The sequence below is a fragment of the Stenella coeruleoalba genome (assembly GCF_951394435.1).
Source record: "Stenella coeruleoalba genome assembly, chromosome: 7".
NCBI classification, from domain to species: Eukaryota; Metazoa; Chordata; class Mammalia; order Artiodactyla; family Delphinidae; genus Stenella; species Stenella coeruleoalba.
Window position 1 is genome coordinate 121511259 of NC_137153.1, and position 270911 is coordinate 121782169.

At 62.8% G+C, this 270911-nt stretch overlaps 10 protein-coding genes across 41 annotated transcripts; 2 read left to right on the forward strand and 8 right to left on the reverse strand.

Moving 5' to 3' along the window:
• Window positions 1-6659: 6659 nt before the first annotated feature.
• On the reverse strand, window positions 6660-24522 carry CCDC187 (coiled-coil domain containing 187). The gene is made up of 8 exons (XM_079926428.1): window positions 24022-24522; window positions 23415-23507; window positions 20951-21046; window positions 15664-16754; window positions 15349-15443; window positions 11511-12073; window positions 11096-11183; window positions 6660-6924 (listed from the first exon to the last, which is right to left on the reverse strand). The coding sequence occupies exons 1-8, from the start codon at window positions 24485-24487 to the stop codon at window positions 6738-6740; spliced, it is 2679 nt and encodes an 892-aa protein (XP_079782554.1). The 5' UTR covers window positions 24488-24522; the 3' UTR covers window positions 6660-6737.
• A 14163-nt stretch (window positions 24523-38685) lies between these two features.
• Window positions 38686-69925, forward strand: GPSM1 (G protein signaling modulator 1). Of its 3 annotated transcripts, XM_079926037.1 has the most exons (14): window positions 38686-39174; window positions 47672-47893; window positions 48523-48658; window positions 49387-49529; window positions 49822-49945; window positions 50186-50301; window positions 50657-50812; window positions 51742-51850; window positions 52996-53119; window positions 59303-59373; window positions 60197-60376; window positions 66158-66314; window positions 66670-66878; window positions 67842-69925. In XM_079926037.1, exons 1-14 carry the CDS (start codon window positions 39110-39112, stop codon window positions 68046-68048), a joined length of 2019 nt encoding a protein of 672 aa, XP_079782163.1. In that variant the 5' UTR covers window positions 38686-39109; the 3' UTR covers window positions 68049-69925. The 3 variants fall into 3 exon arrangements, with proteins under 3 accessions (XP_079782163.1, XP_079782165.1, XP_079782164.1); XM_079926038.1 differs by lacking the exons at window positions 38686-39174; window positions 47672-47893; window positions 48523-48658; ... (4 more) ...; window positions 51742-51850; window positions 52996-53119 and adding an exon at window positions 54373-54871; XM_079926039.1 differs by lacking the exons at window positions 38686-39174; window positions 47672-47893; window positions 48523-48658; ... (5 more) ...; window positions 59303-59373; window positions 60197-60376 and having other exon boundaries at window positions 53061-53119.
• A 454-nt stretch (window positions 69926-70379) lies between these two features.
• Window positions 70380-73834, reverse strand: DNLZ (DNL-type zinc finger). The gene is made up of 3 exons (XM_079926440.1): window positions 73388-73834; window positions 72941-73080; window positions 70380-72102 (listed from the first exon to the last, which is right to left on the reverse strand). The coding sequence occupies exons 1-3, from the start codon at window positions 73586-73588 to the stop codon at window positions 71934-71936; spliced, it is 510 nt and encodes a 169-aa protein (XP_079782566.1). The 5' UTR covers window positions 73589-73834; the 3' UTR covers window positions 70380-71933.
• Window positions 73835-73880: 46 nt separating this feature from the next.
• Window positions 73881-82813, reverse strand: CARD9 (caspase recruitment domain family member 9). Of its 9 annotated transcripts, none has more exons than XM_079926439.1 (13): window positions 82333-82813; window positions 80728-80931; window positions 80418-80555; window positions 79459-79763; window positions 79202-79381; window positions 78960-79103; window positions 78632-78757; window positions 76951-77142; window positions 76471-76512; window positions 76138-76186; window positions 74750-74826; window positions 74171-74253; window positions 73881-74079 (listed from the first exon to the last, which is right to left on the reverse strand). In XM_079926439.1, the coding sequence occupies exons 2-13, from the start codon at window positions 80909-80911 to the stop codon at window positions 73980-73982; spliced, it is 1620 nt and encodes a 539-aa protein (XP_079782565.1). In that variant the 5' UTR covers window positions 80912-80931; window positions 82333-82813; the 3' UTR covers window positions 73881-73979. The 9 variants fall into 9 exon arrangements, with proteins under 9 accessions (XP_079782565.1, XP_079782564.1, XP_079782562.1 ...); XM_079926438.1 differs by having other exon boundaries at window positions 74171-74256; XM_079926436.1 differs by having other exon boundaries at window positions 73881-74256.
• Window positions 82814-83923: 1110 nt separating this feature from the next.
• Window positions 83924-110093, reverse strand: SNAPC4 (small nuclear RNA activating complex polypeptide 4). 4 transcript variants are annotated; one of them, XM_079925595.1, is made up of 23 exons: window positions 110053-110087; window positions 108831-108973; window positions 107860-107906; window positions 106387-106554; window positions 106135-106260; window positions 105556-105634; window positions 105046-105127; window positions 103985-104089; window positions 103825-103897; window positions 103461-103625; window positions 100386-100533; window positions 100142-100248; window positions 99934-100028; window positions 97802-97896; window positions 93389-93468; window positions 92623-93078; window positions 91178-91421; window positions 90664-90734; window positions 90032-90136; window positions 89292-89319; window positions 86753-88368; window positions 85489-85607; window positions 83924-84597 (listed from the first exon to the last, which is right to left on the reverse strand). In XM_079925595.1, the coding sequence occupies exons 2-23, from the start codon at window positions 108958-108960 to the stop codon at window positions 83937-83939; spliced, it is 4800 nt and encodes a 1599-aa protein (XP_079781721.1). In that variant the 5' UTR covers window positions 108961-108973; window positions 110053-110087; the 3' UTR covers window positions 83924-83936. The 4 variants fall into 4 exon arrangements, with proteins under 4 accessions (XP_079781721.1, XP_079781722.1, XP_079781723.1 ...); XM_079925598.1 differs by having other exon boundaries at window positions 84473-84597; window positions 85477-85607; XM_079925596.1 differs by lacking the exon at window positions 107860-107906 and having other exon boundaries at window positions 110053-110093.
• Window positions 110094-111382: 1289 nt separating this feature from the next.
• Window positions 111383-118284, reverse strand: ENTR1 (endosome associated trafficking regulator 1). 8 transcript variants are annotated; one of them, XM_079926456.1, is made up of 10 exons: window positions 118156-118281; window positions 117906-118055; window positions 117100-117168; window positions 116227-116339; window positions 115528-115929; window positions 114933-115006; window positions 114219-114330; window positions 113813-113875; window positions 113241-113380; window positions 111383-112511 (listed from the first exon to the last, which is right to left on the reverse strand). In XM_079926456.1, exons 1-10 carry the CDS (start codon window positions 118223-118225, stop codon window positions 112412-112414), a joined length of 1293 nt encoding a protein of 430 aa, XP_079782582.1. In that variant the 5' UTR covers window positions 118226-118281; the 3' UTR covers window positions 111383-112411. The 8 variants fall into 8 exon arrangements, with proteins under 8 accessions (XP_079782582.1, XP_079782578.1, XP_079782580.1 ...); XM_079926452.1 differs by lacking the exon at window positions 117100-117168; XM_079926454.1 differs by lacking the exon at window positions 117906-118055 and having other exon boundaries at window positions 118156-118278.
• A 158-nt stretch (window positions 118285-118442) lies between these two features.
• Window positions 118443-128797, forward strand: PMPCA (peptidase, mitochondrial processing subunit alpha). 2 transcript variants are annotated; one of them, XM_079926447.1, is made up of 13 exons: window positions 118443-118549; window positions 119713-119915; window positions 120347-120426; window positions 120652-120734; window positions 122390-122484; window positions 123228-123328; window positions 124162-124425; window positions 124730-124822; window positions 124917-125035; window positions 125141-125231; window positions 125321-125383; window positions 126898-127042; window positions 128067-128796. In XM_079926447.1, the coding sequence occupies exons 1-13, from the start codon at window positions 118479-118481 to the stop codon at window positions 128234-128236; spliced, it is 1578 nt and encodes a 525-aa protein (XP_079782573.1). In that variant the 5' UTR covers window positions 118443-118478; the 3' UTR covers window positions 128237-128796. The 2 variants fall into 2 exon arrangements, with proteins under 2 accessions (XP_079782573.1, XP_079782574.1); XM_079926448.1 differs by lacking the exon at window positions 118443-118549 and having other exon boundaries at window positions 119780-119915; window positions 122392-122484; window positions 128067-128797.
• A 590-nt stretch (window positions 128798-129387) lies between these two features.
• INPP5E (inositol polyphosphate-5-phosphatase E) lies at window positions 129388-141306 on the reverse strand. 6 transcript variants are annotated; one of them, XM_079926446.1, is made up of 11 exons: window positions 141203-141306; window positions 139375-140451; window positions 135469-135592; window positions 134031-134128; window positions 133287-133411; window positions 133061-133180; window positions 132777-132884; window positions 132278-132439; window positions 132057-132172; window positions 131779-131915; window positions 129388-131343 (listed from the first exon to the last, which is right to left on the reverse strand). In XM_079926446.1, exons 2-11 carry the CDS (start codon window positions 140133-140135, stop codon window positions 131211-131213), a joined length of 1884 nt encoding a protein of 627 aa, XP_079782572.1. In that variant the 5' UTR covers window positions 140136-140451; window positions 141203-141306; the 3' UTR covers window positions 129388-131210. The 6 variants fall into 6 exon arrangements, with proteins under 6 accessions (XP_079782572.1, XP_079782567.1, XP_079782569.1 ...); XM_079926441.1 differs by having other exon boundaries at window positions 131779-132172; XM_079926443.1 differs by having other exon boundaries at window positions 131779-132172; window positions 141266-141290.
• Window positions 141307-141807: 501 nt separating this feature from the next.
• SEC16A (SEC16 homolog A, endoplasmic reticulum export factor) lies at window positions 141808-175278 on the reverse strand. Of its 5 annotated transcripts, none has more exons than XM_079928065.1 (31): window positions 174534-175278; window positions 167050-170736; window positions 165180-165319; window positions 163050-163147; window positions 161020-161146; window positions 160376-160538; window positions 160091-160265; window positions 158965-159107; window positions 158269-158330; window positions 158024-158162; window positions 157397-157633; window positions 156151-156248; window positions 155546-155627; window positions 155242-155359; window positions 154982-155093; window positions 154736-154841; window positions 153915-154055; window positions 152940-153053; window positions 152568-152760; window positions 151841-152086; window positions 151271-151353; window positions 149938-150096; window positions 148366-148446; window positions 148120-148176; window positions 147878-147989; window positions 147332-147472; window positions 146972-147057; window positions 146121-146195; window positions 145327-145386; window positions 144310-144387; window positions 141808-143367 (listed from the first exon to the last, which is right to left on the reverse strand). In XM_079928065.1, exons 2-31 carry the CDS (start codon window positions 170665-170667, stop codon window positions 143302-143304), a joined length of 7110 nt encoding a protein of 2369 aa, XP_079784191.1. In that variant the 5' UTR covers window positions 170668-170736; window positions 174534-175278; the 3' UTR covers window positions 141808-143301. The 5 variants fall into 5 exon arrangements, with proteins under 5 accessions (XP_079784191.1, XP_079784192.1, XP_079784190.1 ...); XM_079928066.1 differs by lacking the exon at window positions 174534-175278 and adding an exon at window positions 174202-174461 and having other exon boundaries at window positions 160091-160259; XM_079928064.1 differs by lacking the exon at window positions 174534-175278 and adding an exon at window positions 174202-174461.
• Window positions 175279-186385: 11107 nt separating this feature from the next.
• NOTCH1 (notch receptor 1) lies at window positions 186386-233439 on the reverse strand. 2 transcript variants are annotated; one of them, XM_079926320.1, is made up of 34 exons: window positions 233180-233439; window positions 231350-231431; window positions 212815-213077; window positions 211941-212279; window positions 209834-209956; window positions 209089-209322; window positions 208561-208716; window positions 208234-208419; window positions 207790-207903; window positions 206938-207051; window positions 206404-206637; window positions 206219-206329; window positions 205476-205668; window positions 203939-204084; window positions 203559-203672; window positions 201701-201820; window positions 201257-201409; window positions 200362-200590; window positions 199456-199657; window positions 198317-198470; window positions 198003-198187; window positions 197414-197546; window positions 197004-197261; window positions 196816-196928; window positions 195532-196103; window positions 194919-195314; window positions 194230-194378; window positions 193316-193532; window positions 193071-193158; window positions 192823-192988; window positions 191953-192248; window positions 190849-190996; window positions 190671-190768; window positions 186386-189499 (listed from the first exon to the last, which is right to left on the reverse strand). In XM_079926320.1, exons 1-34 carry the CDS (start codon window positions 233238-233240, stop codon window positions 188057-188059), a joined length of 7590 nt encoding a protein of 2529 aa, XP_079782446.1. In that variant the 5' UTR covers window positions 233241-233439; the 3' UTR covers window positions 186386-188056. The 2 variants fall into 2 exon arrangements, with proteins under 2 accessions (XP_079782446.1, XP_079782445.1); XM_079926319.1 differs by having other exon boundaries at window positions 196816-197261.
• Between the last annotated feature and the right edge of the window lie 37472 nt (window positions 233440-270911).

Genomic DNA, 270911 nt, shown 5'->3' on the forward strand with positions numbered 1-270911 from the left:
CCCCACTCTACGCTGGGAGGGGGCCACACCTGGGTCTGGCTGTCACGGTGCTCCCAGAGCTCTGCAGCTCCAGGTCCACACGCACCTGGGGCTGCTCCAGCCCCAAGGCCATTCCTGGCCTGGCCTGGGTCGAGCGTTTCTCCATCAGCCGCTGGGAGGGCAGGAAGATGGTGTGTGTTGTGGAGCGGGGACCAGGCAGCCTCACAAGCAGTGGGCCAGGCAGGGTCCCAGGGAAGCGCGCAAGGCTGGGCAAGTCTCCAACCTCAGAGGCCTCGTTTGTCCATCCACCATGGGGGTCCGACAGACCCTCCCTGCCCCCCAGAGAGGGCTGGACATGGCAGGGGTGGGGGTTGGGTGGCAGCTGCCCAGCAGAGGGAGCACGGCCAGGCCTGGAGCACCACCTGGGGGATGGGGCACAGGGGGGTGCAGTGCGGCTTCATGGGCACCTGGGAAGGAAACCACAGCTCTGCATTCCACTGCTGTGGCCACAATTACTCAGCAGGTGGGAGGCTGCAAACAGGCAGAAGGGGAAGGAAGAAAGGGAAACGGGGCCAGGTGTGCACACACACACGCGTGCACAGGCATGCGCATGCTGCCTGGGGTTTGGTTGCTCTCCTGGGAAGGCCCCCCTAAATGCACTGTGAGTACATCCCATGAACAGTCCCTGGACCAGTGACCCAGAGAAGAAAGAGTTCCTTCCCAGAAGGGTCGTCACATGCAGCTAGACCACACACATCCTGTCCTCGCCGGGGCTGGGTACCATCTTCCCCTTCACGGGGCGCTGCTGGGCCGGGGGGCTGGGCAGAGGCGGGCTCGGAGATGCGGCCCCTTCCCTTCTGGGCAGACCCCCCGGGGCCCTCACACCTCAGCTCCTGAGCTCAGTGGACAGCCCGAAGCTCAGGTGCCCACAAGCCCGGGACACGGGCAGGTGGGAGGCCCAGGCTGCCGTCTGTCACCCCAGCCAGGGGCCCCCAGGACACTGGTGGAAATAAGTCCTGTTTCTGCTGTAAAATGGGCATCCTCTTCAGCCCATCCTCCAGCCTCTGCCCTCCTCGGCACACCCTCCCCACCTGACCCGTGCTTTCCGCCAGCCTTCCACAGGCTTGGCCGGGCAGCAGGGGCAGTGCTGCCCCTCGGCAGGGGGTGGGGCCAGCCTGTGGCAGCCCCGGAAGGGTCGGCCGGCTGACTTCCAGCCCACGTCTCAAGAGCAGCTCCCCCAGGGCCTCTGCGTCTCCCAGACCTCCAGCTCCACCTGCTGCCGCAGAAGGGCCGGGCCAGCGTCTGTTCCTGCTTCCGCTTGCCCAGCTGCGGGGAGGGCCCAGCCTCCGGGCTCCCCGGGCCGCCCCCGCTGCCCCCCGCGGCTCCCTGGCAAGTCTTCAGCTCAGAGGGCAGGCGGTACCACCTCCAAGAACAGGAGCCTTTTCGGAGGGTCCCCCGGAAGGACCCCTCCATCCAGCCCAGCACCTCGCTCCCCTGCCTGCAGCCTCCCACCTCGGCTGGGCCGGTCCCAGGGCTTTCTCCCTCTCCAGGCTCTCCTCCCTCCCTCTAATTTCTACAGTTCCCTGCCTGGGGCCTCTGCCACTCAGCCAACCCCCAAGCAGAAGGGGCCTAAAGGTGACACACCTTCAGGGACTCCAGAAAGCTCAGGGACTTCTGCCGGATGTTGGACAGCAGACCTGCAGAAACCACGAAAAGGGTCGGCTGAGCCCTCGCTCAGCCTCAGCACTGGGCCTGCAGGGAAACACGCTGGGGAGGGTCCCTTTCCTGAACCTCCAGGGAGGGTGGGCAGGCCTGCAGCCTGCGGGGGAGGGAGACAGAGGCTGCTGTGTCGCCCCACCCGCCCAGGTGGGGAGGGGCTCGCACTGCCTGACCCTGGGCCACACTCCTCTGGGAGCAGGGACCCCAGTCTGCAGACATGTGACCAGGGCCAAGAACACAGGCTTTGCTGCCAGACAGGCCTCAGCTCACCACGCATCCGCTGGGTGACCCGGAGCAAAGCACCAGCCCGCCAGAGCCTCCACGGGGACGTCCCTGTAGTGAGGTGACCTAACACCTGCTCCGCACGGGTAGCCGTCACGGTTGCCCTAATTACAATCACAGCCCAGTGGGGACACGGTGACACAGGCGGAGGGTCACAGCCCAAGGCCTCCCTGGGGCCTCTGGGACTGTCCAGAGTGTGGGCACAGAAACCTCAGGCTCCCCAGGGGCAGCTGAGGGCTTCTGTTCCCCTTTGGTGGCTCTGAGGACCCATCCTGGCCCTGCGGAGGCTGCCTAGGTCAAGGCGGGGGTGGGGTTGACTCCACAGTCACAGGGTGGGGCTGCCGGCGGGCTCCCTCCTCGCCCCGCCCTCCACCTTCTCTGCCGACCCCAGTGACAGCGTCAGAGGAGGGCACGCGGGACGGCCACTCCCTCCTGGTGGCTCCTGGACATGCTCTTGGGTCGTCACTGGCCAGCGTGCCGAGAGGGTAACTTCCTCCCGACTGTGCCCTCCTTCCCAGAACAGAGCGGCTCAGCTTTCCACGCTAGAGCGGCCGAAGAGCTGTGAACGACGGCTAAACCTGCTCCTGGGCGTTTCCACGGCGCTCAGGAGGCGCTCAGGAGAGCTGAAGCGCGGAGCCCAGGGGAGGGGCGAGGGCTCCGGCCGCCTGCCCAGGGGAGGGGCGAGGGCTCCGGCCGCCTGGCGTGCTGAGCCCGGGGTGATGCCTGGCGTGCTCTTTCCTGCTCCCGGCTGACTGGCCACATCGGGAAATGAAGACACTTTGCAGAATTCCTTTAAGGTGTCTGTTCCGAGCTGCAGTTCCCTCGAGAAGGGGAAACTCCTCCCTTGCTTTTGTCTGTGGCCCTCGAGAGAGGGTGAAGCCGGAGAAGGTGCCCGGTCCCGCCCCGAGTTCCCGCTGACCCTGCTCCAGGGGCCCAGGAGCTTCAGAGACCCGAGGCCCCCAGAGCTTCAGCCCACAGAGGGGAGTTTGTGTTCCTCTGTGGCCAGGCTGGCACCCCCGACAGGTCACCAGGGAGACATGGACTGCGTGTCCCTGAGCTCTGAGCTGTGACCCAGGAGAAAGCAAGCCGTCCCTGAGGCAGGCGTGGCCCTGGCTGGCCGAGCAGCTGGCAGTCACCCTGCAGAGCAGAGGATGGCAGCGGCCTTGCTCCCCAGCTCTTGACGGCAATCGGGGAGGAGCCCCAAGAACCCAGCACGACCTGCCCCCCAAGAGCGTCTGGTGGCCGTGAGGGTTAACACACACTCAACACGTGGCAATGAGGATGAGGACAGGTGTGTTCTCGGTGACAGGGCTGTGGTCGGGGACCCACGGCCTCAAACCAGGACGAAGCTGACGGGGCCCCGCTTGGGCGTGAGGCCACCGCGTCTGAGCGCCAGAGCCTCCCTGTCCGACCACAGCCGGCAGCTGCCTGTGCCGCTTACATTTAAACTCAAAGGAAACAAAAATGTAAAATTCCACTCTTCAGTGGCACTGGCCACGTCCCAGTGGCTTCACAGCCACATGTAGCTGGTGGGCACCGTATCGGAGAGCCCAGCATTGAGACCATTTCTCTCATCGGAGAAAGTTCTATGGGACACACTGCCGCCAGTGGTGAAAGCTGGAGGCTGGCCGACTCATCTGGGCTCGAATCCCTGCTCTGCCGTTTACTGGAGGGAGGTGATGGGTGCTCCTCCGAGCACTCGGGTCCTCCTCCGTGAACGCGGGCACGAGGATGGGACCTGCCCCGAGGTAGGGCGAGACGTCGTGTGTGACACACAGTGCCGGGCCCAGGGGCCCTCGGGGCCCTCAGGAGATCATTCATGCTTTCAGCAAATATTCCCCAAGTATTCCCGGTCTGGCAGGCACTGTTCCAAGAGCCAGAGCTGCCAAGAAAGCCAGACTGTCAAGTTCCTGTGGGCCACAGAGACAGAGGCACAAACACGAGTCTCACTCCCACCAGGCACGCCGAGCGGCAGCACCTGACCCAGCCCAAGTGCTATCTGGGAGGCTTCCTGGAGGAGGCGTCTGGCGGGAGCGCTGTGCAGGCACCCTGGTCTGTGCTCACTGCTTGGCGTCGGGCTCCTGAGATCCTGCTCTCAGCCACTCCAGGCAGGAGCAGCTGAGATTTCAGAAGATTCTTTGGGGCTGCCTGTAGCCTCAGGATAAAGAGACCCTGTCAGAGAATTTCAGTCCACAAATGCACTGAGAGGGGCTCTGCCCAGCCCTGTCCAGAGGACAGCGTGAGGGCAGCTGGGGCTCCGCCCCCTCACGCAGGAGGGCCTGAGAGCTGAGAGCTGTTAGTCCAGCCACCTCCCCGCCTCCCTGAAGGCAGAACTGGGAGAGCAGCTGTTTTTTCTGGAAGATCGGGCCCTGGGCCTTCTGGGGGTCATGGGGGGATGGGGCCTGGCCGACAGCTCCGCCCACCTGGAGGACGTCCTCGTGGGAGGCGGCGGGGTTGGGGGGAAGCAGCGCTCTGCCCCGTCTCTTTTCCCTGGAGGGCACAGCAGGGGTGGGTGGGCTCCCTGCTGGCCAGCCAGGCACCCTCCCACCAGGCTGCTCCTTCCTCAGGAGGGCTATGGCCCAGCCCCTTGCCCGGCCAAGAGGCACCCCTGGGGAAAGGGCAGCTCCGCACAAAGGGGCTGCTGACCTCAGTTGTTGTTTGCCGTTGCCTTGGTACCCAGGCTACCACTCGAGGGCGTGAATCGTGGGAAAGCTCACACCTTTCCCACCCCTGATGTGTGGTCCACCATCCAGGGATTTTGTCCTTTCAACCAGCAACTGATGGTTTTCCCCTTAGGGATGTTGAGAGGATGCCCTTCTCTGCCCTCACCATGGGATCCAGGCGGGGCTGCCCGTCCCCCGAGGCGCTGTACCACCTCCCTGCCGCCGCCCTGGGCATCGCCTGCCCACCCTGCATGGGTGGACACAAGTTTACAGGGTGCACGTGGGCTGTGCGTCCCGGGAGGACGCAGTGAGCTGGCGCTGGGGACCAGCAGGAGTGAAAGCTAAGGGCGCTGCAGTGCTCGGCCCTCCTGCTTTCTGTCTTAGCTCCCTGAGTCCCTGCGTTACACCATTTTACAGACAGGACGCAGCTGATGGTGCAGAGGGGCCAGGGTTGCCCGAGCTCTCCCAGCTTTCTGGAACAGACGGCGGTGCCCAGGTTCCCGGTTCCAGCTCAGCCAGGAGGACGGAGAGGGGTGGATAGAGAACTGGCATCTGAGCCCACGCCCTGGTCCCAGCCCGTCCCTGGGCGCCCCAGGCAGCTCACTGCCCCTCACTGGGCCGCACTTCCTGGACGAGGAGGGGCTGGAAATGTCTACCCTCTTCGGGGTAGATTCTCCCCTTGGGCACTTATCGGCCAGGATCTGACGTGCTACGTGTTGTAACGTGTGTCTTCTGACCACCTGCCCCACCCTCCCCAAAAGGCAGGCACCTTGAGGGCATGGCCTGGTGCCCAGTCAGTGCCAGGCTCAGCAGGTGTTCAGCGAGCTTGTTCTGAGCACAGGGAAGATGAACCAAGAAACCAGGGGGCTCCCCAGCAGCCCCTCCCCATGCTGGGAAAGTCTCCCAGAGCGAGGGGCAGGGGGATGTGGTGGCACAGAGCCCCCTGCCCCAGAGGGCCCGGGGCCCCTTCTACACACACACACACACACACACACACACACGCGCGTACACACATGCACGTGCACGTGTCCAACAGCACACATCTGCCCCACCCCGGTGGGCTTGAGGAAGCCTGGTCTGCAGGAGGGTTCTGGCAGCCCCTTGAGGGCTTTGGCCCCAGCCCCCCCCTGCCTGGCCTGAGGGCCCTCTGTCTTCCAGGGAGGGGCAGGCGTCTGTCAGGGAGGCCGCTGCCGGGCAGCCCCTGGGGAAGCTGCTCGTCCACGAGGGGTCTGCCACATCCCGTGCTGCAACCCCAGGTCTGCGGGACGCCAGAGCCCAGGGCTGAAATTCCTCCCTCCCTTCCCCTCACCCAGACACCAGGGGGAAACCCGGGGCTTCTAACTGCCCCCGGGCCTTTCGCAGGCCACTGACCCCACACGCCTCACTGCCCGCCCTGTGAGATGGGCGACTCCAGCCGGCCCTGTGAGGAGGTGCAGGTTTTATCTGGGGCCGCTCCTGAGCGGAGCAGGGGTTGGGGGTTTGTTCCGAAGGCACCTGCAGTGCCCGATTCTCCTACAGGCAGACGTGAGCATGTTTTTATTCCCGCTCTTAAAACTCTTGAAAAAAACCAACTGGAAAATGAGGCTTAAACGGCAAGTCACATCCCAGGCCTTTCAGAGCAGGTGCTCGGTCCCCAGCACCGTGCCAGCGACCTCCAGCTGCCCCTCCCTGAGCCCCCACTGGACACAGCGTCCCACAGTCCAGCCCACGCCCCGCTCCGCACACGCTGGGGCTTAGGCCCGGCCTGCTGCCACGAAGAAGGCCTGAACCCAGGAGGGCTCCAGGCGGGAGCAGCCCCTGCCCCGGCCCTGGCTATGCACCAGCCCTGGGGCCCTGGGCAAGCCTCCTCTGCTATAACGGGGGAAAAACCCTTCGGCTCAAAGGAGAAGGCAGAAGGCTGGGCCCCGGGAGCAGAGCCGTTGATGAGACAAGCCGTTGACTCTCGGGGGAGCAAACTCACAACAGAAGCATGGATGGCGAGAGAACACAGCAAGAGGCTGGGCCCTGAGAGCCTCCAGAAAACTTTAATACTGACGCGTGGACGCTCTCCACGTAGAAAAGCATCTTTCTACACCCGCAGAACCTGGCCGAGCATCAGGCCGTGGAGCGGGTCCCCAGCGGATCTCCCTGGCCACCCGACCAGCCGGCCCAGGGCCTGTCCACGGGCTCGCCCTTACCGCAGCTCCGGAGGGTCAAGGGCGTGACCAAGCCCGCCCCTCTGGCCGACCGCATCTCTTCCAGCCGCAGGGAGCCGCAGCGGGGGTCTGGCGCCCCGAGTGAGCTGGGGACACACAAACACCTGTGTGAGCAGCGAACATCCTCGACGCAGGAGACAGCTGAGGGCTGGGCGGGGAGGGGTGGTAATCTGGGCTCTCCTGCAGACCCAGTGGCCAGGGAGACCCAAGGGCCAAAGGACCAGAGGGCCAGGAGGGCAGTGGCGAGCAGGCGGGGCCTGGTCTGTGAGCGGCGACTCAGGGCTCTGCACTCGGACCCAGGGGGACCAGCGCCCAGCAGGAGCGCTCGGCGTCCACGGTCGCCATCGGCGCTGGGGCCAGCACCAGAGCGCCCTTCGCCCGGAAGCCCTCACCTGCCCTGGGTCTGCTCTGGCAGTGACGGGCATGGGGCATGTCCTCTGCCTCTGTCCCCTCGGCCATCTGCTAAGGAGGACTGTCCACCAGGCCCAGAGTGGAGCAGGGCCCACATCTTAGCTCTAAGCCTCAGGACCATCTTCTCGTGCCGGCACTGCTGCCCTGTCCACAGAGGGGCCTGAGCTGGCCGGATGACCAAGGAGGCCGGGGTCAAACTGGTCCAGTTAGACTCAGAGACCTGCCCTCCATCAGGGCGAGCTCAGCCTCACCCGGGGCTGCCCAGCACATCCGCCACAGGAGAAGGAGGAAGGCGTGGCCTTGGGCCCCCGAGAGGGCAGCAGTCCAGGTGGGGTGGGAGAGCCGCCGGGCACAGGTGGGCTGCAGCTGCCCGGATTAGGGGCTTGGGGCACAGATGACTGTGCAGCCCAGGTGTGTGTGACGGGCTCGGACGAGCTGTGCCGACAGCCCGCCTCACTTCACGCCTCATCGGCACACGTGGCTGTCCCTCCTGCACCGAGTGACCCAGGATGCCCTTGGGTGACTGAAGACACCGGCCACACCTGCAGACCATGGAGGTGGGCCCTCCTCCAGCCCCACAGGTGTTCGCTGAGCACCTGCTGTTCTTCCCAGGTGACCCACCACCCCGCCCCTACCCTACAGCTCGCAGGCCTGCCGGCGAGATGGCGTGAAAAGACTGTTCCAGGAAGAGGGAGCGGCCCTGCGGCCCAGACGAGAGATGCTGAGGAGGTGAGGGATGGGCGCAGGGGCTGATCCTAGAATGACCCCAGGGATGCTGGGGCAGGAGCGCTGACCGCGGGCTCCGATGGTCAGGGGTGGGTTCGTAGAGGCAGGGGCAGCAGGGGCTGCTCCAGGAATGCGTAGTCATGGAGACAGGGGGACTCTTAGCTCCCTCCTTCCCAACCCAGAACTTAGGATGCTACAACCCCCACCTGGGATCAACAAAGGGCAGGAAGGAGCTGCGTCCTCCAAGGCTACTTAAAGGGAATGTCATCGGTCCACAAGCCATTCTCCCTCAATTGTCTAGAGCAGGGACGGCGAACATTTCCCACAGAGGAACAGACGCAGGCCACACGGTCTCTGTCTCCGTGGAAACCACTCAGCTCTGCCTTTGTAGCAGGAAAGCAGCCACACTCATTATGTAAATGATGAGCACGGCTGTGTGCCAATAAAACTTTATTTACAAAGACCGGCGGCGGGTCTAGAGGGCTGTGGCTTGCTGACCACTGGTCTAGATTCTCTAGGGCAGTGATTCTCAAACTTCAGTGAGCATCAGAATCGCCTGATCACTGGGCCCACCCCCAGCATAGCAGATTCAGGCGGGCTGGGATGGGCCGGGCACTCTGCATTTCTAACGAGTCCCCAGGGAACAGTTTGAGAACCACTGGCCAGGGAACGGGTGTAGCAGAAAAACTGGGGGCTCTGGAGTCCATGCCCTGGGTCTGAAACTTGGCTTGTCCTCCCCCAGGCTACGTGATCCTGGGCAAGGTCAATTCTCCTCTGCCAGCCTCAGCTTCCCCATCTGTAAAATGGGGATGAGCACACATCCCTCAGGGTTGCTGCAAGCACTGCATGAGGTGCAGGGAGGCCTGCGGGGTGACGGCAGGCACACAGCTGGGGCACACACTCCTCTGTCCTTCTTTCCAGAGACGCTGGGGTGGACTGGGCCTCAGGGGCCCAAGCCCCATGGGGGGTGGGAAACCCTGGTGTCCTCACCGCATGATGCTGGTTAACAAGCTTGGCCCCCACCCGGCCACTGAGCACTGTGGCCCCAGCAGGGAAAGGACTCGGTGGAGGAGACCCACCCCGACTCAGGAACTGGCCTGAGAGGTGGCAGGACGGGCCAGGCCCTGGAGAGGAGAGCTGTGACCTGCATCCTTGGACTCACTCGGGCAGCGAGGGAGGTGACCAGAGGCACGGCAGCAAAGCAGCCCCGTGAAGCAGTGAGTGGAGACTGCTAGTTTAGAAGACTGGGCCGGGCCAGGTGCCTTCCGGAGGCCTGAGAGGCCCAGCCAGCCCCTGGGCCCTGATCCCTGGCTCCAAGGGTGCTGGGACGCCCAGGGCACGGCTCTGAACGACTTCCGCCCCCTCCTGTCTCTCCCGGCCTGGTCAGGCTGAGGTGGGGAGGGAGACACAGTGCCCCGGTGGGAAGGTCCCAAACACCCCTCGGCTTTGACACCTTCTGGGCCTGAGCCCCAGGGACCTTGCTGGCTGTCCAGCAGCGGGACACACAGCTGCAGGCTGTCCACCTTGGAGCCTAGGGCACCGAAAGCAACCTCTGGAGAATTCTCCCACCCGTCTCCCCTTCTCAAGCTCTAGACGGGGAGCAGGATGGGGGGGTAGGTGCAGAGGACGTGAAGTCCAGCCCGATGCTGACCCCTACTGGTGTCAACAATTCAGTTTCAGTAACTGCGCTGAGGCTGGGCAGGGGAGGGGCTGGGGGACGGGAGGGAGGGTGAGGCAGGGCTGGGGGAATCAGGGTGGATTCAGGGCCACCTCCCATCTCCAAGGGGGGGCTCTGAGGCTGGGGGGGCCGTGAATATGCTCAAGGCCACCAGCTTTAAGCACAGACCTGGGATCTGCACTGACCCCCGGAGGCCCTAGGGCAGCCGCACATACGAGGGCAGCAAGCCCGGGACAGACCGGGTGAAGGGGGCGGTGAGAAGCCCCCGGCATCGGGCTCTGGCCGATACTGGCAACGAGCCAAGGCCAGCCCCCCGGAGACCATCCACTGGCCTGTCCCCCTCTGGACCCCCCTCCCCCACCCCGGTTCTGAGCTGTCGAGCCTGGAGTCCCGGAGGACGCACAAGGTGAGCGGGCAAGCAGGGAGGGCCTGCGTGGGGGCCAGGCAGGGACGGCTGCCCCCCGGCGCTTCAGCCCCAGGACGGAGAGGGGAGGGGGCCAGGGGTGTCTGACAACCTCCTGGTGCAGGTGCCAAGGAAGGAGGTGGGCGGGGCTGGGGACCCGCGCCTGCAGGAACCCCTGGGCAGACAGGCAGGCGATGTGGCAGAAGGAACAGTTCTTGGGGGCGGGAGAGGGGTGTGTCCTTGCAGAAGGAGACAAGCCTGTCCCCGAATCCTGGGAAGACTGGGGGCCACAGCTGCTCAGGGAAGGCCAGGTGACAAGAAGGCAGCTCCCCTGCGCAGCCCAACCTTTGGAGCCTTTGTGGACAAAACCTGCCCCGGGCTGGAGGACGCCCCCTCCTGGAGGGGCTGGGGGTACAGAGCAGGGTCACTGGCTGCTGGGGGGAAATGAGCCGGAGGACAGAGAGAACAGGGAGTGACAGTAGCTGGACCTCAGGGGGAGGCCGGCCGAGACTCTGGGAGCCTGGGCTGAGGCCTGGAACAGCAGAAGGTCCCCAGGAGAGTGGCTGGCCCTGGGTGGTAGCTACTGAGGCCACATAGCAGGCCCAGGTGGGGCTGGCCGCAAGTGCCCCTGCCCCGGGCCGGTCATCTGTCTGCAATTGGGCCCGTGCAAAGGGACCTGTGTGAAGTGACCCCAGAGGAGGCCAGTGCTGGAGACGGAAGCCACGAGAAGGTGCAAGGGGCTGTGGACGGGTGGTCCTGAGAACTCGACATGGGCCACCGACCGGATGGAGGGCTGCCTGTCTCCGTGTCCCCCAGACACAACCAGCCTGCCAGCCACACAGGACGCCTGGCCGAGTGTTTCCGCATGGCCCACTGTGCACAGCCCCGCCAGAGGCGTCCGAGGCCAGCACCTCTCCCCGGGCGGGTCAGAAGCCATGTCACTGGACCTGTACGGGCTCTGCCACGGGCCGGCGGCACCCACCCTGGGGGCACCCACCCTGGGGGCACAAGGCTGCTCAGGAGTGGCGCCCAGGCTTACCTCCCTGCGAAGGGGCTGAGGGTCTGCAAGGAAGCCAGGGTTCTCGCCTGCCTCTTGTCCCGCTCCGAGCGCCCATCCTCCATGAAACCTTTGGAGAGACGGGTGCCGGTAAGCTGGTCGGTGGGGAGTGAGGACGGGGCCCCCACCCCCCTGGCAGGAGGGACCCTGGTCCTGCTTTCTTGCCCCTCTGCAGGAGGCAGAGAGGTGGTGGGCACGTCAGGCTCAGGACCAGGCCCCACCCCTCCCCCAGCCAGAGGCAAGATGGTGACAACAGCTGCAGAGGGACAATTGCTGTGGTCTTGTCAATGTACCCCCGCCCCTTTCAGGAGAAGAAACCCAGAGGCAGGGAGAAAGTGGTGTCCCCCTGGCCACCGACGGGGCAAGTGGTCATCTGCGGCCCCGGGGCCGGCCCTACCTTGGGGCTTGCTGGCCTGGTGGCCCCTCGGGCTGACGCTCTGCAGCCGTTCCCAGCCAGGGCTCCAGGGCAGCGTCTCAGTGTCCGGGAAGCAGGTGGTAGAGAGAAGCGGCCTGGCCCGCATGCCCGCCCAGTCCCAGGGTGCCCCTCCGCCCACGCTGGGCACCAGGGCTCTGGGGCAGGCTGGCGTGCTGGAGCTCGAGGGCGGCGGGCCTGGGACGGGCCCCCCCGCTGCGTCCGTCGCCTCGGACCTGCTCAGCCTGTCGGTCAGGACGTCGATTCGCTGCTTCAGGACGTTGGCCATGGTCTCCAGGGCCTGCAGCCGAGCCTGCTTGTACCGGAAGTGCAGGGGGCCTGGCGCGCCCAGGCGTTCGGACTCCTCGGGGTCCAGGCAGATGCACAGCCCCGGGCTTGAGCAGTGGCTGGTCAGGTCCTGGAGTTGCAGGGGGCCCAGGGAAGAACTGGCCGACGTCAGCAGGGGGGCGCCCTCCCAGCCATCTCGGGGGCCTCCCACCTCCAGAGTTTCGGCCGGGTTCAAGGCTCTGTTCAAACACAGGCAGAAGCTGCAGGGAGAGAAGGGAAGACGGTCAGCCCTAGGGCACCCTCTCCAGGCGCGTGGGAAACACGCATGTGCAGGGATGCGCATAGCTGCAGCTTCTGTGCCAGGCCCAGAGTCTATTCACTGCGTCAACTTATGCCCAGGGGGCGATTATGGGGCATCCATAGGGCAGACCACACGTGGCTGTTAGAAAGGAGGAGGATGGCTGGCAATGATTTCTTGGATACGGCACCAAGAGCACTGGCAACAAGAAAAAGAAACAAATAGACAAACCGGGCTACTTCAAAATTAAGAACTTACATGCATCAAAAGACCCAATCAACAGAATGAAAAGACAACCTACAGAATGAGAGAAAACATTTACAAACCCAGATCTGATCAGAGATTACTCCCCTGAGTATATCTCCTACAACTCAACGACAACAAAAACCCAAATAACCTAATGAAAAAACAGGCAAAGACTTGAATAGACGTTTCTCCAAAGAAGACATACAAATGGCCAAGAAGCATGTGAAAAGATGCTAAACATCACTAATAATTAGGGAAATGCAAATGAAAGCCACAGTGAGGGACTTCCCTGGTGGTCCAGTGGGTAAGACTCCGTGCTCCCAATGCAGGGGGCCCGAGTCTGATCCCTGGTTGGGGAACTAGATCCCGCATGCCGCAACTAAAGATCCCGCATGCCACAACTAAGACCCAGTGCAGCCAAATAAATAAATTTTTAAAAAGCCACGATGAGATACCACCTTACACCCTTTAGGATGGGCACTACTAAAGAAAAAGAAAAGAACAAGTATTGACAGGTACGTGGAGAAGTTGGAACCCTCGTGCGCAGTTGGTGGAATATAAAATGGAAAACCGTATGGAGGTTCCTCAAAAAGTAAACACAGAATCCTCATATGACCCAGCAATTCTAATGCTGGGTACATATCGCACAGAATTGGAAGCAGGGGCTTGAAGAGATGTTTGCATACCTATGTTCACAGCAACACCATTCACAACCAAAAGGCAGAAGCAACCCAAGTGTCCATGAACAGACGAATGAATAAACAAGGCGGGATCCATCCATACAATGGAATAGCATTCAGCCTTAAGAAGGAAAGAAATTCTCAAATAGGCTACAACATGGATGAACCTTGAGAATGTCATGCTGAGTGAAACAGGCCAGTCACAAAAGGGTCCCAGAAGGAATCAGATTCATAGAGACAGAAAGTAGGACGGTGGGGCCCCGGGCTGGGCGGTGGGGGATGGGGAGCGAGTGTTTCACAGGGACAGAGTTTCAGTTTGTGAAACTGAAGATGAGAGAGTCCTGGGGACGACAGTAGTGATGTCTGCGCAGCAGCGTGAATGTGCGTAACGGCCCTGAACCGTGCCCTTAAAACTGCGTAAGATTCTATGATCTTAACAAAATGTTACAATTTTGTCATGTGTATTTTACCACAATTTTTTTAAGTGGAAAAAAAAAAAAGGACAGAGTGAAGCACGATGAAGGACCTGCAGCCTCCTCCACCACAGAGATAGCCCCCCCTCCAGCATCGTGCCCAGCAGAAGGAGCCCGGCAGGCAGGAGCCCCTGCCAGCATTGCCCACGGCGGGGGGCTGCCCTCGGGTGTGAGCGGTTTCTCAGCCCCAGTGCAGGTTACACACGTGCTCAGCGTGCGAGCATTCACTGAACTGCACACCTAGGACCTGCGCCCTTGTCTGGATATGATCAGATGTCAACTTTAAAAAGTTAAAAAACAACGCACACCCCTGGGCAGCCCTGTGGACCTGGAATCTTGGGGAGGAGTGCGCACTTTAAAGACAAATGAAACAAAAAGGATCCAGAGAGGGCAGTTTCCAGGAGCCAGGGGCCAGGGGAGGGTGTCCATCCCACCGAGGTGGACGGGTGGGGGGTCGAGGGGCTGCAAAGAGGGGTGGGCGCTGAGCTCCAAAGGGTTCAGCCCAAAGCCCCCTCCCAGAACTCTGGCTGCCAAAGACCCATGCAGGAGCCAGGCTCAGAGCGAGCCCAGGGCAGGAAGCTCCCGGTGGGCGGCATCTTGTGGGGACCCCTGTCTTTAGCCTCTGGGCCAGCTCCTCCCCCTAGCCATGGGCGGATGATACCCTAGGAGCCTGGCTGTGAGTTCCCCCTCCTTTATTGGGCAGGTGGCCAGGAAGTGGCTGGCACTGGCCTGGAGCCCACGGGGCACTCCCCGGAGCCCTTCGCCGCGAGGGCAAGAGCTGGGAAGGCCAGCCTCTAGGGAGCCTGGACACTCAACTCCCCCAGCAAAGTGGGGGAAGGTCTCCCACCCTGCACTTCAAGATGCTGCTCGGGGAGTGGCCTCCTGGACAGTTGCCCCAGAAAAATGAAAACACACGGCAGTGAAAACAGAGCAAAAACGAATGCAAGGGAAAAGAAAACAAACCCAGAAAATAAGTGTTGGTGAAGACAGGGAGAAACTGGATTTCCCGTGCTCTGCTGTGGGAATGCAAAACAGCGCGGCCGCTGCCAGAAACAGCCTGGCAGTTCCTCCACCAGTTAAATACGGAGCCCACACAACCCGGCAACGCCACTCCTGGGCGCGTGCACCAGAGAGCCGAGAACAGGCGCTCAGACATTCCACTCACAGCAGCCAAAAGGGGGAACAGCACACAAGCCCATCAGCTGCCCCTGGTAGGCAACACGTGGGAGATCGTGCAGTGGAGTATGACTCGGCCATGACAAGGAAGGAAGTCCTGCACAGGCCGCAACGTGGACGAACCTGGAGATCGTACAGTGGAATATTACTCAGCCATGACAAGGAAGGAAGTCCTGCACAGGCCGCAACGTGGACGAACCTGGAGATCGTACAGTGGAATATTACTTGGCCATGACAAGGAAGGAAGTCCTGCACAGGCCACAACGTGGACGAACCTAGAAAACTCGCTCAGGGAAAGAAGCCTGGCACAATGGCCCCATGCTATATGATTCCACTGACACGAGACATCAGAACAGGTGAATGCATACACACAGATGGACGGCAGACCGGGGAGTGACTGCTAATGGGGACGGGTTTCCTTTCAGGGTGATGAAATGTTTTTGGGGAATAGATGGAAGTGGTGGTTACACAATATTGTGAACGTGCCAAATGCCACTGAATGGTTTTCTTTATAAACGTTAACCTAACGTGACGGGAAGCTCACCTCAGCGAAAACTAACGCAGCCCTGATCACAGGCTCCGTGCAGCTCTGGACGGAGGGAGCGACCCCCCGCCCGGGAGAGCCCCCCCGGGAAATGCAGTCCCAGCCCCTGCACACCCACCTGCCCGGGGCGTCCTGGTCCCCCAGCACCATGCCGGAAGTCACCCTGCTCCACTGCGGCACAGGTGCTCCTGGGCCCCCGGTGGCTTCCAGGCCCTAAAGCAGAGGAGAAGGACGTCATCAGAGCCCAGGCTGGACCAGAAGACCCCAGGCCCTGTCTCAGCCTCAGAGCTGGCCCCGGCCTCCACAAGGGTCTCAGGCTGGGTCCCTCAGGGGTCCCCTCTTTGGGGACAGAGACAGAGGCAGTGGGGTCCCTGCAGAGCCCTGCCACAGCCAGGGGAGCCCGGGGGACCTCGGTGGCTGAGCTGGTGCATACCCCGGACTGTGCAGAATGCGGGACGAAGGTCACGATGCCGGGCGTCGTCTGGGAGACCACGGGGACGGCCTCCCTCTGCTTCCTGTAGACGCCCTGCAGCCTCTGGTTTCTGAGCTCCAGCGCCTGCGTGGCGGAGGCCTTTTCCTTCAGGGCCTGCTGCCACCAGGGCTCCATCTTCTGCTGGAGGAACTCCCGCAGGGACTCGGAGCTGTGGAGGGGCCCCCGGGGCTTCGGGCGGGGCGGCGGGGGTCGCACCTCATTCTCCTTCCCAGGCATGTTCCAAAGGGCACCCTGGCTGGGCCTTGGCCAGGTGAGCTTCGCCCCCGCGGGGGTTAGCAGTGGACCCCTGCCCTGGCACCGGGGGTCGGGCCCCTGCGTGAAGGCGGGGCTCCAGGGCCTTCGGGCGGGGCCCTCCCGGTCTTCACAAGAGGTCCAGGCCCTCTGCAGACCCCAAGCCTGCCCAGACGAGGTGCTCCGGGGCTGCTGCAGGAAGGGGCCCCATCTTTCAGGGGTGCTCCCGGGCCTCCAGAGGGAGCGGTCCCATCCTTGGGCCGCCCAGGTCTTTGGTGGACAGGAGGTCCGCCTGGCCAAGGCGCTCCAGGGCCGCTGAGGGAAGGAGTTCAGCCTCTCCGTGGGGCTCCCGGGTCCCCGGAAGGAGGGATCTCGTCCTTGGGCCGCCCAGGTCCTCTGCGGATAGGACTCCCACCCGGCCGAGGCGCTCCAGCTCGGCGCCATGGGCAGGCTCCCAGCCCTCTTGGACGCAGGCACCCCCTCCGTCACGGCCCGAGGGCTCTTCCAGGAGCCCCGCAAGTCTGGGGGCTTCCAGGGGCTCTGCCACCTCCTCCCCGCCAGGTCCCGCGGCTCCAGCCCTCGCCTTGGGTGGTGGCCCTGGGCCAGCTCCAGGCTGGCCTGGATTTGCTGGTGGAGGTCTCGAAGGACGGCCATAGCAGCCTGGATGTTCACGGGCTGATGGCAGGAAGCCAGGTGGGGAGCATTGGTTGACACCTGCGGGGCGCTGCGGGCAGAGGTTGATCTAGGCAGCCGGGGGCAGACAGGGGAACTCTCACCAGCTCCCAACTTCTTGCCGTGTCCTGCAAAGACAGGTAGTCGCAGGGGTGGCCAGAGCTGCAGGGCTTCAGGAGGAGCAGAGCCGGACCCTCCCCTCTCCCTGAGGCCCCGTTGGTTCTGCACCCATCATCCACTCACAGAGCCCTCTGGGGGCAGGTGCCACGTCGGGTGACTCGAGGCTGAGCCTGGGCACCTGGCGCAGAGCCACCCCCTCTGAATGTGGTGAAAACTAAGGGGGGGGGGCGCAGGGGGAGGTGACACGTCTCCCGGGAGCTGCTGTGGTTCCCGTCCTGCAGTCCCTGAGTCAGGAAAGCCTGGTGGCCGCGCCCTGCCTTCTGGGAGCCGAAAGGGTGCCTCTCGGGGACAGAAATCCTCTTCCTGGGCTTTTGAACGGAGCGACTCCCCAAAGTCCCCGTCTGGTGGGGGGTTTGGAGGGCGTCTGACGGGTCGCTGGGAGAGAGGTGCCGGGCCCGCACCCCAATGCCACTGCTTCCTGGGCGTCTCTCCCTCAGGCCCACACTCCAGATGCCACCCCGAGCGGAGCAGAGCCGAGGTGGAAGCCTAGGGAGGGAAGGAGGGGACCCAAGCAGCACCCTCACCAGAGCTTGTCCTTTTCTCCAAGCGTAAACACCAACCAACTCAGAATCTTAAAGAGAAAACGCACACACAGCCAGGCGCCCAGGGCCCTCCGATGCTGGCCCAGACAGGGAGGCTGGCGACTCCACGCAGACCCAGGAGACCAATTCACACGCTCCCGGAGGGGATGGGGCGAAAACCCTCGTGTCCAGGCCCCTCTGGGGATAGGGCCACACCCCCAGCCATTAGCCAGCATCCTGGCAGGGCTGAGTCCCAGGATGACCTTGAAACGTGACCTGATTTCTCTGACCCTTGGGGGTAATAAAACGTGCTCCCTTCAGATTTGTCTGTAAAACATCCAACACAGGCCCAGGAACACCACACACGCTCAGTAAAGGCTGGCCAGCAGTAACGCTAGTCACCAGCACAAGCCGGGCTCACACAGGGCGAGGGGGAAGGCAATGTTATGGCCGATCATTTGCTCTGAGCCAGAAGAAATTAATTTGTTTTTAAACTGGTGAGACTCAGCGGGGATAGGGGAGGGGACTCAAGGAAGACAGTCAGGTTAGCAGGACAAGGGGTGCCGGAGAGCGTGGAAACAGTCACCCCATCCCACACACAAACCAGCTTTCTTTAATAAATGCCGTCACATAAGAAACATCATTCATCATGCTTCACTTCATAATCCCACGTTACGCTCACCAAATGCCAATAGCAGCCCCACCATCGTAACAAACCCATCCACAAGGGCCCCGGCAGAGGCAGCGCCGGCCTCGAGCTCACAAACACACATGTGTAAGCTCACACGCTTACACAGCCTGCATCTCCGGGGTAGGGGGAGCTAGCCCAGGGAAGGGTGTGTCCCGCAGAGCTGTTCCAGGGGCGTGGCTTATGGGGGCGTGGTCATGGCCTGGGGGGTACTTCCTGAGGCGTGGCCTCGGGGCGTGGCTCTGTACCACCCTTCCCCTTGCAGGAGCTCTGTCTTCAGGTCTATGGCTGAAGTCCCTCCTGGTCTGGGCTGGGGAACGTGCTGTGTCTAGGGGGCAGGGTGTGATAGGTGGGTGGTCTCTGCTGTAAGGCACCCTCGTTTGCCCCTCCCTGAGAGCACGCCCTCCGCCCCAGGCCCCTGGTGACACCGGAAGGTAAGAGTGAGGTCTCAGGAGTCCCAGACCTGGGTTTAAATCCCAGCTCCTCCTGCGTAGCCACTGGCCTCGGGCAAGTGACAACTCCCCCGTGCCTCAGTTTCGCCATCTGTAAGCGTCTCCCCACAAGGCCACCACGATGCAAAAGCGAAGCAGTCACGCTCACTACAGGAGTTGCCCAGAAAGGTCAGGATCTGCTGATCAGGACTGAGTCTGCACTGCCCACCTGCCACATGCGACCTATGAGTGGGACCTGGAGGGTTGGGCTCCCCAGAGAGGGTCCTGCGTCCTGCATAAAAATGGCCTCACTCCTCGGTGCTTTGTGACCGCCTGGAGGGGTGGGATAGGGAGGGTGGGAGGGAGGGAGATGCAGGAGGGAAGAGATGTGGGAACATGTGTATGTGTATAACTGATTCACTTTGTTATAAAGCAGAAACTAACACACCATTGTAAAGCAACTATACCCCAATAAAGATGTTAAAGAAAAAAAAATGGCCTCACTCCCTTGGTCGGGGCCCTAGGCAGGGACCACACCAGGTAGGGAGGGGGCCACCTGCTGGCCAGGCCCCTCTCGGCACCCCCGTCCCCAGGCCCCTCCATCACTGGCTTCCCCATTAGCCCGCCAGAGGGGTCCAGGTCAATAAATGGGTCCTGATGGGCACATTTTTTTCTTCCACGGAGCAGTTTAACGGCAATTAATTTTTTTACGAGAGGATTTCTAATCTGTGGAAATGGATGAAGTGCCCAAGTGCCCTGTCAAAGTTCCAGGGCCGACCTAATCTACGATAAAAAATGCAAAGTGAGGTGCTACGATCTGAAATTAAATATCGGGCTTCGTTTTCCTGCGGCCCGGATGGATGAATATTTTATAACTATTGTGATTTAATTTTTTGTTAACTACAGCAAATTTCTAATTCATCCAATTCCCAAGTCCTGTGGCTCTGACCTCTGAACCCAAACTCATCTCTCCTTAGCCCAGCTGTGACTTCGTAACTGACAGAAGCTAATGGCCACGTCCATCAGGGTGACACGGCGGTTACGGTGACGAATGCGGCCCACGCCCTTTTGACCCAGGGTCAGGCAGAAGGCAGGTCATCTTTCAAGGGAGCCGTTAAAACAAACCAAAATGCCGAGGAATGGTGGAGGGTGGGGTGGGGGGAACGCGATGCAGAAAACTGTTATATTTTGTGCTTTTGCAGTGGCCTTCTGGAACCTTCTCCATGTCTCCCAGCATCCCTCACTCTGGTTCCGGTGGAGGTTTTCCCGACACATCCCCACCTCACTCAGGGCCCACCTCCAGCCAGAGAAGGAGGACAGGTGCTCCTCCTGCTGGAACCGTCGGCCTGCCCAAGGGCAGAGGAGGCGGTGTCTGGTGGCGTGGGCACACCACACATGGCCCACTCCCATCCAGGACTGTGAGCTCATACCCTGGGGAAGCTGAGGCATAGAGATGCACAGAAACAGCTCGACCCCCGGTGCTGCTGACTCCGAGACCAGGGGCCCCACAGAGCCGACCTCAGCCTCCCAGGGCTTTCTCCAACCAGGGGGCTCTGGCTGGCGTCTCCGAAGCCCACGGTACAGTGGTCCCAGAGCCCAGGCCCCGAGGGTGGGCCTGGAGAAGGTGCCCTGGCGTGGGCCCAGGTACGCACAGCTGGGCTCGCTCGGGTAGGGAGCACAGGCCTGGGGCTGTCAGGGCCCAACCCCGGCTCGCCTGTGTGGTCCTGGGCAGGGCTGTTGACCCTGTCTGGGCCTCAGTTTCCTCATCTACACAGTGGGAGCGAGCCCACCTGCCCTGGAGGAGAGCCGTGAGGGTCACGTGAGCTACTGTCGCTTGAGCCCAAGACACACTCGGACAGAGCCCGGCACTGAGCGAGGCCACTCCTCCCTGGCCCCGAACATGCTGAAGGCAGGCCCGGAGGAAGGCCGCCCCCTCTGTTCCCCACACACCCACATCCAGCGCATTCACCCCACGAGCTCCACGAACCTACCAGGCTGGGCAGTGGGTCTTTGCTGGACGCCAACGCCCCACCCAGCCCTCAGGGAAAGACAGCTGAATTAGGAATTCCTCTGTGAGTGTGGCCCAGCACCACCAAGACCCCTGAACAGACCTCTCCTGGGTCATAGACGGCCGACACGTCTCCAAGGGAAGCGGACGTCACCCAGCCTTTCCCACCACGGGGCACCCCAGGGGAAACAGGCACCCCGGCCTCACTGCCTGGAGTCTAAGTCTCAAACCAGGCGACAGGCCACAGCCATGCTTCCCGCCACCGACGGCAGCAAAACGGCCAGAGCTCAGCCAGTGACACCGAGTCACGAGAAAGCATGCACAGCTGTCCGCCACCAGCTCACATGCCCCCCACTGCACGCCCGCCTTTCCGAGGCGGAGCCAGCGCTGCACCAGCCGTCCTGGCTCCAGAAACAAGCCATGTGCCCACCTCCTGAGCCTGGATGGTAACCTCCCGTCCCCACGCCCTGCCTGGCCCCGAATGGGCCAACCCTACCTGTGTCTTTGGCAGCTCTCCTAGGGGCAGGCAGCTTGGGGGTCTTCTCTCTTTTGCAAGACCTACTTTTCATCCTTTTGGTTTTCTCCCGTGGAACTTCAGAGAGAGGAGACAGACGGAAGGAAAGGAGAGAAGGTTGAGTCGCAATGCAACACACGGGATCAGCCAGCTCGCGAGGCCCCTGACTGTCCCCTCACGGCCCTTTGCATGGGAACCCACCCCCCCCGGGCAGTCCCCCGCGGGCTGGGCTCACCTCACCCACCCTCGCAGCCTCGACTGGACACATGTCCCGAGAGCCCCCGAGCACAGCCATAGCCTCCCATCTCCATCCCCTGCACCCAGCTTGGGGCCGGCCCACGGCACTCATGTTTGTTGAATGAATAAATGACTGAACAGGCCCACAGACAAAGCCGTGGCAGGGCAGCCGGCCAGACAGGACATCGGCTCCTCAGGGAGAGGAGGAGTGAGCGCTAGACCCAGAGGGGCCTTCGCACAGTGGGATCCGCCCGGTTGGACAGGCGGGGACAGGAGATCCAAGTCCCACAGAAGGCAGAGAGGCCGACTGGAGTGGAGCAGCTGCCCGAGGGCCAGTGTGGGCACCCGGCCCTGCTCTGTTTGGCCTCATTCGTCTTTGTCCCCCCCTGGGTGGACGCTGCATCTCGGAAGCCAACCAGCCAGTGACCGTGTGAGAGCTGGGCCTGGCCCGTCGCGTCCCCAGGGGCCTGGGGAGCACGGGGAAAGTCTCTCCCGAGGGACTCTCCAGGCCTCCGCGGTGCAGCTGGGTCCCGGCCTCAGCCCGTCCCTCCGTCCTCAGCACCCAACCCCACTGGCAGGAGGGGCCTCAAGACGAGGCCCACACGAAAGGACAAACCCTATAGGATTTTGCTCATGTGAAGTCCCTAGAGGAGTCAAACCCGCAGAAACAAAGAAACTTTGTACTTAAACACGGTTAAAACGGTGAACTTTATGTTATGTGTATTTTACCACAATAATAAAAGAAAGAGCCAGGCCCTGCCCCACACCCTGCTTCCAGAGGGTTCCAGGGGCGAGCTGGTGACTGATGACACTGGGCACTGAGGCCCCTGAGTGACCAATGGCCAGGTCCTGAGTTTGGCTGATGGGCCCCTGCATGTGGGGACGGGGAGAATGACCTGCGGGACGAGCTGAGGTCATCGGGGCCCTCTGTCCCCGAGGGGAGAGACAGGGGCGTTCCGCGTGAGTCACAGCTGGAATGGGGATGGGCGGGCGCCCCGCTCCTGGGGGAGCTGCCGGTGCCCAGTTAGGCCAGAGCTGGGCTCAGGGCGAGGGTCCTGCCCCTTGGCTGCACTCGGGCCGGCCCCTCGCACCCCACCTAGGGCTGTGCTTGGCTTGCACATCTGGCTGGGACAGACCGCAAACGAGTCTGTAGCTGCCACCCAGAGGGTCCCGACTCGAGTGTCGACCAGCCTTTGTTCCACCCTGGTCACCACGGCGCCACTGGAATAGGCAACGGTCCCCCTCATTCTCCCCCAACAGCCCCATGGAAAACCCTGGCTGGAGACCCTGAAAGTCTCAGGCCTCCAGGACAGCCTGACCCCTGCTCCGGAGCCCTCTCCCCCGCTTCCCGGGGTCTCCAGAATCCTGCTGGACGGTAGAGACCGCTCCTCCCCCCAGGGCCCACCCTGCACACACAGCGAGCCCGCCAACGCCCAAACCCTCCACGGCCCCCCGCCTAAAAACCCTCCAAGCGCCCCGCTGCCGGGGACGCCGAGGCTCCTTAGCGCTCCCCCGGGAGCAGCTCCGGCCCGCCTCTCCATCCTCATCCCTCCTCTCCATCCTCATCCCTCCTCTCCATCCTCATCCCTCCTCTCCATCCTCATCCCTCCTGTCTGTCGAGTGAACGAGTCGGCCAAAGACTAGAGGTTCCCTGGGCCTCGGGACCCTTCCTACCCCATCTGGACGTCTGCCAACCCACTGCCGACCCTTCAGCATCTCCCAGGCAGGGCAAGGCCGTCTGCGGGACAGGCAGGCAGCGCCTCTTGCCTGCAAGATGCAACAACGAGCCCAGGAGCTGATGGGGCCTGGAGGACCTCAGGCCTGGCATGTGACCATGCAGGGAAGACCTCACCTATTCTGTGCAGGAGAGCTCAGCGAGGAGATGCCCCTGCCCAGCCCCCCTGCCCTTTGACCCCAGCCTGCCCTTCAGGGCCTGCTTGGATTCCTTCCCTGATGGTTAGAAATCGGACTCCAGAGAATGGTGGGCTGGCTTCAAATCCCTGCTTGGCCCCTTCATGGCTGGGGTCCCCTCTGACCCTCAGTGTCCTCCTCTGTGAGTGGGAAGCTAATAGAGACAATCGCACAGAGTGAGAGAGAAGCTGTCTGGAGAGTGCTGGCTCCAGAACCGTGCCACCCACACCTGGGCCTGAGTGTCCAGTGGGGGCAGTGGTGGGGGGATGCCAGGATGGCTGGCCGCAGAGCCACTCACCTGAGGCCTGCCGCTGGGAGACCCTGGAGGCCTCACGCCCCTGGCCAGGTGTTGCCTTGTCTTCGACTCCACTTTCAGCCCCACTCAGGATGCCTGAGCCCGAAGGAGGCAAGAAGGAGAATCGTGAGGACAGAGAGGCCGTGAAGAGATGTCCAGGGAAAGGTCCCCGTTGGGCAGCCGCTCAAAAACCTTTAAAGATGGCCTTGATGCCCACGCCTGAGGGCACAGTCCCCCCGGGGACCAGTCCCTTCCACGCCTCCCGCATGCCCTCCGGCCCCCCTGTACCCGCCCTCCCACCCACCATCCCTCTGGCTTCCACCCCCCCATCTCCATCTCCATCTCCATCTCCTGGATGAGCCGATGCTTCCTTCTGCCTAAACCCAGCTCAGATGCGCCCCCATCCCCGGGAGGACTCTACCTCCTCTTGGCTTCCCAGGCTCCGAGACCCTCTCAGGGCCACGGGGCATGCTGTACCGGCCTCCCCAGTTGGCCACCAGCCTAGGCGGGGCCACCCACGTACCCAGCCCCGCCCGGCCTGCAGCAGCCCAACCTCAGCCCTCTCCCCCCGCCCCCTGCCTGTCCCTCGCCAGGGGAAGCTGCCGCTGACCTGGGTAGGCCAGGGCCGGAGCGGGGTGTGTCGGCTTTCGGGCCTTCCTCCGGGGGGCTGGCGTGCGGGCTTTGTAGAGATCTGAGGCGCTAGCGGGTGCCGAGGTGCCCAGAGAGGTGCAGCTCGCCTGCCACCGTGCCTGGGCCCGGATCTTCTCCCTCAGCTGCTCCAGCCGGGGAGTGCTCTCCCTGGGCTGCTGCAGGGGCCCCAGCACCCGGAGGGTCCTCTCCTTCCAGGTCCCATGGGGAGGCGTGCATGACTCATGGCCCCCCGAGGAGCCGGAGAGGCGGCCCGACGACACCGAGCTGTCCCCATCCTTGGCCTCCTCGTCTGTCAACCACACCAGGAGGCTGTGGGCCTTCTGCCGGGGGCCGGGCTCCTCAGGGAAGTCAGACCAGGCCACGTGGGGAGATCCGCGCTGGGCGCCTGCCTGCTGGGAGGGCTCAGGCCAGCTCACAGCAGCCATGACTTCACCCTCAGCTGCAGGCAGAGGGAGCCTGTCTTCCCCTGGGAGAGAGAGGCAGACGCAGCCTGTCAGGTGCGGAGACGTGGTGGTGCTGGGCAAAACACGTCACGTGCACGCCCACTGTCTCCAGCGCCCTCCTACTCCCCGTTTTCCTGCCTCAGACTGAGAAAGGTGGGAGGTGCCGATAAAAAGCACCCCCCCGTTGGTGGCAGTGCTGCAGTGTTCTCTCTCGGGTCCCGACCACACCCCCTGAGGTGGGCACTACGCCAGCCTCATGTACAGGCTCTGGGGAAGGCACGCGGCAGAGGCCTTCCGGCCCAAGTCCTCACTCCTCACACCAACTTGGCTGCGCTCCAGGAAGAAGGCAGCTCCCCAGCAGTGCCTCGGCCCGTGTGCTCCACATGCACCCAAGTCGGCACAAACACTACCTGGACTTGGCACTGGCCTTCCCAACGGCTGGTCTCCCTGGGGCCCCAAGGGAGAGAGGGCACCGCCTCTCTCGATCTTTGGGGCGGGGCTGGATCATTTCCCCCGGGCAGGTGGGCGGCATCCCCATGACCAAGGATGACACGGCAGCACGGCGGAATCAAGGGTGGAGCCGGTGAACCCCCATCGCCACCTGCCCTGGGGTCAGAGGGTGCTTTCCCAGGGCAGCCCCGTGGTCTGCAGCCCGGCACCCATCCTCACTCAAGGCAAGCTGGCTCCTGCCCAGCTCCGGATGCCGGTCTGTGCTGGTCCCCTGGCCCATGACGGAAACCCTAAGGACGGTTATGGAAACTGGGGGGGGCACAGTGGGCTGCAGGGCCCTGGGCTGGCAAAAGCCTGGGGCCTTCCCAACGTGCTGCCTCTCAGCAAGGGGTGAGAATTCCGCACGGCCCTGTGACAGCATAATAACCCCGTGTCACTCAGTGACAGACAGCCAAGGCCTTCAGCTCCTGCTGGGGCTCCAGGCAGCACCCCACCCCAGTCCTCCCAGGGCGCCGGGGGTCAGGCTCGGCCTGGGCTGGAGTAGGGACGACGTGAGGGGCTGGGGGCTGGGATGGGCTCAGCCCCAGGCTGGTGACCGGCTCAAGGTTCAGTTCCGGGTGGGGTCAGCCTGGGAGTCGGGTGCAGGAGAGAGGAGCCAGCCCGGGCCACGTCCCCAGCAGGTGGACGAGGGGCTGAGCGCTCTGGCCCCGACGCTTCGGCTCGTGGGGACTGGCCGGGGGAAGCGGGCGCCGGCTTCCCGCTCTCCCTGGCACGAGCTCAGGGCACCCCTTCGACCACAGAAATAGAGGCTGGAGAGGCCTGAGCGCCAGGAGAGCATCCCAACCTGTCCAACTCCAGCGGGCTTCCTACCACCTGCTCGACCGCCCTGGCAGGGCAGTGCGGTGAGGGGGACGCGGCCTCTGCCATCTGCCGGCCCTGGGCTCAGCGTGGTGCCCGAGGAGGAGCGCTGGAGGAGACCAGACGCCTCGCCCCACCCTGCCTCTGGGTGTTGGGAGACTGGTGAGTTCACTACCACAGGAGGGCCCTGCGGAGTGGCTGACATGGTTAGGGACACTCCTGCATTTTAGGAATTGCCCTAAAGGCACTCCTTCCAGAGCAGGCCCCAGAGAAAGGCGCGTCTGCAGCAAAGGACCCCCTAATTACAGGCGGGCATGGAGAATGGAGAGCCGTCCTTGAGGCTCCTTCTAGAGGACCCGTCCTGGGGAACCGGGGACACCTGGAGACGCTGCCGTCTGGGCAGCGCGCAGGGCAGGGCTCTGGTCACTGAGACACAGCCCCACGTGTAGCGGCCAGCAAGAGGGGGAGTCGCCCCGGACGGACCCTGCCAGGAACGTGAGGTGCCCCCTCCACCCCCGCGGAGCCTCCTCTGTAGTTGGGGCCGGGGTGAGGCAGGCACTGAGCCAGCAGGACCCCAGATCCAGCCTCCGGCTCCAGGGCCCTCAACCACAACCGGTGGCCCAGACAGACAACGTACCTCTGCGGCCAGGTCCCCCTGCCGGCAGCACCGCGACCAACCATCCGGCTCTGCTCCGTCCTCCTGGCCTGGAGCCCCGGCCTGCCTGGGCTCGCCCGCTCCACTGGGCACCTTGCTCGGCGAGGCTGAAAGGGAGCAGGTCCCATCTGTATGTTTCTTTAGGACGTTTGCAAGCCGCTGGTGTCCCAGGGCGCTGACCTGGGGCCACACAGGAAAGCGGCCCCCGCCGGGAGAGCTCCAGGCAGCGGCGTGGGCTCCTTCGCTGGGCCGCATGCACGCACACCACGCACGCCCGCACGCACCACGCATGCACGCACCACGCACGCACGCACCACGCACCACGCACGCACGCACCACGCACGCACCACGCACCACGCACGCACGCGGGCCTGCGGAAGGCTTCCGCTCCCCTCGGGGGTGGGGCGATATCATCAGCGATGACCAGGGCGTCCCCCACACGGCCCCCAGAGCCTGGATAGTGGAGGGGCCGCTCAAAGACAGCTCCGCCTCCTGCGTTCACAAAGCGCCCCCGACCCCTGGGCAGAATCCCTGTGCCCCGTGGCGAGAGTGAAAGCCCACGCCCACCGCGCTGCTGCGCTGCGGCCGCAGGGTCGTGCTCGCAGGCAGAGGCCTGGCCCCTTTACTGAAGGCCTTCCTCCCCGCCACACCCTCAGGCTCCCCCAGCAGTTGGGGTTCTGGGGGGGGGTGTCCTCCCAGGGTCCGCTGGACTCTCCAGCCCTCGTTCCGAGCGAGCAGAAGCAGCAGCTTAGACGCAGGAAGTTTCTCCTGACGGGAGGAACTGGTGGCCCTCTGTTCCCTTTAGCAGGGACTAAGCTGCCCCCGGGGGTCAAGGAGACCTCCTCCTCCAGGAAGAAGCCGCGTCATAGACATGACGCGCCGTCAGTTTAAACCCTCTACTGGCGATGAAAGCAAAATCATGAAAACGAGTGCGTGGTGACCTTGAAGACAAACCCGACGGCCTCCCTGCCCAGGGCCCCAGCTCCTGCCGCCCTGCCCGGCTGCGGCGGCCACTGGGCTTGGCTCTGCGCTGCAGCTGGGTGGCTGCGAGCGGCAGTGCGCAGCCCCCATGCAGGCTCGCCCACCTGGCAGCGCTGCAGCTGAGCCCAGAGCTGCAGGCCCCTGAGGCCGAGGCCCCTCCGGCGGGTGTGGCACGCGCAGCTACCTGTCCTGACCACCCCCCCCCCCCCCCGCTTGTGCCGGCCTGATGCCACTCTGGGAAAGTCCCCTCACCCCCCGTGAGTGGGGCCCCGTCCCTCTTTCCCCCACGGGGTGGGGACCGCTGGGGGGTGGGGGTGGCCTGTGTGCAGATAGATGCCTTTGGCTTCGGGAGCCCCCAGCACGGTCGGGGTGGGGCGTGGCGTGGGGATCCCATCTCAGCTGTCCCGCCCACGGTCCTGTGGGAGGAGTCCAGCTCCCCTCCTCGGGTTCAGCCCCAGTCTAGTATCCTGGGCCCGGCAGGGTCAGAAGCGGGGGTTCGGGGGTCTTCAGGGCCTAGAGAGACAGCACCCAGGGAGGTCTCCAGCGGAGCAGACCTCGCCCAGAAGACACAAGTCAGCCGGGGCCCAAGGGGCACAGGGGCTGAGAGGCCAGAGGAAGCCGTCCCAAGGCTGACCCAGGCTCCAGGCACATCGAGGAAGTGATGTGAAGATGGCAAGGGCACCTGGGCACTTGCGCCCTGCTGCTCAGAGGCACACGCTTCCCCTTTGATACCTGTCTTGCGCACACACACACACACACTACACACGCAAATTACACAGACATAGATACACCACACACACAGAAACACACAAACAACATAACACGCGCGCGCGCGCGCAGTATGTCCCCCAGGTAACCTGGCCCTGTCACCTTGCTCACTGTCACACAACGCAGAGCAGAGACCTGCCCTTGGCCCTGGCCCCCCAAATTAGGAGCACCTGGCAGCCCTGGGAAAGGAGCCTGGGGACATGACACACCCAGCATGGCTTTGCCCCCAGGAGGTCCCAAGTCCTCAGAGGGAGCCCTCAGACAGGAAGACCCCTCCCAAGGGGGGCAGGGCGGAGGAAGGGTGACTGGTCTGCGCTCCCAAGCCCACAGCAGGAAGTGCCTGGGGAGGCCAGGCAGGCCTGGGGAGGCCCCAGAGGACTCACCTGCTGGAAGGCTCCAGGCCTCCCCGTCCGTGGGAGGGTGCGGGGCAGCAGCCATGGCTCAAAGGCCAGCGGCAAGCAGAGCGCAGGGACCCGGGCGCCCAGGCCTCCAGGTCCGGGGAGGTCAGGCGGGGAGAGGCCCGCCCCGACGTTGCCAAAGAAACCCCGGGCGTCCCTCTGACGGTGCGGGCTCCTCCTCCAGGCTGCTGGGAGCCTGCAGGACCCGTGCCAGGCGCCAGGGGCCTCACCTGCACCGTCGCCCCACCCGGGCGGAGGTACACACATGGGGCACCCTCCCTACCGCACGAGGAGCTGCCCAGAGCCCCGCTCTCGCCCTCCTCCCCAGAACCCACACCCCGCACCGGGGCTCTGGGGGGCTGGAAGCAGGGGGCCTGGAGGTGGACGAGTGCCATCCCTTCTGACCCAGGACGTGAGGCGTGGTTCACTGGGACAGCTCACGCCTCCAGAGCAGCCCTCCAGGCGTGGATACCGGGCGGGCGGTATGTGTGTGTGTGTGTTGGGGGGTGACGTGTGTGCAGGCACAGAGCGCCGCGCAGTCTAGTTACACGGAACTCACAAACCAGAAAGCCCCTCGCGTCCTCGGGGTCGGCGTGGCGGCCTCGGCCGAGCGATGGAAGGTGGCGCTTTCCCGTGGCCCTTACACTGGCTTTCCAACCTAGGGTGCTGGTGAGTGTGGGGAAGGGCGTGCTGTCCCCCCCGCCCCCTGTCCCCCCATGCAGCTCCAACCACAGGCCTGCGGGGGAGGGGGGCAGGGTGGGTGCTCAGGGGCCCTGGGGGCTGCCCGGTAAACATCCAATCTTCCCAGCTGCCCACTTAGCTGGCCATGGGGCCACACCGGCAGGTGGCGCCCCGTTCCCGTCGTGGAGGGGGAGCCAGCCCCCTGCGGGGGTGCCAGGGGACTGTTCCCAGGCCTTTACTGTTCCTGCCACCACCCCACCCCCACAGTTATGCCCCTCTCCCGAAAAACTCTAGAAAAAGTCTTTTGCGAAGAAACTCCTCTTGGTGTTCAGGAAGTTTGGATTTAGGGAAGGAGACTCAGAGCAGGCTGGCCTCTTAAATCCTCAGGGGTATGTCTGCCCCCTGGAGGTGGTATGGGGGGCAGCAGGCCCTCAGGCCCTGGGGAATTGCTGGATGCTGTCCTGGGAGAAAGGACTGGACTATCCTTGGACTGGAGCTGGACTCTCCAAGAAACACCACACTGATAGTGGCTGGGACCCTGGGCCAGAGGGTCCGTAGGGCGCCGACCCCTGCCGTCGGTAGGTGTGGTGCTGGAGCTCTGCACCCCTGCCTGGGCCTGCCTCGGCTGCCACGAGCCAGGAGGTATCTGGCACCCGAAGATGGATGGGCTCAGGTGTGTGCACGGCTTGGCTTTGTCCATCGATGTTGGAGAGATGGGGAGAATCCCCCTGGCCTGAGGGCTGGACACGGTGGCTGGAGCCTAAGAAGAGCCGAGTTCCTCCCTTAGTTTCTGGAACATCCTCCCCACCCCACGTCGACCAACAAAGACCCCAACACTTCCAGGGGGCGGCAGCAGCGCATCCGCTGTCCAGACTCAGCCCCCAGGAGCTTGGCACCCCCCTGGGGGGTCCCGCTGTCTGGTCGCTGCCCTGAGCGGCCACACCAGCCTGTGCAGAACACCTCCCGCTGAATTCTGAGATGCAGACTTCAGATCCAAAAAGCACCACGACTGAAAACACGTTCATTTTTTTCTTTGTTAAAAGGAAATGCGTCAATGCAAACATCGAGACAACTCTCCTGGCCGCCGGGCCACCTCTTCAGTCCACGGGTTCCAGGTCTGAAAACTGGCGCGGCCAAAACCCACGCCAGGGACCGTGGCATTTCTATCGGGGCAGCCACCCTCCGCCTCTTAGTCATCTGTCCTTAATTTACTCTGACAAATGTAAGAGGCCTTCCCCAGAGGCACCTGGGGTAGCTGCACTGGGAAAGGGAATGGCAGACATGGTACAGACATCAGGACACAGGGCCAGGGTTGACACGGATGCCCAGAGAACCCCGTCAGAGAGGCAGTTAACAGAGTTCTGTCCACGGTCCAGCTTAGAGTGGGTCCGCTGGGTCACAGACCCCTTGCTGGTACTCTCCGCAGTCTGCGGATGTAGCATTCACAAACCCCACGTCGGATCCGTGGTCTGTGGGGTAAGAGCCATTGTTGTGATCATGGTGGGAAGGTTAAGGATATGAAACGTCTCCCCTCCATGGCCCAGAGAGTAAAGCAAAAACAGCATCACCTCCAGGGGAGGGGGCGGGGGAGACGGGTGCCCTCCTGGAGGAGCCGAAGGATGCGGGGGGCTGGTCCCCAGCGTACCTCCATTTCATTCTCCAGCCCAGTCCCTGCTGAAAGCGAGTAGGTCGTGGAGCCCGACCACAGCCTCCAGGGCATGGTGACGTGGCCCCAGGGATACGAGGCCCTGCGGTGTGGTGCAGCCTCCATCCCCTTCAGAGACAGGCCGCCTTCTCTACGTGGGATGCACACGGCACCTGCTGCAGGTCTGTCTGGGGCTGTGTCTGACTCCCTGCCCTGAGCCACAGGCATCACAGGGACCCAGCTCATCAGGGGCGCGATGCTGCTGTGCCGGCCGGACAAGACGCGGGGTGACACACGCTCTCCAGAGGGCGGCCTCCAGCGGCAGCAGATGGAACAGCCAGGACTCGGAAGGACTGCAAGGCCTGCCGCACCGTGAACATTCTAGAGGTCCAGGGGAGGGGGGCGTCCCCGGGCGTGCCCTCCAAGCGAAGGCCAGGTGGTTGCATCTTGCACCTCCCGCCGGCAACAGGGAAGCGCTGCGCCTCACAAGCCTCTCGGGTTCTGGAGGCAGCGCAGCCCACGCCTAGGGATGTGCTCCGGCCATTTCCCCGGTGACGCAGAAGGCCGCCAGCGTGGAGGGCGACCCGGAGCGGGAGAGGGCCCCCAGCAGGCAGGCTGGCGTTGCCCGCATCTGTGATGGGCAAGGCTTGTGGGGTTGGGGGCAAGCCCAGAGGGAGGGAGAGTCATGGCCCAGGCCCCGGGCTCTGCGTGGAGGCCACACCATCGGAGGGAAAGTTTCACCCTGTTGTGACCTGAATGTTTGTGTCCTTCCCAGATCCATATGTTGAGCCCTAAGGCCCCGTGTGGCTGTATTTGGAGTAAGGAAGTAATTACCGTTAAAGGTCATGGGGAAGGGGGGCTGATCCGATAGGATTGGTGTCCTGATAAGAGGAAACACAAGAGAGCTTACGCTCTGTCTCCTGGCCCCCATGTGCACGCACAGAGGAAAGGCTACGTGAGGACACAGCGAGAAGGTGGCCGTCTGCAAGCCCCAAATTCCTCACCAGGAACCAAATCTGCTGGTGCCTTGATCTTGGATGTCCAGTCTCCAGGCCTGTGAGAAATAAATGTCTGTCGTTTAAGCTGTCCAGTCGGTGGTGTTTTATTACCCGCCTTGAGCTGACTAAGACACATGCCTACTGGGCCCTGAGACAGACACCCGGCCAGGCTCCAGACATGACATGGCAGGGACTGCCCACCACAAGCTGGGCCCAATCGGGCCACTGGGTCACAAAGGGGCTTTTTGATGGTTCACAGTGGCTCCTTGCCCTAATTCTGAGCTTTGACCAGCCTTGCAGGGACCCTGGGGCCTGGGGCCCTGTATCTGGGGAGGGAGGCCCCGGCGCCGCCCCCCCTTCCTTCCTGCTGCTTTCCCTCTCAGCTGCCCGGGGCCAGACACAGCTCTGTTGGGAAACGCCCATGCTCCCACCCTGGGAGATTCACGGTCTGAAGGAGGGAAGGCAGTGCCAGCTACAGGGAGGGGCAGGTGGTCAGGTGCTCTCCCGACTGGGGGCTCCCTAGGGCCTCACGCGCTTTGCTCCATTAAGGCTGCCGTCCCTGTACACCTCAGCCATCGGCCCTGGATAAATTAGGACCACAGACACAGAGGCCCCACACCCCGGGCAACCTGAAAACCATGCACGGCCTCAGGGTTCAGCGTCCCCAGGGTCCTTCCCTCTCCCCAAGGGACTGACCAGATGACTCGGAAATTAGGGAAAGGACCCACTGTCCTTGTCCCAGGGCAACTGTGAAGGATCAACCCATGAGAATGGCCCCTACCACCCCGCCCTTTGTAAGCCTGGGCTGAGGCCACACAGGCCCGGGAGAGGAGGCTGCTGGCAGAGCCGGAGGGCCAGGAGAGGGCGCTGAGGAGGACGCCGGGTTTCCATGGCAACCGTCAGCTGCCTAGGCTGGGAACCACGGGGCAGAGAGGCTCAGGGAAGAGACCCCCGTGGGTGTGTGGGCCAGGCTGGCAGGAGTGGGGTCCCACTCTCCTGCTCTCCTTTCACTTCATCGCTGCTAGACGGACAGATGGACATTGCTCAGGGACCCCACTGAGGCAGGCAGCTGCTCTGCACGCCTGCTTTGTGCCTCACGCCTCCCGGGAGGCAAGTCCGGACGTGGGCCGGCGGGGAAGGGCAAGGGGTGCGTATCACCTCTGGAGGACCCCTGTGGTAGGGCTTCCAGGGCCCAGGGCGCGCTGAACAGCTGGCCACCTCCCCACTGTGCCCAGAGTCCGTACCCCCAGGCCTTCCCAAGACTGCTTCCCGGTCCAGGGCACCCCTGAGCTCGGCACCCTGCCTTCTGCCTTCCCTGCCCTCCCCTCCCCCCCGGGAAGTGGCCGCACGCCCCCTGAGTGCCCTCCGTCCCCTTGACACGGCTCTGCACTCCTGCAGCTCCAGCCCAGACTTGGGGGCGGGCTGCCTGGGGGTGACGGTGTCTGAGGGCAGGGCAGGGTTGGGGGCTGGGGCCTCGTCTCCTCCACACCTGGCGGGGGGCAGGGTCTTCAGGCAGGTGTGGGGGGCTCCCGCAGGGGTGAGTGGGTGTCCCGGGGACCAGGTGTCCTCCAGGCTCTGTGACCACACCCCCGGTGTGGCAGGTGGCACACAGGTGCTGAGCACCCAGTGCTCAGGGGCCGAGGCTAGGGGCAATGAGAACGAGGGGAGGGGTGCTGGAGGGAGGAGGCCCCTGCTGCAGGGCCCAGGGCTCAGGGACCTTCCTCAAGTTCCAGCTGTTTTTCCAGGTTCCCAGCCAGCAGGCCTGCTCCTGTCCCTCAGCCTGGTGGCCCCAGAGGCACCTGTGCTCCCTCTGGCCTTGTTGTCAAATGGAGCACCTGTCCCAGAGGGGCAGGCAAACTCCCGGCCCATCGGTCCCACACATGAGTCTCATGTCTGCTGTGCTCCAGGGCTACGCCAAGGGCTTCGCAGGCAGGACCTCATTCACCGGGCTCCCATTTGAGAGGGAACAGGGAGGCCCAGAGAAGGGCTGGGGCCCCAGCTCGTGAGTAGCCCTGCCGTGTCCCAAGCCCCACACTTGCCCTACGCTCTAGATGAACGGGGGCGTCTAAACGCAGAGAGGACTTGCCATCAGTCAGCGAGCATCTGTGTGTCAGCCCCACGCCAGGAGCTCAGCGATCCCAGCTGCGCCTTGCCCACCTGGAGCACACCGGTGCTCTGTCCAGCCTCCTGCCCACCAGGAAGGACCTGGTACACAGCAGGGACACGTCTATAAGGTGACTGTCACGCAGCCTCCACCCCCAGTTGTGTCTGTGATGTCCAGGTAATGCTCACAATGCAATGTTAGTGGGCAGGGACTTCCCTGGCGGTCCAGTGGTGAAGACTCTGCGCTTCCACTGCAGGGGGCACGGCTTGATCCCCGGTCAGGGGAACTAAGGTCCTGCATGCTGTGCAGCTGTGGCCAAAAAAAAATTTTTTTAATGTTAATTGGGAGCAGAAGGCTACAAAACCACCTGTGCTACGTGAGCCAAGTTACGTAGCAGCCCTTGTCAGTGCACACTGAGAACTGGGTGTAGCGGGGTGAATGGCGGTCCCCAAAGAGACATCCACCTACAGTGGTCAGTGCGACCTCATTTGGGAAAAAGGGTGATTGCAAATGAAATGAAATTAAGGCTCTTGAGATGAGATCATCCCCAGTTAGGGTGGGTCCTAAATCCGAAGCAAGTCTTTTCAGGAGGAGAGAAAACACAGACCGAGAGGAGAGACACAGGGAGAAGAGGGGAGAGCTCACGAAGACAGAGGCAGAGATGGGAGTGATTTGGCCACAAGCCACGGGACACCTGGAGCCCCAGAAGTTGGAAGAGGCAGGAAGGACTCCTGCTGGACCCTCCAGACAGAGCGGGAACCCACCAGCACCTAGATTCTTCTGGCTTCCAGAGCTGAGAGAGAACAAATTTCTGTCATTTGAAGCCAGCCAGGTGTGGTCATTTGTTACAGCAGCCCTAGGAGACTACGACAGAGGCCCACGCCCCATCAGGTAGTTTAACCAGCAACTTACTGTGCCTCCTGTCACAGTCCCCACGGGTCCAGCCTCCCAGCGAGCCCGGGAGGTAAGTGTCAGAGAGACAGAACTTGCCTGGGTTGAGATGTGAACCCAGGCATCTGGCTCTTAACCACAGCATGGCCTGGCTTCTCTCCCCAGAGGGTCTGGGTCCACGATCCAGCATCACACTCCTGGAATGGGGAGCTGCCAGTGGGCAGAGAACCCCCAAAAGGCAGAAACCCACCGCATTTTCTCTTTGCCTGGGGGGCCTCCTAGTATTTACTTGGATCAGCAGATTGGCCTTCCTACTTGTTTGGTTTAGGCTGTTGTTAAAAGGTTCCCTCCCGGGCTTCCCTGGTGGTGCAGTGGTTGGGAGTCCGCCTGCCGATGCAGGGGACGTGGGTTCGTGCCCTGGTCCGGGAGGATCCCACATGCCGCGGAGCGGCTGGGCCCGTGAGCCATGGCCGCTGAGCCTGCGCGTCCGGAGCCTGTGCTCCGCAACGGGAGAGGCCACAACAGTGAGAGGCCCGCGTACCACAAAAAAAAAAAAAAAAAGGTTCCCTCTCCCATCCCACACCCAAGGCTTGGGGGGCTTGGAGCCACCCAGGAGCCTGGAGCCCAGATACTCTCTCCTCTTTCTGTCTCTCTCCTTCTCTCTCTGTCTCTGTCTGTTTCTCCCTCTCTCTGTGTCTGTCTCTCCCTCTCTCTGTCTCTGTCTCTCTCTCTCTCTCCAGCACTCACAGGCCTTGGGGCACAGACAGGCAGGGGCAGGGGTTTCCATCACACAGGCCAAGGACGAGCCCCGCCATGGACAAGTGAGCGCGGGTCTGCTTCATGGGCACCTGCTTCCTCCCCACAGGCCCTGGGGGCATAAACTGGGTGACAGGCAGCTGCCAGCCAGAGGCCCAGGAACGCCGCATGGCCAGGTGTCATTCGATGACACGGTGGCGTACAGCCTCACGCACACCTCCAGCCATTTCCTGGATGTGTTTCATCTCCCAGCGAGGTGCTCAGGACCCCGTGGGTGGACAGACCGTTTCCTTCCGGGCTTCCTGCAACACCCGCTGTCCACCCTGCAGCCCCCACTCTCCAGGGACTTTGAGGCTCCAAGGGGCTGTGGGTGATGTCTTAGGGGCCTTGGGGCAATGGGGGGCACATGCCCTAAAACTGTGCAGAAGAAGGAGCTCTTTCTCAGGGTAATGAGATTTTTTTTTTTTTTTCCGGTACGCAGGCCTCTCACTGTTGTGGCCTCTCCCGTTGCAGAGCACAGGCTCCGGACGCGCAGGCTCAGCGGCCATGGCTCACGGGCCCAGCCGCTCCGCGGCATGTGGGATCTTCCCGGACCGGGGCACGAACCCGTGTCCCCTGCATCGGCAGGCGGGCCCTCAACCACTGCGCCACCAGGGAAGCCCGGGGGAAATGGGATTTTTAGAAATGGTGGTGGAAATGAGTGTTCTTTTTACTTAAGCACATGTGTGTGTGCACGCACCTGTGTGTTTGGGTCTCTCCTCTCTCTGTCTACCTCTTTCCTCAGGTCCAGGTCAGGCGCCTCGGCCAGTGGTACCTGGTGGTGATCCCAGCCCCACTGGGCCCTGCAGGAGCAGGGGAGGGGGCCCCAGGAGGTGTGGGTAGGAGGAGGCGGGGTCTGGGAGGCCGTTGTCTGGGAGCTGTCACGGCCACCAGGACATCCCCATCTCCCGCCGGCCCCGGCAGATGCCTGGGTGGGTCTCAGAGGTCGAACATCCTGTCGAAGCCCGGGTGCTGGTTCTTTGTCCCCGGGACGGCTCCGGGTAGCCCGGTCACCTTCCCCCAGTCTGGTCCTCATCTGGGGTCCGTGTCAGCCTTGAGTGACCACCTCTCTGCAGGCACCCAGGCCTCTCCACTCCCAAGGGCTCAGCCACAACCCTGCAACTGTCCACTGTCATCTCTCACTGGCCTCTCCAGGGGACAGAACCAGGAAGGCGCAAGTTAGGAAATCAGGGCTTGACCTCAGCTCCCCTGAGGCCCAGCCCTGCCACCAGGGGCATCACGGCCCTGGCTGCTCGTCAATGGGAAGGGTGTGGGCAGGACGCCAGGGAGGGTGAGTGATGGCGGGCGGGCATGCGGCAGGTGCCCCCAGCTGGAGGTGGCACTGTTGACGGCCGCCAGGAGCAGGACCCCTGCAGGACGGAGCTGCTGAACCCTATTTACAGACGGCAGAACCCAGGCTCGGACAGGGAGAGCCACTTGTACCAGGCACGCAGCGGGGTGGGGGTGGGGATGGCCTAACTCAGAGCCGGAGCCCTTGGCCAGCTCACTGCCCAGCACCCCCAAGAGGATTCTAGCTCCCCCGGGAAGCTCTGATAGAAAGTTGAGACCTGAGCTACCCAGTATCCCTGCTCGCAGGAAGGAAGAAAGAAGATGCCTTCCCTGCAGGACCACTCTGGGGCCAGGAATCGCTCCCTCACTCCACCATTCACGTCACATCACTATGAGGGTGGCCTTCCTGGCATGAGGCACCCGGCCGCAGACCCAGGGGACCCGCAGGGGGCTCACAACAGCGGCCTCCTGGCAACACTGAGCTTAGGCCTGGAACAGGCGGGGCCCACAGCAGCCCCTGCCCTGACACTGTTGCCAGCTCAGGGGTTCCCCAAGGACGCAGGCCTGGGGCTGCCGTAAATGAGGGTGGTGCTCCTACCCACTGCACCACCCACCCTGCAGGGGCCAGCCGGCGGCCGCGGCCGCGGCCAAGAGCAAGGCCTTGCCCAGCCCCTGTGGTCATCGGGGGAGGGTGAGTGGGCCAAGCCGCCGCCGCTGTGCTCTGGGCACAGATGGTTCCATCCCCGCTGCCTCTTCCGCAGGAAAAACAAACCAGCTCGGGGCCAACTGTCCTTTTCTACCTCGTGTTTATTTTCACGGCCTTTGCCTTTGCCTGAAGCCGGCGTCCTGGGGTCTGCGCTCCGCCGAGGGTCTGGCTGGCGTGGCCATGGCATTTTCCTGACCTTGGGGCAGCTCTCCGGATAGGCGCCAGCGTGCTCCCGGGGAAAGTAGCCCATTTCCTGCCCCCAGACTTGTCCCTGTCCCATTAGGTCGCAGCAACTTCTCCAGGATTTGGAGTCTTCTGGCTGCATGGTGGGGGGGGAGGGGGGCTGAGGCTGAGAAGGGGAGCAGGACAGAACCAGTGAGACCCTAGGGCAGTCAGGGGTGGAGCTGAGGCCACATCACCGGTCAGGGCCACCAGGGCTCCCGGGAATTCGCAGGGGAGGAGGTGGCCTGGCACTGGGATACTCGACTCGGGTGGGTGGGCCCGGCCCGGCTGCTCTACCTGCATCCTTCCAAGTTTTCAGCCATCTCCATTTCACAGACAGCTGAGAAGGCCAAGGTTGGTAGGGGGGACCCTGCAACTCAAGGTCTCAGAAGGGAGAAACGGGGAGGGGGAGGGGGGCGTGCTCTCAGGATCCGTGGCTTCTGGGGCCAGGCCACACACATGCCTAGCTAAATGCTTTTCCATCCTCCCACACGGACGAATTCACATGGGGGACAGACTCGCTATAGCAGCTAGAGGGGCATCCCCGGGGCCTGCACCCCACTGCCAGTTTGGAGAGGGGCTGAGGCACGCTGGGGCTGGACTGGAGGAGAGGCAGAGAACCACCAAGGGGCGAGAGGTCACTTGCCGAACAAAGGCGGGAGGCCAGGCCTCCAACGGGGGGAAGAAACGGGGGTGACGAGGCCAGCAGCGCTGCGCCTCCACGCAAACGGCCTCGCAAGCCCCAGCAGCCCCCAGAAGCGATGCCGCGCCAGGCCCCTCTCCTGCACTCACCCTGGGGGGCTGGGGTCACACCCTCCTGAGCCCTCTGCCAGCCGAACGCTCAAAGGCTCCGCCCCTTCCCCCGCCGCGGGCCGCCCCCCCCCCCCGACCCCGGCTTTCTCCCCTCCCCCCACCGCGCGGACGGGGGGAGGGACCGGCGGCTCGGCCCGCGCCCCCTCCCCCTCGGGCGGCGGTGACATCACGGCCACGGCGGGAGGGGCGGCGCCGCGCACATCACTTCCTCGGCGCCTCCCGCCCGCGCGGACGGACGGACGGCTGGCGGGCGGTGGACAGCGGAGAGCTGACCGCGGACCGGCGCGGGGCGGCGCGAGCGGCGCGAGCGTGGGGTGCGCGGCCCCCGGCTCTCGGCGCCCTCGGCCCCATGGCGGGTCCGGCCCCGCCCGCCGCTGACGAGCTGCTCGGCCCTGCCCGGCGCCTCTACTCCAGGTGGGTAGGGCAGGGCAGGCGGTGGGGCCGCGCGGGGCCGCGCGGGGACCGGGCAGCTGGGGCCGCTGGAGGCGGGATTGGCCGGCCTGGAACAAAGGCGGCGGCGAGCGCGCAACGTGGCGGGGACGCCCCTCCCAGCGGGGCCGGCGGCGGTTGGGGGCGCGGGGTGGGGAGGAGGGGCGGGGGGAGGGGGTCGGAGGCTGGGGGCGCTGGGCCTCCCACGGCCCACGCCCTCGAGAACCAGGGCACTAGCGGGTGGGCAGCGTGGGCCGCTGGGATGGACTGCCGCCCGCCGGATCGCCCCCTCGCAAACGGTGTCCAGGGTTTGGGAGACTGGCAGCTTCTACAGCTCTGCTCTCCTGGCAGCTGGGCCCTGTGGCACGGCAGGCGTGTGGTGGGCGCTCCAGGAGCTTCCCTCCCAAGTCTGGCACCACCTCCCCACTGCCATGGCCCGAGTACTGGGTGGGCAGGGGGACATGGTATGCTGAAGAGAGCAGGATGTGTCACGGGTGGGGCCGTGCCCCCACCAGCCCACCAGGTGCCTGTGGTCCGGTAGATTGTGGCTGGCGTGGGGCTGCAGAGCCAGCCAGCTAGGTGGGTGGGTGGGCACCTGCCTGAAGAGGCACCTGCCGCGGGCAGCTTCGTGAGTGATGCCAGCGGTCTGAGCTCTGCGCCCCACGCCCATCAGGGATGACAGGGTGGCCCTGGCCAGGGCCGCGTGCCTGGCTGGTGACTCCAGGCTTGTCGAGGGTGTGCCACAAGGTGATGCCCTGGGCCTGGCCCAGACGGGCACAGGCACTGGCGTGCAGGTGTCCAGCAGAGCGGGGCAGGCGTGAGTGCTGGGCCGGGGTTGCTTACTGACTGCAGCTCCCGGAGGCGAGGACAGGCTGTCCCACAGTGGGGACAGGCCGTCCCACAGCGGGGACAGGCCGTCCCACAGCGGGGACAGGCCGCCGACTTGGAGGGACATCGTCCTGGCTACCCCCAGCCACCCTTAAGACCTGGGGGCTGCTGAGCCTTCACGGGGCCTAGCCTGGCCTGCGAGGATTCTCCAGCCTGGCCAGCAGCCCAGCAGCCGCAAACCTCTGCTGGGTGCCCCCCCCCCATGTGCAGAATGAGGCTCTGGGGCCCCTCCCACCTTGGTCTGGTCTGTGCTGCTGGCCAGAGACACAGCCCCCATTGTGTGGTCTCGGGATGGAGCGCTGAGCCCCCGGCCTGGCTCCTGGGCCCCACGCAGGGGGAGGGGCGTGTGAGTGGGTCTGTGGGCAGCCGACGCTGGAGGCCTGTCCTAGAGGACCCTCTCCACGGCCCCCCTTGGGGTGGAGCGCTGTGCGGGGCTGCACTTGCCCCAGCGTCGTTTCTCCGATGGAGAGGGGGTATTTCGGAAGAATGACACGTGTTGATCTGGCGGCCACCGGCTGTGTGTGTGTGTGTGTGTGTGTGTGTGTGTGTGTGTGTAGGGGAGCTATGGTGGAGGAGGTCCAGGCCGCTTTAGCCCTGGGAGACCCTGCGCAGCCAAGCCTGGGGTCCACATCGTGCTGGTCTCCCCACAGGCTTGACCTGGCAGCCTGGGGTGTGGGCTGGCACCAGGGCCCAGCGGGGACACACCAGACAGGACCCTGGCCTGGGGGAGCCATCCCTGGGCAGGGGCAGAGCTCAGAGCGAACGCTGGGAGGGGCCCGGAGCCCGGCCTGGATTCCTTGCGAGCTGAGCCCCGAGTGGAGGCCGAAGGGGCAAAGCCCGGCAGAGGTTTGGGGGGCCCGGCCACAGCCTGCCTTCAGGGCTGTGAAGACGCCCGTGAGCGTTTGGAGCCGCGCGTGTAGCCGCGGCTGGGTGTGCGCGGGCCCGTGCCCGGTCGGAGCCGGCGTTCAGAGGCTGCCGAGACGCCCTCAAGAGGTCATCTGTCCCCTCGGAGCCTGTGTGTCCCGGGAAGACCCCCCGTGGCGTGGGAGTGGAGGGGTGCAGGCAGCCCGGCACGTGGATGCCCCGCGGACAGGATCCCCTTGGTCTGAGCACCCCAGGGGTGGCTGTTCTGGGAGAACCCCTGTTGTGTGGGGGGCCAGGCCAGGTCCCCTCTGCCATGGCCCCGCCTGGTGACTCCCCTTCCGCACACCCACACCGCTGCCTGGTGAGGTGAGTTCAGCTCTTACAAAGCGGGTTCTGGGCGGAACCGGGCATAGAAAGCCCACGGAGAAGGGCCTGAGCGCGAGGGTGCTCGTGACCCGCCACGTCCCCAGATGGGGCCCTGGGGAGGGCACCGGGTCGGGGAGGCAGGAGTGGGCGGGGTCTCGTGGGGTGGGAGACGGTTAACACTCAGAGCCCCGGTCCGCTGCGCCTGGGAGTGCTTCCCCAGGGCAGGGGTTTGGGAGGGGGTGCCGAGGGGCCCGGGGAGGATGGACAGGTGGCCGAGAAGCCCCCGAAAGTGGGGAAGCCACAGGCCGCCCTCTCCTGGCCCTCTGGCTCCCTTAAGGCCAGCAGCTGAGCGCTCCTGCTGGGGCTGCGAGGGCAGAGCTGGGCGGCGAGCACACCACTGCGGGGCGGCTCTTAGAGGCGTGACCCATCGGCAGGCGCCCGAACGGGGGTCCCACGCCCCGTGGCAGTCGGCCCTACCCCAGGGCTCCCGAGAAGCGTGCCCCTCGGCACTTTGTAAAGCTGGGTGATGGTCGTGCTTCTCCTCTCCAGTGATTCCTGCTTCTTCCAGGCTGCCCGTCCCATGATGCTCAGACTGAAGGGGAGTCAGTGTGGCTTCACTCTGGGGACGGCAGGACAGGGGGTGAGCAGGGGCCCTGGAGCGTCTGCCCAGAGGCCCAGTGTGGGTGACAGCTCAGGACAGGGACGCTGACATTTAGCAGAGAGTGGGGCTGATGGGGACGCAGCCCCTGGCCAGTGAGCCTTGGTGGTGGGAGCCGGGGGCCAGGCTTGGAGACCAGCCTCGGTGGTCTGGTGGGCACCAGAGGACGGCGTGCCATCCGGGGAGACAGGCAGGTGGGGCATGAGTGCTGATGGACCGCCCGTGGGGGCAGAGAGCAGGGCAGTAGGGGCCAGGCGGGGCCGGGCCGATGGCTACTCCCGGGATGCTGTCTCAGGTGCCGCAGACAGGTGGGAGGGGTATGGGGCTGACGTGGTGACCAGAGCAGTAAGGCCGGCCACTGAGCGGTCAGTAATCACTTCATTAACTAGTAAGCCAGGGGGCAGGTGGCGGGAGCTTGGCAGACACTGCCCTGCCTCCTGGCCGCCACGGTCTGGCTCCTGGGAAGGCTGGCCCTGGTCAGCCGCTTTCAAGGAGAGATGTGCTGGGCCGTCGTGGTGTTGGGTAGCAGAGCTCACGGGTGGACGAGGCCTGGCTGGGGCCGGCAGGCTGACCCCTGAGGCCCCTGAGGTGGTGGGCCGGGTCTCTCCCTAGGACGTGGAGGACTGTAGATTAACAATTAAGCATCGGACTTCCCTGGTGGCGCAGTGGTTGAGAATCCGCCTGCCAATGCAGGGGACACGGGTTCGAGCCCTGGTCCGGGAAGATCCCAGTGCCGCGGAGCAACTAAGCCCGTGCGCCACAACTACTGAGCCTGCGCTCTAGAGCCCGCGAGCCACAACTACTGAATCCCGTGCGCCTAGAGCCCGTGCTCCGCAACAGGAGAAGCCACCACAATGAGAAGCCCGCTCACCGCAGGTAGAGTAGCTTCTGCAACTAGAGAAAACCCGTGTGCAGCAACAAAGACCCAACGCAGCTAAAAAAGAAAAATTAATCAAATTAAAAAAAATTAAGCATCTATTTAGCCCAGGTGGCAAATCCCAGGTGGAAGGCTACCCCCTCTCCCAGAGTTTGAGTGGTGAGGCTGGTGAAGGGGGAGCTAAGACCACAGCCTCTGGCCCCTGAGAGCCCTGGCCAGTCCGGCCCAGAGCGCCAGGGAGCCCCATCTCGTGCCCTGACAACAGGGCTCTTGTCAGGCCCTTGGGTGGACAGGCCTGTTGGAGGCCCCTGCAGTCCTACAGCATGGGGGCATGGGCAGTGGGCGGGAAGGCCGGCTCCGCAGACCGATGCTGCAGTGGGTGACCTAGGGGTGCTGCAACCCCAGTGCATCCCCAGTGGGCAGGAGCACCCACAGATACCCCCAGGCCTGCAGAGGCAGTGTGGAGAGACAGGCCCAGAACCTTCTTCACTGAACAAGGAAGTGAGCCTGGCCAGTGCAGGCAGGTTCACGGAGGAGAGGAGAGGACGGCCTGCGGTGCAGGTGTTGGGGGGCCGCCCCGGGGGGTGGAGGAGGGGCGTGGGGTCGATGTGACAGTGCAGAGTTTTGAGGGTTCAGCTTGTTGGCAGGAGCTGCGCAAGGGGGAGATGGTCCAGGTCCTGCCCTGCCCCCCTCAGCTGAGCTTCCCCCGAGGTGGACAGAGGCCTCCGGGCAGGGAGGAGAACGCCCTGGCCTGGACACCCTGGGGACCAGGGCCTGGTGTGGGCGGGTGGGCAGCCTGGGACCTCATTCTCCCACCTCTGCATCCACCCGCCCGGCCCCTTCCAGGTCTCGGCCCTCCCAGACCCCTCAGAGTGGCAACGCCTGCTGGGCCTCCTGGTCCGATGCTGACCCCCGGGTCCTGTATCCTGGGCGGCCTTTGCCCTGGACCACCACAGCCTCCTACTCATCCCTGGGTTCCCGCCTCTGCTCAGACCCCAGCATGGTGTTGGGGAGCTGGGCCCACCCTGGGTCTGTAGTTCCCTCTGACCCCAGAGCTGCGTTTCCCTTCCTGTCCCAGGTTCCCAGCTGCTTGGTCTAGCTGAGCCCCCTCCCACCCAAGGCCCATCGCTGAGACGGGCAAGTGGCCTGGCAGGAGGGGCCACCTACGAGTGGGGCAGAGAGAGCCTCTGTGAGCGCCGTGGGAACCTAGGGGCTCCTGGGATGCAGCAGCACCGTGGGCTGGACTGCTGGGAGGGGAGGGGCCTTGGGCTTCTCCCCACTGCTCCGCCCTGACCGAGCCCCGTGGCCCCCTCCCCCTAGCTGGACGTTGGCACCAACCCCCGCTACTCCAGAGGCTTCTCCCTTTGCCCAGAGATGGTCACTCGCGCCTCATCAGCCGTGGTGGCTGGAGGAGCTGGGAGCCGGGCTGAGGAGGTGGCCAGGGGGCTGGTGGTTTCAGGAAAGGAACTGGGTGGGGGGGTGTCTATTCCTCCCAAGACGGCTGGCCCCAGGCCCCTCTAGGCCCGCACCTGGGTTAACCTGGGGCCTGGGGCTCCTCGTCGGTCAGGTGCTGGTAACCCCAGCAGTGCCCCAGAGGGCCGGGGGACTAACAGGGTGACTGGACTCTGTGCCCACCTGTTGACCCTGCTGCATGCCGGGCGCTGGGCACCACGTGCTGCCGTGGGCCAGGCTGGGTGTTGGGGGACAGGCCGCCAGGAGGACGGGGCGGAGCCAAGTGCAGACCTGCCGAGCCCCAGCTCCCCAGGTGGGGGCCACACCGCCGTGTCCCTCCTCCTCTCCTTCTCTCACAGACGTTGACCCGGAGCCAGCTAGGTGCCTGGTGCTCCTTTGTGCTGCGTGACGGGGTTCTGGCCCCGCACCGGCCACAGGGCCGGAGTGGGGTGAGAGTCTGGGTGAGCGGGACGGGGGTGCGGCCGCTGCACCCCTGCTGTGCGCCTGCCCCCAAGGGGAGCGCGTGGGCAGGCTCCCCTGGGCGCCCGCCGGCCCGCCCTGCTGACGGCGCTGATCCCCGGCTCTGAGCCGCCCTTGATCCCCTGATCCACCGCAGGCCCTGGGAGGCCCCGGACCAGCTGCCGGGGGCCGGGGGTCTCCTGGAGCCGAGGCCACCAGAGCCTCAGCCCACCGCTCTGGGGTGGGGGATGCGGGGGACCGTGAGGCCGGCGCACCCCCAGGACCAGCAGCCGAGGTGGGGCGAGGGCTGGCTGGCCAGGAGGGAGGCCCGGAGCCCCGCCATGCCGGCTGCTGCCACGGAGGGCCCGCCTGCGGCCCTGAGCCTGGCTGAGAAGGCCGTGTGCAAAGTGGTGTACGGCGCCCCCCGCCCCCGCCCGCTGCTGCTGCCCGTGGGCCTGGAGCTGTGGCTGTACGTGCAGAAGATGCGCCACCTGCAGAGGAGGAGGTGCGGCGGCGGACGGGTGCTGAGCTGGAGGTCGCCGTGCGGTTGGAGGTTCTTGGGGCAAGGAAGGGGGTGGGGCTTTTGACCTGGGACACCCTGCCTGGTGCCTCCCCAGGTGGCCTCCCCACGTGCAGGCCTGGTGAGCTTTCCCAGTCTGCAGTTCCGGGAGGCTGCGTCAGACACCCCAACATTGCGCCCCTGCCCCCTTGACTTCTAGGCCCAGGGCCCTTCCCAAGCCAGAAACCTCCTCTGCTCTGAGCCACTGATGCCACATCTCTGGGCAGGGAGGTGGGCGGGGGGGAGGCCACGCCTGTGATCAGATCTGCCCGAGCCAGTGGGGCTCCGAAAACACCTGCGTTTCAGACCGAGTCCCCGGGAGGAGAGGGCAGCTGGCCGTGTAGTGAGCAGCTGGGCAGGGACAAGCAGGCCTTAATTGAGGAGCCCCGTGCGTGGCCCTGGTGGAGTGGGGCTGCCCGTGGGCTCCTGCCGCGTGGCATCCGGAGGGCCCTTCCCAGAGCTCTTGGCGAGCCGGCTGCTGAGGAGTGGGCGGGGGTGAAAGGGCCTGGCGTCCTGGTCTCGAGGCCATGCCCCTGACCCCGGCTCTCGGAGAGGCCACAGGGCTCTGCTTGAATCTGGGGGTGGGGGAGATGGCGGGGTCCTCTGGTGCGGGCCCTGCATCCTCCGGGGGGGAGCAGCCCTCTTCCCCAGGAGGAGTGGCCCCGATGCTGGGGAGCCGTGACTGGACAAGGGGCGTGGTGAAGGTGCCGACAGAAGGCGCTGAGCCTGTGGGGTGCGGGGCGCTGGGCTCAGCTTCTCCAGGGGCTCACCAGCCTCACCCCAGCCGGCTCTTGAGGTGTAGCTCTCAGTGTAAATAGAAGTGCCCTGCTGTCTTGAGAACGCAGGAGCAGAGTGAATGGGGCGTTGTGGTTTCTATCAAAGGGGCAGTTTGAATAAAACGGTTGAGGGACTTCCCTGGTGGCGCAGTGGTTAGGAATCCACCTACCGATGCAGGGGACACAGGTTCGAGCCCTGGTCCGGGAAGATCCCACATGCCGCGGAGCAACTAAGCCCGTGCACCACAACTACTGAACCTGCTCTCTAGAGCCCGCGAGCCGCAACTACTGAAGCCCGTGAGCCACAACTACTGAAACCCACAAGCCACAACTACTGAGCCTGCACGCCTAGAGCCCATGCTCCACAGCAAGAGAAGCTACTGCAATGAGAAGCCTGCATGCCGCAACTTGAGAAAGACTGCACGCAGCAACGAAGACCCAATGCAGCCCAAAATAAATAAATACATACATTTATTTTTAAAAAAAGAAAAGAAACGGTTGAGAAGCACTACTCTAAACAACTTTATTTTTTAAGGAAACACGTTGGTTCCCCCCTTCAGTAACTCCTGATCGTTGCACACTTCTAACAACGAAGCAGGTCGAGTGCGTTGGGGTGCAGCTGGCTGTCTGGTGTGCACGTTTTATTATAAATTACTCTCTGTAGGTTTTCCATGAACTCTGATGACATCCAAAAGCAATGGGAGTAAGAGGAGGATAACGGGGCGGCCTGTGGCAGCCCGGAGCCGGCTCCCGCCTTTCCAGGGGGTGCTCTGCTCCTGCTGTGTGGTCTCAGTGGGGTGCGGGGTGGCAGGGGCCGCTTGCCTCGGTGGGGGCCCTCTCCCTGGCTTTTTCTGCACCTGCGCCCCCAGCCCCCCTCGGGCCCCAGCGCAGGACATCGACTCAGATGCAGCCACGCCCCACCAGAAAATGGGAGGTGAGGACAGGTGACGGCCGAGTCCCCAGCCCCTCCCTCCCCCCCGAGAGCTTGGAGGGTGGGGGCCCTGCTCCAGGATGCAGGACCCAGGAGGGGCTGGGATCGGATCCTGCCTGTGTGGCCCTGACCATCTGGCTGACCCTGTGAGCCTCCGTCATCCTCACAGGGGATCAGGGCCTGCCCCAGGCCACCGTAGCCACTGTGGCAGGTAGCGCCTGGCCCGGGGGCGGCCCCTCGCCCCAGCAGCTGGGACTGGGGTTGCGGGAGGTAGTGTCTGCAGGCCGCCTCTGGGCGAGGGTCCGGCTGCAGTTGCAGATTCATGCTTTCGTGGCCGCCGGCTGCCCTGGGGGTGGGGAAGGGGAGCCGTGAGGCTGCGGCACAGGTGAGCCGCACCGTGTGCCAACCTGGGCGTTCATCCAAAGAGAGGTTGACGCCCACGCCCCCGGGCACCGCACTGGCCACAGCCGTCCGAGGTGCCCCGCTGTCCGAATGGTGACGTGCAGGGGTGTGAGGGGCAGGCTGAGAGCCCTGACCCTCCTCTCCGCCCAGGATGGAGCGTGGGGGGCAGGCTGAGAGCCCTGACCCTCCTCTCCGCCCAGGATGGAGCGTGGGGTCAGGCTGAGAGCCCTGACCCCTCCTCTCCGCCCAGGATGGAAGCCTCGTGCCTGGAGCTGGCCCTGGAGGGTGAGCGGCTGTGCAAGGCTGGTGACTTCAAGGCAGGCGTGGCCTTCTTTGAGGCCGCTGTGCAGGTGGGCACCGAGGACCTGAAGACGCTGAGCGCTATCTACAGCCAGCTGGGCAACGCCTACTTCTACCTGAAGGAGTACGCCCGGGCGCTGGAGTACCACAAACACGACCTGTTGCTAGCTCGGTGAGCCGTCCTGCCCCGGGCCCCCACCCCCCCGCTCTCACCACGAACCGACCAGCCTCCTCCTGCTGGCCCCACCCACTCAGCCCCCCCTGACCGGCCCCCGCCCCCCATTTCCCAGTGTCTCCGTTCTTCTCGGGCCTCCAGAACTTCCCCGCTGCTGCCCCTCCCTGGAACACCCTCCCCTTGCGTGTTCCCTGCCCCCTCTTTTGCTCCTTAAGGCCTGCAGGAGCCCCCCACACCCCATGAGCCCCCAGATATCCCAGGTGGGGGCGGAGCTTCCGACCACCGTGCCCACAGGCCCTTCCCCTCCAGCTGGTGGGCCCTGGTTTCAGCCAGTGTGTGGTGGCGGCAGACACCCAGCAAATACACACTGCACGGTTAATTCCCTCTGCCAGGCCCCCAACTCTCCTGCCTCCAAGCCGGTCTTCGCAAGTCCTTCCCCCAGACTGGCCTAGCAGAGAAGTGGTCCTGAGCTGGGCCCACCCGCCGTGGGACCCCTGCCCAGCATCATCCCAGTGTCTGGGGGCTCCCGGTCCCCCCAGACTCTTGCTGCCGTCACCAGGGCTCCCTGCTGGGTTCAGGGTCCCGCCAGTGCTTGGTCCAGCCCCTCCCTCTTTCCTGCCCTCCAGGACCATCGGTGACCGCATGGGGGAGGCCAAGGCCAGTGGGAACCTGGGCAACACACTCAAGGTGCTGGGCCGCTTTGATGAGGCCGTTGTCTGCTGCCAGCGGCACCTGGACATCGCCCAGGAGCAGGGGGACAAGGTGGGCGGCGGCCCCTGACCTGTGGCCCTGTCTGGGTCTGGGATCGGAGCCGCAGGTGACACCACTCACAGCCCCGTGTGCTCTTCCCGTGGGACGACGGTCCCCTTCAGAAACGAGGGCACTTTGGCTCACACCGACGCTGTGGGGCTGAGGCCCGGGCTCCCATCTTCCACGTCAGCTCCCCTCTCCCCGACCTCCCCCCTGAAGCCACCAACACCCCCAGTCACTCCTGGGGCCAGAGGGAGACGGGGGTGGGGGCCGGCTCCGGAAGGAACCTGGCTGGAGAGGCAGCACCGTTCGAGCAACGGTGGGTCCAGCTCTGCTGGACCCTTGACAGCCCTGCTCTGTGTCCTCCCGCCGTGGCCCTGTGGGGTAAGCATCCCTGCCCCTGTATGGGCGAGGAAACTGCGGCTGAGGTGACTGACTCGCCCCAGGCCGCCTCGGAGGTGGCTGAGCAGAGGCAGAGCCCTGACCCTTGGGGGTCAGAGAGGGGTGACCGGGAGGGGTGGGGACAGGTCCCTCCCTCCCCGTGACCCCTACCTTAGTGTCTAGACCTGGTGCTGCCACCCCCCAGGCCCTTGCCTTTGGGGCCTGAGGAACAGCGGGGACCGTGGGCCAGGCGATGGGACACCAGCTCTGCGCGCAGGGCCTGAGCGGGCGGCTCCTCGGGGGCTGTGGCTTCGGAGACGCCCGCCCCGCCCCCCCACCGACCTCAGTGTCGCCCACAGGTTGGGGAGGCGAGGGCACTTTACAACATTGGCAACGTGTACCACGCCAAGGGCAAGCAGCTGTCCTGGAATGCAGCACAGGACCCCGGGCACCTGCCGCCTGCCGTCCGCGAGACGCTGCGCCGGGCCTCTGAGTTCTACGAGTGAGCAGGCGGGGTCGTCCCCGCGCTCTGCACACGCGGGGACCTGGGTGGGCTCCCTCCTCACCCCCACCCGCCCTGTCCTCGGCCTGGCCGGCATAGGCTGCGCCTGAAAGCCAGAGTCGGGGGCGGGGCGGAGGCTGACCCGAGCCTTGGAGCTCAGACCGAGCAGAGCCACCCTCCTCTGGGGGCACGACCCTGGGAGGGACTGTGTGGAGGCCACCCACTCAGCACCTTCTAGCCTGGGTGGGTGGGTCGCTGGGAGGGACACAGCTCAGAGAGACTCGGCCCCCAGGAGGAACCTGTCCCTGGTGAAGGAGCTGGGCGACCGGGCAGCCCAGGGCAGGGCCTATGGCAACCTGGGCAACACCCACTACCTGCTGGGGAGCTTCACAGAGGCCACAACCTTCCACAAGGAGGTGAGTGGGTGGCAGCGGCGGGGAGGCCCTGACGCAGGGTCAGAGCGAGACGGCCGGGGCACCCCAGCAGCCCCCTCGCTTCGTCGGGGCTTGGTGCCGGGGCTCCCAGGGCTGCCCCTCTGGGCACACGGACGTCGGGCTGGCCGTGCTGGGCAGTGGGGCGGGGGGGGCAGCACCTGCCATCTGCATCGGATCCCGGGCTGCTCCGGGACCACCTGGGCCTTGTGTCCGTGTCCTCAGCGCCTGGCCATTGCTAAGGAGTTTGGAGACAAGGCAGCAGAGAGGAGGGCCTATAGCAACCTGGGGAACGCCCACATCTTCCTGGGGCGCTTCGACGTGGCCGCCGAGTACTACAAGTAGGCAGCACCCCTCCCATCCCCACCGCCCAGCCAGGGAGAGGGTGGGCCCTAGGAGGGTGAGGGAGCCTGGACCCCAGGCCAAGGAGGCGCCCACCTCAAGCTCTGCCCTCCCAGCCTCCCCAGGGGCCGTGCGGGGGGTTCTGTGCCACCCTGGAAGGGCGACCGATGGAGCCCAGAGAGACCCCCCCAGTGGGGTCCTGGGGCTGGAGGCCTCGGGGCCAAAGGGCTGCTTCCCCACCGCCCCCCACGTAGCCCTTGGAAAGGGGCGTTGGGGGAGCATGAGCTGTGCCCTAGCCCCCGTGGAGGGGAATACTGGAATCTTCCTTCCTGGGGTGACCCCCCGCCCCCACAGGAAGACTCTGCAGCTGTCCCGGCAGCTCAAGGACCAGGCAGTGGAGGCGCAGGCCTGCTACAGCCTGGGCAACACGTACACGCTGCTGCAAGACTACGAGCGCGCCGCCGAGTACCACCTGCGGCACCTGCTCATCGCCCAGGAGCTGGCCGACAGGTGCGTGCGGCGGGGACGCGTGGCTGCCCAGGCCCACACCGGGGGGCCCCCCGATCGCCCCTTCAGGCCCCTGGGCTGAGTAACAAGCTGATTACAGTGGCCTGGACTCGCCGGCCTAGGTCTGAGGCGCTGCTCTGCCGCCGACCGCCAAGGGACCCTGCTCAAGGCGGCCCCGCCTGGGCTCAGCCTCCCCCATCAGCTGGCCACACCGCCCACTGAGGGGGACCCGGTGAGACCAGTGGACGCTGGGCCAGCTGCTCGCACTGACCCTTGGCGCAAGCTGGTTGGGGGGCTGTGCCCCGGTGCCCGCCCCGTTGCCTCCTTGAACGCCCCCGTGCCCCCCTCTCTCCACGTCCGTGTAAACGGCAGTCGCTACAGAGAGACAGACTGCCTGGCCGAAGACGCCTAAACACACAGCCATGCGCGTAGGTCTGGGGGCGGCAGTGGCAGCAAGAGGGTCCAGCGCCACAGGCCGGGGCCCCTCGCGGGTGGTGGGGAGGAGGCGTCTTCTAGAAGGCTGCTCTGCCGGTGGCTTAAAGCGGCCTGCAGTTCTTTGGGGTGATGATGTTTTGGAACGAGGTAGAGGCGATGGTCGTAGGTGGTGGACGAGCGCAGAGCCACCGAGTCGCGCGCTGTGCAGCGGTTGAGTTTGTGTTGCATTATTTACGGCTCCGCTTAAAAATTTATGACCAAGGGAATGAGGTCACTGCTGCTCAGGGAGCCACAGGGGTGAGAGCCTCCCCGGCCACTAGGGGGCAGTCAAGGCCACGCCGGGGACCCTGGACCACCCACGGAGCACCCCCCCCACACCCATCCCCAGTTCGTGATGGGCCTGACCACCCGGAGGCTGGGGGCTTGGGACGGCTGGACTAGTGGGCAGGCTGGCAGGCCTGGGGTGCAGACGTGGACTCAGTTTCCCTCCCCGGCAGAGTGGGTGAGGGCCGGGCGTGCTGGAGCCTGGGGAACGCCTACGTATCCATGGGGAGCCCAGCACAGGCCCTGACCTTCGCCAAGAAGCACCTGGAGATCTCCCAGGAGGTGAGCCGGGCCTGCCCTCCCCTCAGCCCCCAACCCTGGCCTTCGCCAGCGTTGGAGCCCCGCATCCCCGGAGTTGCCCAGCCCCCTCCAGGTGGGCTGGTGCCTCCGTGTGCTCTAGGCCCTTCCCTGGCTGTCGCCACCTGCTGCGAAGGGGCCCAGCCACCCCGTGACTCCTGAGACCTGGTGGCTGCTTGTCTGCTGTAGCCAGGGGGTCGGGAGGGGGGAGTGGGGGCCCGTTTTCCGCCCATAGAGGGTTAGCGTCACCTTTGGGCAGCCACCACCGGCTGCTTCTGTCTCCGACGGAAGTGTGCCAGGCTGGGCCATGGGATGCCTCTGCCCGACACCCAGGGTGGAAATACCTGCCAGGGGCAGCCCAGGGGCACAAAGGCACGGCCGCCCCTGGGGGATCTTCCCCTGGGACCCCTCAACCAGACACCTTCCTGGGGAAGTGGGCCTGTCCACCCAGGACCCTCCTGCTGGGGTCAGGGCAGCCCGCGATGGGGCACTCCAGGGTCGGCGCGGGTGAGCCCCGGCTCCCCGGCTCCCGGCCGGTCCCCTCCTCAGCCCTCACCCACCTCTGGGAAGCAGCCCCAGCGGCAGAGCCAGGTCACCTCCCACCCCAGCGCTCCCCAGACCCGCCACAGACAGCCCCAAGTCCACAGGCGGGCAAGGCCCTTAGGTGTCCTGGTGGAGGGGAGGAGAGCTCGCATCAGGGGAGGTCCTGGCTTGGAAAAAGCCCCTCCGCCTGGGCCGCCAGCGGGACCGGCCCCTGCGTCCCTCTGAGCACAGGCAGGGGCCCTGGAACTCCACGTGGGGGTCCCCCCACCCGCCTTACCTGTGGCTTTGCTCCTGGATAAGCACGTGGCCTCCCTGCAGGGAGGGTCCCCGCCGGGAGCCTGGCGGGCACGGGGCTGAGAAAGGTGCAGGCTGACTGCCCACGGGAGGGCCCCACGTGGCACGGCCGGACTGGGGTGTGAGGGGGGCTGTCAGGGGCACGTGAGGCTACCCCCGCCCCCGGGACCCCCGCCAGACTCCACCTCTGGGGCGCAGTGGGCCTAGTGCCCTTGGAGACCCGGGGCCGTGACTGCCCCGTGGGAGTGCACGGGGGCCTCGCAGCCCACTAACCTGGCCCTGCCCGGCTGCAGATCGGGGACCGCAGTGGGGAGCTCACGGCCCGCATGAACGTGGCACAGCTGCAGCTGGCGCTGGGCCGGCTGTCCAGCCCGGCAGCCGCGGAGAAGCCAGACCTGGCCGGCTACGAGGCCCAAGGTGAGCTCCTGGGCTGGGCGGGGGGTGCCGCTCTCCCGTGGGCTCAGACCTCAGCCTGAGATGCAGGGGCCTGAGAGGGCAGGGGGTGGCAGGAGGGCTGCCAGGGTAGAGGGGGTGCTGGCTCACGCTGGGGCCCAATGGGCTCCGCCCTCGAACGGGAGAATATTTAACAGAGCTGCGAGCCAAGGGAAGGGATCCCTCAGAACGTGTTGAGCCCCTGTCCCTGGGGCGTGTCAGCATCTGAGCCCCGTCGCCAGCTCACTCCAGAGCTCACAGTGGCATGGGCAAGTGACAGGGTGCTGGGGGCAAGTCGGGACGCTGAGATTGGAAGGTGCGGGACACAGCGCGGGCAAAGGGGCATTCAGGCCTGTCCTTCAGGTCTCTGGGGCAGTGGGGCCCTGGGGTTGCCCTGAACCCCCCAGGTTTCTCAGGCACGAGGAGGAGGGGGCCCCTCCCTGCCCCTCCCTAGCCACCCCACTCCTCTGGGGTTGAAGACCCCCCTCCAGGCTGGGGGCTGGGCCTGGGGGAGGGCTTCTTGTAGGGATGGAGTGGGAGGGGGCTGCTGGCAGGAGGGAGAAGCCAGGTCAGCCAGAGGCCGAGGGAGCCGTGAGCCAGGGACGCATCAACTGAGGCCCGCAGCTCAGCCACGGCTGCTGTGACGACCTCGTTCACGGGCTGCTGGTCGCCCTGTGTGGGTCAGTGATGCTACCCAGACAAGGACAGGAAGTTCGCGGCCAAGCAAGTAGATCAATAAACGTGGGCGCTGGGGCAGGGGCCGCCCTGAGCTGGCCTCCCGCGCTGCTGGTGGGTACGGGGCAGGCTCTGGGCAGGGGTTAGCTGCTCCTCCCTCCCAGCCCACACAGTCCGCAACTCGCGGTTCTCGAGTTCTCGGAGAGTCCAGCCCCAGGCCCCTCGTGGCTGTGTTCCCGGGTCGCCCACCTTTCCCAACCTCCAAAGCCCCCAGGCCCGCCCAGGACGAGGCTGGGAAGCCATCTGACTGTGGTGTCAGGCCTCCGGGGTTCTGTGCTGTAACGCTCATGGATTTGTGCCAACGGCCTGTCCTGGAAGAGGGTTCAGAGCCACACCCTCGCTCCGAGGCTGAGACGGAAGGGAGGAAATGGGCTGCCGGGACCCTCAGCCACCCTTGTTTTGGGGGTGCTGTAGCCAGTGGGGATGGGATGGAGTGTGGCCCCCTTCGCTCCCCACCCCGTCCCGGCACGTGCAGGCCAGTGTCTGCCCTTCCGGCCAGGGTTTTCCGAGGGTGGGCAGCTCCGCCCAGAGCCCCTGGCACGCCTGGCCCTGCCAGGCCACCCTCTGGGAGCCCCAGCGGCAGGTGGGGGCAGGGCTGAGCCCGGCGTCTGGAAAGGCTCCCGCGGAGGCGCGGCCCAGCCCCGGGTTCTCCTGGTGTTTTCATTCTCCTTTGAGCTGAGGAAAGGGGGGCACATGGTGGGTGCGGGAACAAGGCGGCTTCTGTCCTCCCCACGCCGCCTCTTCTGCTCTGCCCCGGGCCCAGACCTTTCCCAGCCGGGGCCCCAGGAAGCCTCCTCCCACCAGGCTGCCGGCGCCGGGCAGCCAGCAGCCGCTGGGAAAAGGCCATCCTCCTGGGAGGACAGTGGCCGGGACGGCCTCCCGAGGCCCGTGGAGGCAGGTCTGGGGGCCCCGGCCCTGGGATGCAGCTGCTGGAGGTGGGCCAGTGCCCTGACTCTCGGCGGCCCTGGAGAAGAGCTCTGCTTGGAGGAGACCCCCGGTCGGGTGAGCCCAGACGGGCAGGGCCTGTGGTGCAGGCCACGGCAGGGCTTTCTGCAGGGACAGCATCATTCCTTCATCCGTTCGTTCACTCGTTCTTTCAGGGGCGTACTGAGCGCGGGTGGTGGGCTGGCCCAGTTTCCAGAAAGCCGGGTGCCTGTCTTCTGGAAACTGTCCCTGGGGTGCGGGGGTGGGGGTGTTGCATATCCAGAGCCTGGCAGTGGGGGGCGGTGGGGGGGCGAAGGGGGCCAAGTGAGCCCCCGAGGGCCCTTAACCAGCCCTGGTGGAGGAGCATCTCCAGGGGAGGAGGGAGGCCCTGGGCTGGGTCGGGGGCGGGAGGGAGCCGGTGGGCGTGACCGTTGTGGTGGGCGTGACCGTTGTGGTGGGCGTGGCCTTGTACCACAGGCGCGGCCTGTTGTGGGCGTGGCCTTGCATCACAGGCGTGGCCTGTGGTGGGCGTGGCCTTGCATCACAGGCGTGGCCTGTGGTGGGCGTGGCCTTGCATCACAGGTGTGGTCTGTGGTGGGCCGTGGGCCTGGGTGGCCGGCACTTCGTGCACCTGGAGGACCCAGAGCCTGGCTGGGTTCAGCCCACGTGTTACCCTCACGGCCCTCGCTGCCCCCACCCCAGCTAAGAGGTCCCAGGGTGAGTCTGGGTGGGCGGGGCACCTCCCTGCCACTGCTGCCTGGGTCAGGGTCGGTCCTCCCAGGGTACTTGCTGTGCCCACCCTGCCCACCCCAGGAGGGCACCGGGCGGGGGCCCATGCTGGATGGGGGTCCCGCTGCGCCCCCTCGACATGGCAGCGCGGTCAGCGCATAAGATGGGGGAGTCGGCGCTGAGCCCCACGGGGCTGCCTGCTTGTCCCCTCTGGTGGACGCCTCTGCCTGCCTACAGGGTGTGGACTGCCCTGCCCCCCCCACTTGTGTTGCTTCTCAGTCCCTTCATCCCCTGTGCCCTGCTCAGGGCGTCCTGGGCCCAGAGCAGCAGGAGTCCCGGAACACCGCGTCCAGCCGCCTTGGGAGGTTGGGATGTTCGTGGTGGGATGTCTGAGCGGCTGCTTAGGCTGCGGGCTCTGGCCCTGGCTCCGCACGTCCTGGTTGGCAGAGCAAGTGGCGACCTAGCTGTGCCTCCATGTGCCCATCTGGGAAGCAGGCCTGCTGGTCATCTTGGGAAGAGCACCTGGTGGGGACGGGCACAGCTCATGTCCCCAGGAGGGCTGAAGATGCAGACACAGCACGGCCCATCTGTGCATTCAGCAAGTGGCCTGCAGCCCACCCACGTGCCAGGCACCTGTGATGGACAGGTCAGGGCCACGGGGCCACAGGGGCCCTCATCTGTCCTTAGGTCTGACTCTTTCCCAGCCACTCTCAGCTGGACCCTGTGCAGGCATGCCTATGGCCCCGACTCCCCCTGTCCTGACCTGGCTCTACCCCTCTGGGCTCGCTGGCCTTGGCCAGGTGGTCACCCTCTCTTGAGCCCCTGTGTCCAAAGTCCTGGGAGGGTGGCTAGGACCTCTTATGCTGGCGACGGCCCGGAGGGGACAGTGAATGAAACTGCCCATGGGGCCTTACACGGTAGGCACTCGGTAAACGCTAGCTACTCATTCCACCATCCTTAAAGCACCTACTGTACGCTAAGCCCTGTCCGAGCTCTAGGGCCACAGCAGTGATAAATGATAAACGTGCGGAAAGAGAATCACATGTTGCAGGTGCTTTGGGGGCTGGTTAGGAAAGTTGGGTGGGGCAGGGTGTAGCCACAAGTACAGCAGCGGGTGGCAGCTCGAGCCCCGTAACAGAGCTCCGCAGACTGGGCGGCGTAAACCATGGACATTTACTTCTCACAGTTCTGGGGGCTGGATGTTAAAGAGCAGGGTGCCAGCGTGGCGGGGTTCTGTGAGGGCCTCTTGATCTACAGGTGGGGTGGGTGGGGTGTGGGGGGAAGAGAGCGAAGGAGCTCTCTGGTCTCCTCATGTGGGCACTGATCCCATTGTGAGGGCCCCACCCTCATGACCTCAGCCGACCCTAATCACATCCCCAGGCCCCACCTGCTGTACCATCACATTGGGGTTTGGGGCTTCAACATGAAATCTGGGAGGATGCAGAATATTCAATCTATAAGCGACATTTGAGTGAAGACTTGAGGGAGTGGAGGGAGGGAGCCCTGAGCCTGAGAAGGAACCGCAGTCCTAGTGGAGGGAACAGCCGTGCAAGGGCCCTGAGGCAGGAGGGATCCCGCCAGGGAGGAGCCGTGGGCCCTTGTGTAAGCCCCGCCCTCACAGCAGAGGGGCCCTTGCAGGTCCAGCAGCAGAGGAAGATCTAACCCAGACCCTTGGGGCATCTCTCTGGCCCCTGCATGGAGAAGGGACCACGGGGCAAGGCTGGGCAGGGAGGCAGTGGGGCTCAGGGGCTCGGAGTCTGGGTCGGCTCTGAAGGTGGAGCCGCCAGGAGTAGGGAGGCGACATGAGGTAGGAGGCCGGGGGCACCAGGCCGGGCAGCTGGAAACCAGCGGGTTGGGACAGAGTGTGTCGAGACACCTGGTGGGGACAGAGGATGACGAGGGTGCCGCACAGGCCAGGCGTGGTGCGCAGTCCTGGGGAAGTTTCCAGGCCTGACTCTCGGGCGGACGGGGCAGGAAGCCAGCCAGTGGTGCCTGAATGCCCCCAGTCAGGGCGGGCTCAGCTCAGGGGCCGCTGGAAGCGCTGGGTTCGGAACACGCTCTCCAGACAGAGGATGCATTTAGCCAGGCCCGGAGGGCCTTCCGCCCGCTGTTCTCATGGGCCGGGAGGGACCCGCCCTGCAGCCGGGCGCGGGCTGCGTCTCAGAGGGACCTTTCATGGTGGAGGGCCAGGCGGGGCGGGGCCCCTCGCTGGGGCGGCAGGAGACGGAGCAGGGCTGTTGCAGGCCGGGGGTAGGGTGGGGTAAGGGCCGCCAGGCATGGGGTCCCCAGTCCTTTTGTTCGGGGCCAGTTCCTTCGTTTCTTTCTCAGAGCTGCCTTCCTCGTGCCGCTGGGGGTGGGCGGGGGGACCCGACCTCCTCTGCTCCTCTCCTTCACCTGTGGGTGGGCCGTGTGCCCCGAGGCTGCACCCCTCTGGCTCGGGGCCTGGCAGAAGCCTGCCAGCCAGGGGCTGTTTTCTTCGGGGTTGGGGGGGCAGCGGCAGGCCCGCACGACCACCACGGCCAAGCGGTGGGGACAGGGGGCCGTCAGCTGGCCTAGTCCTGGGGGAACGCTTCCAGGAACTGCCCGGCTGGCACCTGGTCGGGCCACTGTGGCCACTCCTTCCCCAGCTCCCGGGACAGCAACCGCCGACGCCCCTCCGAGGATCACCGCGTCCCCACCTCGGACTGGCACGTTTCTTGGCCTTAGGAGGGCAGGGGGACGGCGTGTGGCTTGCTCAGGGCCTGGGGCCAGGACAGGAGAAGAGCACGGCCGCCCTCGCCAGCCGCTGCAGGCCACCTGCCCAGTTAGTTCTTGTGAAGCTCTGCTTGTTTGGTTTGGGCCGGTCTGAACGCCCGAGCGCCAGACCCTTCTGGGGACCGTGTCCCAGGCAGTGGGTGTGGGCCCAGAACCCAGGCCAGGCTTGGGGTTGGGGGCCGGGTGGAGGGCTCCCCTCCCACCCCTCGAGGCCGCTCGCTGTGGCGCGTGCGCCTGACCGCAGCAAGGGGCTGGACAGGGCGGGCTCCGGGCCTGGCTCCCCACGCTGCACCGCAGGCATGCACAGAGCAGCTTAGCTTCGCGAGCGGAGCCGTGGGCGGTGGGCACTGGCGGTGGGGATGGAGAGCGAACCGTTGCATCCACGGCTGCAGCTTGCTGGGCGCCCGAGACGCACCAGGGGCCATGAGATGCTTTCCAGTCCCCCCGCTCTGCGGGCAGTGTGTCCGCCGGCACCATCTGATGGGGGCGTCGGTGGGGGGTGTGGAGGGGGCTGAGCTCCGCAGGGTGGGTGACCGGTCCAAGGCCAGTGGTGCCGAGACGCGACCCCCAGGGCGTCCGCTGGTGCCGGAGGCCTCGGTCACTTTGCCCACTGTGCTTCCTGGCCTCGCCAGGCCCTGCCCCCAGAGGAGAGTTCACCCAGCCCGGCCCCCCCGAGGACCTGGGCTGCCCCGGTGGGGGCGGGGTGAGGGTGTGCGGGCACAGGGTGTGGGGAGCAGCTGAACCAAGGCTGAGGCCCGGGGCTGTGTAGACGCAGGAAGTGTATCTGAGGAGAGGGAACGGTGGAGGCGAAGGCGAGCGGGGAAGAGCCAGGCCCAGAGCTCAGGAGCTGAGCTAACGGGGGCCCCTGCGCGGTCAGCCCCACCTGGACGCCCGCGTGCTTGTCCAGTCGGGGGTGCGGCGCTCGTGCAGACGCCACGTTGGCCGCCACGTGGGCTGGGAGGTGGGAAGCTCGCGATCCTCAAGGCCCGGGGCCGGCGCCTGCTGACTGGGCCTGCTGCCTTGCAGGGGCCAGGCCCAAGAGGACACAGAGGCTGAGCGCGGAAACCTGGGACCTGCTGAGGCTCCCCCTGGAGCGGGTGAGTGGGGCTCAGGGCGGGCGGCCGGGGGCACGTGGGGCAGGGGGCAGCCAAGCGACAGCTGCCTGCGGTTAGAAGCAGAGCGTGGGCAGTGGGATACGAGGCTGGCGCGGTGTTCGCCGAGCTGCCAGCACCCGCCAGGGCTCCTGTCTGCGTCATGTCCCTGCCAGGGGCGACAAGATGTGCCCCGTGCAGCCCAGGACCCTGGATGGGCCATGTGCCCAGAGAGGGCCCCAGGAGACCCCGCAGCACTGGGGGCTGCTCCCTTGCCTCTCACCGTGGTCCCGCCACCCAGGCTTCCGGTTCCTTACATGTTGCAGACCCCCAGCGTCCTGGCTGGCCCCCATTTCCGCCTGCCCCCTCCTCACTTGGGCTCTTCTCCAGGGGGAAGCAGCGGGGGCTTGACAGACCCCAAACAGATTTGGGGGCCCCGGGGCCGCTCTGTACCTGCCAGGGTGGGTGCTGTGTGGCCCAGGAGCAGTGGCCTGGCCTCTCGGAGCCTCCAGTCCCTCCAGTGCACACTGGGTTCAGTTGTGGACAGCCACGGGGACCCACCGTGGGGACAAGGCTCAGCGCCGCCCACGGTCACCCATCGCTTAGTGTGGGCAGGTGGACATTTGGGGTGGTCCCCGCCCCGCCTCTCCCTGCCCCCAGGCTGCCCCCAGGCTGCCGGCAGCTCCCTCTTCCTCGGGCCCCGGAGCACCTCCGTGTGGGTCAGTGAAACGGGGCTGACTGCATCTGCTCAGCCCCTCTTGGGGTCCTGGGCTGGGGGGCGTTGGCGGCCCGGCCCCCTCCCACGCCCGGTCTTCCCCCCCCTCCCCAGGAGCAGAATGGAGACAGCCACCACGCGGGGGACTGGCGGGGGCCGGGCAGGGACTTGCTCCCCGCCCCCGTGAGGAGCAGGAAGTACCAGGAAGGGCCGGACGCTGCTGAGAGGAGGCCGCGGGAGGGTGGCCACTCCCCACTGGACAGCGCGGACGTCCGGGTGCAGGTGCCTCGCACGGTAGGCGACTTCTCCCCAGGGGCCCACAGGGAGCCGCGAGGGGCTCCACTGCCCATCCTGCACAGCATCCTACACGGCCCACCTGGAAGCCGGGCCAGGCCTCTCCGGGGAGCCGAGGTCATGGCCCTGGGCCGTCCCCTGGGACCTGGTGGGCACAGGGCCTGCTGAAAGCCCGGGGCACCCCGGGCAGGGACAGGGTTTACTCATCAGCTGGACGGGAGGCCTCGTGCTGGTGGTGGTGGGACAACAGGCAGCCCAGGAAGGGTCTGCAGGACAGCTTGGGGGGTGCAGCTCAGGTCCTCAGGCCCAGCCGGCAGCCTCGTCCTGGGGACACAGTGTACAGACGTAGATAGACAGACGGGGTCTGGTGGACAGATGAGTGCGGATGGACGGCTGAGGGGTGGGTGGACTATAGTGATCGAGTAGACGGACGGGTGGGGGATGGGGGGACGCACCTGGTCTCTTGCTGCCTGGCAGGTGTCGCACGGTGCCCAGGAGCCTGGCTGGCTTCTCCAGGCTCTCAGGAGCAGGTCAGGTACGGGGGGGCACAGGTCCAGAGGTCAGCCTGGAGCCCCCCATGCACAGAACCCCTGCGTCCAAGCCTCCGAGAATTAGTCTGAAAAGAGTTTCCTCCAGGGGTTTAATCAGCACCTTCCCCGCCTTTGAGGGGCGTGGGTGCTGTGCGGGGTATTCTTAGCCCCAAACGGCTGCTTTGCACCCGTCTTCCCGTGAGCCTGGGGCAGCCTCCGCTGACCCCATTTGACCCCAGCGCCACTGGATGGGCCAGAGGATGGCCAGAGTCTGTGTCCGGGGAGTGGGGTGAGCGGGGGAGGGCACAGGGGCCTGGGGAGGGGGACGGGATCCCTGCTCGGGGCAGGAGGCCCCGTCAGGCCCCTCCCCGACCCTGAGCCCAGGCAGTGCAAGGGCCCAGGCAGTGCAAGGGTGTTGCCACCAGCACAGCGGGGGCTGCAGGATCTGAGGAGGGTGGCTGGGTGTGGTCTGAGGGGCCGGGCATGGGGAGCAGGGCTGGGCCGGCCCCAAAGGTCAGGGGGAGTCTTGGAGTCGGCCCAGCCAGAGAGGGTCTGGGCAGGGAAGGACCCCCGTCAGGGCACTGGGGAGCCACAGTGGGCTCTGGAGTAGGAAAGGCCTGCCCAAGGCCGAGCAGAGGCCTGGCCTGTGCTCATGGCCCCCACCGCCCGGCTTCACCCAAGACCATACTTACCAGGTGACGGCGGCGTCCATACCCACACCCCATTGTTCATGCCGTGAAAGGGGGGCTGAGCGAGGGGGGCAGCGCCTGCACCCCAGATGCCTAGCCCCGCCCCCCGCCCCGCCCCGCAGCGGGGAGTGCAGAAAGACTTGTCTTTCTGATTCTCTCGCATCCCTAAGTCACACCAGCCTCCCCGCACGAGGGCTGTCTTGGAAGGCTTCCCAAAGAGGTGACGGAGGCAAAGCCGTACACCCCACCTCCCATCTGGGGGCCTCAGAGCCTTGGGCCCCAGAGGCGGGGCCCGGGGAGGTGAGCCAGGCCCCCCCGACACACTGCGGCTGCCACGGGTGGAGACCGGCGCTGCGAGAGCCCCTGCCCGTCCCGTCTGGGAGCTCTGGCCCAGCCGCGTCCCTGTAGCTGCAGTTCCGGGACCTCCTCTGCCAAGTAGACGGCAGTCGAGGCTCAGGCTCGCCACGTGCGCCTCGTTTACAGCAGCCCTAAGGGGAAACCAAGGCTCAGGGTGGAAAGAAATGGCTTGAGGGCGTCCAGCTAGGAACGCTAGGGCTGGGCTTCCTAGGCCAGGGTCAGCTCCTGGCACCCACAGGTCGGCCCCCAAAGAGAACACGTCAAGGTGTCGGGCCATGGTGGTGTCTTTGGAGAAAGTTCCTACGACAGGGTTCTGAGCCTGGCCCCAGCTGGAGGCCTGGACCCCGCTGGTGGGCTGAACCCCCGTGCCCACCCAGGCACCCGACAGGAGGCGTCCTCAGAGGGCCAGTCCCAGGCTGCTGGTGGTGGCCGTCTGTCCCCAGGGCTGTAATGGAAGGGGCCGGCAGCTCTGAACCCACTACAGAAGGGGCAGGACAGAGTGGGCCCTAAGAGGGGCCTCTGGTGTCCTCGTCCTGTCCTCACCTCTCTTGCCGGGACTACCCAGGTGCCTCAGGTGGTCGGCCCCTGCTGGCTCCAGGGCCGGGCTGACGCTGACTCCACGACCTCCCGGAGCAGGAAAGGGACACCCAGGCGGCAGCAGGAGGCCAGGGAGGGCACTGCAGCCGAGGGGCTTTGGTCTGGGGCCAGGCAGAAGCCAAGGGGGCTACTGTGTGGTGCTGCGGCTCTGCAGGGGTAAGGGTGTCAGGCCACGCGACCATCGAGGCCCAGAATGGGAAAGGACACCGACCCGTCCGGTTCCTCTCCGGGCTGGGCAGGAGGCCGGGGCTGCTCTCAGAGAGGACGTGCTCCCCAGACAGGTTTCACCCCTCGCCCTGCTGCTGTGACTGCCCACAGGCTCTGTGCTCAGGGAAATCCATCTCCGAGTGTTTACGGAGTGTGTGTGTGTACATGTGCGCGTGCGCGTGTGTGCGTGCGCGGCGCGGGTGGGCGGGGACGGGGCGGGGCCCTCGCCCTGGGTCCTATTTAAGCATCAAGCTAACAGAGCCAGTGGGTCTCTGCGGTGAGGCAGCGCCGGGCGCTGCAGTCAGGGCAGTGGCACAGGGGCCTCGGCGTCCTGCCTGGGCTCCACGTGGCCCAGCACCCAAAGGCACTTGGCTGCTGGCGGACAGGGCTGCGGATCCGCGTGGGTGGGGGGGTCCCTAACACGGCTGGAGGCTCACGGCCTGTCGGAGCTGCACTTAGGCGGCAGAGCGCTCCTCCTGGGGGGCCAGGGCGGGTGGGTGGTCAGCTGGCGGGCAAGCGGTTCAGTGGGGGTGAGTCCTGTGTGTGGACCCGCACTCACCTGCCTTCGGACGTCCCCGTCCTGGGCAGCTCGGGAACCAGGGCAGCTGCAGCCCTGGGGAACTGGCCAGGCCGGCTGGAGGGGAGAGTTTGCACGACCAGGGCTGGCTCCTTCTTCCCAGGGAGAAGATGGGCTGAAACCTCTGCGGTGGGGCTGGAGTGAGCCTCGAGGAGTTCTGACCTCCGGGCGGAGGGAGCCCGAGTCCGGCAGAGGAGGGGGGCGGGAGCATGGGGTGGCCTCCAGGTCCCCTGAACGTGTCCTCCTGGGATTCAGGCCGGTGTCCTGAGCGAGGGGCGTGGGCCTCCCCCTGTGCCTGTGGTCCCAGGCCAGCAGTGCCCTGCATGAGGGGGCGCCCACCCTTCACAGGTGGCCCCGGGCTCGGGGAGGGTGAGAGCTGCCAGGCCCCGGGCCAGTCCCAGGTCTCAGGCTGGGATGGCCGTGGCGCAGTGCCTCGGGAGCCTGTCTGGACGACCGGCGGGGCCCTCGGCCCAGCCCTGGCCACGGTGGTGGTAGCGCCGTGAGAGGCCTACAGCAAACCCCCCTCTCCTTCAGGTGCCTCTCTTGAGCCCAAGTTGCAGCCCAGGGGAGGCTGGAGGAGTGTTGGGGACACGTGCGTCCAGTGAAGTGGGACCCCCGGGTCACACCTTTCCTGGGAGGGGCCTGGCTCCATTCACCTGGCCCATGGTTCACCTGGGAGATCCCAGCTGGGGCAAGATGCTGTGCTCACCCCACGCCTGGCGGAGCCGGGGGCCCCCAGCCTGTGAGCAGAGCCCACGAGCGCCTGGGGGGGCACCTCTCCGTAGACCCCACCTTGACGCTGGTCCCCAGCCACTCTGCCGGGCCTGCAGGTCCCCAGGAGGCCCGGACTAGGTGCAGCCCCCTGGCCAAGGCCCCTATGGGCCCCTGAGCACCGGCTCTCCCTTCCCTCCAGGTTTCCTGGGCACCACAGGAGAGCAGAGCCCTCAGGGGTGGATTTTGAACCCCCCGGCTCCGGCCTTGGCTCTGGGCCCGCCCTGGCCAGGTAGGGGGTGGGGAGGTGCGACCCAAGAGCCTGAGCCCGGTGGGGTCTCCTCCGAGCTGCCACCTGCCGGCACAGGTCGGTGGGACCACCCGCTCGGCTGCCCCTCCCTGCCCACGTCGGCCAACAGGTCCTCCCGGCCTTCGGACGCCTCACTGCCCCAGGGCCTGAGTGCAGCTCGGAGCGGCCCTCACTGTGCTCTGGGAGCCCAGGCGGGGCCAGCTTCCAGGGCCCCAGTCTCCTCTGTGAAACGGGCTGGTGTTGGGTCGTCGGGAGCTCTGGGGTCACGCATTTCAGGCAGGGCTCTGAGCGACGAGGCGGCCGCCAGCCAGCCAGCCAGGAGATGCACGGGCCAGGGCTGGGCAGGGGGGGCCAGCTTCTGGCGGGGGAGGGAGTGGGGTGCCGATTAGCGCCCAGAGTGTCCTCTGGAAGCCACTCCATCCAGCTGTCAGCCCGCAGGGCCCTGGACCAGGCTTGGTGAGGCTGGCGCTGGGGGTGGGCCTGCTCTGGTCCTGCCCTCTGGGCAGCCCCTGAGAGACCACGCTCTCCATGGGGTGTGAACTGAGGCCACCCTGCCTGTTGGGACTCAGCCTGACCCAGGGACCTGGTCTCACCCTATCGCACCCACTGCCTCAGAACTGCGGCCCCTCCCCCCATTCTGACCCAGCAGTGGGACTTGCCCGGGTCAGCTGGCTTAGCCCAAGGTCAGCTCTCCCCTTTGCCCAGGCTGCCCACTTAATGTAACTTTTTCTTTTTAAATTTATTTTATTTTATTTTTTTGGCTACGTTGGGTCTTCGTTGCTGCGCGCGGGCTTTCTCCGGTTGCGGCGAGTGGGGGTTACTCTTCGCTGTGGTGCGCGGGCTTCTCATTGCAGTGGCTACTCTTGTTGCAGAGCACGGGCTCTAGGCGCGCGGGCTTCAGTACTTGTGGCTCGTGGGCTCAGTAGTTGTGGCTCAGCAGCTGTGGCTCGTGGGCTCTAGAGCACAGGCTCAGTAGTTGTGTGCACGGGCTTAGTTGCTCTGCGGCATGTGGGATCTTCCCGGACCAGGGCTCAAACCCGCGTCCCCTGCACTGGCAGGCGGATTCTCAACCACTGCGCCACCAGGGAAGCCCCCAGGCTGCACACTTATGCTCACTGAGGGCATCTTCCAGAGCCCCTGTGGTCCAACCACCAACCCAGGGCCCCCAGCCTGGCGTCCTGGCTCTCCCCAGCCACCCAGAGCAGATCCTGGCCCACCACACTCCCGCCTCAGCCAGCACGCGGAGGGAGGGGCTGGGGGATGAGAGCACTGTCTCTAGCGTGGCCCGCGCACATCTGCTGTCCTCTGGGGACCTTATAAAACTGTCCAAACCCCACAAGGGGTGGGACTGGGAACACAGAAGCCCTCGCCTTCCCCAGTTCGGGCTCCTTGCCTTTGGTGGTATGACCTGACATGGCTGGCACAACTGGGTCCAGCATCACCGCTGCCAGGGCCCTGGCACCGGCCACTTCCAGTGTGCATCACGGGCTGCCAAGGGGCTAGGCCCTCACTCACTCGTTTACTTGTTTAGCAGACACTGGTGAGCGCTGTGCTGGGTGCTGGGGCTCCGCAGGTGCACAGGCGTGGGTGGCACTCACTGCAGGCGGCTGACACAAGGGCCCAGTAGGGGCCCCCGGGGGGCACCAGGGAGGAGAGAAGGGGCAGGGGTGGTGCTGGGAGCGGGAGGGGCCCAAGCCGAGCAGCACTCAGCTGTGTCCGGGGGTCTGTGAGGGGCTGGCGACCACGGCAGGGCCACCTGTGGCTGGCCTAGAGCCAGCACTGACTGCCCGTCCCGCCCCCCAGAGCATCCCCCGGGCCCCCTCCTCCGACGAGGAGTGCTTCTTTGACCTGCTGAGCAAGTTCCAGAGCAGCCGCATGGACGACCAGCGCTGTCCCCTGGAGGAGGGCCAGCCCGCAGCCGCTGAAGCCACGGCCGCCCCCACCCTGGAGGAGAGAATGGGTGAGCCTGCGGGGGCCGGCGCCGGTCCCCTCCCTCCGCTGCAGGGTTCCGAGGGCGGGGCGTGCCCCCTGTCACCGTGAGCCCCACCTTGCCCAAAGCTGCATCCCGGAAAGCGTGTAATCATCCCACCCTCCGGAACACACCGTGTCGGGGTGCAGTGGTCTCGGAGCGGGTGTGGGAAGCCGGGCTCTCTGCTCTGTCACCCCCTGGAGGCCCTCAAGGCGGGCGTCGGGCCCACGGCAGGAGCGGCGGAGAGCAGCTGGGGTTTGGGGTCGGCAGAGAGGCTGCTGGGGGCTCCGGGGGCACAGTGGGCTAGGTCCCTGCCTCCCCGGGCCTGACCCCCTGTGCCCCACAGGCCAGCCCTCGCTGACGGCCTCCCCCCAGACCGAGGAGTTCTTCGACCTCATCGCCAGCTCCCAGAGCCGCCGCCTGGACGACCAGCGGGCCAGCGTGGGCAGCCTGCCCGGGCTGCGTATCACCCATAACAATCTGGGCCACCTGCGTGGTGACGGGGACCCCCAGGAGCCGGGGGACGAGTTCTTCAACATGCTTATCAAGTGCCAGGTGGGCTCCGCCACCCTCCTCCCGCCTGCCCCCCAGGCCCTTCGGCCCCGGTCAGCTCAGGGCCTCTCCCCGGGAGGCTCCACGCAGGGCCTGGGCCCTCCGTCTCAGGGTGCGTCACGCGGGACTGGACCCCAGGCTGGCTCAGCCAGTGTCTCTGAGTGCCCGTGGGCGCTCAGGCCCAGGGGCCTCCTCCTGGGCCCCCTGAGTAGGTCACCCCAGGACATCCTCAGGCCGGCGCCTCCCTACAGTGCAGGAGCCTGGAGCCGGGCGCGCCACCGGGTATTCGTCCACATTCGGATGGAGAAAACCGAGAGCCAGGCGGCACCCCCGAGTGCAGAGGGCAGGAGGGGTCTGGTCGACACCATGGGCTGCAGCCACCCACCAGTCTGGGCGGGGCAGAACCGCAGGTGGAGTTTCAGGGTCAGGAAACACTCAGTGAAATGGCTGGGGAGGGGGCAGCCTCATAGCCCCCCCCCCCATGCAGGAAGCTGGAAGGTTTCCAGATGTGACATTCCTTCCCACGGAGGAGAGGAAAGTGCAGCTCTGGGCGAGTCCAAGGAGCCTCAAAAGCAGCCCCTACGAGAACCCCCGCCCACACGCACGCGCCCCACAGGCTATGCCGGCTCCCGGCCCCCTGACCCGAGGGGGCCCTGGGGGGCTCGGCACCACCAGCTCCGGGAGCTGCAGCCCGTCCTGTCCCTGGGGCTCGTGAACACACCACGGTCTGGCGGCCTTAAGAGCAGGCCTGGGAGGCTCCCACAGCAGCTCGCCCGCTGGGTAGGCCGTTCTCGGGGTCAGGGCTCCCAGCCGTGCCCTGGAGCTGATTCCCAGGGAGGCCCTCCTGAGTTGGCACTGCTGCCGAGTTGTCCCTGGGGCCTCTGAGCGCCGGGCCCAGGCGCTGGGCTGGGCCCTCCAAGGCCTGGGGAAGCGAGGCCGCCGACCCGCGTGTCCATGTCTGCCCAGTCCTCCAGGATCGACGACCAGCGCTGCCCGCCACCGGACGTGCTGCCCCGGGGCCCCACCATGCCCGACGAGGACTTCTTCAGCCTCATCCAGAGGGTCCAGGCCAAGCGGATGGACGAGCAGCGGGTGGACCTCGCTGGGAGCCCGGAGCAGGAGGTGGGCGGAGCCCCCGAGCCCCGGCAGCAGTGCCAGCCCGGCGCCAGCTAAGGCCTCGCACCCGCAGCCGGGCCCGCCCCACCCCCGCTCCTGGACCGGGGCGGCGGCCCGGGGGGGCTCACAAATGTCCAGGATGCCCACAGCACCCCCCGTGAAGCCAGATCCTCCCGAGGCCACAGCTGAGGGCAGGCTCTGAGCCACCCAGCCCATCTCACTGAGCCGGACGCTGGGCACGCGGCCCCCGTGGCGTCCCCTCCCCAGGGCAGCAGGCTCGGGCCGGGGCCCACTCCTGTCCTGCGCCGGCCCCTCTCGGTACGGTACGCAGCTTCCTGCAGGCCTGCCCCGCCCCGCCCCGCCCCTGCCCCAGGCCGGGCCTTCAGCATGTCGGCCCCAAAGCCCGGTGCTGTCCAGACCTCCACGCTCCCGCCCTGCCCCCCGCCCGGCCAAATGTGAAAACCCCGCTGACCCCCAACCCCCAAAGGTGTCTCTGAAGCCTCTTCTCTGGGGCCACCAGCGGCACGGGCGTTTCTGTCCTCCTGAAGCCGGCCTCACCCCTGGGGAGGGCCCCCTCCCAGCCCCTCCCAGCCCCTCTCCCCTCCCTCCTACCCGGCCTGGAGGAGGAGGCCAGTCCCAGGAAGCCTGTAGCCTGCCAGGCAGTGGAGGCAGTGGCTCCTACGTGGGGTCCCCAGCCCCACCAGGCACGTGCTCCTGAGCCGGCAGGGCGGGGAGGGAAGGGGGTGAGCTCCACATTCCTCAGCTCCAGGCCCAGGAGCCCAGGAACTGAGCCGGCCCGGTTCTGGGAACACCAGCTGGTAGGGGTCTGCACCCTGACCATGCCAGGGTGGGCGGCAGGTGCGAGGGCTCCAGCTCTGTGGCCGTGGTGAGCACCCAGCCCTCAACCCCACCGTGGGGCGAGATGACATCACGCCTTCTCCCGTGGGGTGAGTCGGCCCTCGGGATTGGGCAGGAGACAGGCCTCTGGGGAGACCGTGGCCGGCGCCCTGGCCCAGACCCCCCCCCCTCAGCCCGCCTCCTGTAGGGCCCATCTCCAGCTCTCCTGGAGCGTCCCTGGGTCGAGCCGCAGCCCCACGGCCCCCAGGCTGCCCTCCTCTTGCGTGGCGCCTCACCCAGCCCCAGGTCCCACCCTCTGAGCTTGGGGAGGCCGCCGGGCCCCCGCCCCTCGGTACAGTACAGCCCGGGGCGCTCTGGGCGGAGGGGCCCCCCGAGGGCGAGGGTAGGGCGGCAGGTGCGGGGTCAGAGGTCAGAGCACAGGCTCCTGCTTGGCCGCCCCACACACCCGATGTACGTGCGTATTTATTGCTCACACGTGTGTTTGCCATGTTGTCAAGGGGTCCTTTCCAACCCAAGAGGTACATTTGTTCTTCTGTTTTTGCTGAAAAAAATAAAGTCTGCCAAGTGAAAGCTGTCGTGTCAGGATGAGGCCTGGCACAGGTGCTGGTGCTTTCAGAGGCCCAGTGACTTCTCCACCTGGGTGAGCAAGCCTGCACCGTGCCAGGGCCTGGGGCCGGGAGCAGTGCCCTCCTGCAGCCCCAGGCTGGCCCTGCTCCCGCCCACCCCGCACACGGGCTTGGGGGGGCGGGGCTAGGGCTCAGAGGGGTGAAGCGGCAATCCCAGGGACACACAGCCGGTGAGGGTGCTGGCGTGGGAGCCCAAGTGTCCTCCAAAGCCCACACCTCAGCCCTGAGCCCCACGTTCCCCTCCCAGAGGAGCTCTGGTGCCGAGACGAGGCTGCTGGAAGGCGTGGAGTGCAGTGTGGGGCAGCCCCCAGCGGGGCACAGGGAACCCCAGGCCTCCCTACCGAGCCTGCCATCCTGCAGCCTCTCTTGGGTGAGGTAAAGAAAAGGGAGGGTGGTTGAGAACAAGGCCCATACGGGGAAGGGTAGAGCCCCCAACCCCCACCCCGGAGAGTTCTCAGTGCTCCGGGAAATATCGCGGGGCACCGTGCCTCTCAGCGGCTCACAGCCAGGCCAGGATGCTAAAGGCTCTGAGAAGTCCTGCAGGAAGAAGTTTGTTTGATGTCCTGGAACCCGGCGTTGCCCATCAAGCTGTCCTCAGAAGACTACACTTGGGGACGTGCTGTCACAGGATCACAGGAGGTTGGCCCAGATACCCTAATCTGACCATTTGGAGAGGGTCCTGGCCAGGAACGAGGGATGGAAGATAGTTGGGGGGGGGTGGAAAGAGCCAGGGGCACCTTGAGAAGGGACTGGAGATGGACGGCGGCTGGGCGGGGGCCACACGGGAGGCACCAGGGTTGGTCAGGAGGCAGGGGAGGATGGGCCGGAGCCTTTCCTGTGGTTTCTGTGGGAAGAAACAGTGAGGCAGGGCCAGCAGGCCTGCTCGGCCGGTGAGGTCTTCAGTGGCTCTGGGTGGAGGGGCTGCCCGAGTCGTCTGGAACCTGCCCTGGGTGCACTCGCCCTGCCGTGTCCAGGAACTGACCAGCTCTCCAGGGTCAGAGGGCCCAGATGTCAAAACGTCAGAAAGCAGACAATAAAAAGATGTGGCGAGCAGCCATGTCAGACCGCCCATGGAAGGAGGGCTTGGCCTGTGTGGCCCTCCTGGGTCCCCGCTCTGCGTTCTCAGAGTCCAGCCAGCTCCCTGGGCCGCCCCACACCCGGTTCCAACCCTGTGGCGGCAGCGAGGCCCCGCTGCTCTCGCGTTTCAAGGCCAGCGGGTCCCTCGGGGCCTCCGTGGAGGAGCACGCCCGGGGCGGCTCGTCCGCCATGACTGACTCCGCAAATGTCACAGGAGGCTCTGGGCAGGATAATAGGGGGTTGTTCACCACGGGAAGCACGGGGGGTATTCGAGTCGGAGCACGAGCTGCCGGCGCCTGGAGAACAGTGCCGAGGCCCGTGCTGACGGGGGCGGCCGTCAGGAGCTCGGATCCTGCGGGGATCCTGCAAGATTGTGGCCGGTGATCGATGTTGAAGGTCACACAGCCCAGAACACTTCTGGAAACGAACATGCTTTCATAAACACAGGAACATCCTGAGAAGGCGGGCAAACGAGGTTGGGAGACAAACTGCACAGCCCCGGGGAGGGGGACACTCCGTGGGGCAGGCGGCCCACCGCCAGGCCCACAGCAGCCCAGCTCCCACTCCGCTGGCCACCATGGCCGCCTGGCCCGCCTGCAGCCACGGTGAGCAGCCCAGCCTGCTGAGTTGGCTTGGCCAGTGGCCAAGGGTCAGGGCTGAGGTTGGCACCGGCTCACCAGTGCCATCCAGGGGGCGTCGAGGAGACGGCAGGCGGCACAGAAGGATCTACGGGGCCTCCTTGTGTCTGGCCAGAGGGACAGGACCCCTGGTGGGGCTTGGGGGTGCTGACCCCACTCCCAGGAAGAACAGTGGCTAATGGGCCATCGAGATCGGGGCCCTGGGACTTCCCTGACCGTCAGTGGTCAAGACTCCCCGCTTCCAGAGCAGGGGTCACGGTTTTGATCCCTGGTTGGGGAACTAAGATCCCACATGCCATGTGGCATAGCAAAAAAAAAAAACAAAAAAACATTGGGGTCCTGACACTTGGGGGCGTGGCGGGGCTGAGCCACCCCGTGCCCGTCCTGAGTCCCATCTTTCCACTTATACTCCTGACGAGGTGGCACCGTGAGCATCTTCATCTGCAGACAGGAAGACGAAGGCTCAGAGAGGCAAAGTGACCTGCCCAAGGCCACACAGCCACAGCCAGGAGGGGCTCAGACTCCACATCCAGCCCCTTCCCATGCAGACATGGCCAGCAGCCACAGGAGGCCCTGGCCTGCAGCCTCGAGGGGCTTCTTGTGAGTCATTCTGACTCCAGAACCAGGGATGACAGGAGAGCCCCAGGTCCCAGCATCTGCAAGTGACGTTGGTTTATTGATAGGAACAGGCAAGTCCAGCGTGGCTCAGGGCCGGAGCATCCTTCTTGGAGGCAAAAGGCAGGTCAGCTGGCCTCTTTGTTGCCAGGGTGGGTGGGATCCTGGTCCTCAGCCCCTTCCATAGCAGTGGTGGATTTGGGGGGCCCCGCAGCCTCTAAAACGAGCTCCAGGGCCCCCTCGCCAGCCACTCGGCGTACCTTCTCCCCTCTGGCCGCCAGGATTTCTTCAATATTCCTGAGAAAGACGGAGGTGCCGTGACACTCCAGGCCCCGAAACTGTCCCGCATCTTGGTCCCTCGACGGCACCGCGGGCCAGGCTCGAGCACATGAGTCCCTGTGCTGGTGTGGCATCAGGGCCATGCAGCCAGGAGGCTCCTGACCACTGCCCCCCCACTGCTCTCCACAAGGTGGTGAGGCTGACCCTGCAGCCCCAGGGCCCTGACCACTCCACCTCACACACACCCCCAAGTCTGGTGCAGTCAACCAACCGGTGTCAGCAGAGGACAAGAAAGCTGCATGCCAGGATCCCTGCCCACAGCGGGCACTCAGTGCATGCCAGGATCCCTGCCCACAGCGGGCACTCAGTGCATGCCAGGATCCCTGCCCACAGCGGGCACTCAGGAAGGAGCGCCTAGTAGGGTGAAGGAACCACAGGGTGAAAGGCAATTTGTTGCCTTTAAGAGTCAGCCTAGTCTGACGCTCTCATTTTAGGGTCGGCCCGCGGCCCTGACATGTAACCAGGTCCTACCTGCCCCCACAGGCTGTCAGTGAGGGCAGAAGTCAGGCAGTGAACCAGGCTGAAGGAGCTGATCTAGGGTGGAAGATTTAGCAAATCAAAACATGTTCCAATCTTGAGCATACTTTTACTAAAAAGTTACTTGTGTTTTACCTGAATTTCAAATTTAACTACATCTCTTGTATTGATAAGGAAGCTGGGCTGGAGATGTGGGCTCTGTAATCCTCACTAGAAGGACGGTGCCCCAGGGAGGTTGGGTGGGGCTCCAGACTCAGGATGGACCAGGCCAGCACTGGAATATAGACCTCTGTCCCCAACCCTTCCCGGGTAGCCTCACCTCTTCCCGTACAGGTCCGAGAACCAGCCCAGGTTGTCGGCGATGATGTGGTGGTTCTGGCAGCCGGGGCAGGTCACAATGACCACACCCTGGTGATAGGCGAGCTTGGAGATGTGCTTGGAGGACCTGGTCCCGCAGACCTGGTGGAGACTAGGAGGTGAAGCCCTGCTCCCGCCCCGCCCTTCCCAGAAGGACCCGCCCCCTCCCCCCCGTGATACCCCCACCACTCCTGGAAGGCCCCGCCCCCCGGGTTAGCCACACCCCCGCATGCCCCCCGCCCTCTCCCAGAAGGATACGCCCTCCGAGTGATAGTCCCACCCCTCTCCTGGAAGGCCCCGCCCCCTGAGGACAACCTCACACTTCCTCGCCGTCCCGCAGCGCCGTCCTGCGCCAGGCGCAGGTGTGGGCCCGGGCCCGGCCCCGACCCCGTCCCCGCCACGTGCCCACCTTGCAGGTGTAGACGAGCTGGTAGTGCGCCGGCCTGGGTCCTGGCTCGGAGCTCAAGCGCCGCCAGCCCCAACCCCAGGCCCGCCTTCTCTCCGCGGCCTCCAGGCGGGCCCCGCGCCCCCACAGCCACCTCAGGCCGGGCCCCCGGGGCCGCGCACAGCTCAACAGTATCGGCAAGAGGCCCAGCGCCGCCCGCGCCATGCCGCCCGCCGGCCGCCCCGCGCAGCCGAGACCGCCCCGCCCCGCGGAGGCCACACCGCCGCCGTCTCGGAAGCGGGCGCGCGAGGGAAGCGGCCCTGCTCGGCTTCCGTCCCGGCGGCGGGCCGCGCTCGGCTACCCCCTGGCGGCAGGCGTTGCGCGCTGGCCGGCGCGGGGTCGGAGGGTGCGCGCGGCAGCAAGACCGTCGGAGGCGGTTGTGTCCGGACTGCGGTCGTTTATTGACGGGGATGCATTTTTAACACTGCAGCACGCATGTGCATCACACAGAGATAGAACAAGCCCGTGCTCGCCAAGGAAGAGGCGGCCTAGCGAGGCAGCTCCCAGGTGGCGCCGTGTCCTCCTCCCACGACGCGCGGCTGGACGGAGGGGCCGGCTAGGAGCCCTCGGTGTCGGTGTTGTCGCTGCCCGTGGTATTCTCCCAGTCCACCTCCCCCTGCCTCGCGCCGTGCTGCATCTTCCTGAGGGCCCGCTTCCTGCGGGAGACCCAGGCGGCGCAGGTGGGCGCAGGTGTGCGCGGGGCCACCGCTCCCTAGCCCCCCTCGCCCTCCGCCCACGCGGGCCCACCTGCGGTAGTTCTCGAAGCTCTCCTTGAGACGCCGCCGCCCCTTCTCCTTCTCGGGGGGCTCCCCGCCGCTCAGGCCTGCGTCCTGCTGGAGGGGCGAGGCTCAGGCTCCGGCCAGCGCCCGCGTGGGCCCCACCCCCGCCCCTGGGGCTGCGCACGGGGGGCCGGGCGGGCGGGACGCGCTTTCTCTCAGATGACAGGACTGGCCTGGGACGCACGCACAGCCAGCAGGGATGGGCTCCAGGCCAGTGTTCCTTCTACTACAGTGTCCGGTGCGGCCCCCTTGCCGTCGGGCTCCGTGCAGTGGACAGTGAGGCCGAGTTCCCACTCAGGTTAACGCTGTGCCCCATCCAGAAGATGGGCCCGCTCCCTGCCCCCTCTCCCGCTGCTTCGTCCAAGAAGGGAGGGCGCTCAGCTTCACATTACAAAACCCACACCCCAGGAGCCCATGGGCAGAGACCTTGTGATCACCCCCCAGGCGTCCAGGTAGAGGAACCACTCTCCCCGTTCGTTCGTTATCATTCACACTGAGACCCACACCAGGGGCCTCTCAGGGCTCCAGGGACCCCAGGCAGCCTTACCTTGGGGGCCAGTGAGAGCCGCTCCTTCTGCAGAGCCACAAAGGGCTGCTCAGGGCTCTCCCCGATGGCCGGGCCGCCTGCAAGGGAGGTTGTACCTTTTGGTCCTGCCTACCTGCCAGGATCGCGCTCGCCAGCACTTCTACCCCCTAGCCCGGGCCAGTCCTGTGCCACCTTCTGGGTCCTTATTGGACCCCACAAGCATTCCCATTGTATAGACATGGGGACTGGGGCTCAGAGACCTCACTTCCCACTCGTGGCTCCCGGAGCAGATGCTGCGCCTCGTCCCTGGGCAGGGGCCAGGGCTGGGGCACTGCAGCGTTGGGAGCAGAACACTGCAGGCTGCTGGGCTCCCTCCACATCTGCCAGGGCCTGGATGGGCCCAGGGCTCAGGACCCACAGGAAAAGTGCTCGGATGGGCTGGCTCCCCTAAACTGTCCACGATGGGCGACTGTGGCTTCCAGGTCTTGGGGACATTGTGGTGGGAAAGGCCCAGGCCCAGGTCTTCCCCTCCTCCTTGGCCTCTGACCCTGAAGCCTGCGCCACCTCCCGCAAGGGGCCACATCAGCCCTGGGTTGGGGCTCCCAGGACGGCGGGGCCAACAGCCTTCCCCTCCCGTTGACTGCCTGCGGGTCCTGCCCGCTTGTCCCCACGTGGGGGCTCACTGGCCTCAAGTTCATGTCTGGGCAGCAGCAGAGAGACCAACCACTTACTTCTCCATTTGCTGCCTCTTCCTCTTTCAGCGCCCCTCAAGAAGCTGGGGTCAGGCCTGACGCTGAGGAGGTCCATCTGGCCTCACACACTACCTCTGCGGTGGCGCCCCCACCACCACCCATCCTCCCAAACTCCCGTCTGACACCCACCTTCAGAGCCAGCCCCTTGTCATCCCCGCTGGGCCATCTCCCTGCCACTCGCTGTCCTGTGCCCAGGCAGGCAGAAGTATCCCGCCCCTGCCACCTTAAGGCCCCAGTCACCCTGAGCTGTCCCTCCTTCCCTGCTCTGTTCCACTTCCTGGCAGGGGCTACCTCCCCAGCTCCCTGCTCTGGAGGGCAGGGTGCCTCCACTCGGCAATCCCGGGGCCTGAGTGGGCTGCGATGGCCAGGCGTGTTCTCAAGGTGGGAGGTGGGATGTGGACCTGCAAGCCTGGGCCCCGGGTTCCAATGGGGCTCTTGTTTGCTGGCTGGGGAACCTTGGGGGTTGCTTATCCCTCTGGGCCTCAGTGTGCCCATCTGTGAAGTGGGGCTGTGGAGGTCTATGGGCCAGGGCTGGGGCACGTGTCCCCAGGTGCCGGCGTCATGCGGTGTGCGTGCTGAAGGTCGGGACGGGTGCCCGCTTGCGGCCAGAAGGAGGCCTTAGCCAGATCCTCCGGGACAGGCCGCTCGCCTCCTCACCTTTGTCTGAGAGCTGGGCGTCCTCCTCTAGGTCCTGGGGGAGCGAGAGCTTCCCAAGAGAGAAGGGCAACTGGTTAGACCACCAGTCTGCCAGGACAGGACCTGACCCTCAGCGCTGCCCACCCACTGCTGCGCTCCCCACTGCCGTCACCCCCTGTGCCGGCTTCTCAGGGAGGGACCTACGCTGCCCAGCCGGGCGTTGGGAGGATGGCCAGTGGTGGGCTGAGCTCCCAGAGCTTCTGAGGGACCCAGTGGGACTGTGGTCCGGCAGAGGCTGTGGCCGGGAGTCCGGGGTGAGGCTGGCCCTGGGCCCGCCCCCAGAGTCACACTCACCTCCTGGGAGTTCCTCGGTGAGCCGTCCTCTAGGTCGGAGCTCTGTGGTCACAGAAGAGGGGTCGGTCAGCAGGCTGTGCGGAGACCGAGCCACTCGAGGGCACGGGGTGGGGTCCCAGGCCAGCCCACCCTCCAGGCCATGGCTGGGCCTGGCCCCTGGCCAGAACGCCCCTCCCCCCCCACACCCTGCCAGGCCCTGAGCTATGCCAGCTCTGCAGCCCACCTCCACGAGGGCTCGGTGGGCAGGCAGCCTTACAGAGGAGGGAGGGGCTCAGGAACGTCTGGGGACCTGCCAGAGCCAGCGGCAGAGCTGTGGCCGAGCCAGGCCAGGCCCAGGCCCCTTGGTGGCTCCTCCTCTGGGGTCTGCAGTCTCTAGGGACACACCTGCCCCCATGTGGCCGCACCCCCAGAGCCCCACCATGGCAGAGCCATGGTTCTCTCTGACTGAGGGACACCGTAAAGGCCCCGGGGGAGGCCCACCAGGACGGACGTGTCCAGCTGCTGCCACCGGAGGCGGCCCTCGGCCGCCAGCAGCTGGCCCTCGCGCTGGAACAGCTGCAGCTGCAGCTCATCCGCCGCCTCGCTCAGCTCGCGGACCTGCTTCCGCAGCGCGTCCTTGTCCTGCAGGCTGCGGGCGTGCTGTGCGTGCAGCTCCTCCCGCGTCACGATGGCCTGTGGGGCAGCGCAGGGCAGGGCAGGGCAGGCGCGGCCCGTCTCCCTGCCCCCCCGCAACCCCCCGGCCTTTCATTTCCCCTCCCGGCTCTCTCACTTCTCAGCACAGCCCGCCTTATTTCTAGCAGTGCTCCTGGGATAATTTCCAGCAACATGGCCGGGGACGGGGCGGGGGCCAGCGCTGGCCTCTTCCCCTTTCTTAACCGAGGATGTCACTCGTGTTTTGGGGGTTGTAAATGCAATACAGGCTCAGAATGGAAAGTGTGGACAGCTCAGAAAATATAAAGAAGATAATAGCCCTGAGCACAGCCCCTGCTGACCCTGCAGGGTCAAGTCCTGCTCTCTGGGCACATTCAGCCGTGTTCACGTGCCCACACGTGCGTTTCGTACTTCCTGGGTGCAGCTTGATACCAAGAACACGATTGTTGACAGCCATGTAACATTCTTTAAGACGAACACCCCACGCTTTATCAAGCCAGTCCCCCATGGCGGGGGCACTGAGGTCAGCCCCGGAGGCCAGCCCACGACCCACAGTGACAGGCCCAGGAGGCTGCGGCTGCGAGGCACACTTGCAGGAAGCCAGCCTCGCGTCCAGCAATGATCCAGGAGCTGACACACACCCCTGCCTCCATCGACCCCGACAGCCAGGGCTGGATTAGTAACAGGACATCCTGAATTTCTGTGCCAGCTTCCAACTCGGGACCCACCAGAGAAAACCCTGCCACTCACCTCGGCGGCCAGGTGCCAGCGTCCCTGGGCGGGTGGCCTGCCCTGGGTGCCACCGGAGGCTGCGCGTCCCTGCTGGCCATGCACGAGGCAGAGGGGGCTCTGCTCGGGCAGCTCCGGGAAGGAGCTGTCCTGTCAGGTGAGCTGTGCCCATTTCACACCTGCTGCCCCAGACCGCACTGCTGCCCACGGCCTTGAGGGAAGCACGCATCTGCCGGGCTTTCTCTGCGTTTCTGTTATTCCCATGAGAGGGCTTTCTAAGTGAGTTTGCCGGGGAAAAGGAATCTACCTCTTCAGGCTCCTATACAGACTGCCAGTCACCCTCCAGAAAGTGACTGAGGCGACAGCTGTAGCTGATCAGAAACGACCCCGAGCCGCGACAGGAACGTGATGGGAAACGAAGAAGCAGGTGCAGCCCTGCGCTGGGGCGCCGCCTCCCCACCCAGAAGAGTGCAGCCGGCCAGGGCGCCCGTGGCATTTTAAGCGAAAGAAGTCTTTGCAAAACGAGTCAGAAAGCTTCCACTCTTATAAAACAAAAATGAAACTACAAGTACGCTGAAAAAAGGCTGGCAGGTACAGCAGAAGGTGGAGCGTGGACTTCCTGGCAGCAGGTGGGGCAGAGGTGGAGGAAGGGGATTAACTCATTAGCGTTCACGTTTCTAAACGAGCATGAACTGCTTTTGTCTGTGCTCCCTGAAAACCCACCGTGACAACTGCATCCCTGAGAGGCCACTGCGTCCGGGGGGGGCTGCGCGGCCCCTACCTGGTCCCGCTCGATGGCGACCTCCTCCATCTGCTGCAGGATGGCCTCGATGCGGTCCTTGTACATCTTGGAGTCCTTCCGCAGGGCCAGGCACTGCAGCTCGAACATCTCCTTCTCCTCCGTGCACTGCGGGAGACGGCAGTCAGCCGAACCGCCTGTGGCCCCGCCGGCCCAGAGCTCCAGACCGAAGCTGGGCCCCGACGTGCCCGGGGAGCGCGGGCGCCAGGTGGGGCGGAAGACCGGCCCTCGCCTCCAGGCGGGGGGGAGGAGGGACGTGGAGCCCCGCTCAGTCGGCCCAGGGCGCACCCCCCACCTGCCCGCCGCGTACCCGGGCGCGCAGGGCCTCGGCCTGGCGCAGGTCCTTGCGCAGGGAGAAGATGGTGGCGGTCTGCTCCTGGAGGTCCCTCTGCGCCTGGCGCCAATCCTCCCCCAGCACCTGGATGTAGGGGCTGCTCTGGTCTGGCTTCCCCTCCTGTGGGTGCGAAGGGAGAGGGCGGCAGCACAGCGGGGCTGGGAGGCCCAGGCCGGGCCCCCGCGCCCGCCCCGCCGGCTCGGCCCCCGGGGCCCCACCTGGACGGAGGCCTGCAGCTCCTGCACCCGCGCCTGCAGCAGCGCCTTCTCCTGCTGCAGCTCCCACAGCAGCTCGTGGCTGGGCCGCTGCTCCATGGCGTGCTTGAGCTTCAGCGTGTGCCGGCGCTCCACCGAGCACTCGTCCTCTGCCTTCATGAGGCTGTGCCTGAGCCTGTCGATCTGCGGGACCGGCTGTCAGCACCAGCCCAGGACCCCGGCGCCCGCCGCCCACCCCAGGAGCCCGCCGCGCAGGGCACCTCCAGCTGCAGGTCGCGGTTGCGCATGAGCGCGGCGCCCCGCTCCTCGCTCTGCCGGGCCAGGCGCAGGGCCAGGTCGTAGTTCTCGTCCTTGCAGCGCTGGAGCTCGCGGCCGCCCGCCTCGCAGGCCTCCTTGAGCCTCTGCACGCGCTCCTGGTGCTGGCGCAGCAGGCTGTCCTTCACCCTCAGCTCCTTCACGAGGTCATCCTTGGAGCCCAGCCGTGCCGTCAGGTCCTGCACCTTCTTCTGCAGCTTCATCACCTCGCTCATCAGCAGCTGCATCAGGCCCGACTCCCCGGATGCGTCTGCAAACCAAGAGGGCGTCACATGACGCATGGTACACCTGGCCCCTCCCCGGCCTCCGCTTGAGGACCAGCGGCTCCAGGGGAGCCGGGCCAAGGGGTCAGTTCCCAGTTGCGGCTGCCCCCCGTCCCGGAGGTGAACTCACCTCCCAGCCCTGTCGCCACCCCCTACTCCCAGGGCAGGGCAGGGCAGGGCAGGGCAGCCCAGGGCCTGGGTATCCATCCCTCTTTGTCTAATCCTGATTGAGAGGCAGGGGACGCGACTCGGGGACGCCTCACAGGCTGCTGGGGCGAGCAGGCCTGGCCTCTCGGGCATGGCTTTAGCGGGGTCACATGATCTTCTGGGCAGGAGGGGCTCTGAGCCAAGAATCAGCCTGTGCACCCCACCTCCCACCTGCTCCCCACTCCGGAGTTCGGGTCCCCCTTTCCTCCAGCCTCTGCTCCCTCCACGAGCGTTAGGAGGAGAGCGGGATGGGAGTGACACTCAGACCGGGCCCAAAGCTGGCACCCTTCCCACACACGGCTCGCTCCCTTCCTTTCATACGCGATTTATCCGTGAGGGGACCAGGTGGGGAGGGGGCCGCCGGCTGTAACCCACACCATCCCCCGCCCCTCCATCCGGGCCCTGTGCCTCCAGGCCCGTGTCCCGTTCCTCACCGATGATCATGGAGAAGACGCGGGTGGGCTCTTTGCCCGTGACCTTCCTGTACAGCTGCGGGTAGTAGAGCTCCAGGCTCTCTAGGAACGCCACGTAGCCCTTGTGGCCAGTCCGCTGCAGGATGTCCAGGAGCACACCTGCGACCCAGAGGACACGTGTGGGCACGCAAGGCTGCAGAACCCCAAGAGGCTGCAGTGGCGGGGGTCTGGACGGCTCTCCCAGGGCCTCAGCTGCGTGTGAAGCACCACAGCTGCGGGCAGACGGGGCCGGGGGGCCTCCGGGGGACGGGGGTGGGGGATGGGCACTGACCCACTTTCCGCTTGCGGATGACCAGGCTGGGGTCGCTGAGCACCTGCTCTTCGTCATCGGGGTTCAGGACCTTGCACTGGCGCAGGTAGGGCGTGATGCGGGCGGGGTCGATGATGGAGATGAGCTTCACACGGAAGCCCTCCAGGGCGCTCCAGCACTCGTCCTCGTTCTCGTAGTCGGACATGGCGTAGTCGGGGCAGGCGGCTGGGAGGGATGCCGTGGCTGAGCAGCAGGCATTGCCGGGAGCCAGGCCTGCGCCTCGCCCGCCAGGGCTCTGGGCAGAGCCAGACCAGGAACCCAGCCCAGGGGCGTCCAGGAGAGGGGCCACCAAGAGAGGGAGAAGCCCCCGCTCCCTCCCATTGGCTCGCCCGGCATTGCCCTTCACGGCCCTGCTCCCGCCCCTCTGGCCGCCCTGGGCTTTTTCTCTCCCTGGGTCACCCCAATAAGCATGGGGAACGGCGTGGAGATGCTCCAGGGTCAGGTGGCATCTAGGAGAACACGCTCCCCTGCACTACAGCCCTCCTTTGGCCCTGTCCCCCCAGAGCACCCCAAAGTGCTGCGGGGCAGGCGGGAGGCTGCCCCCTACCCACGGAGCTGTTTGCGCCACCTACCAGCACAACCTCCCTGGCACACGGGGGAGGGATCCCAGCCCCAGCCCCCGAGGTGCCAGGCTGTGCTGGCGGGACTGCCTCCTTCCTCGCGGGGCAGCGCCTGCTCACATCCACTCCCATCCCCTCCTCTCCTTCCGCAGCTGGTGACGCAACAGTCACCTAGCAGCTTCCGGGCCGGCCTGCTCCGGGTCAGGCTCGGTGGCAGGGTGCCCTCCAGGAAGGGTGACTGTGGACGGCCCACGGTGGAGGGAGAGCCAGGGGCCCGGGCGCACTGGGAGGGGTGGTTGTGTCGCCCAGGGCTGGCCTGGAACGCAGCTCCGTGCCTCCCCCAGCCTCTGGGACGCCAGGCGTCCAGGCTCCTCCCGTCTACCTCCCAGGCGAGGCCTGCTCTTGGCCGCACTCTTGGGGACTGTCAGGCCAGCTCTCCGACAGGGGACCATCTACGCTGAAACCGCCCGCCGCTATTCCCTTCTACACTACCAGTGGGGGAACCACTCTCTCCAGGGCCAGGCTGAGCCGGGAGCAGCCATGTGGTGGCCTCCTCCCAGCAGTGGGGACGGAGACCCTGACCCCGCCGTCGCAGGCTGAGCCTTTGACCTGTGTGGGAAACACCGGCTTCCAGCCCAAAGGGACTGGGCCACCCTCCTAGAGACGCAGCTGGCAGCAGGTTCGCGCTGTCCTGTCAGCCCACCCACCCAGCAACAGACAAAGCATTGAATGAAAACACCAGCAACTTGGGGTCTTTGGAGTGTCTGGCCCGGTCCCCGCCTTCCTAGCCTGATGTCCACGCGTCCCACACCTGACAATGCCCTGCTGCTTATTCCAGTGAAACGACCAGCAGGTACCGGGTGGCTGTGAAGGGACAGGGCAGCAGAGCGAGGCCACCTGATGCCCTCCTGGGGTATTTGCTCCAGACCCCGCTCCCTGCCCCAAGCCTGAGCTGGGCCACAGCGGCTTCCCAACCATCTGAAGCAAGGGCACCAGGCCGGCCTACCTCGGGGTCCTCCTGGGGCACCTAGCCGGACACCGGTCAGCCTGGGCCGCCCAATTCAGTGTGTGGCAGGACTGCCGGGCTGCCGGGACAGAGGGCGGGCGGGGCCAGAGGAAAGCCGTGCACTTCCTGATGGGTCCGCTTAACCCCACAGAGGCCCGGCTGTCCTCCCGCAGGGGACCGTCTCCGCGCTGCCTTCTGATTCGCCCAAGCAGGGCGGCCCCAGGAGGCGGGGACAGGGAAGTGGAAGCTGCCGGCTCCCGAGGAGAGCGACTCCTGCTTGGAGCCCCCCGCGCCGCGCCACCCCACCCCGGGCGCCTCCCCGCCGGCCAGCCCAGTGCCAGGGCCCCGGAGCCTGCCCTGGAGGCCCAGCCCCGACCTTGCAGAGTGGGAGCGCGAGCCGTGGCTCTGCCAGTGTTGGACGAGGCCAAGCCACCGTCCCGTCCATTCTGGTTCCATAAGGACTGCAGCGTGGTGTCCAAAGAGAGCATGGGGCTGGCGGGGGGGCGGGGCTGCAGGCCCTAAGCCTAGCCCCCAGCCCATGGTGCAGCTGGCTCAGCCTCTCCCTTCCTGGGAGCAGCCCCTCCCCACCAGGACACACGGGACAGCGACAGCAGGGGCCCACGGGAATCCCCAGGCCACCGCCCCACCAGAGTGGCCTCACTGGTTGAACTGAGAGAGCTGCCACCTGCCAGGTCGAGCAACAGCTCCGGGAAGGGGCTGCGGCTGGGTGGGCAGGGGCCTGACCAGCACTGCTGGCTCCCTTCCTGTAGGGTCCTGAGCCCCTCAGCCCCAGGGTTTTTCTCTGCCTCCTGGGCCCATGGTGGTCAGTAGGCTAAACCCCAGGAATCCCGGCACCACCAGGCGCTGCTGAGTGGCCGGGCCTCCCCGCAGGCCTCCAGGAGGCCCGAGGTCACCCTCCAGGCATGACCCTCCAGGCACAGGCAGGCCCCTAGCCCCCTAGGGGAGCCGTGTTCTGGGGGATCCTGCCCCGGACTGGAGGGTCTTGGGGGGAAGTCCTGGTACAGGAGTGGCAGGAGCTGCGGCTCTGCGCACCCAGCAGGCAGAGGGCCGGTGCCGGGCCCTCCGTGACCCAGTGTTTCCTGTTTCATGACATGAGACTAAGGAAGGAGTCTTCCTCACGGTGTGTTTATGAATTAAATAATAACAACGCTACGTTCTCTGACCACGTCAGAATCAAACTAGAAATCGGTAACAGGAGGACATCGGGAAAATCACTAAGTGTCTGGGAATTAAATAACCATCATCTTAAATAACCCACAGCCCAGAGGAGATCACAAGGAAACCTGGAACTGGTGAGCCCAGTACCAGAGGCACAAAGTGAAACACACACACCCACGTGGCGAGTCAGCCTGTGGCTGTGTGACGTGACGTGGGGTGTCTGGGTGCGGGCAAAGGGGAGACAGGTGACCCCAAGTGACTGCTGTCTGGGGGGGCAGGACACACGCTGGGCACACTTGTCCCATTTCTCTGTGTTGGAAAATTTCCCTAATAAGGTGAAAGCAAAGGGGAGCAGCGTGCAGGAACAAAGCTCCAGGAAAGCCAGTGTCTCGGAGGTGTAACCGAACCCCCACACCCGCGCTCCTTTAGGCCGGAGGGACAGAGAGGCCGCGGGGGTTCGGCCTCCTGCCAAAGAAACGCCTGCACAGAATCAAAAGGGCACTGGCCCGGGGCTGCCGTGGGGGCTGTGGGTACTCAGGCTGCCGCTGGTTCTGGGGACCCGCCTGGGTCGGCCTGTGTGGTCTGGATGGCAGAAGTGGGCCCGCCCCATGCCTGCGGCGGCACCCGGGTGGGCGCTGGGCTGCCCTTCCGCTTGGAGCAGCCCCCAGCCTGAAGGCCAGAGCCACAAGTGTTTCTCGTGAGATGGGTAACGCTCTGTTTCTCCCCCTCCACAGGCCCCTAGAGGCCAAGCGTGCAGGGGCTCCGTGGACCCCAGGGCCCAGCTGGCGCACTCCCCACACTTCCAGGGGTGGCCCAGTCCCTCTGCACACCGCCCAGTACCTCAGGACGAGACCACCAAAAGCACGTGGCTTGCTTTTAATTAAAAAACAGGACATTTCTTCATTCCTCCCGATATCATGGTTTGCACTCGGGGACCAGCCGAGCCCATCACGACGCGGCCGCTGTTGGCAGAGCCCTTCTGCCGCGGGCTGGGTGCCGGCCTCCCGGGGTGGGCAGGCTCGCTGGGTCCAGCACGAGCCCCACCTCCTGTCGGCAGCAGCAGTGGCGGTCCGGCCCTGGGAAGTCCTGGAACACAAGATCACCCCGATGGCAGGGGGCCCTCACCCCAGCCGGACCCCGCGGATGGGAACGCAGAGGGACAGCACTCTGCCTCGTGGGGCAGGGCGGGCTGGAGTGAGGCCTGGCTGGCCCCCTGCGGTCCGCGGAGCGGGCCGTGCGGAGGACTGGCCCTGGAGCCTGAGTGGGTTCTAAGCAGGCCCACCCCAGGCATCCCCTCTGCGGTCCCCCACCCACCCAGAGCTCCTGCTCCGGCTCTAGCCATCTAGCCCAGGACCCAGAACCTCCCACAGCGCAGCCCGCGCTGTGCTGAAGGACCCAGCTCCTGCCTCTGCGACAACCCCCCGACCCGGGTCTCGGCGTGTGAAAACCGACCATGCTGGGCCTATCTGGTGCCTGCTGTCTGGGCACTGGGGACCCCATGCTTGCCCTACGGGCTCACGTTCAGGGGAGACAACAGACAGATACATGGATGGACCACGTCAGGCGTCAGGGACGGGCAAGCGCCACAAGGACAGACGGGCACTGGGACAGCGATGCCACCTTAGGACGGTTGGGGAGGGCGTCTCTGAGGAGCTGACCACCGAGCAGAGACCCGGATAGAGAGGTGACAGCCTTGCAGACAGATGGGGAGAAGAGTCCCAAGCAGAGAGAACAGAAGTGCCAAGGCCCCAAGGCACACGTGGGCCGGCAGGAGGGAAGCAGCAGAGGCTGGGGTGCGGAACCCAGTGGCAGAGGGGAGAGTGAGGGAGGGGAGGGTCTCCGAGACCCGGCCCGCAGTGGCCTGGTTATACCACACCCCACCCCGCGTGACAACAAGAAGCTGAGATGAGCTCCTGAGGCCCCGTGTGCCCGGCGCAAAGCTGAGGGAGGGCCCGGGTCCCTCACCCTGCCGCTCACTCCAGCCTCCTCCGCTTCCGGGCATGCCGGGCGTGCCGTGTCTGGAGCACGTCAAGCTCATCGGGACTGTCCGGGCAGGAGGGGGCAGAGGCCTGTCCGGGGTGTGGCGATCCCTGAAACTAAGTCCAGGCAGAGAAAAAGTGACTCTCCAGCCAGGATGGGCAGGGGAGGGGGTGGCGGCAAGGGACAGGTAGCTCCTTGGACTTGTCCCCGCCGAGATGGGACAGGAGGTGCTGCCTTCCTGGGGTCACATGCGGGCTCTGGCTTTCCGCTGACCCCTCTCTCACTCGGGGGCTCCAGTCCCCTCTGAGCAGCCCCCCTAGAGCCAGCCATCTATGCCACGGTTCCCCCAAACTGGGCTGGCCGGGCAGGGATGGAGGACCACGGAAGGCTGCACACTGCGGGGGACAGCGAGCCTTTTGCCCTCAACACCTATTTAGGGCCCAGCAGTGTTTTGCCTTGGCTTCAGTCCAGAAGCCCCCCCGGACTCCTAAGGCCGTGCTCCTGGGAAGGAGGGGGGCCGGGCCGGGCCGGGCCGCGGGCAGGTGGGACTGGCACAGCTCAGCGACAACCCCGCCTCCCCGGCCCCGGCAACGCATGAGGGCGGCCCCAGGCTCGACCAGGCCAGCAGCGAGGCCACCCTGCGAGAAGGCGAGGGACTGCTTCTGGGGATTTTCTGGGGGGTCACCACCTGCTCGTCGGACACCACCTGCCAGGGACCTCAGGGCCCTCCCTGTCCTGAGGCGACGCGGCTCTCCTGCTCAGCCCAGGCAACAGGGACTAGGGGCTCCCTGGGTGCACGGGTCAGGGGACACCTTCACACGTGTGTGCGGCGGGTTTCTTGTCAGGTAACAGTTACGGTGGTTTTGCTTCCACAGCTTAGAGAACTCTGCACGTGGACGTGCTGGAGTCGGCAACTGGACGGACCCCCACGGAGTGCAGGCGCACAGACAGCCCCCCAGAGGTGTGCGTGTGTGAGCGTGTGCACGCGCGGGGGGCATGGAGACTCCTGTGGACGAGGCCTGGGTGGCGGGACCCCCATGCCGGCAGTGAGGTTCCTGCCGCCGGAGTCCGCGTGTGTGGGGTGCACAGAGCGGCCTCTTCCTCCGCAGAAACCAGCCGCTGGCCCCCCTGCCGTGACCTCCCCCTGCTCCCACCCCCCGTGCTCCGGGCGGGGGCCGACACCCACAGGGGGTGAGGCGCACCGGGGGATGCGGACGGGCGTGGGGAAGGGGGCGAGGGTTCCACGCCTGCAACCACCTACCTGAGCAGGCATGGCGGCCGCCTGCGCACCGCTGGCTGGGTCCCCCGGCTGCCCGGCCACAAGCTCTGGCTGACCCGGGCTGCTGTCATCACTGTCGCTCTCGGGGCTGGACCTCATGGCTACTGACAGGGTGGTGGGCACGCCGCGGGGGGACAGGGTGGCCAGGAGTGCGGGGAGGGCGAAGGCCGCCAGGAAGCGCACCCGCAGCAGCATGTAGGCCGGGCTGTCCCGGAGCTGCTCGCGCACACGCCCCAGCGAGGCCTGCAGGGCTCCGGCTGCCCCGCTGGGCACCAGGGAGGCGGCTCTGTGCTCCAAGGCCTTCTTGCGGAGCAGGAGGCCAGACAGTGTCCGCAGGCTGCACAGCGTGGGAGGCTGGTAGGACAGCCTGCTGCCCAGGGGGGGCACACGTACCCCCCGCTGCCCCCTCAGCCACTCCCGCACAGCTGCCTCGCCCTCCTGGGAGAGGAGGCGCAAGTCCAGGGCCCTCTTCTCAGGCCTGCGCCGGGGCGGGGGTGGCCCCTCCAGGCCCGAAGGCCTCCTGGGCTCCCCTGGCCCTGAGGTGGTCCCGGGGGGCTCCGCTTCAGAGCCGTCAGCCAGGGGCGTAGCCTGGGAGGACGTCCTGGGTACAGACGTCTCTCCAGGGGCGCATCCCCCAGGGCCATGGGCCATGTCCACCTCCGCAGGGCTCTGGGACGTGGGGTGCGCCGGAAGGGTCAAGAGCTCTGTCCCGGAGGCAGGGTCTGATTCTGTGTCCGTGTTGGTTGGGGGCTGCCAAGGGCGGCCCTGCCCAGGGAGCCTGGGGCCCTGGCCTGCCTGAGTCGCAGCTGGGGAGGGCAGCAGAGTCACCGATAGCCCTGGAGGCTCAGGAGTCCCTGCTGGCCTCGGAAGGCCCACCATCGCCTGCACAGGCACAGAGAGCAGCCCCTGGGCTGTGAGCACCCAGGTGACAGGCAGAGGGGTGCTGGCTGCCGTGTGTGTGCCCAAAGCTGGCGTCAGGCTGAGGGGCTGGACAGGCAGCCGAGCAGGGCTGGGCGCTGCAGTGAGAAAGGGGGGTGCCTCGGGCACGCCCTGCTTCCGGGACGTGGCCGGGGCCTGAGACTGTCCGAGACTGCTTGGCCGGCAGCTCACAGGGACCTGGCCGGGGCCCAGACCTGGGACCCTGGAGGCAGCAGGGGCAGCCGGGGCCTTCGAGGCTCCTGTGGAGGCCGGAGCGAGGGCCAGGGCTTGCAGTGTCAGGGGTCTCTCCTCCGCGGCGGAGCCCCAACAGCCTAACGCACTCGAAGCGGCCGCCACGGGGCCCCCAGGCCCAGACAGCACGGCACCAGAGACTGGGGGGCCTTGGGGGGCCAGCGGCTGGAAGACCACAGGAGAGGAGACCAGCAGCTGGGGCAGGAGGACCGCGCGGCCCTGGGCAGCCTTCCTGGCTCGGGCCTCCCGCAGCCGCTTCTCCCGAAGCAGCTCAGACACAGTTTTGGGCTTGGGCCGGGGTCCGGACGGAGCCGGCGGGGGTGCCTGCGGCGTGGACTCCGCGTGGCAGGCCTGCGGGCCTCCACCCCCCATGGGGCAGGTGCTCTTCTTCGCAGCTCCTCGGGCCGGCACACTCTGGAGGAGGCAGCCTGCAGGGAGGACAGGACACTGACTGACGAGCTCCCGAGATAGGACGCGTCCCAGGGGAAGGGCCCTCACAGTGGGCAGCTGCTGGGCCTGGCATCTGGGCCGAGAGGGGCACATCAGCCTGGCCGCTCGTCCCCAGACCTCCCCTCGCACGGCACCCCGAGCCCCCATGCTCCTGCCCCAACCAGGGTGGGCCCGGGAAGAAGGCCAGCCCACGACGGCCCTGTGCATCAGCCCTACATCTCAAACACCTTCCAAACAAGGACTACTGGCTACACTGCCCTCCTCCCTGCACGTCACCTCTCAGGACCCCAGACCCTCGCCCGATTCTGCCGGTGTGGGCAGACTGATGGCCACAAGCAGGAGAGGCCCGTACCAGATGCTGCCCCACCAGCCCCACCAGCCAGGCCTCCTCCCTGAGGTGGCATTCAAACGGACCCACCACAGGACGTCCCTGGTGGCACAGAGGTTAAGAATCCGCCTGCCAATGCAGGGGACACAGGTTCGAGCCCTGGTCCGGGAAGATCCCACGTGCCGCGGAGCAGCTAAGCCCATGCGCCACAACTACTGAGCCTGCGCTCTAGAGCCCACGAGCCACAACTACTGAGCCCACGTGCCACAACTCCTGAAGCCCACGCGCCTAGAGCCCGTGCTCCGCAACAAGAGAAGCCACCGCAATGAGAAGCCCGTGCACCGCAAGGAAGAGCAGCCCCCGCTCACTGCAAGTAGAGAAAGCCCGCGCACAGCAACCGAGACCCAACACAGCCAAAAATAAATAATAAATTAATTGAAAAAAAAAAAAACCAACAAAGAAACAAAAACGGACCCACCACGAGGCACTGAAATCCAAAACCTGTAACAGGTCTGGCCCTTTCCCCACTAAACACAAACCACCCAGATAAAGGGAGAGGCAGATGGGCAGTACCTGGGGTGTTCTGGGCACTCGAGGGTACCTGGAGAAGAAACCAGAGTCAGCGCTTCAGGAAAGTTCCCAAGGGCCCAGACCCACTTCTCCACCCCCACCAAGACCACCATTAGCCTGTCGCCCCGCGCCCAACGTGGCTGCACCCGAAGGCACCCTTGGGAGAGCTCATCTCGGCGGGTCAGGGCTGTGTGGGCTCTGCAGGGAGAGGCAGGGGGCCTGGCCGTCTAGGCAGGAGGGCACGGGGCTCCGTGGCCTGGATGGGCCACCACAGGACCGTATCTGGTCCTCCGACCAGCAGCATTACTTTGTCACTTCCTCCCGAGGTGGCCGGGCTCAGGGACACAGCCCCCAGCTGCAAGACTCAAGGATTTGGCCACCGGCAGCAGGCTGCCACCCCAGCGGGGCCAGTGCCCAGGGCAGCGGGCGCCCAGTGGCCCCCACGCTCCACCCAGGGGAGGTACGGCCAAGCGGGAGGAGCACACGCTGTGCAACCAGGCGGGCCTGAGTGCCAGCGCAGACCCTGCAGCCCCTGAGGTCGCCTCAAAGCCCCTCCGGGCCCCAGACACCCCCGGGAGACGGGCAGACGCCTCCCAGGAGCGTCTCGGGCTGTCCCCGGCCTGTGGGGACCCGGAAATGCCTCTCTCCCCAGCTAGACAGGCGCCAGCTGTGCCGCTGGGACGGGAGGGAAGGGTGGCGGGAACAAGGGAAGCCCGTGCCTGGCCCTCACCCTCACTCCTTACCTGCAGGAGTGGCGAGTCCCGGGCACCAGCCCGGAGCAGGGCGGGCGGCCGGGCCTTCCTCTCCCGAACGACCTCCATGCAGCCAGCTGTGTCGATCTGGAACAACTGAGGGACGTGGACACACACCACCACGTGACAGGAGGCCTTCCTGCCCATCCTGAGGCCCCCCGCCCCCCTGCAGGGCCAAGGCCATGAGGGTGTCCGTGGAGGGACTCAGGCCAGCGCTGGCCGCAGCTGCTCTTGTGGAGCAGACCCAACGCCCCAGAGGCCTGGGCTGGGCCCGCCCGCACAGCCCCTTGAGGCTGTGGCCACGTGGCTCAGGCCCTAGCCAGGACTCGGGTTCTCCAGGCCGCCTCAGTGCCGCCACCTTCCTGCCCTGACCCAGCCCCTCGGGACGGCCAGGCCCCCCTTCCCCTCAGCGCCCAGCCCCTCCCACACAGGGTTTAGCTGGCGCGGCAGGGCCGCCGCCCACGCTGAGTTGCGCGCTGAGAAGTGTGGGCCACGGAGGAGCCATTTTGAAGGATCCACCACTTTAAAAGGCTGGACTTTAAGTGAATCCACCACAAACTTCAAAACTCCGCCAAAAACGCAACGCACAGGAGAAAAGAAGGTGTGCGTCGGTGGCTTCTTACCTGAATGAAGAGGGTAAACACCGGGGTGCTGGCCAGGTGGGCGCCCTGCAGCTGCCTCCTGATGCCGTCAGCTGAAGGGGACAAGGGCACGTGTGCACAGGGGCCCAGAGAACCCACACCCCGCTGCCGCCGCGTCCAGCCAGGAAGAAGGGCGAGGACCTGCTGGCGGGCTGGCACGCACTCCTGAGCCCCGAGCGTCCCGCCCCCCCAGACAACGTGACCCACACGCGGGCACCGACGCACTCAGAACCCCGGGAAGATGCGCCCGCTTAGGCCTGAGTGTCTGCTCACTTCCTGAACCGGCCACCAGGTGCTAAGCAGAACGGGAGAGGCAAAACCAAACACCCCCCCCAGGTCGACACCGGGCGGACGGTACCCTCCCCCGACCCCCCTCCCCGGCAGGGCAGATGTGACCTCCATGTGCCTGCAGGTCCCCTCCAGCCCCCCTCCCCGACCAACTCTACCCCTGGGCCCCACGGGAGGCTCCCAAAGGGAAGGGGCCCCCGGGCAGTACCTCGACTGTGCGCCACGGCGGGCCTCCGGGGACTGCGTGGCAGGATGACCTTGCCCACCCATGGGCTCACGGCCGTCAGAAGCTGGTGCTCAAGGAGCCTCCTCTGCAGGGCGTGTCCCTGGCGCCGCTGCCCGGTCCTGTGCCACAGCGGCCGCACGCAGGGCCTGGCCCTGCCACTGCCACCACCGCCACCAGGGGTGGGCCCCGGGGCGGCGCTGCGCAGGTGCGGCTGCCTCAGCTCCTTCTGTGGGGAGAGAAAGGCCCCTGGGGCTCCTGGCCAAGCTCCGCTGCAGGGCGGCCACGCGCCTACCCTCACCGTCCTCCACTCTTGCTGGGTGCCGGAGCAGGGTACGGGTGGGAGACGAGACGGGTGGTGGGCACCGGGGTGGTCTTGGCGGCCTGGGGCGCCGCACCTGGCACCAAGTGGCCACGTCGGGCTGAGCACCTGCAGCGCTATCTCCAGGGGCCCCGAGTGGACGTCCCCACCCTGACACGCACGGCTCCCTGCCCAGACCCCAAAGCGTCCCGCACCCGCGCCCTGGGCCGCTGGGAAACACTCTTTGGAGTGTGGTGACCTCAGAGGAGGGCAGGGGGGTCCCTAAGGCCTGGCTCCAAGAAGCTGCCCAGCTCGGCCACACCCAGGACTAAGAGAGTCCCCGTTCCTCCGGGCAGCTCCCTGAGCTGATGACACGACGTGCCTGAGACAAACCCCGGGGCTTAAGGCCCTGCAGTCACAGACTCAAGGAGAGACGATCCCACGTGGCACGGGGGCCGTGGCGTCCACTGTCCCTGGTGTCAGAGAGGGGGCTTCCAACCGCGCCCAGCACAAAACAGCCGCCCCAACGTGGATGCCACCCAAACGTGGCCAGAGCTGTGTCTGGGCCCAGGACCTCAACACATCCACGGACACGCCCACGCGTGACCGGCTGAGTCAGACCGGAGCAGGCGGACAGTGGGACCGTCCACAGGGGCCTCCTTGGAAGCAGGGCGACCGAAGGAACAGCTCCTCCTCGCTGAGCCCACCTCCTGCCCCACAGCTCGGGGCAGCACCCACCCTGTCCCTGCAGCTCTCCCACGGAGCTTGGAAAGCAAGCAAGCTGGGGGATTTCCGGGCGGTCCAGCGGTTAGGACTCAGCGCTTTCACTGCCGGGGCCCGGGTTCAATCCTTGGTTGGGGAACTAAGATCCCACAGCTGTGCGGTGTGGCCAAAAAAAAAAAAAAGCAAGCAACAAGGTGGGGAGTGGAGGGCCGGCCCCAGGAGCAAGCTTCTGCCTGGGCAGCTCTCCGGAACGAGTGCACAGGCCAGGAGTGCACACCGCAACGTGCAGGGAGGAGGCGTCTGCTCCCACACCCGGGGCACAGCTGCGCGAGCCCAGGCCATCCCCATCCCTGAGCGCAGCCCTGCTGACCCCAAGCAGGAGAGCTCCCACCCGCCCATGGCCTACCTGGTGCGCAGGCCCCGTGGAGCTCGAGGGGCGAGCGTCCGTCGAGCACGGGCATTGGATGCCCCTCAGGCTGGTGCTCTGGGTCCCGGAGGCGGCCCGCGCCTGGCCTGCCGGCTCTGCTGGGGCTGAGGCCGTGGTGCAAGCTTCCCAGCGGCCACCCTGGGCCGGGTCAGAGCCCTCAGGAGGGCGGGGGCAAGCACCACAGGGTCCTGGCCAGCTCCCGGGCCCCCCTCCCCACAGCTCCCTGGCGCTCTGCCGGGCAGGAACCCACAGGTCCACGTCAGGCACCACATGCTGTGTTGGCAGCAGCGCCTGGCCCCCCGTCAGGGCCCCCAGCGCTGCCTCTGGCTCTGAGTCCCCGCTGTCCCCACTGCTGGCGGTGCTGCTGTCCCCGCTGCTGGAGCTCCACCGCGCCTTGCGAGGGGGCCGCCGCCCCCGCCTGCGCCGCTGCTGCTTCTGTAGGGGGAGGGCTACTTAGAGGTCCCAGCCCCCCGGGGCTCAGCGACAGGGGACAGTGGGCAGGCGGGCCAGGCCTCTGGGGAGAGGCCTCGAGTAGGTGCGCCTCCAGGGGGCCAAGGGGGCCGGGCGTGCTGGGTGGAAGCGCCCTCCCGCTGCTCTGAGGACGGAGGCCGAGCTCCCTCTGCCCTCGGCCGCCTGGAAGGAGAGACGCCACGGCCGGAAACCAGAGGCCCCCATCCTCGCCCGCCAGCCGCCCTCCCCTCATCCCGCCTGCGGTGGCGCTAGCCCCCGGGGGCCGGGGCCTCACCCTGACCAGCATTTTCCACTTGCTCAGGCACTGGGAGCCCGTCCGATGGGGTAGCTCAGAGGCTATTCTTGCCCAGTGACCTACAAAAGCAGAAACAACACAGAAGTTACTTCTTACGAACAGGCTTGGACAACACAAGCTTAGCAGCTTGGAGAAGAGGGCTCCTCTCCGCCGTACGCTGGCGGCCCCTCTAGCGGACTCGCACTGTGTTCCGTCAGAACCCTCGTGCTGCTCCCACACCCGAGCAGCTCCGTGAGAGGATGGGTGTCTGACTCTCAACGGATAGCCAGCCCAAGGGGAGTTCTAGCAAACGCACAACCATGAGAAAAAAGTCACCCATGTTTACGTGAAACGGCCCTTGAATATCTGCTATTCCAGGCTTCTAAACCAGACGTTTCCAATTATTCGGTGTTTTCTGCCAGACAGTGCTGGTGGGGCACTGCTTCTACGGGGCAGTCGGACCGCGTGGGACAGAACCCTCCAACCTGGCACTGCTACACCTAAGGATTTTCTCTAAGGAAATACTAACAAATATAAGCAAAGACTGAGCCACTGAACCCTCAGCTCGTTCCACCCCCGAAACAAAAAATGAGGAGCAGTTTAAACGTCCATTAACCGAAAATTGATAGAATAACCTGTGTACTATTATCCAAGGAAATATATCACGGTTACTGAAAATAACACTAGGACGCAGAACGTGTACAGACGTAGAGAAATATTAGTAACAGATAACATAACGACACATCATAAAGCAAAAAATAGCTGCTCAATTAAAAGTGGAATGACTCAACTTAAATAAGCTGGTTCTTCCTAGGAAAGCCACCTGCAGAGGGAAGTACCGGGCAAGTGCACGCCAGCAGACGGCGGCCACCTCTGGAGACAGGAAATGAGTTACGTTCCTTTCCTTCTTTTCATACATCTCTGCTTCTAAATTTCCTATAATGAACATGAATTAGTTTGTGAAATGAAAAAACCACCACCACCTGCTGAGATGATGAAAAATGGGGCAGAACGGGAATTCCCTGCTGGTCCAGTGGTTAGGACTCTGCACTCTCACACCGAGGTGCGGTCTTTGGTCGGGAAACTAATATCCCACAAGCTGCATGGCGTGGCCAAAATATTAAAAAAAACGGGGCAGAAGAGCTGATGACCAGGGAGGCAGCCTGGGATGAGAGCAAACCACAGGCCTCCAGTGGCATCTGCAAAACTCCACCATGAACTCAAAGCTGTGAGAAGCCCTCGGACAGCAAATGCATCAAGAACTCACCAGAGATGCCAAGAGCACGGAGTAGGGAGACCCTGAGCTGACCTCCCGGGGACACACCAGAAGTACAACTACTCACAGAGTTAGCGCACGTGAGAATGGCCTGAAGGCTAACGAGATATTTTCCACAATCGAAGGCACAAAGAAGAAACCAAAACGAGACGGGGAGGAGGGGTAGAGACGCAGGGCAGTCAGGATGCACACCTCCGGGTCAGCAGCCCACAAACGGGAGGAACATCACCATCACAGAAGTCTTTCTCCAGGAGCGTAGGGTCTGAGCCCCACACTGGGCTCCCAATCCTGGGGGGTCCTGCACCAGGAAGACGAGCCCCTAGAATATTGGGTTTGAAAGCCAGCAGGGTATACACTTGGGAGAGCCAGAGGGCTATGGGACACAGAGACTCAGCTCTTTTTTTTTTTTTTTTTGCGGTACATGGGCCTCTCACTGTTGTGGCCTCTCCCATTGCGGAGCACAGGCTCTGGACACGCAGGCTCAGTGGCCATGGCTCACAGGCCCAGCCGCTCTGCGATATGTGGGATCTTCCCGGACCGGGGCACGAACCCGCGTCCCCCGCGTCGGCAGGCGGACTCTCAACCACTGCGCCACCAGGGAAGCCCAAGAGACTCCGCTCTTAAAGGGTGCACTCAGAATCTTATGTGAGACAGCGGTTTGCAAGGAGCCTGGGTCAGACACGCTTGCTGATGGTGGAGAGCCTCCCAGAGAGGCAGGAGGTAAATGGAGCTCCCCCTGGGGATGGAGACGCTGGTGGCAGCCATTTTGGGGAGCCAGGTCCACTGCAGTAACACCAGTGCTGGTGGGCGCCATTCTGGAATCCTCCCTCTAGCCTATTAGCTCTGGGGACATGGCCCCAGCCGGCAGAAGCCCTGCTCCAAGCACCGCTCCCCCACCCCGGACATGCAGCCAACCACGCAGGAAGCCTACCCTGCCCTGCAGCAGGCCCACAGGCGTTGCACCAGGGCCGGCCCCGCTGACCAGCACCACAGTAGTTGACCCTGACACAACGGAAGGGCCCACAAAGCCCATGTAGGGGCACCCCTAGAACACAGAGCTCTGGTGACCAGAGAAGACTGCACTGCTGGGCCCATAGGATGCCTCCTACACACAGCCACTTCTCCAAGATCGGGCAACCTAACTGACCTAAACACAGAAACAGACAGAGAGAATTAAGCAAAATGAAATTGACAGCAACCTAATAGTAGTAGGGGACGTTTAACATCCCATTCACATCAATGGACAGAAAAAAAAATCAGTAGGGAAGCACTGGCCTTAAACGACACGTGAGACCAGATAGAATTAATAGATATATACAGAACATGTCACCCCCAAACAGGATACACGTTCTTTTCAAGTGCACATGGAACATTCTCCAGCATAGACCACATACTAGGCCACAAACAAGTCTCAATAAATTTAAGAGTAAAATCATATCGAGCATCTTTGCTGACCACAATAGTATGAGACTAGAAATCAACTACAAGAGGGACTTTCCTGGTGGTCCAGTGGCTAAGACTCCATGCTCCCAATGCAGGGGGCTGGGGTTCCATCCCTGGGCAGGGAACTAGATCCCACATGCACGTCGCGACTTAGAGCTCACGTGCTGCAACTAAAGATTCCGCGTGCCGCAACTAAAAAGATCCTGCATGCCGCAACTAAAAAGATCCTGCATGCCGCAACTAAAAAGATCCTGCATGCCGCAACTAAAAAGATCCTGCATGCCGCAACTAAAAAGATCCTGCATGCCGCAACTAAGACCCGGCACGGCCAAGGTAAATAAATAAATACTACAAAAAAAAAAAAAAGAAAGAAATCAACTACAAGAAAAAAACTTTTAAAACACAAACATGTGGAAGCTAAACGATCTGCCACTAAACAACCAATGGGTCACTGAAGAAATCAAAGAGGAAATAAATACCTGGAGACAAATGAAGATAGAAACACAAAGACCCATAATCTATGGGATGCAGCAAAAGCAGCCCTACGAGGGAAGTTTATACCAATACAAGCCTATGTCAGGAAACAAGAAAAACCTCACGTAAAAAATCTAACTCTACACCTAGAGGAACCAGAAAATGAAGAACAAAGCTCAAAGTTAGTAGAAGGAAGAAAATAATAAAGATTAGAGTGGAAATAAATGAAACAGAGATTAAAAAAATAACAGAAAACAGTCAATGAAAGCTAAGTGCTGGTTCTTTGAAAAGATAAACAAAATTGAGAAACCTTTAGCCAGACTCATCAAGAAAAAGAGGGGGCCCAAATCCATAAAGTCAGAAATGGAAAGGAGAAGTTACAACCGACACCACAGAAATATAAAAGATCATGTAAGATTATTACAAAAAATTATACACCAAAAAACTAGACAATCTAGAAGAAATGGATAAACGCCTAGAAAAACACACTCACCTAAGAATGAGTCAGGAAAAAACAGACAGTATGAACAGACTGATTACCAGTAATAAAAGTGAATCAGTAAAAAAACAAAAAATAAAACAAAACTCTCAACAAACAAAAGTCCAGGACCAGATGGCTCCACAGGTGAATTCTCCAGAACATTTAAAGAGGAGCTAACACCCACATGTTCACAGCAGCACTATTTAAAACAGCCAATATACGGAAGCAACCTGAGTGTCTATCGACAGATGGATGGACAGACAACAATAATGAAAATGTAGCTTCTATACATACAAGGGAACACTGCTCGGCCATGAAAGGAAAAAACAGAAATCTTGCTATTGGCAACAACACGGATGGACCTAGAGGGTGTTAGGTCAAGTGGAATGAGTCAGAGGAAGAGTGACTGTACTTGTGCACGGGGTCTAACACACAAAACAGACAGACGCCAGGCCCGCAGATGCAGAGAACAAATGGGTGGTTGCCAGAGGGGAGGGGTGAGGGGTGAGGCCAAGCAGGTGAAGGGGATTAGGAAGTAGAAATCTCCAGGTACCAAATAAATAAGCCAGGGGGCGCTCTACACGGGAGAAGAAACATCGTCAATAACGTTATAACAACTTTGTACGGGGACAGATGATTACTCGACTTACTATCATCACTCCCTGACTCACGCAAATGTTAAGATCACTATGTAGTGTGTGTGAAACTAAAAAAACCAAAACAAAAAATGAGAACTTACCGACACCATGTTTTTCTATTAATTCAATTAACTTTTCCTCTTCTTTGGAATTCCATCGTCCCTTTTTCAAGCCAAAATGTAACCTTCTGAGATACCTGAAAGCAACATAAAAACAAAGGGACGTTTTAGAAGCCAAGATGGCCTCCTGCTGCCGCCCTGCCATCTGCAGTGGTTTCTAAGCTATGACACCCAGGGCACAGGCAACAGAAGAAAAATACAGGCAAACTGGACTTCAGCAAGATAAGAAACTTGTGTGCTTCAAAGGTCACCATCAAGAAAGCGAAAAGACAACCCACAGACTGGGACAGGGAGGGTATTTGCAAATCACGGATCTGCTAAGAGACTTGTATCTGGAATACATAAAGAACCCTTATAACTCCATTTTTAACACGGGCAAAGGACAGAAATAGCTGTTTCTTCAGAGAAGATACACAAATGGCCAAACACAGGAGAGCCGCTCAACACCATCCGTCTTCAGGAAACGCAAACCAAAATCACAGGGAGATGCCGCTTCACTCCCACCAGGATGGCTCGAACCACAGGCAGTAAGTGTTAGTGAGGGTGTAGAAGCCTGGGAGCCTCCTACACTGCCGGTGGGAATGGAAAAGGGCACGGCCACTTTGGAGAACAGTCACGCCTCGAAAGTTAAGCAGAATCACCATGTGACCTAACAATGCCACTCGTAGGTGTCGCTGAGAGAAACGAGTGCGTATGTCCGCACAAACACTTGCACACGAGCGTTCCTGTTCCCACGGTTCGCCCACGCCGTAACACCTATCAGGATACCCCTCATTGCTAAGGCTGAAGAGCATTCTAGCGTCCACACATTAGAAGCACATTTCGTTTATCCGCTCATCTGCTGACGGACACTCGGGTTGTTTCCACCTTTCGGTTGCTGTGAAGAGTGCTGCCACGAACACGGGCGTACAAATTTCTGTTTGAGCCCCTGTTTCAGTTCTTTTGGGTACTGGGTGGAATTGCTAGATAATGTGGTACTTCTCGGTCTATCTGAGGAATCTCCACACTGTTTTCCCAAGTGGCTGCACCCTTTCATACGTTTTATGATCCCACCACCAGTGCACAAGCGTTCTAACTTTTCCACATTCTCTCCAACACTTGTTATTTCCTATTATCTATAAACATTAGCTGTCCTTAGGTGTGTGTGGTGGTATCCTGCTGTGGTTTTGGCTTGTATTTCTATAATGACTAACCGTGTTGGCATTTTTTCATGTGCTTAATGGCCATTTGCAAGTCTTCTTTCGAGAAACGTCTATTCAAGTCCTTTGCCCACTTTTAAAAAAATAAATTTATTTATTTATTTATTTATTGGCTGCGTTGGGTCTTCGTTGCTGCATGCAGGCTTTCTCTAGTTGCAGCGAGCGGGGGCTGCTCTTTGTTGTGGTGTGTGGGCTTCTCACTGCGGTGGCTTCTCTTTGTTGCAGAGCATGGACTCTAGGCGCGTGGGCTTCAGCAGTTGCGGCTCGCGGGCTCTAGAGCGCAGGCTCAGTAGTTGCGGCGCACGGGCTTAGTCGCTCCGTGGCATGTGGGATCTTCCCGGACCAGGGCTCGAACCCGTGTCCCCTGCATTGGCACTGCACCACCAGGGAAGCCCCCTTTGCCCACTCTTGAGCTGCTGTATTTTGGCAGGGAACAGCGTTTCTTTGTGGGGTGATCAAAACGTTCTAGAATTGACTGTGATGATGGCTGCACAGCTCAAGAAACACAACGAAACCCACAGAACCGTACACTTTAAATGAACGGATTATATGTGAGTTACAGAATAAAGGTGTTAAAAAGAAAAAGAAAAGCGAGCCAAGAAAAGGACGAAGCTGCAGCTGCCTGCCAGGAACCTGCCACCAGAGAGCTGCGAGAGGAACTCAGACCACGGGGCTCAGGGAACCTGCCAACCAGGGGGCCTCAAAGGATGTCCAGCTGAGCCTGCACACAAGCCTGCTCTCAAAAAGAAGCCGCCCTGCTTCCTGAGCAGGTGAGCCCTGGTACGCCTAGGCCCCAAGGCCACGGCCTCCCCCTCCGCCAGCAGATGACCCCGGGCCAGTCTCCCAGCCCGGCCCGCGGCCCACACAGAAGCAACCCCAGCAAGGCCTTCCCTTGCCCAGCGCTGTCCGACTCACCGATCTCGGCACTGGGCATCGCTCCTACCCGGCACCTCTTCCCGGATTTTAAACCAACCCTGCTCCCCGTACTTGGCAACTGCCCGAAGCAGCTTCTGCAGAGAGAGGAGCGCACAAACGGTCCCTCTGCTGCCACAGTCACGACCTCCCCAGGCCCAGTTCAGTTTTAAACTCCAGGCTCCAGCTCCCCTGGGTCCTGCAAGCGTACCGCGTCTTCCTCTGGGGCCCAGAGACCCTTCTTCAGGCTGGGGTCCAGGCTCTTGGTCCAGCGGTAGATGAGCTGCATGGAGTCCCTCCCCTCCATGTAGTAGACGACTGGGGACAGAGGGGCTCTGTGGGTGCCACGCTTCCCGGCCGCCCGGGACGACACGACCCCCACTCCGCCCCGCCAGCTCGCGCGGCTGTGACTAGGGCACGGCCGGGGGCTCCGCCCTCCTGGGCGCGGGACTCACTCCTCCGGTAGGGGATGTGGCTGCCAACGCGCATCTCCTGCACAAGCTGGGTGAGCACGCGGTCCTCCTCCTCCGTCCACTCCCTGCGCTTCAGGGCCGGGCTGTGCTGCTGGTACTTCTGCAGGCACTGGAAGGCGCTGCGGCAGGTCTGCCAGGGCCAAAGCACAGAGCGGGGCAGCGGGGGGGTTACTGGCACTCGCCACGCACGGGGGGTGCCCAACTGCGAGCCAGGCCCCTGGGGGACAGTGGAGAGTGCCCCCGACAGAAGGCTCGGGCCCACTAAGGAGGGTCCCCAACACTGGCGTATGAAAGCAAGTACGTCCACAAGCTGTCATTTACGTGACACCAAAACCACACTGCGGACTCAAGTTCCCAACAGAGGCCTCAGGTCAGCCAAGGCTACGCGAAGGGCTCCCGCGAGGCATGTGCCGGCGCCGTGGCGCGGACCCTGGGGCCCGGAGGCGGTCTCTGCGGCGCCTCCATCGGGGTGGCCGAGCGTCGCCCGTGCGGGGGGCTGGGGGCTGGGGTTCTGGACAGTCCCTGGTGTGGCATCTGCGTCCGGGACACCCTCGCAAGGAGAGCGCCAAGGCGACGGGCCCCGGCTTCCACCAGAGTTCCAGCTGAGCACACAGCCCCCAGTCCCCGCCGCGAACACTTCTGCCCAAATCTGCCCCCTCACTCGTCTCCTACGGGGAAGGGGTTTTCCAAGAGCCAATGAAGGCGGTGTGAACTGTCTTCTTTCCCAGAGCAAGCTCTCTGGTTACAGAGCACAGGGTGGGCAGCCTCCTGCAGTCTGTTTAGCTGAGGTGTGCAGGTGGTGAGGCCTTTGGAGGCGCGACACGAAAGGCACGACCCCCCGAAGAAAGAGCTCCTGAGCCGGACGTCATTAAAGTTGTAAACTTCTGCTCGACGAAAGACGACGTCGAGAGAATTAGAAGACAAGCCACAGACTGGGAGAAAATGTTTGCAAAAGACACGTCTGACGAGGACTGATACCCAAAACACACAAGGCACTCTTAAAACTCAACAAGCAGAAAATGAACTACCTGAATGATAGATGGACCGACAGACACGTCACCAAAGACGATACACGGATGGCGAGCACCGTGTCGTAAGTCACCAGGGAAATGAAAATTAAGATGAGGCCCCACTGCGTCCCTATCAGAATGGGCAAGATGTGGACCCGACAACACCAGATGCTGGTGGGGGCGTGGAGCTGCAGGAAGCCCTGTCCGTGGCTGGCGGGGACGCAGGTGGTGCAGCCGCGTTGGAAGACAGCATGGCGGCTGCTTACAAGCTAAACGCGATGATCCAGCAGTCGTGCTCCTTGGTATTTACCCAAAGGAGGTGAAAACCTCTGTCCACCCAGAAACCTGCACGTGGGTGTCTACGGCAGTTGTATTCATAACTGACAAGGCCTGGAAGCACCCAAGATGCCCTTCAGCAGGCGAATGAAAAATAAACTCCGGTCCATCCAGACAATGGGATACTATTCAGCGTCAACAAGAAATGCGCCACCGAGCCAGGAAGAGACACAGAGGAATCCTAGATGCACGTCCGTAAGTAAGAGAAGCCAATCTGAAAAGGCAAAACTACTGAAACGGTAAACTGAACGGTGGTTGCCGGGGGGTGGGGGAGGAAGGGTGCATAGGTGGAGCACGGAGGACTCGTAGGGCAGTGAAACCCTCCTGTACTAGACGATAATGGTGGGTACGTGTCATTGTACTTCCGTTGAAACTCACAGAATGTGCAAACCCCAACGTAAACCATGGGGGATCACGACACGTCAACGTAGATCTGTCCTTGGTAAAAAAACGTGCCACCTGGTGAGTGACGTTCCTGACGGGGGAGGCTGTGCACATGCGGAGGCAAAGTGCACGAAAGACCTCTGTACCGTCCTCCCCATTTTGCTGTGAACCTTAAGCAGCTCTAAAAAACGGTCTGGGGATTCCCTGGCGGTCCAGCAGTTAGGGCTCCATGCTTTCACTGCAGGGGGCACGGGTTCAATCCCTGGTCGGGGAACTAAGATCCCGCAAGCCGCACGGTGCGGCCAAGATACACAAAAAAAGTCTTAAAAAAGAAAAACACTAAGGAACTAAAGACATCAAGGGAATCCTCTGGCAGTCCAGTGGTTAGGACTCAGCACGTAGAATGATTCTTCTAAAGCCTGACTTACCAAGCAAATAAAAGCTAGTGTACCAAGTCGCACAGCAGCTACACGTATACAGCAAAGCTGTGAGCGACACGAGGACAAATCGACTTTTTAACAGTTATGTCAGGCTTCATCCGAGTTCCGTCAATACAATTCTTCCAGAGAGCAAAATTCAATAATATAATAAGCTCCATTTAATAGGCTTATACGGGAACCCAGACTCTCAGGGCAGAGGGCACGCTTTTGTTTCTGAGTGGCTTTGGTCTGCTGCAACCACGTGCTTGGCCACAAAAGTGAGAAATTTAAAAAATGGAGATGTTTACCGACTGCATTCTCAGGTCATAAAATTCAAACTAAAGAATAACAAAAGGGATTCCAACACACCTCAGTATTTAAAAATGAAAAAACACATTCCTACGTAAGCTAAGATCCAAAGAGGGCATGAAAACTGAAATCACAGCCACTCCAAATCCGATACAAGGAGACACTCCACACCAAGCTGTTCTCAGAAAAGCAGGCCTGAAATGCCTCCATCGCTAAAGACAGAGGGGAGAGAGCTCGGTTCTCGCCTTAGGAGAGGAGAAAGATAACAGAACCCACAAGAAACCAGGAAAAGGTTCTTCTCAAACACCAAAACAACTAGAGAGAGACAGGCGGGAACTCGGGGAGGGAAAGCATTTGGACGGAGCTCAAAGGCTGGTCTGGGATGTGGGTGGAAGGCACGTGAGCTCTCAGAGAAGCAGCGGGGTCTGAGGAGCCTCCGAACTCCGCCTGGGGACGCGTGGAGGGGGCACCCTCCCCCAGGGCCACACCCTCGAAAGCGTCAGGAGGGAAACCTCCGACAGCTCCAGGGGACAACCCGGGCCGCGGCGCGACGTGCAGCCCGAGGAGCCCCGCCCCCGCCCGGGCCCTCCAGCCCTCACCCCCAGCTCGTCGGCGATCTTCTGCCAGTGCAGGTGGCCGTGCGCGGCCGCGATGGCCTGCAGCTGACCCAGCTCGCGCGCGCTCCACTCCTGCTTGTTGATGGCCGGGTGCTCGAGGTTCTGCCAGAAGCTGCGAATCTCCTGTGCGCTGCGGCTGCCCTCGAACTGTAGACGGAGGGGCCTGTGTGCAGGGCTCGGGGGGCTGAGACGCGCCAGCAGGGAAAGCCCCGGAAACCACCCCACGCTGTGGACGCGCACCTGACCGGAGAGGGTCACGGCAGGTCTGGCGGCCACGCGGGTCTCGGCCTCGCTGCCCGGTGCCGACCCCCACCCCAGCTCCCGGGACGGAGCCGCCCCAACTCACGTTGACGTTGGAGATCTTCTCCCAGTCGTGGTCGTCCAGCCTGTTCCCCAGCAGGGACTCCTCGGGCAGCTGACTGGAGGAAGGGGCCAGGGCACGGGGTCACGTCGGGCTGCCCTCGGCTCGCCCCGCATGACACCCTCCCCGGCAGGACCCCACTCACTTGATGTCCCGCACCTCCTTCTCAGCCTCCCTGGCCTGCTTCTCCAGGATCTGCCTCTCCGCCTCGCTCGTGCTGCTGCTCTGTTTCTGCTGCAAATACTCGAGCCTGAGGAGCAGGAAGAGGCAACAAGGTTACCGACGGTGCTGCTGTGCCCCGCGGGGGCACGTGGGGGTCTCTGGGGCTAGCTCGGCCTTTCCACACACCCGGGACGCACCCCGAAGAGCTGGCCACCCCATACCACACCACGCGGCACGGCGACGGGCAGCACAGACTCGGCGCGGGGTCCAAAGGCGAACCCCGCTGAAGCAGATGAGCTGCGCACTCTCTGTAAGCTGCCCTGGGCCTCGCGCCCGCAAAGAAAGCAGCGGCCCTCCCTCTGGGAGTCACGACGGTCACGCTGGCGGCCAATGTGGTGATGCTGATGTGGGTGACGCAACACTACCGGCGCCCCACGTCCCAGAGCTTGTGTCCTAGCTCCCAGCCCTGCGCCCCGCACACAGCGAGGCCCTCCAGACATCCTGACCCTCACGCCCAGCACCGAGGCCGGAGCTGCGGTTACCACTACAGGAAATAACCGTTTCCAGAACAGGCCGAGCAGAAAACCCAGCTCTACTACAGCCCGAGGGGCGACCCAACCGTCACCACAGCCGATCCTGACCCACGCGTCAAGCCGCGAGGCAGTGGGCAGCCCCCGGGACCCCCGGCCCGACCCTCGGTGCTGGGACGCGGCCACGAGACGCCACGCAAGCAGCACACGTGGATGCACGTCTTGCAAATGGTCCTCACTTCCAGGGATGGAAACTGAGGCCCAGGCCAGAGAGAGCACCCAGGTCACATGACTTACACGGCCACCAGGCCTGCCCCACCCTCACGTGCCACCCTAGACGTCCGGCTGCCCTACATGGGAGAAAGTTCAGGAGCAGTGCCACTCCCGCTGCAGCGGAGCGACCCCAGCAGAGCAAGGGGCACGGCTAACGGGGCCTCTGGCCCTCGTGAGCCGCCAGCCTGGACCGGCCCCGCCCGGGGGCAGGCGGCTTCCCATCCCCCGCGTTCAGACTTACTTGAGTAACTTGGGCTGGAGCAGACGCTGCAGGCGGCCGCTCGCCACCGACTTTCTGAGCAGGGCCTTTTCCCAGGTCTTCCCTGAGAAAAAAGGAGGAGGATGTGGTTGTGCCGTCCCCAGGACGCGTGTGCCTCGGTCAGACCCCCTCAGCGACCCGCGGAGAGTAAGCGAAGGTGCTGGCGGGCGCCCCGGGACTCTCCCCAGCGTGCACCCCCCCAACCCCACTCCTGGGCAGGGCCCCCCGGGGCTGTGAGCTCAGGAACGTGGCGGGAGTGACCAGAGACCGAGCCCAGGGTGGGGGGCTGGGCCTGCCCCTCACGACAGTGTCACCGCAAGGACCCCACCCGGCACGGGAAGAGCAGGGCTTCGAGTGACCAGGCCCAGGGGTCAAGGCCCCGAGGAGCCTGGCGGCCCACGCCTGTGTGGAGGCCTGGGAACAGGCAGGGCGGGGTGAAGGCCCCTCGAGCCCAAGCCGGGCAGGTGCTGAGGTTCGGGCCTGGGCTCTCACACTTGGTCACCAGGAGCTCCTCGAAAGCCTTGATGCCCTGGGCGGCCCTCTCCCGCGTGTCTTCGTTGGCAGGAGGCCCCTGTCGGAGAGTGTCCTGTTATGATGTGGATGGAACTCGGGACTCGGGACCCCGTCCCCCAGCTTCTCGAGCAGCCCGGCCGCGTGTGAGGCCAGGCCCCGGACGCCTGGCCCTAGAGCGCTGCCTTAGAACGGCTGTGGACGCCACCTGGCGGCACACGGCGAGCTCAGTGACTCCACGAGTGCTGACGGGGGGGGCGGGACTGCCATCAACCACGGGGACACCTCTGCTGCTAGGACTCCACACTCCTGCCCACGCGCCACATCTCCAGGAAACGCCCCAGGGGCTTCTCTGTGCAGCGAGGTCAGCTGCCACCTTCCAGGGGAGGAGACCTGGACCTTCACCCCTGAACCCGGCAGTTTTAATTTAGGGAGGCTGGGGAACACTCTCCCGAAGAATCCAGGGGAAGTCACGACGCCCACCGAGGCCGTGGGGACGAGAGCCCCTTCCCACAGAGCCCGCCCACCCTCCCTGACGAGGGCAGAGCCCGCACCACTCACCACTCCGGTGACCTTGTCCTTGAAGTAGGGCTTCATGAAGTGCCCCATATACAGACTCGAGGGCAGGGTCTTGCTGTCCTTCACCCTGGAGCCCTTGCACCCCACCAGTTCCCACATGACTTCCTCCTGTGGCAGACACAAGGGGCCACCTGTGGGCCAGGCAGCAGTGCCTCCCCTGGAGAGGAGGGGACCCAGAGCCCTGGTCCCGGGAGGCCCGGCTGCAGGGCTTCTTGGGGCCTGACCCCGTCCTACCTGCTGCTCCCGGTTCTGGGCCAGCAGCAGGCTGACCTCCGCCAGCTTCTCCCGGATGACCTCCTGGTAGACCATGTTCAGCTGCAGGCAGGTCTCTGGGTCTTCAGGGAGTGCCTTCTCCCTGGGGTCATCCTCATCATTGCTGGCCTCCCCCCACCTTTCTCCTTCCTGGCGACAAGCGGAAAACTGCAGGTAAGGGAACACTCCCGCACCCTCCGGGCCCCAGTGGAGCTACATTCTGGCCGCTGGGCTGGTGTGAGACCACCCTGACAGAGGACCACACAGCGCACATACACGTTTCCTAGTTTTAAGACAGTTCAATTTATGTGTAATTTCTGGGCTTCCCTGGTAGCACAGTGGATAAGAACCTGCCAACTCAAGGGACGAGTGTTCGATCCCTGGTCCGGGAAGATCCCACATGCCACAGAGCAACGAAGCCCGTACGCCACAACTAGTGAGCCTGTGCTCTAGAGCATGCAAGCCACAACTACTGAGCCTGTGTGCCACAACTACTGAAGCCCACACACCTAGAGCCTGTACTCTGCAACAAGAGCAGCCACCGCAACGAGAAGCCCGCACACCGCAACGAAGGGTAGCCCCCGCTCGCCACAACTAGAGAAAGCTCGTGCACGGCAACAAAGACCCAACGCAGCCAAAAATAAATTAAAAAAATTAAAATTAAAGAAAAAAAAAAGTACTATCTAAGAATAAGTTTCAGGTGGCGAAGTGTAACGAAATAAGCAGTTTTCACTTCCTACAATAAAAACTCTGCAAAACTTGGACTTTGTAAGAGGCTCGCTGGCAGCCGCGGTGAGCAGGAACAGGGGCCGCTGCAGCGTTGTAAGACTAAAAACAGAGCCAGCCCCAATGTCTATCTCGAGGCGATGAGTCTCAAAAGCATGGAACTACCGTAAATCCACATCAGAAGGACCACCCAGCTACTAAAAACAGAAGCAATTCTGTTTCTATTGACTTGATGAAAATAACAAAAAGCCAACTGTAAAACCTTTCCGAACTAAAATTACAACATAAGCAAAAGACAGTTAAAGACCGGCACCACCTTTGTGCTTTACTTGCCAGGCGCTGTTCTAGGCCTGGTACGTGTGCACTGACTGGTGCTGTGAGTGCCCCCATGGCACAGACTGGGAAATTGAGGCAGAGAGGTGAATACGGGGCAGGACCCAGGCAGCCCGCTCAGCCTCCCGCGTGTCCGGTCACATCCCCTGACGTCAGTGGAGCCAACAGGAGCTCAGAGGAAGCAAGAGGTGTGAACGCCCGGCTGTTAAGAGCGGTCTATCCAGGGGCAGCCTTACTTCCGATGATACTTCGGGGTGTTTCCTCTTTACTAACAAACACGTGTTACCTTAAAGATGCAGAAAAACCAAGACGAGTTCAGGACACCCCCCTCCCCGGACCCCCTGGCAGGGTGGCGTGCCTGCCTCAGCGGCACAGTCACCTCAGGCCAGAAGTTACCAAGGGCAGTGGGCCAGCAGCGTCCGAGTCCTCGTCGGGCAGCGAATCTGCAGGAGCGCAAGCACACGTGTCAGTTAACTACGACGGAGACGGCGCTGGTGATGGGACGCCACAGGCGCCGAGGAGACCGACGGCCAGCACAGCACGCGGCGCATCTCCCAGGCAGACAAGAGGAGCGGAGGCCGGGGAGGTCCGGAGGGTGGGACCTGTGCTGCGTGGACCTGCCCCTCCCCGCCCGTGCCCAGTGGCCGAGCACTGCCCATCGACTGTGTGAAGCGGGCACTAGGCCTAGGGCAGGGTCAGCCAGAGAGAGACGACGCCAGCCCAACGCGGAGCGCCGCCGGGCGCGCAGGGACCACGACGGCGGGGACAACCAGGGCAGGCTTCACAGGAGACAGCTCTGCCCTGGGGGAAGTGAAGCCACTCAGAGGAGGGGACAGGACAGGCACAGAGGCCCCGATGCCAAAGTGAGGGAAGGCCCTGGTGTAGCTGGGAACCGTGAGAGGCTCGGTTTCAGAGCTGCAGCTGGGCCTGAGCGGGCTGAGCAGGCCGGGGCCCTGGACGGCTCAGCCACTGCAGGCAGGCCTCCAGCCAGAGCTGTGGGGAGGGACACTCAGGGCCCAGGAAAGCACGCGGAGTGGACAGAACAAGAGCCCTGGCAGCAGGGTCCTCGGACAGAGGGCAGCTGCCTGAGCCCAGGGAAGAGATCCATGGGGTCTCAGCGGTGGTGACTGTTCAAGAACGGGGGCGAGCTCAGCCCTGGAACCTTCCGACTGCTGAGGAGGGCAACACGGCCCCTCTTCCCAGGACAGCCGGCTGCACCGCGGGGCAGGGTGCTCGCACACAGCCAGCGGGGCCAGGGGCTGACGAGGGAGGGGTGGTAACACACCGTCCAGCAGCACAGCACACTGCGGCCGACCGGAGCCTGAGGGCAGACACAGCCGCTCTGACCTAGGAGCGTAGACACTGACCTGCATCAGAATCCGAGTTGAGACTTGACTCTGAGATGTCCACGTTGATACTCGAGGAGCCGGGATCCAGAATCCTTTCCAACTCCCTGATCTCCTGCGATATTCGGACTCTTTCAGCATCTATATCCATGACGTCTGCCCGCCTGCAAAATACGCTATGTTATACACCAAGGGGGTGCAGAAATCCCACCGGCTCTCAGACGCACAGCCCTGTAGGGGATTGACCAAAGCAGGCACCGGGCGAGAGGCTGGGCCCGGGGAGCCCTGGGACCGACCTGACACCCACCTGTGCCCCGTGAACTCCCGCTTTTGCCCTGTCCGCCGCCCTGAGGCTGCGACCAGCACAGTGGGGGAGAGTGATGGACACCAAAACAGTCCAACTGCCACGAAGCCATGAGTGAGCTGGCCACCCAGTGCGTTAAAAGGAGGGCGTGGCGGCAAAGTCACTAGAGGACAAGAATGAGGCCATGGACCCTAGGTGCAGCCGCTTGCCCGCGGCACAGACCTGGACACACAGGGTATTGGGCAAGCGAGCACTGAAATACACGCTGACCAGGTGGCAGGGCTCAAAGCCCTGGAAGGAAGCCCCCTGGGCCTGCTGTAGCCCCAGCATCTAGCACAGCACCTGGCCTTCGGGGCTGTCTGACACTGAACAAACCCTTGCTAAGAAACAGGGACCTCTTTTCTTAGGAACAAGGATGTGGAAAGTCTAAAAAGGGGTCGAAGGTGGGAGAATAAGTGGGCGGCAGGGGAAACGCCAGGGGAACAGAAGCACAGACCCAGGAGCCCAAACCACTCAGAAGCAGCCTCCTCCCGCCCGTGCAAGCCCTCTCCCCGCTGCAGGCGACGGGGGCCTCCACTGCGACAAACAGGGCCGCCGCCAACCAGAGCGTCCCCAGCTCGCGCAGCAGCACAAAGCTGAAATGCAAAGTGTTTATAACCCAGATCGGCTTGAAGCCAGCCGGTCTGCAGAACCGACAGCAGCTCCGGGTGGGCGCGGGGCCGCTACCTCCTCGGGCAGCGGGAAGGAGGCCTCCAGGACGGCGGCGCGGTCCCGGCCCAGGGGTCCCCGCGCGTCGGGGCGCCCCGCACGCTCTGACCCCGACGGCGCCCGCTGGGCCCCGGTGATGATAAGCCCCGCGGCGGACCCCGCCTCCTCCCGCCGCTCCTCACCAGCCACCCCCCGGCCCTCGCCCCCCGGCCCTCCCCCGTCGCTCCTCACCTGATCGCAAAGCTGGCGCCCGGCCTCCACAAACCTCGCTTCTAGCAGCGGCGCTTAGACTGAGCCGCACACCGGAAGTCCCGCCTCCAAGGCCTTGGCGGAGGCGCGGGGCACGCCGGGACGGGGCTCTCGGGCGGGCCAGTGCTGCCTCCGTGCGGCCGCCCGCGGGACTACCCGCGCCCGCCGGCGCCTCGCTGCGGCCCCAAGGGGCCCGGTCACCGGGTCCGGAGTCTTCTCCCTCGCTGTGGGACCTCCCGCAGCCACCGAGCCTGTCTGTGCTGTTTCTCCGTTAGCTGTGTCCAGGGTTTTGGTTGAGGAACCGAGGAGAAAACCCGCCGAGCGCTCGCGACTGTCGCGGCCGGGCCGTGCGGGGCCGGTGCGCCGAGCCCGTCGGAGACGACCGGCCTCACCCCGGCGACGCGCCCCCGCGGGGAGGGCCCCTGACCTCCAGAGTGAGTGCGTCTTCCCGGGGGCGGTGGTCGAGTCCTGGAAGGCGAGTGAGGATGCCGGGAGAGGTAGGAGCAGGCGCCCCTCCCGTGAGCCAGGTGGGGTGGCGGCGGTGGGGAGGGGGCGCGGGTTGGTGCTCAAAGCGGGACCTGCAGCGAGGGGCCCACAGAGTTGCCGGTCCTTCCCGTGCTCACTCAGCGCCCCCGTAATAGTCCGGGACCCGAGCCCACGGGGTCCAGATGCACAGGCAGAGATGCATGTTCAACGAAGTCATCGTGAATTGTTCTCTGAAGTTTTTTTTTTTTACTGTTGAACACGTGAAAGGCACAGAGAACAGTGTAACAGAAGCCTGCGTGTCCACCCCCCTCCTTGCTGCACCCAGACCCTCTGTGCCCACCCCAGCCCTCCAGCCCGGTGATCTGGTCCCTGTAAAATAAATGCTGTGCCCTCTACCCAGGGCTGTGGCCCAGGCACCGCCCCCCCAGCAGCCCCAGCGCTGTTGCGAGCGCACCCAGAAGAGAGGCTCACTCTAACACTCTCCTACGAGACCACCCTGTCTGAAGTCTGCTCTGAAAACTGATTCCGGAACCCACTTTCACCAACGGGCAGGAGCACAAGGTAGTGGGTGGGGGTGAGATGAAGGGCGGGGTCAGTGGGGACTGCTGGGAGGCTCTTACCTGTAGCTGAGATCACAGGGCCTAGCAGTTCAAACGTCTTGTAAGTCCAACCAGGGGACCTCAAATGCTCCCATGCTAGACTCCAACCTGTCCCACCCAAGACACGCAGCTGTGCCGCGCGTGTCCGCAGCGCGCTGTTCCTGCGGCCGAGCCTAGCAGCCGGTGTGGGTCCACCCTAACCCCCTGGGCGTTTTCATTTATCAGCACAAACCACCCATTAGGCCACGGTCAGCAGCATGATTCTCAAGCATAAAGAACGGGCTGAATTAGGAAAAAAAAGGACACTGCATATGAATTTTAGAATTTATTAAATAAGAAAACTGTCAATTTGAACAGGATGCAAAAAGGACGTTTAGTTAAAAAAATAACATCCGTAGGAAAACAGCCAAAAAGGCATCTAGTGCATGTTACGCCTCCCCTCCAACAGGAAGGGATTGGAAAGGCACCCGGGGAGACATCGCCCTGACCTGGGAAGGCTCTGCCTTGGCTCCAAGTCCCTGAATCCTACATGTTATCCTCCAAGTCCCTGAATCCTACATGCCATCCAAGATGCCGCGTGGAATGCGTAGCAAAACCCTCCAGCCAAAACCAGTTTTCCAGTGCACTTAGGTGGTGCCCCACCGTGGAATGCCCGTGCTGACCTTGATCCCTGTGGGAAGATAATGGCAACCACCTCGTGGGGCATCCACGCTCAGGTCACCAACCACAGGAGCCCCCACCCCCACCCCGAAGCTGAAGGAGTGGGCTGTGAGCCAGAGGGGGTGCAGAGCACCGCCAGTAAGGCACAGGTCCCTGTTTGAGGCGAGCGCTTACGTTGTGACTCATTTAGTGTTTTTCTCTACTTACGAAAGCAAAGACGATCAACTGAACTTATCTTACAGTTCATATTCTAGAATGACAATGGAAAACACTCATCACAGAATTGCTGTTTTTGTTTAGTAACTCTAAAAAAAAGCACCGGCTTTTATAGAAATGTCTTCCAGCAGATGATCAGCGCCCGTAGCTCACCAAGGAGGGCTACACGGAGCACAGGTGCGGCTCTCGCATCCAGGGGCTGCTCCTCCCTGTGTGCGGCTCATGATACTGTTCCAGGCCGTGAAATTAGTATCTTGTGATAGGTATCTTTACTGTGTGTGAAGACTGCACATTCAGAGACATGGTGGCATGTTGGAATCCATCGGGTAATGGTTTCAGGATGTAAACAGAGCTGTGAGCTGGAAGCACCTCCGTGGGTCTCAAGACTCCTCCCCCTGATCTTTAATTTCAGAAATTCTGTCTATAGATTTAAGGATTTCAGCAACAAGATTCAATGTTTCAGCTCCAGAAACCAGCTGCCTGAAATAAAAGCACAGATGTTACAGATGGTTTCTACAACTGCTCCAGGGCAATAACAGAAGCTTTGGGACCTCCCTGGCAGTCCAGTGGTTTGGGCTCCCCGCCTCCACTGCAGGGGGCACAGGTTGGTTCCCTGGTTGGGGAACTAAGATCCCGCAAGCCACACAACGCAGCCCCCCGCCCCCACCCCCCCAAAAAAACCCAGAAGCGTTAAAGCAGAGAAGTTCCAGAGTGAAAAGTGCAGAGTTTTTAAATCTTAGATTCAGTCTCAAGAGACTCTTTGTACTGGACTTAAACGAGACTGGCTTCTCTACCCACAGCTGTGTCTGGACACCCGATGGGCTTCCCTACCAGCGGCTCTGACCGGACACCGCTGCTGCTGAGCTCAGCCCCGCGGGAGAGAGATCACGACGACGGCAACCGACCCCTCCCAGGAGCCTCACTGTGCCCTGCACGTCTTGGGCCTTCTTCAAGTGTATGTGTTTTTATAAGAGGGAAAGTATTATTCTTTTTCACTCAAAACCTTGGTGTCTTGTAGGAGATTCAGGTCTGGCTGACGTTAACCCTCAAGCCTCCCAGGTGAGAACGGTTATCCCCCCGCAGACCGTGGAGGGCCTGCTCGCCAAGGATGTGTCGTATGAGTGCGGAGTGAACAGGATCACTGAGCCCCACCCCCCAAGGCTGCAGCTGGAAACATCGGCTAAGCACCCCTCCAGGCCCTGCACTCACTTGACGGAGGCGCGCGCGTTGTTCATGACGACGCGGAGGTTCTGCAGGGCCACGTCGGTGTTCTGCTTCACCACTGCCAGGCTGGCACCCTGGCCTGACCGCAGGGCTTCGTTCTCGTGCTTGAAGTTAGAGACCTGCGCCTGGGCCCGGGGTGGGGGGGAGGGGACGGGCGTGGCAGCGTTAGGGCTTTTTCCTGGCTAAACAGGAGAGCAGCTAAAAGGCCATCTGACTGAAACCAGACAAGGCACCCTAGGTAGAGGCGACAAGGGGATGATGCCCTTTCCTAACTGGGGGGTAGCAGGCCTCCTAAAGGACACGGGCCTAATGCCGTCCCTGGTACCTCGCCTGTCGTCTGGTGTGCACATGCCACCCCCCGCTCTATAGTGATGACCTTGACACTCCTGTTGGGCACAACCAGGAGGCCCGGGACGAAAGCTCAGGCTGTCCTGATCTGGGTGCTTCAACTGCGGGGGAGCGGGAGGGCGAGGGGAGGAAACCCCAGCAGAGACTCTTTGGTGCCCTTTTTGGAATTCACGAATATGTGAACCGTTTAAGCCCCTCTCTCTAGTTACCTGGAGCAAGCTGATTTCCTGTTTCAGTTTTAGGACGTGATTTTCGGCCTTTACTGCCCGTTTCTGTTATTCCCCCCACAAAAAGAGAAAAAAAATAAGAGGCATCACTGACACGGTAAAATGGACGCAGGGCGCATCCCCTCCCTCCCCGCCCCTCCCCCTCCCCGTCCCTCTCCCTCCCCGTCCCCCTCCCTCCCCGTCCCTCTCCCTCACCTGGCGGCCCCGGCTGGGCAGCCCACTGTGAGGGGCCCTGCTCACTGCCGGCCTGCCTGGGCCCACCCAGACCCATGTGCCCCCGGGGCAGGACTCAGTGCCCTTGTGGGGAGTGACACAGCAGACACCGACAGTGTCCAGCCAGGCTGGCCCCGCCCACGCCCCACTGCGAGCCAGGCGCCTGTCTGCTCACGGTCATGCGCTCCAGATTCTGCTCCACCTGCTGCACCACCGACTCCAGGTCATGGTAGTCACTCTCCTCCTTGATCATTTTCGCTTCTAACTTCCGCTCGAGCGTCCTCACCCTTGTTAAGGAAAAAGCCCAGGTGACTAGTAACTCCCTTGACTAATTCTAAGAATGTCAGACTATAAGCAGTTTTAATTGGATTTGATCAAATAAAAACCACAAGGTTTCAGAATGCACCTTGGGAGGAACAGCTGTGAGGCGACCACCTCAGAGCTGGATGCCAGTTGGCTGGCGGTCAGGGGCGCCCTGGGGCCGTCTGACAGCTCTGCTGCTCCATTGTCAAGTGGGGTTGATTTTGCTCTGTTTCAAACACACTTTTACACAAAACATAAGAAACGTATCTGATGCTGAGGATTTAATGCAATAAAACCCACTCTTACACAACTACTGAAGCCTGCATGCCTAGAGCCCGTGCACCGCAACGAAGAGTAGCCCCCGCTCGCCGCAACTAGAGAAAGCCCGCGCACAGCAACGAAGACCCAACGCGGCCAAAAATAAATAAGTTAAATAAACAAACTAATTTTAAAAAACAAAACAAAAAAACAAACAATAAAAACCCAGGCACAGTCCAATTCTGATACTTCATTATCGTTTTCGCATTGGTTTCTTTGAGGGTCAGAAGATAATTTGAATTGCAAGCCTAACTCAAAACTTACGTACATTTCTGTTTGAGTTTCAGAGAAGCTCTGAACCTCGGTCAGCTTTCTTCTTAGCTTAGAATTTTCATCTTTCAGCTGCAGAAAAAGAAAATCCTCATTAGAAGCTTGGTGTCTCACTGCAAAGGTATGTGTACTTCTGTTACTTGGCTCTGCAGCTTCTTGATAAACAAAAACATTGCAAGAGCCACTCTACGGTCCACATACAGAGAAAAACCAAGAACAAGGTTTTCTGCTTTTTACAGGCCTACTACAGTCACAGACTCCAGTCTTACTGAGATCTTATAACTCTTAGGTGACTATAATTTTTCAAATGCCCTCAGGACACCGGGCAAGCTGTCCCCGAGCCACCAGCTGGGGTGGACCCTTTTCTGAGGGCAGCGCGTTGAGGATCTCCCTCTGCTCCAGTTCACGCCCCCTCACAGCCCCCCGCAGGACTTTGGCGGTTACGCTCTTGCCGGTCAGACAGACCACAGGCTGTCTTGTCCTTAGAGCCCACCCCCGGCCATCAGGGACACCGGGGGCTCCAGGTTTCCTCCAAGAATGCTGCTTAGACACGAGCCGCGACCAGGGTGCCGACGCACAGCCCCCTCACTTACTGCTTCGTAACTTATCTGCAGCGTCCGAAGGTGCCTGTCCCCCAGAGACTCTCCGTGGACTGTGAAGTCGGTGCTGGGGCTCCCGGCTGGGGAGACGCGGGAGTCGGAGTCGCTCAGCATGCACGGAGGCAGAGACTCAGGCCCCACCAGCTCCGACGGGTTGGAGAAAAAGGAGACATAGGTGCTGCAGGGCGACGTGCTGGCGGCAACCCTGGAGGAGTGGGTCTGCTCCACGGCAGACGGCAGGTAGGCCCCGTCCCACCCTTCGTCCTCGTCCTCGTCCAGGAGGTCACCAGCCCCCGTCGGGTCTTCGAAAAACGGCTGCTGATGCTCCAGGCCATACCCCATGGCCTGGGAGGTGGGGGAGCTGCGGCCGAGTCCCAGCGAGTGCCTCGTGGCTTCCTGAAGAAGACAGGGAGGCGACGCTCAGGCTCCGGAGCCGTCGCAGGCCCTTCTTCCTAGACGTCTGAGGTTGGAACAAGAAGAAGGACCCATCTTGGCTGCCGAGAATGTGGGGGGCAGGAAGGACCCAAACGGCTCTGAGTGCCACACGGCTTCTCCACCGGGAGCAGCAGCTGCCCCGCTTTGCCCCACAGCCCTCGGCCAGCCTCCTGGGAAGCAACACTGCACGTCAGAAGAGAGACGGCCTCCGGAAGGGTTTTCTGTCTAAGGTCGCTGCAAACAACGCCTTAGGTTTACCTTTGAATAAATTCTGCTGTCAGTATCCTCTTTCGACAGGCCAAGGTTCTTGCTTTTCAGAAACTCTTTAAAGGAGAATGGATTTGCCTCTTCAAGATCTCCAAGTTTCTCACCTGAGATGATAACAGACGTCACAAACGTGAAACGTCTTCTGAAGGTCCTTAAAGGGAACGTCCCTATTCGTTGCTCTTTCCTGAACACGACCCCACCTAAGATGGGGAACACTGCCCTCGTCCTTCCACCAGACCTCAGCGACACTGGGAAACGAGAAAGCTGGCTGATAAAACAGACCAACTCGGGCATTCTAAATTCTCCTTCTCGTCCCAGCTCCTCGGTCCCCGCACCTTGCTGCCCACGGGGTCCACCTGGGGACATCTAAGGCTGCCACGCGCCTCCACTCCCATGCAAAGGGCTTGGGCTGCAGCCTACGCTGGAGGCTGGCAGAGCGGACGTGCAGCCACGTCAGGAACCACTGCTCCACCTCCAGCCTTTTCCCCACTCACTCTCCAGCTCTCCCTTCTCTTTCCCACTCTGCCGGTACCCAACCAGCCACCCTGCGGCCCTTTTGGCCCACCAGTGATCCAAGCCCAGGTGTCAACCCTGTATGAAGTTGGCTCCTGTAACCCTGGCCCCACTGTCTCCTCAGACCCCTCAGGTGTGACTTCCCACCCCCTGCCATCCCTCATGCCCAGGTTCTCCTGCCCCTGTGCCCACTTTCCCTCCACCCGCTGGTCAAGATCGACTGTGGGGCTCCACCCCCACCTGCTCTTTCGGGTTATATGCTGTCAGACTGCCAGCCCTGCTGCTGGGCACGTGCCTGCCACATAGAGGCATGGACGGAGAAAAAAAGAAAGGGTTACTGAACTACTGTACCTCCAAAGTGTGTGTTCTGGGCTCCTGATGGACCGTGCATAGTGCCTTTCCCCTTTCCATAGCCCAAATCTGCAGAGACATCATCACCCCACCGTGATCACGGGAGGCCTTTATGACCACAACTTGTTTTGACATGCGGTCTCTACTGCAGTGGCTCTTACGGCCTGGGCAACTTTCAAAGTACAAGCCCCCGGGCTCCTGCCCCTGGAGATGGTCTGACATCCGTGGGCCCTGGCAGCTGTGATTCTGAAAAAGCTCCCGTAGGTCTGATGCCCCGCGGGGCAGGCGCACGTCCTCCGTCTTATGGTGCCTCCTGAATGCCCTCGTGGCTTGTCATGGGCTCTCAGACCCTGACAGAACCACCTAAACGCTCCCTGAACACCCTGGACCCCAGGCAGGCAGCGTAGCCGCTTGGGGAGAATTAGGATGAACTAAAGATGGCCTCTGCCCAGCTGCAGCGACCAGAGGATGGCTACACCTGGTTTCCCAGCCTGGCCTACTGGATGAAGGTTCCCTCATCCTCCCACCTGAGAAAGCAAGGTGATTTCCTGTGTTGCCACTGGGCCTACCTCTATGCCGGCATTTGCCACGGTGTACTGGAACTGTCTGGCTGGGGGGGCAGGGGGTTCTCCAAGAGGAGACTGTGAGCTCCAGGGGACGGGACTCCTATCCACTTACGTTTCCTACTCCCCGCGCCCGGCGCACGGTGGGGCTAGTGGTCACCGTTGGGCCGGGGGTGAGTTGCGCTATCGCGCGGGACCTACAGGTAGTGCCGGCACCGGGAGTCCCTGAGGCTCGTCTCTCACCTGTGTCTCCCACGGAAGCTAGCACCGGACTGGGCACATAGCACATAAACGTCGGCCGAATGCCGAAGAAGTGGGACTCCAGGTCCCTGGCTTGGGGGCGCTCACAGTCTAGCTGGGGGAGACAAGACCGGCGCTCATAGAACGCGGGAGCTGTAATAACAACAAGAGCGACTTCACCGCGCGCCCGCCTCACCTGGGCCTCAGCGCGGACGCCGGGCCGCGGACCCCCGCCCGCCCCACGCCCGCTCACCGTCCGGAATGACGAGGCTCCGGGCCCGGGACAGCGGGGCGACGCCGGGGCGACGCGCGTAGCCCGCCATCGCCGCGGGCCCCGCGGCGCCAGCCCTCCCTAGCCCGGCAGCGGCGGCTCCATGGCTCCGACTCCGCCCAGGCCGCGGCCCAAGTCGACCGCCCCAGCCGCCCGCCCCTCGGCCGCTGCTCCGAGCCTCCGGCCGCTGCTTCTGCTCCGCGCACCGGAAACGCAAGCCCGAACGCCTCGGGCCGGCGCCGGGGGGGCGGGGGGCCGGAGGCGGAACAGGAAGTGACGACAGAGTCGGTGGGCGGTGACTCAAGATGGCGGCTATGGTGCTGGCGGCGACGGGACTGTTGCGAGGCTCGGGCTCGTGGGGCCGCTCGCGGCTGAGGTGAGCCGAGGGCCGGCCGGGGATCGGCCGGGGGCTGGGGCGGCCCGCGCCCTTCTGGACGCTCCGCCTTTGGCTTCCCCACGCCGAGGGGCGGCGCCCGGCAAGCGGGCTGGGAGTGCGGGACCCCCGTCCGGTCCCCGAGGCGACGGGGGCACTTACCCCCTTGGCGCCCCGGGCTCCGGTCCCGAGCCCCATCCGCCTCTCTCCCGCCCTCTCCTCCCGGGCGGTCGGGGGGTGCTCGTCCGAAGTCACGTGTCATCTCCGCCCCGGCCCCTTCCGGCCGCGTGCCCCCTTGTGAGGCCGAGCCGGCAAGCCTGGGTTCTGTGGTCGCCAGAGCCATGTCCTTGACTGCTGTGCTCTTTCCTCTCTCCTCTGGATGTCTGGCCTTTTCCCGCCCTGGCGCTTTCATTCAGGCGACAGATGGGTGTTGATCCCTCGCTGTGAGATCCTGGGTGCGATGGGGACAGAAACCAGGCACTGGGTCCAGGCAGTCTCATGCCCAAAGTGTCAGTTTTAAAGGGAGTAAGCCGCCTTCGGCGGTAAGAAACAGGAGAGACTAACTTCAGGTGGAACGAGGAGGAGCAGCTTACGAGGAGGTGACATCTGAGACAAGGGACGGGGACTGAGAGAAGGGTCAGCCCTGTGAACAGTGCAGGGGAAGGCGGGTCAGGCCGGGAACCGTGAGAACAGCAGCGAGGGGATGATGGACCCAGTGTGTCCAGGGAACGGACCAACTGGCCAGTGGGACCCGGGCCTGGGGCGGTGGGGGCTAGCAGATGAGTTTGGAGGGGGAGTTAGAGGCCTTCGGGACCCCGTGAAGAGATGTGGCTTCTGCTTGGGCTCCAGGGGGCTGTTGAAGGGCAGGGCTTGGCCAAGTGCTCGGTGTGTAGAAACAGACTTAACCCACTTAACCCTCTTTTCATGGAGGCGGCATTTGAGGCCTAAAGGCCTGAACCAACTTGCCGCATGTCCCTGGGAACACCTCAGTGGTGTTCTCGGTCACTCCTCTGTGTTGTCTCTGGAGACGTGTAGAAGTCAGTCCTCTAGATAAGGAGATGCTGATTTTTTAAATGCACACAGAACACAAGTAACTGCACCTAGGTGGTCACCACAGGTCCCACCATCTCAGTTGTATTATACCTGGGCCGATTTCTGTGTTTCAGGTTTGGAGCCCCTGCGTACAGGCAGTTCAGTAGTGGCGGTGCCTATCCCAGCGTCCCCCTCTCTTCCCCCTTGCCCGGAGTACCCAAGCCTGTTTTTGCCACAGTTGATGGACAAGAAAAGTTTGAAACCAGAGTCACCACACTGGAGAATGGGCTTCGTGTGGCGTCCCAAAATAAGTTTGGACAGTTTTGTACAGTAGGAAGTAAGTGCTGTCGGTAGCGTCGCGGGCGGCCCCGTTTGTTGTAACATGCACACACTTCAGTTGACTGTTAGTTGTACTTAGGGCATCGTTCATGAATTGTGTCCTGAGTGAAAAAGCATGGCGTAGAATCTGAAAATTTAGTAAGCAGAGTATGAACGGTGGCTCTCCTGGTGGTGGGTTTTGTTTCCTTCTTTCTGCCTTTCTGTCATCCTAAAAGTTTTCTACCACAGATATAAAGTACGTAATTCTATAAATACTGACGTACGTATGTAGCTGTGAAAACCTTCGGAATCGAGGTAACGTACGTACTTGTCCTCATGTGTTTAAATCTGGCTGTTTCGGTCATATTCACAATTTTAAAAGGTTTGTTTTGATTAAATTTTCTCTTTTGAATATCTGACTTAACCTGTCAACTTTATTTTTATTGCCAGTTCTTATTAACTCTGGATCAAGATATGAAGCAAAATATCTCAGTGGAATTGCTCACTTTTTGGAAAAATTGGCATTTTCGGTCAGTGTCCAACTTGTGATTTTTGAGGCTATACTTGGGAAGAATGTGTCAAGGTTTGCTTTTCTAAAGTGGATATTTTAATAAATGCTTGAGTTGCCAAGTTGATACTAATTAAGGTTTCTAAGTTAAGTGTTCTGAAAGCAAAAGTAAATTTTTTTCTTAAAAACCGTATCTTGGAGGTTGTTCTGCGTGGCTTACGTAGGTTCTCTTATTCATTTTTCCTAGTCTACTGATCGATTTGACAGCAAAGATGAAATTTTGCTTACCTTGGAGAAGCACGGGGGTATTTGTGACTGCCAGACATCAAGGTACGCCAGCTTTCACGCACAGACTCACCTTTTATCATGTGGACTGTCCTCATCCTTGGTCAGAGTCCCCCTGAGCCCCTCCCATTGGCGAGGCCATGGAGGTGAATGGTGAGAAGTGAGCCCTGGTCCAGGCAGAGACTCGGGTGGAGGGTTGGGTGCGTGGCAACACTTACACAGAGGCATGCGCTCCGAGGGCCGAGCCTCCCCTGCCATTCGAGCCAGGCTGCTGGCTGGGCACTGGGGATGCAGAGCAGGCCTGTCCCCAGGATGCTCACAGATGGGGCAAGGGGCTGCACCACGGGTGGTAGACGCAGGAGCCAGGGGCCGAGGGTGGTGGGACCGTGGGGGAGGTCAGGAAGGGAACGGTAGGCAACTCGGCGTCAGGGCTGCTGCTTGAAGGCGCCTGCCAGGTGGAATAACGGACGGCCGTGGCTCAGACCGAGGAGACAGCAGGTGCAGAGGCTCAGCCTGGAAGAGGCAGTGGTCGGTTTGGGGTGGGGAAGATTCAGTAGGCAGCTGGGGCACAGATGGGGTGGGGGTGCTGTGGACAAAGGCAGGTGGTGTCTGTCTGCCCATTGTGGGGCGTGTTTTGGAAAGCTCTGCTCAGGGCAATGTGAGATGAGCAGACAGAGATCACACCTTTTTTTTTTTTTGGTCCACGCCGGGTGGCATGTGGGATCTTAGTTCCCCGACCAGGGATCGAACCTGGGCCCCTGCAGTGGAAGCACAGAGTCCTAACCACTGGACCTCCAGGGAAGTCCTAGATCATACTTTTTTTAAGTGGTTGGTTATTTCGATCTGAATGCTAAAAAAATTAGAGAGAAAACATAGGTTAAATGCCAAGAATTAGAGTTGACGGCATGTTCACATATTCAAAAAAAGGTCTGTTGAGAAACTTGTGGCTCCCGGCTGCCCGTGAATGAAAGCCAGACTGGTTGGCTGTGTTCTTGGGAAAAATCTCATCCTCCGTCTCCCCAGGGAGCCCCTTTCTCTGGTCAGGCAGGCCTGTGTTCTGCCCCAGTGCAGCCAGCTAATTCTCAGCTCAGACTTCCGTTCCTGCCGCTCTCCCACGTGGTCCTACAGCACTTCCCCACTAAGAATGGCCCCTTCCCTGCAGAGGCCCTGATGGCCACGTCTCCCCTCCAGGGCTCGCTCCTCTCCCCGTGGCAGCTGGGCCCGCTCTGCGTGGTCTCTGGCCTGACCGTGCCGCCCTCGTGGCTCTGTGGTTGTCACGTTTGCGCCTCCCCTGCCTCAGTGCGCCTGTCTGGTCACAGTGCCACGTGCTGTGAGCTACTGTTACAATCGGTCTCTGTCCCCCAGCCGTCTAAGGCCAGGCATGCGCCCGTGTGGACGGTTCGCCTAGCGGACACTCAGCGCAGGATGACACGAGTAGCCTCAGAGGGGCTTGTGCTGGTGAAAACCGCTCAGCTGCCTCTCCAGTTGGGCTGGACAGTGTCTTCCACTCCAGCAGTTAGCCTGTGCACAGCTGGGGTTCCTGCCTGCTAAGAGTTTACACTGTAAGATGGGAAAGGGGAAATAGCCCCAGGTGTGTGCTGACCCTCGACGCAGAAAGATGTAGCCGCCTCCCCTGCCGCCCCAGCATACACCTGTCGTGACCTTAGTGCCCCCAATGTTGGTCTTGTTGGTTTTTCCAGAGACACCACCATGTATGCTGTGTCTGCTGATTCCAAAGGCCTGGACACGGTAGTTGGCTTGCTGGCAGACGTGGTCCTGCACCCCAGGCTAACAGGTGTGCGTTCGGCCTGCTTGAGGGGTCCTGGGGTGGGGGGCAGTGCTGGGAGGTGTGTTGACTCACTGCCCCGGGGAGGGGCGCTGTGTCATGGAGCCTTGGGCCCACCCACCAGTGACAGTCAGCAGGGGGTCACTGGAAACAGCGCTCACGATTAGAAACGTCCTTGATACTGAATACTTGGACACTTCCTCTCTGTGCCCTTTGACGTTTGTAGCGAAATGGTTCTTTCATTTCAGAAAAGCATCTCAGACGGTGTTTAAACGCCCTGACTGACGTGCTACCAGAAGTGTCTGTGTCTCTGCCCCCATTCCCGTCCTCAGCCTTGCAGACGGCAGGACTTCAGGCTCCCTCCTGGGAGTTGACACCGGCCAGGCTAGCTGCGCTGTTTCACAGCAGCCTGGCCTTGGGGTTCCCAGGTTCCAGTTACCTGATAAAACACACCCCCGCCATTGGTCTGTGCCTCTGTGTCTGGACCTCAGTGCCTCGTACGGGGAGGAAGCCACGGCTCGGAGCGGGGCCAGGTGGCTGCTTCCGGGCAGAGGGGAGGAGGCCCAGTTCATACAGTTCTTCCCGGCCTGCAGGGCACTCTCCCCGTTGCTCGTACAAGTGCCCCCCAGCTCTGCCGCAGAGGAAGGCAGAGGAGGCTCTGCCCGTGCCTGCCGATGAACGACACTGGGCCCCGCTCGGCGACCCAGGCTCGGGGCGGCCTCCGGCTGAGCCTCGTCTCTGGTTCTCTGCAGATGAAGAAATCGAGCTGACGCGTATGGCTGTCCGGTTTGAGCTGGAGGACCTCGGCATGCGGCCCGACCCGGAGCCCCTTCTCACCGAGATGATTCACGAGGTGCGATGGACACGCGGGCCACCTCCACGGCCTCGCCCCCTGACCCCGGGCTCGGCGGGGGTCGTTCACCTGCCTGATGCCACCTTGCAGAACATTTTTAATTTCTGAATTTGTTAGCTATGCAAGTTTTAAACTTTCTAATCCTTACGGTAACGAGGTTTGTAGAGTGAGCCTTTTATTTGACGTTTCTTACGAGTTTTTGTTCCGGAGAGGCAGGTTTACTCTTTCTGTAAACACACAGAGCTGTTCCTGCCAAACGGGAGCTGAAACGAGCAGCTGGCGGGCTTTTCCCATCAGGCCACGGGGCGCCGCCGTCCCGGCCTGCCTGGGGAGGCCCGGGCTTTTCCCGTCAGGCCGCGGGGCGCCGCCGTCCCGGCCTGCCTGGGGAGGCCCGGGCTTTTCCCGTCAGGCCGCGGGGCGCCGCCGTCCCGGCCTGCCTGGGGAGGCCCGGGCTTTTCCCGTCAGGCCGCGGGGCGCCGCCGTCCCGGCCTGCCTGAGGAGGCCCGGGCTTCTCCCACCTGGCCGCGGGGCACCGCCGTCCCGGCCTGCCTGGGGAGGCCCGGGCTTTTCCCGTCAGGCCGCGGGGCGCCGCCGTCCCGGCCTGCCTGGGGAGGCCCGGGCTTCTCCCACCTGGCCGCGGGGCGCCGCCGTCCCGGCCTGCCTGGGGAGGCCCGGGCTTTTCCCATCAGGCCGCGGGGCGCCGCCGTCCCGGCCTGCCTGGGGAGGCCCGGGCTTTTCCCACCTGGCCGCGGGGCGCCGCCGTCCCGGCCTGCCTGGGGAGACCTGGCTGTGTTCTCCTTGTCACTCGTGCGTCTCTTGCTTCCTTTATCAAGGCCGCCTACAGGGAGAACACAGTTGGCCTCCACCGCTTCTGCCCTACGGAGAACATAGCAAAGATCGATCGATCGGTGCTTCACTCCTACCTGAGAAACTACTACACCCCGGACCGCATGGTGCTGGCCGGGGTGGGAGTGGGGCACGAGCAGCTGGTGGAATGCGCCCGGAAGTACCTGCTGGGCACCCGCCCTGCCTGGGGCAGTGGGGCGGCCGTGCACGTGGACGGATCGGTGGCACAGTACACGGGGGGCATCGTCAAGGTGAGCCAATCTCGGGTTGTGTACGCTTTCTTTGACTTCTTTTTTCAGTGTGATCGACCTTGTGTTTATCCTGAAGGTGTTAGGGTCGCCTTAACCCGGCTTCACCTTAACCCGTGTTCCTGTTAGAGCCAAGTTCCACCTGGACTGGAGGCTCGGCTGGCTCGCGCCTCTCGAGGGGTTTCCTGATATTGGTGTACGGTTTCTGTAGACCCGTTTATATACCACCGGACCTGAGAAGCGTGCGAGGCCGGGTGGTCTTTCACTGAGTTCACGCGTCTTTCACTGAGTGCATTCTTGGTTCCAGCTGGAAAGGGACATGTCCAGTGTCAGCCTGGGCCCCACCCCGTTCCCTGAGCTCACGCACATCATGATTGGCCTGGAGAGCTGTTCCTTCTTGGTGAGTCCTGGGCGGTCAGGCAGGGCGTCCTGGAGCAGGCCTCACACCTGCGCGGGCTCAGCCCAGGCTGAGCTCTGCCATCCGTCTGCCGCAGGAGGGGGACTTCCTCCCTTTCGCGGTGCTGAACATGATGATGGGCGGCGGCGGCTCCTTCTCGGCCGGCGGGCCCGGCAAGGGCATGTTCACCAGGCTCTACCTCAACGTGCTCAACAGGTGGGTTGGGTGCCCTCGCCCGCTGCGTCGGGGCCGCCGGTCCAGCCGAGCATGCTCTGGGGCCTTGACACCTTCCTGGCGTCCCTCTCCCCACGTCCCTCACAGGCACCACTGGATGTACAACGCGACCTCCTACCACCACAGCTACGAGGACACAGGCCTCCTGTGCATTCACGCCAGCGCCGACCCCAGACAGGTGAGGGCCGGGCCTCCTTCACTGTGGGAACCGGGGGACGAAGGCTGCTGGGCTGAGATCATGCTCTCCCGCTCCACGCTCTCTTACAGGTTAGAGAAATGGTGGAAATCATCACGAGAGAGTTTGTTTTAATGGCTGGAACTGTGGATGTGGTAAGTAGGGCTCGGAGCCATTTCTAACATCCTTGTGGTGTTCGATGGGTAGAGAACATGGTGTAGGGTTGGCCGGCAGAGGGCCCCTGCTCTGTGCCCACACCACCAGCATCCCAGCCAGGACAGCACAGCCCCGGGGTGACCCAGACCTGCCCCCGTGGGAGCCCGTCCTCCCTGGTCTTGATGCTGAGAACCCCCCCAGCGCCAGGTCTGCTTTCTCTGACCGAGCCTGTGCCTCCTGTGCCTGCCCTGTGTCCTTCTGTAAAAGGGTACATTGGAGCAGCGTGGAGCAGAACGAGCGGGCCACGCAGGGCATTTTTCTAGCTCTTTCCTGGTTCTGGTTTACGTTTTGACCTGAGATTTTGTTCCCTCATTTTTTTCATTTACTTTTTATTATACCACGCGTGTTTAGAAGTCTTGCTTTTTTTCCTGGATCAGAAGTGGCACCAATAAGCAGATTCTATATACACACTACACGTGGAGGCGTGCCCAGACACGTGTGTGCACACGCACGCGCACAGGCACATACACGCACACAGCAGCAGAGAAGCGCAGCGTGAGCCTGCTCGGGGTCAGCGGGTGTGGTTCACTTCAGGGCTTCTCTTCTGTACGTTCCATGTGTTCTGCAGTAACCACATACTCCCTTTTTAATCAGAAAAAGAAGTATTATTTTAAAAATAAAAACGTGTTTAAAAATTTACACGTGGTGGTTCCATTAGCGTCCGGCTAGAAAAAGTGTTTTTCTCTAACGTGAAGGCAACTTGAGATAAAAATTATTTGCCTGAACTTGCAAAAGTCATCAAGACGTGTGTTAAATCAGGAGTTACTTTACTTAAAAAACACACAGACTCTAGGCAGCTGAGATGTTTTCCAGCACCTGTTCTCCAGGCCTGAGAGCTCCCCGGTGGGCGGCCTGCACCTCTCACCAGCGCCCCCGTCTCTGCCCTTGCACTCCAGGCTGGGCTTCAGGAACGGAACTCGCTGGAGCTGCAGCCTTAAACTTGGCCCCAGATACAGAGCTGGTAGTTTGAGCTGGCTCCTGCAGATTTCCCAGGGAGCGCGGTGAACGTAGCTGACAAGACCCTGCTCCGGGATTTGCGGGGAGCCCCAGAGCCGGTGCTGAGTTTGTTTTCCTTGTGATTTCAATGTGTGGCCAGCTTTGGGGTCCTGCAGTTTGGGTGTTTGGTGTTCTTCCCTGCTCATGCTGCATGGCAAAGTGTAAACCCAAGAACTCCAGGGAAGCACATACTTCTCCCTTATTTCGAATGTGGTAAAGGCCCTATTAGTGTAGTTCCAGCCGTGACCCAGAAAGCACAGAGGCAGAAACATGGCGGGATCTGCCGGTGACTTGGGCCGCGAGCCCAGGCACAGGGGGCCGTGTTCCCTTATTTAGCCCCGGGTAAGCGGAAGACCCTTCGCCAGGACACGTCCGTCAGCCCCTCTGCTGGCCGGGCCGTTCGCGATTGGCTGGGAGACGGGCGTGAGCCCAGGGACTGAGCCATGTGACCCCGCAGGTGGAGCTGGAGCGGGCCAAGACGCAGCTCATGTCCATGCTCATGATGAACCTGGAGGCCAGGCCCGTCATCTTTGAGGACGTGGGGAGGCAGGTGCTGGCCACCCGCTCCAGGAAGCTGCCCCACGAGCTGTGTGCGCTCATCCGTGAGTCCCGGGCCCAGGGCGGGGTGGCCCCGCAGGACCGCACCCCAAGCCTTGTCCTCTCCCAGGTCTGCTTCCCGGCCCTGCCAGCGCCGGCTGAGCGCCTTACCCGTGTGACTCCAGCTTTTGGCCCCCTAATGAAAGGGCCTCTCACGACCCCTACAGGTTTCAACGCATATTCAATGGGAAAGTGGGTGGAAAGTGCGTGGCCCGGTGCCGTGCTGTGCGTGGAGAGACACCAGCTCCAGCAGCGCTGCCCCGGGGGCTTGTGGCAGGTGTCCGTGGCCTCCTGTGAGTGGCCTTCAGGAGGCCCTGAGCCTCCAGGATGCCAAGCTGCACTTGTTTGTGACTCTTTGGGGGACAGGTTAATCTTAGCTTTGTCAGATTCCCAAAGGGTCCGCAACCCCAGAAGGGCTCTGCCTACTGCTCTGCGGGGCCGAGTCGCCCAGGGTGAAGCTGACATGGTCCCCGGGCGTCTGCTGGGTTTGGAGTCCTGCTGAGGACAGTGCTTGCCCCGCCCACGTGCAGCCCCTCAGCCCCTAGAGTATGACAGTACCTGATCTCCCTGAGGCCTCGTCTTCTGTAGAAAATAAGTTCCCAGGGGTGTGGTTCCTTCCTCCAAGGCTGGGCCACGTGTGCAGCCCCTCAGCCCCCCTCGTTCTGACCTTACCCTTCGTCCACGCGGTGCTGAGGCTTTGGTTTTCCCCTCCTTGCAGACTCGCCATGTAGGTAACTCGTAGCTGAGGGTTTTTTTTTTTTTAATTAATTACATTAACTCCTGTTGGGATGGGCATGTCCTAATGCAGTTGAAATTGACACTTGCTCATTTACTAAGAAGCTCACCGTGCGGTCCACACGTGGCTGCGCTTGGACCCTCTGGGGTCCTCAGCATCCCTCCTCCGCAGGTGGGGAGGCGGTGGCAGGTTGGGGGCCCCTCTGTCTGTTCAGGACCGCAGCCACGGCATGGAGAGGAGTGGGGTCCACGCGGGGTCGGGTGTTCACCTGACACCTCTCTTCCCCGTGCCAGGCGATGTGAAGCCAGAGGACATCAAGAGAGTTGCTTCTGCAATGCTCCGCAGGAAGCCCGCAGTGGCCGCCCTGGGGGACCTGAGCGATCTGCCGGCGTACGAGCACGTCCAGGCGGCACTGGCGAATAAGGACGGGCGCCTGCCCAGGACGTACCGGCTCTTCCGGTAGAGGCGCCGCAGCAGCACCGTCCACACGCGTTTCTTTGGGGTGACTTTAGGGCAGACGTTCACAGACGGTGCAGACTGTGGGACTTTTCCTAAATGTGAATTCCTTCAGAATTGGACGTGCCAATCAGTGGAATAAAGATTGCTCTCCACCACTGCAGCTGGAAACGGGAAGCGCAGGGAGGCTGGGGCAACCGGCTGGCGTCGAGCCGGGCTAGTCTTCCTGCTTCCCCAGGGGTTTCGGCAGGTGGGGGACTGCGCGGTTCTCCGAGGCCGGTGGTCGTTGGGCGGGCGAGGCCTGACCTCTCCTCTGAGGCCCCCGGGCCCATCAGCCCGCCTGCATCTGGGAGGCCAGGGCCACCCATGCCAGCACCTTGAGGGTCCCGGGGCGATGCGCCGTCCAGCTTGACCAGTGAGGGGTGGCCTCTTGCCCTCAGGAGTAAGGCTCTGATTTCAGAGGTGGGGAGCTTGGGGAGCTTGGGGCGGGGGAGGCGGGCTTGAAAGGCGGGAGGGCTGAGGCTGCACGCGGGGCCCTGCAGGGCTGGGCACCTGCAGTGGCTGCCGTGGGTCCTTCTGACGCTGCCGTGGTTCAGAGGGCGGCTTCCTGGCCGCCAGCGGGCTGCACAGAACCGGGCCACAAAGCTCTGTGGAGAAGAGTCGTCTCCAGGCCGTATTTTCTGAAACGCTAAGTGCACCCCTGCTGTCCAGCTGGGAGAGGGAGGGGCGATCTGAGGCCATCAAATAAACGTTTCGGCGTCACTTCTGTCACGTCCGTTCATGTTGCTGGGGCCTCTTGTCCCTTTATTTCCATCCCTTTACTGCACACCTACCCTGGCCCAGGTGGGAGGTGTCTGGGCCCCTGCTGTCCTTCGCCTGCTCCGCTCCAGTCTGCTGGGTGGGAGCCCCAGGCTCATGGCAAGCGGGCCAAAGGCGTGAATTCCAGTTGTTAGGAACGTCCTGTGGTGACCCGGGCTGGCTGGGAGGGAGCGCGGGAGCGCGAGGCGTCCCGGGAGCCGGGCCCAGGTTCCTCTTGCGGGAGCTGGCGCTCACCCGGGCTTTCTGTCTCCTGGACACCCACCCCTCCCTCTCTCCTCCCCCTTTACCCCCCCCCCCCCCCCGTCGCCCCGTTCACTTGGGGGCCTTCCCTCCACCCTTTCAACCCCGCCCACCCTATGCGCTGTCCCTGCTGTTCCCAGAGCCCCGTGCGTGCCTTCGTTGGCGCCCACGCCGAGTCTGGCCCTTGGGGACTGGCTGGCCTGTGGCCCGTGGCAGGACTCAGCGCGTTGGAGAGAACGAGAGGCAGATTTTAAAAGCCACCCTCACGCTCGGCCGGATTTCGCAATTCCTTATGAGGCTTATTTTCCAGACCCTGGTCGATTTCATTTGTGTTCATTTGAATTTCAACCTAAACGTCCAAGTGAAAGCCCATTCGTCTGAAGTCTGTAACGGCTCACGGTAAGTAAACTGCTTCACTTCGGACCCATGAGGTGGACGCAGTGACCCCCCCTCAAGGACACGAAGCCCAATGTCAAGCCAAACTAATACACGCCAGTGTCGCGTTAACTCTCTTCTCCATGATTTGGGTCAGAGAAAATGCCTGGAAGGAATCCATAAAACCCTACTCATTTCGAGCCCCGTTACCACAAAAACCTTTGTAACAAAAGAGTTTTTCTGTTAATTGATTCAAAGCTCAATGGCATATTCTTTGAGCAAAATTTTATACATACAACCTGAAGAGTTTCTTGAAATCAGATGGGATTAGCTGTGCCTTCTCATTAATGGAATTTCTCCCGTTTGTATCAAAAGATTGCGTGTGTATTGCTTTAGAATTACACTCCATATCTTGGAAGCGGAGGCGAATAAAAGTTTGATGTCGGTATTCGTGGGAGTTGGCTTTACATCACTGATCACGATTCACTCAAGTCTGAAGTGCTCACTATGCCCTAAAAGCCCTTTCTCAGAGGACACTTACCTGGGGGCAGTGGGCGGGGGCACAGGAGCACAGCACAGGGGCCAGGAGAGACCGAGCTTCTTGCTTTGGAACGCGACAGCCTCTTACAGGAGCACTGCAACAGACTGCTGCTTTCTAGGACTCAATCTTTGGCCAGGAAGAGCTTAAGATTCAATAGATGCATTTATTTAAAAATATAAATATGGAAAAATAAATAAAGACTGGGTTGAATGCCCCTAGAATTTCCCACATTCAAAGCCTAAGTAAGTTTTTTTTTTTACGAGATGGATTAAGACACAAAGCAATATCGGACTCTAAACCCTTTAAGAAAACAAGACATCCAGGCTGGTGGGGGCCGGCCTAGGCTGGTAAGGTGTGACATTCCAACCTTCCAGCGGCTTCTCAGACCCAGGAAACGCACCACTTAACGTTAATGCCGCTCGCTCATAGCTAACGTTACCTAAACAAATGGACCCAAATGGACCGGGAGAGGAGAAGGAGGTGGTCTCGTGGACCTGAACCGCCGGCCGGCCGTCCTCATCCCAGCCTCAGCTCGGTCCTAGCGCGTGCCGTGGGAACAGAGGCCCAGGGTCACCGGACCCCCGGCGGCGTGCCTGGCGCTCAGACAAGGAAGGGCAGCTCTTGGTTTGGGTTTGAGGGGCTGCTGGGAGGCTGCAGATCCGGACGTGCAGACATAAAGGAGGTCAGGGTGCCTGGCCTGCACGCGGGCTCTGCCGCTGGCTTCAGGGCACGCGAGCTACTCACGGCCAGCCCGGGGTTTGCCACCGACAGTGGCCGCGGTGCGGGGAAGCCGCCCTGAGAGAGGGAAGCGCCATGGGGGCGTGCGGTTCTGTCCCAGCGGCGGACGCCGGACCTGGGGCCTCCCGTCGGGCTCTCGCGGAGGAGCGGGCAGCCCCCAGCAGCAGTTCATCAGCGTCCCGGACGGCAGCCTCCTCCGTCTCCCCGGGTTCCTGGGTCAGATACCCTCCCGGGTTGCAGGTGACCAGTCCTCCTTCGGCAAATTTCCTCAAGAGACGGTACAGATGGCGCTGGAGTGCTGGCTCTTCAGCGCCTGCTGTCTCTGGATCTCCCTGGAAATCCGTCTCTTAATTCCTAACAGGTACAGTTCGCGGTCAAACTTGCCGGCGGCTAGTGGGATGCTGGGGAGGAAAGAGCCATCAGGAGGGCGCCATCCTCCTGGCCTCCGAACTCGGGCGTCTGCTGCGGGCGGCACGTGGAGGGTGGAGATGGCGAGGCCCGGGTCCCCGCGGCTGCCCCGACTGGCGGCACAGCCGCAGCACAGCGCCATGAGCCAGCGGGACGCTCCCTCCCGCCTGTGCCAGGCCTGCCTCGCAGCAGCTCTAGGACAACCCCAGCTGCCACTGGCTGTTCCAGGGGTCCGGGCGAGGACCCGTCCCTCTGGCGTGTCGCTCGCCTGACACCTGCTTCAGACAACCTACGCCAGACATCTCCACGCAGGGCGGCTGGAACCCTGCTCCCCTAGGGGCATCAGGACACAGGAGACCAGGCCGTGCTCCCAGGCGGCCCCCCCTGCGCCACCCCCCCCCGGACCCGGGAGTGAGGTGGGTACTGACTTGTCTCTCCCCGGCCTCACTCTGACCCGGAACAGGCCGTACACAGGCCGGTGGTCGGACGTCCTGATCCCGGGGCAGGAGGAGTACTTGACGGGGCAGATGTCGTCCCTGTGGCGGCTCCTGTACATGACGCGGTCCTGTGGGAAGGGTTCCAGGGGCCGTCGGGCTGCCGGGCTGGGCCGGCTTGCCTCGCGTCGGCTGCCCTTGAAAGAGCCCCCGTGTCGAAGACCCCCAGGAGGCCCAGCCCCAACGCTGCCCCAGCCCTGCGGGCGGCTCACCGTGTACGAAGGGGTCCTCTGCTTGGAGGTGGTATCATACGAGTCCTTCCCGACGTCGAACTTGTACGACGGCAGGAAGTGGATGTCTGGCTCCTGGAAGCCCTTGAAGATGGACCCTGGGACGGGCAGAGCCCTCACCTCAGAGCCACGGCTCGGAGCCCAGGGTTGCCCCCGCCCCCCCGGGGTCCCTCCTGGCCGGGCGGCTGCTCTCCCCGCCTCACCTCTCTTCATCTCCCGCGTAAGCTGGTCATGCTGCAGCAGCTCCTGCACGCTGGCGCCCGGGTCCTGCTTCAGGATGGCTTCCACGGCCGCCCGCCCGCCGCTCAGGCGGAAGTTGAAGTCTCCAAACCAGAAGACCCCGTCGAAGCGGGAGGTGACGTCCGCTGGGGCGTGAGGGGGTGGAAAAGCGTGTGAGCCCAGCACTCCCCGCGCTCCTCACTCCCACCGCAAGGCCGGGGCTCCCTGGAAAGCAGGTGGCAGCCCACGACGCTGCTGGGGCTCAGGGCTGGGGGGCGCGTCCACAGCTTTCTGGGTTCACGCGGTCACGGGTCACGACTCAGGGAGCAGGCGCCAGGCCTCGCTTCGGTCAGCAAGCGACTTTCCAGACTTTTCTGACCTCGACCCTCAAAAGCTCTGAACAGCCCATCTGAACAGCCCACTAACCCTCCAGAGAACACGGCAGAAGCCGCCTCGTCCTCGGGGGAAGGTAAAGCAGCTCACCGGCGTCGGAGCGGTAGGGGCTGGTGTCCGGCACATTCTTGGGCAGCGCCAGGCCCTGGACAGTCTTGCTGTAGTCCACCAGCCGCTCGCCCACCTTCCCGTCTCCAGCTGCAAGGACAGCGTGGGGGGCCCTCTCCAGAGGCAGGTTTCTGAGCCCAGGGCTGGGCGCCTGGGGGGGTCCGTCGGGGGCAGACCCCGCAACCCCAGCAAGCTCTAATCACACAGCGTCTGCACCGTGACCCGCGCCACCAGGGGCTCTGAGGGTCCAGGGGCGAGGGACTTACAGGTGAAGTGGGACGTGATGAAGAGGAGGGAGGTGCCGAAAAAGGTGAAGCTGACGCCCAGGGCCCCCTTGGTTTTGATCTGCGACACGATGCGCGTGGTCACCGTGGAGCTCTCCACCTCTGCACGGAGGGAGCAGGGCTGACCGGGCCGGATGCAGCCCCGAAGGCCCCACGCCGCCGCACCGCCCGCCCCCCACGCGCACGTCCGGCCCCCGGGGCTGCCTACCGGAGCAGAACCAGATGAGGTCCCTGCGGATGAGCACGGACATGTAGAGCGCCCCGTGGGCCGCCGAGTACAGCATGACGTAGTGGGGGCCCAGCGTCTCCTGCAACCTCGTCTCCCACTCCCGCCTGTGGGGAGGGGCACCGTGGTCACGCAGCTCGACGGGGAGCCCGGGGCCTCCCTGGGAGGCCCGCTTCCTCCTGCATCCCCAGTGACAGGCTGGGTCCCCGACCCCTGATAAGAGCCGGGGGGCAGGAGGGAGGCCACCTTCCCCGCAGGGCCTGGTGCAGTCGGGGCCCCTCCACTCCGGCCAGGCCTTGCGCTGCTGCCCATGTGCTGCCGGGGCTCTGCCCCCGCCCCCAGCAGGCAAACTGGCAACACAGCCCGGGCCGCAGGCAGACCCAGGAGAGGTGAGCGACGCCTTGCACAGACTGGGCTGGAGCCCGCGGGGCCGCACTGCGCTGGGCCCCTGCCCCCGCTATCTCCTGGAACAGCTCCTTATTCACAAGCAGATGAACCTCATTCCTTCTAAATTCCACAAGTCCCCGTTGGAGAAGAAAACGATCCCAGTTCAGCCCAGGCTCGGCCACGGCCCACGTCTTGCCACACACGGGGGTCTCGGGCCACAGCAGCTTCAGCCCCAAAGGCCCGCCTGGCGCCGCTGTTCACAGGGACCCGGGTGCACCGGCGCAGCGGAGACATGGGGCGGGGCGGCAGCAGTGGCGGGAGAGGGGCGCGCAGCCCTACCTGTCCGAGCAGCCCTCCTGGACCCCGACGACGTACAGGTCCTGAGCAAAGTCAGCCTCGGCCGGCAGCAGGAGCTCGTCCAGGTTCGGGGGCAGCTCCTGCAGAAAAGCGGCGCCTGGCAGGAGCCGAAGGGGCCCAGAGGCCCTGCTGCCTGGGGACCCGAGGCCGCTCCCGAGGCCACCATGGGGAGCCCCTGGCCCAGGCAGGCCGCCGCTCCTCCCCCGAGCCTGGCCTCGCCAAGCCTACACCACTCCTTGGCTGTGCTCTTCCCTCGCTGGGCACCCACGGGCCTGGCCATCCCCCAAGTGCACCCCTGATGTGCACGGGGTCGGGGGGAGGGAGACGCCCCCTCCTCTGCACCTCCGCCCTCACTGCAGCCCCGGCGAGGGAAGCGGGCGCCCGGTCGGTGGTCTTCACCCCCCGACCTGCTGCCGGCCTTGGCCCTCTGGGCCCTGCTGTGGGCCACGCCGTGGATACGCTGGTGGCTCCCCGAGGGTGGCAGAGGCACCAGCCCGGGCACCTGCCTTCACTTCGGCTCAGGTTGCTGTTTCGTGGGGGCCCGTCCACCCCAGCCCTGCCCTGTTCTCTCCCCGCGCCCGTCACCCCGATGTCAGCCCAGGACGCGGCCGCTTCGATTCTCTGGACAGCAAGCACGACAGCACACATGGACGACAGCAGGCGCTCAGGAAATGGCCCAAGACCCCGGTGGTGGCAACAGTGTTAGGTCACCCGCAGCCTAGAAGCCCACGGCTGGCCTCAGGATCGGAGACCCCACGCGCAGGGATGGAGCCCCCTAACTGTGGGAAGGGACCCCCCAGGAGACACGGGCTGGCTGGAGAGAAAGCTGGCGGGACGGCGTCCAGCGGGCTTCCCCAGAGATCAGCGTGCGGACCCCCAGCCTGCCCGGCTTCAGTCGCCCCGGTGGTCAGATGCTCGTCCCATTGGCACAGATGTCCTGAGCTCCAAGCGCCCTGGCTTGCAGGCGGGATGGAGGAGCCCCTGACCGCATGGGACACACAGCGGGAAACAGACTCGGGTTCTGGTGTGGACGCCAGTCCAAGGTGCACAGCGGCGGATTCACGTCCCCATATGCGTGCTGGGACCCCCAGGGTGCACCCAGGAGTGGCCCGGGGCAACCCTAACGCCTGGCCCTGTGCTGGGCATCGCCACGGGGAGGCCGCGCGTCGGGGAGAGGGGGCTCTCGGGGAATCTCTGCCCCTTCCTCCCAAATGTGCTGGGAGCCTAGAGCTGCTCTAAAAAAATACTTACGGTGTGTCTGCAAAAAGAAGCATTAATGCCCCACCAGGCGGTGGAGAGGTGGGCGAGAGGGTGTGACGGACAGGAGTCCCCTCCGGGGGACGGGGAGGCTGGGGGAGCCCCAGGAAGAACCTGGTGGGAACCCAGCGCCGTCCTGGGTGGGGGTGGGCAGCCCGCTTACCTTCTGTCCCTGCATGTTCCACGTGGCCACGAAGAGGGCCACGTTCCGGTCTGGGAAGTAGCGGGCCAGCTCGTCTGCCCCCATCAGGGCCCCGCTCGCCAGGAGACTCCCCTCCAGGTAGCTCCTGTGGACACGGGACAGACTGAACTGGGGCCGGGGGGTGGGAGGGTCGCAGCACATGGGCCCAGGGAGGGGCCGGAAGCAGGACACACCTCCCAGGGGTCAGGAGCTCCTCTCCCAGAGCTGGGATTCCCTCAGGACCCCGTGGTCGGCACAGAGCACAGTGCCGAGGTGCCCTGCTCTCTAGGGAAACCCACAGTGTTCACAGCGCTACAAACACCGCAGGCTTTCGGCTTCCCTCCATCGCCTCCTGAGAGGAAGGGACGTAAAGGTGACATTTGGGGCTTTTTTGTGGAACCGCTAAGGGCAAAGCCCCGGAAGGGCCGCAGAGGTCGAGGTGGGCTTCTGCACGGTAAGCAGACTTGGGGGGGACGTGCGCCCTTGTCCGGGGCTCCGGCCTTTGCCTCGCCGCCCAGCACTGGGAGCTCGTAAAGGCTGCCCGTGACACACCTGTCCTCACAGGACCCGAAAGTTCAATCCACTGTGAGATTCTCATAGAATAGAGCAGGCAAATGGTGCAAAGTCTCGAACAGCGTCGCAGAGGCCCTAACACAGCACAGCTAAGCCCCAGCTCTGGTCCTGCCCTCGCGCAGGGGGCCGCATCTGACATCCGCTCCTTCCGTGAGCGCCGTGCAGGACTTAGGCTTCGAGGCCATCGGTCTGTCACCGCTTAACCCCTGAAAGCAGCCTCGGCCGATGCCCATGTGCCAATGAGACTGCACTTAAGGACACCAAAGCCTGAGTTTCATGTAATTTCCACATGTCATGAAAAGAACGTTAGTACGGTCTTGGGTTTTTTTTTTTATCAACCACGTGAAAACCGTTCCTGGAGGACCTGTGATAGGACCGTGTCTGGTCAGGTTCGCAAGGAGGGAGGGGAACCCATGCGCTCAATCCAAGTTCAAATGTCTCACTTGCTGTGTTCATTCCAACTTGCTAAGAAATCCCTACCCCTTAGCTTGCAAACAGGCACCAATCCCTCTGAAGGAGATGAAATCAGGATCCAGTCCTTACAAACTCGCATGAGAAACTCTTAAACCCTGACCAAGCTTTGGAGGACATGAATTCAAGTACGTCAGGAGGGAGGAACCTCCTTGAGGTCACCCCACCGTGCTGAGGATCCTAACCGGCTGACTGCTGCCCGCGGGGCTGTCTTCTCCAAACCAGCCCCGTCCGCAGCGTAACCAGAAAGCAACCCGTCCAAGGGCACAGTCTGCGTCCCTTTCCTCAGTCCTCACCCCCGACCCGGGCCAGATCCAGACCGTCTGCGTGCAGCCCGCAAGCTAAGAATCGCTCCTACGCTTTTATTTTATTTGTAAATACGTATTCATTCATTCATTTATTTTGGCCGTACCGGGTCTTAGTTGCGGCACGCGGGATCTTCGCTGCGGCACGCAGCGTCTCTTAGGTGTGGCATTCGGACTTAGTGGCGGCACGCGGGACGTAGTTCCCCGACCAGGGATCGAACCCGGGCCCCCTGCATTGGGAGCATGGCGTCTTACCCACTGGACCACCAGGGAGGTCGCCTATGCTTTCAAATGGTTGGGAAAAACCAGTAGTCCGTGGCGTGGAAAGTGCCCTGAGATTCACCCTTCGGCCTCCCTGAAGGAGGCGCTCCTGCCCCACAGCCGCGCTGCCGGTGCCAGGCCTGGGCTGCTCTCCCACCCACCACGGCAGAGCTGAGCACTGCCACAGAGACCTCACGGCTCCCACAGTTGAAACAGTTCCTACCCAGCCCGCCGACCCGTGTCCTAGGACACACGGAGGGTCTGGAGGTGGGGAGCCTGTCAACCCACTGTCGGCTGCTTGTGTGAGAGCAAAGCTGGGGATCTGATTTTGAGACGTGCTTCTCATTTCTGTGTAACAGGCGAGCCTACATAAATTGCATACAATTTGAGCAGAGAACTCATACTCGTTTTTAGGCTGCTCGGCCTGCGGGATCTTAGTTCTCGGGGCCATGGAAGCGAGAGTGCCGAGTCCTAGCCACTGGACAACCCGGGAATTCCCTGTGAAATCATACTTTAAACGCACGAAGAGATCTCGCCCTTTACGAGAAACATGCTGAATTACTTTAACAAAGGAACCCGTTTTGCCCTAAAACAGTGCCCGGCGCTGATGGAGGGGGCAGGAGGGAGGCTGGCGGCCAGAGGAACCACCTGCCTGGCTTTCACTGCTGGGCTCACCGAGGGCGGGGGCGGGTGAGGATTGCCTTCCATCTGCCCCCTGACCCCAGAATCTGCGAATGTGACCTTATTTAGAAAAGGATCTTTGCAGACAGATGTAATTAGTTAAGGATCTTGAGACGAGGTCCTCCTGGATGAGGGTGGCCCTAAATCCAGGGACCGCTGTCCTTATAGAAGAGGAGAGACAGACACAGAGGAGAAGCCGCGTGAGGATAGAGCAGAGACGGGGGCGGCGCGGCCACAAGCCGGGGACGCCTGGGCCCCCAGCAGCTGCAAGAGGCAGGAGGGACCCTCCCTGGAGGCTTGGGAGGGAGCGCGGCCCTGCCACACCTGATCTGTGAATTCTGGCCTCAGAACTGGGACGGAGTAACTCCTGTTTTAAGGCTCTAGTCTGCGGCGCTTTGTTGCGGCCACCCCAGGACACCAGCACAGGGACTGCCTCACTCTTCCCCTGCCCGCACCCACGTCCAGAGGGGTTGGCGCAGGCCTGGTCTGGATGGGAGGGTGCGGCGGGGGGCGGTGGTGACAGAGCTCCCCCTGCCCCCTGGGGCCTCGAGCGCCCCGGCAGGGAGTGGATGGCGTGGGGCCCCCAAGTCAGGGCCGAGGCCCGATGTGCGCTTCAAACAACCTGCCCAGCCCCGGCCGGTGCGGCAGGGGCCGTGAGAGCCAGCGGTCAGCGGCCAGGCCCAGCACGGACAGGGCCGGGGGTCGGGGAGAGTGCGGGATGGCCTCCCGAGTCACAGCGTGGGCACCGGGCTCCCAGAGGCGATGGTCAGGAGCGAGCTGGTGGGCGTGGCTGGGCTGGGCTCAGAAGCGCCTGGGACGCCGGTCCTGGTGAGCCCTCATGGCGCTGCCTCGGGAGAGGTGGGCAGAGGTGCGAGATGGGAGTCGAGCGGAAGGGTGGCGCCCACCTCCCCTTCAGACTATAAAGAAGTCAAGACGGACTAGTTATTCAAGCCCCCTGAGGCCCGGACGCCCGGCGTCCTCCGAGATGCGAGACCCCTCTCCTTGCCCATGGGGTCGGAGCCGGGGTGGGGATTGCTGGGCAGCCCTTGGCAGACGGAGCCCCGAACGTTGAGAAATCTCGGGGCGCTCCTGAGAGCAGAGTGCACGAGTCGGGCTCTGCCTGCGCCCCTCCCCGCCAGAGGTGGGCCCTGGGGACCCTCCCCTCGGGGCAGCCCAGCCGTGTCCAGCTCTCCGTCCTGGAAAGGTGCCAGCGCGTGCACAGGGCACGGCTGGCTAAACGCTGGTCCTGACCAAAGCGGCTACGTGGACGCGCGTTCCCCGACCCACCCTGGAGTCCTGGGCCGACCTGCACACGTGGACGAAGGTTGTCCCCGATGGAGCAAGAAATGGGAAGGAAAACAGGGCCGCCCAGTGCGCAGAGAGATCTGCGTACCCCACCATCTGCTTCATAGAGCCTGTGGGGCTGAGACGCAAAGGAAAAGCTGGGGGGGCCTGGGAGATGGGGGTCAGTGGAGGGAGACCCGCTGCAGCACCTCACACGCTTTCAGGGGAGGCTTCCGTGGTTCCCACGGGGCTTCTGAAGGCCCACGAAAGCCACGGACGCAGGCCACGATGCCGCCCACCCCCGAGGCCCTACCTGCTGCGGACGTCCTTGGTGCGGACGGGCGCCAGGAGGCTGACGGCGGACCTGGCCGAGTGTAGGGAGCAGTCGTCCCGGGCCAGGGGGCTCGGGGGCCGGCCGGGGCGCAGGCCGCTGTGGGCCCAGAACGGTCTGGCCTGCCACCGCAGCTGGCGGTCCGCGTGATCCAAGTCCACCTTGTTTGCTGTCCGCAGGGCGTCGGAGGCGACGTTCCAGTCCATGGCGGGCAGTGGGCGCGGGGGAAGCAGGCTGGCCAGCCGCGGGGTGCTCCCGGCCGAGGCCCCGTCCCGGTGTAGGAGGTCCAGGGAAGTGCTGATCATTCCGGAAAGACAGTTACCCAGCGAGGAGGGGCCTCCGCTGCCCAGGGCCCTGCGAGTTGTGGGGATTTCCTGCAGGGAGGTGCTCAGGCAGGGCGGGGAGCCACCGCGGGTGGCGGTCCCGGGGGCCTCGTCCTGCAGGGAGCCCCCGGAGGGGCTGGGCCCATTCCTCGTGGCCAGGTCCTCGCGGCTGGTTCGAAAACGCCTCTTCCTCCAGCTCTTCTCATCCAGGGACAACGCTCGCTCCAGCCTGGGCCTCGGCGGCGGCGGCTTCGGACTGAAGGGTCTCCCCCTGGCCTGTGGGTCCTCGTTGCCGACTTGCGCCGGGGTGTCGAGGGGGCGCACTGGGCTCTTCTCGGGTCCCCGACGGTCATCAGCGGCCGGGGACCCCGGGCGGGCGGCGAGGTCTTCGTCAGTGTTTGGAAGCCGTCCCTTGAGCATTCTGACCTCAGGCTGCAGATGCCCCTGGGCGGTGGGCTGCTGGGCGGCCTCCGAGTGCCCCAGGCTCGTCAACTTGGACGGCACAGTCCAGCGGCCAGCCCTCACACCCGGGGGCAGCCTGGCCGAGCCGGGAGACAGCTCCTCCTGGGGCTGCTGGCGACGTCCAGCGTCAGGGATGCGTGGTCAGCCGTCGCTGGGCGAGCTGCGGAGGAGAGAAAGGGCAGCAGCTCCCCCTGGGGCCGGGGTGGTCCAGCTGGAGCAGAGCCAGGTGCTGCATGGCTGGGAGCCCTGACGGTCTGGAGTCCTCGGCAAGTACCTAAGGGAAAACCACGTGATTAGCCTTCCACGACCGGGACCCCAATGCCATTTAATGATCCTGGAGGACAGCTGTGGTGCAGGGTGACAGAGCGGACAGGTCAGCAGCAGCCCACCAAGAACAGGCACGTCGGCACCCGGGCCGCCGCCTCCTCCTAGGAGGCGGGTGAAGGCCCAGCATCTTAGGAAGGAGAGAAGCCACCCTCCTGACAGGGTTGCTCCTCACGTGGGGAGCCAGGGGCGCGACCCACTGAGAATTCCCGCCCCCAAGGCGTAGGCACGGCCTTGGCAGGGGTCCCGGCCCGCGCCTCTTCCCCCCGGGAGCCCGGCGGCCCGGCCTCGCTCACCTGAGAGCCCTCCACCATCGCTCGGGCCGCAGACGCCGCCCAGAGAGCGGGCGACCCTGAGCGGGTCTGCGGCCCGGGCAGCAAAGGCCCCTGACTCAGGACTGCGAGTCGGGCCGGCCGGCCCCAGGGCAACGACCGCCGCGGAGCCGCGGGGCTGGGGGTGGGGAAGGGGAACGAGACCCGCGCCCGGGACCCCCGCGCCCCGCCCCACGCCGGGAATCCCGCAACCGATGCCGCGCCAGGAATCCCCGCGCCCCGACCCCAACCCAGGGTCGCCCCGCCCAGTCCTCGAGCCCCGCCCAAGGCCTCCGCGCCCCTGCCCAGGGGTCACTCCGTGCCGAGGACCCCTGGGCCCCGAGCCCCCGCCCCGCACCTCCTCCAGGACTGCCGCCCCGCATCCCTCACCCCGCCCGGAGGTCTCCTCTCTCCCGCAGCCCCGCCCGGGGTCACAGAGCCCCGCGCCCCCACCTCGGGGCGCCGCCTGCTCCCCAGCTCCGCGGGCTTCGGCGGCCGCTCCCCGGCAACCGGCGGGCAGGGCGGCCCCGGCCCCGGCGCCCGCAGCGGCCACTGGCGGCCGGAGGACCCAGCGGCGCCAAGCGAGGCGGGAGGGCGCCCTCTGGTGGGCGCCAGGAACACCGCGGCTCCCTTCCCCGCGTCCGCCCCGCTCCCCGGTCCGCTGCCCGTCTTCCCCGCGCCCGGAAGCCCCTGCTCTCCTCTCCGCCTAGTGGGGCGGGGGGACCTTCCCTGCAGAGGGGATACTAGGAGGCACAGCGTTGCCCTGGGCCCTCATTGTCACTGCCATCAGGATGGGTCTTCCCATCAGGCCCACCCGCCGCCGATCAGAGAGGGGCCCCTTCTTCCTGGGAGCCCCTAACGGGCGAGCCTGGCAGAAGACGGGAAGCAGTGGCCCGGGGCGCCTCTATGAGCCAATCCACAAGGGGCGGGTGAGGCCAGGGCCTCCCCACGGGCTTCCAGTCAACAAAAGGAGACATGGCGAAGGGCTTGAGAGCGCAAAATATTTTATTTAACAATGTGCACTTAGGAAAAATAGCAGCTCCCGCCTCGGAGGAAGCTTCTCGAATCAAACGTCGCTGGCAGTCAGACACAGAGGACGACGGGCAGGGCTGAGGAGGAAGCCGAGGGCGCCAGGTGGGTCTCGGCCTAGGAACCGCACCGAGCGCTGACCCTGGGACCCGGGAGACTGCCCGTCGACGAGGTCGGCCTCTCCCAAAGGGACGAATCAGTGAAACATTCTGGAAACCGTTCTGTGAGTCCTTCCTAGACGGCAGGTGGCCCAGAGCAGCCCGCGCGGACCCCACCCTCACACAAGTCCTACCCTTGGACTAAAGCCCCAACAAACCGTGTTCCCCCAGCGTTCTACAGAAATTATTTCCTAATGATTTTTTTAAATATTTAAATCTTTTCCTTAGACTGAAGAAGAAAGTGAACAGTTTTAAGAACAGTCGATGAAGCCTTAAAGCTGAGTCGACCAGGAGGAGGTCTTCCTGTGCAGGTTCACAGGCTGAGTCAGCATATTAGCCACGGAAGGTCTCGGTGCAGAAAGATCAGATTCCAGAGCTTCTGACAAGAAATTACTTTAAGCCACTTTCTTCAAGATGTTACCAACTCCTTAAATGACGCAATGGTGAGAGGAAGCCAGACAACTGGACTGCACCGTGAAGGCAGGCCAGAACACATGGCCTCAGCTGGTCCACAGGGAAAAGTCCAAACCAAACTTATCAGTCACAGTTGTGACACTGGTTTATTAACTCGGATCAGTCACGTCAGAGCACAAGGGCCCTGTGGCTCTGTCCCAGCGACGGAGCCGCCCCTCGCTGACAGCAGAGTCAGTCCCTCCGGCTGCGTGGAAGCGTCATGGTCCTAGTGAGGCCACAGGAAATTACGCAGGGCTGGACACATCTTCGCTACAGGAGATAAACACACGTCAGCAGCGAGGGCCGCGCTCGAAACCTAACGGAATTGTTGCTAAATGAAGCCCATGTTTCCTTTGAGACGAAGCATCCTTCCAGGTTCAACAGCGCGAGGTGGGGGCTGACCACCTCAGGACGTGCACCCCTGGCCGCGTTCCTCTCTGAGTCAAAGGTGCAGTTTCCTTCCAGCGTCTTAAAGGACCCTGGGATTACCTGGCAGTAATTCACCGTTAGGTTTTCAGAGGTGCCTTAGTTACTGAGAAGCAAAGTCCTCCCGCAGCCGAGATGCTTCCAGCCTCACTTAGTGTAACATCCTCAGATGACTGTGGATGTCGGATCCTTAAATCATGCCTTCAGGTGGAAGATCCTAGTAGGTCACAGATTCCCTCTTTTCATCCAGCTTCCTGAAGGGGTGGAATTAATGCTGGCAACACTTCATAAATCATTTCTGAATCACTGCATCCGTCTCCACTTGGGAACAGACGGGAGTCGCAGGCAATCAGTCTGATGAGCTCTTGGTGGAATAATCGCTTCAGGGTTCCACATGCCAGTCCAGGACAGGGACCATCTAGCTCAATATGCTGGGTACTTCCTCTGGCCAATCCTTCCCATCCTTGAACTTCCCGAGGCAGCAGAGGCCTGAAACGACAAGGGACAGCACTGAGCTCCGCACGCCCGTCCCCGACGGCAGTGGGGGGGGGCCCTGGGGGAAGGATCAGCAGGTCTGTGGAAGAAGCCAGAACAGACCGTTCTCTCGGCAAACAGGCATGTTCTGTTCGTTTTATTCTGTGTGCAAGCCCACGGCCACAGACCAAGTCAGCACATCTTGGCATTCCCATTAAAGGTGCCTGCGGCTTGGTTAGGGTGGTGGGGTGAGGCTGACTCCAGCAGCTGGTGTCTACAGAGCCCAGGGAGAGCGTGGTCTGGCCTGCCACCGAGGGGTGCAAGGGATGCCCAGGGGAGGCCATGGACAGAACACAGGTGCTTCCTCTTGCTCCCACGAAAATGCCAACTGAAATGACAGTCAAGGAGCTTTTGTAAAGGCATAAACTGCAAGATGCAGGTTACAGGAGAGAAGGAAACAACTACCGAATCGTGGAATGGAGAAGCAGATGGCAGCCGGGGGTGAAAGAAAGGGGCAGGGCGCAGGAAGGCCCGCCCCCGAGGAAGCCCGAGGCCGCGGACGCGAGGCGGTGAGGGCAGGGACAGGCTGGTGTCAGGTGAGGCTTTGCATCCCGAAGGCCAAGACCTCCCCACAGACCTCTGCCCCCCAACCTGCGCTCCCCAGACTGGCGGCCAGTCCATCCTCCACAGGCCAGAGCCTGGGAGGGAGAGAAATAAAAGGAAGCATTCATGACCTTCCCGGCCTGGAGGTCACGAGCTACCAGGTGAAGGGAGGCCAAGGCCAGCATCGGGGAGGGAGTCAGGCCTGCCCCACAGCAGTGTCAGCAGGAACCGGCGGGGGCACCCCCACCCAGGGCCGTGGCAGAGCCGGAGAGGGTGAGCGGGCGAGTCAGGGTCTCGCCGGGGGAGCCCCCACCCTGCTCCCACCCGCCCCGGGGAGACAGCAGGGGCACTTACTTGTGCAAACTGAGCAGGGTTGTAGAAGGGCACCGCTGCTGCGGGAGGGCCCCCTGCAGGGGCGTGAGCACCCGGAGCCTGAGAAGCACAGAGAGCTCACCTCAACAACAGCGCACGGAGGCTTGTTTCATTTGCAAATACAGGTACTATTTCTGAGAAAGGGTTTATAATACCAATACTTTCAAGTGTGCCACGGAAGCTGGTCAAAGATACTTCTTGCAACGCTGTACTTAATTATTTAATGGTTCAAACCAAAGCAGCATGCAGAGTGCAATGCTTTAGAACCGGAGCAACACACGAGGTGGCACGGAGCTCTGAGCGGGCACTCAGCGCCGGGGGAGCCCTTAGCAGGTGCTTTGACTGCTGTAGACCTCAGGGGTCCAGCTACAAGATCCAGCGTTTTAACTCACAAGTAAAACAAGTCACGTGAAGCCTTCCTGCCAAGCCGAGGGAAGAGCTTAGTGCCCCAGTACGCAGAGAAGATGAAGTATTCCTGTATTTCCCACACAGAGCGACCCGGACAGCTGTCACTGCCTCACTCTGCCTGCCTGAACTAAACCTTCTCGTGCTTGTCAGAAAACAGAATTCTCTCTTTCAAATGAGAGCATCCTGACCCAGTGGGCTTCTGACACACACACACACACACACACACACACACACACACACACACTCTCTCTCTCTCTCTCTCTCTCTCTCTCTCTCTCTCTCTCTCTGAGGCTGTGCCTGTGGCTAGTCATTTGAAAAAACCAATTCAGAAAGAGCACTTGCACAGAACTTGTTCGTTCACTACAAGCTTCTTGGGGTCAGTTCGATTGTTGATGTGTCTGGCTATTCAACACCACCCTTTAAAAACTGCTAAAGAAAGGAACACTGCATCCTCAGGCATGTGATGGCTGGGAGGTGACAAGTAATGTCAGTGGCCAGGGGCACGATGACCGACCAGCATAGCGATCTCAAAGGAAAGACAGACAACCCCGTTCAAATCCATGTCCGGTGCACACGGCCAGCCACAGGTACCTGGTTAAAATGCTGGCTCACTTCACGTGATAACGAGCTCAGTGAACTACGGCGCGAAAGCTGCAAAACAGCAAGAACACACAGACAGACAGATACAGTCATCAACGCGCACGCCGCCGCGCCGCGCCACAGACAGATACGGTAATCAACGCGCACGCCGCCGCGCCGCGCCACAGACAGATACGGTAATCAACGCGCACGCCGCCGCGCCGCGCCACACACAGATACAGCAATCAACGCGCACGCCGCCGCGCCGCGCCACAGACAGACACAGTAATCAACGCGCACGCCGCCGCGCCGCGCCACAGACAGACACAGTAATCAACGCGCACGCCGCCGCGCCGCGCCGGCAGTTCACTCCCAAGGAGCTTCGTGACGCCGTTAGGGTCAGCACGGCTCGATGGGGGAAAAGCCAGAGTTAGCCCGAAACGCCTATTTTCATGTACAGTTTTTACTGGAAACGACCCCTGGTTGCGGGGAGGGAGGTCTGCCCAGGCCTGGGCCCAAGGCGGCCAGACCTCGTGCCCCCCAAGGGGCCGAGGACAAGAGAGCCCGGCAGAGGGGCAAGCCCGGCTGCCGAACACACACGCAGCCCTTCGCTCTAGCCAGAGCTCCCAAACAACTCTGCGGAAACAAGCGTGACCTTAAGGAATACAACACTTTTTGAGTTCTAGAAAGTTTCTAAGCTGCCCTTTTCCTACCCATTAACTGCGTTTTAAAGAAGCCATCTGGACAATAAAACGAGCTTCCTCAGCCCAGACCTTCAGCAGATGCGCTCATCGGGCGCTGTTTACCTCTCCTCCCTGGGAACCGTCCGCTCCGGAGGGTGGGCGTTCAGGTCCAGGGAGCGTCGCCGCAGAACTGAGCACCTGCCGGGACAGCAGGGAGGCCAGCTACTGCAAAGCCCGTGCATCAGAGGCACCCACCGAGGCAGGACCACCCAGGACGGCCCGCTCTACCCCACGGGGCGCTCCCGCTGAGGGGTCGTGAAAGGGTGCCGCGAGGACCTGCTATTCCAACACCCACAGCGCATCCTTACTGAGCGCCTGCCGTGAGCCCCACCGCGGCCCTGCGATCTGCGCGCTCGTCGGCCCATCCACAGGGCAGAACGCTGAGGCTCAGAGGCGCTGAGGGACCCCCACCTTTAAAAAGCTAATTACTGGGGCTTCCCTGGTGGCGCAGTGGTTGAGAGTCCGCCTGCCGATGCAGGGGACACGGGTTCGTGCCCCAGTCTGGGAAGATCCCACATGCCGTGGAGCAGCTGGCCCCGTGAGCCATGGCCGCTGAGCCTGCGCATCTGGAGCCTGTGCTCCACAACGGGAGAGGCCACAGCAGTGAGAGGCCCGCGTACCGCAAAAAAAAAAAAAGCTAATTACTGGAGAAGACAGGGCTGAAATCCACGTCCAACCAACCTCAGAGACCAAACTCTGAACGACTGCGTTGCACATACACATTATAATCATTCAAAAAAACCTCTTCACTGTAAAAAGTTCAGCAAGACAAAATGACTAGGTAATGCGCGTGTGGCCCACACCGTAAGCTCTGTGTACACGAGACTCTGGAGAAGGTCAGGGCCGCTTCGGGTCGGGGCAGGAGGCGAATTCCCACTGCCCGGCCCCCCGCCCGGGCCCACGGCACTGCTCACCTTGGGCTCCGAGGCAGGCTCTGGCCCCCCCGTCGGTGCCTGCCCTTCCCTGCCAGCCCCCTCGGCGGGCAGTGCTTCCTCTGCATCTGTGAAGGGGACAGTGGGGGAGGTGGTCACTCGTCCCCCCCACCCCACCCCCCGTCGCTGGGGCCCAAAGGGAACAGCCCCAGGGGAGAGCTGCGCCCAGGTCCTCAGGCAGGCCAAGGGAAACAAGCCCGCAGACAAGCACAGGGGAAGCGCGGGCGCTCTGCGTGTGGGTGAGCAGTTATTTCTTCTTAAAAGAGGATTAAGGCCAGAGGCTCTCAGAAAGAGGCCAAAGGTCGGAAGCTGCACACAGACAGCGGCTCCCGTGCTGCCTACCTGGGTCTGGTCCGAACAGGTGTGTGGGAATTGGGAGCGGGGCCAGTGGCGCAAAGAAGTCCGCGGGAGCAAGGGCAGGCTCGCTCCGCTGGGGGCCCCCCGGGTTCAAGACGTCCACGTAGCGCGCTCGGGCTCGGGCTGCTACGGGGAGAGGGAGCGAGGTCACCCCGCCATCCTCCTGGGGTCCGGAGAGCACCACGCCAGGCTTCCACTCCCGGGGGCGGCCTGGCCTGGAAGGGGGCCCCTCCTGGGGCACACTTGCTTGGCTTCTGCCCAGGCGAGGGGTCCCACTTCACACCACGGCACGGCCGATCGCATCCGCTCCGCCCTGAGCTCCCCAGTGATACGACGGTCCGCCCAGGAACGCTGAACTCTCTAGAGAGCTGGCCCCCACCCCCCGGGGACTCATCCTCAGAAAACCAGTCCTCCTCCTGGTGGGAAACTAACTACCACCTTGCGGGCACGTTATCATCGCTGAACTCTGGTCCGCCTGTAGGACAAACAAATTACCCAAGTGAACTCTGATTTCTGGTTGGCCGTCGTTACCTGCTTTTCTAGAATACATGTTCACAGCGGGTCTGGGGGGCCCTCCAGGGCCAGGGTGGGCAGCTTGCAGAGCCTTGGGAAGGGATGTTGGAGGTGGGGGCGGAGCCTTCTTCTGCGGAGGGAAAGACCAGTGCGGGGTCTGCGCGCTGACCCGGAGCCCACGGAGACCCCTGCAGACGGAGGCCCCTGCCCAGGGCGGGGCTCCCCACCCGGCCACAGCGAGCGCCTGGATCCCGGCTCACCTCCTCCTCTGGCTCGTTCGTGTCCACCCAGCGGTTCTTCTTTTCATCCCAGACGATCTGCCACGATTGTGAAAGGTAAAAAGAAAACTCAGTAGCAAAAGCTGGACAGAATCAGAAATCAGAACCTGACTGCTTCCGAGGCGCCGGCTCAGGTCCGCTCCGGAGCCGTCACTCCACGCAGACAGGCAGGCGGATGCGCCGCTGCGGGACCCACTGGCCCCCCCGGGCCCACCCGGCAGGACGCACCGATTTGTTCTTGTCGTCTGGCAAGTAAGCTTCTGTCCTCTTCTTCACAGGCAGCCAACGAGAGAACCAGGAGTCGCTGCTCTGGACATAAAAACCACCAGGACAACCCTGAGGGCCTGGCGCTGAGCGCAAGGAGCCCAACACACAAGGGCCAACCAAGCCTGTGTGGCCCACGTGCGCCTGGAGGCGGCTAAGCCGCGGAGACAGGAAGCAGGTGTGGGCAGGTGTGGGCCGGGCGGCAGCGAGCCTGGGGGGCAGGGCTTCAGTCTGGGAAGATGAGAAAGTCCTGGGACGGGTGCACGACAGTGTGCTTGAGGCCCCAGAGCCAGGCACTTAAATCAGTGAAAGCGGTTAAGTTTTCTGTACACTTTACCACACTTAAAAAAAATTACAGCAGCAGCTCGCCTCTTGGAGCGTTTCACGTCTGAATGCCCACAAATGAGCGGCCTGAGACACCCCCGCAGGCGTGGCGCCGGCTGGGGAGTCCGCCTGGGCTCTATGAAGAGGCCCTCGTGCTCCGAGGCTGGCAGACGCTAGGCTGCAGGGACACTGACTTTATTCTTCATACGCTGCCCTTGAGTCTACCACAAAAGGCAGCAGCAACTCCACACCCCCTCACCCGCTTCTCTGAATCTGCGGCAGAGCGGACGGCCCCGTGCTGGGCGGGGAGCAGCCCCCTGCACGTCACACCCCGTCTGAAGGTCCTGCTCTGCCTCACGGCCCGCGCATGTTTTGAATCACACTTGTGTTTACCTAAGACAGGAGCCGTTAAAAGCCACCCACAGGCTGGAGGAGGTGTGCACACACGCACATCCGGCAGGACCTGCGTCCACAACATGCAGCAACGCCTGCCGACCTCTGAGGACCCCACGAAGGACGGGAGGAGACCTGAGCCAGCCCCACACATTTGAGGACGTGGAGGGGGAAGAAGCACACGAACCCACAGCCAAGTGTCACTAAGCCCAGCACAATGGCCGACAACGCAGCCCCCGGGGTGAGGACGGGGCCGCTGGAAGGGGTGCCTGGTAACCCACTGAGGAGGACGGGCTGGCGGGGCGATCTAGAGCCACACACACAGCCGTCCTGTGACCTCGGGCTACACCCAAGAGGAACAAGCGCATCTGCCACCAAAAGACACAGACGAGAGCGCTCGTGGGCTTTATCCCCAATAACCCCGAACGCCCTGCGCTGGGAGAAAGGACACGTACAACCGCGCGTGCGCACACGAGCGACCTCACTACACAACGCCAAGGAGGCACCTCCTCCGCGGGAATTTCGGGAAGAGCCGAAGCCAAGCAGTGGTGACGGGGGTCGGGCAGAGCCCACCCCCTGGGGAGCGTGTGGACGGGCCCTGGACCCATGGGCGTCCAGGAGGCAGGCCCGGCTCCAGCTCTGAGCTGGCGGGCTTACACGTGGACACGGACACACAAACACTCGCGCTTCACCACACGCTCACTGCCCCTCTGGCTTGATTTAAACAGAAACACATTCCTTCTCCTCGCCTCAGTGTGAGGACAGGGGAGGAGCCCCGGCCCCGCCCCCGGCCCCGCCCAGCTGGGGGCTGGGAGTCACCTTCTTAGGCTCCTTGGTCTCTTTCCTGGCTGCCTGGACAGGTCTCTTCACGTCGGGCGTGGGCGTCAGTGGCGGAGGCGGAGGCGGCTGCAGGGCCCCTGAGCCAGCGCTCCCCCAGCCCGGAGGTGACTCGGAGCCCTGGGACGTCCTTGAGGAGCCCTGTCCCAAGGTAACACGAAGCAGGCTCACCGGGGGCACCTCCCCAGGAGCTCCTAAGACTCCACGAGAGGCTACGCCACTACGGTGAGCAGAGCCAGGCACGGAGGGGCTGGGGAGAGCGGCCCCCCCGCTTCCCCAGGGCCGACTGGACTCAAGGGCAACGTCTTCTAGGAGCATCACGGCGCTCACGATGTGGATTCGGGAATTCTATGGGGTTGCTGGGCCGGAGGAGATGGGATACGTGTGTGCACCGAGGAGAAGACTGGTTAGAGGGGGTGGCAGTGGGCATTTTAAAAGATAGAAGCGGGCTTCCCTGGTGGCGCAGTGGTTGAGAGTCCGCCTGCCGATGCAGGGGACGCGGGTTCGTGCCCCAGTCCGGGAAGATCCCACGTGCTGCGGAGCGGCTGGGCCCGTGAGCCATGGCCGCTGAGCCTGCGCGTCCGGAGCCTGTGCTCCGCAACGGGAGAGGCCACAACAGTGAGAGGCCCACGTACCGCAAAAATAAAAAATAAAAAAATAAAAGATAGAAGCATTTAAAAAAATATTTATCCCTTGGTTGAGACTGTTTTCAATACAGTTAACTCTCATTTTTACTTTCACAGGGACAGAATATTTTAACGGTGGAACACGTAAGGAGAGTTTAGACTACAGCAATTGCCTGCTGATGGGATGCCCAAAAAGAGCAGGGTATGTGTAAAGAAGCTTCCAGAATGCAGTTTACATAAAAGCGTTTATCCTCCCACCCCCCATCACTGGGATTACAGCACACCAAGGTGGTATTTATATCAAGCATGTCTGATAAAATGAATCTTGGTTTTAAAAACACCACTGAAAATTTTAAGAATCCTATTGTAGAAAGAGATGCAGAAATCAGGGAAGTTTTTCCATTTTAGAAAAGTTAAAATCGACAAGGCAGTTTCATTGTAGATGAGCATTTCTTCTCCTTAAAATACCTATCTTTACACTATTAAATTATCTTTTCCCCATTAATGTTTTCATCAGCTCTTCACATTTTAAGGATTCAAGTTTTCTCTTTAAGAAACGATTCAAAAGATAATCTGATAATTTTAAGTATTATCTTTCTACTTACAACTTAAGAACAAAGAGTTTGAATACTTATTCAGTGGAGTTCATGAAAAATAGCTTAAAAAACAAAAAAGAAGTGGGAAAGTACCACATTAGCAAATTTTCCACCAAAATCCTCTTCTCCTAGCTCCGACAGCGCGTTTCTGCCGGGTGCCTCTTGTGGCATCATTCCTGTCAAGGGAAACGAGAGCTCCTGTGACGGCGGCATCACCAAGCCCACAGCAGAGGGAGCAGGCGCGGCCCAGAGACGCTGCTGGAGACACGCGCAGCCCCTCCTACCACGCCTCCCGACGTGGGCTTCAAGAATGGAATGTTCCGAAATATGTGAAAATAGTTTCTCTTTTCAAGCCAGGCCGTGCAAGTAGACAGATGGTCAGGGACAAGACCGCCCTCCAGAAGGAGGGTCACGGCCTCCCCAGTGCCTTTACAAAGGCTGCAGGCGGGCGCCCCCCGGCCACGCCCTGGACACCCACTCCCACCTCACATCCCAACAAAAGGTCAAGTCACCGATCTTCAATCAGCTTCTAGAACTTTCGGCACACACTAAGGAACGTGCTTTGCTCCAAGTGTGAACGACTTAAGTCTCTCCTACCAGTTAGCCCCTTCAACGCCAAAGCCAAGTTCGCTCTGGTCTCCAGACGGCACCTCGCAGACCCACCTGCGTCCTGGCTCTTGGCCTCCGGGAGCAGATGTTCAGTCTCTTGGAGAGATGGTGCGCCAGATGGCAGGCCAGGCCCTGGGTACGGAGCCACAGGATCAGGCCCAGAGGGCTCTGGAAGGCCAAGTGCAGCCCCTGGGGGTCCACAGCCAGGCCCCAGCTCGCCAGGGCCCACGGGTGGTGGCACTGGGCACATCAGCACCCTGGCGGGGAAGGCCGGCTGACCGTCGGGGAGCGTCAGTGGAGCTGCGGGGAGACGGCGGACAAGAGAAAGCCTGAGGTTACGTGCTCACTCCAGTGACTTCCGCAGGGCATGTTTCCTTCATCGAGGGCCAAGGAACCAACTGTCCAAGCACAAAGGCTGAAGCTGCCGGGCTGTCACTGGTTTAGGGAAGCGGGACACACATTTTTCAGGGCCGAGGGGAGGACCTCACTCAGCACAGCACGGGGCGTGGGCTCTAAGCCGCAGCACGACCCCGACACAGCCCAGCGAGCGGCCGCCTGGCCCAGGGCCGGCTCTGCCTTCACTGAGTCCCCCCGCACCTCCTGCACCCCCCGCCCACTCAGCCAGACCTTTAAGGCCGCGAGACCAGTGGGCTCACACCAAGGGAGGGAGGGACAGAGAGAAAGCAGAGGGCCGAGGTGGGGACAGATGGCCCGACCCTCTGGGCACCAAGACAGGGACGCTCCACGTTCAGAACAGGGGCCCAGGGCGGCGCGGGCTCACCTGAGGGCAGCAGCCGCACGTCCTGGCCCAAGTGGTCAGCGCTGGGCCCTGGCGGCGCCAGCAGCGCGTTCTCGGTGCCCAGGCCTGCCGGCTGCACGGGTGCTGGGCCGTCACACGGCCCCACCTCGGAGCGTGGCGAGCTGGGACAGCGTGGGGGGAAGGCTCTGTCCAGGCTCCAGGCCGCGGTGCCCTCCTGAGGGAGAAGGACCTCAGGGTCTCCATGCCGGCCGCCGACCGCGCGGACCCGCCACGGCCCAGGTGCACCGTCCCCCCCGCCGGGCACCGGGCGCCGCTGAGCTGAGCTGCTCACACCCGCCACCTTCCGCGTGAACACGGCTCCCCGTCGGGCCCCACGACCGGAGCCCAGCGTACCTTCACCTGCTTCTCCATGAGCTGCAGCTGGACCAGCCAGGCAGGCTCCGCAGCGGCCTCCTCCTCCGGCTTCTCCTTCAGCTGAGGGTCGAAGAGGCGCAGCTGGGAGGCGACCTGGAAACACAGGCAGATGAAGACCCTGTTCCCACAGGTGACAGCGGCCAAACCTTCGAAACCCACTGGGACGTGGAGCAAGCGCGCCCGCGACGCCAGAGGCGGGGACCTTCCTGAGGCGGGCTCACGCGGCCCGGCCCTGACCGCCTGGAGCGCGAGCACCCACCGCGCCAGCCCGCCGAGCCAGCGGCACGGAGCCCGCGGCATCCGGACCCGCGGGAGCCGAGCCCACCTCTGCTCAGCTCCACTCACGGAGATGCCAACCGCCCTGGCAATGCTCACGCTCTGGGGGGCAGCAGGCGGGCACGGGCCCAACACGCCTGACCTCGCGTTAACTGCTGAAGCTGCCAGCTGGAAACAGGTTCTTGAATTACCCTGTTTCTGCAGGTGTCCCGAAGTTCCCGTAATAAAAACATTTTTGGTATCACATGGACAGATTCCAAAAACGAAGCTCCAGGAGGAGAGGAACACACTGACGCGGCGCCCCTTGTCCGGGCGCAGGTGGGAGGGTGGTCATGCGGTCTCCGTCTTCCGGAGCGAGAGCCTGGGGCCGCGGGGCCGCAGCCGGGACCCACCCCAGGCTGCGGCTCCCAGAACCTCACAGCGCTAAGCGCGAGGCGAGGATGCCTCGAGACACGAGCCTCCTGCAGGCGGGGTCCTTCTCACACCCAGGCTTACCTCCAAGTCTCTGCACGGGATGCCCCAAGGGCTCCTGTGCTGCACTGCAAAACACCAACTATGCCCGAGAACATGCAGGATCTTAACCGGGCCGAGCAGGCAGTCCCGCACGCCCTCTGGTCATGAGCACCCCACGTGGCCCCACGTGGCGCACGGGCACGGCGACGTCGAGGAAGACGTTACCTGAACCAGCTGGCGGAGAAGCACTGAGGAGTGTCCGCGGGGCTGCGCTAGGACGCTCTTGGCGATCACCTCGCAGTAGTGGAAGGCCTGCGTGGCGAGCCCCATCTCAGCCAGGCGGCAGCAGTAGATGAACTTAAACACCTGAGACAGACAGACGGCGAGCTGAGCGGTGCTGCATGCCCCCACTGGTCCCCGGCGTCACCTGTGCCCTCCCGCAGGCTGACGCTACCCTGCACGTTCGCATCCCTCCTGTGCGTCCCCAATGCCTGCCCACGGCAGAGCCGGGCCCGTTCCCTGAGCTACTTTACATCAGGGGAAACAACTAAGCTTCTGAGAAACTCACTTTCTCTCTTCAACACCCTTAACAGAGCCGTCAGGGCTCTCGACCACCGAGCGACCACGGAGTGACCACGAGGTGCCGCCACGCGCACGCGCCCCGCGACGCCCGCCTCTCGGGAGCCGCCAGCGCAGTCACCCTGCTCTGTCGGCACTGACGCTCTGCCCCGTTTCAGACACACACGCACAGTCCTGGTCAGATACCACCCTCCCGAAACATGGTCCGCAGCTGATAGAAAAGTACTTGAAACCAAACACTAAAAGTTTTTAATACATAAAACATTAAGAACCAAAATGCTAACAAAATTCTCAATTCGGCAAACTTTAATTCTCGAACATTACAGATCAAACATCTCCAAAAACACTTCATTGTTCTTTACGTTTTTTGAATAAAACCCCTGAACGACTGTGGTCTTGTCAGCACCCACTCCGCCAGCCCTGCCCCCCCACCCCCGTCGGAGCTGGCGCCGTGGGGCCCCACCCACCTGGAAGCTGGGGAAGGAGCAGGGCTGCGCCCCCAGGGACTGCGCGTACTCATAGGCTTCTGTCCTCTGAATAGCTTCGTTGGTCGCGAACTTTAAAAATGGCAAACTGTGGAGGACATGAGCGGCCATCACCTTTGAGCAGGTCACCGCAGGGCCAGCGCTCCACGCGCCAGTCTGGGTTAGCCAAGGGAGGGGCTTTTCCTTTCTAAGGGAAGCGGATGCCACTATACTGATGCAATTCCTCACCTGTGGTTTGATCCAATTAAGACAAGTTTCGTGGTTTTCTTGGTATAAACCCCAAATCCAACCTGGGCCACGAGGTAGCAGAAGTGTGCGGCGTCAAGGAGCCCTCTCGAGGCTGAAGGGACAGAAAGCAGGCGGGCCTCGGCCACAGGCCCCCCGGAGATCGGAGCGCTCAGAGACACCCCAGACGGAGGGACGGTCTCGGGCTCCCGAGCATCTGACGGCAGCCCCAGGCCCGCCTTCTACGTCGGCGTCTGACCTACCCAGAGTGTCCCCCATTGTGGCCATCGCCCGGGCTTCCACGTCCACGTTGTTGTTCAGGTTGGACAAAACCATGGCCAGGTGCGGCCGCCAGTCTCCCCACTTCTCGTCTCCACAACACTGAAACCAGAGACAAGCAGAAAACCCTCATCCTTGGAACACACTGCCAGCTCAACTCTGCAGTGCTCAAACTCCAGGAGCAGGATGGAAACGCTAGCCTCGCGCCTGGGAGGCGAGCCCTCCTGGGAGCGGGCTCTGAACAGATGACTGAGCTGCGGAGGCTGCCGTGAGGACCCCCATACTGACCGTGGACGCGGCTGGCATCCGCCCGGACATCAGCTGGTAGACCGTCTGCAGAGGGTCGTTGATCGGAAGGCTGTTGGCGAACCTGGGCAGACGTGAACAGAGAAAGCCCTAACTCAGCCTGGTTCAGTAAACAGGACACGAAAAACTAGTCTGGTCTCATCTCAGACGCTTTGGGGACTGGCTTGATGCTTGACCTGGGCCAAGTGTACACACCGCAATGTCTTTAAAAGGCTGTAAAGGATGCAGACGAGGGAGTTCACTGAGATTTTTTGGGGGGGGGGTGGGTCACACTGCGCGGCATGCGGGGTCTTAGTTCCCGGACCAGGGACTGAACCCGGGCCCCTGGCAGTCGAAGCGCACAGTCCTGAACACTGGACTGCCAGGGAACTCCCTGCTGAGATTTTATAGAACTAAAAAGCCTGAAGTTAACAAAAAAAAAGTAACTCCTTTAGCAACGCAACCCGAGGAAGAGGGCCCAGCACGCCCACAGCCGTGGGTGGCAGACGGAACTCCCCAGCTTCCTCTGACAAGAGTATGGGGACCGGGGGCTTCCCACAGCTGACGAGGCCCGGACCCCCGCCTGCAGGCACGCCCGGACTCCTCACCTGGTCATGACTCTGGCGTGCGTCCGGCTGTCCATCTTGCTGGCAAGTAACAGGGCGTGACCCCACAAGCCGTTCTTCATCGCCGACTCCAGAGCATCCTGCAAAGCAGCGAGAGGCTCCCTGAACCCCGAGAACAGCGGGAGCGACGGGACGTGTGTCGTCACACGCGGTCACGGAGGAAACCCCGAGAACAGCGGGAGCGACGGGACGTGTGTCGTCACACGCGGTCACGGAGGAGGAGAGGGCTCGGCTGCACGTGAAAAAGCAAGCGGATCAAAGGCTCCAACACACACGCTCCCAGTTCAAAAACGAAGAGCGGGCGAGTTTCACCGTTTTCGCTGTAGCCGCAGAGTCCCTGCGGGAGGGGGTCTCCGCGTAGGAACCCCGCTTTCATCACCAGCACAGGACGAGCACACCGTCAGAACCAGGGACGACGGAGAAGTAGCACGGCCTTCTCCCACCTGTCATCTCCGCCATGAGAAAGGCCGGGGGACGTGAACTCCCCAGGCCCCGAGTGACCCCTGGGCCCTGAGGGCCTGTGCTCAGCACCAACAGGGCCTTGATTACTTCAGCCTCCCTGTATCCAAAGTGATCTGGGCCACAACTTAGAAAACTTGTGACCAGGAAGCAGAAACGTTGCAACAGAGAAATGGTAATTAAATGTAACAGATCAGAAGATTTCAACTAGCTGTAAAACGGCCACATTAAGACCATTTACTCACCAAACATGCGTCTTCTGAGTCTATCGTGACATAAGAGTGCCAAGAACTCCGGGCCCGCCAGACCCCCGCTGCCAGAGCCCAGCAGGCGCTCCAACTGTGCCCCCCCCGTGCCCGCTGCACCACCAGGTGCCCCACAGAGCAAAACCGGGGCGTGTCCCCAAGGCGCTCCCCACCTGGGCCCGGGCTGTGCCCAGCACCCACTCGCGGTGGCGCGGTGAGCTCACCCCAACTGCATGAGAACGCGCTGCCTGTGTCGCACACGTGTTTACCCCGAAACACGCTACACACGGCAGGGGTGCAGCCTGAGCTCAGTCTACGCGTCTGTCAGATGACTAAAAACGGAACCTGCACGTCTGACACCAGCAGCGCTGGAGAAGCCACTATTCGCACCTTCAGAGACACAACACACGAGGCGCCAGACAGTCTTTGCAGAACAAGACCCCGGCAGCGCGTTCCGCTCTAGATGCTGGCGCCCCGGGAGCAGGCCCTGCCCCCCGCCCCGCGCCCGAGCTCGGGCCGCTCACCTTCTTGCGGCCGTAGAGCAGCAGCTCTCGGAACCGCTCCGTGTCCTTCTCAAGGGTGGTGGTGGCCTGACTGTCAGTGAGAAACGAGAGCTGGGCCTCCCCGGACTCCTCCTCCACCTGCTCCGCAGGCTCATGAGTGAAATCGATCAGGTTGGCCTCACTGGGCGACTTCCCAGGAAGCCACACGGTTCGGTGGTCTCGTAACAAGAGTTCCGCGATGTCCGTGCCCACCACGGTCTGCGAGGGGCAGCAGGGGCAGGAAGGGAGACAGGCTTAACCACAAGCAGCACCCTCCTGCGGGAGTGACGGGACCCCGGTCCTGGTCGGGGGAGGCCCACGAAGGGCCTTCGCGGGCGAGCGACTTCGACCGCCTCGGCTGGGAGCGAGGCGGGCAGGCCGCATGCACCGGACGGGCCGATGACCGGGAGCCCAAACCGCCCTTCACCCCAAACCACGCACCCCGCTTGGCTGCCGCGTCCCCAAATCACCGCCGAGACACCCGTCCTGGGGGAGCCCCTGGACGGTGCAGCCTGGTGCAGAAATCCCGCCTAACCCTCCTCGGGGGTGCTGAGGACTCCCGGGACTAGAGGCCCACGAGAAGAGCGGTTCAAGGAAGGAGACACGTACCCCGTTCTGTCTGCATAACAGAACAATAAAGCTCCAAAGAAGACTTGCGGACTCTTTGTCAATTAAATTTTCATTCTGTAAACATTTTGTAGCTTTGCTCTGTGCAAAATTAATAACATCCACTTTATGGGTGTCATCTCTGCAAAAAGAACAAACACTCGGTGAACAGCAGCCACTGCACCTGCGAGGCCGTGCTCGGCACCGCTGGCGGAGAGGCACCGCGGACGCGATCGTGGGGCACGTACTTGCCAAGAGGCCCCGGGAACGCCCGCATCTCCTCCTGCTCTGGCGTGTGTTGCAGCAAGGTCTGAGGTGGGGACAGGAGAGGGGACAGAGAGAGAGCTGTTCACGGGGGCAGGCAGGTCAACGCCCGGCCTGGCTACATCGGCAGACAGAGGAACGGACGCCATCCTCAGGACGGCCTGTCCCTCCAAGTGGGGAGGCAAAGCCTCCCTCACGGAGTATGGGCAACTTGTTCCACAACAGTGACTTTCAAACTCTGTTTAAGCAGTGAGACCCACCCCCCAGACTCTGAGGCAGGGCCTGGATGCACGTGATGGAAGAGGCCTGCCAGGGCACGGAGCAGGGCGCCCCGCACCAGCCCCCCGAGATCGTGAGGCACCTCTGCCCGCTCTCCAGAATCAGCAGTAAAATGAGTACGGACAGGGTCCTCACCCCAAAGTCAGGAATTCACTTAAAGACAGAAAAGGAACATACAATAAAACCAAGTCTAACACGACACCCAGCGCAGACTCTGAAAATGCTGAGTCCGGGAGGGAAAGATGACCAAGCAGAACTGAAACGACCGACAAACTGAGGATTCGCGGAAGTAAACATTCCCAAGCCTGTGTCTTCAGACAACAGCACACGAGCTGAAGGTGACAAACCGCAGAGCACGGGCAACCTGGAGGGCGACGCGCAGCTTCTCCCCGTGGAATTACCTCCATGCTGTGAACTTCAACCAACGCAGGCTGTCCTTCTGAAGGCAGATTTGGAATCACTTTGATGAGCTGACCCCCAGGACCGAACCTGGCACAGGTGTGCGGCCCAGAGAATTTCTCAGGAGAAGCTGGTCTCGATGGAGCTACATTTAAATAAAATGAGAAAGAAACAACCCGTAGGTCACTTTTTAACGCTTCTGAACTAAATCAACAGCTGAGATTTTCCAGATGCCCATGCAGCTGGAATCACAGATCATCAAGATGAACTGACTTTCAACTGTAGTTAGTAATTGTTAAATATCCTATTAAAAAATAGAACTTAAACATATGCCAGAAAAACATCCTAACCGTTGAAGTGAGAACACTCTCCTCTGAGCTGAGAACGCGCCTTTAAAAGCCGCCAGGAGGCGCTGCTCACAGAAAGCAGTGCTCGTGCTTCCTGCTGCTCGGGGGGCCCCTCAGCCCCTGCGCCCTGAGCGCTCTTCACAGCCTCACCCTCAGACCACGAGCCTCGGAGGGAGCGGCAAGGAAAACGACCAAGAGTGAAACACCTCAAGCCAAACAGGAGGTGAAATTTTTAATCAAATGACGCTTTAAGAAAGTCCATTATTTTATATTTTATACTGTCATGTTCTAAAACTTCACATACTTGTGCAGTTTTCCAAGAAACAGCATTTGATCAAATATCTCAAAGGCGAAATGAGAATGTGGCCTGCGTGATAAGCATATGAACTGGAGTTTTTCAAGTTTCCCTCCAAGATCCACGGACCCGTGTGGTCGGCACTGGGGCTACACTGAGGCCCCCCCAAGAACGTGGCAGAGGAGCCTGAGGTCAGAGCCACACTGAAGTGGACACGATGGACAGGCCGGGCAGCTCCCAGGCCTGTGAGCCAGACTGCAGCCCACAGGGCACCAGCAGCCTAGCGTGGCAAGCGCTGCCCCTCAGGACGGGCACGTGGTGGCATAGGGCCCTTGCTCGGCAGGGATGCCCAGGCCAAGCCATTGCCAACCCCCATCCTGGTGACGACTCAGTCCCCCTCTCCCATCCCAGGCTCGGGACGCCGCCCCAAGGTGGGCCTCGGCCTCCCTCTGCCCCTGTGGGCACGCAGGGCCTCGCCACACACACCTTGGTCCACGGAGGGCCAGCTGGCCTCAGCAGGGTAGCCGTACTCCGGGAAGCCCGGGGTGCCGTGGAAATCGCCGCTGTAGGGGCCGTAGGCATAATCGCCGTGGAAGGAGCCCGGTGGAGGGGGCGCCTCATAGGGCCCAGCAGTCACGTTGCGACCTCTGTACACCTGACTCTTAGAGAGCAAAGAGCAAACAGGTGAAGTCTCTTTGCCACGCCTGCGGCGGGACCCCAGGCGGCCACCAGAACCCTGGGGCCCGGGCCGGCCCCCGCCCGCCCGCCCACCTGGTGGGAGTGGGAGCTGAAGCTGCTGTGCAGGCTCCGCGCTGAGTGCTCGCTCCGCCGGTCCACCTCCTCCCCGTAAGGGTCCCTGTGGGGCTCGGGCTCGTCGTCAAAACTCCCGGTGAAGCGGGGGTCGTACCTCCAGTGGTCGTCGTATTTCTCAGGCCTGGGGAAGCAGAGGGGCAGAGGCCGGGGCTCGGGGAGAGTACCTCCAGGGCCCATGCTCCCGTGCCACGTGGCAGTGAGCCCCCCAGGTCCTCGCCGCCGCGAGTCCCGATCCTACGGACAGCGCTCGTCAGAGCCCACCCTCGAATGGAGTCACCGCATCCCAAGGCCAAGTTCAGACCCTGCCTTAGGGTTAGAGAGGCAGGCTGGGGGTCCGTCTGAGGTGGTCACCCCTCTCACGGACCCGAGAAGAGGAGGATGAACTGACGCGCGGCGCTGGTTCTGAGGCCAGTCCCCCTCCAAGAGCCCAAGGAGAGAGCCACTGGGAGGGCCAGTTCATCCCGTTCCTCCCGATGGTGACTGCCCCCCAGGAAGCCAGACACAACTGTAGCTCTTGAGTGAATTACAAAGACCCGAGGGCACAGACGCAGAAGCGCAGCTGATCACGACCCACCCTCCTTAGCAAAATCTATTCCACCAACCTGTCCCCATAAGCATAGCTTTCCTTCCTATACGGTTCGTACTCAGCGTCATACCAACACCTCCGGTCATAGGTGCGGGGGTCCCTGGACCGAGAACCATAGTGGTACCGATCCCAGTGACCTGGATCTGCAGGCGAGAGATTAATGGGTCAGTACAATGTGCAAAAGACACCCCTCTGGCCGTCACAAAACCAGGCCACCCCAGGACTGAAGAATGCTTTCAGCCTCAGAGAGCAACCAAACTTTCCTCCCGAAAATCAGCACGACCCCAGGGAGTGTTAACTGTGAGACACCAGAGGACACGGCCGTGTCCTGCCTGTACTGTGATACCTAACGGCCACTGACAGTTTTTCTCTCAACACACGTGATTAAAAAGAAAAAAAAAAATTTTTTTTATTCGTATCTCTTTTCTCTAATACGAGCCAAAGAGCTTTAGGAAATACTCTCAACGATAAACAAGATCCTACTGTAGAGCACAGGGAACCATATCCAGTCTCCTGGGATAAACCATAAGGGAAAAGAATATGAAAACAGAATTGTATATGTGTGCGTAACTGAGTCACCTTGCTTGCTGTACAGCAGAGATTAGCACAACCTTGTACAACAACTGTACCTGAATAAAAAATAAACAAAATTTAAAAAATACTCTCAAAACTAGATTACTCTAAAAAAGCACATTAAGGGGCCTCCCTGGTGGCGCAGTGGTTGAGAGTCCGCCTGCCGATGTGGGGGACACGGGTTCGTGCCCCGGTCCGGGAAGATCCCACATGCCGCGGAGCGGCTGGGCCCGTGAGCCATGGCCGCTGAGCCTGCGCGTCCGGAGCCTGTGCTCCGCAACGGGAGAGGCCACAACAGTGAGAGGTCCGCGTACCGCGCAAAAAAAAAAAAAAGGCACATTAAGGGACTTCCCTGGTGGCACAGTGGTTAAGAATCCACCTGCCAATGCAGGGGACAAATCTGCCAGCCAATGCAGGGGACACGGGTTCGAGCCCTGGTCCAGGAAGATCCAACATCTTCTTAGTTGTGCGGAGCAACTAAGCCCGTGCACCACAACTACTGAGGCTGTGCTCTAGAGCCCGCGAACCACAACTACTGAAGCCCGCGTGCCACAACTACTGAGCCTGCACGCTGTAACTAATGAAGCCCACACGCCGCAACTACTGAAGCCCACGTGCCTAGAGCCCGTGCTCCACAACAAGAGAAGCCACCACAATGAAAAGCCTGCGCACCGCAACGAAGAGTAGCACCTGCTCGCCACAACGAAGAGTAGCCCCCGCTCACCGCAACTAGAGAAAGCCCGCGGGCAACAACAAAGACCCAACGCAGCCAAAAATAAATAAATAAATAAATAAAGCAAATGCAGAGGAAAAAAGCACATTAACATTATAAGCAAACCAGATACACCACTTTGAGCAAGCATGTGCAGAACTACGCATGAAGCAGTCCAAACACAAAAGTGGAGGAAGAGCCCTGGGGGACGCAGAAGCGGGTAGCCATGTTGGGACGGTGAGGGCCACAGCCTGGCAGGGGGACCAGCAGGGCGGCTCAGGGGACACGTGCCAAGACGCACACACTGCCAGACAGCAGTGGCACCCGGAACGTCCTGCGTCTGCCCTGTGTGATGTGGGGGCTCTGGCCACATGTGGAGCACGTCACACGTGGCCACTGCAGTGAGCAGCCGGTCCCTCATTTTACTGATTTTAATCAATTTAAACAGCCACATATGGACAAGTTACATACTCTAGAACTACTGATAATTATGCTTTACTGGAAAATCAAAGAAAACTACTAATACGATACAGACACAATGCTACAATTAAGATATAATTTCTTAATGAAAAATAGCGATATAATTATTTCTAGACGCAAACTACTTTCAATTATTTTGGCTCTTAGCTAAGATCGTAAGACTACCAAAAGGGAAGGTTTCCTAAGAAATCCCACAGCGCGCCACTCTGCACCCAGCCGCACGAACGGTCTGAACGGTCTGAATCTGCTGGCCGTCGACCGATGAAAACGCCTGAACGTACCTCCATAATCGTACTGGCTGGAATAATAATTTGCATAGTAGTCACTCTGACTGCTCCATCCACTTTTGGAATTATAGTAACCTTCAGGATACCCTTGCCTGAAAAAAACACACAGTGCTGTTAAAAAACAAATTACCTGTTTCTTAAAGTGGGACACAAATTACACCCAGAGCAACAGGCATTCACAACAGAGCACCTTGGTTGTGAAAAAATTCTCATCAGGAGATCCGAACCAGTAACAATGGTGAGATTGCAGGATTCCCTACCGTACGGCAAATTAAAATTTATCTGTTGAAATAACTATTTAAGTGCCATTCAGCATAAAAGAACTAACCCTTCTCGCGCGCTCAGTGCTGCGTGCTATACAGCCAGTGCTTAAGAGCAGGGCCTCACGTTCTTGACACCATGCTCAGCAGAAGCAAAAAGCACGGAGCTATCAAGACCAAGCGGGCGCCGACTGTAACACCCTCTACACAGACCGCGACCCGCGTGTCCTGCGCGGGGAAAAGGGCCCTCGCACCCTGCCAGCTGACGGCCCAGGACTCACGACACGGGCCAGACCAAGGCTGGCTTCCCAGGCCCAGCTGTGCTGCCGACCCTGAGCAGGACAGGCAGGTAGCAGGTCTTCCGGGGCAGGAAGATTCTAAACTGTGCCTCGTGTACCCCTGGGGAATGGCTCACTCCTGGGGGTGCAGCTGCCCCTCAGGAGTGTCCGGCCCCCCCACCTGCCACAGGGACAGCACCCGCTGGGTGGGGGCCCTGGAGGGAGCACCCCAGTGCACCGCCTCCACCCACCACCGGGGGGAGCTCCAGAAAAGTGACCTGACCAAGGGCAGAGCCAGAGCACGCCCACCCCGCTGCCCTCTCCAGCCCCGGGCGCCCGTCAGGAAAGACTCCGCCGCAGAAACCCAAGGCTCGTTCTCCCCTCCTGCCGGGATGTGACCACACCAGGCACACGCACAACACGCAGGCCTGCACACACGTGTGCACACACGCACAGGGCAGGAGAGGGGAGAGGCTGCTCTCCCTCCATGTGAGCGGTGGGGACACGACAACGAAGCCCTGCCAGGTAACCCGACCCGGCCTGCAGGCGACAGGCGGCAGAGCAAGGTGCGCCCCCGGCCCTGCCTCCACCCTCCCTCGCCTCTCAGGGCTCCTGGAACACACCTGCCCGCTGCTCTCCCCGAATCAGAACGCCCACTTGGGACTCCAGTCTCACCTCCCAGAGCGCCAGGCCCAGTGGCTCAGCGTGTCCCTCCCAGCGACGGAGGGGGGCCAGCTGGACGGGCCGGCTCACAGAGGCAGGGCCTCGTCTCCAGGTGAGCTACTGAAGACGTGGGAAGCAGCAAAAGCAGCCCCGATTTTGAAAGGTGGTGCGTGGACGCGGTCTTCACCCGCGCCCAGACTCTATCACGAGCCGAAGGAGCCTTGCACCCTCATGGCAAACCCGGCCCGGTGAGACGAGGGCCCGGGGCGCGGGAGGAGCCACAGCGGGCGGGCTCTGCAGCCCCCGACACCCCTGGGGGGAGGACTGTGGCCTGCCTAAGCTTTTACTCAGCAGAAGGCATGATGCCAAGACTCTTTCAAAATGCCTCATCTGTGATCGCAAAACTGAGAGGAGATCTGTCAGGGGAGAGAGAAGCGGGAGGGAGTGGCTGGCGGCCTCGCAGCCCGGCGGGCAGTGCCCGGGACAGAGCCCAGGCTTGCGGCGGCCGCTGCCAACAGACCACTCCATGTTCTGGCCCGCGCCTGCCTGGCCCGGGAGTCCGGGCACCCTGTCACCAGAGGCGGCGAAGGACCTGCACGGGGGAAACGCTGCCTCGGCACCCGCGGAGCTGTGTGCGTCCCTCGGCGACGGGACCACTGCCCGGGCTGGGAGGAAGCCCGCACGAGGGCAGGGGTGGCTTCCTGGTGGCGCTGCACAGGGTCCGGTCTGACCAAAGGCCAACTGATGACACATCCGTGACCTGGCAGCAGCGCGCTTATCTCGATTTAAAGATGCATCCTATCATCTGTCCACACCCACAGAACGTAAACACACGTTAAACAGGTCTGTATGGTTCTTTACAAACACGGTCCTTTTCAAATCACTAAGTTACTACCACAGCCGGCAACATAAACGTCAATCACCTGGCAGCTGGCCGGTCCGAGCAGTGACTCGCCCGGGAGCTGGGCCGCTCGAGCTCGGGGTAGCGGTAGCTGTCTGCGAAGGCAGCGGCTGCACCATCGTAGGGCCTGTATCTGGGCTCATAGAGGCCGTAGATGTCCTGCTGAAAGAAGGATGCCTCCGTTAGATGCCAAGAGCCAACTCATCGAGCAACCGGCACGAGTTCTCACGGTACAGGCGGTGCTCTCCGGATGGGCCCCAGACACGGGGCTTCCTTCATGCGAAACAATCAAAAAAAATGAAATCCACGGCCACATTCCTAAGACAGACTGCCCTGGCTGGGCTCAGGAGACGGCCCACCATCAGCGGGCCACGACCCGGGTCCTGCGGTGACTCGTGAGGACTCTGTCATCTGCTTCCCGAGGTCTCACTTGCATAGGTGCCATGACCCCACAAGCTCGGGTCCCGTTTCAGACACCATCTCAGGGAAGCAAAAGAACGAGGGTCCACTGGAACGGGTCCTGAAGCTACAGGCAGCCTCAAAAGGAGTATCGTATTCTATCCTTACGAGGCTTTCAGCCCCATTACAGACCGATGAACCCCCATGGCTCTACGGCTACGTCGGGACTTGAAGTAGACATGAGGTGACCCAGGCACGAGCCAGCATCAGTCCTTCCTGACTCAGCCTGACGCTCCACCATCACCCAGCAGAGGACGAGAAATCACATAAAATGGACTTGTTCTTAACCACTACTGGAATCTGCAGAGACACAGAGACAAGGCAGAAGGAAGTGGGCTCCCACAGAAGTGATGCTGGGCGCTGGCTGGGACACCGGGATGCAGACGCAGCTGCTGGACAAGGGCCCAGAGCAGGTATGTGGCCCCTCCATGCACTGCCAGGCCTTCCTGGGCTCTGGGCACAGCGTAATTTCCTTCTACGGGGTTCCTTCTGGATCTAGGATTCCCAGGTCTCAGGGGTTAGGTGTGTGCCTGTTCCCACACGTGCAAAGATGCCCACAGCCCGTGAGGCAGCCCCATCACCGGGGCAGCCCTGCTCCCTCAGCCTCTTCTGACTGCAGGGCCTCCAGTGCGGCACCTGCCCCCATGTCAGACAGTGGACTTCAAACTTCTGGTCCACAATCCTTCTGCCTCTGCTGCCCGTGGGTGATGCTGGCCAGGACGAGAGATGGTGAGAAGCGGACAGTAATCAAACGTGTGTCCACCCGGATCACTTTTTCACACTAAGGCAGGACTAAACAGAACTTAAACGGCATTCGTGGGCCTGCATCGTGTGAAAAGAGGCAAGGGTCTTCTGGTAGCACAGTGGGGCCCCTTGCTCTGCCGCCACCATCACAACGTACCTGAAAGAAGCTTATGGAATTACACCACTCTCAGCTGTTTCATTTGGATTACACTCCAAACCTAACTTTTTCCCCTAAATAATTTCATTCTGAAGGAGGCATTTGAAAGACTAGAGTTTTCCTGTTGCTTCTTAGGTAGGTTTTAAGGTCAAAACCACAAAGAAGCTTCAGGAGGCTATTCCAGTTTCCCAAACTGTGCAACCACGAACCCTGGGTCTGCGGAAAGCCAACAGGCAGGACGGGAAACGAAGGTCCTTTCTGTCACGTAAGTTGGGATGTGCTGTGTTAAGCAAAAATTAATCAGGTATTTATTCTACCCAACTCAATGTGCTAACGCACGGTGTGGACTTCCAAGAGAAAGGCCGCGCTCAGCAGAACAAGCTGTGACCAGGCAGCACTCCTCTCACGAAGCAGCACGTGACGGCTGACTACGGGTCACCTCAGAACTGACCAACAGAACCCCGCCAAGGCACATGACGTGAGAAAGAAACCACTGGTCAGGGGGCTCAACAGTCCACAAGCTCAACCCTACCTGGTAATAGTGGGGGGCGGTGCCAGGATCCGGCGGGTATGGTGAGGGGTACGGGGGCTGGTAGCCATCGTACAGGGACCTGTAATAGTAATAGGACGCCAAGTCTGGAGGCGGCGGCTGCAGCCACTGCTGGTCAGACCGCGCGGCCGCCTGGCTTGAGCTGGTGGATGCGACGGACACGCTGGAGGACCGAGGTGGTCGAGGCAGCAGCTGCTGGCCCATGTCAGCTAGAGCCGGACTTGCAGATGGATGGGCTGGGCTTGGGGGCTGTCCTTGCCCTGGTGGACCTCCTGGGTTTGAAGGCTCTGGAAGTGCTGCTTTGGGCCCCTGGGGAGGGGGAGGGGGAGGGGCCGTCTCCTGCTGGGCTCTCTCTGGGCCATGCTGGTCCTGAGCAGCTTTCGTCACCTGTTGGTAGAAACGGTCTGGGGTATGCGCCCCAGGCCCGCGCGGTCGATGACTGGAGATGGTTTGCTGGCAAGAAGCTGGGCTATCGGCTTGGGCCGGGCTATACATTCCTACAGGATTTTCCAAAGTCCGACTGAATGTAAAGTCTAGGGCTCCCGAAGCTTCATCCCGGCTGCCGGAGTGATCTGCCTTATTACTATCGGGGACCGCGGTATTGCTCGCAGGTGGAACTAGCATCGCGCCTGTGCTTCCGGCAGGACCGGTACCTAACTCGGGAAGAACGCTCTCTGCTTTATGGATCTTCTGACTTTCCGGAAGCAAGTTCTTTGGAACTGGGTGAGATGGCTGTTGAACCAGTAAACTAGCAGGCTGGCTAGAAACCATTTCCGAGGTACCACAAACTGGTGGGAAATTACTCTGGGCAAGGTGGTTCGGCAGAGGCGAGCAGATGAGAGAGCCAGCTGGGGTCCCAGACAAAGGAGCGTTTTCTCCAGAATCACCCCCGGCAGCCTGGCTGCTTACTGTGGGCTTATCTGCCGCCAAAGAATCTCTCCAGGACTGATTCTTCTCATTAGGATTCAACGAGGACACAGAAAAATCAACCGGCTGAGCCAGGTTATAGCTGTGATCAGGCTGGGCGACCAAGACTGGCTGATTCTGCAGAGACTCGGCGGGTGGGGAGGACAGCAGACTGGCGTATCCGGGGCCCGCCTGGGGCGGGAGGGCCTCCTCTTCGCCCATTTGGGGAGGATTCTCGAGATTCTCGGAAGCGCCGATGCCGTCCCCGCTCTGCACGGTGGGGCCGGGGCCCGGCTGCCGGGACTGCTGGCCGCACACGCCCTCGTCTGGAGGCTGGATCACTTCAGGTGGCTGCGGTTTCGCGGGCATGTGGAGCGCGGGGGCGGCTGGGGCCAGGAGGACATTGCCTCCAAAATCTGGCAGCTCGTTCTGCGCCCACAGAGTCGTGGCTGGGCTCTCACACTTCACAGCCCCCTGCGCCCTGGTCAAGGGCCTCTTCTCAGGCGCAGGGAGCACAGCTTCCAAGGGCGGCCCCGTGGCGTGCAGAAGCCCGGGACTGGCCTCCGTGGGTGTGGTGAGAGGTGGAGCACAGACCCGGGGCAGGAAGAGGGTCTCCATGTTGTCGGGGGGCTGCTCCAGGTTGCCAGGGGAGGCGTCGGGCGTGGCAGCGGCCGCTCTGCGCTGCTTCTGGTGGGCGCTGGGCCCCCTCACCTCGCCCACCACGCTGGCGCGGTCGGCCTCGACTGGCTTTACTCCAGTGAAGTGCGATTTCACTGGTTCAAAAGAACTATTTGCACTCGTCTGAAATATTCCCGTAGGTTTTGGGGGGCTCGGGGCCGAGGGCTGGGGCAGGCTGCCGCGGTAGTTCTGGCTCACAGTGTTCTTGTCTGTCTCGCCTCCCACAGGAGAAGAATCGATCTGCTTAAAAAACCTCCCCGGAGCCTCATGTTCAGGTTTTCCAACCTCCTGCTGAATGAACGTGCCCCCCGAGTCGTGGGGCCTGGCTGTACCGGGAAGACCCCGAGGGCTCTGGCCGCTGTAACTGGAAGACACGCTCTCAGCCCACGCAGGCTGCGCCGTCGCATCTGGGGCCTCGAGATTAGGGCTCCCGCCTCCAGCGTGGCCCACGGCACTGAGCCTGGGGACAGCCGGCCCGGGAAGGGGCCCGTATCTGAGCTGAGCGCTTGGGGAGGAAGGGTCTGCGCTTAGGGGCTCACTTGGCAGAACTTCCTGGTTCTGAATGAACTCTAAGTTCTCGACGTTCTCGTACCGCGGGCCACCAGCACCGTGAGTCCCCGCATGTGCTGTGTCACCCCACATGTCAACAGCGGCAGCGTTAGTGGTTGCTTTGTCTAGTCGGATGCCTGCAGACTGAGAAAAGTAAGGCTGTGGGTCTCCTCCCTGCTGCGTGGGTTCGCTGCTGGAACCCTTGAGAAAGGCCTGATAAACGCCTCCTGCCCCCATGTGTGCAGGAGGCTGGCCGAGGCCCGGGCCGGGGGAGAAACCATCAAAGTCAGACTGACCGGCAGAGACTGCTTTTTCAGATGTGAGGTTTTCTTCGTTCTCTGTCTCTCCTCCTTTGAAAAACATGGAGAGCGCTCCTGAGCCCGCTTCCTGCAGGGTCCAGCTGCTCCCGACACCCAGGGGGTTGTGCGAGTGGCTTTCTGGGCTGTTTCCCTGAGCGAGGGGGTTAATGAGAGCCGGGTCTGACAACTGCTCTCTATTCACTCCTGGACTCAACCTGAACTCCTGGCCCGCCCGAGCGTTCCCAACTCTGGAATTCTGCCTGAATGCATTTTCTGGATCAAAGCTATTTGCTGAGTGGTTTCCACTTTGCAGGTAGACTGCCTCATTTCTCCCGTCACCGGCCGAGGGTCCCGGTAAAGACACCAGGGGGCCGTGTTGCTCATGGCCAGGACCCTGACGCGGGTTGGACGGAGCGGGAAAGTGGCCAGCGCTGGAGGCGTGGCACACCGTGTTCTGCACAGGTCCCTCAGGGCAGGGCCGGTAATGCTGCCCTGAGGGCTGCGGGCCTCCCTGCACCGGCCCCCACTGCCCGGGCGTTTGCTGACGAGGCTGAGGGAGGAAAGGGGGCGCTGCTGGTGTCGCCGTGCCGTCGTGCAGGCTCGGCCTGCTCAGGGGTCTGTCGGGCCGTGGCGTGCTCGCCTGTGGATGGCCCACACGACAGCTGTCCGGACCCACTCCTGGAATGTACTGAGGAGGATACGGCGGGCTCTGAACTTCAGGCTCCGGGCCGGGAGCGACCTCGACTCTCCTGTTCACCTCGGGCCCAGGAGGTGCCGAGGGGCTCAGCACGCCGGGAAATGGGCTGGCATCTGACCTGGGCTGCAACGGAGGGGCCGGCAGAGGCTCGCAGGGTCCTTGGGAGCTATCCCCGGCATTTGTGTGTGGCCCAGGCAGACCAGCACGCTGAAGAGACAATGGTGGGGCTGGGCCTTGCACAACGAGTGGGCTGCTTTTAGACGAACTGCCCAATGATGTATTTTGGAGCGCCTGTCTACTAAAAGCAAACGGGTCCGTCACCGGCTGCAGTGGGCAGGTTATCGGGGCCACTGGTGCATTACTATTGGCCTGTCTCCTGTACGGGCTGTTGGACCAGAACATGTTCTGAGGACTCCCGGACGGAGGCGGCCGGACCACGCCAGACGGGACAGCCTGGGGTGGAGGTTGCATGGTCGAGCTCCTGCACAATGAGATGCTGCTTACAGAAAGAAGCAGGATAGAGGTGTTCCTTACTTTGAACTGAAAAAGAAAAAGAAAAAGAATTAATACGTAAAATCCATGTATTCAAAGTCCTGGCTGCAATCAGGAAAACTAAGAAAGAAGAAAAAGGCTGCAAACGCTTTTGCATCACGCAGTCCTGAGGGGTACACCTCTCCTGCCTCCACGCCCGTGAGAACTGCTGTCCCGGGCATTTCGGGAGGGAGGACCCGGGGTGACAGCACAGCCGGGACGCAGAAGCTGGCTGCGCCGGGGCCAGCCGAGTGCCTTGAGGTGACTCGCTGCCCTTCACCGAGATTCAGTTACGTACCCCAGCTACGCACCCACGGGCAATGCCCACCGCCTCCACAGTGCCCTCAACAAGCTGGCAGAGACCAAGCAGAAGCCAACGCCAGTCACACCAGGTACACAGTCCCTCCACACTTTCCTGTAAATTATCGCAGACCAAGAAAAAGCCAACTCCTCTATTAAGACTGCATATCATACTTTTCATACAGGTTAATTCTAAATCTTGAAAGGAAAACAAAAGTTAAAAATTTGCTCCTCTGTTTTCTTTAATGAGAGAGCATGACAGAGTAATATAAGCTGCAAAATGAACATCTAAAATGTATTCACCTAAAACGCCTTGCATCCCACCCTGTAAAATGTCTCATTTTCTGCACCGTGACTGGCTGGCAACCGCTAGCAAAACAAGCCGCCTCCGATAACCAGAGCTGTAGCAACGAGGCGCCCGTAAACCCTTATAGAGAACAAGGGGGTAGAATCCTCTTTGCAGCGTTTTTTGTTGTTTGTTTTTTACTAAAACACACTAAGTATAATCTTGAATAGTTAACCTGCACTTTTGGGACAAAAATCCAAGCATGGTCTCTTCACAAAGTCCTCCTCTGTATGTCAGTCCTTCTCCCAGAACAACCTTCACAAACAGATTAAGTGGAGCCCATCACAGAAACATGTCAACAACGAAGGAAGAAGTGATAGGACTCCTGGGTTTAGCCCCCACGTTTCTGCAGGTGCGCAACGTTTCTGTACTTGGGAATCTTTCTGATACTCAGACGAAAGAAAAAGTGCATAAACGTATACTGAGTAAAGTTATTTAAAATGAAAGTTCCTATTCCCACCTGACAACGAGTCCTATGACTCTATGAATCCATTACTATCACTGCCCGCACACACTCTCATCCCAGGCCAACAGGGAACCCTTTCTGACAGACGAGCACTTTGAAACTCACTCAAATTTAATGGAATTAAATACATGAGGAACAGCATCAGAGACTTCATTTGGTTCTAAGCTGTCATTTTAAAACAAAGAACGTGTGCAGCTCAGCTTTATACGGAGCAAGGGGAGGAGAAGCAGAGCCTCTTCCTCTTATCTGTGAAACAGACGCATCTTATAGGACATGACATCCTCCTTGTAAGGCTTCAGCAGGAGACCCTCAACCACACTAAGCAGCATTTATTAAAAAAGAAAGAATACACACACACACACACACAGAGAGAGAACAGGTCCAGAGGATTTATTCCCCAGGTGTCACTGTGAGAGCCAGACTGGGCGTCAGCTGAGTGGCTCAGCCACAACCTCTGCTCCTTCTGTGACCCAATTTCTTCACCTATAAAGTGAGAAATGAAACGATGGTTTCAAAGTCCCTTCTGGGTTTAATCTTACGAAATTCTATTCACAGTGGATTCTGGGAGGCCCTAATCCCTCTGGCTGTTTAACAGGGAAATCTTACCAGAATCTAAATTTCATATAACATCTATACTTAAAATGTTTCCTTGCAGAAACTTCCTTAAAATTGTTTTCTCAACTCCTGGCCTAAGAATCATTTTATAAGCAAACACTATCACTTCCCAACAAAGTAGCTTTGCCTTCTCTCCCCGACAACTGAGAGCTTTTTAGCAATAGACCGATTTTATTTGGAACAACCTTCTGACTTGAACATTATTCTTTTGATCTTCTTTTATATTCACCAGCAGAAAAACAATGCAAGGGCATATCATTTATCTTTTGACTACAGAGAATTTTATTCTGTCCAGTAAGTCATTCTGTAGCCTCAAGTCACCTAACTCTAAAAAAGGCAGACTGCTTCAAAGAAACCAGCTGACCTTCCTAAAGATGCATCATTCATGACCCCCAGCTCTTCAACTAAGCTGCTTGGATCTACGTGAAATAAACACAGCCTGTTTCTAAATAAATCCCCGGCGACTGAACTGAGATACTGAGAGCACGCTCCTCCCCTGCCAGGGCCGTCGCCTCAAGCGTAAGTGTGTAAACCAACCGGCGTGTCAGGAAGCACCTGGGAGTCTATGCTCTGCCCACAGTCTCCCTCACGGCAACTGCTAAGCGACGTACCTATCAGACTAGGGGACACCGGACACAAAGACAGCACAGACTCCAACTTTTCTAAGTACAGAATCATACACATTTAGATGTTAAAGAAGGGAGCGTCTAAACACTGCAAAAAATGACAAGGAGCAAAAAGGACACTCGGAAAAGATGTTTACAGAAGCAAGAAGGAACCACATTAAAATCTGCACACCTACCCTGGAGAAAACTTTCCGTACAATTCTGAGACTTACTGCAGTAACTGCTATTAAGGGTGTACGAGTCACAAAGAACAAGAAAGAATTGATTTTTTTTGGCTCTTACTGTATCTTTCTAAGATAACACCTGGAACCCTAAGAAAGGGCACGGGGGGAGAAAACTGCAGGGAGGCAGGCTGTGCTGAAACCTGCAAAAGTATCAACCTAGGAACACCTGTCTGTGACTCAGTTTGCTTCTTGCCATATCCGGGGATGGGAAATACCTCTCTGGTTAACATCTGCATCATATGTATTTAAAACAAAATCTTAATAAGCAACTCACAATCTCCAAACCATTTAAAACTTTTCAGGTAAAGCAGCAACAACTGATTTTAAATGGCTGTGTCATGTCCAGACGCTCTACTGTAATACTTTCTTCACAAAAAGGGCAGGCTGCTTTACACATTCCTCTGCCCCTTGGTATAAAACACAGCGCTCGACCTCGGTTGCAACATCTTGGTCACCTCGCCCCATTACCAACAGACGCAACAAGGCTGTTCCTTGGTTCAAATGTCAATCTACCTCATCGCCCGCACGGCTCAGCAGAAACCTTTCAACCAATGAACACAAAACTTCAGAACCTTCGAAGCAAAGGGCAAGCTACACTGTTAAAAAAATTTCCTAAATGCTTCTACTCCTTAAAAAGTCGCAGGTCTGGCTTTTCTTCCAGCCTTTCCAACACAACCCCACACCGAGGCCACCACGGCTAGTGTCCACTCAGCTGACCCGACAGCCCGTGCAGGTGGAGGCCACGTCGGCCCGAGCGGGCAGATAACCAAGGGGTCTGCCCGACCCTCCCAGCCCGCAGGCCCCCGCCCGACCGTCGGCGGCTCCCAGGAGACGCGCCGTCCGCTCCGGGCTGGGCCCGGCCCGGCCGCCTCCCTCCGCCCAGACCCCGGCCCTCACCGGCGCGCCGCAGGGCGGCCCAGGCCCACTCCGGCTACCGCCCGGCCCCTCCGCGACCCCCGGCTCCCGCCCCTCAGGAGCCGCGTGCGGAGTACGGCGCGGCGGTTTCCACAAGCGGAGACACTGCAGCCGCAGCAGCCATCTTGGCACATCCGGCTCCGGTCCCCGCGGCCACCGCGTCGCCGACGTGTCCGGCAGCAACGTCAGCGCGCGCCGCGCCCCTCGCAGGGGCCCTCGTGACACTCCGCCCCGCCCCTGGCCCCGCCCCCGCCCGCATCCCGTCTTTCACTGCCCATCCATTGGTCCCGCCCCTCGCCCACCTGCCCGCCCACCTGCCCGGTGGGGCGCGCGAGGACCGCCCTGGGACGTCGTCCGAGTTATGCCGGCTCTTTCTCCCCGTCTCTTCTGACTTAGGATGTGAGAAGAGTCGGGATTCTTCAAGAAGACCCAAGGGAAGAATCAGTCTTGAGCGACTGACGCCAGCAGGTGCACCGACCGAGAACGGCTACCCGGCTGAGCCGAGAACCCGAGCAGCACCCTGGCGCAGGCGCGTTCCTCCCATTCTGCCGTTGGACTCTTCGAAGGGAAACGGGCGGAAGACGACCGCGCATGCGCCGGCAGCCCCTGCGAACTGCGAGTGCGCGCCTCGCGGCGGCCCGCGAGTTGCCTAGTTACGACCACTGACGGCTCCCGGTTCCAGTTCTGCCCGGGAAGTTCGGCTCCGTCCACGTCTAGCTCTCGGAAAGCAGTGCCCCTGTGCTCCGCACAGAACCCTGGAAGGGACAGACGCCGCCGGCCCCCAGTCCACAGGCCCCGTCGAAGCCCCACTTGCCGCCCAGGCTCCCGCTTCGGGGGTCGTCCTGTCCGCCTGCAGCGCCCAGTCGCACCGTCCCGCCTCGCCTCGCCCAGGCCCGGCCTCCTCCCCGGCTCGGCCGTCGCCTTCCCCGGCCACACACTTCGTCCGGCCCTTTCTCTCCCCGCCCCCTTCGCCACCGGCGCTGGCCGCGCAGTCCCCGGCCCCTCTTTTGTCTGCCCTAAGCCCCCTCGAGGCCCCTGACTCTTCTTCCCGTGAGCAGCGGTTCCCTCTGTGCCCACAGATGCCCTGTGGACGGAAGCCGGTATCTCTATGTGGTTTTCCCTAACCGTTGTTGAGAGGATATTTGTGTTGAATGAGGGCGACCCCCGAGGTACCGAGTGACAGTCTAGGCTGCTGGGCCTCAGCCTCCTGTTCCTCCCTGAGGTTGCTCCCCCGTCCTGGCGCCCACCGGGAGGCAGCATCTGAGCCCACCACCCATAGAGGATCTTAGGGAAGAGGGGTGCTGCCCTTTGTACCCTCATTCTCCCAGGTAGAAAGGCAGGTGAAAGGGCAGCCAGCCTGGCCCGGCGCACTCACCTGCCGCCCGCCTGGCAAGGGTAGGGAAGGGCAGCAGCCTGCCCCGCTTGCCCCGGCGCCTTCCGGAGGGCGGGAAGGGTGGCGCGTGTGCCTGCGCAGTTACACATCGCCCAGCCGCTGAGCTCCCAGCCGCAGCGGCTGCTGTGCTTTGGCCTGTCGGGAGTAGGAGGGTGGTCACTGGTGGGACCCAGAAGCTTGGGAAGAAGGAAGGAGTGTGGTTCTTCTCTTTGTTTGCCGTGATGCTGGCAAGGGAGCAGCCACGCTGTCAGAGCCCCGGGCGGGTGCAGGGAGAGTTTCAGCCCATCTGACGTGGCCACTTTGCTAAGCTAACATTTGCCTTGCAGAAATCGAGTTCCCAGCCTGTGTCAACACAGAGTTAGGGAACATGCAGTAGAACGCACGCTGGGCCCCACCACTCGGTCCCCTTCTTCCTGGTGGTCACTGTGTTCTGCAGACACTTGGTCCCAGCAAATCATCCTGCAGAGAGATGTGCCGCTGGTACCCACCCCCACCCCCCAGCCCGGGAGGTTCAAAGAGCTCAAGAGCTCGAGCCCAGACCTTCCTGTCTGGTGGCCTGAGGGGCCCTGTGGTCAGCGCCAGTGGGCTCCAACCTGAAGACACTGAAGCAGCAGAAAGCAACTTGCCCAGGGCAAATTGGAGACCTTCGGGCCCTGGGGGGTTGTTAAAGAGGCAGCAGGTGTGGTGACTTTAAGGAAAGCTGTGATTAGCAAAGGTGACCTGCAAGGGCCTGGGGCTTTTTTTCCCCTCCCCTCCTCCCTCCCGCTAAGCTGTGTGTGGAGACCCTCGCAGGTTCTGTCTGTCGCTAAGCTGTGTGTGGAGACCCTCTCAGGTTCTGTCTGTAGGCTGGTGTGCAGGAGAGGGCTCCTGGGCCCGCAGCTGAGCCATCAAGCCTCTGGGCCGTGGAGACAGGGCTCAGAGTCAAAGACCATCTGCTTTGAGACCCAGCCTGCTACCGAGATGCTGTGTGCCCTTTGTCACCTTCCTTAACCTCGTCAGCCTGGGGTTTACGCAGGGTGAGCACTTGGACATTTTGGGGACTGAGAGAGGGTGCTGTTGACACATGTGCTGGATCAACAGGTGTGAACTGGGGCTGTCAGGGCAAACTGGGACGCGGGGGCTGTGCCGAGGAGGTGCACCGCCACGACAGCCATCACTAGTCTTGATTAGGCACCCTTCCTTTTGCCTGCAATGTCCACTCCTCTCTCCTTTCTCCCAGCCTCTCCCCTGGCTCGTACTTGGAGGCTGGATACAAATGTCACCACCTCCCTGACGCCCCCACTGGGTGGGCTAGAATCGGCCGCTCTTTCCTGGGGGAAATGTAGCTCCTCACGCCAAGCTCCGTAGTCACGTGAGCTGTAGTCACGTTGCCCAGAACGCACGGGACACAGAACTGCTGTGGGCAGAGGGACAACGGGCAGAGGCGGTGCCAGAGAACTGGGCTGTCTTGTCATCATTACGGCACTTGGTCACATTGTGTTCAGTATTGTGACAGTCAGCCTCTCCCACTAGCCTGTACCTTCCAGGGTACTGGTCCAAACCAAGATGCGCTCTGAGCGCAGAGTCCACGCCACGGGGCCGAGGCTGTGAGGTAGCTCAGTGAGAGCCTTGCCTGTTGAAATGATATTTTGGATCTACTGGGTTAAATAAAATATACTATAAAATTTTATTTCGTCTGTTTCCTTTCTTTAATGTAGCTGCCAGGAAGTGTAAAATTCCATACGTGGCTGGCATTACGTTCCCGTTGGACGGCGCTGGTCTGATGTGAGCGCCTTGTTGGGGAGAGGTCGGGCGTCCCCACCCAGCATCCCTGATGACCGACCTGCCAGGCAGTCCTCCCAGGGGCCCTTGGGGCGGGCAGCAGTCTCAGTGTAGGTGAAGGCCCGGCGGCCCGTGGCCGTGAGCCTGTGCCCCTCACTCCCCCGCAGGGCGTAAAGTGTGGTCTGTGGGTGTTTGTACGGCAGGCCTGTTCCAGGCCAGGTGCTCTGCTCAGCCCCTGACGCACACCCTCAGTCCTGGGTGCTGAGGCTGGGGGCGTGGGAATGGGCCTGCCCAGCTCGTCCTGGCGAGAGGGGGCAGCCTCTGTGAGACGGGGCTGGCTGAGTGGTCCAGGCAAAAAGCATGTCAGGGCCTCAGAGGTGGGAAGAGCCGGAAGGATGGGCTTCCGGAGCATGGAGTGGCTGGAGAGGAAGGGGTGGGGGTCAGTTCCTTCAGGAGAAACAGGTCCCGAGGCGCAGATAGCTGTGCCTTAGAGTTTCTTCCATGGCACCTGGGCATCGGGCCCCGGTGTGTGGGGGCCCCTGTCGGGGTGCATCCAGGTGGGTTGCTGGTGTGTGGCCAGGCTGCAGGTGAGGAGAGGGAGGCCCCTCAACGAGGGTGCAGGCCAGGGGCATAAGGCCAACACCACTAGAGCCATCCTGGGCCCCCGGAGGGCCTTGCAGGAGGATGCCCATATCCAGGCAAGCCCTGCGCCAGCCAGGCTTGGTAAATGTCGTCACCGTCAGTGGCACTGTAGCCTGAGCATGGCACTGTCCCCTCCAGCGTCTGCAAACACGCCTGGCCCCTAGGAGGTCTCAGAGAACTTTCTGTTTTAAAGCACTGAGCCAAGTACTGAGCATATAAGGTGAGTAGCAACAGGGGTGAAGCAGAAAACACAGGAAGATGCCGATTGCATACGAGCCACGGGGAAGTGTGCGCTGTGTCCTCCTTAGCTGCAGCGAGGCCCTGGAAAACCTGGGAGCCGTCCTTCCTAGAGCAGCACACAGCCGTCTGCCGGGCCCCCGTCACGCACCAGGCACCGGGAGGAGCCGAGGCTGCGGCCGTGGAACAGACAGGCGCGGCTCCTATCCCTGGGGGAGCAGGATGCTGGGCAGCAGCGGATGTGCCCAGTGCGGCCTGGGTCCCACCTGCTGGGGGGCGGGGAGAGGCAGGGATGGGAAAGGAGGACCACTTGTGGCTGACGCGAAGACAAACTTCTGGAGTGGCAGGGGGTGGACCCCAGAGAGCAGGCAGCGGCCCGGGAGCTGCTGGGCGTGCCTCCATTGCGTGGGGCTCCGTGGGCGCCGAGAGGGGACTTACACTTGACTTTTGGAAGCAAGGAAGCTCTCAGGGGCTTTTCAGCAGCCAGGAGTGACGTCACCGGTTTAGCCTTCCCCGGCTGTCCGGCAGGGCACTAGCCAGAGTCAGGAGCCCAGGAGGTGGCCCTGGGTCCCCCAGGGGAGTGGCAAGGCTGCTGGGGCCAGGCTGGTGGGGAGAGCCAAACCCCGGATGACCCCCGAGGGCAGGACGTGGCTCTCTGGCTGCCAGCTGCATCCGCAGCCCCTGGCACGGCACACGCTCCACACACGTCAGCCAAGGGAACAAACAAGGCGGGAGTCCTGAGCCTCGGTGGTGACCTAAGTTACAGGTGTGGACTTGGGGGCCTGCTGGGACCGTGGATCGGGAATTGGAAAGGGCCTAGGGTGGCGCTTGGAAGAACCCCTACACCTGCAGATTGCCGAGTGGCAGACTGGCTGCAGCGTTAACTCCTGGCAGGGTGACTTTGACACTTCCCTCCCTGAGCATGGCTTTTCCTGTCTGAATGGTGAGGGGCTGAGCCAGGTAGGGTCTCCAGGCCCTCCGGGTCCTCCCAGGGGAGGTGACCCCTGAGGTGGCTGTAAGGACACTGACTGGGGAGTCGCATGCTCTGGCTCAAGTGGGTGAACTCAGGGAAGTCACCGACCTCTTTGAGCCTCAGCTTCCTCATCTGTAAAAAGGGACAACAGCACTGTCACGGACGATGGACCTGAGCGTTAGGAGAGGTGCAGACGTAAACTATAAACAGCGGAGCCTCACCTGGCCTCACCTGGCCCGCTGGAAGTCCCCACGCGGACCACCCGCTTGCCAAAGGGGACACTGGTGGGGCGCTGCCAGCAGGGGGAGGCAGAGAGCCGCCTCCGTGTAGGCAGGCTGGCCCCAGCAAGCCTCTGCCCTGCTGGCGGCTCCTCCCAGGACTGCTGGGTCTCTGGGCACCGGTGCAGCCAGAGGAAATCCTTTGGCTCCCTGCAGCACCCCCAGACTGCAACCCTCTCTGGGGGGTTGTTCATTTCCGGACCCCAGAGGGTGGTGGGGTCTGCGGAGCACAGTAGGTGCCCCGTAAATCCTCCGAGTCGAGCTTAATGGAAAAACAGAAGATGTGGATTTCTCGAGCGCTGTGCTCAGTGATTTAATCCTCACAGCTACGGGGGCTGGATCTAGCCTTGGCATCATCCCTCACCCACTAGGTCGCTGGTCGCTGGGGAGGCCCTGAGCCAGGGGTGGCCAGGGTGCGGGGGTGGGGGAATGGCGCTTCAGGGCAGTGTCCTTCTCTTTCTTTCATTTTACAGGTAAGGAAATGGCTGGTGAGGAATAAGTAACCTACTTACGGTCACACATTTTTCTTTTTCTTTTTTGTAAATGTTATTTATTTGTTTGTTTATTTTTGGCTGCGTTGAGTCGTCGTTGCTGTGCGCGGGCTTCCTCTGGTTGCGGCGAGCGGGGGCTACTCTTCGTTGTGGTGCGTAGGCTTCTCATCGCGGTGGCTTCTCTTGTTGCGGAGCACGGGCTCTAGGCGCTTCAGTAGCTGTGGCACGTGGGCTCAGTAGTTGTGGCGCACGGGCTTAGTTGCTCCGTGGCATGTGGGATCTTCCCGGACCAGGGCTTGAACCCGTGTCCCCTGCATTGGCAGGAGGATTCTCAACCACTGCGCCACCAGGGAAGTCCCAACGTCACCCACTTTTCTGAGGCTCGTTTTGGTTTTGTTTGTTTGTCTTGTTTTTGGTGCGGCCTGCGGGATCTTAGTTCACCGACCAAGGACTGAACCCACGCCCTTGGCAGTGGAAGCGTGGAGTCCTAACCACTGGACCACCAGGGAAGTCCCAAGACTTGTTTTTTAAATTGAAGAGATGCCAAAACAGGGTGACAAAAGCTCTGGGACAGGCACACCTCGCTGTATTGTGCTTCACAGATACTGCGTTTTCTTACAAGTTGAAGGTCTGTGGCAACCCTGCGTCAAGCACGTCTATGGGTACCGTTTTTCCAATAGCGTTTCCTCGCTTCCTGTCTCTGTGTCACATTTTGGTAATTCTCGCGATATTTCAAACTTTTTCTTTCTTATTATACTCGTTACAGTGTCTGTGTTCAGTAATCTTTGATGTTATTACTATGACTCACTGAAAGCTCAGAGGACGCTTAGCATGCTTTAGCAATAAAGTATTTTTTAATTAAGGTATGTACATTGATTTTCAGACATAAGGCTATTGCACACCTAATACACTACAGTCTAGTGTAAACATAACTTCTACACGCACTGGGAAACCACAACATTCCTGTGACTTCCTTCAGTGTGATACTCAGTTCATTGCAGGAGTCTGGAACCGAACCCGCAATGTCTCTGAGGTGTGTCTGTACGGCGATTTACAGCGAATATCGTGAATCCATACACAACTACAGACTCATAATAAGTATTGATGACGCATCACTGTGTGATTCAGGAAGGGCCACACATTCGACGGTGTGAAAAAGGAAACAATGTAACTCTGAGGCCCTTCGCACGCAGCATCTGTTGTGTTACACAGAAATAACGTTTCTGGAGCTCAGACTGTCACCTCGTCGAGCCTGGGTTTTTCCGTCCTGAACGGGGATGGTCGCGTGTCCCGAAAGAGGCTGCTGCCTGGCTCGAGCGAGCACACGCTTCCCCGGGGCGGCGCAGGGAACGCAGCCGTAGAACTCGGTGCCATTTCTGAGTCCTTACCTCGTGCCAGGAGCTTTACGGCGGCGACCTGACAGGTCCCGGCCCCACCACAAGCCCAGGAGGTTGGCTCAGAGCAGTTCCCACGTCACCCCTGAGACACAGTCTCGGAGACAACAAGTCACCTGCCTGCGGGTCAACAGCTGCGACCGGGAAGGTGGAGACACAAGGGACACAGATCGGGAAGCACGGCGGCAACCAGTGTGGCTTCTTGAATCATCCTGAAGATGGAGTCACTAGGAGCAGCATGTCCTGACCCGTGTCCAGCCCGTGTCGCCCCTTCATCTGTGACGGGTGAGTCCGTTTGGGAACCAGTGCACATACGCTCCCTCCTGGCGATGCACTGTCCACACCATCATTTCAAAGCCTAAGGGGTCCTGCAGGAAAGGATACTCTGACCCAAAACCCGTCAAACACCCTTCGGGACACAGTGCTTCTGGGTCTCCGTTTGCCCTGGGGTCAATCTGGACCACATTGTTTAGGTTTCTGAATGAAATACTTCAACAGAATAATCCTTTGCTCTTATGCCCGGGGCCCCATCACAAGCGGTGAGTGTAGGAAGCTCTCCACCGTCTGCCGCTGACGGCTGTGCCCCACTGCAGCGGTGTGGTTTCTGGATCGGGCTGGCCCACAAAGGACTTGTCGTCGGCCCGCGACGGAATAGGAAGGCGCCGCAGAGTGGACGTCAGCTCCGCGGCTAAGGGCTGTCTCACTGCGGACATTCTCTGGAAGCGAGCCTTTCTTAACGAAGAGAGCCAGTGCGGCCCAAGGTCCCCAAGCAGCGCGGAGGCCGGAGACACTCTGCTCGCTTCTTGGTGTGGAGGAGCCCTGCCTGTCTGTTTGTCTGTGGGCCCTAATGCTGTCCCTCCTCGCCCACGGGTCCCGTCTCTGCTCTGGCCAGAGGGGTGCAGAGCCTCCTTTGGGGCCCACTCGGGGACAAGGTGGAGCAGACCCCACGCCAGTGATGGGCCTCGGGCCTTCCTGCAGGGCTGAGAGGCGCCGAGAGGCCACCGTGACGGTCTCAATCTGTGCCATCCGACGTGGTGTCTGTGCGCACGTGTGCGGGTCAGGCACCTGGGGCTGCGACCAGTCCCAACTGAGGTGCGCTGTAAGCCTGGGACGCACACGGGCTTTCAAAGACACAGTCCCCCTCCTACCCCGCAAAAAGCATGAAGACATCCCATTAACTGTTTGTGTCGATGACAGGCTGAGGTGGTAATAGTTTGGATCTACTGGTTAACTAAATTGTATTAAAATAAACTTCACCTGTTTCTTTTCATGTTTCCTGTGGCAGCTAAAGTCTTTGAAGCGCACGTGTGGCTGGCGTTACCTTTCTGTTGGACCGCGCTGCTCTGAACCACCCTGGATGCTTTGAGGAAGGTCCCCCCGCAACGGCCCCTGACCACAAGCAGTCAGGAGGGAAGGAAGCATCAGGAGGTGGATCGGGATTGGCGGCTCTGTGTCAACCTCGTGTGTTTTGCATGTTGAAAAGTGCAAGTCTCCAGATCCCTGGGGAGTGACGAGCTGAGGAGGGAGAGGGAACCAGGGCGGCACCAGGGCCAGCTGGCTGGGGCTGCTGGGGATGTGGACATGCGTGTGGCACCTGAGAGGTGTGCTCTGTTAGTCAGCTAGGGCTGCCAGGACAAGTACCACAGGGAATTCCCTGGCAGTCCAGGGCTTAGGACTCAGCCCTTTCACTGCCGGGACCAAGGTTCAATCCCTGGTCGGGGAACTAATATCCCACAAGTGCACAACGTGGTCCAAAAAAAGAAAGGTACCACAGGCCAGTGGCTTAACAGAAATTCATTTCTCACAGTTCTGAGGGCTGAAGGCCGAGATCTAGGTGTAGGCGAGGTTGACTTCCTGAGGCCTCTTTCCTGGGCTGGGAGGTGGTCGCCCTCTCCCTGGGTCTTCCATCCTCCCTCTGGGCATGTCTATGTCTTGACCGCCTCTTCGTACGAGGACACCAGTCACATTGGCTTAGGGCCACCCTAACGACCTCACTTTGCCTTAATTACCGAGCCTTTAAAGACCCACCTCCAAACACAGCCACATTCTGAGGTCCGGGGAGCCAGGCCTTCAACATATGACTTCTGGGAGGACAGAGTTCAGCCCAGGACAGACCCCCAAGCCAGGGGTGTCTTGGGTGAGCTTAGCCCCAAGGGAGGGGCTGTGTCCTCCCTGGGAGGTGCATGGTGGCCAGGCGGGGGTCCTTCAAAGGCGGGGCCGGCAGAGCAGGCCGAGTTGGGCTGTACGTCCAGGATGAGAATGACGAGTGGGAGGGAGGCGAGCCGGCAGGGTAGCCGGGGCAGCGGGAGCAGGTTCAGGTCCCAGTGGGACGAACGGGTGGGTTGCTCACTCCCTCTCAGCATCCGGTGGGCACCCTGGGGCCTGCAGAACCTCCGCCAGTGCCTCCGAGCCTGGGGGCGGCTGAGGGCTGAGCTCCTGAGGGGCAGGGGAGGTTCGGGCAGGGTGCGGGGGGGAGGGCAGAGCCCTCGCTCTGTGGCTGCAGCTGCCCCTCCCCCCAGGACCTTGCCCGCAAAGCGGTGGGCAGGGCCAGGTTCCAGGCACACACCCTTCTCCTTGCTGCTGAGGGCCCCAAAGATTTGGGTAGCAGAGAGGCGCTCCTCATGACCCCTGGGTCCCCTGAGGCCCGTCCTGCTGCATCTGTGGGAATCCCACAGCCCCAGTGAACTTCTTGGGAGTTCAAACACTGCTGGGAGTTCTTTCTTTTAAAAAAATAATTGATTGAGGTATAACTCATAGAACATAAAATTAATCATTTTACAGCAAATTCAATGGCACTTAATACGTTAAAAATGTGCAACCACCACCTCTATCAAGTTCCAAAGCGTCTCATCGCCCAGCGTAACGCCCCAGCCCCACTGGGCAGTCGCTTCCCATCCCCCCCGCCCTCAGCCCTGGGAACCGCTCACTGCGTGCTGCCCCTGTGGGTTTACCTGGTCTGCACGTTTCACACAAATGCAGCCATACAGTGTGTGACCTCTAGCGTCTGGCTTTTTTTTTTTTTGCGCTACGCGGGCCTCTCACTGCTGTGGCCTCTCCCGTTGCGGAGCACAGGCTCCGGAAGCGCAGGCTCAGCGGCCATGGCTCACGGGCCCAGCCGCTCCGCGGCATGTGGGATCTTCCCGGACCGGGGCACGAACCCGTGTCCCCTGCATCGGCAGGCGGACTCTCAACCACCGCGCCACCAGGGAAGCCCGCGTCTGACTTCTTTTGCTCAGCATGATGTTTCTGGGTTTCAGCTGTGCTGTAGCAGGTGTCGGTAGCTTCATTCTTCTTCATGGCTGAATAATATTCCATCATATGTGCATTTAGTCTGGGTTCTCCAGAGAAACAGAGCCAACAGGATGTATCAATACATAAAGAAATTGATTACAAAGAATTGACTCACACGATTATGGGGGCTCCAAAGTCCCCAGATCTGTGGTCAGCAGCTTGAGACCAGGGGTGCTGATGCTTTGGTGCAAATCCAAAGGCAGGAAGAGACTGACGTCCCAGCTCACGTGGTCGGCAGCAGGACGTCCCTCTTACCCAACCTTTTCATTCTATTCAAGTCTTCACCTGATTGGGTGAGACCCACCCGCATGGGCGGGGGGGTGGTGTCTGCTTTACTCAGCCCACAGATTCCAATGCTAATCTCATCCAGAAACACCCTCACGTTTGGCCAAATGGCCCCCCAGCCAAGTTGACGCATATGATGAACCACCACAGCGCGGGCCACTGCACTTGGCTCATCCACTTGGCAGCGGACGGGCATTGGGCTGTTCCTACCTCCTGGCTGCTGTGAGCACGTCTGTGGACGCACTTGTGCGAGTCTGCTTTCACTTTTCTCAAGTGTACACCTAGGAGTGTAATTTTGTGGTGTGGGTGTTCTTTGGGCAGAATTCAGGCTGAGTACCGCCCCCCAAAGATGGAAATTCAGCCATTTGCCACATCCCACTTCCCAGAACCTCCTGTCCCAGGAACGAAGCATCTGAACTCAGTGAGGAAATCCTGGTTCACCTTTGTGCCTGAATAGGCCAGGCCCAGGGGCAGGCGGCACTTTGCTGTGGAAGGGGGTCACCGGACTCTCTGTTATTCTGGTTTGGACACGGGTTCGATCCCTGGTCCGGGAAGATCCCACATGCCGCGGAGCAACTGAGCCCGTGCGCCACAACTACTGAGCCTGCGCTCTAGAGCCCGCGAGCCACAACGACTGAAGCCCACGTGCCTAGAGCCCGTGCTCCGCAGCAAGAGAAGCCACCGTGATGAGAAGCCTGCGCACCGCAACGAAGAGTAGCCCCCGCTCGCCGCAACTAGAGAAAGCCTGCGCGCAGCAACAAAGACCCAACACAGCCAAAAAATAGTTTAAAAAAAATTTTTTTAAATTAAAAAAACAAAATCTGGTTTGAAGCCACTGGCCTGGGGGCGGGGCCAGGTAGAGAAGAGGCAGGCGGGGCCAGGTGAGAGGAGGGGCACAGGCAGGAGGGACGGGGAGAGGCCCACGTGGGCGTCTGGTGGCCCAACTCAGGCTCCCTGAGCCAATGGCTCTGCCCAGCCTGCACCCCTTGGGGTCACCCCCGTGGTGCCCCTGCTCGGATATTCCTGTGGCTTCCTCTGACCTCACGCTAGGGTCTGGACTCCTTCCCGTGGCGTCCCGGCCCCTCCCTGTGCCCCTCTTTCCTGCAGCGGCCCCTGGGCCGTGGTCCCCAGGCTGGTCAGGAGTGCCTCGCCCTCCGTGGCCCAGACAGACGGGAGAGCCCGGAGCCTGGTGGTGTCGGGCTGTATGTGCCCGGCTCCCTGCGGGGTGTCTGCCTCCCCGTGGTAGACAGGGACGCTGGACACCTTCCGAGCGGACAGAGTGACGCCGGCGCCCACGGGCCAGGGCTGGGTGGTCTCACCACCGCTCTCCCATCGGGAGGTACTTCGGAGAGGACTGCCCTGCTGTTCCCCGCTCTCAGAAAGCAAGCCAGCACCGCAGCCGAGTTTAGCAAAATCTGGACAACCATCAGGATCATTTTTATTGCAAATCAGACAAAAAAGATGAAAAAAAAATACATCATTTTCATCACCTGCAGTTTTGCATGTAGATAACTTTTTTAAAAAGTTTCCTTTTCATGTAAACTACACTCTATTTTATAAAACACAGTAAGAAGCAACATCTTAGGAAGTGTCTGGTCATGCCCACTAGGGGTGGCCCAACACTGTGCCCGGCGAGGCCCGAGCAGCTGCCCGAGCGCAGTGGGCGGCAGGACCCTCCCTGGCTTTGCTCTCAGGAGCTACGGTTCAGCAGCTGCAGGTCAGGTCGTGGGGCCTGGGTTCTGACATCCCTTACCAACATGACCCCTGACAGATTTGTTCCATCAGATTTCTTAAACAAAATCCCCCATTTAGAAATGTATTTACAGACATTTACTCTGCCACAGGCTTATACTTGATAATGTAAGAATCTGCTCCCTCCCCCGGGCGCACGCCCCCCCCCTCCCCAAACCGGGAGGGGTGGCCGGCAAGCAGGCTCCCGGCGTCCCAAGCGCCCCACCGAGCCGCGCCGGGCCCCGGCACGAGGGTCTCTGAGCAGTGAGGCTGCACACAACCATGTTTTTCCGAGTCTCCTATAAAGACAGGGCCCATCAGCGCTCGGGCCCCGGGAGCACCAATCCATCTTCTGCTGAACCTGGGAGACGCAGTTCAAGTTGAGACGCCTCCGACGGGGTGGCCCAGGCAGTGTCTCTCCCCAGAAAGGGGTAGGCCTCCCCAGCGTGGGGTCCCAGGTGGGTACCACACCTCTGACTTCTCACTCCGCACGATGCTTAAGTATCAGTGGGGGCGGGGGTGGTGGTGCCTGGGAGCCTCCAGAAAGAACAAGAACTCACAAGACCAATGAACAACTACGTAATACTGAACCCGAAACAAAGATTCATGATTGGTACCATGAAACGTACCCTTGGTATACCCCAAGAACACGTTTTTAAAAGCGTGTTTTAAAAAAGTCATTTAAAAGAACACCAAAACACATAAACCACATCATTCCACATGCTCCTTCCCTATTTTAGAAGCCAATTAACCCATGTGCGTAAGGAGTAAAGGGTCTGCTTTTCTCTCTCTAGATGCATCTTCTCGCAAAACGCAGGTGGTCCTGGGAGCGGGGGTCGGGGGAGTGGTCCCGCTTTGGAGGAGGGGTGAGGGGGCTGTCTGGGGAAACGGGCAGCAGGCCCGGGCACCCCGGGAGCTTTCTGAACAATGCTGGCTCGAAAACCTCCCTTCTCTGACATTTCTTTTCGGATTAAAAAAAAAAAAAAAGGAAATCAATAAATAAATGGCATTTGGAAATCATGAATCTTTGTTTATATTTTACAAACACCTGGGAATCTTCATCCTAAGCAGGGAAATCACGATAGAGAACTAGTTTATTTTCTTGGAGCAGATAGAAGTTGCTACCTGGTGATATACAAAACAGTACATATAAATAAAAAGACAGTGTTTCCAGGTAAAATAAAAGTACATAAATAAATACTAAAAAAAAAAAAATTAAAAATTCTTGTCCTCTTATTTTGTATAAAGACTCATGTTTTGAAAAAAGCTCCTTTGGTCGGCCCCGACATCCACGGAGCGCACGCGAACGTCCAGCAGGGCTTGGGAAAGGAAGCACAGGGTCCCTGGGGGCAGCCGGCTGTTTACTTAAAGGCCTCAGGAACGTGGGCGATCTGGGACGGCATGCTGGTGGGCGGGCTGGAGATGCCCTCGGACCAGTCGGAGATGTTGGAGTGTGGCGACGAGCTGGACCACTGGTCGGGGGACTCCGGGGACGGGGTGAGGAAGGGGTGCTCGGGCACCTGCAGCTGGTGGCTGGGGGTGTTGTCCACGGGGGAGGAGTAGCTGTGCTGGGAGGGGGGCGTCAGGAACTGGGCGGTGGTCATGGGCGGGGCCAGCGCGGCCGGCAGCGACGTGGGCAGGACCTGGCTGTCCTGCGGCAGGACGGTATGCGCCGCCAGGCTGCCGGGGCCCAGGGGCTGCACGTCCGCCTGGCTCAGCTCCCCCGCCAGGAAGCTCCGGGCCATGTGGCCGCTGGTGGCCGAGCCCACGCCGAGGTGCGGCTGCGGTGCCTGCGGCTGCATGTTCGGCGGCTGCATCTGTAAGTTCTGCTGTTGCTGCTGAGGCTGTACCAGGTGAGGCTGGGCGGCCAGCCGCGTGCTGGGCAGGGCCTGGTAGCTCATCATCTGGGACAGGGCGGTGGCCGACAGGCCGCCGTGCAGCGGGCCCACCATGCCGTGCTGGAGGGCGGGGGCCTGCGTGCTCAGGGTGCCCGGCGCCACGCTCCCTCGCAGCGGGTTGTACTGGTTCGGCACCAGGCCATTCTGCAGCCGGGACAGCCACTCGCACTGGCCGTTCAAGCCTGCGGCCCCACCCACGGTGAAATTCACGGCCCCACCGCAGCTCCCGCTGCCACCAGCACCCAGGACCGTGCTGGTGCCGGAAGCCACGGGAAGGTGGGAGAGGCGCGGCGGCCCCGCCTCGAAGGCCAGCCGGCCACCCCCACTCAGCGCCGCCATCTCGGGCTTGGCCGCCACGCTCAGGTGGCTGACGCCCAGGTGGGCCTCGGGCATCCCGGGCAGGTGGTTGAGGGGCATAGAGGGAGACTGCTGGAAAGGGGAGGGCAGGAGGGGCGGGGAGGCCACATCCGACAGGTAGCCGTGGGGGGACTCCAGGGAGTCCACGGGCGACAGCGCGCTCGAGCTGTCCAGCAAGCAGCCCCTGCCGTCCTGGGACTTCTTCCTCCGCGCCCTGAGGTCCTTGGGCTCCTTGCCGCCGCAGGCCAGGCCCTTGGTGCTGGGCTTGCGGGCCTTCTTGCCCTGCACGGCGGGCTTGAGGTTGCCCAGGTAGCCGCTGGGGGAGCAGAGCGGGGGCGACAGGGTGGGCGTGCCGTGCAGCGGGGGGCTGCGCACCAGGCTGTACTCGTCCAGTAGCCGCACGATGTCGTGGTGCATGCGCTCCTGCGCGATGTCGCGGGGCAGGCGGTCCATGTGGTCCGTGATGTCCCGGTTGGCGAAATGGTCCAGCAGCACCTTGGCCGTCTCGTAGCTGCCCTCCCGGGCGGCCAGGAACAAAGGCGTCTCCTCCTGGGGGAATGGACGGGGGCAGGTGAGGAGGTCACCTGTCACCAGAGGGACCGGCGGTCTGGCCCCTCCTCCCGGCCACGGGGCGGGGGGCAGCTCATCTCGACCCTCCCCAGCATGCTACCTTTAACTGGCCTGTTAAGTGTTAACAAAAAAGGCCTTAAATACATCTTCTGAGACCCACCCAGAGGCGGTCTGTGGGATCCTAAACTCTAAATCAGTAAAGCTTCACCCTTCCGGGGGTCATAGGCCCCGCAGGAAATCTAACAGACGGTGGCCCCTCTTCCCTCCCTCCAAACCTGCACAGACGCAAACCCTGCCACAATTTCAGGGGCTTGGGGATGTCTAAAGTGCATCCGTGGGCACCACACGGTCCCCCAGGGACCCTGACATCTTAGCTCTGTCCCTGGGTCTTGGCTTTCTCATCTGTACAGCGGACATGCCGCATATGCCCCCAAGGCTGCTGTGCGCGTGTGGGGTGAGGCCTGATGGTGCCGGCCTGGTACACACGAGGCCTCGGCCACGGCCGCCGCCACGCCACGGCAGTCCCTTCGGCCAGCCCCTCCGTCTCCGAGGCTGAGTCTCCCCAACGGGAGGTGGGATCACGTCTCTGCCCCACCGCGGACTCAGGAGCTCCTGGGCCCAACACTGCCCCCTGCGCCCCTCCCCCAGGACAGTCTGAAATGCAACCAGGGGTCAGTGAAGTATAGGGTGGGGCTGGACACACAGAGGAGCCCAGCGACAAGTTCCGGAGACGTGGGGCACAGACTGTGGCAATGCTGAGGGAGACGGGGCGGCCCAGGCGCAGAGCCCCCCACGCCCACCAGCCTCTTGACTCAGCGTGTACCATCTGCGTCCCCCCACCCCGCCCAGGGACAGCCAAGGACAGGGCTGAGGTCCAGGTCACAGTGACAGAGCGGAGAGCGGCAGCCGGTTACTCGCTAGCAGGGAACGCACGCCCTGCGCTCGAGAGGGGACCCGTAACTACGGCAGGAAGGAGGGAGGGAGAGCCAACGACACACAGGCACTCGCTGAGGGGTCCCCATCTGTGCGCCAGGGGGTCCTCCTGGGCCTTTACAGGTTAGGGAGCTGAGGCCCAGGAGCTGAAGTCACTGGCTTGGGGCCCCCGTCGGAAGAGAGTGGCGTTGGGGCCGTGACCCGCCAGCCGGCGCACCTTGTTGCTCTGCATGTCCTTGTTGGCCCCGTTCTTCAGGAGCACGACGGCCGCCTCCACATTGTTCACCGCGGCGGCCCAGTGCAGGGCGGACTTGCCTGCGAGGGGAAGCAGGGGGCGGGTTAGGGAGCAGCAGGTGAACGCGGGCACCCCCGCGGGCCGGGCGCAGCCGGCTCACCCAGGTCGTCCACGGCGTTGACGTCGGCGTGGGAGTTGATGAGGTCCTCCAGCATGCCCTCGACGGCCAGGCGGGCGGCCAGGATCAGTGGCGTGGTGCCGTCGTGCATGCGGGCGTCCAGGTCCGTGGCTCGGTTCCGGATGAGGATCTAGGCGACAGGGAGGGTCTCAGGCTCGGCCAGTGTGAGCGCCAAGCGCCCACCTGGGACAAGTGCTTGGGATCCGATCCCTGACGTGGAAGCAGCCCCTCCTGGGGTCTAAGTGGCCCCATGGAGCTGGGGCAGGGGGGAGCCACCGGCCGCCGCTAGAGGGGCCGGGGCCAGAGCACCCGTGAGAAGGACGGTCATTGTTTGCTGGTGGGTGAACGGAGCTGGGGACCAAGCCATGCACGGCACGGGCCGAGCTCCGAAACAAGCGCCCGTGGGAATTTATGTCTCTAAGCGCCAGAGAGGCTGCCAGAGCGAACTCGCCAGGGCCTGCCTCCAGGGGCTCATTTAAATCGTCCTTGATCTCTTACTTCCATAGAAAGACAGCACGTCAAAAATTACTAAATTAAAACCCCGGTCTGCGCCCTGTTTACCTGCCCGTCTGTGCAGAGCACCACGGCCCAGGGCCTGGTTGGTCTGCGGCAGGGGGACCGGCCGGCGGCTTTCAAAGCACCCTGTGCCAGGGACACTCCCCAGAGGCCCAGGTACCCAAGTCCCTAATCCACCCCGATCCTGAGCCCCCGGTTTGCAGGCAGCAAACAGCAGCCTCTAGCCCTTCTCCCCACCGCCAGAGGCGACGCCTCCAGCCCAGGCGGGAGGGGCAGACGCAGGGGACGGAGCCTGTCTTGGGTGAAGGCGAGGAGGCCCTGCTTCCTGCGGGTCCCCACGGCCTCCTGCTAGACCGAGGCTAGCCGGGCCCCCCCGCGAGGATGACACGGGGCTTTGATGCCCTCCCCGGCCTCGGGCCCCCTTCAGGGTGCAAAGGCTCGAGGTGGGGAAGCGGGGGAGACGTCAGCTGCCCCTGCTCTGGGCACGCTCGGAATGAGGGCTCCGGGGCCCGGCCACGAGGAGGGAAGGCGCGCGCAAGCTAGCAGAAGGGCGCGGGCACGGCTGCCCACCTGAAAGACACCCTGCGCGTCGGCAGCCACGGCCGCGTGCAGCGGGGTGCGTCCCATGTTGTCTTGGATGTTGGCGTCAGCGCCGGCCTCCAGCAGGCGCTTGGCCGCGTCGGAGCGCGAGTAGCGGGCAGCCAGGTGCAGGGCGGTCTCGCCGGTGCGGTCCGTCTGGCTGTGCAGGCTGGCGCCCTGGTAGATGAAGTCCGAGATGACGGCGGGTGCGTCCTCCTCCTCCTCGCTCTTGCCCGTCTCCAGGCCCCCTCCGCTGCAGGAGGCTATCATGAGGGGCGTGAAGCCGTCTGCAGGGGCGGGACAGGGGCGGGGCAGGGGCGGGGCCTGGTCAGGAAGGCCGGCCCCCAGCAGCCGCTCGGGGACTGCAGACGCGCAGCCCACGGAGGCCACCCTGCCTGGGGCCAACGCAGCCCATGCAAGCTCCCCGAGGGCAGAGGCAAGTCCAGCTGCAACGGGCTGGTGGGAGACAGAGACGCCCGCCGCTCCGCCTCCGGACTTGCCCGAGATCTTCACCAACAGCCCACCCAGGAGAGACCACGTAAGAAATGGGTGGTTAGGAAACCAACACCTTGGGTGTCTCAAAAGAAGCGTTTCGGATCAAGAAATGAACTCGGAGGGCAGAGTGAGTTTTGAGACCGTCGCCCCGAGCGGGGAGCCGGCGAGGAGGCTGAGCGACTCCCCAGGGTCCCCACCGCCTCCCAGGTCTCATCCCCCCAAGCTGAGCTTCCAGGTACTGACCCCGAGGGCTCAGGGGAGGGGGGCAGGCGGGTCACGAGGTCAGGCAAGAGCAGGCTGCCCGCAGCGGCTAGGTGCCCCAGGGTGGAGCCCCGGAGGGTGGTGCGGGGGGCCGGCGGCACCTACCCGGCCCGCGGACGTTGACATCCATGCAGTCAGTGTCGGCCTCGCCCTGGGGCGGCGTGGGGGCCATGGCGGACACGCGGAGGTCAGCGGCGTCCAGGTGCTGCTGGGTCCACTGCCGGTGATCTGTCTGGTCATCCAGGTCGGGAAGGACCACGGGTTCCTCGAACTAAGGAACAGGGTCGAACGGAGGGCCACGTCCAAAGGGGCCGGGAGGGGGGAGGGGCGGGGGCCCTGGGGCACCAACTCACCCGGAACTTCTTGGCTTCCAGGCCCTCGTCGCCCCACTCACTCTGGTTGTCGTCCACAAGGGCGCCGTCCGAGGCGTTCTTCAGGGGCCTGGGGTGAGGGGGTGGGGAGGTGGGACTGAGCGGGGCTCCCAGGAGACCCTCGGGGCCCCGCCCGCTCCCGGCATCCGAGGTGGGGCCCGTAGGTCCACAGGGGGCGGCCCCGCCTCCCGCCAAGTCCCCCAGATGCCGCGGCCACGTCCACTAACTTGAGGCCCACGGAGTCCTCGCCGAGGGGCTCCCGCCGCTTCTTCTTGCTGGCCTCCGACACCTTGAAGCCCTCGGGGAACCAGAGCTGGCCATGCTGCCGCCGGCGCTTCCGCGACAGCAGCACCCCACAGCCCACAAAGAAGAGCAGCACGAAGGCCACCACGGCCACGTACATGAAGTGCAGCGGCGCGGGCGGGGGCGGCTCCACCGTCTCACCTGCGGGCATCAGGCCGAGCTACCAGGCAGGCCGGCGGCCGGGGGCAGCGCACTGGCTCCGCGGCCGGGCGCCTCCTCGCCTACTCTCCTCCATCCCGCCCCCCAAAATAAGGTCATTTTCTACGCGATTAATCAGAATTGCAAACTATCGCTAAATTCTCTCCTGCACCAGCCGGCTATCTGGAGACGGCTTTTACTTTTTTCTCCTTTAAGGGAGAAGGATTAGCCAACTTCAAATCACTGCACTTGCATTGAGCTGTTAAGACAAAGGATTTAGGGGGATTTTCGAGATACAAACTTCAACACTTCACATGACACCGATCAATTCTTTTCTCTCTCTCTCCTTTTTTTTTTAAAAAAAAGCTGTAATGATTTTGAAATAATACCCAACAAAGAAAAATCAGGAGGAAGGGGTGGGGCGAGAAAAAGGCTCCCACTTTCTGGGATGTGCTGGTTCCCCTGGGCCAGCCTCGCTGACAGCTGTCACTGTGGGGAGGGAGAGCGTGCGGGGCGGAAAACGCCAGCAGACACTCCCTAAACTCTGGATGGCGTGACACCCCCGTGGGTGGCAAATGGCACGAAGAATGTGAGCACCTTGGAGGGGAACTGGGAGACAGCCCCTCCCCGGCGGACCCCTCCCAGTACACGCAAAAGCTCCCGAGGGAGTGTGGCTGGGCGAGCAGGGCGGGCCACTCACTCTGCACGGCCTCGATCTTGTAGGGGATGTTGAGGCTGCCCAGCGAGGCGAGCGCGCCCAGGAAGGCGGCCACGTCCGTGGCGCTCTGGAAGCACTGCGAGGACGACTGGACGCACTGCCGGTTGTCGATCTCCAGGTAGACGATGGACCTGGGGGCGCACCGGGGTCGGGGGGCTCGGACCCCAGCCTCCTCCCTGCGCCCACCCAGCCCACTGCCTCCAGGGACCAGCTCTGGCCCCTGTGGCCTCACCCTGATGGGCGGGGGCAGAGGCACTCCCAGAACCCAGGGGGGCAGCCTGGGGCAGCGGGGAGCTGGGTCTGGACAGGAACAACCCTGGAGGTGGCCGGCGCCCCTGCCGGCCCACGTCAGCCCCAGCAGGGCACGCATGGCTGCTGGTCACAGACACTCCTCTGAGAGCTCCCGCCCCACCCCGGCCCCGGGGCTCCCTTGAGTGCCACGAGCATCCCTGTTCCTCATCTCGGAAGGGAAGAGATGTCAAGAAGCTGATCCTCCCCTGGAGCTGACCCCAGGCTCCAGGGCCTGGGCCATGGGGTGAAGAGCCCCCGGGGGAACGCTGTCTCCGCCCCTCACCCCACACAGGCCCCGTAAGTCCTGGGCCTCTTTCACCACGTAGTGGGAAGAGCGCTGACGCTCGGGGGCGGGGGGGGGCCCGCGGGAGCGCACTCACCCGCGGATGTCCATGGGGTCCAGCTCCCTGCGCCGGCGCCCGCCCCCGCTGCCCGGGAGCAGCGAGGCCCCGCCGTCCACAGAGCGTCTGATGGGGTGCTTGTGCAGCTCCTCCTCGCGGCCGTAGTAGGGAAAGATCATCTGCTGGCCGCTGGCGTCGCGCTTGAAGACCACGTTCGTGTGCAGCAGGCGGCTGAGCTCGCGCAGGAAGTGCAGCGAGTGGTTGCGCAGCTGCTCGGGTGGCATCAGCACCACCAGCACCAGCGTGCCGGCCGCCAGCCGCTCGGGCACGTGCTCCGCGCAGTCCAGCCCGTCCCACTCGCACTCGGCGCTGTTGCAGCCCTGGTCGCAGTGCCCGTCCCTGAAGTGGTCCTTGCAGTACTGGTCGTACAGGGGGCTGTGGGCACGAGGCACGCTCAGGGCTCCCTCCACGCCGGGCCCCCGGGGACCCTCGGCCGGCACCTGCCCTCCCGCCGCCCTGCCCGCGAGCTCGGGGTCCTTTCTCCGCCCGCGGCCCTTGCCCTCTCCTGGCCCATGAGCGGACGGCTCCCTCGTGCTGCCCCGTGAGCCCCGGGGCCCCCGCGGTGCAGAGCGGCCGTCCCCGTGGGCCTTACTTGCACTGGCCTTCCGCGCGCTGGCAGTCGAAGCCGTCGAAGAGGCAGCCGGCCGAGTTGCACTGGCTGTCGCAGCGGCCGTTGCTGAAGTACTTCCAGCACTGCAGGGACTGCGTGCAATTCTGCCAGGGGTCGTTGAAGTTGAGCGAGCAGTCGCCGCCGTCCCAGCCGCAGGCGTGGCTGTTGCACTGAAGGCTGCAGACCTTGTTGCCGGCCTCCTCGCGGCAGCCGGGGAGCTCGCAGGCCTCCGCGATCTGCGGCGGGGGGATGTCGAGGCCCACGCCGCCGCCGAAGCTGTAGTCCAGGATGTGGCACAGGAGCCCGTTGAACTTGGCGGGGCACAGGCAGCGGTAGAAGGGGCTCTCGGACGTGGGCTCGCAGCTGCCCTGGTTGTAGCAGGGGTTGCCACCCATGCAGGGGCTGCTGACAGGGAACTGGCACTCGGGGCCGGTGAAGGGGCCCAGGCACAGGCAGGTGGGGCTGCGCGGGCCCGAGATGCAGGTGCCGCCGTTGAGGCATCGCAGGCTGCCGCAGCTGCGTGCGTCGTTCTCACACGTGGCACCCTCGAAGCCCTGCCGGGAGGGGGCCACACAGGGGGTGTCGGGGTGGGCCGGCTCCCCAGACACCCAGGGACCCGCCCAGGCCTGACCTTGCCTCTGCATCCCCCATCCCCCTTTCCCCGGGCAGCCGGACCCTTTAAAGAAAGTCAACATAAAACGCTCGGGGGTTCCCAGGGGTTGGGAGTGAGGGAAGAGGGAGCACAGAGGGGGGAGCGTGGGGCAGTTTTAGGGCAACGGCAAACCCACGTGACCCTGCAACAGTGGACACGTGACACTACACGCGTGTCAGACCCAAACACCACAGGAGAGCAGACCTGACTTAACAGCGTATCAGTGTTGATCATTTAACAATGTATTAATGCTGGTGGCAAGTGGTAACAATGTTCCACGTGAGGGCAAGTTGCCAACAACTGGGAAACTAGGTGTGTAGAGGGAGCGGGTGCCCGGGAACCCTCCTTCTGCACGATTTTTCTATAAAAGTGCTCTAAAGGTAAAGTTTATTGACACAAAGCACACGGTCTCGAGGGGAACAAGGAGGTTGGAGTCCAGACACTCAAGCCACCCATTGTCCTCCGGCACGTGTGCGGGATGCGGGGAGGCGGGGTTCTCTGGCCACCTCAGTATCCCAGGTGCGCCAAGCGGGCGCGTCCTCCTGTCACCTTCAGACCAGGGAGCCTTCCTGGCCGCACAGGGCCCTTCCCACCGCCTGCCCGGCTGTACCTACCGCTGGGCATTTGCAGATGAACCCGCGGGCGGTGTTGGAGGCCACGGCACAGCTGCCCCCGTTCTTGCAGGGCCTGTCCTTGCAGCCGTTGATGACCGACTCACAGCGGCGCCCTGGGGACGACAGCAGGTGTGAGGGGCTGACCCCCACCCCGGCACCGCTCCCTGCCCCCGGCCGGCGGCACCCACCGGTGTGGCCGGCGCGGCACTCGCAATGGAAGGCGTTGACGCGCTGCACGCAGTTCTGGGTGCCGCGGGCGTCGCAGGGGTTGGACAGGCACTCGTTGACATCACCCTCACAGCGCTCGCCCACGAAGCCGGGCGGGCAGGTGCAGCTGTAGCCGCCCACCTGGTCCACGCAGGTGCCGTTGTTAAAGCACCTGGGGCCCCGGGACACGGGATCGATGGGGGGGTTGCAGTCGTCCACGTTGATCTCGCAGTGCACGCCTGCAGGCCCAGGCACCGTCAAACCCCGTGCGGCAGGGCCTCCCACAGGTGCGCCCCTCGGCCAGCGGTCAGGACCAGGGAGCCTGGACGCCCAGGCAATGGACGCCGGCCGCCGGCCCGCACGCTCCCTCCCCGGGTGTGGCCCTGCCTACCCTGCGTGCCCCGGGGGCAGGAACATTTGTAGGTGTTGGTGAGGTCGATGCAGGTGCCCCCATTCCGGCACGGCTGGGACAGACACTCGTTGACCTCCTCGGAGCAGTTCACCCCGTGGTAGCCAGCCACGCACTGCAGGGGGACAGCGAAGGGGCGGGCCCGGGCTCAGTGCGCCCCCCACTCCCTGTGCAGGCTGACGGGGCCCATGAGCTGCCCTCTTGCCCAGCAAAGCTGGGGGCTCCCCCCACTTGGCGGACACAGAGGGAGACCCTGGGAAGGGCCCCAGGAAGCTGCAGTTTACTGGCCAAGGTGGGTGTTAGACCTGGTTCCCTAGCATAGAGGTGGGGGCCTTGGGGCAAATCTGGGGGAGGGGAAACCCCGTCCCATTTCCTCTTCCAGGTGCCCCCCCGCAGAGGACAACTCCTCCAGGCAGTCTTTCCTGATTACCGAGCCCTCCCTTAAGAAGACTGAAAGTTGTACACGTCTGTGGGCTTGGTCTTCCCTGCTGCACCGGCTCCCAGCCCGGGGCCCAGCCCTCGCCGACACTCATACCAGACACGCACACCCTCACCAGGGCCGGGTCCCCACCTCGCAGGAGTAGCCACCAGGGTAGTCGGTGCAAGTGGCCCCGTTCTGGCAGGGGCTGGGCGAGCACTCGTCCACCTGGTCCTCGCAGTAGCTGCCCGTGTAGCCCGCCTGGCAGTGGCAGTGGTGCGTGTTGCCCACGTTCATGCAGAGCCCTCCGTTCCGGCACAGGTGGGTAACATTGATGCCTGCAGGGGACGAGGCGGACGGAGCGTGAGGCCTGGGCTCCCCTCCGGACAGCAAACCTCCTGACCTCAGAGCACAGACGCCCGGTGGTTGTGGGGAAGCCCGGGCCAGGTCGGGACACGGCCGGTTACCTTGCTGCCATGCGGCCACCTCACAGGAGACGCTGGGCACGTCGCAGTAGAGGCCAGTCCAGCCACTGTGGCACTCGCAGCGGTACAAGGCATTGGTCTGCCAGCACCTGCCGCCATTCTTGCAGGGCGAGGAGTCACACCAGCGCACGAGGTTCTGGGGACGGCAGTGGGCAGCCTCGCTCACATGCCCCCACCCGTCAACTCCCAAGGGGCCCATCCCACCTGACAGGGGAACACACATGCGCCAGAGAACCTCTCACCCGAGGTGGCTCGTGACCCCATCCTATAGAAATTGACCCCGAGGCCCATGGGCCCCCCTGCTCAGGAACCGCCAGGGGCTGGGGTGCGGGTCTCTCTCTTGTCCTGGGCCCTCGGTGAATCCGGACCACCAGCTGTCTTTCCTTTTTTTTGGGGGGGGGAGGGGGCACGCCACGCACCTTACGGGATCTTAGTTCCCCGACCGGGGACTGAACTCGCGCCCTTTGCAGTGAAAGTGCGGAGTCCTAACCACTGGACAGCCAGGGAATTCCCAGCTGCTTTTTCTTGAAGGAAGATTTTTCTTAAAAAGTAAACAGCTCTTTTGCAACTGACGTTTTCTTGTTTGTTTGTTTGTTTGTTTTTGCGGTACGCGGGCCTCTCCCGTGGCGGAGCACAGGCTCCGGACACACAGGCTCAGCGGCCATGGCTCACGGGCCCAGCCGCTCCGCGGCACGTGGGATCTTCCCGGACCAGGGCACAAACCCGCGTCCCCTGCATCGGCAGGCGGACTCTCAACCACTGCGCCACCAGGGAAGCCCGCAACGGACGTTTTATGTGAAAATCTTCAATGAACGTAAACCTTCAATACCTTTACGTATTTCCTATGGAAACACTGGCTTTTAGCTGTCTTCCCCCAGATCAGTGGTCCGCGTTCTTGCTCCGTAAACCTCTGCTACCTGAGTTCAAGTTCACCTCTGACTCCTTATCTGGCAGCTAAGCCCAGGGCTGGGCCCCAGGCTGGCAGCCCAGATCTCCAGGAGCACCCCCGCCCCCTGAGCCTCGTACCCCAGGGTGGTGAAGCCAGCTGGAGTTGAGGCGAGGGGGACTCAGTGGTGCGGCCGTGACGCTGAGTGGTGGGCGCCCCTGCGGCCCTGACTCACCTGGCAGTTGAGGCCAGTGTAGCCCTGCGGGCAGGTGCACTTGTAGGTGCCGTAGCTGTCGTGGCAGGTGCCACCGTGCAGGCAGGGCCGCGAGTCGCACTCATTGACGTCGTGCTGACAGTAGCTGCCCGTGAAGCCTGGCGGACACAGGCAGGTAAACGAGTTGATGCCGTCCACGCAGGTACCGCCGTTGAAGCAGGAGCTGGAGGTGGGTGGGCAGCAGGGGGGGGCGGTGGTGAGCGGGGGTGGGGGCAGCGGGACCCTGCCGAAGCAGGTACCTCCACGCTGGCGTCTCCCCCTCGAATCAGTGTGGCCGAAGGGGTCTGAGTGCTGGGACAGGCCAGGAACAGCCTCCCTGAGGTCAGCCAACAGGAGTCCCAGGAGGTCGCCAACTCAGGACCAGGGACCTCAGATTCTCACACCACGTCACACTCCCTTCCTTTGCCTCCTTACAACTCACGCTGAGGAACTTCATTACACACGTGGTATACAGCGGTTAAGATAAAAAAGGCAGGAAACAGAATCGCACAGACAACACGGGAGACAGTTATGTCAGAAACCAGGAATGAGCTTCAACACTGAGCCTCCTGGCAGCCAAGGCAAATAAGGAAACTAGATGGGTTACAAGGTCCTTGGTCTGACAGAAGGAGGAACGCCAGTTCTTCTGGATAAACCACCAGGGCTCCTGCTTCTAAGTCACACGGGCCAATGGGCAATAGCTCCTTTAGGAGGAACAGCACCTGAGTCAACCCGACTGGCACTGTGTGCCCACCTGGCAGACACCTGCTCGGTGTGCAGGTTGCCAGACACTGCGTGGCCCTGCGGCCCATCTGCCTCCCCACGCCAGCCCAAGGCCTGGGACCGCCCTGCACGGCGCCCATGCCGGTGGCCGTGGCCCCCACGCACCTCTCCGTGCAGTCAGGCGTGTTGTTCTCACAGTGGATCCCACTGAAGCCCGCGGGGCAGGTGCAGGTGTAGCTGTCCACGCAGTCGGTGCAGTTGGCGCCATTGCGGCAGGGGTTGCTGGCGCACTCGTTGATGTCCTCCTCGCAGAAGGCGCCCTGGAAGCCGGGCAGGCAGTCGCAGAAGGCCGTGTTGATGCCGTCTGTGCAGGAGCCCCCGTTGTGGCACGGGTCTGGGAGGGGAAGGGAAGGCAGGCCTGATGGGCGGGCACCACCCCCGCTGCCAGGGCAACGGAAGCTGCGGGGACCCCGGCACTGCCCCCACGGTGTCCGGCCAGGAGCCCCTGACCCGGCAGGCTGCATCACGGGCTTGGGGTCTACACCCCTCCCCGTGTTCCCGGTCCCCAGGCCACAAGGGCGGGAAGAACGCCCGGGCTTAACAGTGACACCAAGCAAGGCTGAAGTCAGTCTTCCCTGCTCGCCAGTGACGCCAGATGACATACTCGGCTTCTCCGGATGCCAAGGTCATGTGAACCAGGGGTCTGAGAGCCCCGCTCCTCAGGGCGCCACGCCGGGCCCGGGCAGGCAAGGCCCTGGGGGCGGAGCCCTGGAGTCTGGTGGGGAGATGCTAGGACGGGCTTGAAGCCTGGCAACCTGGCTCCAGAGCCTCCAGAACCACGTGGGAACACCTCGCTGGTCAACGGCGGCCACCCCCCAGCACTTCCTCCGGCCCCTGACCGGGGCACCCTCCTGGAGGGTCCAGCTGGCCAGCGCCAACCCTGCACCCGGTGCTGCCCCGTCCACTCTCCCAGCCGACCCCGACGAGCTCCCTGCCCTGAGCCCCCTGGGGAAACAGGTCTGAGCATCTCGGAGGTGGACGGAGCTGGCCGGCCACTCACTGGGCCGGCAGTCGTCGACGTCCGTCTCGCAGTTGCGGCCCGTGTAGCCGGCCTGGCAGTGGCAGCGGTAGCCGCCGTTGGTGTTCTGGCAAGAGGCTCCCGCGCGGCACGGGCTCTTCACGCACTCGTTGATGTCAATCTCGCAGGTCTGCCCTGGGGGAGGGGGAGAGGGAGCCGTTAGCTCCGCCCCCGCCCCCCAGGAGCGGGGCCTCCGCAGCCGCGGGGTGGTCCTCTGGGGGCGTCCCGGGAAGGAGGGGCTCTCCGACTTGCTGTCCCCCAGCGTGGGGCCGAGCCGGATGCAGACGTCCAAGGCTGGGAGGGCTCTGCAGCCCGCTGGCTCCTCTCCAAGGACGGGGAGCTCACTACCTCTTGCTCTACAGATGCCCAAGCTCCCCGGAACCCCCACCCTCCCTGTCCCAGCGCCTCCTGGGGTCGCTGGCTCACCCTGCCAGCCCACGGGGCAGGCGCAGGAGAAGCTCTCGTAGTCCTTGGACTCCTTGCACTCGCCGCCGTTTCTGCAGGGCCCGGGGGCACATGGCGCCAGCACCACCTCGCACGTGGCTCCTGAGGGGAAGAGGCGCAGGCGGGGAGCCCCGGCCCGGAGGGTCAACGCCCCACGGCACCGCCGGGCAGAGACCGCTGTGGCCACCACTGCGGGTGGCTCTACCACCAAAGCACGTTTGGTTGCCCCGCAGTGGGGCATACGGTGTGGCACCGGAACCCCCGTGAGCGCCTGGTTGAGTCAGGACCTGAACACGACCCAGATGACCCCCTGCCCCGCGACAGGCTGTGGGGCACGGCCTGGGCCTCAGCCCACCGAAAGCACCAGCAGCAAGGGCTGGGCTGGGACTGATGCCCCCCCAGCGTCACAGGGGCCCTGGACCTGCTCCCAGCCTCACACCCCCTCCTCGCCTCCTGGTAGCTGAGGGCCCTGCACTGAGCCGGCGGCCTGGGAGCTAATCCAGGGGCTCTGTGTCAAGGGCAGCAAGTGCCCAACGCAGGAGGCCACTGAACAAAGGCTGTGACAACAGGGGACGAGCCCTCGCTGCCGGGGACGTGCCAGCCCCAGCCCCGAGCACGGGCTACTTATCAGGGGAGCGGTGGGTGAGGTGTCAGGACCCCGGGACGGCGATGGGAGTCTGGCTAGACCCCCGTGCGCACCGGGTGACTTTTCCTCCCTGAAAGCCCTATGCAGGGCTTCCTGTTTACAGCCCACGGGACTGAGTCCTGAGGCCGCGAGGAAGCGTTATCTTCCCCGTGGTCCATTATCTCCCCGGCCCGCGGGTGTGATTGTCCAGGGCCTTTCTTTCTATCGGTTTCCACGGCGACCCGGGCAGGCAGGAAATTCGCTAGAGTTTCCGACAATTGTGCAGAGGGAAGCAGGAAGCAGGCAGACGGGAAGCAGGTCAGCACAGGCCGGCTCCTCCCCGCCGGCCCGCCGGCCCCGATGTCAACGTGTCCGAAAGGACTCGGGTGCGCCCTGGGCGCGGAAGCCCCTGGGCGGCCACCAGAGGAGAGTTTCCTCACCGGTGCGAGAGAGAAAGTCCAGCTCCCCAGCTTTGGTGAAAGAAAACACTGCTCTGGCCATGGGCCGCCCGATGTCATGAGAACCACAGCCATGGGCCCCACCCCGCCCGCCGGGGCCCTCTCAGGACCGCTGGGGGCCACAACCGTCCCCAGTGGCAGCCCCCTCTGCCCATTCCCCGTGGGGCTGGTGGCCCTAGTCGTTGTGGACTTTTATTTTCTAACACTTGGCAAATCTCTTCTAAGGAGGGGACCATATCTCGCGATCCCTTTGGCCAGGCCAGTGGCGGAGGCTGAGACGCCCGGGGACGCGTCTCCCGCCGCTCTCAGCGGGAACAGAAGGCTCCTTGTTCCCCCACACAAAGAGGGCCCGCCATCAAAGGAATCCCTCAGGCCCGGCCAGCGGATGCGGAGGGCGGCCTGGCCGCCAGGGGCCCAAGGCAGCATGGACACTGGGCCGTGGAGGCCAACGACCCAGGCCCAGCTCCCAGCTCTGCCGCCAAGGGGCCACCTCACCAGATAAAATACTCGGGACCTACTTATACTAAAGCTTCCTCCCAGGCACCCGGTACTTTGTGGGCTCACCTGGCAATGACACCTGCCAGGCGAGGCCCTAATGTGGCCAGGCCCAAGTACAGAGCAGAGCCTTCGAGATGCCCGCCGAGCAATGCAGACAAGGCCAGCCCCGGAAGCCACTGCGTACCCCTCGGGCACCGCTCCCGTGGGTGGCCCAGGCCCCGCCCCCGCCCCAGGCCCCGCCCCCAGGCCCCGCCCTCACCTGCGTAGGGCAGGAGGCAGTTGCACTTGTACCCAGCCACGTCATCGATACACGTGCCCTGGTTCAGACACGGGTTGGACGCACACTCGTTGATGTTGGTCTGGCAGTTGGGGCCTGGAGAGGGAGGGACAGCAGTCAGTGTGGCCATCACCCTGGGTGCTGTGGCCAGGTCCCACCTGGTGTGGAGGAAGGGCCCTGCGCTGAGCCTGGGGCCTGGAGTCAACCCCAGCAGGTCTGCACGCCCACCCCCCCCCCACCCTGGGAGGGAGCCGCCACGGGTCGCGGTGGCTGGACCTGTGTCCTGGCTCCGCGCTGCCGTCCTGGGGGGCCCGCTCTGCACCAGGAGCCCCGCCCCGCACCAGGAGCCCCACCCCACTCACCACTGAAGCCTTCCCGGCACGCGCACACGTAGCCGCTGGTCATGTCCTTGCAGGTGCCGCCGTTGACACAGGGGTTCGACTCACACTCGTTGTTGTTGATGTCACAGTTTGCCCCACTCCACCCGGGGTCACAGTCACACTTGTACCTGCAGAGGTGACCACACAGCAGCTCAGGTGTGGCCCAAGAGGGGAGGGCCTAGGTGGGGGCACTCCCCGCTCTGCCACCTTCCTATGATCTGACTGGACGGAGGCGCTGGTCCGCTCCGACCCTCGGAGTCCTTTAAACACCTTTAAATAGCCCACCTTGCCCAAGAAGGTGGTGAGGGTTTGTTAAACTAGATTGGGGACAGTGCCCAGTTCAGGGCAGTGGTCAGAAAGCCCTCCACCATTCACTCGCTGTGTGGCCCTGAACAGTGTGCTTACCCTCTCTGTGCCAAATGGGGGCGTGGGGTCCCTGCCCATGTCAATGGCCCCATCTAGACAGAGCGGTGTCAGGCACGTAATGGGTGTCAGAAACTAAAAGTAAGCTTCTCTACACTCTAATATTGACGCCACATACGTAGGGGGTTTCCCACGCCACGCAATCCTCCAGCTCTGGGGACACCAGCCGAGTATCCCACAGTTCACTTCTGGCACTAACTACCTGGGGTCAGCGCAGACCCCACAGACAGGGCTCGGTCCCACAAGACCGGCCCCAAGTCAGACAGTAACCTGAAGCGCCAGGTTGTCACCGGTACTTCCGAGTGAACAGCTACGAATCAGACGCCTTCCTTGTGGCCAGAATGGCTCACAAACTCAGGAAAACAGTTTACTTACAAGATGAGTGGTCTATTATAAAAGGTGAAACTCAGGAACAGCCCGATGGAAGAGGTGCACAGGGCCAGGTACAGGGAAGGGCTCAGAGCTGCGCCCGCCACCCCTGCACCTGTTCACCGACACGGAAGCTCTCTGAACTCCTGCACTTTGCATTTTTATGGACGGTTCCTCACACAGGCGTGACCCATTTAGGTCACTGGCTGTTGGTGATTACACCCTGCCGCCCCTCTCCCCTCCTTGGAGGTCCGGGCGGGGCTCAAAGATCCAACGCCCTCATCACACAGTTCCCCGGCACCCAGCCTCATCCTCAGGTGTGCTTGAAAGGGGCTTTGACAAATAACAAAAGACACTCCTTCCACTTTTATAGATCTCAGTGATCTCAGGAACCAGGACAAAGCCCAGAGCAATCATCTCATCACACCGCGATGTCACAGAAACCCTGCCTGCGGCCACGGCACAAATGTGTTTCCCGAGCGCACACGGAGTGCAGGGCAGCGCTGGGGTCAGGCCAGGAGCCGAGCGAGTGCCCGACGGCACATTTCCGGGCACCAACGGCAGATCCGTTCTTGAGGGGCACCCACCCACTCAGCCCGGGGCCCACCGCCGGCCAGGCCGGGGCTTCGCGACGGCCCCTCCCTGGCCCGCCAGCCGCCAGCCCCCGAGCAGGCCGCCTCCCTGGGGCAGGGCCCCCGAGGATGCAGAGTGTGGGGCGGCCCCGTACCCGTTGAGGCTGTCCCGGCAGGCCCCATGGATGCAGGGGTTGCTGCTGCACTCGTTGACCTCGGACAGGCAGGTGGGGTCGTGGTAGCCCTCGGGGCAGCGGCAGGTGAAGCCGTTGACGCCGTCCTCGCAGGTGCCGCCGTTGTGACAGGGGTTGTCCGCGCACTCATCGATGTTGATGTGGCATACGCTCCCTGCGGGCGGGGACGGGGCGGCGGCTCAGACACTCACGCCCACACCCCAGAGGGAGAGTGGGTCCCAGCCCTCGGGGCCTCAGTCTCCCCCTCCGTGAAACCCCCTCCCCAGGTCCTTCCGAGGCACAAACGCCCACCCACGCGAACTCCCCTCCCCGGGCCCAGGGGCCGAGCTGGCCGAGGAGGGCTGCGGCTCAGGACACCCTGGACACCCTCAGGGCAGAGGGCCGTGGAGGGCAGCACGTGTGCCGGGAGCCTGGCTCTGCTCTGGGCCTGCTGGGCCGGCTTTGACCAGGAACGAGAGCCTCAGGGATGCCCGTCCGGTGCCGGCCGGAGCCCCGATCCTTCCGTGGTCTCTGCCACCGTTGCCAAAGCTGGTGGTCTGACAGCTGGGCCCTGGGCGGCGGGCGGCCTACACCATCCTGCCCCCACGGTCCCCAGACCTGGCCCATCCCGGAGACCCTGAGGTGCGAGCACAGCCTGGGCCCCCGAGGCGAGGCCGTGACGAGGGCCGGGGGGACAGAGCCCTGCGGGCCCCCGAGCGGCTCACCCGTGTAGCCCGGCTCACACACACACTCGTAGCCGTCAATCTTGTCCAGACACGTGCCCGAGTCACAGGGGTTGCTGGCACAGTCGTCCAGGTTGATCTCACAGTTGGGGCCTGGCGGTGGGAGGCAAGAGGTGGTCAGCTCCTGCCCCGCCCCCAGCCCCCCAGGCACAGCCCCGGCCAGGCACCTGTGGTCCCCTTGAGGCAGAAGCAGAGGTAGGCGTTGTCGCGGTCCTGGCAGGTGCCCCCGTGGCGGCAGGGCTGGCTGTGGCATTCATTGATGTTGGTCTCGCAGTGGTGGCCCGTGTAGCCCGGCCGGCACAGGCAGGTGAAGGTGGCAACGCCGTCCTTGCAGGACCCGTAGTGACAGGGGTCGGGGTCGCACTCGTCAATGTCCACCTCACAGTGGGGCCCTGTGTAGCCTGCAGGGTGGGGGCTGAGAAGCTAAGTGGGGCTGCTCCCCGGGCACACGGCCGTCCCATCCCAGGATGCCACCAGCCAACCCAGGGTCACTTGCGCTCCCGCCGGAGGAGACCGGGGATGTCTGGGGACGTCCCCCACTGCCCGGGTCAAAGCCTCACCTTGCTCTTGGCCCCTGGACCAGAGGCCCCAGAATGAGGGGTCACCTTCCCAGCCTCAGCTCCCGGCTGTTCCCCTTCCCTGGACGCTACGCGCCTGCTTTCCCTCCCCCCGCTCAGCCTGGCGGGCGGGCGGCCGCGCACCTTCTGCGCACACGCAGGCGTAGGTGTTGGGCCCGTCCAGGCACTTGGCGCCATGCCTGCAGGGCGTGCTCGCACACTCGTCCACGTCGTACTGACACAGGTGCCCGGTGAAGCCTGCAGCCGGGGAGAGGGACGGCGGTCAGACACGACGGGCGCCGCGGCCCGCAGCCAGCCAAGGGCAGGGAGTGCCTGGGAGGGCCCCTGGAGAGTGCTTTGGCCAGGGCTGGGCCAACGCCCCATTCTCTTCTCGGCCCCTTTCAGCTCCTGCCTTTCGGGTCACACGCCTCCCGCTCCCTCATACAGGGGCCTCTGCCCCAGACTGACTCCGGTTGCTATGGCTACAGCCTCGTCGGGCTGAGAATCAGGTTCCCGGCTCGGTGTCTAGAGCAGCTGATTTGCATCTCGGGAGATCCAAGGCTCTGACCCACGACACCTCCCCGGGCCCGGCGTCCCCCAGCCCCCAGCCCCCCCCCCGGGACAGACTCGGGCCCCCAAAGGCTCCTTAGGCCCTCCTGGGCATCATGTCCACCGCAGGCTGGCGGAGACGGGCGGCCAGGGCAGGCTAGACCTCCTCCTGTCGAGGTCCCTCAGGGGTCGGCGAGCACACTGCTGCTCCCAGGGACCCGCCAGCAGGAAGGAGGGTCTCTGGGTCCCGGGCTCCTCAGCAAGGGCGGGGGCCAGGACCCCCTGCCCAACCTAGCCTTGCCCATTGGGGGAAGCCTGAAAACACCCCACCCGCTCCCAGGGTGAAAGTCAGCCGCCTCCCACACAGCCCTTGGGGGACCCAACCCGGCAGCCCTCAGGGACAGCGGGGTGCTCCCGCGCGGGGGGCACGGCTGGGGCCGGCCTCACCTGTGGGACACTCGCACACGAACTCGTTGACCTTGTCTAGGCAGCGGCCGTTCTGGAGGCAGGGGCTGCTGGCACACTCGTCCGTGTTCACCTCGCAGTGCACGCCCTCGTAGCCTGGGGGAGGGGGCGGTCAAGGGGTGCAGGGGACCGTGACCCACCTGGGCGGCCCTCACCACAGCTGAGGGCTCGGGATGCCCCCCCCCACACCTGCTCCCCAGGGCTGACCCAGCTGCCCGGCTCTGGCCTCCTCTCCGCTGTGCCCCACGGGCCTGGCTCGGTCCCCCCAGATACCCGCTGGGGCCGCGGCCTGGGTGAGCACGGAGGCCAGGGGGCAGAGGACATGCGGCCGGGGTGCTCGCCGGGGTCCGTCGGCCTTGACACGGCTTCCCCACCCCCGCCTGTCAGGCGGCGCCCTGACGTTCGGGCGGGAGGCTGGCCGCGTACCGGGCATGCAGATGCACTGGAACTCCCCAATCTGGTCCAGGCAGGTGGCGTCGTTCTGACACGGGTTCGACACACACTCGTTGACGTCGATCTCGCAGCGTGGGCCGGTGTAGCCCTGCAGACACTGGCACTCGAAGGAGCCCAGCGTGTTGATGCATTTGCCCGCGTGCTCACAGGGGTTGGCGCCTGGGGGTGGGCGGGCACGGCGCAGTGAGGGGCTGCTCTGGGAGCCCTGGCCTCCAGACACTCTGGGGTGTGCCCGCCTCCCCCATCAGACTATTTCCACCAGGTTCCCAGCGCCCTGGCTGCCCCCTCGGCCGCCCGTACCCAGCGAGCACTCGTCCACGTCCTGGCTGCAGGCCGGCCCCGTGTAGCCCGAGGGGCAGGTGCAGATGGCCTTGCCGTTGACGGGGTTGGTGTCGCAGTTGGAGCCCTCGTTGCAGGGGTTGCTGATGCAGGCGTCGTTGAGGTGGCACAGCAGGCCTGGACACGGGCGGCGGGGGTCAGCCGAGGCGCTGCCCCCGGCCTGGGGACGCGGGCTGCCCACAGCCGCGGTCCACCCCCGCCTGGCTACCCAGGGAGGGCCCCCCCGCACTGTGCCGCTGCTAGTGACCCTGTGGAGCGTCCCATGACGCCCGAGTCACTCCAGGAGGTTCGCTGCCAGCAGCCCTGACGGCAGGCAACGCCCCAGCCCCGCCAGCCCCTTCACCCCAGAAAGGCCCCTTTTGGGGTCACCCTCACGGGCCCCGCAAAGCTGCAGTCCGTGTGTCTGTGCAAGGCCACGCACGCGAGCCCTGACCCGAGGGGGCCCACCGCCGGGCGAGGGCAGCGAGAACCCGCCTCGTCGGCGCTCACCCGTGCGGCCGTGGGGACACTCGCAGTAGAAGGAGGCCACGCGGTCGTGGCAGGTGGCACCGTGGAAGCAGGAGGCACTGGCGCAGTCATCGATATTCTCGCTGCAGTCCTCGCCTGTCCAGCCGTTGACACACACGCAGTTGTAGCCGCCGTGGGCATTGTGGCAGGTCCCGCCGTTCTGGCAGGCGTTCGGCATGAGCTGGCACTCGTCCACATCCTCGGTGCAGTGCTGACCTGCGGGGGCCGGGACCGTCGGGCCAGGCGGCGCCTCCAGACCCTCCCCCTCGGGGCGCAGGGCCCCCTCCACCAGGAAGCCTTCCCTCATGACTCCTCCACCTGCCGCCAGCCTGAATCACTCCTTCCCCTGCACCCCTGGCGCCAGAGGGGGCTCTCATCTGGCTGCCGTGCGGGCACAGGTGCACTGGGGTCCACGCTCATCTGTGGGCGGGGCCGGCGTCCTACCGGCCAGCGTCCCCGTGTCCTGCCCAGCAGCTGGGCTCAAACTGGGGACCTGATTCTGGCTCAGGGCTGTCCGGGGCCAGGCTGCAAATGGCCCGCACAGACCAGCTGCTGCCACATCCGTGCTGGCTGCTGGGGCGGAGGCCTGGGAGCCCGGCGGCGGGGCAGCCCCTGGTCACTCCGGAATCCCTGCCGGCCTGGACCAGGTTCTCGGCCCCCCTCTGGCCCGCCACGTGCGTGTGCTCCAGCAGTGGTGGTGCCCACCCAGGCCTCCCCGTGCATGCACCTGTCCACTCCGGGGGGCAGCGGCAGTTGTAAGTGTTCACGCCGTCCACGCAGGCGCCTCCGTTCTTGCAGTTGTTTCCTGGACAGTCGTCAATGTTTGCCTCGCAGTTCTGGCCGGTGAAGCCTGTGTGGCAGGGGGGAGCCGGGGGCCCGGTCAAGCCTCCCCACGGGGCTGGGCAGCGCGCGTCCCGGCCCTCACCTTCCCTGCCACGCTCAACCTGGCCTCTGGCACCTTCCTGGCTGCACCCACGACACCCTACTCTGGACAGAGAGCTGTCCCTCCATGGCCTACCCTGTGCTGCCCGCTGCCTCACAGCCCTCGGGGGTCCACGCCCCACCCTTCCCACTCCTGTGACCGGGACAGGCGACACGCTCCTCTCTAAGGAATCATTCTGTAAAGAGCCGGCTGAACAGACAGGGACTCGGGATTACAGGGGTCTAGAGGTTCTGCTGTAAAAGACGTTCTGTGTAGTGGCTCCAGCAACTGGGCGCCGTCTGCTGGCTCGCCCCACGCTGGGGGTTCTCTGCAACACCCCCGTGTGTGGCCACAGACACCCCGCCTTGCAGGGGCTGCACTGGGCCCGGGGGCGCCCCAAGCAGGGCCCACATCCTCCCCCAGCCTGGGCCCGCCTCTGCAGCGCCAGCTCCGTGGCCAGCCAGTTAGCTATTAATCCATTCAACTCCCGCTGGTTCAATAATCAACCCAGAAAGGGGCGTCTGGTAGTAGCCCAACCTGCAGCCAGTTACTGATTAGTGCTCCTCCCGGGGTGCCTTTGGACTCCCTCCTGCCCCTCCCTCTGAGGCCCCCGCACGGGAGCCCGGAGCCCTCACTCCAGACCCCCTTGTATGCGGTGGGCCGGAAGCGCTGCTTCTCCCTGGCCTTGGAGGGTGAGTTCTAAAGCGGGCTGGGTCTCACCTCACCCCCCCCAGGTGGGGCCACACCTGCCCCAGGTGTGCAGCATCCGCTGGCTGGCCCCCCACTCCGCCCACCTCCACAGCCCCGCTTGACCCACGTGGCTAGACACAAGGTCCCAGGCCTGGGGTCCCACAACCACCAAGAAGGCATTTGAACCCAGAACCGGGAGGCACGCCTGGCCCAGCCCCCTGTGGACAGCTGAGCAGCCCAGCCGGGTGGCCAGCAGCGCCGCGGCAGGCAGGCGGCGAGGGGAGCGCCACTGACACGCAGGAAGTGCATGCGCCCGGCGTCTGCACGCAGAGGCGGCCGCTGCAGTGACAAGGCCCGGGGCTCATGGACGGTGGGCGGGCAGAGCACTTCCTCTTTGCAGGGGCCGAGCTGGGCTGCGGCAGCATGGGGGCTGGGGCGACCCTCGGCTCACCCCTGGGTCCGCCAGACCCTGGGCTCCCCTCCAGCACCCAAACCTCATCCCGCCCCCCCCCGAAACACCCTTCCCTTCCTCGTTCCTGCCTAACCGCCTAACCACCAGTGCGCAGACGACAGACGAGAGCTCTTCAAACCTCTTTGTCGTTACCAGTATTTTTAGATCACCGGCAGCAAAACTGACTCAGATGAAAACTACAGTGGCAAGTGTGGGACACACAACAGGGACAGTGGAGCTGCTGGGGGGTGGGGGGCTGTGCCCGCCACTGTCGCCCCACTGGTGGGAGACCAGCGGGGCCAGGAGGAAGGGCCACCGCTGGGGCAAGTGACGCATAAGCCCCAGCCCCACCTCGGGGACACAGGGGAAGCCCGGGGGCCGCACGAGGGAGGGTGCTCCCTCCTGCCGTGGAGAGTTCTATAACGTGCACGTGGTCCCAGGGAGCTCAAGATTCGGGGGTTCCTGAGTGGCCTGGAGAAGGCTGGCGGCAGGGGAGGAGCATCGGGGGTCATGGGCCCAGCCGTCTGGTCACAGCGGACCCGTCCGCGGGCAGAAGTGGGTGGGCAGGTGCCTAATGGGTGGCCCCCATTCCAGCCCCGCCCCTACACCACACCCAAGGCTGCCTTCCAATCGCCCACGCCCAGTGGACGTCCAACCCCAGGCCCAGCCGGCCCCGCTCCAGCCCTGTGCTCCCTCCGCCCTGGGCACCCCCCGCCCTCCCACCAGGCAGGGGGAGCACGGCCACCCCCAGCAGGGGGCAGCGGGCGGTACCTGGCAGGCAGGCGCATTCGTGGGCGGTGTCCCCCGTGGGGCGGCAGGTGCCCCCGTTCTGGCAGGGGGAGGGGCTGCAGGGCACGTAGGGCAGCTCGCAGTGGGGGCCGGTGTGGGTGGCGCGGCAGGCGCAGCGGTAGGAGCCGACCTCATTGTGGCAGGTGCCACCGTGGTGGCAGAGCCCGGGGTTCTGGCTGCACTCATTGACGTCCTGCCTGCAGGTGGGGCCGTGGAAGCCGGGTGGGCAGCCGCAGATGTACGAGGCCTCGAAGGGCAGGCACTGGCCCCCGTTGGCACAGGGGTTGGAGGCGCAGGGGTCCGCCTGCTGGCATGTCTTCCCTGGCGGAGGAGGGGCGAAGGGGGTCAGCCGGCCTCCCTGCTCCCCGAGCCAGGCCGTCCCAAGAGCCGGGGGCGGCCTCCAGGCACCACGGAGGTGCCCGCCGGGGATGGGCCCCACGGCGTCGGCTCCTGACACCTCAGGACCCCGACAGCTTAGGGGCTGAGTGACCGTCGCAGGATGCACGGCGGCAGGCGCCCCTCCAGAGCCCGTGTTCTTAAACTCTGGTGCCCGCAGTGACGTCACGGCTCCTGAAGGGGGGCCTGCACTCCTGGCAGGAGGGAGGTGGGAGTGTCCGCTTTGCTCACAGAGGCGGGCAGGGGTGGGGCCCTCCAGGGCTGGAGAGGGGCGTGGGGACCCTCCGGGGGGGGGGGGGGGGCTCTGCGCCACTTCTGGATCACGGACCCCAACGGCCGAGCAGAGCCCTCCCCAGCCACACAGACGGGCCGGCAACTGCTGTGCGGGCAGCTGGGGGAGGGCCGGGGCCTGCCCACCCCTCGCGAGCGCCACAGCCGCGTCTCCCGCCGGAGTCCTCACCTGACCAGCCCGGGGGGCAGAGGCACTTGTACTCGGTGAGAGTCAGCAAGTCACAGGTGCCGCCGTTGAGGCAGGGGCTGGCGAGGCAGGCATGGTCGCGGGGCGTCAGGCACAGCGGCCCCGAGAGGCCCAGGCGGCAGCGGCAGGCGTAGTCCACAAGGCCGTCGCGCTCCACCGTGTGGCACGTCCCGCCGTTCTTGCAGGGGGCGCTGAGGCAGGGGTTGGGCGCCTGGCATCGCTGGCCCGCAAAGGCTCCGCTGCAGCTGCGGCAGACACACCGGGGCGGTGAGTGCCCGCTCCCCAGCCAGCCGCCCGCCACCAGCCCCGGCGTCGGTGGGGCCCCACCCCGGGCAGCGGGCACAGCCGGGTGAGGCCCCGCGAGGAGAGAGGGGAAGTTCTGGGACCAGAGGGAGCGGGGGTTGCCCAATATCACTAGTGTGCCAAACGCCACTGAACTGTACACTTTTAAGTGGTTAATTTTATATTAAGTGAATTTCACCTCCATAAAGAAAAGTGATTATGTTAATTGGAGAAACTAGAGACCAGAGTGTCCGGTGGGCGCCGGCGTAGGTTTCAGAACTCACGGGGGCACGTGTCTGCACCCTGGCAAGCCACCGAGAAGGGGACCACACGGGCAGACACGGCCATTCTCTGCCGAGGGGAGCAGCGCTCGGTAAAATCTTTAGTTTCGGGGGGCTGTCTGCTTTCTCTCCTCTTTAGCTTTTCGGTAATGAACGTGCATTATTTGGTTAATAAAAGAGTTCACAGCTTTTTTTCTTTCAACATCAATAGGATAGCAAACGTGGAAACGACTGCCAACACGACGTGGCCTGGCTTCCCGTTTTCTTCGCGACGTGGAGTTCTTTGTCAGGGGTCTGATGCGTTGGGGGCCGTGCTGGTCAGCACCCATCCCCACCCACACATAGCACCCAGACACGGCTTTTCCATTGTGCGGGGGTCAAGGCTTTGCGACAGAGGTCCACGCAACGCCAGCCAGGAGCAGAGGCACCCGCTGCCCGGCTGCAGAAGCCGGGGTCCAGGAGGACCACCGCTCTGGCAGGCCGGCACGCTCCCCAGGTACTCACTGCCCAGGCTGTGACTGGGGCAGGGGAGGCAGGCTGCCGCCCTCCTGGTGCCAGGCCTGGGGCCACGCGTTCCCTGCAGGGAAGGGCTCAGCGCCTGCCATCCCCACCCCAGGGCCCCCCTTGGCCCCCTGTCGCCTCGGCTTCTGGGGGCTGGGCCATAAACTGCCCTGCGAAGTCACCTCGCGGCCTTGCACTCGAGGAAAAATCTCAGGAAAGGCTCTGGGACCAGCCAGGCATCACTCTTCCCAGCGGCAACTCCCCCAGCCTGCAGCAGCCTGAGAAGGCGGCCCCAACGCTGGGCCCACAGCTCTGGGCATCTGTGGGCGGAGCCTCCTCCCGCCTGGCGGGGCAGCAGGGGGTGCTGCCAGGAGCCTGGGCTCCCCTGGATGAAGAGAGGGCCCTCCTGAGCCCGGACCATCCCACCTTCCGGAGCCCACCAGAACCCCTGCCCCCGACAAATGCCAGCCCCCCCCCTCCCCACCTGCCTGCCCCGGGGGCTAAAAGCAAAGTCGCACAGGGAAGAAGGGGAGGGGCGGCCCCTGGAGAGGCCCTTCCCCAGGGCTGGCGGTGGCGGTTTCGGCGGCCGGGGTCTGTGCGTTTCTCAGCAGCTGGGCTGCTCCCCTGTCCCCGTGGCCTGGGAGGCATCTGTCTCCCTGAAGCCTTTTATCTGTGGCTGTGGCTTGGGTAGGGCCGGCGGGGAGGACGCGCAATGGCCACTCCGGCCCACCATCTGCTGCCAGAAGCCGAAAGCCCCAAACCAACTGGCTTAAAGAAAACCAGCTGCCCTCTGGGAGGGGTCCGGGGGAGGTAACTCAGGCCCGAGCCAGCCCGCTCAGGGAGCGGGGGGTGGCTGGCTCCTCGCGAGGGGCACAGACCCCAGCACGCGGCCCCCGTGCCGCTGGCGCCCTGGCACCTTGGCTCCTGCAAGGCCACACCCCAGAGCCTGGGGAAGGCGGTGTGACCCCCACTGTGCGTGGATCCAGTTACAGCCCGCCTGGTTCTGGCCCGAGTGGCACTGGGAACCCAGAGCCCCGGGGGTGGGAGGGGGGAGACCCAGGAGGCAGCACCTCCGCCACCTCTCAATGCCCTCCATTGTCAGGCGGGAGCTGGCCACGGCTCCCACTTGGAGAAAAGGCTCTTTTTTCTTCCCCAGCTACTGACGGAGCAGGCAGGCGGTGGGTGCTGCACTGAGGGTGCCTGGTCATCGAAGCGGGATGGGAGCCAGTCCTGTCCACGCCTCCCTCTCGCCTCTGGGCCCTGCCCCCATCCCGCCAGCTCCAAGGGGAGGGAAGCCCACCCGCACGGGCGAGGTGAGGCGGGCCCGCCCCACGGCTTTCAGGGGAATCCACACGAGGCTGCCCAGCACCGTCCTTCTCGTAGGCGAGGCCTCCATCATTGGTCCCGGGGGTGGGGGCGGGCACCCCGGGGCCTGCCACCGCTGGAGCAGGGCCCTGCTCAGCCGTGTTCCCAAGTGGACCAGAAGGGCCCACTCGGAGGCACAACCCCACACCCTCCAGCCATGGGGCAGTGTGCTCCCGAACCAGCCCCCCTCCGTCCCAGCCTGAGTGGGGAGCCTAACGTGGAGGACTGTGGGAGAATCCGCCTGGACCGGGGGCATCCCGGCCAGTAAGGCTGTATCATGCTGGGCCGGCAAGAGGGAAAACGCACCCAGTAAATCAGGCGTCGGCAGCGCGGACAAAGGGCGGCTGGGGAGCAGGTGCGCCTGTGGCTGGGTACGCGGGCAGCAGCTGCTGTCGGCCGGGCGCGGCAGCCGCCAACCCAGTGGGCGGGGCAGGAGCCAGGGAGGCCCCTCTGTGGGGGAAGGCGGCAGCTGAGGGGCCCATTGTCCTCCCCACTCCCGCCCAGGCCTGGTGGACGCTGCCGTGAAGGCATGCTGCCCATCCGGGCCGGCTCCGGGGCTGGGCCCAGGCCTGGCCACCGTCCACCAGCACCCCAGCCAGGGGATGGGCAGGGCCAGAGGGAGGGGCAGCCTCCGGGGGTAGGACTGCCGAGGCAGGTGCTTCGTGGGGTGTGAGGTACGACCAGGGTCTGGCCAGGAGCCTCAGCTGGGAGGGAGGAAGCCCTGAGCCAGGCGGGCAGGGTCTGGGCCTGGGGGGGGTGGGGGGTGGCAGAGCAGCTTTCAGCCAGTCCCGGAGGCCGCTCCCCAGCGCCCTCCCCCCCCCGAGTCCTGTCCCTGCTCTGGCCAGCCTCCAGCCATGCCCCCTCTGTCCCCTGGACCTGTCTGCACCTCTCTCCTACCCTGGCTGCAGTGCTGGGCTTCCTGGGGAGGCCCCCACGGCACCGACCCGTCCCTAAGAAGGCGGAAGGCCCGTGAGGCTGCTCAGGCAGGGGCAAGGCCACCAGCACCAGCGAGCAAGGCCCTCTCGGCCATTCTGTCCCCGACACCTGTCCTGGCAGGTCAGTGTAAGTGCCCGGCGGGGACAGGTGCCCGGGCTTGGAGAGGGAGGTCACACCCAACACCTGCCGTGCGATTCCAGGCCAGGGGCCGTCGGGGGCCGTGTGGAGAACCCGAGACGGGGGGGGGGGGGGGGGGGGGGGGGGCGGGGCACGAGCCTCCTGCAGACGGGATAGGACCCACCCCCGGCAGCCGGGGCCCACGATGGCTCCCCGTTCCTTGCTCCCCTCCGGAAGGAGGTCACCCCAGCACCTGCCCCTCCGCTGGCCTTCTCTCCCACCCACACACAACCTGGCCATCTGGCCGGGGTGACCTGTCCTGGCCCCACCTGGCCAGCGGCAGATGAGTGACAGGTGGGGCTGAAGGCCCCAGGAGAGGGGCTGCAGAGGGGCCGGCTCCCCCCACAGCGGCTCTGCCCGCACCCACCCCCACCCCCACCCCCGGAGGAGCGCCAAATGGCCGCGGTCCCGCCGGCCTGGAGCTCTGTGTCCACTGTGCTGCTCGGCCCTCCCTGCCACACCCCACCAGCCAGCCCGCTCCACAGAAATGCAACCCCGGAAAGAAACATCCCGACGCAGATGTTGCCTCGACCTTTCACCCTTTCACCCTTTCACCCGGGACTAATTCTAAATTGTGCTGTTTTCCTTTCTAAGTTAAGCAGGCCATCTGCTGCCCCCAGGGGACAGATGACAGCTCCCTCCTCCCCTCAGTTCCAAGGGGGAGGGACTCAGTACTGAGGAGGGATTTACTCAGTTCTGCCCTCAAGGAGTTTACGGTCCAGTGGGGCAGAGCCAGGGGTGAGCACGGGCCCTGCACCCTGGCCGGGACGGGAGGTGGGGGGGGGGCAGGGGATCAGTGATGTGCCGCTGCCCTCCTTTCTTCTGCAGGAGGGACAGAGATGCCCCAGGGAGGGCCATCCTGGGGGCTCCCCCAATGGGTGGGTGAGACACAGTTCGGTCAAAGGGACTTTGGGGGCCGAGAGGGGCCTCCTTCCGCTCTGCCAGCCCCGGCTCTGGGGTGTGCCCCGCCTGCCCGGGCCTCGGCTTCCTGTGAGTGCGGGCAGGGGGTCGAGGGGACTGCGTGGGCTCACAGAAGGCCCCACGCAGAGGCAACCTGGCCATGTGGGCAGAGGAGACTCTCGCTCTAGCCAGCACTAATGGATTTGATCTGCACGCAATTCAACGATGTGTCTCTGGGAACATGTTCGCTGCACCAAGGGAGGTGCGCCTGTTTAAGGAAAGCCGTGAGGGACACAAGGGCTCCCCAGGCACAGAGGGCCCCCCCCACCCCACGCTGCCTGGGGGCCGGGGTGTGCAGGACGAGCTTGTAACCCCTGCCGGAGGCCACATCTGCAGGGCCCGGAGCCTGCACCCCAAAGGTGGGCAGGGGCCGTGCCACCCAACACAGAAAGGGACAGCTCTGCAGGTCCCTGGGCCCTGGCCCCCCAGGCAGGCAGCCTGCATCCCGAGCCCCAGGGGGAAGGAGCCCCCGGCTGATTGCTGTTCTCACCTGGCTCCACCTGGCTCTGGAGTAGCAGGGAAGGCAGACTCCCCGTGCCCGCCCCTGGGACAGCCCCTCCACCAGCGTCCGTTCCAGCCCATCTTCCCGCCACCTCCGAAGTCCAAAGTTTCCTCTGGCCGCAGAGGGCAGCGTGGTTACTCACAAGCAACAAAGGTGTGTGTGGGGGTGTTACCCTTCCCAAACACCCGCCCCCAAGCTGGGGGCCACCAAGCCGCCTGCTCCCAGGGAGGCTGAGTCAGGACCTGGGGTCCCGTCCCCAAGTTGTGGGTCCCACAGCCGAAGGCCCCTCCCACCCCATAGCCTGGCCCAGCTCTGCCTGCAGGGGGTTCCGGCCGAGAAGCCCTTTCCCCACACCAGCACAGCCTCCTCTCACAGGCTTTCTGCCCAGGAGCCTCCAACCCAGTGTCACCAGGGCCCCTGATGACGGGGGCCAGGGAGCATGGGTGGCTCATCTTGGTACCCGCACTCCTCCCCAGAGGTGGTCCGTGGCACTGAACAAAGGGCACTAAGGCCCTCCACCAGGCAGGCAGGCCCGCCCACCCCTGGGCAGCTTGGCCGGGAGGTTCTGAGACCCCTGTCCCAGCCCAGGCGACTGGGGCCACCTGCAGACTGAACAGGGAGACTGAGGCCAGGAGAGAGCAGGACAGGGGGGCTCCAGACTCTGGGTCCCCAGCTCCTCCCCTAGAGGGGGCGGGGCCAAGGAGCCCAACTGTGTTCCTGGCCAAGGTGTGGGGGGGCGGTCCTGGGCTCCTTTGGGCAGAGGCCAGTCCAAGGCCCCCCATATCCCAGTTGAGGGGTCACACCTTCCAGGAGGCACCAGCTGCTAATGGATGACGTGCTCACGGCAGGTGTGGGTGCGTGCTCGGTGACACCTGCTGGCCACCCCCACTGCGCCCACCCGGGGTCCTGGGGTCCTTCCTCACTGGGAAGAGCCAGGACAGCTCAGCTCCGGGGAACAGAGCCCCCCGGGGAGACATGAGAGCCAGGGTGCGAGGGCGCCCAGTGACTCCGACGGCCCCTTGCCCTCAGCTCCCCAAAGCCCCCAGGACGAAGAGCCACAGCAGGCAACGTCCCCAGGTTTCTCTCAAGCCTGCAGGGTCCTCTGTCCAGATACCGGTCTGAGGGGCAGGCTGGGTCCCAGCTGTGACTCTGCTGTGCCCGAGGGCCACCTGGAAGATGGCCCTCTGCACTCCCCTCATCTCTGCCCCCTTCTGCATCAGGGCACGGCTCAGGTGGGGTGTGCCGGGTCCCTGGAAAATGGCCCTCTGCACTCCCCTCATCTCTGCCCCCTTCTGCATCAGGGCACGGGTCAGGTGGGGTGTGCCGGGTCCCTGGAAGATGGCCCTCTGCACTCCCCTCATCTCTGCCCCCTTCTGCATCAGGGCACGGCTCAGGTGGGGTGTGCCGGGTCCCTGGAAGATGGCCCTCTGCACTCCCCTCATCTCTGCCCCCTTCTGCATCAGGGCACGGGTCAGGTGGGGTGTGCCGGGTCCCTGGAAGATGGCCCTCTGCACTCCCCTCATCTCTGCCCCCTTCTGCATCAGGGCACGGCTCAGGTGGGGTGTGCCGGGTCCCTGGAAGATGGCCCTCTGCACTCCCCTCATCTCTGCCCCCTTCTGCATCAGGGCACGGCTCAGGTGGGGTGTGCCGGGTCCCTGGAAGATGGCCCTCTGCACTCCCCTCATCTCTGCCCCCTCCTGCATCAGGGCACGGGTCAGGTGGGGTGTGCCGGGTCAGCCCGGAGCGTGGTCGGCCCTCCATGCGTCTGGTGGCTACAGTGTGGGACTGCTGCCCCCTTGCCCGACCTGCCGCCCCACTGCCCCAGGAAGTGACTGCAGGGGGGCCCACCAGAGCTGGCAGAGCTGTGGTCTCCCTCCAGCCTGTGCAGCCGCTGGGCTGGGGCAGCTCAGAGCTGCGTGGGGCGGTGGCGGGGCGGGGGGTGGGGGGGTCCCTGCCCTGGCTCCCAGGGCGTCGGGAAGGAGGAGAAGGGCAGTCAGGGCTGCAGAGGGATGGGGGACCCTGGAAAGGGACCAGCCAGGTCTGGTGCAGACAGACCCCAACCCCGAACAACAGTGGTCCCCAGCCCGGAGTGGCAGCAGCAGCCGAGGAGGAGACCTGGCCCCGGGGTAGGGCGGGGTGTGGAGCGCACTGGGCCCCCGCAGCTGCTCCCAGCACTCTCCGCTCTTTGTCTAGAATCTTTCTCCCAAGTTGCATCTCTGGATGGTTTAAAATATGCTGGAAATAGGAAGTGCTGGAGCACGGGGAAACCCTTTGTGTGTGGGACGGAAGCCACCTTTCCCACTGCAGGGAAAACAATGCCCGCCCGTGGCTCAGGGCCCCCCGCGGCGCTCAGAGCTGCCCCACCCTTGACGTGGGAAGTGGCTTGCCCGTCTGAAGGGACGGAAGGGCCGGTGCAGAGGTCTAGCGGCTTCCCGGAGATGGCCCAGCTGCAGCGGGCAGAGGCAACCCAGACCCACCCATGGGGCAGGGACGGCCGCTGCTTGGCCAGCCCCCCCCACCCCAGACACTGTAAAAGGCACAGCCAACGGGGCCAGGGTGTCCCGGGAACGGGCTGTCCCGAGAGAGCCCCGGGGGCTGCTGGGCGTGTGAGAAAAGCTTGCTGCCCCCCACGCCCACACTCTGCTGGGGGAATTTACCAACCACCCCCAAAAGATGGAGCCTGAAGCCGGAGAAAGGCTGGAATGGGCGTCCTTCCCTGGGCTCACCCCAACGGCCCCGAGACCCACGTGGACGAGCCTGCCGCCCCTACTGCCAGGGATCCCCACAGCTGCCGGGGGCCTCCGCTCCCAAGCAGGACGGAGCCAGACCTGCGTCCCCAGACGCTCGGATGCAATGAAGGGGTGGACGCGCGCGCAGCCTGGCGCCACGGGGAGGGCTTAATCCAAAACGCGATGAATTAAGTCAGCAACTGCAGACCGAGCTCCGCACCAAAGCCAGAAACCATTCTGCAACTTCCCGCCTCTGCTCTCAGGAGCAGATGCCGTCCCAGAGGTTCGGGAAGAGGGAAGGGTGGCCCGGCGGCGCTCCTGTCCTCTCCCACTGACCAGGGCAGATGCGGGGGGCAGCCCCGCTTGTGTCCAGCGTCTGGTCGAGAATGCAGGGGGAGGACACCAAGGACCCCCTGACATGGGTCCCAGAATGAAGACACTGTGGACAGCACCCCCCCACACTCCCGGACCTACTTGGACTCTGCCAGCTGTATCTCATCTTACTTTTGAAACAGCCCTGCAAGGACACACCGGGCCCATTTTACAGATGAGCAAAGCAGGGCTCAGCCAGGTTATGCCCACGGCACCACCTGGATTTGAATTCAGCTCTTAACCTCTCCTGCCCCCAAGGGTGGCCCGACGCCGGCCACCAGGGCGCAGTCAGAGCACAGCCGCCGCCCTAGAGGCAGCTAAAGGGCCAGAAGGAGCTCCCTGGGCAGGGAAGGAATGTGTGGGTCCCCTGCGCCCCAGCTGTCCCCCGCCCCCTGCCCCCAGCAGCCTGGATTTCTTGCCTGACCGCCTGCTCTCCCCAGACCGGGAGGGCCGGAGCAGACAATGCATTCTTACAACCCCACAAGATCAGCTGAAACTCAAAACCCCAGATTGGGGGGGGATGTCTGGGTGAGAAGCCTGGGAATTGGGGAGCTCCCAGCCGGTGGGTGGGACCGCTCTGGGCCCCAGCTCCCCGCACCCCTTCCAGGCAGCAGGAGGGCCCCACCAGTACCGGACACCTGTCACCACCCTCACCCACAGTGCCTGCGTGGCCTTCCTTCCTGTCCTGTCTGGCTCTGGGGACGGAGGGGACGGAGGCCACAGCCAGCCATCCCCAGGCCAGGCCGAAGGAGAGCCGGCCCCTGACTGAGCCGCAGCACAGGGCGCAGGCTTCCGTGGGATCCCAGGGCCCACCACCAGCGCCCCTCTCTCTGGACCCTCCTCCCAGCTCAGGCAGGCCACCTGCCCACCGCCACCCACCCCACCCAAGGCAGACCACCAGGCTCCCGTGCCCCCCAGGCTCCTGTGCCCCCTCCCCAGGCTTGCACACGGGCCCATGGTACCCCTGGCCATCCACTTATAGCCCTTGCTCTCACCCCAGGCCCAGCACAGTCCCCAAGGCACTGGGGGGCCCAGGAAACACCAGAAGATAGAATCCTGCCAGCTGCACCCAGGCCTGCGTGGGACAGGCCTGCACTGTCACGCCCTGGGGCCACCCGGGCATCCTGGGCCAGTTGGTATGGGTCTAGGGCCGTCTGGGGGGCTCTTCCCTGTGGGGAAAGCAGTAGGTTCTTGGGTGGGGCATGACCTTCTGCCCAAATCCTGAGCTCGGCTAGTCTCCAGGAGAACTTTCTGGACGAGGCCTCGGAGTGTTAGGAACGAGCTCCAGGGTGGAGTAAAGCTACGCTGACGCGTCCCATTGGGATCGATCCACGGGGCCACCACGTGGGGCCGACCTGTGATACTTCTCATAGGGGGGCTCAGAGAGGTGAGTGAGCAGCCCAAGGTCACACAGCCCAGCACAGGCCGCGCTACGGACGTGGCCGCACCATCCCAGCCCGGCCAGGCGGGAGCAGCGTGCTGGGACGGGGGAAGCCCAGTGCTGGGCAACCGGCTCAGACCGAGCCTCCCTGCGTCTTGCAAGCCGGGCCTTCCCGAAACCTGGATCTGCCCACCTGCCTCCACTCCCTGCTCCGCGCCCACGGCTCCAGCCCTCAACCAGGCGCCACATACCTGCCGAGTGCCCATGCTGGAGGCACTTGGACCCAAGTGCCCTGGGCCCTGGACCACCCGGGGGGAGGCCACCATGACCTGGGCCCCTGCCATGGTGGGTGCCGGGACACACAGCCCTGCCAGACATCCTGACCCCGGAGGAGGAAGTGAGGGGAGCCCCGCCCTTTGGGGCCGCCCCCTAGGAGCCGGTACCGGCCTGGGGAGCGGGGTAATGAGACCCTCGGTTGACCCAGAAGACCCAGAGGTAGTCACCTCCCCCAGCCCTCTGGATGGACGGGAGACGGAGGCCCCAAGGGGCGGAAGTGTGGCCAGGCCCCCGCCTGTCCCCGCCTTAGCCCGGCCTTTAGCTCAGCATCGCTCTTACTGAAAAGCTCTCAGGGAAAAACACGCATACTCAAAACTCTGGCTTCTCCCCCAAACCTCTCATTTCCAGTAACCGTGCAGTTTCCGCTTATCAACAACCGAAACAGAGAGGAAATGGTGGGAGGCAGGTCCCCGTGCCCCAGGCCCTGCTGCTGGGGTGCTGACAGATCTTCCCAGAGGCTGCCGCCCACCTCCTCGCACACGCGTTCCCCGTGGGCCCTCGACGATCTGCCGGGGCGGCCAGGGTCCAGGGCAGCGCCACGACCTCCCGGCAGCTTCTGGGGCCCAGCAGGCTGGCCGATGCTGAAACGGGGCCGGGGGCCTCCCCGGGGCTCGGCAGAGGGGCCGCCCTCGGCTGTGACGCGTGCTGGCCCATGATCTTGGGGTGAAGGAGGCGGGAGGCCGGGAGGGATCCCCGGAGAAGGGGACGGCCCCGGGCCCGAGCGGCACCTTGGCACCAGGCCCAGAGCCGGGGCTCTTCCCAGCCTCCAGCTGTCTGTCCCCCATCCAGCGTGTATCAGACCCTCAGCCCCTCTCCCAGGCCCACCGCCCTCACACTAAGGTCCATGTGACGACGCGGGACCCGCCTGCACGAGCCCTCGGCTGGGCTGGGTGAGGCTGGCCTTTCGTGCCACCTGTGCGGCGAGAGTTTGTTCAGCAAATCACAGTGTCAACAGAGGGACGAGGGACCGTTTACCCAGCTGAGAAGAGCAACCAATTCAAGCCCTTCAGAGACACACGACTGACACCCAGCCCGGTGACAGACGGAGCAGGCGGGACGGGCGGGGACGAGGCTCCCACCTCACGGAGCCAGGCCAGGCTGCGCGCGGCAGGGTCACAATGCGGCCGTTTCTTTGGCGAAAGTCCCGACAACAGAGCTGGGCCTGGGCCTGGCCTACTGCCGCTGAAAGCGGCTCCCACCCGGCACCCACCTGTCCCCGGGCAGCCGTGGGGTGGGAGTGGGCTCTGTGCGCCCGGCACCCGCCCCGCAAGGACTCCCAGGTGAAGGCTGGCGGGGGCTGGCGGCCCGCCCGAGCGACTCTCAGGGCTGGGAACCGCCGTGTAGGCGTTGGAGGTGAGGCCTCCCCAGGGCATCCCCCGCCCCCATCGAGGCTCGCTGGGAGCCAGGACCCCGGGCACTCCTTCCAGGAAACCGTGAGGGCCCCAGAGGGCCGCCGCCATCGCTCAGGCGGAGAGAGGCTCCAGGTCAGACCTCCGAAGACGGCCCCCAGCCCCAGCCCAGGAGAGCCCAAGACCCCCCAGTGCAGCACGTGGCAGGGGGTCCCGGGAGGCCTGAGCCGCAGAGTGGGGCGCGCTGCCTGGAAGGAGAGGCCGGGCCCTCTGGAGGTGTCCACACCCCACCTGATGGGTGCCCACTCAAGGCAGCAGCTCGGTGTCAGGAAGGGAGCGGGGAGCAGGCAGTGCTTGACCTCATACACTCCACAGTGTGGACGACGGGATGATGACCCCTGCCCCCAAGCCTGGGGGAGTGGACGGCGAGGTCGAGGGCCCCCTTTCCCAGAATGCTCCCATCGCAGGGGCAGAGGGTGCGGGGCGGGAGGAGACCCTCAGAAGAAGGGACCGCTCAGTGGTGAAACCCTGTTCCCGTAGCTCCATGCGTCCCAGAGATGCACAGAGAGCTACCCCCACCCGTGACGCGGGGACCAGCTCGACCCTCCCCACTGGGATGATGCTAACACCGTAGGAGGGCCACTTTCTCAAGGGCCTGCGGGCCCCTCTGGTGCCCTGGAGGAAACACGGAGCCTCCCTGAGCCCCGAGGGCCACTTGGAGGGGACCCATCTGTGGCTAAGAGCGAAGGGCCAGACCCCTGGCCCGCTCTCCTCTCACACAAGGCTGAGTGCCTCCTGCTGGGGTACACGCAGTAACTCTGAGCTGACCCTGAGGAAAGGATGTGCTCCCACCCCAGGGAGAGGCCGGGAAGCAGGCAGATGACGTGGGCAGGGGCCGAGGGTCTCACATCCAAAGCCTTACTGCCTGCCGCTGCCCCTAGCTGCTTCTCCTGCCTGCAGCTGCACTGCCTGCTGACCTGTCCCAGCCCATCTGCCCGCTGTCTCCGCGGTGGGCTCACTCGAAGGCCGCGGCAGGCCTGGGGCACCCGGGTGGGCTGTGCCCACAGCACTGGCCTCGCACCACAGGCAGTTAAGGCGTCTGCCCGGAAGTCTGGCTCCGAAACAACGAGCCCCCTTCTCCGCACAGGCCGGGCCTGCGTCTGCCTTGCCCGCCCAGCCCCAGCCCCAGCACCTAGTAAGTGCTCAATAAAAGTCCGCTTTCCCCTCGCATTCCTGACACTGACGCCGGGCAGGTGGGGCGCTGGCCCTGGAGCCCGGGTGCCCCTCCTCTGCGCCCGCTGGCGCTCAGCCGGCGCCAGCCAAGGCCCAGGGGCAGAAGCCGAGGCCGCAAGCTGACGTGGAGCCCTGAGCAGGCTGGCACCGCGGGCACGCTGGGCCATCCTAACGAATACACCCAATACGTGCCGGGCCCCACTCGAGGGGCTCCGCGGCTGCCAGGCGGGCGGCCACACAGGCACGGAAATGAGCACCGACTCCTCCAAGAAGCCTCCCGCACGCCCACCACCCCCAACACCCACCCCCTCTGGACTTCTGTCCAAGACCACATACGGACTAGGATGCTGGTGCCACCGCCAGCCAGTCCCTGACAGTCTCAGGCAGGTCAAGTCCAGCGCCCAGAGGAGCGAGGCATGGACATGCACACTGAGTGAACGAAGACGGGTAAGAGAGAGGAGAGGCACGGTTCCACGCGTGTGAAACGGCCAGAACGGGTAACGCCAGAGACAGGCAGCAGACGAGTGCTCGCCAGGGGCTGGCGGGGAGGAGAAGGGCGAGTGCCTGTTTAATGGGTACGGGATTTTGTGCCGGGTGATGAAAAAGCTCTGGAACTAGATACGGGCGATGGGTCCACAACCTTGTGAATGTACTGAACGCCACTGAAATGCACACGTTAACCAGCTAAAATCATAAAACTCAGGATGTGTGCAACTGGCCACCTAAAAGCAAATATCGATCCCCCCAATCTAGTCGTCAGCTCCCCGTGCTCTCAGAGAGCAGAGTCGGGGAGGGTGGCAAGGCCTCGAGGAAGGAGATGCCGGGGGAGAAGCCAACAGAAGCCACTCTGGCAAAGGGCCTTCCTCTGCCCGCCAGCCCCTCCTCTGCAGTACCTGTCAATCACTGCTCCCTCTCTAGTGGGTGTGTCCCCAGCCCAGCGGGCCAGGCGGTAAGGACACCAGAGCCCAGAGCTGGCCCCAGACCGGCAGAAGCTGCCCAGCTGCACAGCCAGGTCTGACTCCTGGGCACCTCTCCACGCCACCTCTCCACCTCTCTCCCACCACGCTGCTGCCCACTGCCACCATCCGGGCATCTACAGGCACATCCCAGGGTCCTGCGGGGATGCAGTTGGAAGGGAGCTCCAGGGGCCACCTAACCCCACACCCTCACGTACAGAGGAGGAACCTGGGGCCCAGAAAGGAGACGCGAGTCCGAAGGGGCACAGCAAACCAGAGCCAGCTGGCTCTGTATCTGCTGGCTCGTCTGCGGCGGGGCACGAGGCGGGGCCCACCAGAGACAGCCCCGCCGGGAGCTTCGGGACCGTCAAACGCATCCTGACCCACAGTCATGATGCCCCGGAGCCAGCCACTCATTAAAGCCTCCGGAAGGAGTCTGAAAAGTTCTGGATATGCCCGTACACGAAGGCAGAAGCTGATGCAAGCTGGCCTCACATCCCCACCCCCCTTCCCAGCCTCTTCATCTCTCAGCCTCAGCTTTCCCCACCTGGGGAAACTGGGGGTTTAGAGAAAAGCAGAGCTGGCCACCACCCCAAGGGGGCACGAGCCTGGAGAGGAAAAGTCTGCCGGGGGTTTTCTGAGGCCGGATAAAAGCAGCTGCCTGTGTGTGGAGGCCTCATCATTACATTCTTGAGGAAAGCGATCAGGGCGCTCATCAGCTCTGCAGAGCCACATCCTTTCACTATTTATAGACAAGGTACGAAGCAGGAAGGGTGCCCTCCCCACCCCAGGAGGGTGCAGCCCCTCAGCCCAGCCCGGCACTGCCCAGTGGACCCCAACTGCCAGCGACAGCCATGGCCACCCATCAGGGTCACAGTCAATGAGGAAGACAGCCAGTCCCAGCTCTCCTGGGACCTTCGGACCGCCACCCAGCACTCGGGGAGTGGAGCCGTGACGCCCTCCGGACCTGCCCCCCCGGCCCTCCACTCCAGCTTCCCGGGGTCCCAGCACGCAGCCCACGCCCCCCGCCAGCCAGACCCCACTCAGCTGTCCTGATGAAGAGCTTCTCCATCAGCTATCTGCCCTGCCCCACTCTCTTCCAGCCGAGGGCACAGTTTTCCTTTTTTCTCTTTGTTAAAACACGTCACTATTATTTTCTCAATGGGAAAAACGTTGGCTGCTGTACAGAGGCAGGGCCAGGCCCCAGAAGGCACCTTCCTGCAGAGATCGCGTGTCCCTGGATGTCCCTGTGCGGTCAGAGGCAGGAGGTGAAGCTTTCTAGCTGACGCTGTGCGTTTACCGTGTGTTTTTCTAACCCTGCGTCCTTGGAGCCCGGGCTCTGCATAAACAGAGGAAGTCCTGTACAGACCTTGTTTGCTCTCAGCCTAGGAGCGAGGATGAGAATTAACCTGTTCCCCCCACCCCCACCCCACGCCTCGCCCAAGGCTCGCAGGTGACTCACTGGAAACAGACGGACCAGGTGACAGAGACGCAGAACGTTCCATCCCTCTGCAGCCGGGCAGCCGAGTCACTTCCACCCGACCCTCTGAACCTCCTCTTTTAAGGGAAGTTGCCGTCCCCGCCCTGCTTCCTCACAGAAGGGCCAGCGAGGGCCCGGGGCAGTGCAGGCAGGATGCGGCAGTGGTTAGGAACACACGCTCTGGAGAAAGAGCTAGGGCTGGGCTCCACTCTGCACTGTGTGATGCTGGGGCCGAGGGCCACCTGCTCTGTGCTCCGTTACATGCCTGATCCCATGGTTACGGGGTTGCTCCGAGCCCCACCCACCGTGCTCGCCTCCACCTGACACGTCACGTGTCACGCTGCCTCTCCTGCCCCCACACCGGAAAGTGGACTCCATGAGGGCAAGGGGCCGTGTCTGCCCTGAGCCCACGGCGCCCAAGTCCAGAGCAGAGCCCAGCACGCGACAGGCGCGCAGAACCGCAGAAGCGAACGAGGAAGAGACGCTGATAGGAGCCATCGCGGGCGAGGAAGTCTCCGCATTGGCCGGCGCCTCCCAGGCAGCACGCCGCTCGCGCCCAGCAGGCCGCACCTCTCGGGCTCTCTGAGTTAACTCGCTAGCCAACTAAACACCCTCAAATGAGGATCCTGAAACCAGCAGCATCAACTCAAAAGGAGAAGACAGGGAGGAAACGGACCCTGGCCCGGTGCCTGCTGCGTGCCCCTCTTACGCAACCTTATGCATCACTGAGAGATCAATCGTGGGTCAGCCCTGAATGACAGACTGGGCGGGAGGGGGGGATCTGGATTCAGGTGACCCGATGACCTGAGGTCACGAAGCCACTGGGCGGCAAAGCCAGGCCTCAAATACAGGATCGGCCAAAGCTGAGGGCCGCCACACGCTGGCTGGCCGGACTTCCCTCCCAGGTACTCTGGGTGCGACGACGGTGCACCCCACTTCTGCAATCACCTGGAAGACGTCCCGGTAAAATTCTGACTTTCTCGCAGGCAGGGGGAGCATCTGAGCCATCCTGGGGCCTCAGCTCCCAGCCCAGCACCGGGCAGCACCCCCCCACCAACAAGCCTTTCAGACGGAAAACGCACGCTCACCCCACAGATGGCAGCCCCCAGAGGCCTTCCCACACTGCCACCCCAATCAAAAGGAAAGAGGGGGAGCCCACTTCGGTATCTCCTCAGCACTGATGGGGCGGCACGGAGGCTGGAGATGCACAGGGGGTCGCAAAGACCCGCCTCAGCCTGCCCCCCGGGCCACCAGCCTCCCCCGGCGGCCCCCGGGCCACCACACACAGCCAACGTCCAGAGACAGCACTCCGCCCGTGGGGACACGCAGCCTTCCCGCCGCGGCCACTGGCCAGCCGGGCACGGGCTCTCTGTGACCTCCCGGAGGGCCTTCACACCAACACGAACCTCTTTTTCCCACCCTGAGCCCTGCAGACACCTGACTGGCAGCTTCGGGGGAAGGTTCCTTCTCTTTGGGGTGGAAACAGATGAGTCACCTGCTATTAACGCGCCTGGCACAATGACACCACCGTTTCCCACGCCCTGGCCATGCGGGAGCCAGCAAGTCAACAAGAAAGTCTAGGAACTTTCTGAGGGTCCTGCTGGATGCCGCCAAGCTGGAACTCACAGCCAGGTCAGCAGGGCCCCAGAAGCCTGCACCCGGACACCTCTGAGGAGACAAAGTGGCTCCCCCTCAGCTAGGAGAGCAGGGCCTCCCCCATGAGCAGACCTTCCGGGGCCTCCGCGCAACGGTGGGTGATGGGCAAGAGCGGGAAGGCACAGGCCCCGGGGTGGCCGCAGCGCCCCCCAAACTGCCCAGTGAGCCTGGACCCATGCCTCTGCAGAGCCGGGACCGGCCAGCCGGTCGCAGCTCTGATACCCTTGCCTCCCACCCGGGATGCCCAGTGGTGCGGCCTCCGAGGACGGCGCTTCCGTTCATCTTCCAAGTGGCTCTGTGGGGTGTGCACAATGGGGTCTCTGTGTGCCGAGCCCGGCCGGGTGCCAGGCCAGACAGGCAGGCTTCCCGCCAAGGGGGGGGCGGGGCGCCGGGCCCAAGGGAGGAGAAAGGCCGGTACCACAGCCCTGGTCCCTGGCCGTCTTGGGGGGCAGGACTCCCAAAGCGCCCAGGCTTGGAGAGTGGGAGAGCACACCCCCATCCCCTGAGGCCAGCGAGTAAGCCGCCGCAGCATGTACCCCAAGGCACCCCCTTCCCTGCCCAGGCAACACTCGGCTGGAGCTTCGGCCCCGGGAGGCCCCGGGCTGTCCGGGCTCCCCGATCAGACAAGAAGAGACTGCTCCCACTTTCCTCAGCACAGCACCGCCCCCCACCCTCCCAAAGCCCTCTGCAGAGACGCGGAGGCTGCCCCCCGCCCCTACACAGGAGCTCGAGCTCGAGGGGCGGCAGGGAAGGAGTCTGCATTCTGGGAAGCCACGCATAATTAATCACCCAGCATTAATCCACCTCCCCAACAATAGGCACTGCACTTCCACTGAATCCCAGCTGTCGGTCTCTGAATGAAAGGAAACAAGATTTAGGGCATCAAGCGTCGGTGAGGCTTCTGCAGGAGAAAAAGGCCCCCAAAAAGCAAAAAAAAAAAAAAAAGTAGTGTGCATTCATTAGCGTCTGACAAAGACACAATGCACTTTGTCCATTAAACTGCTCACAGACCTGCTTAATTGGCTTCAGTCTGGGGAGGGTAGGAGGCAGTGGAAGGAGGGGCTGCTTGCCCACTGGCTGGGCAGCAGCGAGCCCGGGCTGGGGGTTGTCAAGGGAATGGGTCCTCAGCAGTTGGAATGAGGGCGCGCCACTTCGGCAGCCTGGGGAGGGGGGCGTTTCTCCAGCCAGCAAGCACCTCCTCATTATTCCCATCAGGGACGAACTCAAGTTGAAGGGCATCAGCCACAGCAGAAAAACTTCCCTAAGGCTGACTGGTACTCAGAGGCAGGCGGCCAGGCAGGAGATTCTAACCAGATTACCCGACCACAGACCTCAGTTCACAGCTGAGGACCCAAGGCTGGGAAGGTGAAGGGCCAGCCGGTTAGGAGGCCAGAGCTGCAGATGCCAGGACAGAAACCAAGTTTCTGGCAGACACTCCCACCCCCACCCCCAACGGAGGGGGGCACAGCCAACCAGACGAGTTCCAACTTCCCTTCCCCAGCCCCACCTGAGGCCAGAGAGAAGAGGCCGGGAAGGCAGAGGGCTGGGAAGGTGGGTTCGGCTTTGAAATTGTCAGTTTCTTGCTGAGGCATCACCTGCCCAGGAGGCGCTCACCTGCCCAGAAGAGGTACCCCCCGGTCGGCAGGGCGGTTGGCAGGGCGGTGAGGGCTGGGCCTCTCTACAGATGCTCCAGCGCCTCCCCGGCAGGTCAAATTATTTCTCAGGGACTCCGGAAAGAAATGGGGTACCAGCGATCCCCACCTAGCTCCCCGGGAGCCTGAGGTGGCCCAAAAGGGAGCGCTCCAGCCTCTACGGGCCGGGCCAGCTCCACACGCAGCATAATTGCTGGTGATTAGGTAATTGCCAGACTTTGTCCAATAAAACTAGCACGTGACCGCGCCCAGCCTCTGGGCCGCCTCCAGAAGACAATGGCCCAGTGTTCTGTCCCTGCTGGCCCGCTGCAGGAGGCCGGGGCTCCGCTCCCAACAAAGCAACAGGTCCCTGCAGGGGCGCATACTCACACACAGGCCTCGGTGCCGTTGGGGAACACTTCACACTTCCCGCCATTCAAGCAGGTCTCGCTGGGCTGGGAACATCGCAGGCCTGGGGGAGGCAAAGGGAGACGTCAGCCTGGCCAGCACCCCAAGGGGCACTGCCCACCCCTCACCTCCTGTCATGCGGTTGCTGGGGGCCCCAGGAAGCCTGGCGTGAACCCCAAGGGGATTTAACATTCCGCCCAGAGTTCTGGGGTCAGCGATGGAGGGAGGGGGAGCCCATTGATGGGGGGCAGGTGGCTAGGTCATGCTCAAAGTGGAGGCGGGGTGGCCTGAGACGCCTCGGGGACAGCAGTGGAGGAAAGCTGGGATGACCCCGGGCCACACTCCCGAAGTTCTCACTCCCCACCCCATCTTCACTGGGGACCCTGGCTGGGCTGAGGCCCCCATCCAACCACCAGGATTGTCTTGCTGTTCAAACAAGTTCTTCGAGGGGGCGGCGCTGAGTGGGGGGTGGGCAGCCCTGGCCACACTCAGCTCCTCCGCTCGTGGGAAAATGCGACAGCTGCAAGGCCCGCTGCCCCTCCCGCCAACAAAGCGCCGGCCGGAGGAATCAGAGCGGCCCATTGTCGCGCCAGGGCCGCCTCCTGGGGCACCGGGACTGCACCCCAGGGACCGGGCCGCGCCTCCACGCCTCCACCGACACCCAATACCAGCTCCCCAGGGCGGGCATCTTCAGTGGCAGCCCCCCCCCCACACACACAGCCCCAGGGGAGGGGGATGAAGATGCTCCATTTGGAAGGAACTCGACCCCATTCCCTGGAAGGGGTCAACCAGTCAAGCTCCCGCCTCTTCCTCTTCCCAGGGCTACGTAATGAAGCCCCCCAACGGGGGCCGGGGCGGGGTGTGACACCGAACCCTAACTTCAGGAACCGGGGAGCTAATGCTCCCTCCAACTTTTAGCGGAAGAGAAGAATTAATCACCATCCGATTCCTCGGAGATCCTCTTGACGTGAAGTGGAGAGAGGAATGACCGCCCCCCCCCACACGCCGCCCCCCCCCTCCCCGCAAGGTTTCCAAACTTGAACTCCACAAAGTGAAAGTCCCATCAGTAGCAGCTGTCTTCCGCACACACGCCCCCCTCCCCAAACTGTGAGCCGGGATGGGGGCAGCGACCCGGCGTGGGGAGGGGACACCGCGGGCGGGGCGGCCAGGAGCCCGGGGTCGCCTGGGTCCGCGCCCCTCGCCCCGGCCCTGCGCAAACTCTCTTACTCGGGAAGGAGGCCGGGCCCGCCGGGCCCGCCCGACTCCCCTCTGCCCACCACGCCCGGCGGCCGGGTCCGGCAGTGCGGCTCCGTAAAGACCAGCGCGGCGCCCCGGACCCCACGCTCCACGCTCCACGCCCCAACATCCGCCCCCGGCGCGGGCAAGAGGCGAAGAAAAAAGATAAATGGCCCCAAGGCAACAGGAAACCAAAACCGACTCGATTCAAACCGAAAAGTAGTAGGCAGCTCGTCCGCCCGCCCCGGCGGCGAGCCCCACGCGCGGCTGGCGAAGGACGAGCCCAGGACTGGGTCTCCCGGGCCCCCAGAGGCCCACGCCCGGCTTCAAACCCGGCCCCAAACTCGGTTCCAGGAGCAAGCCGCGTGAGTCCGCCCCGATGGGGCAGGCGGAGCAGGGGAGGGTCAGTCCTTCTCCCCGAGCCCGGGACTCCGGCCCCTACCCTGCCCCAGGTCGCCCGGTCCCCCTCCCCACCCTGGCCGCCCGCTCCCAGCCACCCGGGGCGCGCGCCTAGAGCGCTGCCAAAAGTTTCCGAAGGCGCGGAAAGTTGCGGGCTCGCGGCGGGCGGTCGCCTACCTCGTGCGGCGAGCGCGGGCAGCAGCGCCAGGCAGAGCAGGGGCGCCAGGAGAGGCGGCATGCCTGCCCGCCGGCTGCCCGCTGCGCCCGGTGGCGGCCTCCTGCGCCCGGCCGGCGGGGCTCGGGCGCACACGCGCGCTCCGGACTGTCCCACGGGCGGTGGCGGCCCGCTACTGCCCTCTCCTTCCTGGCTGGAGGGCGACGCTGCGCTCTCGCGACCTCGCCGGCCCGTCTCCGCGCCCGCGATCGTTCCTCCGCTGTGCCCGCGCCCCGCGCCCCGCGCCCCGCACCCCGCACCCCTGCGCTCCCTCCCACGGCCGAGGCACTAGTGAGGCGCTGGGCCGCCGTGCGCTCCGCCCCCGCCCCGCCGGCCCCGCCCCCGGGTCCCGCCCCCGCCGATCCCTCCGCAGCCGTCGCCCCCTCGCTGGCCGCGCCCCTCCGCGCGCCTGGACCAGCCCTGCACCTCCTTGGGGTGGGGCGCGCGTCCCGAACCCGGGTCCTCCGAGGTTGGGGGCTGCGGCGGTGCGGAGCGGGGTTGGGGCCCGGCCCTAGGGACTACTTCTCGTTCGAAAGTTTTCGGAGGCCAAAAGTTTGGTCCGTGGCTGCGGAAGGATCCGCTCTGTCCTCAGCCGTGCTCGGCGACAATTGACAACGATTTACATCTCAATAGCGGAGGAGGCGCGGGGCGAGTGGGGAAAGGGGAGCCTGCGGGAGGCCTTGCCCCGCGAGGAGCTGGGCCCCGGCAGGTGGGGAGGAGCTGCCGAAGCCCCGTTTGGGGGACTCTGGGAGGCGAGCTCTGGGAGAAGTCGCGCCCTGGGCAGTCCTGGGTGCACCCCTGGCCCGGGGCTCCAATCTTAGGAGCCCGTGGTCGCAACTTTAAGCCTCTGAGAGATCGAGCCCAGACACCCGTGGCTGTGAAGGTCGGGGCACTTGACCCTGAGGGATGGTGGTACCAGGGCCGCAGCCTCTGCAAAGGGGGCTCTGGGTGCCCCCAAGGAGGCATCCTGGGGCCAATGCCTGACGCCTGGCCAGACGGATTGCGCACCAGCTCCCGCAGGAGGGACCCACCTCTAGACGCCCCTGGGTCACTGTCCTACCCCTTCTTGGGCGACTCCAGCCTAAGGAGCCCGGCAAAGCACCCGTGGGCCGAGCAGACCTGGTGGTAGCGCTCACGCAGCCCTGGGCCCCTCCCACATGCTCCTTCCAGATGATTTATTTCTCCACCACGATGGCAGATTTGGACATCCTGTGCCAGCCCGGGTTAAGTGCTGGGCGTCCAAAATGCCTGCCATAGACCCTACTAAACCAAAGTTTACAGCCTCGCACTGGGTACGGGCACCACCCTGTGGTGGGGGTGGGGGTGGGGGCTTCCTGGAGTAGGTGATACCAAAGGGGAGCCTTAAAGGCTGAGAGGGACCTAGCAAGGTAAAGGGTCCGGGGCAGGAGGACCCTCAGGAATGCAGAAATCCCAGAGGCTGGCTGAGGAGCAGCCCTTGCCAGGGAGGCCCAGAGAGGTGGGCAGAGTGGGGTTGCCAGGTCGTGGGCAGATCGCACACCTGACCCCAGCCCGCCCTTCTTGGCACACCTGTTGCGGGGCACTGGTGGCAGCTGGGCTGCTGCTGGGAGCACAGGAGGGACAGCCGGTCCAGGCCCCCGGGCAGCTACCACTGGAGCCACCCTGGCCTGCCGCCTCCCAGAAGCTGGGCGCTTCTCAGAGCCTGGGGTAACTTCTCTTGGGGTCAGTGCCCAGGAGAGGAGGCGTCTGGAGACAGCAGAGATGTTTATAGAATGGCAGCCAGGAAGCCTGGAGGAGCAGATTTTCCGTAGAAGGAAGAGGGGGGTTGCGAAGTCCCTCCATACCTCCCTCCAGCTCGCAGTCTCAGGGCTCTGCACACCACAGCCCCTTCGTCTCCCGGGGATGGACTGAGGACCTCCGGCCAGGCACTCCCCCGGGGCCATTGCCTGTGTGCCCTCCATCAGAGCTAGCCTCTCTGCCGATAGGCCCCAGGCCGAAAGTGAAGGCCCACCAGCCCTGGCTTGGGAGCAAGTTCTCAGCTTTCCATCAAGGGGCAGCCCTGGCGGAGGGCGCTGGGGAGGCGGGGAGTCTTACCTGGGTCTGCCCGGCTGTGCCCAGTACCCTGGGCCTCTGCCCAGGAGCTGGGTGCTCTCATTAGCCCGTGGTACAGACAGCGCAGCTAGGCCCCCCAAGCTTCTAAGCCCTATGCCACCTGCTTCCTGGGATATCCCATGGGCGACTCGGGCCCCCGAGGAGATCCTGGGAAAGCCAGAAGTGCCTGGGGCTGGGGAGGGGCTTGTGTGAGGCCAAGGACAGGGCCTGGGCTGGGCGTCCCTCCCCTCCAGGCCCTGGCAAGTGGGCACGGAGCTTTTTCGTTCACAAATTCACCAATTAGGCCGGGGATTTCTGGCCTCCCCTTCTCCTCTCTTTATCAAGCTTCCCAGGCCAGGGGGTTTGAGGGAGGAGAGGACTGGGGCGTCCCCACGGCCTAGATCCTGGAGACCTTCTCTCAGGATGGGCAGCCTAGGGGCAGCCCTGGTTGGGGTATGTTGGGGAAGATAAGGAGAAACAGGGAGGGGAGGGGAATTTGGGGTGCTGGCCGGTTCCAGAGCCCAGTGCGAGGGTGGGGCCTGGGATGGGCAGAAGTTGAATCAGGGTACGGCAATGGGACACCACTTTGGGCTTCCTGGCTGGCTTATGTTGGGCGCTGGGGCCAGGTTCTCAGGGAAGTCCCCTGCACAGGCGCTGAAGGAAGAGCCCCCAAGCGGTCTGAAGAACCTGGGACCAGTGGCGGTGAGGCTGCAGGCCCGGCTCCCAGAGGTGAGTGTCCAGCGGCCACGTTCTTCTCCAGGGTCCAGCTTGCCGGGCCCCGAGGGGGAGAAGGCCCTCACGCTCTACACCCGAGGCTGAGCTGGGTCAGTTCCCCTGTCTCTTGCCTCCAGAGATGCCATCGTCAGGATGGGCTGAGCTGACGGTGGCCCATTCCTGCCCCGCAGAGAAAACCCACCCAAGCCCCCTCCTGCAGGGGGTCCAGCATGACTCGGCCTGCTTGGTGGGTGGGGGGAGCATGTTTAAAGCCGCCCCTGATTCTGAGGCACAGCCGGGCTGAGACTCCTGGTCCTGGAGCCCCAGCTCCTCTCTTTCCTACAATGGCTGTTCCTAGCACTTCAGATGCGCCCCTGTGACCCCCGCAGCCCGGGGGTCAGGGTAGCGTCATGCACGTGACTTTTCCGAGACGCTGTGACAGGACTGGTTCTGGGTCACCCAGGTCCCCGCCTGGCTCTGCAGCAGGCAGATGGGCTCCGGAAGCCTGTGGTGTGGCAGGCTGTCTGTGACCACGACAGGGCCGCTCCCGCCCTGCCCTCATGTGCTGCTAACAGCTTGGTGTGGGTGATGGCGGCCCTGAGGCAGAGGAGACAGGGTGTCGGGAGGAGGGGTGAGGGCTCGGGGGCGGGCCTGAGAGTGGGGGGCCTGTGACGGGCACACCGGCCTGACCGGATGGGGGTCATACCAGCCAGGGCAGCTGTGGGGCGATTCCAGAACACCAGGGGTAGGGCTTGTCCACCTTTGGAAGTTAATTGTCAAACGTATCTGAACTGCTTGCAAAGAGAGAGCCCAGGGGCCTGAGACGTGTCCAGCCTCCTACCCCACCACAGCCAGGCCCAGGCCCGGCACCGGACTCTGTGACCAGCAGGCCCACTGAGGGACCATCCCTGCTCCCTGGGCTCAGTCTCCTCCACTATCAAGAGATTTCCGAAGTCCTGTTTACATTTTTCTACTTGAAACCAAGCCAGAACATTTCCAGAGGTTTGAGCGTTTTTCCCGGACGTGGTTTCAGTGGCTGTGTGGCGTGGCTTCAGGTGGACGGGCCAGGGCTGGCTCCCCAGCCCCCTGTGCTGGACCCCGGGCTGGGCGTCCCTGTGTGCTTACGTGTGGAAGCTCCGCTAGTTCCTGGACCTTCTTTCCCAAGGTTGGATTCAGGCCGACGTTGGAGGACTTCCCTTTATCCTGAGAAGGGAAGGGGCGGGCTGGGGTCTACAGTTTGCTTCCTGCCCGCCCTCGCCCCCCCAAGCAGGGATCCACTGTCGCCCAGGCCCGGATGTGCACCCACCTGTCTGTGTTGGGAGTGGGCCGGTTGGGGCCACTGCAGGTGCCGGCATTTCCCCTGGGCCAGCTTTGCCAGGCCTGATGGGGGAGGCCCCCTGCAGTGGGTCAGTTCCCCGCTCTGCTGTCTGCGTGTCGTGTCGTGTCCTCTGCTGAAATGACCCCACCCTCATCGGCCTTCACCTCCTCCAGGAAGGTGTCACAGAGCCCCTGGGCCTCCCAACTACTGCACCATCGTACGGTATTCCTTGGGGGGTGCGGTCCCGGATGTAAGGACCTGTCACTGTGTGTCCTGCCCCTTCCAACAGATGCAGACGGACCAAGACAGCTCCATAACGCGGGACCCTGCACCAGGCCCTGCCCTGCTGAGGGTCCTGTCCACCTGCCGCCCACAGGGGTCACTCCTTGGAAGCCCCAAGGCCTCTCGGCAGCTCAGGGCCAGGAAGCAGGTTGGCCGTGAGCCGCCCTGCTGCCCACGAAGCCCAGGAAGGAAGGTCAGCATCTCAGAGACAGGCACAGAGCCTGGGAGCGTGTTGCCCGGGCAAGTCCCCTGACAGGTAGCTGCCGCCCTGAGCAGGTGAGCCGATGCGGCCCAGCTGGTGTGGGCTCCGAGGGCCGCGGGACTGGCCCTGGTCCTTGTCATTTGAGGAATGGGCTGCGGGGCAGCCAGAGGAGCACAGGCCCTGGCAGAGACCACCTGCTTCTCCCCAGGAGCCCCTGGACTAACTGCTCAGGGCACTGGCCCCAACGGCAGGGGGCCCTGGGCCTGGTCTCCCAAGCTCTGAGAAGGAGGGGCCTGCCTGGACCTCTCCAGGCCCCCCGACCCCCTCCGCTGCCCACAGAGCCTGGGCGGAACTGGGCCTGGGGTTGGATCACTCAGGGTTCGGTGGCCCACCTCTGGGTGCCCCTGGGGGACAGCCGGCCTCAGAGGAGGAGGAGCCTGCCCAGACTCCAGGGCACTCCAGGCTGGGCCTGCTGAAACCAAGGAGGGACCCCGGTGGGGCGGGGCTGGGCTTGAGCTGACCTCTCCTGGCAGGGCCTGGCAGAGGGGCTGCGGCGGGGACGCTGTCACCCTGCCCACTTTATGCACACTGATGCTCTGGGGGGACTGTGGAGCCCAGCCCGGTCTAGGTCTCCCCCTCCCACCCCCAGGGATCCTGGGACCCCTGCAGAGCCGGCTGGGAGTGGGGCTGGCCCTGCTGGCTGCAGCTCAGAACTTTCTCCAAAGAGAAAGGGCCCCGAGGGGGGCAGTGGGGGGGGGGGCGGTGGGAACTGCTTGGCCCCATCCCTCAAGCTTCAGTAGGAGCCTCTGCAGACCTGAGTCACTCACCCAGGGAAGAGCCGGCCAGGCTCCTTCCTCCCCCCACTTCCCTCTCCCCTTCCTTCCTTCTTTCTTTCCTTTTCCTTCCTTCCGTCTGTCATCCCTCCCTCCCTCCTCCCTCCCTCCCTCCCTCCTTCCCTTTCTTCCTTTCCGGGGTTAAAAATAGCTGGAAATTACCTTCTAAAAAAAGTCCATTTTTATTTTTACAGGGAAGGTATAGGCTTCTCACAGCAAACTCTTTCTGCCCCAGCGGGAATTGCTGGAAGGAAGCCAGGAGTCCCCTCAGACCGTTTGTCCCCCGCACTCTCTGCACCACGCCCCCATCCCCACCGGCTGCCCTGTCCCCCAGGCGGGCCTTCGAGGGGACCCTCAGCCCCTCAGCAAGTTTCTCAGGGCCGCCTGGGTTTCCTCCCATTTGCTCCAGACACATTTAAACATGTCTAGGGCTTCCCCCTCCCCCATACTCCCCCCAGCGGCCCCTGTTACAAAGAAAACGGGCCTGGAAATCAGGGTTTGGGTTACAGGGAGCACGGGGAATCGCGTTCCCGAGGTAAGCGGAGCACAGGCATCAGCAGGTACGGCACATCTGTGAGTTATTTTCACGTCTCCAGGGGGAAGGGAAAAAACCCCAACAATCCTTAAGTAAGACCAGAATTCTTCTATATTTCTGCCTTGACAGCTAAGGAAAAAATTTGCCAAAAACCAGAGGCGCTGCAGAGTGTTGGCGTGGGAATGTTAGTTTAGTCAGAGACTTGCTCTGGGCCATTTAAATAAAAACAGGCACTTTGGTGACAAATGCCAGCGGCCGAGCCTGCGACTGGAGCTTCTGCCATCCAGACGGGCTTTTGCAACCCCCTCTCGCGTCCCTTTTTCCTCGGCCTTTCCAGCCTCCTTATCTTCATAATCAGCATCTCGTGGGTAAACATTCATTGCAATAATTCTCAAAAATCAGCAAGGAAAGCCGTCTTTCACGTGGCCCCGGCTGGAGAGAGGACCGCTCAGCCGTCGGAGCCCGCCCCAGGGGCCTGCAGCCGCTGGAGGGTCTTTGCACAGCGTAAATCAGACCGACTATCGCTCAGGCACAGGGAGGATAAACACGCTTCAGCACTGTGGGAACCAGCAGGCCGTGATGGGATTAGCTTGCAGGTTCCCAGGGGCGCGCGGCCTTTGGGGGGGCCGCCGCCCCTCCTCACCTCCATGCGGGACCTGCCGGGGTGTCTGCTGTGCGCTGAGCATCTGCGTGGGCACCCATGAGGCCGGGGTGAGGGGCCTCATGGGTTTTTTCCCTCTTTGGTTCCCACGCACCTCGTGGAAGGAAAGCTGGTTCCCGTGCCTGTGGGCAGGGCTGAGAAGGGGCGACAGGGGCCCGGGGCTCTGCTGGTGCCGGGGGAGTGTGGGGGAAGTTCTCCCTCGGCCACCCCCCTGCTGTGCAGGGCACTGGGGGAGAGGGGCGCCTCCCCCCTCCCTGGGGACCCTGACTCGCGGGCGGGTCCGTCCTCCCTTCCCCAGAGCTGGGGGTCCTGAGTATGCCTGGACTAACGTCTGTTCCTCACTTAGAACAGCAAGGCTTGGGGTAAATTCAAGCGGAGAAACGTGACGCAAAGCAGACGCCATCTGTGTGGAGACCCCCGTGCTCTGCCCCCCGCAGCCTGGGAGCCTGGCAAAGCTGGGGGCGGGGAGAGGCCTTATCACTCCGACGCCCGACCCCGGCGACTGCAGGGGGCCGGCGGGTCCCAGAGGACCTGAGGCGGTGTGCCGTCCATCCATCCGTCCATCTGTCTGTCCCTGTGCCTGGGCCCCTCACCGGGCCGGGGCTGCAACCCCCAGGCAGCAGTTACGCACCGGTGTCAGTGCTAGGAGGCCACCTGAGCCCCGACCTCTTCCACGGGCTGGGCCTGGCCCGCGGCCCAGCTGACCCCCAGCTGAGAAATGGACTGGCGCCCGGACCACAGGGGTGCCATGGCAGGGGGTTAAGCCGGGGTGTGAGAAGATCTCTGGCTCTGCGTCGAGCGGGACGGGTGCACCGGCCAGGGAGGTGAGAGGGCCTTTCGTGGACTCAGAGGACATCGCTCCTTCCCGGTTGTGTGACGGGGCTGGCGGGAGGCGAGCGCTGGGTGCCGCTGGGCGAGGTCCGCTCAGGAGGCTTCTCTGAGGAGGCGACGGGGGGGTGGGTGGAGGCAGAGACCCCAGGAAGTGAGGGACGTCTGGGCAGAGTGGCCCCAGCACACCCAGCTCTGCTCCCACGGGGACCGGCCACGGGGGCCAAGGGCTCGCTTGTGCCTTTAGCCTGGCGGCCCACGGTGGGCCTTTGGAATAAAATCGGACAAGTCCGACATCGTCCACCGGCCCAGTCTCCCTCACTGTGCCCGGCTCTGCCTGCCGGGAGCAGCTCCTCGTTTGTCACTTGCCACTCGTGGCTGTTATGAGCTGAACTGTGTCCCCCAAAGATGCATCGGGTAGTTTCCTCCTGGAACCCGTGGATGTGACCTTACTTGGAAATAGGGTTTTTGCAGATGTGATCAAGTTAAAATGAGGTCCGACTGGAGTATGGTGGGCTCCCATCCAGTGACTGGGGTCCTGAGAAGAGGGAATTTTGGACCTGGGCGCAGGCGCCGTGAAGACAGACGCAGAGGTCAGGGTGATGCAGCCACAAGCCCAGGAACACCAAGGACTGCCAGCCTCCGGCAGGAGCTGCAGAGGCAGGAAGGACCCTCTCCTAGAGCCTCCGACACCTCGATCTCGGACTTCTGGCCACGAGACTAACACGAGGGGGTTTAACTCAGAGAAAAATGGTTCTTGAACTTCACAACCTTTGCGCTAGGCTGTGTGAAGTTGGCAAAAGGGGGGATGGCGGCGAGGTGAGTGGGGGCGTCTCGGGGTCCCGCTTCCTCGGGAAGGAGCGTGGGAGGTTTGCCGCACCTGCCTCCACGCCCACTGGCGGCACATGGGTACATCAGGTCCCTCTTTAGCTGAAACAACGTGATGAGAGGCCTTGCTGTCTGTTAGATTGTGGAGTGGGACTCCGCTTGTCACAGCTGGCAGGGAGAGCACCGCTCTGGTGCCCCCCCACCCCGGCTTTCTGGTAGCTAAAGGGCTCTGCTCTGTGCCCACTGGTCCATGGCGCCGGGCCTATCCCTCCTCAGGCCAGGAGATGACCCGCCGCCTCCACAGGGTGCGAACACTCTGCTAAAATGCGACAACGACGCTGAAACCTGAACTTGCTGTGGCCCCAGACGCAGACTCCGACTGGCAAACTGTGCCGTGTTTGCACCACTGCGTACATCCAAGCCCGTGGGCTCAGCGTTTCCGAGGAAAGGACAAAACAGCCCAGGGGGATTAGTGTGGGTTACAAACATCCCAAGTTGGCTTTAAAGTGGAAACTAAATCAGGGTGGGTTCACGTTCCCCGTGACTCAGGTGAAAAGTGAGGACGGAGCATTTCTCTCGGCCCCTCTGAGGCCTTTCTTCTGGGCGTTTCTTCCCAAGGGAGCCGGCTGAGGGGTCCTCAAGGGAGCCGTGCTTCCTGTTTCTGCAGAACGAGGAAAACGGTTGCTTCTCAAATCTTCTGGGCCTTGCTTGGGTCCCCGTGCGGCTGACATCGGTCCCTGCGTGCAACTCCTCCATTTAACTGAGGGTGCGGTAAGGGAGCCGGGTGCGCGGGGCACACAGCCTGCTCTCCTGAGACCCAGTGTCCCGGCCCGACGAGCGGGGACTGACACCACATCTTGGCCTTTTCTCAGTCAGTTCATCTTCTCGTGCAAAAGTGGGCGATTTTGGTTCCAAAGGAGACTCTAGACCGCAGGGAGGCAGCCCCTGTGGAGTGGCCCAGCCCCTGCTCGCAGACCCCGCAGGGGGGCAGGGGTGGCTCGTCTGGGAGGTTCTGGAAGAAGGGGCCCTCCCCCCCTGCCACGCACGGCCCAGAAAGGCACCAGCTCCAAGGACATGTGCAGGACTCCAGGAGACAGAGGGACAGGTCTGAGATTTGGACCAGCGTCCCACTGGGAGGTTGTAGGGACCAGCGCCCGTCTCCCCGAGGCCCTTGTCAACGCCCCACACCACTGATTTCCGCCCTCCACCCCCTCACATGCTGCTCAGTCCTGAACTGGGCCCTGGGGTGATGGACACCCCTGGCCTGTGTCCCGAGAGGCCCCCCAAGAAGGGAGGTGCTGTGAGATTCGGGGAGGCCAGTCTCTGCGGGAGCTGCACCCGGGGGGGGGGGGGGGCAGCTTTCCCACCCCACGCCCAGCGGGAGGCCCCATTTCCTTGGAGCCCAGAGCCAGAAAACGGCTTCGCTCCGTGGACCCCTTCCAACGGGACCGACCCAGCCCCCTGGGGACCCTCGTCCAGACACGGCAGGGGCAGGAGGGCGGTGACCCTGAGAGCCACACAGGCCGGGGCCGGGCACCCAGGGACCTGGAGGGGCACAGCCGGGGGGAGGCCCAGGGAGGGCCAGGTCTTCTGACCCGGCACCCTCCTCTTGGTCACAGCTGAGCCGGCGGCCTCTGAGCTTCCCAAGAGGGGAAACCAAGGCAGAGAAGCCGGGGGCTGGGGCCACTGTTGTAGGCGGGTCGCGGGTGGCCTGGGCCTCTCTGCCTCCGTGGCAAGGCAACATTTTTTTTTTCACTTCGAGGCCAATGGGGGAAAAACAAAATATTTGTGTTTACTGGTTATATCTTTTCACACAAGTGAAAATGCCTCATCCCCCACCCCGTCACAAAAATTCAGACATTGCGGGCAACCCCAGCAGAGGTCGCGGGTTTGTTTTGTTTTTGTTTTGTTTTGTTTCTTTAATTTGGACTGAAGTATAGCTGATTTACGATGTTGGAAGCCGTGTTTTAAGTGCGTCTGGCGGCTTCTTTCCGCCTTCGTTGGAGTCCACAGCGTGGACTGTTTTGGGGTGGAGGCCCCTCCACTCTTGGGGTTCCCCTCCTGGGAGCCTCTGCAGCCCTGCACCCCGACCTCTGGGCCTGCCCTTATGGTTAGGCGTCGTGGTTATTTTCACGAGTCTTCACCCACTGGATCGGGATCTGCTCCTGAGGACAGGGCTTGGGTGGGACCGTTTGCCTGGGGTCCACAGAGGCTGACGCAGTGTAGTCACCCGGAGCGCCAGTCCTATGAGCGAGTATAAACTGGGGACTTCTGAGCCAGCGCAGGGCAGTCCCCACCTCCCACCCCGTGGTCCGCTCTCCGGCACCTTACCTGTGGTCACACCCCTGTAGCCCAGGTCCTCTGCATCTCAAGGTCAGGAAAGCTCTGGGTTCTGGGCGGGCTGGATGGAACAGGGAACTAAAAACCACGACGAGCTGTGTCCCAAAGTCCTTGAGTCTCTTGGGGACATCCTGTGACCCAGCTGTGGGGGAGGGCCCTGTGGCCTGGCTGTGGCCATGGTCAGAGTCCCCATGGCCAGGGTGAGTGAGGGCACACGTTGGGGAGCGGTGCTGTTTTCCTTGGACGGTGGAGCTCATCTGAGACACCATGCCCTCGGGGGCTGGCCCAAGACACATTGCTTCCTTCCTCAGTGGAGGCTATCGTGGGCTGGAGGGGACCCCGAGGCCCATGTTCCCCAGGCCCTTCCCTGGACCTTGGGTGTTCTATTCCAGCATCTCCCGGGCAACCTGGCATCCCAGGAGCTGAGGGAAGACTCCTGAGAGCCTCCCCCGAGGTGCCGTGGGGTGCCGGGAGCAGAGGCAGTGGGGCATTCTCCAGGCCAAAGCCCACTGTAGCTGTGCTGTTGCACGAGTGTGTGTGTTCATATTTAAAAAGTGAGTTTAGGGACTTCCCTGGTGGCGCAGTGCAACTAAGCCCGTGCACCTCAACTACTGAGCCTGCACTCTAGAGCCCGCGAGCCACAACTACCGAAGCCCGCCCGCCTAGAGCCCGTGCTCTGCAACAAGAGAAGCCACCGCGATGAGAAGCCCGCGCACCGCAATGAAGAGTAGCCCCCACTCGCTGCAACTAGAGAAAGCCCGCGCGCAGCAACAAAAACCCAACGCAGCAAAATTAATAAATAAATTTGAAAAATAATAAAAGTAATTGAGTTTACGTTTGTTTTAGAATTCAGGCACACCTCGTTTTATTGCACTTCTCAGATATTGCATTTTTTACACGTTGAATGTTTGTGGCTACCCTGCATTGAGCAGGTCTATCTGAGCCATTTTTCCAACAGCATTTGCTCACTTCCTGTCTCTGTGTCACATCTTGGTAATTCTTGAAATATTCAAGCTTTTTCTTTTATTTATTTATTTTGGCTGCGTTTGGTCTCCGCTGCTGCGCGCGGGCTTTCTCTAGTTGCGGCAACTCTTGGTTGCGGTGTGCGGGCTTCTCATTGCGGTGGCTTCTCTTGTTGCGGAGCACAGGCTCTAGGCGCCCGGGCTCTGTAGTTTGGCGCACAGGCTTAGCTGCTCCGTGACATGTGGGATCTTCCCGGACCAGGGCTCGAACCCGTGTCCCCTGCACTGGCAGGCGGATTCTTAACCACTGCACCATCAGGGAAGCCCTCAAACCTTTTCATCATTATTGCATTTGTTATAGTGACTGTGGTCAGTGATCTTTGATGTTACTACTACAACTCCTGCGTTTTTTAGCAATAAAGTATTTTTTAATTAAGTTCTGTACATTGTTTATTTTTAGGCATAATGCTAGTACGCGCTTAATAGACTACATTATAGTTGCACCGGGACCAAAAAATCCGTGTGACTGGCTTTACCGCGGTCCTTCTTTTATTGTGATACTCGCTTTATTGCCGGATCTGGAACTGAACCCACAGCATCACCAATACGTTCCCGTTGCCCCTAAGTGAGACCCTGCTCAGAATAAAAAGGCTGGGTTTTGTCCCGTGGGTTTTGGCTCTTCTTGTGCCCGACAAGTGCCCCAGTTCAAGAAGCGTCACCTCAAACGTCAGCCCCCAATAGGAGGAACACGGGGTGGGCGGGCCCTGGCACCGGGGTGATGACTGACTTCTGTACTCCCAAGGGTTCCAGGATCGCTCCTAAAGCCCGCGGGAGAGCTTGCGGGTTGCATCTTAGACTTTGGGGTCAGGACCCCCGATCCACATCTCTTGGCCACAGTCTAGCAAGCTAGGCAGGCTTACGCAGGTGGCTTTCCTGCTCTGAGCCCCTCCTCATCTGGAGGATGGACTCACCTCTGGCCTTGTGAGGGCACGAAGTGGGCTAAGTGGACGCTCAGTGCTTCTGGGTCTGGCTCATGGTCAGCACTTTCGGTGGACAGCTGTGGTTTGGAAACCTACTGTTCCCCTAAACATCGGCCTGTGTGCTTGGACTTCTGGGCCCACGGGTGGGCACACGCAGAGTCCCTCTTCCACAGGAGGTGCTGAGCAGGGGGCACCTGAGCCACCCCTGCCACTCTGTGGGGAGTGGAACCCCAGGAGCCCAGAGACAGACAGAGACAAAGTCTAGATGGCACTGCTGGAGCCCCTGGATCCAGCCATACCTGAAGCTGTTGGGGTTTTTTGCTTGTTTGTTTCTTTTTGTTTCTTGGCCGTGCTGCGCGGCTGGTGGGATCTTAGTGCCCTGACCAGGGATCGAACCTGGGCCCTGGCAGTGAAAGCGCAGAGTCCTAACCACTGGACCGCCAGGGAATTCCCTACCTGAAGCTGTTCTTAATAACCCCGTTTATCCTTCCAGGGCTTTACTGTCCAAAAAGCAACTAAATATTCATCTTTGCCTTTTACCTCCAGCGACCCTGCTGGAGGCTGGGCAAGGCTATCCTGCCCGCAAGACCGTTGGGACACTGAGGTCTGCAAGAAAAGGACAGCATTCAGGATGGCCCAAGGCTTTGGAAGCAGAACCAGGATGAGAGTCGAGGCCTGTCTCCCTCCTCAGACCCCTCCAGGAGTCCCCTGGCTGGGCAAGCTCTGCCTGCCTGTGGGGCTGCTGTGAGAATGACCATCAGGGCTTCCTGAGCTGACCTGGTACCCTGCCAGCGCTGGGAGGCCTGGATGTCAAACTACAGCCAGAAACCCTCCCAAGGCCCACCCAGCGCCGCCCACCGCCCTCACCCCCGCCCCCTCCGGTCTCTGGACCACGGCCAAGTCAGCCTGAGAGGCCCCTGTGGTCAGCGACCTCAGGGCTTGGAGCAGACCCCTTGGCTCGCCGCCTGTCACAGCAGACAGTGAATCCACCCACTTTCTTCCCAGGTCGCCCGGGCCGGCCGGGGCTGCACCCTCCCTTCAGCCCTGGCTGCCAGAGCCCCCTTCCCTCCCGGGCCCAGCAGTGGGCACCCTCCCTTCAGCCCGGGCCCTTCATCCGCCCCTGTGCCCACTTCCCTCTTCAACCCTGGCCCGGCAGCTTGTCGAGGGGAGGGTGTTGGCTGCACTCAGGAAGCGTCCTGACCCTGATGTCTTCCCTCATGCCGAGCTGTGCCCGCTGCCGCCTTCATCCCAGCGCCGAGCAGGTGTTTCCGCACCCAGGCGCTCAGAGAACCTCCGAGCCTCGCGGCGGGAATTAGAGGCCCCCAGAGGCCCCACGGCTTGGCCACGGTTTCTGTTGACTCTTAGGAGAAGTTCCCATCCTCCTCGGCAGGAGCTGGTCCCCCAGCAACCAGCCAGCCCAGCCTGGCCCTCGCTGGGCAAGTCTCATTTCTGTCCTAAGATCACGAGGGGCCCGTGTCCAGGTGGGAGCCGTGGGGCTGGGTTCTCCCCTGGCTCATGGGTCCTGACTCTTCCTCAGGCAGGTCCCGCTCTCCTGCATCAACTTTCCCATCTGTAAAGTGGGGCCAACAACCCCCCCCAGAGAGAGCCACAGTGAGACGTGGGGGGGGAGGGTGTAGCGGGGTGGCCAGCGGCTCAGACGCAGTGCCAAGGATGCCAGACCGAGAAGGTGGGGCGTCTTCTGGGCCTCGCCTGGGAGGGGTGCCCTGCTCCTGGGACCCAGCCCCACCTGGCACTCGGGTCTTCAGCCAGCTGTCCACAGGGGGTCTTTTGGGCCCCTGACCCCAGCGTCCTGGCCTGCCCCAGGAAGGCCAGACCACCGGGGACAGGAAATGTTCCCCTGGGGACTGTCCCCTCCCTCACCTGATGGTAGCAGGCCAGGTTTGTGAGCATGGACAAGTCACCTCACTTTTCTGAGCCTTAGTTTTCTCCTCTGGAAAATGGGAATATTTCTACCTACCCTATTCACCCCATGGGATTGGCCAAAGGTTGGAAAAGGTAAAACGGGGGGCGAAAATGCTGGAAGAATTAGGCAGAGTTTGGACTCCTCCAGCCAGGTCACCTGCCTGGCCCTGGACCACATGCCACCTTGGGATGCATCCGCCCAAAAGTGTGTCGGGCGTTTGACCATCCACAAAGCGAGGCTGACACTTCACAGTTTGTCTACACTCTTGCATGGGACCCTTCCCCGTGGCACCCTGGTCTCTCCAACACTAGGGCCCCCTCCCCCCAACACCGTCCCCCAGGCTGGGCTCTTCCTGGAGTTTGGAAGGTGGGGGTCGCCGCCCTGCTCCCAACCAAACTGACCACTTGGAAATGTGTTTGTTGGGATGGGGTGGGCCTGAGGCTCTGAGGCTCTGGGTTGGGTTCACACTTGGAGAACCTACTTCAGTAAGCCCCCCACGGCCCCGGCGCTGGGTTTGGGCCTTCAGGGCTCACAGCCTCGCAGGCCATGGGCAGCCAGACGGCCCATCACAGCTCCAGGGCCCTGAGCCTGCAGCAGGGCCCTCCTCTGCTGGGTGGGACAGTGTGGCCTGGTGTCAGCCCGGCTGCCCGGGACCTGGGGTCCTGAGGCCGAAAATGGAACTGAAAAGTCCTTTCGGGAACCAGCCCCAGAGGAGAGGGGCTGGGTCAAGGACAGTCTCTGGGGTGCAGGAAACAGGAATATCCATGGGGGCTGGAAGCCCGGCGAGAAAGGGAAGGGCTGGGTCATAGGGCTTCACAAAATATTTGAAATAGGCAGGAAGTGATGACTTCTTAATGTCTACACCCCTCACTCCCACCGCCAGCTGCTGAGCCAGCTCTGAGGCCACCAGGGTCCCAAGTCGGAATTTCAGGGAGCCCACGGCGTGGGCTGAGGTTGGTGCCCACCCGACGCCCATGATGAAGCCCAGGCTCCTCTCCCAGCCCGCCGGGATGTGCAGCTGAGCGGACGGTTCCGGGCCCCAGAGGATGGCTCAGCACAGGGTCCCCGTCTCAGTGCCGGACGGAGTCCCGGATTTATTCTGACGTCAGTGTGCAGCGACAGGCATCAAATGTTCATATCTTTGACCCAGTAATTCTCCATCTGGGAATTTAACCTGAGGAATAATGTGAAACCCAGAAAACCGGCTGCTTGGAGACTTCTCTGGCTACAGCCAGAGCCTGGAAGCAGCCCAGACGTGTGGGGAGGCTGACCAAGAAACCCATCTATGTCTGTCTAATCGAATAATGTGCAGCCGTTAGAAGTCATGCCTGTGGAAAGTTCCAGCAACGTGGGAAATGCTTCCTGTGCGATGGGGGGTGGAAGAGGCGGTAGACAGCATCTCCGGGCCATGCGGAACGAAGCCTTGAATTTCAAGTGTCCTCCGTATCCGCCCTGGTTCCGCGTGGTGGGAAACAGTGGTTTAGGTGCCTGCCATGTTCTGCTCTGGTCCGTGGTCCACGGTGAGGACCTTCTTACAAAACCCTGGACTCGGAGACCTTCCACCTGGGCTCCCAGGGGCTGGGATCTCAGGGTCTGCCTTCAGGTCAGGAGGTGCAGGGAGGTCTCCAGAGGGGACTTGAGAGGGAGGGTGTACGTGGCCTCCTTACGGGGGGTGGGGCGACGAGGACGTGAGCCCTGAGGGCTAGTGGGTCCCAGGGAGCACAGGACCCCGCGGCTGGGCCTGCCAGGGTCAGGAGGCGGCCCTCGGCAACTCTGGCCTTGGTACAGTGAGCACCGCTCTCCTCTCGCCTCCGCAGGCGGCTGGCGTGGGCCCAGGGGCTGGGCTCTGGGGCCGGCCGGGGTTAGGTTGGGGGCTCTTGCTTGGGAGACCATGGACAGCAGCAGCCCACGTTCATCCCAGCGGGCACCACTTTTACTTTCTCTAATGTGTTACCCGACCGTCCTTTGAGGAAGGCCCATGTAAAAGTGGGGAAACTGAGTCACGTGGTTGGGGGTGGAGGAAGGCAGGGCGGGATTGGGTCCGATCACCCTGGCAGTGGCCACAGCGTTTCTCCATGGTTCCCAGGACACCCTGGAGTCTGATGCATGACTTTGAGCTTCTGGTTTTCCTGGGGGAGAGGGTCTGAGCCTTCACCAGGCTCCCCAAGTCCCCATGCCATGCAGAGGGGAGAAGCCAGGGAGCTGGTCCGGGCTGGCCAGGGAGGAGCCTGCCACAGTCTCCCACCATCTGGCTGGCGCTGGGCCGCACAGCTCTCCCCAGAATACTTTCCGTTCTTTCTACTTGAGACCTGATTTCAGGGGTGACCCAGGAGCAAAACGGGGAGGCCAGCAGGCTGGGAAAGGCCACGCGCCCATGGTGGCCGATGCACCCCCGCGTGGCACGGCAGCTTTCTCACCATTAATCATCTCGGTGCTCGCACAAGACACAAGTAATTACCAGGCTGAGTGAGGGTGTTGATCTCTCGCTGCCGCTGCGGGGAGCGCGGGGCTGGGTTGGGCCCAGGCTGGCCTCCCGTGGGCACCCGGGGCTCCCTCATTCCCTCCACCCCACCCCCCCCCGATGGGGAGCCAGCCCCAGGGACGTGCAGGGAAGCCCTGGTCTGACTTCGGACCGTCCTGCTCTCGCCTCCTGGCCTTTGCCCCCAGCTCCCTCTGCCAGCGCACCCTCCCCACCCCCTCCCTGTTCCTAAAAGCACAGCCCAGGGCAGCCCCGCTAACCTCCCCGGGCTCAGTCTTCTCACCTGGAAATAGGGGCAGCGCTACCTTCCTCCTGGGCCGTGAGGTGACAGGAGCGGCTCCGTGGGCTTTCTGGGGACCTCGTGGGCTTTCTGGGGACCTCGTGGGGACAGGCTGAGCTTTGCCCTCGGCACGAATGAAGGAAGGAGGGGAATGCAGTCCTGACACGTCTACACGCGGTGTGCTCAGTGAGGAAAACAAGACAGGAAGGGCACGTGCTACAGGCCACCGTTGATGCGAAGTGCTCACGAGAGGTAACTGCAGCAGGTAGAGAGAGCAGCGGCCTCCAGGGCTGCAGGCCGGCATGGGGGTGACCGCCGACAGGGAGGGACCTCCTCTGGGGGTGCCGAGGAGGCTCTGGAACTGCACAGTGGTGATGGTTGCTCACCACAGAGGACGTATGAAATGCCACTGAGCGGGTCACCTTAAAGTGGCTCCTTCTACGTTATGTGAATTTCATCTCAAGAGGAAAAACCAAAGCATGAACGGGTGCAGGTGCCCTCCCCAGGGAGCCGCCTGCCCTCCCCAGGGAGCCGCCTACCCCCGCACGACTCTGGCCCCGGAGGTGAGCGCTGGCACTGTCCCCTCCCAGGTGATTAAGCTGAGCCCAAGGAGGGAGGTGACTTGGTCAAGGGCACACGTGGTGGGTGGGGTTGGACCCAGCTCCCTAGCTGCAGAGTGGACACACAGGAGGCCCTCCGACCCGGTTTCCCCCTCTTAAGCCCAGGCCTCGGGTGAGGGGCAAGGTGAGGTCTGGTTCTGGGGGCCGAGAGTCTGTATTCCCCAAGGGCGTCCTTGGAGTCAGGAAAAGGCTGGACCAGGCCTGGGGGGCAGGCGGGCGGCCCTTTTGTGGGCCACACTCTCGACTCCGTCTGGTCCGCCGTCCCGCCCACATCCGGGGCCACTGGCCGGAGTCTGGGCCTGACCCTGTGTGTAAACAGCTCCCGCCCCTGCCCTTCCCGTCCCTCCGGCCCCTCGCCCCAAGCCAGGCCTCCCCTTCAGCCAGGGCCCAGGGGCCAGGGCCCAGAGCCGGGATCGCTGCCTGGCAGGCCCGCCTGGCACTCGGACCCTACGTGAAACGGGGTGACAGGCCCCCAGCACCGCTGCCCAGGGTGGGGCCCACCTTAGCCCCTGGGAGGGGATGGTGGTGCCCTCTCCCTGCCCTCACCCGGTGTCCCGGCCACTCGCTGGAGGCCGGGTGGATCTGTTGATTACAACCCCCGAGATGCAGGCGGGGGGCCCTTCCCTCCTCCGCGTGCACCCCCACCCTGACTCTGCCTCTCACAGCCTGTCCTCAAGGCTCCCGCTCAAACTCCGGGCCGCCTCTTCAAGGGACCCCCGCCCAACCCCCGGCCCTTCCTCCCCAAGGCGCATCTTCCTCCTCCCACCTGTCAGGGCAGCCCCACCGCCACTGTGTCCTCTGGGCTCCCGCTTCGCGGCGGGCAGGGGCTCCTAGGGCAGGGAGGAGTTGACTTGCACTCTCCAGGCACCCAGCTAGGTCTCCGTGACCGTCCCAAGCTCTGCGTGTGTGTGTTTGCACACGAGTGTGTGCATGCGTGCACGGGTGTGTATGCGTGTGTGCGCGCGCGTGCCGGGGTGGGGCCCAGTGCAGGTTCTCAGCCTCGCTGGGCCGCGGACGTCTGCTGCTGGGGAGATCCCCGGGCCGGGAAGGAGGAGAGGCCTTCCTCCCGCAGCGAGGCCCGGCTTCCCGAGTGTTGGCAGTGGGCACGCAGGCTCGCCTGGGCCCCTGGCCGGGGTCAGGACCCCTGTATGGCCGGGAGAGGCTCTTCCGATGAGGCGGTTTCTCGGGTCTGCAGGTGGACAGGCTCGCACCTTGCTGCCGGCCGTCAGCCCAGCCCCTCCAGCCCTAGCTCGCTGATGCGTGCCCCAGGTTTGGCCCGCGCCGCGAGCCCCCCAGATGCCCCTAGACTGCCCAGACCTTCAGACCCCCGTTTCCATTCCTGGCCTCGTTGTCCCTCCTCTTCTCTGTCCTCTGTCCTCCCCCAGAAGTTCCTGAGCCCACCCTGCCCATCGCTCCCTCCCTCCATCCACGTCCCTGGCAAGCCTCTGCCACTCCCAGAGCCTTTTCCTCAGCCTCACGGTGAGAACTTGGCCCTACCAGCATTGGGGACGCCGGCCCACTTGCCTTTGGCCATGTTCCCACTCCCAGTGCTGCCTCCACCAGGGAGCCCTCCTGGCTTGTTCCAATGCCAACAGGAGCCCCCTCAGCCAACTCCATGGAGCCAGTCAGAGCCGCAGTGAGCCCTGGCCGGTGAGGTCAGTGGCCATCCCCATTTGACAGACGGGAAACTGCGGCTGGGAGCAGGGAGCAGCTGGCCAAAGACCACAAAGCACATGTGTGGCTGAGCGGGGCCACGTCCCCTTGGAACAGGTGAGAATGTCCGTCCCTCCCTGTCAAGTCCCCAGGGGAGCCATGGGACGGCAGTGCCTCCCACTGAAAAGGGACGGAGGGGCTGCCCTTCCCCAAGCTTTGGCCTCCCAGGAGCCCAGCCTGATCCGTCTCCTGCCCCAGCTGGCCTGCTGCCTGTCGGCGTCCCTTGCCAGGGCCGTGGATGCCAGGGCAGGGCTGGCGGGGCCCTGCCACACCCCAGGCTCTCTATGGCATCCACTGACCACCTGCTTCCGGGGTGGCACGTCCCTCGGCTGGGGCAGAGAGGGGACAGGCCGCCACACGCTGGGCCTCCCACTGCCCCTCTGGCCTCATTTCCCCTCAAGGCAGCCCCCCTTCCCTCGTCCTCCTCAGTTCCCCTGCCCCCCGTGACCCACCTGATCATCGATGTCACCGACAGCCCTCCCTGCACCTGGTCACACCCCAGGCCTGTTCCCACCTCCTGGCCTTTGCCCTTGGCTCCCTTTGCCAGGTGCACCCTCCCCTGTCCCCCGCTCCCCCTTCTCCAGAGGGCACAGCACAGGACCTCTGTCTCTGGGAGCGACGCCAATCAGACCTGCCATGATTTCTGGGGAGCTGATACTGGGCAACCTCTCTGATACTTACCAACCCACTCACTTCCCGCTCCCTGGGAGACACCATCCCTACTGCCTCCCCCATTTCACAGAGAGCGGGCAGGGGTAACTTCTGAGCTGCTGGCCATCACCCCAGATCTGCAGGGGGCACTCCACCGCAGCATCCGGGACCCCACACGGCCCACAGCAGCCCCTCATGCTCCTGCATGGCCCAGAGCCTGTCAGAAAAGGGCCCTCTCCCTTCTCACAGACTCAGCAGGTTTCCTTCCCTTCCGCCCCATCTCCCCTTCCCACCTTGGGCTGAGACCATTTTACTGCTGAGACCACCAAGGTCAACAGGGAGGCTGCAGGGTTGCTGGTAGTTGTGGCTGCCCAGGTGAATGGCGTACCCTGGTGTTGTGCAGTGCACAACCTGAACCACTGTGCTTGGCAGCCCGTGGTCACTCCCACCTGGTGCCTCAACCTGGCCAATCTCTCCCTGTCCACCCTCTGCCTGACAGGCATGAGTGACAGGAAGACTCGGAAGCTTGACAAGGACGTGCCTGGCTGCCGAGTGCTGGGACCGCGGCCTCTTGGTGGCTCAGGGAGCATTCCTGGGATGCTTGTGCCCCATTCAGCAGCCAAGGCACTTGCTATGCAAACACTCAGGGCCCCACACACAATGGTTCCCGCCAGCCTGGCTGGCCAGCCAGACCCCCTGCTCCACCTCCTCCCTACACCATTGTCCTTCCCTCTGGAGAGGGGCGGTGTGGCAAGCGCTGGAAGGGGGACCTGGGCCCGGTCCCTTTCTCCAAGGCCGGAAGGGGCTTCTGGGGTGGCTGGGAATGCAGGGGAGGATGAATGGCCATGCAAATGAGATGCTGATGAACCTGGGCCAGGATTCCCCAGCAATTGAGTCCTGGGAGCTGCCCCACCCCAGCCCGAGGGAAGGGCTCACCCGCCCCGCCCCTGCCCCATCTGTGGGCTCAACTTCCAGCCCCTCCACTGGAAATTCCTTGGGTGGAGAGGGCGGCTCATCGGCCTCCCGCCTTGGCCTTACACATTCTCTTCCTTCTGTCTGGGACCCCAGCCTGGTGGGCGCCCCTCCTCGGGGTCTGGCCTTCCACAGCGCGGCCCATGCCACAGGGGATCGTCACTGCCCACCTGCAGTGGCGCTCCGGCACCCCGGCTGAGGTCTGAGTTGCAGAGGAAAGGGCCTGCTTGGTCAGGACTGAGTTCTGGGGCCAGCAGCCATGTTTGATGAATGAATGAGCAACCTAGTCAGCCTTCCACACCTCCTCCCACGCACCCGGAGCCCCGACCCAGACCTGGAAGAGGGGGCCAGGCTTTGACAGGACCCCAGCTCCTCATTCACTCCTCATGCCCTGCTGTTGCCGACGCTTCCCTCTGCACTCGCGTTTCCAACGGGAAGGCATTCGCCTGCTTCTGAAATCAACAAGGATCCAAAGAGCGTACTGAGGATAGATTTCCACACCCATCCCGGCTCTCAGCCCATCCTGAGCAGCAGGTGTCGTGTCTGCGGGCCCTTCCTTAGACCAGAGTCTGCAGGCACGTCGAGCGCACATCCCTCTGCCAGCCTGCTCTGTTCCTTGACACAGTCGGGAACCCATTCCGCACACCGCTGGGCAGCACTCTTTTCACATACGACACGCAGAAATGGCCCCTTATTAAAACTTGAAGGCCTTCTTCCCTACTCTTTTCTTTGTCCATCGAATATTCTGCCATACGGTTTCTACAGTCCACGGATGGGCATTTAGGGTTTAATTCTGGACAGCTCAGGAACCATGACCTTGTACCTGACTGAGATCACTGAGAGCAGGATGCCTTCCTAGAGGTGGGACCACTGGGTCAAAGGATGTGCGTTCGTAATTCTGAGAGTTTGCCAAACGGCCCCCTGCTGTGATTGTAGCCATTTCCAATAATTAACAGTAATATGTGCGAGTCCCTGTATCCTCGCTGCACTGCCAACAGCGTGTCATCAGAGGCTCTGCCAGTCTGATAGGTACACATGCCATGGGTGCATCTGTAATTTGCATTTCTCTCACCAAGAGTGAGGCCAAGCACCTTTCATCTGTTCATGAGCCATTTGCTTTTCCTTTCATGGGAACTCTCTGTTCATATCCTTTGCTTTTTCATTTTTTTCCCGTAATGCATTGGTGACCGTTTTATTGATTTGTTGGAGAACTTTACATATAAGATAAATGATCCCTTTGTGTGACAGAGCTTGCAGGTCTTTTCCCCACGTGGCTCTGGGTGGTTTTTGCTATGTAGAAATTTTATTTCATGTATTTGAATTGATCAAAACACTTCTTTGTGTAAATTTGGTTTTTGTATTTTATGTCATGCTTAGGAAGTTCTCACCTCAAATTTATAAAGAAATTTCTACTGTTTCTTTCTAGGCCTTTGTGGCTTTATTTTTCACCTTGAAACCTCTGACCCATCTGGAATTTATTTTGGTACGAGGTGTGAGATAATAGCTCCAACCTGATTCTCTCTTTAGTCTTTCCAGATGGCTTCCCAGGTATGGGTGGGTCTTTGAACCATCCATCTTTCCTCACTGATTTGAAATTCTGTCTTTGTCACATGCTAAATTCTTTTACGTGTTTGACTCTGCTTTGGGGCTCTATTCTGTTCCATTAATCTACCTGTTTATTCTTGCACCAGTATCACACTGTTTTAATTATTGTAGCTTTAGAACTGTTTTGATACTTGGTGGGGCGAGTTTCCTCTTCTTACACTGACAGAGATTACAAGAGCCCACACCAACATCCATGACCTTCTCCCTTCCTCCTTTGTAACCTGGTTTTATCTGAGGCAGAAAAGCACTAAGAACCTGCGTCTGCCAGCTTCAAGGCAGAGAAGTGTGGCTACACGACTAGGTTCTAGACAGTGAGAGGGAAGTAGAAGTGAGGTTTAGTGCTTCCAAGGACTTTCCCTGTAAAGGAGGGTGTGAATGCTTCTCCTCCCTTTCTCCTCCCAGCTGCCTGGAATATGAGGTGATGGCTGGAACTCCAGCAGCCATCTTGCACCACTGGGCTAACTTGGAAAGGAAATCACACAACAGAAGGGCAGGGTGGAGAGATGGAAGGCTCCTGAGTCCTGAATACCATGGAGCCACCGCAGCCCTGTACGGCTTGCCTCACTCAAGGCTCCTTTTACAGGAGAGAGAAATAAACACTCATCAGAATAAGCCTCTGAATATGGGTCTCTGTCATAGTAACCAAACCCAATTCTTATCGAAACATGTTTGTTCTTCTTCAGAATTTTCTTGGTTGTTTTTACTTGTTTGGTTTTCTACATGAACCTTAGAATTAGCTGTTTAATTTAAAAATAAATCTTACTGGTTTTTAAAAAGTGAAATATCATTATATTTATGGATTTATTAAGGAGAATTGATGTCTTTATGGTATTTTTATATTTTAAAAGTTAGGCCTTTCCATTTGTTTAAATATTCCTTCACATCCCTCAGCTGCATTTAAAATCTTTCTTAATATGGATCTGGAATCTTTCTTATTGATTTCCAAATACTTTATAATTTTACAACAATCATATAGGGGATCCTTCTTTCATATATTGCCCAGTGGGTTAGTATTGGTGCATATGAAGGGTACTGAGAGTCCTGTACTTATTTTGCTCCCAGCCACCACAAGGAATTCTTTTATTGCTTGAAACCTTTCCGTTTTTTAGATATTTAATAAAATTGTCTGCAAACAATGATACTTTTATTTCCTCTTTTTCCTGTAGTTAAAACTTTATTTCTTTCTCTTATCTAACTGCACTGGCCAGTACCTCCAGGACAGTGTTAGCTACTGGTGGACCCCATTGTCCCATTCCTGACTTTAATAGATATGCTTCTAGAATTTTCACGTTAAGCAAGATGTTGGTTTGGGGTTAAGACAGATATTTTATCAAGTTAAGAAAATATTTATCTAGTCATATTTTATTATGATTGTTTAAAAATCTAGATATTGTTGAATTTTGTCAACTGCCTTTTTGGACATCAGTGGAGATGAATTTCTTTTTTCTTTTGAGCTATTCAAAGGTAAAGTACAATCATATAATGTGGAGTGCAAAAAGCAAATAGATGGTGTGCTCAAATGAGGTAATTTCAGGAGATTTAGTAAAGGGACTATTTACAGAGGTGGGGGCAATGATTAGGGAAACAGCAAGGGGTCCTGCAGCCTGAGGGCCATATGAGCTCCAGCTTTTAGGGCAGGGACAGGTGAGTACGGGAACCTGCAGAGAGGTAGCCTGGCAGGCACCGTGACCCTCGGTGGAGGGATGAGCCACCGCAGAGGGGGAGACAGCAAAGCCGAGATCCTCACCCACCCTCGTCCCTCTCCCAGGCCCGCCTGTGGCCTCAGTGGGCGACTCCTGCAGGGGTGCCGGCCAGAGTCTTGCATCCCAGGGCCAGCCAGGGGTGGAGAAGCGAGGGCTTCATCTTTTTAGGACAGCTGGGTTCTGCCAGCTGATAGCTGCCTAGGAGTTTTGCACTGATTTCCAAAGGTGAAATTTGTCTACTGTTTTTCATATATTTTAGTGCAATTTTAGTTGAGTTTGATATTAATATTATACCGGTTCCATAAAATAAAATTGGAAGTGTTTTTTTTTTTTTCCTTCTCTGTCGCTGAAGGAACTTAAACAGCATCAGAACTGTCTCCTTCCTGACGGTTCGCCAGAATCCTGCTTGCAACCGGGGCTTCGGTGGGAAGCGGGTGGGTCACGCTAATTGCTTTCTTCTCTGGCACTGGTGTGTTCACATTTTCTAAATATTCTAGTGTAAGGTTTGGTTAAAACTACCCATTTCTGGACTTCCCTGGTGGCTCAGCAGTTAAGAATCTGCCTGCCAATACAGGGGACACGGGTTCGAGCCCTGGTCCGGGAAGATCCCACATGCCGCGGAGCAACTAAGCCCATGAGCCACAACTACTGAGCCTGCACTCTAGAGCCCGCGAGCCACAACTACTGAGCCCACGTGCCACAACTACTGAAGCCTGTGCGCCTAGAGCCCGCGCACCGCAACGAAGAGTAGCCCCCGCTCGCCGCAACTAGAGAAAGCCTGCGCGCAGCGATGAAGACCCAACGCAGCCAAAAATAAAAATAAATAAAATAAATAAATAAAGTTGCCCATTTCATCCAAGTTTTAAAAATCCATTTGCATATAATTGGGCAAAGCGGACACTTAAGGGTCCCTTGGCGTTCGTGCTTGGTCCCCACATCTCACTGTTTATTTGGGGTTGTTCCACCTTCACCCTTTTTAAAAAAAACCCAGTCAACAAGTGTGCTGTGCTTTGCAGGAGGACGTCAAGATCAGGCTGCTACATGTCAGCATCTCGTACATATTTGCTGCTCCAGAAAGATCTTAGCAATATTCGGTCCCGCCTCCACTGGTGCAGATGGGGAACCAAGGCCCAGAGGGACCTGTCGGCCGCAGAGAGACAGGAGAGTCGGGGCACAGCCGCCATCAGCACCAGCATTTACTGGGTGCTTACTGGGTGCCAGGTGCGGGCAGGGGACTTTCCACCCGCCGTGTCATCTCACCTCCGGCGGTGAAGCTGGGTGAGGCCCCCAGTCTGGTGAGGGCAGCGAGGCTCAAGAGGTGCTTCTGCAGGAGGGGGATGGCGACCAGGTGCGGAGCAAGGTGGGCTGCAGACACCGAGGCCGGGCCCTGCCCTGCATTCCCTGGGCAGGGCTGGCCTGGCAGAGGCAGGCGAGCCCCGAGGGGAGGAGGAGGGAGACGCAGAGGCCCAGGTGTCGCCCTTCTGGAGAGCTCTGCCCTCGGTCTTCTTCGGAGAGTCAGTGGAGGCCAGGGCGGGGCCCCAGAGCAACTGCCCAGGCCCCTGGTAGGGGGCCCTTTGTCTGCACAGCCCCGTGGAGCCCGTCTGGGCCTGGCCCACGTGGCCGGGGTCATCCCAACACGATGTGTGCCTAGAGGCTGCACCCACCCCTCCTCACCCTGGAGGGCTTTCTGTATTTTTACGCAACACGTGATTTTTGTTTGTTTTGGTTTGGTTTTCTCTCTCTCAATTTTAATTTCCTGCACTTTTTTCTTAAATTTTATTTATTTATTTTTGGCCGTGTTGGGTCTTCGTTGCTGCGCACAGGCTTTCTCCAGTTGCTGCGAGCGGGGGCTACTCTTCGTTGCGGTGCGCGGGCTTCTCAGTGCGGTGGCTTCTCTTGTTGCGGAGCACGGGCTCTAGGCACACGGGCTTCAGGGGTTGTGGTGCGCGCGCTTCAGTAGTTGTGGCTCGCGGGCTCTAGAGCGCAGGCTCAGTAGTTGTGGCGCATGGGCTTAGTTGCTCCGCGGCATGTGGGATCATCCCGGACCAGGGCTCGAACTGTGTCCCCTGCATTGGCCGGCGGATTCTTAACCTCTGTGCCACCAGGAAGCCCCCTTCCCTGGACTTTACCTGGTAGCTCTTCCACAGCAGGAGCCGTGCCAGGCAGGGGCTCACAGCGGGAGGTCAGTCACATTTGGGGAAGCATTTGGGGGTGGAATCAAAGAGGAGGGGGCCTGGTGGGGCTGCCCGGACGGGTCACGACCCTCGTCCTTTCCTCAGTGCCCCGTCGCCCACTCTGCGGGACACAGCGATCCTCACCTCTGGCCTTCCTGCCCTCAGGTGGCGGGGCTGCCCTGGGGCTCGCCTCTGCTCCCGAGGAACCGAGGGAACCTTCGTTCACTGGTGCAGTGAACTGAACGGTGGCCAGCACAGGCCCACCTCCTGACGCATGGAACCTGAGAATGGAACCTTATTTGGAAAAAGGATCTTTGCAGAGGTATTGGGTTGGCCAAAAAGTTCGTTCGGGGTTTTCCTGTACCATCTTATGGAGAAACCCGAACGAACTTTGGGCCAACCCAATAATTAGTTAAGGATCTTGAGACGAGGTCCTCCTGGATGAGGGTGGCCCTAAATCCAGGGACCGCTGTCCTTATAGAAGAGGAGAGACAGACACAGAGCAGGAGCCGCGTGAGGATAGAGCAGAGACGGGGGCGGCGCGGCCACAAGCCGGGGACGCCTGGGCCCCCAGCAGCTGCAAGAGGCAGGAGGGACCCTCCCTGGACGCTCGGGAGGGAGCGCGGCCCTGCCACGCCTGGATTTTGGACCCTGGCTTTGTTCGGCCGCCCTGGGCCATTCCTGCTCCAGCCTCCAGGACGCCGTCCCGCTTCCACCTCCCTGGTGGGGCCTCTGCTGAGGCTCCTCTCTCCCCGCTGCCTCGGGCAAGACCCGACCTCAGGCTCCACAGGTCACATGGCGGCCAGGCTTCTCCAGCGGAATTCCCTGTCGTAGTGAGTGTGGCAGGTGAGCGCCTGGACCCCACAGCTCCGAGACTGAGCCCCGTCTCCCCCTGACCCAGGGCTCCGGCAGTTTTCTGGGTCCTCGGCTAGTGGCAGCTCTGGCCTCCCAGGTCCTGGAAACCCTGACCCCCTCCTTCCCCACACCACACTGTGGGTTTGTTAGCAAATCCCGTCAACTGGGGCTTCAGAATGAAGCCGGGATGCACCCGCTCCCCGCCCCTCCCCCTGGATTATTCCGGGGACGTCTTACTGGACCCTCCCAGCCCTCGCCCTGCAGGCTATTTTCAATGCTGCCAGCCAGAGCAGACTTTCAGAATGCAGGTGGGAACAAGCCACCCCTCTGCCTCAAACCCGTGGGCGGCCTCGTCGCAGCCTGAAGGGCCACCGAGTGGCCTCCAAGGCTGGCAGACGCTCCCACCGGCCTCACCCGCACTCCACCGCCAGCCCGGCCCTCACCCTCACTCCACCGCCAGCCCGCCTCCACACCTGCGCCAGCTGTTCCCTCTGCCTGGAACACCCTTTCCCGCACGCACGCCCGCTGGCCCCTCGTGGCCTTCACCTGCCAAGCACATCACAAGCCCCTGCTTTACTACGAGCACCCCCTGCCCACGCTGCCCGCACTCCACCCGCCCTGCCCGCCCCCTCGAGGTGGGCTCCGCGCAGGCAGAGATTTTGTCCTCTTTCTCTCGCACTGCAGCACCCCCGGCACCCCGACAGGGCCTGTCGAGCCGTGGGCTCTCTCCTCACAGATATCTGCAGGACGATGAATGCACAGAGGGGTGAGATTAAAACACAGAAACTGAGTGAGCAAAACCCGGGTGGAGGGCCGCCGACCGCCGGTGGTGAGGCTGCAGAAAGCCAGGGACGCGCTGGCGGCATCGGCAACGGGTCCGTTCGGCTACAAGACCCATAAAGCTGTCCACGGTCTTCCAGAGGCAGCTGGCCCTGTTCAGCGCACACCTAGAGGAACAATCCAAGACCCTGGGGGAACCTTGTGGGAGCAAAGGGCCTCTGCGAGGGGGCTGAGGAGAGCACGACGGTCTGGCCCTCAGGTGGCAACACTGAGCGGGGCCGAGGGCACCAGGTGTCGCGGGGGTGTCAGTGCAGGAAGGGATCCTTTCTCCCCACGTGTGATGGTACGAGTTACGCTGTGTGTTAGCACAGCGGCCCAGTACCAAGCGCCTTCCGCGGGGATCCCTGCTGGCCTGGGGACACTGAACCTCAGAGGGTGGCCCAGGGGCCAAGGGCACTGTGTCAGGCTCCCAGCCCTCGGCCAGCCCCACCTCCAGGGCCGGCTGACTCTGTCCTTAGGTGATGCGGTGAGGATGTTCTCTGAAAAGCCACCTCCACGGAGGCCACAGCCCGGGCACCCACAGGGCTGAGGCCTGGCCCCATGGGAACCGTTATTTCCTAGGGGGCGGGGGCTAAGTTTTGTGTGAAGACTGTTTTCCCAACCAATAAAATAAAGATTCTAAATGGCTTGGCAAACGGCCTAAATGACAAAAGTCATTTTCCCTGGTAGAAGTGGACAGCATCAAAGGATAAAAAAATGTAGCAAGGCTGCCCCCGCTCTGCCCCAGAGGCTCCTGGCATCAACCCCACTTTTACACCCCCAGACACAGGCTGCTTATAAATAAACCCAGCCTGGGTATTTTTGTTAGAGAAAGATTCTCCAAATACAGCTGCCAGAGGCCTGGTGTTCAGAGACCCGTCCTGGGCCGGAGCTTGTGTGTGAGGTCCCCTCGGGCGGGGGGCTCAGAGAGAGGCAGCCAGTGACTGTCATTCCCAATGAAGTTATTTTTATGCTCAGAAATGTTTGTGGGAAAGTCAGGGAGAGGTGGGAGGAAAGGAAACAGAAAGACCCCGATCACAGGCGGGAAGGGGACCGTTCATTCCAGCGAGGCAGCATCCTGCCCCCTAGGCCTTGCGGGGGGACGTGGGGGGCCAGAGGAGACCAGGCTGGACTTCCCTCGGCCTGGCCAAGCTCCAGGGGCTCGGGCCAGGGGGCAGAGGGCCGGGGGCTCTGTACGGCACAAACTCTGCTCCTTCCGGGGCCCACCTCCAACTAGGGGCTAATTATAGCTGCTGAGGGTGCGGGGGCCCTGCACCCCCCGCCCCGGGCACTGAAATAAGCCTGTCCAGACAGGGCCCACTGGTGGTCTAGCCCGTTCCCAGCCCAACGGAGCTGTCAGGACGACTTTCTGTGGCCAGGCAGCCCCGCAAGGCGTCTGGGGGTGTGTGAGGAGGGCGTCTGCCGAGGACCCACCCTCACCGGGCAAGGAAACTCCCCCACCCCCAGCCTCAAACCCGCCGTCAGAAGGGATGTGTTCCTGCTGGGAGCGCCCTCTCCCTTCCCCCATCCTGCAGCCCCGAGGGGGTGGCCAGCCACAGCTCCCCCCTTGGTCTTCCGGAAAGGCCGGGCAGCTTCTGGGCCTGATGAGAGAACTTCCTGCTGGATACACCCAGGGTTCCTGGGCTGGTGGGCCTGCCTGTTTCCTCTTATTTTCTCTCTGTCTCTCACTCACTCACTGATTCACTCATTCATTCATTCATTCATTCAATGGATGTTTTCTGAGCCCCAGACACAGAGATGAGGGAGAGAGGGCGCAGGCCGGGAGGGGCCGAATGCCCGCGTCCGCGTCCAGTGCCCCGCAGGCCACCGCGATGTCTCCCGCCTATCAGGTGTGGGGAGCAGGCCGGCTTCCGTCCCCATCCTTCTCCACTGGGGTCTCTCCTGGTGGCCCCACCCCCGAGGAGGGCTGAGGTGGGTCCTGAGCCAGCAGGGCAGGGTGGCTGCGGCTCCCTGGAGCCCTTTGGGTCACTGTACACACACGTGGGGAAATGGAGGCCGAGGCAACAGCAAGTCCCAAGTTGGCCAGAGACACGAGGCAGAAACACGAGGCAGAATGAGGTGACCCGACCTCATGACTCCTCCAGGCCACACTCCAGCTGGCCTCTGAGCTCCCTGGGACACTGGGGGGCTGGCTTGGCCAGGTGCCGGGGACCCTGGAAGGACACACTTCCTGGATCTGCCCTGGACGCGACCAGGGTCGGGGTTTCGTCTGCAGAGGGACCCAGGCATGGGCCAGGGAGCAGCCCCTGACCCACTGGCACCTGCCACATAGGGAGGCACCCACCCTCATCCCAGACCAGCCTGTGCCCACCTGTGCCCACCTGTGTATGTCTGCCTGCTGTGCCTGCCTGTCTACCTGGGCCTTATCTGATGGGCCAGCTATGCCCCTCGTGAGCCCGTGCAGGCCCCTGGTAGCAGGAGGCAGTCCCAGCTCACCTCCTATCCCCCAGACCCTTCCGGCAGCCCTGCCCTGCCCCTCCTGGTTGGGGCCCCATCCAGGCTGGCCGGCTGGGTGTCCCATCTCACCGCACCTGAGATAAGGGCCCGGCTCAAAGCTGCTTTGTTCGGCCAACAAAAGGACATTTCTGCGGCGCCCTGGGAGTCGGGCCACAGGCTGGCCCGTGCTGGGGAGGCCCCGGCCCAGCCTCGGCACCAGCTCGGGAAACCTTAGCCTGGCCCGGCTGGGCCTCGGGGGCTGGGGACGCACCTGCCGCAGGCTTCCCAGGCCCTCGGGCCCACAGGAGGTGTCCCCTTTCTGCTCCCCGGCCTGGCCCAGCTCCCGGCTGCAGGGCCCACGGCCTCCCAGCTCCACAGCCAGGAGAGCAGCCGCCGGCGGGCAGAGGGGCAGACGCACTGCCAGGAAGCCGAGCCCAGCGGACGGTCACCAGAGGGCAGGGAGAGCCCCCAGCACCCCACTGCGCCTGGCCTTTGCCCACGCTGCTCCCCCTGCCGGGAGCACTGTCCCCGGCCCTCCCCCAGCTAACTCTGACTCAAGGGCCCTGGGACTGAAGATAGCATCTGGGGAGGGACTGCTTGGATGTCCGGTGCTGGACTGAGGGTCCACGGTGTTTGCAGTGGGTAGTATTGCGGCCCCCAAATGATATGTCCGCTTGGAACCTCCGGAGGTGAATGTATTTGGACTCGGGGTCTGTGCCGAGTAATGCAGTAAAGAGCTCGAGATGAGACCCTCCTGGGTTAGGGCCGCCCCACAGCCGCTGACAGGCGTTCTCATAAGAGGAGAAGAGAGACACAGACACGCAGAGGGAAAGGCCGTGTGAAGAGAGAGGCAGGGGTCACAGTGATGGACCCACAAGCCCAGGAGCCCCAAGGGTCACCAGCGGATCTCCAGTCCCTGGGAAAGGCAGGGAGCGGACCCTCCCCGAGAGCCTCTGAGGGAGCGCGGCCCTGCAACGCTGTGATTTCAGACTCTGGCCTCTGGAACTGGGAGAAAATAAATTTCTGTTGTTTTAAGCTGCCCAGCTTGGGACACTAATAGTGTCACCAGATGCCCCACCCCCAGGCACGGCCGGCTGGAGCCTCCTGTGCTCCCAACATCTTCAGGGCCCCCCGCACCCCGGGTCTGCAGGGTTCCCGGCTGGGACTCTCCTGCAGCGGGACGGGTGTGTCCCCTCCTCTCTGACTGCAGTGCCTGCCTCCCAGCCCGGTGGACAGCAGGGACTCAGCAGCTGCCACCGTCCCCGGGCTGCAGCCGGGGAGGTGCTGGTCTCCAGGGGGTGGCCTGGGTGGCTGGAGAGCCTGGCATTGGCCCCACCAGCTCCCGCCCCTCCCTCTCCCTGCTTGGGGTTTGCGGGGCCCCCCCAACTTCCTCCCTCCTTCCCCCACAGCCCTGGTCACAATGAGCGGCTCCCTGGGCGTCCCTGCTTTCTCCCTCCCCCAGGCTGGCTGGAGCCGGCCTTCCTTCCACCTCACCCCGCTGCTTCCTACAGGCAGGCGGGCAGGCGAGCTGCTCACCAGGCCCAACCTGCATGCCTTGGGTCCCAGGGTCCCGGGCAAGTGCTGCAGGGACAGCCCAGGAGCCAGGGCCCCCTCACCTACTCACAGCCTGATGGGGCTGACGCTCAGCCGGTTAGAGGAGGGAAAAGTGAGGCAGGCCCAGAGAGGGCAAGCAACCTGCTAAACGCCACACAGCCCGTGAGTGACAGGCTGGGCCTGGACACCGGGGGTCTGACTCACTTCCCTGTGACTCAGCCTCTGCCCCTTCCCCGCAGTCCCTCCTGGGACCAGCGAACGCGACGAAGCGAGTGCCTCATGAGGCGACGCCCCACTGCCCGCACCCTCGTAGTCAGAGATCTGGGCTCGAGTGACTTTGGCTGAGTACTTCCAATTCTCTGAGCCTTGGTCTTTGCGTGTGCAGGGTGGGGAGACAGGCCAACCACAGGACAGGGCGGCACTTGGACGTGGTGCCGAGGAAGGCCTTTCTGTGCGGGGTGGGGAGAGAGGCCGGGCAGGGCCCCTCCTGGGCCCCGAACTGTCTTCCCTGCTTCCTCAGGCTCATCCCAGCCAAGCAGAGATGCGTTCGTTCATCCGTGCATCCACGCCTCCATCCCTGGCGTATCTGCGGAGCACTCACGGTCAGTCGGGCCTGTGGGGCCTCTGGGAGCTCAGCCTCAGGAGGGGCCGCCCTGTGGGCCGCCAGGGGTCCACAGAGACACCGGAGGTGGGGGCTGGGGCCAGGAGGATGAGCGGGGTCACATAAACCAACGGCGGGCACAGGTGGTACTCCCGGGGACAAACACGGGCAAAGATCCGGAGGCGAGGCCCAGGGCGCTTCGGGAAGGGGCAGACCCCGGAGTGGCAGAGCCCAGGCGCCAGGAGGACAGTGGGGAGCAGGGCAGGGCCACAGGGCCCGAGCCCCACACCCAAGGGGGCGGCCAGGGCCTGCCCCCCCCCGACCAGGACGAGGGGCCGGTGCAGGCCGCGGCTCCCCCCACGGCCATAGGGGCCGGCCCCCCAGCACAGGTGCACACGCACGCCGCCACACACACCTTCCCACACGGCCTGGCCTGCACACACTCACCACCCCCCTCACACTGATGGCGGAGTCATGCACTTAGGCCTGGGGCCGGGCAGGAAATATCCAATAAATGTTTATCCGGTGACACATGGGGCTGAGTCAAGAGCCTGGGGTGGGCTGAGTGCCGGGACGTGAGGGTCCTGTTCTCGGGGCTCTGGATGGCAGGAGGTCCCCAAGGTGGCGGGTGCGGCGCCCCGTGCAGGGAGCCGTCCTGGTTCTGGCCGCTCAGGGGCCCTCCGGGCAGGTGCCCTGTCCTCCTGGAGAGCATCCCTCCGCTTCCCCGCGGGGCGCCACAGCTGCCTTGTCGCCCCGGCCCCGCCCCCACCTGCCCCTCTCCCGGGGCCCAGAGCCTTGCAGACGCCGGCCTGGTGATGAGCGGGCACCAGGAGGGGAGCCAGCTGTACCCGGGGCGTGCATGCACGTGTGCGTGTGCACGCAGGTGTGCCCCGTCCGTGTGCAAGTGCGTCACCGCGTGCACGAGGACACGACGTTACGAGCGCATGCTGTGTGCGTTCTGCATGTGCACATGTGTGTACACACGTGCGTGCAAGTGTGAGCTGAGCTCGTTTGCCTGGGCGACCCACTTACATGTGTGCACACGTGAGCGTGTGCTTGTCTTCAGGCGCGCGTGCTGGGCGGGTGCCCTTGAGTGTGCAAGTGCACGTGCGCACACACGTGTGTGTGGATGAACGTGTGCACGTAAATGTCTGGATGTGCCTATGCGCACGTGTGTGCACGGTGTGGCCCAGAGTGGGGAAGGCACGGGCAGGTGGACAGCAGCAGGGGAGGCGCCAGGCTGGTGGTGGCCCAGGGCGGAGGCGGGGGCACCCACGCGGGTCACAGGGGCCTGCGGGCACGGAGCCTCCACAGCCCCCACTCCCCAGTGCCCGCGGGGCTCGCGCCCAGCGAGGCTCAGGGCGGCCGAGGCACAGCAAGGCAGAGACGCCAACGGAGGCCTGAGTGCCCTGGCCCGGGCGGCTCAGCCCTGGGCCTTCTGGGTCCTCAGTGCCGCCATCTGGTTAATGGGGGCAGTGGGGGCTCTTGCCCTGTCTCTCTGACAGCGCCGGCGCGTGTCCCCAAGCCCCAGCACAGGCTTGAGTCCTGCCAGGCCCTGCTTGCACTCCAGGCCAACAGCCCCCAACCACTTCCTCTCCCCTCTCCCCGCCCCCCGCCCCCCGGGCCACAGTCCCAACATCTGGTTGGCGTTTCCAGCAAGCTGGGGGGCGGGGGCTGGGAGCCAGGAGGGGCCCGTCTGCGGGACAGTGTGGGAGTGTCACCACTGGGACTGTGAGAACCGGCGTGTCCGGGGGCGGAGTCTAGCCTGGCTGGTGGGAGGTGGGGGGATCAGAAACGGGAGGCCGCCAGGCCGAAGCCTGGGGGGGGGCCTGAGGCAGGTGGGCGGGAGACCACTCTGCAGGCTCTCCCAGGGAGGGGTCCTGGCCTGCAAACTCCCCCCTCAAGACAGGGTGAGGTGAGGGGCGAGGTCCATCCCAGGCCTTCCCCGGGGGCTGGCCCCGCTCCCTTTGGAGCTTCCCACGGCCTCAGTTTCCTCTTCTGTAGGGTGGGCATGACCCTCCTGGCGCGGCCTCCAGGCTGTAGACAAGGCTGGGTGGTCAGGCGGCCCCTGCCGGGCCCAGAGTGGCCTTCCTTGCAGCGGGGCCACCTGCATCCCGGGCGTGGATCCCATCCCTGCCTGTGGGTTCATCCCTCGGCCTTTATCAGTTTCTGTATCCGAGCCTGCAGGGTGAACTGCGCAGGGGAGGGAGGACGTGGGTCTGGTCCTCCCTGCAGGGTCTGCCCCCCAAGCTGGCCTGCTGTCTGGCAGGTGGGTGCCAGGGCAGTGGGGGGCAGGGACCCCAGGCACACTGGGTCTGCTCCTACTCCAGGCTCAACGCCACCCTGGCCAAAGAAGACGCCGGCCTGACAGCGGCTCCAGGGGGGCGGCTCGCCCCCTCCGGCTCAGCCCTTCCGGGTGAGGTAATGGGAAAAACTTGCCGCAGAGGGGCCCCCAGCTCAGGATCCCCGAAGACGCCCACAGGTTTAGCGTGGCTCCTCCCAGCTCCAGGGCCAGCCCAGCCCCGGGCTCCTGGTCAGGTGCCCCAGGTCCCCAGGCCTCCAAGCCCCGGTTATGGGGGCCGACCTGGGGGCGTTTCCGGGTTCTCAGCCTCCACAGGCCGGGGGTTATTTATTGCTGAGGCTTGATTTGTGTGTTTTCTCAGTCCCTCCCCTCCCCCTTGGAGTCGGCTTCAGGAAAGCGGTTCCCCAGGCTCTGGGAGTCTCGGAGGAGCCCAGGCCGGAAGGGGGGACAATTAAATCCAGAGGAGAAAGAGTTAATCCCAGCACCCGCCCCCAGCCCTCCGGCCTGCTCACAATTCACCAGGAAATAAACAAGAAGCGGTTTGTTTCCATTTGTCCTCAAAAAATACAAGGATTTCCTCTCAGGCTGGTCTGGTCTGCCCCCGAAGGACCCTCTGAAACCCAGGGGGGCAGGGCAAGAAGGGGGTCCTGCCATGGGGAGCCCCTCATTGGGCCCCCGGCCACCCTGTCCCCCTCAGAACCTGCAGTCCGGCAGGGGTGTCCCAGGACCCCTGGGCCGTGGCGGGTGAGCCAGCGCCTCCCCGAGGGTGGGGAACGTGGGTCCTGCGCTCTCTCCCTGCCTTGTTCACTCGTTCGTAGAGGACCTACTGTGTGAGGGCACAGCTCTGCTCTCAGGAGCTCACCGCACAGGCTGCAGAGCAGCCTTGTGTGTCCTCGTGTGTCAGGCCCCTCTGGAGAAGAGCGAGGGCTGAGCGGCCTGGCCAGGTAGCAGCTTGTGCAAAGGCCCTGTGGTAGGCAGGCACTTGGCACCTCCAAGAAACAGGACGGAGGGGACTGAGGCTGCAGGGAGCAGGGGCAGGAAAGGCATCAGGGCAGTGACAGGGCCCCTCCCGCAGGATCTCCCAGGCCACCCGGAGGCATTTGGAGTTCGATCTGGCTACAGTAGGGTGTCCCGAGGGGATTAGTCCAGGGCTGCTGTGGTTCACGATTACTTTTTAGAAGCTCACGCTGATGGATGGTGACGTGGGGCAGGAGAGGGGCCAGCAGGACCTGCAGTTTCTGGGGCACCACTGAAGTTAAGGGGCAGGTGTGGGCATCCAGTGTGAGAGGCCTGCTTTCTCCCCAGTGGAAAGGCGGAGGGAGGTGGGCGGAAGCGCAGCTCCGGGACTTGGGGTACAGGTGTCCTTCAAAGCCGGGAACCTGGCATGGCCTCCCAGGAGCTCGTACTGGAGGAAGGTTCAGTCTGAACACTGGGCCCTGCAGCCAGTCCTCCAGGAGAGGGGACCCTGTGGGCACAGGGAATTCGCTGCCTGGGAGGCTGGAGGAGGGGAAGGAGGAGGCTGTGGGCAGCCCCTGTGGTGCCCCCGGCCACCCTCGGCTAGTTTTCCTCACCCAGGGAGTGGGGGTGGTGATAGCACCTCCCCCATGAGGTTGTACCCTTGAATGAGGTAACAATGGGCTCATTCAATGGGAGCTGGGCCCCAAAGGCCCTGTGGCCTCTTCAGTAGAGGAGCCTCCCGGGTGAAGCCTGTGTTGGCCACCTCCAGGAAGCCCTCCTCGATTGCCTCAACTACTGACTCACCACTGGTCCGCACACTGGCTGTTCACTCTGCCTGTCACTCCTTTCCTCTCCCACCCCAATCCATGGGTCCTCTGCCCGTGTCCCCTCCCTTCCAGCGGCTGGCGCCTGTATCCTTATCCACTTTCCCCAGGGGTGACAGCACTGGGGGGCTGGGAGTCCTGGGGCGTGTTTTGTTTTGTTTGTTTGTTTAATTTATTTTATTTATTCTTTGTTTTGGCTGTGTTGGGTCTTCGTTGCCGCACGCGGGCTTTCTCTAGTTGCGGCGAGCGGGGGCTGCTCTTCGTTGCGGTGCGCGGGCCTCTCCTTGCAGTGGCTTCTCTTGTTGCAGAGCACAGGCTCTAGGCACGCAGGCTTCAGTAGTTGCGGCACACGGGCTCAGTAGTTGTGGCGCACGGGCTCAGTAGTTGCGGCACACGGGCTCAGTAGTTGCGGTACACGGGCTTAGTTGCTCCGCGGCGTGTGGGATCTTCCCGGACCGGCGCTTGAACCCGTGTCCCCTGCATCGGCAGGCGGATTCTTAACTACTGCGCCACCAGGGAAGCCCCCTGGGGCATGCTTTGTGTGGTCCCCCAGCTCCCCCGAAGACTGAGCTGGCCTGGTCATCAGGTCTGTTCCTGGAAGAGCCACACTAGGTCTGCTGGGACCGGAGAGGCTCCAGGAGGGGGAGGCTCA

What these genes read in the sequence shown, in the direction of transcription:
- DNLZ (XM_079926440.1), bottom strand. Translation starts at nt 73,588, where the DNA reads ATGGCGCGGGCGGCGCTGGGCCTCTTGCCGATACTGTTGAGCTGTGCG. An exon ending in AGCTCGTCTACACCTGCAAG is followed by an intron (nt 73,081 to 73,387) that starts GTGGGCACGTGG and finishes AGTCTCCACCAG; the next exon opens with GTCTGCGGGACCAGGTCCTC. An exon ending in TCGGACCTGTACGGGAAGAG is followed by an intron (nt 72,103 to 72,940) that starts GTGAGGCTACCC and finishes CGTCTTTCTCAG; the next exon opens with GAATATTGAAGAAATCCTGG.
- SNAPC4 (XM_079925595.1), bottom strand. Translation starts at nt 108,960, where the DNA reads ATGGATATAGATGCTGAAAGAGTCCGAATATCGCAGGAGATCAGGGAG. An exon ending in TGTTTACCCTCTTCATTCAG is followed by an intron (nt 90,137 to 90,663) that starts GTAAGAAGCCAC and finishes CACGTCCCTCAG; the next exon opens with TTGTTCCAGATCGACACAGC. An exon ending in GGGACTCGCCACTCCTGCAG is followed by an intron (nt 89,320 to 90,031) that starts GTAAGGAGTGAG and finishes TTTCTTCTCCAG; the next exon opens with GTACCCTCGAGTGCCCAGAA.
- GPSM1 (XM_079926037.1), top strand. Translation starts at nt 39,110, where the DNA reads ATGGCGGGTCCGGCCCCGCCCGCCGCTGACGAGCTGCTCGGCCCTGCC. An exon ending in CACGACCTGTTGCTAGCTCG is followed by an intron (nt 47,894 to 48,522) that starts GTGAGCCGTCCT and finishes CCTGCCCTCCAG; the next exon opens with GACCATCGGTGACCGCATGG. An exon ending in CGGGCCTCTGAGTTCTACGA is followed by an intron (nt 49,530 to 49,821) that starts GTGAGCAGGCGG and finishes CTCGGCCCCCAG; the next exon opens with GAGGAACCTGTCCCTGGTGA.
- PMPCA (XM_079926447.1), top strand. Translation starts at nt 118,479, where the DNA reads ATGGCGGCTATGGTGCTGGCGGCGACGGGACTGTTGCGAGGCTCGGGC. An exon ending in TGTGACTGCCAGACATCAAG is followed by an intron (nt 120,735 to 122,389) that starts GTACGCCAGCTT and finishes TGGTTTTTCCAG; the next exon opens with AGACACCACCATGTATGCTG. An exon ending in TCACCGAGATGATTCACGAG is followed by an intron (nt 123,329 to 124,161) that starts GTGCGATGGACA and finishes TCCTTTATCAAG; the next exon opens with GCCGCCTACAGGGAGAACAC.
- NOTCH1 (XM_079926319.1), bottom strand. Translation starts at nt 233,240, where the DNA reads ATGCCGCCTCTCCTGGCGCCCCTGCTCTGCCTGGCGCTGCTGCCCGCG. An exon ending in GCCCGCGCTCGCCGCACGAG is followed by an intron (nt 231,432 to 233,179) that starts GTAGGCGACCGC and finishes TGCCTCCCCCAG; the next exon opens with GCCTGCGATGTTCCCAGCCC. An exon ending in GTGCCGGGAAGGCTTCAGTG is followed by an intron (nt 203,673 to 203,938) that starts GTGAGTGGGGTG and finishes CTCCCTCTCCAG; the next exon opens with GCCCCAACTGCCAGACCAAC.
- CARD9 (XM_079926431.1), bottom strand. Translation starts at nt 80,911, where the DNA reads ATGTCCGACTACGAGAACGAGGACGAGTGCTGGAGCGCCCTGGAGGGC. An exon ending in TCGCCATCGAGCGGGACCAG is followed by an intron (nt 77,143 to 78,631) that starts GTAGGGGCCGCG and finishes GCTGCCCCACAG; the next exon opens with GCCATCGTGACGCGGGAGGA. An exon ending in CACCGAGGAACTCCCAGGAG is followed by an intron (nt 76,187 to 76,470) that starts GTGAGTGTGACT and finishes TCTCTTGGGAAG; the next exon opens with CTCTCGCTCCCCCAGGACCT.
- CCDC187 (XM_079926428.1), bottom strand. Translation starts at nt 24,487, where the DNA reads ATGGCTGCTGTGAGCTGGCCTGAGCCCTCCCAGCAGGCAGGCGCCCAG. An exon ending in CGCATTCTGCACAGTCCGGG is followed by an intron (nt 15,444 to 15,663) that starts GTATGCACCAGC and finishes CCTCTGCTTTAG; the next exon opens with GGCCTGGAAGCCACCGGGGG. An exon ending in GACCAGGACGCCCCGGGCAG is followed by an intron (nt 12,074 to 15,348) that starts GTGGGTGTGCAG and finishes CTCTCCCTGCAG; the next exon opens with CTTCTGCCTGTGTTTGAACA.
- ENTR1 (XM_079926449.1), bottom strand. Translation starts at nt 118,225, where the DNA reads ATGGCGGGCTACGCGCGTCGCCCCGGCGTCGCCCCGCTGTCCCGGGCC. An exon ending in GAGCCTCGTCATTCCGGACG is followed by an intron (nt 118,056 to 118,155) that starts GTGAGCGGGCGT and finishes TTGTTATTACAG; the next exon opens with CTCCCGCGTTCTATGAGCGC. An exon ending in AGAATCTGGAGCGCATGACC is followed by an intron (nt 113,876 to 114,218) that starts GTGAGCAGACAG and finishes GGGGAATAACAG; the next exon opens with AAACGGGCAGTAAAGGCCGA.
- SEC16A (XM_079928065.1), bottom strand. Translation starts at nt 170,667, where the DNA reads ATGCAACCTCCACCCCAGGCTGTCCCGTCTGGCGTGGTCCGGCCGCCT. An exon ending in CCGCCCCCCACTATTACCAG is followed by an intron (nt 165,320 to 167,049) that starts GTAGGGTTGAGC and finishes TCCTTCTTTCAG; the next exon opens with CAGGACATCTACGGCCTCTA. An exon ending in CTGGCCCTCCGTGGACCAAG is followed by an intron (nt 159,108 to 160,090) that starts GTGTGTGTGGCG and finishes ATTTAAATGTAG; the next exon opens with CTCCATCGAGACCAGCTTCT.
- INPP5E (XM_079926441.1), bottom strand. Translation starts at nt 140,135, where the DNA reads ATGCTCAAGGGACGGCTTCCAAACACTGACGAAGACCTCGCCGCCCGC. An exon ending in ACCAAGGACGTCCGCAGCAG is followed by an intron (nt 135,593 to 139,374) that starts GTAGGGCCTCGG and finishes CCGTGTCCACAG; the next exon opens with GAGCTACCTGGAGGGGAGTC. An exon ending in CAGGAGGGCTGCTCGGACAG is followed by an intron (nt 133,412 to 134,030) that starts GTAGGGCTGCGC and finishes CCCTCCCCACAG; the next exon opens with GCGGGAGTGGGAGACGAGGT.